Source organism: Onychostoma macrolepis, chromosome 17 (genome assembly GCF_012432095.1).
Source record: "Onychostoma macrolepis isolate SWU-2019 chromosome 17, ASM1243209v1, whole genome shotgun sequence".
NCBI classification, from domain to species: domain Eukaryota; kingdom Metazoa; phylum Chordata; class Actinopteri; order Cypriniformes; family Cyprinidae; genus Onychostoma; species Onychostoma macrolepis.
In genome coordinates, this window is record NC_081171.1 from 13,348,677 (window position 1) to 13,592,469 (window position 243,793).

Below are 243,793 nucleotides of genomic sequence, written 5' to 3' on the forward strand. Positions count from 1 at the left end.
AGCCAGTACAGAATCAGCACAAGCCGACAACAGTGAACCCTGTCCGGTCAGCTGAACCAGTCCGAGGGGGTGGAGGTCCGCGGCATTCCGAAACATCTCACGCCGGAAAATTTGGATTTTTTTCCGGTGATAAGAGAAAAAACTACTTAACTACCCATTGGTTTGCGCTGTACAACGGCTAAAACAAATACATTTAATTTATTCACCACTCTGAAGTACTCCAGTGCACAGGATACACTGACTCTCGCATCTTTCATGGACTTACCGGTTAGTTCACAAATAATCTGTTGATCTCCAGATGACTGAATTGATGCCGCTGTCTATGTTTGTTGCCAGACGACTAACGTTAACGTTACAAATGAATAACTTCAGAAAAATTCAAGCATAAATAAAATTGTCGCAGTTAAACGCAATCTCTTTCACTTAACTTATGTAACTTTTAAACATTACACACGATATTTTTTAGGGATTGTTAGCTGTTGCGTAACCATTGACATGTTCATGATTTCAAGAGTGTCCAAGCAACGGACGCAACTCTCCATCACCGTTTACTTTTCTCCCGCGTTGTTTTCCAAACATTACGGTACTCTAATATCTTCCGGGTTGTTCCTTTCGTCGGGATCAGGATTGAGATCCCATTTACATGAGTTCAGAAACCCGATCGATTCTTAACATATTAAATTGTCTTTACGAGCAATGTTTTGCTCATTTTCCATTTATACTTTATTGTCCAAATTGAATTTACACAAAATATTTAAATTAAGAAATCTTAAACAATTTTTGCATTTATTTCGCATAAACTGCTTTATTAGCCTATTGTTATTTTTGTGAGCAAATTATATTTATTACGCACAATAATCTTCAAATTAACGAATCTTTCAAATTAAATGCCCTAGTGAATCGTTTTTGAGAGTCGGGAATAAAAAAATAAGCTATAAAAAGCTACAAAGAGGCTATAAAGAAAACATTCTGAAAATATGTAGTAATTTATAGTAGCATGTAGTGCAAAAGCTAATTGAATGCATTTTTGTATTGTTTATTTTAAATGCAAAATATATTTAAGTTAAACCTAGGCCTATGTTTTAATGACCCGAATAATGGCCGCAAACAAACAAGTCTTTCGTATCGGTTCTTTAAAACGAACTGTTCAAAAGAACCGATTCGCTGAAATAAATCGGACGTCCCATACACGACCTGTAGAACTGTAGTTTTTATTTCAACAAAGTGAACCACTGTAGCGCCACTAAAAACTACATTTCCCAGAAGGCACTTGAAACGCAGGTGCCCCGGCAACTTGTTGCCTCGTGAGGAAAATAGGGGTGACCTCCGCGATCACCCGAGTAGTGGGAGAGCCGCTGTCATTCTCAACCAGCTGAAAATGGTAAGAAAAATTAGTATTCCAACTTACATTGAAATGAAAGTAAGTTTTACTGTCAAAATATGACAATGTATTTGCGAAGTGACCCAAGGCTTTGACAATCAATGTCGAAGTTTAATTTGACTTTAGGAATTACAGTAGAACTTTTGCAGTTACCTGTTACGTGTATGATGTGCTGATCGGGAACCAAGACTAGCATATTGATGATTAAAAGACTTGTTGAAATATAACAGTCAAGCATTTATGTTTGCATGGGATATTTCTTATATCAAGCCGTTAAGAGCATTTTGAGGTTCTATTCCGTGTAAAATAAAAATAATAGATTAGACTATTCTGAACATAATACAGATACATTCATTTGCAAAAAAAAAAAAAAACCCGAATGTGTCTGCAGAAGTGCCAATTGGTGAAAGTGAGTTCATTGAAGAAATGTATAAATATCTCCAGGTTTAAAAATATCCCACACAGCATGTCATACTGAGGTCTGGCAGAGTTTGCCAGGACTATTTATATGTTCTAACGTGGTGAGCCTCCTGAGCGGCTGTTGTAATATGACTTTTATTTTCTATGCTAACTTACATCTATTGTTTATAATGCTATCTCTCTTGTTTTGCTGTAGGCTGAGCCTATTAGAGTCCTGGTTACCGGCGCTGCTGGTCAGATCGCATACTCTCTGCTATACAGCATTGCAAAGGGAGATGTCTTCGGTAAAGATCAGGTAGGGGCAGGATTTGGCTTATGCAAAGTCCCATCACATCCAATTAAAGTCTGTTGTATCATTTAGCATGCTGTTTAACTAATTCCAGGAAAAGGCACCATATATGTCTTCGACAGCCGATGAGATTATTGGAAAACTAAAACCGTATTATGCAAGACATGCACTAATGTTCTCTTTCCCTCTGGCTTTCAGCCTCTCGTTTTGCTTCTGTTGGACATCACTCCCATGTTGCCTGTGCTGGAGGGTGTTGTTATGGAGCTGCAGGACTGTGCTCTCCCACTTCTGAGAGGTATACATACACACATACATACAGAATGGAGTGTCATGAGGCCCTGTATCCTGTGGTCTTTGTGTCAGCCATGCAGTCTTAAAGGCCTGTGTTTTCACAGCACAAATGACAAGAGCTCAGAGCAATCTGATTGGCTGCCTGTATGATCCCCAAATGAAAGGGCAGCTAAATTTAGGATTGTAGTTCCCATTCGAGGATGACATGGGAAGGTTGACAGTATGTGACCTGTCAAGTGCATGGAATCAGTAACCAAAAATTCAGGAGGCCCAAACTAGATGGATAAACAAAAGCAAGCCGCTGTATATATGTATTTATGTATGTATGCATTGTGACGTTAAATTCATGACAATCATCTCTCCCCTTTTTTTTATTAAACAAATGCACAATTAATTTAATTGCTTAATTAACTTTAATTTTATTAAGTTTTATATGTAGTAAATACACATAATATGTGTATTTAATAAATACATGGCAGTTCAACAGATATTGCCTACCTGATATAAAAATACTTAACTTAAACAATACATAATAATAATAATAATCTTTCAATTATTATTTCACAAATTCACATTTAATGTAAATGAGGAATTATTGGCAGGATTGTGTAGCATTAATGTGCTATTAAAATAACTAATATATTAAAAGGCTGATTTTTTTTTAGCATACTATGATGATTTCATAATACAATGTATTGTAATATATTATAATATATTAAAAACAGTCAGTCAGTCTTTCACATTACCCAGGTTGTTTATTTTCGGAGATTCTCGGTGTGATGCCTAGTGACTCCCTGATGTTGCTGGTGTTTTTTACCCTCCATCTATTTTAATGCCACTGTCTGTGCCTTTTGTTGTAGAGGTCATCCCCACTGATAAAGTGGACGTTGCATTCAAGGATTTGGATGCTGCCATCCTGGTGGGCTCCATGCCAAGAAGAGAGGGCATGGAGAGAAAGGATCTACTGAAGGCTAATGTTGCCATCTTTAAGTCCCAGGGGGAGGCGCTTGACAAGTACGCAAAGAAAACAGTCAAGGTGAATAACAGGACAATGACCTTGACCTAATTAAGGGAAAATATAATGAAGTGAAGCTAATTTAAAGGCGATATGTTTTAATATGCAGGTTCTAGTTGTTGGTAACCCAGCCAACACTAACTGTCTGATTGCGGCCAAATCCGCCCCATCCATCCCCAAAGAGAATTTCTCCTGTCTGACGCGCCTGGATCACAACAGGGCTTGCTCTCAGGTAAAACAGCCCTTTGCTGGATGGCCTACCAATACAAAGAGGTGAAATACTTCAATTTATGCCTAAGTTTCACACTAACTTGTACCACACAATGTGTCCTCTAGGTGGCAGTGCGTTGTGGCATTTCAGCAAACGGTGTGAAGAATATGATCATCTGGGGAAATCATTCGTCTACGCAGTACCCTGACGTCCACCACTGCAAGGTGAATGTGCAGGGGAAGGACGTGACTGCCTTTGATGCAGTGAAGGACGATGCCTGGCTGAAGGGAGATTTCATTTCTGTAAGTGCTGTCTGCTGTGGCTTCCTCTTCCTGTAGAGGTCACTGTTGGCCTATTTACTATGCCATACTACTGAGCAAGTAAGGGCATTATGTTTATCAGTATTCATGTTTATAACATTGAGTAATAAGTCGGTTAGGTCTGTTGTAGCAACATTATTAATATACTTTGCATATGACTACTGATTTGAGTGATATGATCAAAATCTTTCTGTGGTTATTCCACACTTCCTCTCTGTTTCTCAGACAGTGCAGCAGCGTGGTGCAGCAGTTATTAAAGCCAGGAAGCTCTCCAGTGCCATGTCAGCCGCCAAGGCCATCTGTGACCACATGAGAGACATCTGGACAGGCACTCCCGAGGTCAACTTTTAAGGGGTTTTTCACAATTCACACAGACATTGGTTTTAGACTGTTCTGATACCAATATTGCATCTCTGTATTGGTTCAAACATGTACTGTTTTCTCTGTAGATCAGTGGTTCTCAACCTTTTTGACCCAAAGGCCTGCCACTGTCCAACACTATATAAGCTATTTTTCTTTTTCTGCAGTAGTCATGACAGTTGCTTATTTTCAAAAAGTTTTTAAGAATGTAAAAACAAAGTGTCGATATATTACATTTCAAATTTTACGTTTTAAGGACTATGTTCTTCAGTAAAATCAATAGTTATTGATGGGAAAAAAGATGATTTAGGTTTATGTCTTAAATTAGTTTTTTAGCATTATAATTTAGAGTTAAAAAATGTAATATATCAACAATAATTTATTATTTTTTATTTATTCAATGTAATATTTAAGTCATTTACAGAGCTACTTCTGTAGATATTTTATTGCATCAGGTGTGGAGGATTTCCACTTTAAAATTTTGTACATACCAGTAATTTTTTGACAAACGGAGGCTCAAAATCAAATAATAAACAGGGGAGACACAAGGGGGGAAAAAAGTCCTAAATTGGTAAAACAGTCCGCCTTTTAAAATGTCCTGAAGAAGCGTGATGGCACTCTATAGAACTAAAAAGCCAAGCAATATTAAATAGAAATGTTCTTTGATGATATTCTGTGATGTTGTACACAAGGCAACAGCTTTATTTGGACTAATGCTGTACAGATTTATGAAGAACTGCTGATTTGATCTGAACTGCTTATGTGTTTGTTTTATAGGGTGAGTTCGTATCTATGGGTGTCTATTCCACTGGAAACCCTTATGGAGTACCTGAGGACCTCATTTACTCATTCCCTGTTTCAATCAAGGTTTGTCATTAAAAATTCCCCAAACCTATGTCTGATATCTCTTCAGTACACTCAGAATGCTGAGATGAAATTCATATTTACATCTATTTATCAAGCTCAACTAGAGAAAGCTGGATTTAGCCACCATTGCAAGATATTTCTCTTTTTCTTCAGGATAAGACCTGGAAGATTGTTGAAGGTCTGGCCATCAATGACTTCTCAAAAGCAAAGATGGACGCAACAGCAGCTGAATTAGTGGAGGAAAGAGACACCGCTGTCTCCTTCCTGGGTGTGTGACTAGAAACCCAACTGTCTACACCACTCTTAGATGCCCAGAAAACTCAAGAAGCACGTTTGTAAAACACTCCTGAAAATCTTTTTCTTCCCCTGAAACTGTTACACAAATACTAGAACTGTGTGTACTTGAATTTCCTAAAACTGTTCAGCTGGATTTTGTCTGATAATTCAGAATTGGAATCTAGTCCAGCTGTTTAACAGGGACTTTGGTTGTTTCCTTTCTAGTTTTTGGTCTTCCACCAGAGCAAAGCTGTCATATAATGAGAAAAAGTGGTCTAAAACAAGATTTTAATTAATCCTAGAATGCCCTTTCCAATCCAGAACTGCATAAAGGAGGACCAAAGCCTGGAAAGGACTCAGAGTACATGGATTAGGTCATTCTGTGTCATTGTCCAGACTGAAATTTCAGCTGTTACATATCTGACAGGAGCCAGAAATGATCAAGGAATCTTTCTTGTTTTAATTAATTTCCTTTGGCAGTGTGGTTACTGTAACAGATGTTTATATGTAGAATCCAGCAATAAAACCCAGACATTAAAATGCATTCTTGCACTCGTTATTATGAGACATGGTTTTCGTACATTAACAGTACTAAAACATTATTTTGCACACTGTGGTTAACAATGAAATGAATAATAGCCAAAATTTTGTATGTCTGTCAATTCATTGACATATGTAGTGTTTAGAGTCAGGATTTTTTTTTTTGTTTGTTTCTGGGCCTTTCTTAGAAATATTAGAAATACTGAATATTGTACTATCTTGTAACACATTGCATTCTCAGTACGAAAGGAGTGCTGATCGTTCTGTCCTGCAAGGTCATTGGTGTGAGGTTGCAGACGTGGCCTTGCCGTCTGTTGCCAAATCTCGATAGAAAAACAAGCCCTAAATTTGCGATGTCTTAAATTATATATTTCTACAAAATAATTGGCGTGTTTTGCTAGACAACTTTCCCTCTAAGTTAATAAATACCGACACCTGTTAGCAAAGGGGAAAATATTTAATAATAACTTAGTCTTAGATAATGATTAATAGGTAGGTGTGTTTGTTGCTGTTTTTTATAAACAATGTTTTATTGGGATATATGTAATTGTACTACGAATAATTCTATAAGTCCCAAATTAAGCGAGTGTATTCAACAAATACGCTAACAAATCGCAACCCAGCAAAGCTTCTATTTATAAGTGATTTTATTAAACGGCAATCCACAAACTGCTTATAATAAGAGGACATGGCAACACTGCAGTCCGGCTGCACTCAGCCAATCTCATTGGTTACTGCGAGTTTACGTATTCACTTTGGAATTAAATCTACTGCAATGTTTGTAATACCTTGCATTTGTTTATTAAATTAAAAAAAAACGGTTCTGCTTTATCTTGTAATATGATAACATGTAAGTGTGAACTGATACATTCATTCAGAATCACAATTCATCAAGATATCAAAAAAATTTGGAAAACGGTGACAAATGATGACTAAGGCCTAAGGTATATAATTTTGGTTTCTAAGCAGTTCTTCTGATTTAACGTATGATGTTCAGGATGTTTCTAAACAATGTTTTAGTGAAGCACTTCCGCAGTGTTTCAGTGACACCGCACTGCTGTTTCTAAGAGGAGAAAGTTGGTTGGCTAGAGAGGGAAACACGTCGCTGTTCCGGAACAACCTTCAGCAGCTCCCCGACAGCATCTTCCAGCCTTCAGAGTAAGACATTTCAAATCTACTTTCTCATTCGCTTTGCATTTATAATACTATAACGCCAGGAAACCACCTTCTCTGCCGTGTTCCTAACTCCTAAACCATGTTAAAAGGCGACGTTTTTCCGGAGCCACAACACAACGCCAAGCGTCTACTATTGGTTTACACACCGAGAGGAGGATGTCGCTGCTCTGTGCCTGCAAGGGCGAAAATACTGCAATAACGCGTACAGTCCATACTAAATAATACCACCAACATTTTATTTCTTACAATATGGTACAATAAAAACGTTTAATTTCCCCCTGGCTAAAGTAAACAAAACCGACTCTAAAAATCTTAGAAATGATCCTAGGACACAAGCAGAGCGAGTATTGGACGTGATCGAGGAAGTGCGGCTGGATTGTAATGTGACGCGCTGAATCATGAAGGACCAAAGGGGCTGAGCACAAATGCAATTCCCACATATACACATAATCGCTCCACCTTTTAATATAACACACCGTCTCCTTTGAGCAATAAACGCACACGCGAGTAAAGGTCGACGAGACAGTCGTTTATTCACCCTGCGGTACTCGATAGTCAGTGGGAGGAGAGAAGGAGAGGGAGAGATGGTTCATTTAAAAGCGCATGAACGCCAGAGGAAAGCGCTCTCGAACAGAATGAGAGAATCGATCAGCTGACCGTCTGTCTTATCACTACTACTACCAACAATTAGCCTCAAATCTCGACAGGACTGTATCTATGTTGCTGTTTTTCCCCATGACTTGAACGGGATTAGGTGAAAAAACAGGATTATCGTTGTGATATTTAACCGAACTGCATTTCATAGAGTTTAGAGCACAGAGACCATGTCGCTTTACGTTGAAGGTAAGAACGTTCATAAGCTGTTTTTTACTTGCTCATTAAGTACTTTTAAGGTTGTATTGGTTCTCTGGATATAACTTTATTAATTAGGTGATACCTACTGGTATCTAGTGAACAACTGGGTCTTACTGCACCATGTACAAGCTGTCAGTTGAATTCTGATGAGAGTGAGAGCTGAATGGATCCCTCAGTCAATGCTGACTGATACACTGGGAAAGTTGCAGAAATGGAAGGGTTTATAGAGAGCATTTTGTAAACCCCAGACCTTTCCAGACTGTCTGTCCATTCCTCGCTTTGGTTTGGCTGTCAGAGGTTTGGTTCTCTGACAGCTATTCATTTGGCCTGACAGTGTCTGTAATTTAAAGAGATTTGACATTAAACACGATTACAGGGGATACTGACTTAAGTTCTGTGACTGTATGCGGTCGGCAGTGTTTCGATGTACAATGGGGTCCAAAAGTATGAGGTCACATTGAAAATGCAAGATTTGAAATCTAATTTACATCTGGAAATATATTAAAGGTTTTAGAATTTTGAAAATAATACAACAAAACGTTGTGGCATACACTGTTCAAGGTTTTGGGTTTAGTAAGATTCTTTAATGGTTTTTCAAGTTTTTTTTTGCTCACAAAGGCTGCATTTATATGTTCAAATATACATTTAAAAACATACTACTGTGAAATATTATCTATTTAAATCTATTTTAAAATGTCAATTATTCCCGTGTTCTTTTTTTTGTGGAAACCATGATCATCTTTTTTCTGGTATCTTTGACTAATAGAGAGTGTAAAAGAACAGCATTTATTTGAAATAGAAATATTTAGTTTTGGATAGAAATAGAAGTCATTATAAATGCCTTTGTTGTCAATTCCTGCTGAATTTGATCAATTTAATGCATTTCTAAAAAAAAAACAGACCTCAAACTTTTGAGTGATAGTGTAAATCATTAACAAGATTCTGCCTTTTTTATGGGTCACTTTCAAATAAGCCAGTTTGTGAAACTCACAGACGGTGAGATGTTCTTGCTTCCTCAATATGCTCTTTGGATCATTCTCAAATCATGCTGGAGAACATGACCATCACATTTTACACTTTTAAGCTTCTGGGGTTTGAGCTTGAGCGCTAAGGCCATTAAAGCAAAAGAGGGACATACAAATGTACATTTTCAATACAATTCTTATGCTCATAGTATAATTTTTAATAAAAGCATGGAGCATTTTCACCAGTGGTTTCAGACATTTGGACCCCACTGTATTTAGGGTTGTCTTTCTGTGCAGTGTACGGTTGCCCTTTGATCCGTGCAGAGTTTGATTACAGCAGCTTTTGGAAAGTTTATGCCTCTGAAGTTCTTTTTGCATGTTTTACTTTCTGTGAATAAAGAACACCTTTCTGCACACATATAGAAATGATCTGTTGATGTGTTGGTAGAATCATTTTTAAATGGCATATAATATGTACCCAATGCTGCTAAAAGTGCCATTCTGAGAGACTTTAACACTGCAAGAAATGTGCAAATGCAAAACTAGTCAAACAAACGCATATCTTTTTGAAGTGCAAGTTAAAGGAGAAGACTAAATAAAGAAAATATATAAGTGCACACTCCCTTATGCTTTGTTTATTAGTTGCCAACATTTTGGCAAAAATTAGCTATTACTACCTGAACTCACCCTTAAAGTTACTTTTTCTGGTGTAACCCAATGTCGTCAGGTTGATTCAGTTGTATAAAATGTTTTATTTTATTAGTTTTTTGGACTTGCATGAACCAATAAATTTAGATTTTTAGCACGTTTAAGTATTCTGACAATTTGGTTTTACAGTGTACCTTTACTCCATTTCCAATCACTCCATTTTCTTTCTTCTGAAATAGTAACATATATTGAGGCACAAATCAATATTTCATGTCCTTTTATTTATTTAGTTGGTAAATAGCTGTGTAAGTGGAACAATGTATGGTCAGCCACTCTTTAAAGTAAAATAACCCTTGCTTTTATCCTGTTGGCTGCCTGTACATTATCACTGCCTTCTTTAACTCTGGTTCCTCCAGAGGGACCATATCATATTGTGAATCACTATGAATAACATTGTCTGTTCAATAACTAAATAAATGACTAAAAGCCCAATAAACTATAAGTCAAAGTCAAGCCACTGTTTAGTTTTATTTGTAGGTAAGTGAGGGTAATGCTGGTGTATTAGACAATTCTGAGAAAAAACAGAAATTATTTCATTTTTAAAGTGCCAGCTGACAGTCATTTACTGGATTTTAAGTAGTGGTGGGCATAGATTAATTTTTTTAATCTAGATTAATCTCACTGTAATCTTGGAATTAATCTAGATTAAAATGGCTCATTTGAATTCGGCCAAGTAGATAAGTACACAACTAGCAGTCATCAAGAATTTAATATTGATAATAACATCGAAGACATTGTATGATTATTCCTTAAAAATAAGGTTTTAATAGTTTTAGTAGTAGTAGCCTATTACATTCTGCCCAATATCTTCAAGTGAAACCGAACTTTTATTTTGACGGGTTGCCGTGAGGATAGTTTTTCTCAAATGAAACGCTCGAATGCTCATGAAGTGACTCTCAGAGCAGTTCTGGAGATGTTGTTCATGTATTTATGTCCTCATTTAGTGAGACGACAGACGTTAATATAGCCGCAAGCGTCACACGGTCTTCTGTATGAGTAGTGAACAAACCCGTGCGTCTGCGCCATACATTAACACAGAGACACACAGAAGTCATATTTAAATAGACGTTTCGCGGCTTAATATTTACAAATAGGAGTGGGAGTGTGCTCACTTGTGTGTGCGCTTACGTTTGTTTGTGTGTGTGTGTGTGCGAACCGGGGCGGAACTCCGCTGTGCGCACGATACAGAGAGCGCGACCATGTAACGTAGAGACAGAAATGACTTGCCGATTTCCATTGGGAAGCTTCTTAAAAATAAATCGAGGTGAAAGTCATCATAGCTTGCGTAGTATAGACCCAGCTCCCAACCCAACTTTGAAAATAGATTAACGGCGATATTTTTTTTATCGCCCGATAAGAGTCTCACGTTAACGCCGATAACGGCCCACCACTAATTTTAAGTGTCACATGCCAGGAAGCATGTTCGCAGATGAATCATTTTTGGCACACTAGCAGGAGAATGAAATGTGGTCGAGCAGAACTCAATCAGGTAGTCAACGCTGTGGCACACAAGGTAGCACACTTGCTCGTGACACATAAGAGCTGTTGTCTTAAGGAAATATGAGTCTGAATCCTGTTACACTTATATCTCCCCCACTTTCTTTTCTTCCTCTATACCAAATAAATGGCCCACAAATAATAATTAAAAGGAATACAGTTAAGACTTTTCTTCTTCCCCATACCTCAAGTTCAGCATCTATTATTGGATAAACCATAGAGAAAAGAACACTGTAAAAAGTGATGTTGACTTAACTTAAAAAAAATCGAGGAAACCCGTTGCCTTAAAATTAAGTAAATAATAATTAAAAAAAATAAAATAAAAAAGTTAAGTGAACTTGACAATTCACTTAACTTTTTTTAATTATCATTTACTTAAAATGTTTAAGGCAACAGGTTTCCTCAATTGTTTTAAGTTAAATTAACATCACTTTTTACAGTGAATGTAGTTTAACCTTTCTATTGTACCCAACCACTTGAGGGTAAAGGAGGGCGTTTGTGGTAAAACAGGGATGCCTGAGTCACACCTTACATTACAGCCAGTGTAAATGGGCGGATTTATACACTGTAAAACCTGATAAGTTAAGAATACTCTCAACAATACTCTCAACATTTATTGCCTCAAAACATTTGAGAAAACAAACTCAATTTTTTAAGTTAGTAGAGCTTAATTTTTATGACAAATGGAGCCGTGGGAGACAAGCCAAGCCTCTCTTCCATGATCCCACCCCACTCTTCACAATGATATTTACAAACAACTTGTTTCCATAAACAGCTCATTCATTCTGATCTTTATAATTAAGTGCTAGTTAGCAAAATCATACTAGCACATGCTAATGTAGTTATCAAAAAGACTCTCACTTTACACTTGCATGTAAATAGTCATACAACATGCAGTATATATAGTCTTTAAGTTTTGCTGTCAATCCTCAACCTAACCACAGGCTCTACTCTTCACCATAATGGTAACACTACAAAACCAACATGAACGAAACCTATGTAAATCCTAACATAACACAACATTTAAGTACTAACTTATGTCTCCCTATGTTAATCTTGTGCAAAACACACAAAATAACACTTAATTTCAACATTTATTTTCCTTGTTGTCTGATGCAAAGCATGCTGGGAACTAGAAAACTCAATCATTTTGAGTTTACAGAACTTATTTAAATTAAGTCCAATTAACTTTCATTAATATTTGAGTGAAATTAACTCATTTAATTTAATTAATTTCACTGTTTGGTTTTACAGTGCAGCAAATTAACCCTGAGCCCAGTGGATGTGTGTTCTTGATAACATATGCAGGTGCATCTCAATAAATTAGAATGTCATGGAAAAGTTAATTTATTTCAGTAATTTAACTCAAATTGTGAAACTCGTGTATTAAATAAATTCAATGCACACAGACTGAAGTAGTTTAAGTCTTTGGTTCTTTTAATTGTGATGATTTTGGCTCACATTAAACAAAAACCCAACAAATTAGAATATGGTGACATGCCAATCAGCTAATCAACTCAAAACACCTGCAAAGGTTTCCTGAGCCTTCAAAATGGTCTCTCAGTTTGGTTCACTAGGCTACACAATCATGGGGAAGACTGCTGATCTGACAGTTGTCCAGAAGACAATCATTGACACCCTTCACAAGGAGGGTAAGCCACAAACATTCATTGCCAAAGAAGCTGGCTGTTCACAGAGTGCTGTATCCAAGCATGTTAACAGAAAGTTGAGTCGAAGGAAAAAGTGTGGAAGAAAAAGTTGCACAACCAACCGAGAGAACCGCAGCCTTATGAGGATTGTCAAGCAAAATCGATTCAAGAATTTGGGTGAACTTCACAAGGAATGGACACGAGTTTCACAATTTGAGTTGAATTACTGAAATAAGTGAACTTTTCCACAACGTTCTAATTTTTTGAGATGCACCTGTATGTGCTTTTATGGCTTCTTGGTGGAAGTCTTTTTATTGTGCACCACAAGGCAGTGGCACAATTATTAATATTGCTTGTCAGTTTCTTTATCACTGCAAGTAAGATTTATACAAATCAATTTGACTTAAAGCATTTTTTAAGGAACTGTATTTGAACACACCAACTCCATTCTTCATTGATTTCATTGAAACTATCAAATAACAGTATGGAAATTATATAGGAACTATATATTTTAGTTTCTTAGTCAATTTATATTTATCTATAAAACAGGTATTCAAGTAGCTTCAAGTATTTCAACATAAGACATTAGATCAAAAGGTTTTTGATGCTTATGAGAAACAGAAATTCAGTCGATTTTGTCCTAAAGTGATAGGTTGTTCATCGGCCTGCTGCAGATTGCTTGCAGGAAAATCACTAAACTGTCTTTTAGGAAGGTCAGGAGGTTTTTTCATTGTGAAGTTAATGTGAGAACTTCAACAGTAAGTTGTTTGGTTTTAATTGTAGGTCTGAGTAAAGAGTTACCAAGCAACAGCAACGGGATGGCTCAGTTTCAGGAAGTGATGCGACAGCAGCTGGAGAGCTCTATGCACGCCGAGCTGGAAAAACTCTTAGGCACAGCCAAAGGTGCAGAAGCTGAGGTGAGATACAAGCATTTTTAATTAATTAAACACATTTTTAAAAATTCAGCTAACTGATTTACCTTTTTATTACATGAATGATTTATGTACACTATCATTCAAAGGTTTGGGGTCTTTAAGATGTTTTTGAAAATATAGTAAAAACAGTAATATTGTAAAATATTATTACAATTTACATTTTTTCTATTTTAAAATATTTTAAAATGTAACTTATTCCGGTGATGGCAAAGCTGAATTTGTAGCAGCAAATACACCAGTCTTCAATGTGGCTTGATCCTTAAAACTAATATGCTGATTTGGTGCAAAAGAAACATTTCTTATTGAGAAAATCCTGAATTTTCAGGATTCTTTGATGAATTGACAGTTCAATATAACAGCATTTGTCCCTTTAAAAAAAAAATCTTACTGACCTTAAACTGTTGAATGGTAGTGTAGGTGCGATCAGGAAAATATGATGGTTTCAGCATCATGCAAAAGTTTTTAATTACTGATACTCTATTCATCGTCGGCCAAGATTCCTCAACTTATTCCACAAGCGAAAAGGGGATGTACTTGGGGGGGATTACTGAGATAAAGAGAGTAGTATTTGGCTGGTTATGTGTTCTCAACATGTCAGATCAGGAGGCAATCCTGCTCCATATAAAACAAAACTGCTCTTATTAGACTGCTGTCATGACTGGAATTTTTTCGAGTGAGCGTGCATCACGAAGATGAAAAACGAGAGGGACCCTCTTTAGGTGCAGCAGCTGATGAATGACATGCCAGTGTGACAGGAGAGATTTCATTGCACTGCTGAGCTGATGTTTAATTAGTCTCACCATGAGACTAGCTTCATCATGATGCATCTTCTCTCTTCAGCCCCAACCCACTTCCGTCTGTTCATCTTTTCCCCTTCCTTCATTTCCCTTTTTTCACTGAATGTTTCAGTTTTGAGTCAGTTTGAGTAGGTCAGATAGCAAAACTCTGAGCTGTCTGGCAATCCACCCCAGTGTTTCCTCAGCACCATATGGTAATAATCAGGCTTAGCCGTCATCACAGTGACACACACTGACCGCTTGTGTCCCTCCCTCTCCATTTCACACAGACTCCCGTGATCCCACCCAAACATTTACTGCCAAATGACGTATTAAAACCCACACCCTGCTAGCTCAAATAAAGCATGATAAGGAGATGTGGAGATATCATCAGATTAGTTTACATAGTTGCGCCACTTTTATGAAGACATCCACATGTATGCATACAAACTGTCACTCTGCCATTCACTGTAGCTGCCTTTTAAGTCAGGATGTCAAAAGCACCAATACATCATTCACACATCGATTCTAAAGTAACATGACCAGTGTGTCAAGTCAACAGTATCTGTACCATTCCAGATTCATTGGCAGCTGATTTTGATTCTCACATTAATATTTAAATCAATTGAACTTCCTGGTAAAAATGTTTGATGAATTGAATAAAAACCTAGTCAGATAAGTGGATGTGTCAAAATACCAGATCTGTGGATTAGGTAGTGAAATATATTCTAATAGACCTGTTGCTATTTTATTATTAGAATATTAATATTAATCAATCAAATAATATTGTTTAATTAACATTATTATTTATTAAATAAAATGTTACAATGTAAATATATTTTTACTACTGTTCAAAAGTTTGGGGACTGTAATTGTTTATGAAAGAAATCTCTTATACTCATAAAGGCTGCATTTATTTGAAGACAAATACAGTAAAAACAGTAATATTATGAAATGTAATTACAATTCATCCTTTTTTTTAATGTATATTTTGAAATATATTCCTTTGGCTGAATTTTCAGCAGCCATTACTCAAGACTGTCATGATCCTTCAGATCTGATCTGATTTGTATATTTATATTGATTATATTATATTGTTATAATATTTTTCTAAATAGTTTAATTAAAAAAAGGCATGTGTACATTAGCATACTAGTTTTTTGCTTTGGTATCGAGAATTAATCAATTTCACTGGCAACCCTAAATCTATATTATTTGACACATGCATTTTGTTAAGTGCTACTTAATACTAAAGTGTTACCTGTTGTTCTCTTCGGTCAATTCGGTTGCTTCTATCCAGGTTTATTTATCAAAGTTAAACTTTGATTAGAGTACAAAGTTATTGAACTTTAAATTCTCAGCAGGCACAAGGAGTTTTATGGATTTTCATCAAACAGGTTTTATTTTTAATGATGTGCTCAGTGAGAGGCCTGAGGACCCAGTGATCTTTCACAGCAGGGTGTTAATTATTTCTGAAGCCTTTAGGAGTTTTAATTGCCAGATTGTACAAAACAAGATTAGAAAGTTATGCTGGCAGGTTGTTGTTTTAAAAAAAAAAAAAAAAATTCTTGTTTAAAAAAAAAAAAAAAAGACTAGAATCATAACAAATCTGTGATTCAGCAGAGGAAGGTGACAGCCAATGCCCTTAAAATTTTTCAATGTAAAAAATCTAAGGAAAAAAATGTGAAAATTTAAGTACTGATGATGCCTGCTCTTTTCCTCAGGTGTCTAAGAAGGACTTTGAAGGCTTTAGGAAGTTATTCCACCGATTTCTGCAGGTGAAGGGACCTTCAGTAGAGTGGTCAAAAATCAACAGGCCCCCTGAGGACTCGGTAAGATAAGCAAGTGGTTGATGGCAACACAGGCCTGATTCTTGCACTCACTCATATTACACTCATTATTAATTTGTTTGTAGACCTACATTATAAACTGAATCTATGCAGAGAAAGTAAAGCTTAATGTATCTATACACACTTCAAGCATTAAAACAGGCAGGCAGTACTCAGAGCCTCTGCTTTGAGTCTCGTGTGTGGGCATTAGTGTTGCCTCAGGCTCTGGGAATTAGCCAGCTGTGATTAAAAGCTGCCCACATTCCAGCATGAATTAATTTGCATGACATTCATACACTTTTACTTACATATCCAAAGTATTTGTGTCCAGTTAGAGTTACAGTAATAGTCTGTAGAAAGACCTCGTGTGAATGATTGTGTGTCCAAGGAAAATTACAAATAAAGCTTTGAAATTGATTCATCTGTGGGCAAGGGGGGGTGTAAGGAAGACAAGCCATGAACAAAAGTGTCTCCTAATTTGATTTGGCTGTGTGTGTGTGTGTGTGTTTGTGTTTCACATAAAGAATCCAGTGTCGGTCTGCTTTCCTCTGGGTCTGTGATGATTATGCAATGTTCTCTAGAGCCAGAAACCCACACGCAAGTCTTTCAGTTCCATGAGGAACCACATGCAGGCTGTACTATGAAACTGTGTGTGAAATGTTTGATACTACAGTCTGCAGCATATATAGCCAGGTTATCTGAGCAGGATATTAAATGCCTCGCTCCAGAAATTCCTGTTTTAAGCTCACTTACAAGAGAGGCACAAAAACCGATCTCCTTCCAACTCCTTCCAGACTTAAAGAGTGATGTTTACAGACCTTTGTGTGTATGTGTGTGTGCATGTAAATTTAAGGATATTTGGAGAAGGTGAGGTTGTTAAGTAGAAGAGAAATTCCTCTAGTTCTGCATAATGTTCAGTATATGCTGTAATATGTTTGGTTTGGGATGTTGGGACCTTAGGGATGGGCTGTCTGTGCTTTCTCTCATTGTAACTTAAGGGTGTGTCATTGTGTGTCTTTGACAAGAAAAAAATGCTCATTCACCGTTAACATCATTGCCACATAATGTCTGGATCCTGCAACGTCACACCATATGTTTGCTGTAATAATGACCAGTGTTGTCCCAGTAGATCAATTATACTCAAGATAAGTGGCTGATTGACTTGTTTGTGGTTTAAAAAAAAAAAGGTAATTATTGGAACTTTTACCCAAAACGTTTTACCCAGATTTTATATCGAGTTCATCATGAGATTTCACATTCTTTCTCTCCCCCCAAAGTCCACATCAAAAACCTAATTAGCTCAGCTATGTTTTTTTCCAGATTTTTCAAAAGTGTGCATTTATTTGTTTTTATAAATTGTATATAGAATGTAAACTGTTTTAATATAAAATGTGTTTTTACATTATAGCATCAGAAAAATACATAGATTTTTATATTATCCAATAGTTACTAATTTATTATGATTGCAATTTTCAGTAATATCAGTAATGGCTACAAATTCAAAATTTTGTATATTTAAAAACATTTATTTGTTTATAGTTCAGCAGAATTAGTAACAACTGTGTTCAATCACAAGAGAAAAAAAATCTATTTGTAAGACATAAAAACACATCATCGACGAAGGTATGCATTGAGAATGCTGGACTGGCCCCAGGCCATCATTATTGTTGAGCACTGTGTTGGAAAAGGATTCCTATATAAAAAGTGTTTCAAAATTTGCATGGATCTGTAGGAAGCATTCTACAGGATAATGTTGTCCTTCCTGTTTGAATGAATCTAGTTCAAGACTTGTCGCCTCAATTCACTACAGTAAATACTCCAGAATCCAGATTTTAAAAAGCACTGCACACCGATTGATGTTCTCAAGGTAATTCTCAGCTTTTAATGCCTTGTATTACCTCTATGAACCTTTAAATACTGCCATCAGCCAGTAAGATGGAGAAGCTCTTCTAATGTGCTTACGATGCAAACAGACTTGAAATTGTGGCTTTCTGACTTGAGCTAATGAGATTCTGGTCTTGTGACGCTGTGGGACCTTTGAGGGGTTTTATTCATGCGGTGTGTGTGATTATGAATGTGTGAAGAGGTGCGAGCAACTGGAATGTGGCTGACCCAGAAATAATGTTTCAACAATCTGATTCAACTTGTAAAACTGGTTTAAAATAAAGGATTCGTGCTTTAGGTTTGAAGCTCAGATCTCACATACTTTCTTTTTTTCTTTACCAGCAGTTAGGAAATCCCTGCTGTTCTCTGGTTGACTGGTTAGTTAATTCAGTCAGCCATGTTTCATTTAGGGCCTCAGGGCAAGTGATGTCATGGTGATTTGGAACTGGGCTCATGTTTAGTCAGATGCCTTTCATTGCCACAATAATGTCACCTAAACTGCATTGCAACTTAGGGCTGCACGATATATTGAATGCGATATTCATGCGCATCTAGTCAGTAAAGCTGGTTCTGTGATTAGCGGAACAATATCACGTTCAATAATCGCAGACGATTCATCTGCGATTCTGAGCGGCAATTGCGTAGTTTGTCAGTGCACTACGGCTCTGTGTATTAAATGCCGCTCCATTTGAAAACAGGTGATGGAGATTTAGCGCTAATCACGGAACCGGCTTTACTGACGAGATGCGCATGACTATCGCATGCAAAATGTCGTGCAGCCCTAGTTCAGTCAAAGGCACTAAAAACAGACTGTGCGTATTCACCTAGAACATTTTGGGTCTCAAAAGCAATAGAAAAAGGATTGCTGCTTTATTTGACGCACACTCAAGATATGCGACAGTACACAAAGAAACAAGGAACTATAGACACTTGAAAAGACTGAACCCACACCACCACCACTACAAAACCTGATCAGAGATTAAAGAGATTAAAATCTGTTCAAATGTATATTAACACTGAATAAATGACTACAGTTTACACCAGAATAATATTCCAGAATAATTCCTCATAGGCAATGATAATGAAATGATAGTAAATGCAGGACTGATAAATTGACAGGACTTTTTTTTAGCAAACACTTTTCTCCAAAATGTAAGAAATAATAAACTGAAGGAGTCACGCAATACAGGTAATGTTACCGACCGTACCAAATTTGTGCGCGCAAGTACATAGTATTACAGCCCTGGTGCAAAACGGTCTCTCTGTAATGCTACTGAATCACATTTAACACAAGTCACATATATCATTGCTATTACTGATTGATTTTCAGTCATGAGTATTGATGGATGGCATTATGAATGTGCGTGTCTATGTTTGTTTGTATAGGCCATAAAATTGCAGTCAATATAGAGAAGATATTTTTCAGAGCTGTTTTTAATTTCGAGGTTGACTGATGACCTAGATTTACTGCACAGTAGACTGGAACTGAGCCAATCAAAACAACAAACAAAATTACAAAACAGTAATAGGTTTTCTCTGAAATCCATTAGATTACCATGTAAATACCATGGTATATGAATATGGTAATAATTACGTACCATTAGGGTTGCAGAATTCTGGGAATTTTCAAGACTGGAAACTTTCCATGGGAATTAACGGGAATATATGGGAATTAACGGGAATTAATGGAAATAAACTGGAAATTTGCTAAATTGCAGGAACTGGGAACTTAAATGTGGTTGAGAACAAAAACTTGCAGCATAATCTTGGTTAAAACAACCAGATTTAATGCAATTTCAGTTTCATTTCTACTCTACACATTGATCAATCGCACACAGCACACTGCTTACTGCGGGGCTATCGAGGCCACGCCCCCTACATGCACTGTGCTTATCTACCATTACATGCACATATCATTTCTTAAATCCTGCACACAAAATATCAAAATGTCCATCTTGGCAAGTATTCATATAAATTACATGAATATTACAAAATTTTTTTAAAACTTCCTTGTGCTGTGTATAATATACTGTGCAACTAAATTAGGCTATACCATAGTAAAAACAAATACACTGACTGAACAAACATTTAGGTGAGATAATAATAAAACAAGTCTAAAAATGACCCTCCCCCACACACAATCCTCTCTAGTCACCTAAGAGGGGGATTCCCCTCCATTTTTTCTGAAGCTGCACTTTCTGCATTTGAGCCCAAAGACTACATCTAAGTTTTGATATTCTAAATATATTTGATTTATGGGATTCACGTTTAACTAGTAAATACCAAAAAGTGTTTATACAGTAGCTAGACAGTTTATGAGGTAGATTATGTGCTATATAGCTCAAGCTGTGATGCTCCTTCTGTTAGCAAGTTTTCTGTTATCATACAGTAGTGCAGTACTGGTCAAAAGTTTGGACACATTACTATTTTTAATGTTTTTAAACATTGCATATCTTTTGCTCATCAAGCCTTAATTTATTTGATCAAAAATACAGAAGAAAAAAAAACAGTGATATTGTGCAGTATTGCCGGTATTCCAATTTAAAATAATGGTTTTCTGTTGTAATATACTTTAAAATATAATGCATTTCTGTGATCAAAGCTACAGTCTTCAGTGTCACATGATTCTTCAGACATCATTCTAATATGCTTATTATCAATTTTGGAAACAGTTGTGCTGCTTAATATTTATTATTATCATTATTATTATTATTATTATTACTACCTGTGATTCTTTTTTCAGGATTCTTTGATGAATAAAGAGTTTTTAAAAAAACACACACATTTATTTAAAATAGAAATCCTTTTTTAACAATACACTACCATTCAAAAGTTTGGGGTCAGTATCTTTTCTCTTTTTTTGAAATAATACTTTTATTCAACAAGGATGTGTTAAATTAATTTTAAAAAAGTAGTAGCAAAGACTTATATTGTTAGAAAATATAAAACTGTTTTAAAATCTATATAAAATATATAAACTGTTCATAAGTTTTTATTCATCAGTAAATCCTGAAAAAAGCATCACAGATTATCCCCAAAAAATGTCATTTTTAAAAAAATTTTTATTAGTTTGCATGCAAGTGAGCCTATGATCAAAAATATATATATATTTATGTTTGTATATGATTCAGTTTTATGAATTTCCAATTAATTCCCATAAATTCACTTAAATTCCCCAAAATTCCTGTAAATTCCCATAAATTCCTGGTAAGTTTCAAATGTGGAATATTTCCAAAGTTCCCCAGACGAAGTTCCCATGGAAAGTTTCCGGAAAACTTCCAGAAATTTACCGAAAATTTTCCGCCCCTTTGCAACCCTACGTACCATGTTATTGCCATCTGACAACATGGTCTGTATGGTGAATGTCATATAACATTCTTTGATAAAGTCAAGGAATCAACTCTGCCTGTTATTCTACAATAATGTGGCTGAATTAACATGAACCGACTGTCCCAACAGTTTGTGGAGGAATCATTTAGGGATTGAAAATACATAAATGCCTTTGTGTGAATAAGCACACAGTGGGCCATTTAAAAGAATTTTCTCTTTGAAAGGCCTGAGAGAACTTTGCTCCGAGTGATGAGCAGCCCTGGGATTTTAGCTACCAACCTCTGCTGGCAGCCTCAATGTTTGAGCACTGTAAACTTCAAGTATGTATACAATACAAGACAAATCATCATGAAGATACTCCTGTTTTTCTTTCATCTGATTACTGAGACTGCATATGGATGTATCTGAGCACCTGATGACCAGGAATCTACAGATGATTTCCACTTTTTAACGGCAGAATTCTATGGAATGTAATTCAGTTCTGGTCACAGATTCTGAACTGAAGAATATATTGTTTTGTTACAATTTTTTAGCTGAACCAGCACAAATCTCACCCCACAGTTTATTTCATTGGTCAGCTTAATCCAGAGATGGGCACTCGAGTTAGTGACTCGGAGTCGAGTCTGATTTTTTTATAGACTCCAGACTTGACTCAACTCGAGGAAAAGGACTCGTGAATATTTTAAAAGCAACTCAAGTCATTTATCCTTAAATACTTGTATAACTGATTTTCAAAAGGCGGACGGCATCCGCACCCCGTCATCCAACCGAACCGTGAGCTGAACACAGCACCATTTGTGAGCAGCGCGTCAAAACAGCAGAGCGGATCACATAAGTTGTTTATGGCAAATAGTGTATCTTTCAGTGCTATGTAGGCTACTGTAATATTTTCTCTGTGTGCTTTCTCTCTCTCTCTGGATGCGCGCCGGTGTCGTGCCAAAAATTGATCGTCTGCCGAAAACATCACTTTCTGCCTAAAATCACTTTTTGGCAAGTGTAAAACAAGTAAAAAGCACGGAATGAGCTGTAATCTAGCAAATATAACAACCATGAATGAAATCAAGTAATTTTGAGGCAAAAAGAACAGTTCACTCAATAAGTAGAGTCTGTTTCAGCTTCGTAAATAGGAAGATTTCAAGACATGAGGATTCTGAATGGGATTTTTTTTAGCGAGCCATTAAATGACTTTGGACTCATGACCAAAGACTCCAGACTTGACTCAGTCTCCAGTTTAAAGACCTCAGGCTTGACTCGCAATCCAGTTTAAAGACCTCAGACTTGACTCGGACTCCAGTTTAAAGACTTCAGACTTGACTCAGTCTCCAGTTTAAAGACCTCAGGCTTGACTCGCAATCCAGTTTAAAGACCTCAGACTTGACTCGGACTCCAGTTTAAAGACTTCAGACTTGACTCGCACTCCATGTTAAAGACTTGTGAACATCTCTGGCTGTTAAGCCAGAATATCACTTACCTGTTAAGAAAAGTTCAGATTTCATGGATCCAGTTCAGAGTTCAGAAATATCACGGATGGAGACGATGATTACAAACAGTAATGCTATCATCAGGATTGCTATACCAAGATTAGGGTTTAGCTTGGGGTTAGGGATTAGTATTTGTTTCAGTGTTTTGTAGGAGGTCAGCACTGTGATAGACATGACCAGTGAAATCAAACTGACTGCACTTGGTTTGTGCTTCACAGGGTTGGCGGGAAAATCATACTTCCTTTTCATCTTCCTTTTCATCTCCTCTTACATAGACACATCTGTCTTGACTTCCCTGTCTCACACACTAATTTCTCTTTTTCTCCCTGACAAACATTATGACCTTAGTTACATCATGTTCTCCATCTGTCTGTGTGTTTATGTCATGGAAATGCTGTGTGTGATTGAGATATTATGTTTTTAGTCCTTTTCTTTTTTCATGCTTGTGCTTATCTGTCATAATATCATAAAGTGGGGCATTGTGCTCTGAATTTTAGTGCAAATGTGTGGTGATGTTTTATTGCCATCTGACTCATCAGTTATGTCTCATGGTGGTGCCCCATGGCCCTCTGGGAAACAAGAGGAATGAAGTAAAGGGAAAGGCTCTTTTCTTTCAGAAACGCATCTGTCGTCTCTCTCTTTTCGTCTTTCTGTCTCCCTCCCACTGGTACAGTTGGGGTGTTTATTATGTTAAACGTGGTCCTTTTTTTTCTGCCTCAATGAGAAATGTTGTGTTTGTACAATGTGTGTTGTGGTTGTTGGGTGTATTTGAAAATGATCCTAGAGATTCTGGAAGATTGATCGCAGACACAATCATAACAGCGCACTAACCTCAACGTTTGACTTCTAACCCCTTAGTCAGATTTTTTTGTAGAAGAAGAATCCAATAAGACAAACACACAAACACACACACACACACCCCAATAGCAACAGCATCTGGATGAAATTTAGAAACTTCATTGTAGTCACTGGATGGATCATTTATGAACTCCAGTATAATATAATCCAGAACTCCTTATAATATAATATAATGTAATATAAACTTCCAGATGGTGATAAAATGTAAGCATGTCCTGACTAATAGTTGTTTGTCTTTCTTGTCTTTGTTTCAGATCCAGCCATATGATAAGATTAAGGCAAAGGGTCTACCGGACAACATAGCAGACAGTCTGAATAAGCTGGTGGTGGTGAAGCTGAATGGAGGTCTGGGAACTAGCATGGGCTGCAAAGGGCCCAAGAGCCTTATTAGCGTCCGTAATGAGAACACTTTCCTGGATCTAACCGTCCAACAGATTGAGGTTTGTCATATGACAGTATAGTTTCACACATGGAGGTCTATAATATTTTCCTGTTAATCTCTGACAGTTGTTTAGCGGGGGCTAAAGTGGACATGCTAATTAGCCAAACACTGCCACTTTGGTTTGAACACGTATGTTTGTTGCCACAAATTAGAAAATTTCCTTCCTACATAATTTGCATTATGTAATCCACATTTTAGTTTTTACATTAGTTTTTTTCTTCGTTACACATTTTGCAAGATAATATCTTTCTAATATTCTTCAGGTGTTTTTATCTGTCTCTTTTAAATGCATCTCAAATAAGAGAGCTTCTCAGATTTGAACCCAAAGAAATATAAATCACTCCAGTTGGGAAAAACACAGCAGCTGTCTGAGAGATTTGAAAGCAAGCAAATAGACCTCCACCCATAGGTCTTAAATCACAAACATATGTTCCCCTCTGTCTTTCTCTCTTCATCTACAGCTGTACAACACAGGCACATTCCTTCATTTATACACAGCAATCATTTTAAACCAGCAGCAACAGGCTCTGTGCTGGTTATATGTCTCAGTGCCATGAACTGAAAGATAGGTAGTGAGCATGAAAGAGAACTTGGGTTGAAACTGAAACAGAGAAGGCTGTGTTCTGAGCAAGAGGAAAAAAAAGATAGGGGCCGAATACTGAGCCCTGTGGGATGCCTTCGCTGAAGAACACTCAGCTCAGTGTATTTTTGACAGACCGTTTACCTGCCTCATGTCGTCAGATATCCCACTCACTGAATAAGGCCCATTAGTACATGTAAATGGGTAATCTGTCCTTCTCTCTCAGAAATACAGGCTGTCGTTTCTGTAGTTGGCAAGCCTTTAGCAAGCCCTTAGGCCAGCTTATACCATTTGGCTTCTCTTTAGGTTGAGATTTATGGGCATTCATTCATCATAAGAAACTGACCTAAAATGTGTAATCCAGCAGTTTCTGAAAGAGGATGATGCATAGTCATTTGAATCATTTTTGTGAGAACTTTGTAGTTATTTAAAATATCATTAACACAGGGAAATAAAATTTATTTATGGGTAATTCTTCAATTACAGATGTTTTTTGTACCCCAGTGTGATTGTGTTAAAAAAATAAATAAATAAAAAGTTTATTTTCTATTCTAAGCGTTTGCATTAGTTTGGACACTTATGCATTTTTACCAAAGGGGTTTCTGTAATTTTTCTGAACATTCAGAGAATTACTGCAGAAAATGGTGTCCAGTGTGTTAAACTTTGATCCAAAAATACACACCTTTTTTTTTTACTTTAAATGTTTACTGCAGTACTGTTGACACCTTGCCAATTCACCTAATAATTATGTTCTGATTAATTATTGACCATGTTCATCACACCAGAGTAACTGCATAGATTAGATAGGAGAGATGTCTATATCGAACCGAGACCGTGTTTTATCAGCTTGGCTCTTGTGTTAAAGAGCTCACGTTTACAGCGTTGTTGTCTAAACAATAACTTTTGTTATTTAGGATTATCTAGAGTTTATTCTCCCAGATAAAACAGAATGTGCAGCAGAATATAATAAACCTGCCAAAGTATCAGTATTAATGAGAAACATTGTGGGCATTGTTGGCTTGTTTGAATGTTAATAGATAAAACATGAGTTAACTTGCTTGATAATGTTTTTATTAAGTCATTTTTTCTCTTTGGTCTTTGTAGCACTTGAATAAAACATATAACGCTGATGTTCCACTGGTGCTCATGAACTCTTTCAATACGGATGAAGACACTAAGAAGATCCTACAAAAATACACTCACCACAGAGTCAAGATACACACTTTCAACCAGAGCAGGTATTAACCCACACGTACATGACGTTTACCTGACATGAAATAAACTTACATTTATTTTCAAATGAAAAAAAAGTTATGCAATTTTATAGTTTTTGTTTTTTTATCTGACTTCTGAGTGTAAGTATTCTGAATATAGCTAAATAAATACACAAACCACAGATATATACATAGGAATAATGTAACATTTATGTAATTTGAGTACAATCGCATCGCATGAGGACATGCATCTAAACAAAGAGAGATTGTAATTCAGGGTTTTGGCACAGACTGTGCAGGATTAAAAAATAAAAATTGGATTTCTTCACCTTCATAATGTGTGCTGCTGACCCTTAGCCTGCAAACACTTCTAAAGTTTTGTAAAAACAAGTTAAAGATTGATGAGGATTCTAAGCAATAATGGGGATACGTTAATATTTGATAGACTTGTCAGAGCAGACATTTATCTCAAAGCTAACAACAGACGCTCGTGGGATATGGTTACATACAGAATACAGCGCTAAAAGACAGCACATATTTAGTCCCGGTTGAAGCTGAAGCTTGTGCAAGAGACAATGTGATGAAAGGACGAGGAGGAGTATGAAGACTACATAGAATGTCAGATGTTTTCCCTGGCCTCATTTGACCTGAATAAGCTTGAAATGCAAGAGCAAGAGAAGATTTTAGAGCCCCTCTGAAAGCACATTTGCATAAGCAGTGTATTTTTCATGCCCATATAAACAAAGCTTGAAATGTCTTTTCTTTCTGTAAAGAGGAACACTTTTACAACACTTTGTGTTTGTTTGCATCTATTTTATCTATTCATTTTAGCTTTTGTTCTAATCATTCTGATTTTTAGGAATGCAGCTGAAACGAGACATTGGCCAGTATGATAGTGATAATCAATTTTTTATTTTACAGATTATTGTTATTTTAGTATTATTTATATGCTACTCTTGTATTTATTAACTTCAATTAGCTTTTATTTTTATATTCTCAGTTTTCATTTTACACTTATTTACTACTTCGTTTTACTTTATCATCTAATATTTATATTTAATTTCAATTGCTGAAGACTTTCTCTCTTCTGAATTTTCCAGCTATCCACGGTTAAATAAGGAGTCATTGTTGCCGGTCGCTAATGACATGGCTATGACAGGAGAGAATGCAGATGTGTGGTATCCTCCTGGTCATGGTGACATTTATGCCAGCTTTTATAACTCCGGTCTGTTGGAGCAGCTCATCGCTGAAGGGAAGGAGTACATTTTTGTCTCCAACATCGATAACCTGGGCGCAACGGTAGACCTGTATATACTGAACCACCTGGTGAGCCAGCCGAACGGCAAACGCTGTGAGTTCATCATGGAGGTCACAGACAAAACCAGAGCAGATGTGAAGGTGAGACAATATTATTTGTGTAGCATATCGTACAGTAGTCTAAACCATATAAGAGGAATACAAGGAATTATAATTTCAACCGAACGACCATTGTAGCCAAGTGTATTTTAAATGTTTAAGAACAGTAAAAATCATGTTTTACATTTTACATTAAATAATAAAGGCATGCTCTACTTCTGCTACTTAAGTTTAAATCACTGACTCTGGACTAAAGCACCGTGACAAGAAATTCTCAGAAAAGATCATGTCTTTTCTTTTAGTCCAAATTCAGTCATTTGCATTTATGTTCATAAAGATCATTCAATGACTTGGGTAAACAGATTTGTTCATGCACATAAATAAATTAAGTGTATTTGTAGAGAACGAGGCTTATGTTTGTATGCATTGTCATTGAACGTTGTGTGTTTGTATTGTCCAGGGAGGTACGCTCATTCAGTATGATGGTAAACTTCGCTTACTGGAAATCGCCCAGGTTCCCAAAGCTCATGTAGATGAATTCAAATCAGTGACCAAGTTTAAGATCTTCAACACCAACAACTTATGGATCTCCCTGTCTGCCATAAAGAGACTACAGGAACAGAACGCCATGGACTTGGAAATCATAGTCAACCCTAAGGTAGGGAAACTAAAAGCTTGCAAAAACCTTGCCTTTTAAGATGCATCAGTGTATTGCAGTCAAATGAACCTGACATTATACAGTTTCCTTGGAAAAAGATTAGCCAAATAGTCATTCAGGGAACCAGACATTTGATTTCCTTCATTTCTTGTTTTAATTTCCCTTCTTAAGTCTTCGTTTGCCCCAACAGTCAATCTTTATTTTATTGTAAAGCACTATTTATAGCTTTGCACTAGAAATCACTGTTTTATTCCGTTGGCCTTCTTCTTTACAGTATCACTTCTGAAACCTTAGTTGAGACCCCGATTCATTCATCAGGCCATGTGGGACCCTGTAACGCTGCGCTTCAGCAGTCTCCTTGTGGAGTGTTCACTTACTTCTGAATCAAACCCACTTAGAAAAGTCTCTACACAAGCACTATAACAAGCTGATGTTGAGACTGTGTTTGAGTGTCATTTTTATACCAGACCCAATAGCTCATTTGAGTAGAGATCATTTGGGGTCTAGTTGAAGGCTTGTGTGATCAGAGAGTTTGATGGAGAGCTTAACAACTGACAAAAAAGTACATTTATAAACTATTTCTGTTGGGTTTTGTGTTCTCAGTCCATCACAGGAGACTAAAGAAATGAAAGGTAACCATAAGATGAAGGTGTTTGTGTGTATGTATGTGTGAGACCATTAGTTCAAAATTCTCTGAAGTGGGACAAAAAAAGCTCCCTGTGAGGACATTCAGGGACTCCTCAAATTGGATATATAAAATAAAATAATTTGTCTTATTCTAGCAATGTACCCAAACCAAACACAATACAGTGTTTCAGTTTCCAAATGACAAGTAATTTGTCGGTCTACACATGAGTACACTGTCTACACAGTATAAAAATGCAAAGGGGGTAGTGTGTAATAATTATAAATGCATTATATAAAACCAACAGAGTTCTATAGTATGTCCTCATTTAGATAGCCGTGTGTGTGTGTGTGGAGTAGTACACAGTTAAGCAGAGCTCCATATTGTAGCACCATTTCTCCCCCTAAGGCCCAGGCTCTCATCCAGTAAGACATATTTAGCTGAAATTTGAGTTTGTTCTAGATTTCTTCACATCCAATCCCTCCCGCTCCTGTCAACCTTATACTTTTTCTGCCTGTGATACCCAGACAAACTATACAGTGCATTCAGTGATGCCTCACACTTCCTCACTGACCCTTAACATCAATTATTGTGCTTCATAGAACAATTATACGTGGCTTCTTGACAGATAACATAAATATGGATTTAAAGTCAGCATGAAATTAAAATTCACCCTTCCTATTTACTAAATGCATGTTATGGATCTACGTGTTTAATTTTTTTCTTTTTTACATTTCACCTCAATTTTTTTTTCATCAAAATGTCGTAACTCAATCTTCCAGTGAAACGACAGACTTCTCTCTGGTGACATGCCAGACTTCTCCACTTTTTTTAGTCAGCATAAACCCATCCCCTTCTTACAACTAACTGCAAATTTGCATTCAGATCTGCCTACATCCAATCAACAGCCCACGAATAGAACCAAATCTCATCCTACATTTACTTTTTCAGTAATCTGTTTCAATTGGATGTACATAACAATACAGAAGAAAAGATCTGTTCCATCTAATTTTCTGTTTCATTTTAGGCATAATTTTATATACAGAGGGGTATATAAAACCTAAGACTGCACTCAAAATTTGAAGGTTTTTAAACTTTGATATAAACATGTTTTGAGAAATGTATTATTATTAAATGTAATATTTGTCACTTATCAAATTGGCAAATTTGCGACACTGTGTGAATTACAAATATTCCATATAATTTGTCCATATAGTTGCTAGAAAACTGTTGTTTAAAATGATTTTCTCCCTCTCTCTCAGACTCTAGATGGGGGTCTGAATGTCATTCAGCTGGAGACCGCGGTGGGTGCTGCCATCAAGTGCTTTGATAACGCCTTGGGCATCAACGTGCCTCGTAGCCGCTTCCTGCCAGTCAAAACCACATCTGACCTCCTACTGGTTATGTCCAACCTGTACAGCCTGGAGGCAGGGTCTCTGACCATGAGCGAGAGGCGCGAGTTTCCCACAACTCCTCACGTCAAACTGGGCAGCTCCTTCACCAAGGTACCGCACCTAATGAAGCATTCACAACAAATTATCCATTCGAATCGCATGGTGTTTCTCTCACGCTGCACAGTGTGCTGGCATGATCTCACTAGTGTTTCAAATCTGCCAGCCAGAAACCCACTAAGATTAGAAAGTGAGGACATCCTCATGATCACAGCTTTTGGATTTCCTAAAGAAAACTCTCTCACAACAGACGGATAATATACAGTCTAAGACTTACGAAGCCTTGATCCAGTTTACTTATTGTCCTTCAGGTTCAGGAATATGTCACACGATTCGAGAGCATTCCAGACATGCTAGAGCTGGATCACTTGACGGTGTCTGGTGACGTGACCTTCGGAAAGCACGTCTCTCTAAAGGTAAGAGCAAGGAACATATGAAAAAAAATTATTCCGCAAACAGACGGGGTGTTGTTGCAGGGTGTTGTATAGTCTGATTTATTCCTCTCTTTTGGCAGGGAACGGTCATCATCATAGCCAACCATGGAGATCGAATCGACATTCCGGCCGGCTCTATGTTGGAAAATAAAATAGTGTCCGGAAACCTTCGGATCCTGGACCACTGACACCTTTGTGTCGTGTGACCTGGATGCAACATCACATAACTGACCAACACCTATCACTGTTCTCATTATCATAACCAATCACGGAGACGCAATCGTCATTCCAGCCAGATCCACGAAGGAAAGTTAAAGTGTCTGAGAACTTGTGGACCCTAGAGCACGACACCTCCGTGTCATGTGACCTGGATGTCAAATCACATGACCGACCCATACCTGCCACCCTCAGAGCCTTCATTAGTGGTGCTGATCTCAGCACACAGCACCACAAACACCATAAAATTTCCAATTCATTCCAGAGACATTTATTTTTGTAGTACCTTGTGTGTTTTAGTTTACTGTACTTTAGTTGTCCTCAAATTTTATGTACGTTACACAAAGCTCATCGTTGTGTTTTGTTTCAGTTTTTACTCTGAGAATGCAGTATTTCTCTCGTTGTATCTATGGCATCACAAACTGACCCTTCGGGGTCAGTGTCCACTACTCGCTCAAAAATGTGAAAGAAAGAGTGCAAAGCAATAAGTGTTCTGCAACAGTGACGGCTGATGATTCTGTCTTTGTGCTCTAGAACCTGGTCTAAATCCTGAAGGTTCTGTGGAACTAAATAAAGTGCAATATGGAACAGAAAAATAGCAGAAGTTCGCTTTAAATTAAACACACCTGCTTGTTATCTCCAGTAGGAAAAAGAAAGCGAGGGAACAAGTATGTGCACAAGGAAGTGAAAGAAATTAAAAAGAGTGTCTACTATTCTACTCAGCAGTGTATGAAGGCTGTATACAAGGTCTTCCAGACTCCCTGGAGGCAGGAGGTTATTGTGTTCCACTGGTCTGTTAATGTGAAAGCAGCCAAGCATTAAACTCGCAGTTAATAACCTGCACACGGAGCAGGACGGACACACACACACACACATTGGTGATTTAAGATCAAAGAGGTCCAGAGATTGTTGTCACAGCCTGACAATCAGCTCCTGCTCTGACAAAATGTGAATTTAAGCAACATTATAATGTATAGTATATGAAAAATTGGTATTTATTTTAGAATTTGCTAAAGATTCCATGTAACAGTGTTATTCATTTACTGGTGTTTTTAAAGATTAACTTTAAGTGAGCATTTGATGACGACAGCAATTTAACTGTAAAAAATAAGGAAATGAGCATGCACAACTAAATATCCAACATTGTACAATTCCAGTTAATCTGTAATATTCATCTGTGTTATCAGCATTCTCGATGGATCCTCTACTCTAGACTACAGTGTGCTGGCATGAAAACAGTTCCTGTCACATATCCTTTTCTTATTTTCCACCATAATGGAACCACATGGGGATGAAATGTTTTTTTGGCAGACACTGCAATAATGTCACAAGATGAACCCGTTAGAAGCAAAAACAGGAAATAGGTATGACACATCCTCCTCTGATGTGATGACAACAGCTGCTTTCCAGAGTCTGGTGGTAGTTATTAGATATAATTTGCGCAGGAATGCATGAGGCAAATATGCTAGTTCAGTTAGTAGCACAAAATGTATGATTTAATATGATTTAAAGGGTAATGATTCAATTACAAATCAATTCTCTATGCATCTTTTCCTTCAGGGTTTTTTTTATCAATACACACTGGGGTGTTTGAGTAGTCATTACTATTACTAGTGAAATATAACAATTCTCGATGACAATTTCTATAATATAGATAGAAAAATGCTTATACCTTATTTTATTTATTTGCCAAATGTAATTAAATATAGCTTCAAAATATCCAAGCAAAAAGTCAATGAAAAAAAAAAAACATAAGCAAACAAACTATCTAGAAAGTATCTACAAATTTTCCAGACAAGAGCAGGGAGTGATTTTTCTCTTTTTGTATCACACTTCTGTGAACTGTGTTGCTTTTCAGCGATGTGCTATTATTATTGATGTTGACATGTAAATGCATCTACCACAAACCACAAATCAAATCCAAAAACATCCTAATTCAAATGCCACTGTCATTGTGCACAATCCATTTTGCATCTCCAATAATAACAATCCGAGTGAATTCAGTATCGGTTTCAGCCGAGAACACCTCTGAACACATACTGTTAACTCAGCATGACTATATGGGGCTTTCATTATGTTGTTTCAGGTCAGTAATGAGGGTTATGGGGACTATTGACCTCGAATGCCATGCTGACATGCTGATACACACATTTTGCTTTAGGGGCTCATATACGAAGCAAGACAAACAAATGGAAGTGAAGATGATTAAATAGACTAAGAAAGTGGAAGTGAAACATCTGCTGTCAGATTGCTACTAATCTATTTACAAAGTTTAAATTACCTGCAAATAAATGAGAAAATCGATTTTTTAATTAAGAGTGAGTAACGAGTTACTGTCTTCTTTTTCTTCTTTTCTAAGCACTATAAAGTTTTCTCATTAACCTGAGGTGCTTGGAAAAGCAGAGGCCTGTTTGATTTGGAAAAGCATCCATGCATCCATGTTTGGTTTTGTCTGTGTTGGCTCCTTAAACGAAAGATATTATATAATTGGTGCTGTTTTTAATCTTATTTTACGGGTTGTCTGATAAGTAGCATAATCAAAGGTTTGGTGGGAATTTGGGTTGTTGTACTCACATCTGCGCTGATCCATCACACACTCTGCTGTTGTAGTACTGTATCCCTGAAGGACATCACATGACTTGATTTTGGCTGCTGCCCTCATTCTGCTGACGGAGAGGCCACTTATGTAAGTACAGACCTATCAAAACACACACAAAAAAAGGATCTTTGGTTAGAAACTTAAGCTTAGTTTTGCTGTTCAAGACTTCCTTGACTATGTTCTGATTCGACAGATTATAATGCCAGAAAATCCACCCTCTGATCTGGGGTCAACTGAAATAGACTTCCCTCCCAGCCAAACTATCTTTACAGTTTTAGGATGAGGTATTTGAATTATTGTAGTGACATACAAATCTCTTACTGATTAGTTTAAGCCTCGTTTAGGCTACAAGTTTTTTTCAGGGCTTTCATCAAAACATTAGGAAAACTCTTGTTATGCTGCCTCCCTGTGGCCACCGCTTTCACACACCAAGCCAATAGACCTTTAATTGAATGGTTGAAAGAATTACAATAATCCGCAAAAAAAAAGGGGGGGCCTGGGTCTGTATAGAAGGGGAACATCGTTCCAGCAGTAATTAAATGGTAAATGTATTAAATCTAAAGTATTAAACGTATATATTTTGCTAGAAAGAACACAACAAAAAGTACAGGAAGAAACAAGTAACTTAAGTTAGCTTTGTGAGAATGTATTACCGGTATTTTCACAAAGCTACTTATTCTTCCTGTACATTTCTGTGAAGCAGTATTATACGTGCAGTGTGGTATTGTTCCAACAGTTCAATAAACAAGAGGTTAATGTCGAGTAACTTATATTGCACTATAAGGACAGTTTGTCTGCTTTTGCAGCGCCATCGAAAATCCTTCCACAGGAAAGTGGACTTCAGGAGGAACCCCCTGCTCTCTCCTCACTCACCATCATGGACAGCACTGTGGCTGCAGTGGAGACATTCAGGTTCCTGGGCACCACCATCTCTCAGGACCTGAAGTGGGCCAATCAAAAAAAAAAAAAAAAAGAAATAATAATAAATAAGGCCCAGCAGAGGCTGTATTTCCTTCACCAGCTGAGGAAGTTCAACCTACCACAGGAGCTGCTTAAACAGTTCTACTCTGCCATCATTGAGTCTGTCCCATGTTCATCTATAACTGTTTGGTTTGGTTCAGCTACCAAAACAGAAATCAGAAGACTACAACGGACAGACAGGACTGCTGAGAGAATTATTTGTGCCCCTCTACTCAACCTCCAAAATCTTTACATCTCCAGAGTAAGGAAAAGGGTTAAGAAAATTACTCTGAACCCCTCACACCCGGCCCACTCTCTCTTTGAACTGTTGCCCTCTGACTGGTGCTGCAGAGCACTGAGCACCAAAACAGCCAGAGACAAGCAGTTTTTTCCTCCAGGCCATATCCCACCTGAACAACACATAATAACACACCTCAGGACTGTACATCTGTAAATAACTCATCAAACCTTCATCTGTGAATATCACATATGCACATTCACAATTCTGTCTATGGACATTTTCTTTTTCTCTATATTTGTATTACTATTGTTATTTATAACTTATGGTCTATTCTCTTTATTATTAGTGTTTTCATTACCTTAATTATATGTCTGCACTATGTTTGTACAGTCTGTACAAGCTCCCAACACCAAGACGAATTCCTTGTGTGTGTGTAAACACGCTTGGCAATAAAGCTCTTTCTGATTTCTTATTTTATGATTTCTAAAAATAGCTTGAAGCAGATGACACCGGAAGCCGGGAAAAATGGTGGATACAAAAAAAAAAGTGATTTAAACACTGAACCATCTTGTGCGGTTAACACCACTTGACCAATCAAATTCTTTCCAATTGTATGTTTTTGTTGTTAAATGTTGATATATTAATAAACCAAAATTATTTTTTGATTCCAGGGGCCAGTTGCATAAATTTAGTCACGATGTTAAGACTGCCTTAAGAATTTTGACTAACTAGTGGTTAACCAAGTGGTAATCAGTCTTACATTAGACATCAAATTTAAATTAGACCAATCTATCATTTTATGTAGCCTAACTGAATAAAAAAAAAAAATAGATGGCTAACTTCATAGTCTAAGTAGTTTATGGAACCATCAGCAACTTAAAGAACTGTTTGTTTAAAAATAAATGGGATAAGAGAAAAATATAATAAAAAACAACAACAACAACAAAAACATTAATTGCATGAATTTAGTCATTCAGAGGCCCCTGGTTGAGAACCACTGTTCTCTACATACTATGTTGTTAACCTATTAGCAGTCATGTTCCATCTAAATTAATTTAGTAGAAGAGGGCACTAACCAACAGAACATGTTTGCATGTATCATATCTCATTATTATATATTACTTGAAACATAATCCTTGAAGACAGAAATGAACTAAATGAAAATAAATGTAAGAGCCTGTCTTGGCCTCAGGTACCCATGAGAAGAAAAAAATAAGCACCAAACTCTTTCAACATGCTTTTTAAAATTTTATTTGTTTAAAGTTGGTACAAAATGGTAAACCAGAAGCATTCTCAGCATTTGCCTTTATACATTCTGATTTTTCAGAACACACACTCTCTCTCTCTCACACACACACACACACTGGGATCATGCAGACCGGTTAGACCAAAGTGACAAAAGACATGTCAAAGAACTCAAACAAATAAACAGAAAATGAAAAGGAAAAAAGCCCTTTGCACACGCCGTCTCTACAGAGACAAACGAGCGATGCCCTTAAAAAGTCAAATGTGTCTAACAAATCTAGTGTGTTTGCTTAATACTTGGAAAAAACACACAGGAGGACATGGAGAATTATTTTGCTAATGAAACATCCTCAAGTTACAGGTGAGGAGTTATGTCTGTGGCGTGATTAAGCTTCATAATCGCTCGTAGCACTTTGAGCAGAGTGTGGTTTAGATCTCTCCACACACACAACAGACCAGATCAACTGTCTGGATCTGAAATACTTCATGAACACATGCCCTGGTGGTCAGGATGGAGGAAACTCCCTGAGGTGAAAACTGCACCAGTATGCCATGTCTGGGTGCTGTTCAGAACAGCAGGAACTGAATGATCTCTGGAAGTCAAGCTTGGAATCCTCAGGCAGAGAATCCACTTCACACATAGTCCTGGGATTCTCGAACCTTCAGACTCAATGAATGCTCTCCAGATTCTTACATGTAACACAGTACAGCACATTTAACATTCGCACAGTACATACGACAGCATGTACATGAAATCAAACAGTCAAAAACGTCATTACAATTTCAAATATATTAGCATACTCGTACACATATACATACACATAGAGGTTCGTTCTTTGAGGGACCTAAAATTCACTGAAAAAAAAAAACAAACAAAAAAACAACCAAAAAAAAAAACCCACCTTTCAAACTTTCTTCCACAGAACAAATAACAATGTTCAGAAAAATGTCAAAGCTGCTCTTTTCCATATGTAAGTGGATGGGGAACAACGATTGTAATATGATAGCTTTGTGAGGAATAGACATTTAAGCCATCACATCAATTAAAACATCACCGCCTAATTACACTGTACGGATAGAGAGCAGCTTGGACTGCTATACATATCTCCTTTCATCTTATACGGAATAAGCAGGTCATATGGCTTTTGAAAAACACACACTACTGTTCAAAAGTTTGAGGTCGGTAGGATTTTTAAAAAATGTTTTCAACATCTCTTAAGCTCACAAAAGCTGCATTTGTGTGATTACACTTTCATAGCTTCAATATTGTAAATGTGATTTCTTTCTGTGATGCCTAATCTGCCATTTCAGCAGGCATTACCCCAGTCTTCAGTGTTACATGACCCTCCAGAAATCATTCTAATATGCTGATTTGGTGCTCAGGAAAATTTTTCTTATTGTCACTGTTAAACAGTCGAGTTGTGCTGCTTAATATTTTTGAGGAAATCAAGTTTTTAAAAAAAATAGAAATCTGTTGTAACAAATGCATTTGTCGTCACTTTTGAACAAATTAATGTGTCCTTGCTGAATAAAAGTATTAATTTCTCTAAAAAAAAAAATAATTCTTACTGACCCCAAACTTTGAATAGCATTTTAAGTATTATCTATTTAGTTTTTGCACACGGGGAGTGTCATTCATTTTGGAAAATATTGTTTAATATCCATTTTAAACTTGAGGAGAAAATGACCCTTTCTACTGGAATCAAGGTCCCAGTAGCTGTTAGGTACAAAACTAAATCACATCTCAATTTGCAAATTAAGAGAAACTGACCTATAAAAGAGGTAAAGGATTTTTCCAGAGGTTAGTGCTGCTTTTTACACTATGGATGGAAATTACTTCCCAGTGTCCCCAGAATATCCAAACAAGGGTAGTCATCTACACAGAAAAGGCTCAAACAGAAAACAGGGACCTTACAAAGACACTTAAGCACACAATTTTGCGAACACTCGCTGACAGGGCATGTGGTTTTGGCCTGTGCATAAAGGGAGGTGTTTCTTAGATTCTTAGGCCTCTTGAGCTTTCTGGAGTTCAGCGAGAACATTTCTCTGAGCACACCCTCATTGGTTCACTATTGCAGAGAAGATTTTACTCACAATCATATGTAACCTACAAATATGAGAACAAATGAGGAAAAATCTGAATGCTATAGCGAAGCCTACAAAAGACTCACAATGAGAAAACAAAAAACAGCTACATAGAACTCCCCAAAAACACACCTATAAATTTTTCTCTTTGATAAACATTGATAGTGTATAAATAAAAAACATTAAGTATTTTTTTTTTTAAGTTAGACATATATGGAAAACAGTTATATGGAATCTAAATGTAGTTGCTTTATGAAATGCTGTGAAACATTGAATGAATTGAGTACAGATAGACTCGTCTGTAAGCTCATCATAAACATACATGGATGGTGTATTGCCTCTCTAATGCTGAGTATTACTGTTAGCAAATAAACACTGTACACGTCACCATCCGTAACGGCCACACCCGCCACTTCAAATGATGAGCAGAGCCACCCAATCAGAATGCTCAAATGTGGGTGTGCATGTGCTCTGCAAAGGTCTATTCCTTTTGTAATTTTGTTTTTTTGCTTTTATAATCATTTTATTTGAAAATATATATTTTTGTTTTTCTCTGTATTTGAAAAAGCAGTATAAAGGTCACTTACAAACCAGAAAGTGAAGGGGAAAAAAACAGTCTTGAGAGCGCAGAAAATGTCATTTTTATAAAATCAAATTCTAGGAAAAACAAAGAAATGCCTGACTAATGTTTGTCAAATGGGGTTACTGGGGTAAAAGGTGATAGGCAGGTGTGCTTAGTCCACAGGCCCCTGGAAGATCAGTCTGATGTATCCCTGCTCCCCGCTGAGCTGCTGGGCACAGAAAGGACAGGCGGCATGGAAGGTGTGTGTTCCGTGAGGAAGAGGGATTTGACTCCAATATGCCGCTGTTTTTTCTGAGCACACGTGCCCGCACGGACTGAATGCGTGAGTAGGAGGGGCCGCATCCAGATAAAACCCTGCCTCGCAGCCCAGCCACAGCGGCACGTACGGCCCACGAGCGCGGCACATGGGACATTCCCGCTCACGGCCCTCCCTACCGTCTCGCTCTGCGTCGCGGTTGCCCCAGTTGTGGTAGCCGTGAACGTGACCGCAGTTTAGGTAGACCCAGGGTTGCTTCTCGTCCACGATGTCCTTCCGCCGCATGCTGGGGAAGGCGAGGGTGTTGAAACCCACGGGGCACTGGGGACGAGCAGCGTTCAGCTCTTGCCGGAGCGCCTCCAGGTGTTTGACGGTGGGAGTGCGGGAAAGCCCTTCAGCGGTACGCCACAAGAGAGTCGCTCCGCAGAGATCGATCAGAGAGCCGTCCACTAACTCTTGAGTCTCATTCTCCACCTACAGAGAGAAAGAGAGACCAATGACAAAAAATAGAAGAGTCAATATTCATGCTTTTAACACAAATTATGCATGATAAAATCAAAAAGGCAGATCTTATCAGTAGATGAAAGTTTCCCTGCAGGGGGCAGTAAAGCCCCAACACTCGCTGTACAGTAATGATTCATTCATTATAAAGAGTCAAAAATGACAATAATATAACCATTTACTGCTTAAGACATGTCTTAAGTGAGTATGTAATGCACACAGACATAAATGTGCAAAACGCACACACACCCTATGATTCACGCCTTCACCCTGGAATGATATAATTCATGGTTGCGACATTTCACAGAGCCGCCCTTGATCAGCCTTTAGTTTGACCTTCACCATACTGCATTAGTCTCTCTCTCTCAAAAACACACAGAGCTGTAAGGACACTGTGTGTAAATCACACAGTGTCTGAGCTGTGTTATGTGAAGGTCACTAAGTGCAAGTGCAAATACAACACTGTATTTGAGCCAGCAAGCATTCATGCACAGGGTGTGTGTGTGTGTGTGTGTGTGTGTGTGTGTATGTTGGATCACTGTTTTCTCTGCCCTCAACATTTAAATGTGCCATAAAACATGTTCTGTATACAGTGTTATCTTGAATATCATGTAATATATACAAATGAGCACATAACAGAAATAATAGAAATGACAAAAAAATATATATATACACATTAAATTATAATAGCAATAAAAATATTTGAATTTAACAATCATAATTAATAATATTTAATAATTTAATATTTTTTTAATTGCAATTAAACTGTTGTTTTGTTTAAATATATCCTATACACATAGAATTAATATTAACAATTTCATATTTTACTAGTTTAGGATTGGAAAGAAAAAAGTTAAAATCATTTCTAATAAATTGTTTTATGTCACATGATCCTTCAGAAATAATTCTAATATGCTGATATGGCATTATTTTAACTGTTGAAAACAGTTGTGCTGCCTAATATGTTTTTGAAACCGTGCTACATTTTTCTCAGTATTCTTTGATAAAAAGTTCAAAAGAACAGCATTTATTTGAAATATTTTAACAATGTAAAAATTATTTACTGTCATTTTTGATCAATTTAATCCATTATTGCTCAATAAAAGTGTTAATTTCTTAAAAAGAAAAAACCTTTGCACAGTAATGCATCTATAACTTATATTGGCAATGTAAAAATAAATAAAAAAAATGAATTGCTAGAATCTGCTGCTTTGATAATTGAATGGTAAAATTATATCTAGTGGTGCACACTGGTGGCATGTGTTCAGCACTAAAAGTGCCCACTGACAAAATGTCACGTCCCAGCTTCTGAACTACTTGACTGTTTCATCAGCATCAGGCCAGAGACTAAACAGTTGGGCTTTAACTTGATCTGTTCTGAGCCAGTAAAGCCTAACGTCTCTACAGCATCACAGTCAAGCACTGTTTGCCCAGCACTGAGGCAGCATTAGATCCATGTTTAGCCAGCATTGAGCCATCAGCAGGACTCCTCAGGAGCAGGACATGAACAGAAATCAGGAGCGTGTTTATACTGCCTGTGACAACCCAGATTAATGGGGCGCCTCTGAGCCTCTGGACTGTGAGTGCATGCGTATCAGAAAGAGTGTTTGAGTTGTGCAACAAGAATACATAAGCAGCATAAATGTGGCCAAACACATCACGGGCTCATGCATATCTAGGAGTCTTTACAGGCCTATATTTGTCCAGACACCCACTGAAGATAATGACTTGTTATGAGCACAGGAGGAAAATGTTGAGAGTAGTAGTTCTCATTGGACCTCCTGTCTGACGCACTTAACAGATCAACTCCAGATCATCTTACAGCTTTGTGTTACACCGGACAGGGCAAAGCTGTCTCGCCTGGGCCGTTACTCTGGCAACAGCGTCCCAGAGCAACCGGTCAACGGCACCAGAATGCCCCAACGTCCCATCTTGCAGGGAGCCATATGACTGTTTAACAGAGCTTCAATTTCAGAATCCCATCTGACATTGCATTACAGCTTCCACAAATGCTACTTCATGAACTCTAGCTGATATTTATGGCCTTTTGATTTGAAACAGAGTGTGTGTCTCTAATAGAGCTGGGCGACATGAAGGTATATACCTTGTGGTGGTAGAAATGTGTCATCTAAAGAGACCCACTTTAATTGAATGGATTTTCAAAAAAGTCCTTGTGTTAGAATATGTATATTTATATACGTGTAACATCGGAGAACTGACCATTTTCCCTCGCTGCTGAGCAGAACGTGTCTCTCTCAGGGTGAACACGTTTCCACACACTGAAATCTCTCTCCACACACCAGGTTTGGAGTCCTCTGTGAAACCAAGGCGAGGATGCATTACCAACACGCCATTAGTAGTCAGACCGTCCATCTGTCCATCCGATGTCTTCCACTTTGCTGCTTTCTCCTGTGAGCCAAAAAAATATTAAGCATTTTATTTGAATAATTAAAGGGTTAGTGCACCTGAAAATGAAAACTCATCATTTATTTATGACATTCTAAACCTGAATGACTAAGGTTCTTCTGCTGGAACACAAAAGATATTTTGAAGAACACTGGGAACAAAATTAAACACTGGGAACCAAATACTGGAGCCCACTGATTTCCATTGTATGGAAAAAAGACATCCCTCAAAACATCTTCATGTTTGACAGAAGAAAATAAGTCCAACATGAAGATGAGTAAATATTGACATTTTAAATTTTTGAATGAACTAGCCCTTTAAAAAAAAACACTAAGTTTTTTGATTCAATGAAGTCCTCAGGACTTTGAATAAATGTTGACATCACTATTTTAGGTAGATGATACAACATTCAATTTATTTCTAAAAGAGTAAATCTTTTTGTATTCCAGATCGGTTTTCATTATAGATTTGTTTATGCTTCTCAAAATCTGTGTTAGTTTCTCAGGTCAAATCACCCACTGTCTTTATATAAGATGAAGTTACATGTTCTCGCCATCTCACCCCTAGGAAGATGTTCTTGGAGGAGTCAAATCCGGCAGCATAGATGCGGGCGGTATAAGGGGGCGTTCGCTGACATATGATCCGGCATGCGAAGCGAGATATGGTGCTCTGAACTGACTGAGTGTCAGAGTTGCTCTGACTCCCGGGAACCGTGTCGGTCACCACAAAATCTATAGGACTCTCAGTTGAGCGGCCAATCTGAGATGCAGAAAGAGATGAAAAATCAAACGCTACAGAGAAATTTGTAAGCTTGCATCCCAGTACACAATTATAGAAACAGTGTAAAAAATACAGACTCAAAGTAGATGCTAATGCCACATTGTTTCTGCCTAGTGACAGCATTATTTCAGGCTGACACTTTGAGTAGTGAGATTAATGGACACTTTTGAACACAGTCCAAGAAGAAGTCCTAAAGGACAGCACAGCTGAGTCAGCAGTAAGTTGGTACCTGAAACATGTCTGTATTGCTGTCTTGAGTGTACTCCACCACCACTGTCTGTACGCGGGACAACGTGTAGGAAATACTGTGCTGATCTTTGTTACTTATGGCCTAAGAAAAAAGAAAGAGAGATGTTAAAATAACACGCTGAAGTCAAGGTACATGTGCCCAAGATATCACCACTTAACCACCAACTAAAAATAAAATAAGTTAAAATAAAATTATAAATAATTAAAACACACACACCTAAATCTTACTTCCATAAATAAATGTGGCCTTAAAAAAAAAAAAAAAAAGATTAAATATGCTCAATGTAAATGAGTAAATAATAAGTATAATAATAATTATAATAATAATAATAATAATAATAATAATAATAATAATAATGTTAAATTAATAAATACAATTTAAAAAATTTAATAAAAATATATGTACTATTTCCACACTATTTGCAGATATGGAAAAAAATTCATTTGGCCAGCAAAAGTTTATTGAGCAGCACAATAGAGTCTAACAGACTGTGCAATCAGGCTGAGAGCTGTTTGTGTGTATGTGTGTGTTTGTGAAGGAACCACAGAGAGGTCATTCATGAGCTCAACAGAATCCAGATGTGTGAATGGACACACCCTGTTTCATTACAGCTCAAACCCACCTAGTTTTTGAATTCAAAACTTCCCCAGAACCAAAAACGCCCCTGTAACTGCTGATTCTCTTAAGATAGTCCTGTGTAATGCCTAGGTGGAGGATGTGTGTGTATACCTTGGCAGCCTGTGGAGTGCAGGCTACGTGTACAGTGCTGGGTTTGACGCCATTGGATTTGGGTCTTTTGAAGAGTGCAAACCTGCTCTTCCTTCTGCCGCGGTCCCCGTTGGGTAGAGAGCCATTATACCTGCAGAAAGAGAGTGAGAAATTCAACTGAAAACACCTGCAGTCGACACTTACTCCACCACCAATTCAGCTGCAGGCAACAGGTGGTGAAAACAACAGCCAGAAATGCTTACAAAAGCACAAACTAACAAAGCCTGCATGGTAGATATTTGATCCAATGCTTTTCTTAGGAAAAGCAGACAGTCATTTAGGTTGTTATCTGGAACCAAAACCTAACCTAAGCCAAAGTCCACACAAAACCATTCCAGAATCACAAAGTTCATGATCAACTCTTCATAACATATTTCGGTGAGATGACATACTGAACCTGACACAACAAACCCAATGGCAAGTTTCTACAGTTAAAAACCTGATAAGTTGTAACATCATCATGTTTTGTCATGGAGCCTTATATGAACAGGGCAATCAAGTGCAGGTGGTCAGTATCCACAGAGACAGGATTACCACAACGAGCAGGGTTAGTAATCACATCACTTGAAATTTGGCATTCCCACATTCATATGGCCTGAAAGTCAATACAAATCTGATTTATGAAAATGTCTCTATCTGGATAATTAGGTCGTATTTCAAGTAGTTACTTTTGTAATTGAGGATGTGACATGTAACATCAGACACAAAGTGCAGTATTGTCCACAACTGACTGAATTCACTCAATGCACACGTGGCATTCACTACTGTATGTACTGAACAGTGAACAAGCAGCTTGGGACACATTATTCGTGAAAATGCATATTTTTATTTGTAATGATGTACAACTGACTCAAAAGTTTGGGATCTTTCAGATTTTTTTATATTTTTGAAAGATGTTTCTTATGCTTACCAAGATTTGATTTAAAAAAATGATAAATAAAAAATATGCGCACCAGGGCCATCCCCTTCAATTTGCCATCCTTTTGTTCCACAATGTCATCATACTGTCTCATGTTGTAATGCTGTTCATTATCATTATTTAAAGAACCAATGAACATTCACCAGATCTCAACGAAAGGATTTGATATTATCACTTACAAAATGGCTGTGTGAACATTTAGTACTAAAGATTAAAGCAGCATTTGAAAAACAAATCTGATTTGTGAGCAGCGTGAAGCCTGTGTACCCTACATAAACACTGAACACTACACCTGGTATGTCTTGTGGTTTCCTCTGTGGAGGTTTCCTCCTCCCTCCACCCAGTTACTCACTACCCAAGTGTTCTTCACAGACACAGTGGCTGCAATTTAGTTGTGTAGTTAAATTTGTGTAGTTCAATGTAGTTCAACATTTTGCATTTGGGATCATGTGGGTTTGGACTTTAGATGCTCAGCAATGGACTTTATTAAATCTCTGATTGATTTAACATGAGTTCGCTGAAGGCATGCATTGACGCTGTTGAGTGCATTCTCAACATATTTTGGCAAACCCACATTATTGCAATGTACTCCATAAACAAGCTGAGCAATTGTGCTTGTTTCTCTTAGGGCTTACCTTATAAAACTGTACTCTCTTTTATATGGAAATCAGATAAATGCAATTAAGACATCTGGGGTTTCCCACCAGGTGACATCTTCAGCTTGAGCAAGTCTAAAAAAGCCTAAGATCCCTTACGGCAGAGACTTTCTATGATGATCTCAAGAACTGATGTATGGGGGAAAAACAGCGCTAATGAACTGAGTCAGCACAGAGTGGGAATTTCATGGACATGATGTATGTGCACACACGAGAAACCGAGTAGGGTATTTCCGTAGCAGCGTTTTCTCATTTACGACCGCATTCCTTCAGAAAACACTCCGGGAACGGCAGATATAGGGAGGGAAACCCCCCCGGAGAGGTGTAGATGAAGGAAGTCTTTCAGTGTCAGCTGTTGCTGGGAGGAGAGAGTGAAAAGCAGAGGGAAAGCAAGGTGATGGAGGAAAATGAGCCATCTCATCAGGAGACTGACTCATGGAGCAGTGTGTGTGTGGTCATATGTAGGTTATAAGCTCAAGAGAGCTCTGTCAGAGCTCGAAGCTCAGCAACCAAACTTACGTAACGCAAATATAATTTCCAAAATATTCAAGAGAATTAATGTCTCTACAAAGATGAAAAACAGAACTAAACATCCACACAAGTACAGCTAAACTATTTAGGATTATGATTTTTCTTATAAAAATTGTGATTAAAAAAAAAACAACAACTAATGTTTCCTGAGCTTGTTTGTAGGGCTGCACAATGTGACCAAAATGTTGTGATTATATATCAAAATGGCAATAAAATGGCTATAAATATTACTTAATTTTGTTATTAATGAGTAATTATATTATTGTTATTATTATATTACTTATATCTATCTCTATCTCAATCTCATATATATATATACACATATACACACACATATATATATGCTAAATATTAAACTAATAAAAGGTAGATATATTTTTTTTATAAAATAAAAAGTAATTTCATTTTTATTTAATTTTTTTAATTACAACACTAATATTTAAGAGAATCTCCATTCCTTCATTTTCAAATGCAAAACAACCAAACTTATTTACTATTAAACTTTCAAAAATGAAGTCCATATGGAGCTGCAGTTACTGTAAACTGAGCCTCTGCAAAACAGGGTTTGTTCTTAAACATGTTTAAATTTGTTTGTTTGTTTGTTTGTGTTTAACGTCATTCCAGCTTCTGTGGCTATTTTCACATTGAGAAATATTATGGCTAAATTATTTCATGTTTTTATCATTTAGTTTTGCTAAAAACTCCACAACTGTATTTGGCTCAACTAAAAAAAATCTCTTCAAAAGTGTTAAAGTTTTCTTAAAGAGTTAAAACCAGCACAATCTAATAAAAATATGCTTAATGAATAAAGGGATTTAAACATGTTTAAGAACACAGTACATATATTTAATTAAATCACAGCTTATGCGATTTGATAAGTCATATTGAGATTTTGGTTTTATTTCACAAGGTAGCTGAAACCGCAGTTTAGCAGTAACATAACACTTAAATCAGCCGTAACCCAACACAATAATGGAGGTGAGACCTCTATGCACTTCAGGAATCTAATCCAATCCATGACCCCTGAGAACATCTAATCAAAGAAGTTAATACACAAAAAGCTCTTTTAGACGCCAGTGAATCATGTGATGATATAGCGCAGGAAATCACATAGAAGTCTGTTCTGCAAATAAAAGTCAATGAAGTGCATTATGATACTCCAACACCACGTTGAAGCCCACTTTGTTTTCTAACTGAGGGCTTCATTGTTCTCGTAAACATGCATCACCCTCACATTTTGCCCACAATGATGTTACTAACAACAACAGAAACATACAAAACCTTCACGGCATCTGACTCTATTTTCAGAAACACAAACACTCACATGCCAAGTTGTCACTGAGCATTACAAACTATTAACTCCGGCACGGCAGATGCCGCTTCCTGCTGATATAGGGTCAAAGGCCAGAAGGTCTTACCCAAGCACAATGAGTTCTCCATATTTGACTGGCACTTTGGTTGACGACGTGGAGATGTTTTCCTGGTCGGGGGAGAACATGGATGCAGTGTGTGTGGGGGGGAGGGGGGTTCTTCCCGCTCCCAGTGTGAACGCAACACAACCACACACACTCAGCTCTCAGCTCTGTCTCCTCTTCATCACCATCATCATCCTCATCATCACTGCAACTGAGGAAAAACAGAGAAAGAATACTTGTAAGAAAACTGTAAAATGGCTATTTCAGTTATGCTTTACGCTTTAAAATTTCACCAGGTACCACTTGAAGTGCTTTAGTGATGTTAAGTGGCCTATATTCCACAGTCTTGACCACACGCTTCATAGTAACCTGACTAAGAGTACAGTCTGCACTCTCAGACATGAGATTAAAGTTGCTAACAAGATCTAAAGGGCAAATAAAGACCGACCCAAACACTCAGGCAGACACAAACCCATGCAGCTTAACACCTAGAAAACCAGCCAAAATATCCAAAGAATCGCTGTTAAACACACCTAAACAAATGATCTTGCACAATTACCTCTTCTACACAGAAAACGCATATTGTTTCATGTCAAACCTGGTCAAATTTTCATATTACACCATGTATGGAGGTATAATAATTTGGTAATAGTTATGGGAGGAGGTCTATCGGTTATTAAGAGACGTGCAAAATTTTTACCACAGTATTGCATCTCTCCAATTGTGCAAACAATGGTTCTTACTTATTTAGACTACTGTCCAGTGGTATGGTTGAGTGCATTAAGCAAAGACTTAGAAAAATTACAGTTAGTCCAGAATAGAGCTGCACAACTAATTCTGAACTGTAATAGAAGGGTTAATATTATGAGAATGCACAAAATTCTAGGTTGGCTACTGGTGAAGGATAGGGCAATTGTTTCTCTGCTTTGTTTTATAAGAAACATTTCAGTATCGAGAGTTCCAAGTGTATTGTACTGTCAACTTCTGTATAGTAGTGCTTAGTCATAATTTTAACACCAGGCATGCATCAAAAGGATATTTTTTGCTTCCTGTTTAAAAAACGAATGCAAAGCAACAGACTGTAATGTATAGAGGAATGAAAATATGGAATGAATTGCCATCGGACATTACATGTTTTTTAATAAGTAAAATGAGGTTTAAAAAATCGTTAAAGAAATATTTAATGGTACAATACTCAGTAAATTGTTGATCTTGATGTTCTGAATGAATTTTGGGTTTTATTGTATTGGTTTTTTATTGCTATGGATTAATGTAATTTAGTTTTTTTACTTGTTGGACCCCAGGAAGAATAGCCACTACCTTGGTAGTGGCTAATGGGGATCCAAATAAACAAAATAAAAAATAAAAATAATTCGCTCAACAGGAGAGTCGAGTCATGATTATCATGACCCTCACTCTAAACCATGATTTGACAGCTTTGTCCCTGAAAATTCAGAATGGTATTTCCTGCCAGGCACTGCTGACCATGTGAGGTCAGTGGAACTGGTGTCAGGAAAGGCAGTACAGCAACTGAAACCGACAGTGTATGCGTGTGTTACTGAGGGAGGTTCCATCCGATCAGTGATGTGATGTTCTGAAATCTGGAACAGATATACATCTCATCCTGTCAGTGACTCAAAGTCAACATGAAATTTAGTCAAAAAAAATTCAAAATTAAATAAAAGTTAAAGTAATGATTAAACCATACAAAAATAACTATAAATACAAAAAAATAGTTATTTAAAAACAAAATTATTAAAAAATAAATAAATTTATAAACGATAAAATAAAAACAATTATAAAACGTAAAATAAAAATTAAATGGAGAACTGAACATGATTTTATAAATTAAGAGTTGATTGGTAGGTGAAAAGGGTTACATACTACCATGAAGCCAGAACACATGCGAATTTGGCTACTGATGAACTATCTATTAGCCTGCACAACCTAAGTGGTGTCAGCAGAAAATGAAAGCCATTTCAGAGGAAGCTATTATAAAGCAAGTTCAGGATTACAAACTGTACAAACAAACTTCTTTATTTGGAAAAACAAGCACTCAGGCCGTGTATTAAGTAAAATGTTTCTAGGGCTGGGCAATTTTTCAGATTTTAATCGATTAATTCGACTTTAATGTTTTGCCACGATTTTATTTTTTGGGAATCAAGGTATCACGATTTTGAATAGAAATATTACCAAATATTAGAATTAGACACTTTGACAATATGCCAATGATCATATAACAGAGAAAAGAAAGATCCAACCGCATGTCAGGGCACATGTTTAACTGCTCACGTGTGACACGCTCATATCGCTAGGCACCATTCACACAGAATGCGTTTTTGTGTTGACAAAGATGCGACACCGGCAGTGGAATAGGAAAAAAATAGAAAGACGACGGGAGTTGAACTTCTTTTAACTTGAGCTCCGTGTTTTTAGAATGCCGTTTCATGCATGAGATGCTCCAAGAGATGCGAGCGCAACAGTCAAACATAGAAAAATTTACATAGAAAAACAATGGAAAATCAGCGCAATCATAAAAAAAAAACTGCATCGATCCAATACTCAGTATCGGCTCCAATACTGGCATTTTCTGCCGGATTGGATATCGGTCAGACAAAACCAATCCAAATCCGATATTGTGCGTATACTATTGTGTTATTGTTAAGCCCCAAGAAAGCACAAAAACATTATAAAGCACCATAAACTCAAAGTCCAAGAGTTCTGAAGCCTTTCCATAGTTTAATGTGAGGTACAGATGAATATTTAAGTCATTAAATTCAAGTTCAAGTAAACTCTTCTCTCCGCTGCGGCTGTCTGTCATCCTCCATGCAGCATTCAAACTGTGTCATGTTCAGTTATGACAGTCAAGACGATGAAACTCTCTTCAAGAGCACACAGTAACTGAAATTTAAAACTGTTAAAAGAAAAGGCTCAAACTATCGCACAGATTTAATAAACTACGCATCAATATCTCTGTCCTTTGTGCTTTGAACTTGCATCCAGGGTTTGAAATGAACACCCGCTAACCTGCCAAATGCGGATAAAAATCAGCTGTGCCACGTAACTTCGTCAAATCACTAGTCAATTTGGCAGGTTACTTTTCGTAAGTTATGTTCACTCATTCATTTCTTGGGGATGTTCATGCAAGCCAAATCTGCGCAGGTTTAGCGCAAATACTGAACTCGTGAGACATCATGACATTATCGAGTATATTGCAAAAACCAAACAAAACACACCTACGGAGTAGTGTTGCACGATACACCGGTACTACGGTAGTATCACGATACTAAAGCTTAAAAATACCCGTGGTGCCATTGCATTTTTTAAACGGTAGTATTGTCCATACGGTAGTACCATAAGATGTGTTGTATGCACGACAGGAACACGGTTTAAAACGTTCATTTGAACATGCATGCCAGCAGAAACATTACAAGCTGATTGCCAAATGTCTCTCTGTTGTGCTCTGTGTAGTATAGTCTGTGTATACGCGTTATATGGTATTGAGTGTTTCCCGATGCTTCAGTTCAGTTTGCAATGAGAAGTTGCACTTGCACGTCAGAAGAAAGGGTCTGATTCAGATCGTCTGATGTCAATTTAAAAAACAACATTATTCAACATCATAATATCTTACAAGATAGTATTCTCGCAGTTTTATTCATTTGACCACTTCTAGAACAGGTGTAGGCTAATAGTCAGTTTCTGGAAGCGTCTTTGCGATCACGAATGCAATTCCATGCCGTTTTTGTTTCGTTTCTGTGTTCGAATCCAAATCCGCATTGGCTTGGGCAAATCACTGATTCACTAAGCTAGTGTTTCTCAACTGGTGGGTCGCGACCCAAAAGTGGGTCGTGGAGTGTACGGCCAAAGAAACGACATCAACTACAAAAAACGTAATTCTTAATGTTTTTCTGATGCGAGACTTATTTTAAAAGACGTGCATGAAAGCCGTTGACACTTCTGTCAGATGCAGTTTAAGTAAAGAGTGGCTGAGAAAAACGCACTGTCCCGATTCAGTAGGCTAGCTGCAGTCAGATGAGATGTTGACAGGCTTAATGTCAGTGTCATTATTCTGTCGTTATTTTCTTAACATGAAATAAAAAGTCTCTCACCTCAGAAAAACAAACTATCCAGTCTTGTCAGACGTTATACTGTGCTCGTAGCGCGCACTCTTATATAGAATGCGGCGCCGCGCTGTATATCAATTCACTAAAGCGCAAAAACTACAAACATGCAACGCGTGAAATATAACTGGTACTGCCTGTGTTAGCTGAGAAGGATTTGCATGAAGGTATGATATTCATTCTATTCAGGAGCAGTTTCCACGTTTCATTAACAGTCCATGTTAGTATTGTATATTCACCATGGTAACTGTTGTTTCCATAACCCAAAAATACAATGTTATTTTCACTTTATGTTATTTTGTGTATGTTTAAATGACTGTGGTGGCTCAAATCAACTTAATTGTATTAACAAAAAGGGCCTGCTATTTAATAGCCTTAACTTATAGGCTGTTTATTCAGTATTAATCATTCTTAACTTAATTTTTGTGAAATAAATTGGCTGTGTTTTTTTTTTAACATTACATTACAAGCTCTACAAAATCATTCAAAATATGATCAGGAACGTGAAATTAATTACATGGGTTCATGGTTTTTCCATGTTGGCTTTAATGCCGCCAACTTGTATACAAGAGCTCTGTCTCTTCATGTCCATCTTCTCATTCTTTGTCCCTAAACAGCGAATCCCCCGCCAGCTACTCTGGGGATTCACACCCTCTTTCATCCCTCCATCCAGACAGTCGTCTTTATTCACACCTCCCTCCTGCCTCCCATAGACATATATAGACCGCTCCAGGCACGTAGATTCAGCCACCATCTTGGAACGGTCCACTTGATGTCATTCACCATACTGTAGGTTCGCAGACCATTGGTTGTGCAGGATTGTGGCATCTTTCGAATATTCAGTGATTACTATGGTGAATGACGTCAAGTTGACCGCTACAATATGGTGGACAGCTTACGTATAGCGGCCCATAGAAACAGTCGCTAATGAGGAATCTACGTATATATATCTCTGCTGCCTCCCACAGCGATCCCTGTCCAACATAACAGACTGTTGCTACGGGCTTAAACTGCTGTACTTCTGAGTCACTTTAAGGATGTAGTGGAGAATGTGGCCATACAGTCCCTCTATTATACCTTAACAAGGGTTACGAGTGTTAATAGGCCACATGCATAAACTGCACTCATAAATTCCTCACAGCCATACAAAATCAACACCAGCCCCATACACACAATCCTGAAAACACCATCAAAGCAAGTGGACTAAATGACATCCACAGCACATGAAGTGCTAACAGGTGTTAGCCTGAGCTGTTAACTTCTCATATAACTGCATGGGCAAAAAGACCTTTAGGACAATTAAGCAGCCATTCACACAAAACATTTTTTTTTTATTTCAGTACAAGGCTTTTTCATTGTTCTTCTATGTAAATATGCACTAGATGGACGTGTTTGACCATTATGCTTTCATCTAGTATCTAGAGTCTCACACATGACACAGCTTACAAAAAAAATGTGCCTTAAGTTGAAAGTAGCTCTGGGGTCAGTTGCATAAACGTAGTCACCATGTTAAGACTGTGTCTTAAGAACTAGTTTGACCAACTAGCAGTTGCCAAGGTGTAATCAGTCTTACTTTTCCAATACAAATAAGACCAATCTACCTTTTCATAACTGAATTAAAAAAGTTATGACCAATCTTGAAGAAAAAAAAAGAAAAAAATAGGTGACTAACTTTTTAAGACTAGTCTAAACAGTTTAAATATCGTGCCTCACGACATAGAAATTAGGACTACAGCAGCCACTTGACTAAAAAAGGTTTCAGTGTGCACAATTTCTAACTTTATTATGAGTATGCAAATCATCTAATCTTAAAACACTTTTGGAAAAAAAAGAAAGAAAAAAAAAAGGCTGGCTGGAGAGAAAAGAAGTTTAAATAGTAATCTGCATCTCTTACTAACAAGTGACCACAGAACAGGAAGTCAGTGCTGATGTTAGAGAGGAAAAGAAAGAGGTGTTTTAAGTGGCAACACTATTCACAACCCTTCCTACACCACAGAACAAGTCCATTTGTCACACTATTGTACCATGAAGTATAACAACAGCAGTTCTTCCTGTTCTTAGAAATCACACAGTTTACACACGACCCTCATACTAAAACAGAGAGAGAGGGTGAGAGAGTGTGAATAAGAGATTGGAAAGTGAGAAAGCAAAAGAGTCAAAAGGAAATTAAAAACTTAAAAGGTGCTTTACGCCACACCATCTTACAAAAGTACAGAAAAAGTACACTTCAGACAAGAGTGTTATGTAATTTTGAACCGCAAGTAAACCTTTTTAAAAAAAGAGAGTATGAACCCGTATCAGTGGTTGATTGTATGTGACAGTGTATGTTGTTGGTTAGCATCAGGCCTGAAAATCTGGTAATATAAAAACAGGACAAACCAGCTCACTATATTTACACAGCAAAACACACTCGATGACATCCTTTATTACCATTTTACACAACAGGTAATTAATTCTAAAACCATTCAAATAATTTGGAGTATAATGCAAAGTTGGAGAGAGAAAACAAAAGGAAACAGAAAGACATAATGAAAGGAAAAATAGTCTTTTAGAAGGTCATCAGATTTATGGATCACTCGAGCATGCATATTTCTTAGATATTTCACCATCTCTTAGTTTCATACACAAAACCACCTCACATAGTCGTTAAAATAACCAACAATCTCTCTATATCTGCACATCTCATCTCGCCACAGAAGAGTTTCTATTTCATGAAACCCAAGTGAAACGGTTAAATAAAGGTTCACATGGTTATAGTTTTACTTCTACAAAGCTAAATAACCCTGCTGCACATGTATACACACACACAGAGTAACTAGCTCAGAGAGCTATTTTACAGTCTGCAACTGGACCAAAATACAGTACAGCACAGATGCACACCCTGTTTCACACACACCCCTGCTGTTTTTGTCCTGATTTGTCTCGCACTCCCTCTCTGTATAATGACCTGAAAAATAACCCGACCCCATGAGGAGAGAGACAGACTTAGAGTTAAGCCTGAACAGGAATGAGACATGCAAACTCAACAAGCAGGGGAGGAAAAAAAAAAAACTAAAAGTCACCCACAAAACTAGGACTGTTTCAGAGTTGAGATGTCAACCATGGCTCAAGCCCACGGCTTTAACAAATCAAAAATACTGAATATAGTTCAGCTTTTGTTTCAGTGCTGGTGAGAAGTGCAGAGCCAGCTCATAATAAATCTTCAGTGCACACAGAGATGCATTACTATGGCTCAGGTTGGGCTTAAGGCCCAGTAACCACGGCAGCTTGGCTTCCTCTAACATGGACTCTTCAGATTAGTGTGCTGGGATATTAGCTGAATTCAGTTGGCACCTGATGCAATTTAACGCATGCTTCACTTATTAAAACTGCTCGCACTTAACTCAAAGTATTAAACTTTATAGTGTGTTATTTTAGCATTTATTATGATTTTTATATATTTTTTTAGTTTTTTTTATTCATTTTCATGTGATTGTTATTTTTATTAGTTTTTGTTTAATTTCTATTTTTATGTCGGTTTTAGTCATTTTAGTATTTCAACTTCAATTTATATTTTACTTCATTTCAGCTTTACTTCAATTTTTTTAAACATATTAGTTTTAGTTAACAATAACTCATCCTGCATCCTCTAGTCATGTGGCTCAAACTATTTTACAACTAAAGGCTGATTTATACTTTTGCGTCAGACATTGGCCGTAGGCTGTGCGTCGGTTTTCATTTATACTTCTGCGTCGCCGTGCAGTACACATGCAAGCCGCTAGCCTTCAGTGTCCACGGCATGCTGCTTGTGTAACCCGCAGTACCATGGCAAAAGCTGAAGAAGCAGCAGCTTGTAGGAGAAGCATCAGCCATGACGTCGGCAAATAAATATCAAAGAACATAATTTACTTAAAACTACAAAAAAAAAAAAAAAAAGAGATGCCAACGGAACCGGAGAATATGGCATTTAATCTCCACAAGGACTTGTACCACGGCAGAACAACTGTCTGTCATGGACAACAGTGATGTAATGCTACGTTTTATAATAAATAAGACACTTGTTCTTTGCTTTGTTTTATTTTTAATAAGATGTAGTAACATTAAAATATATTAAAGTGCGAAAAACACACAGAAAACTCAAATACAGGGAGGGGTACTGGCAGACCAATCACAGCGCTTGCGGTCCGCGTAGATTTGACGTGCTGTGACAATTTTGGAGAGCGTCGTGGTTTTCTCTCACTCCAAAAGCGCGCCACCACCGCTCCATCACAAGTACAATTCATGCCAACGACCCGTAATATAACGGCATATTTAGCAAGAATTCACATGTAGAGAAGGATCATTAAAATCAGAAAGAATGTGCAGGCTATGATGACGGCACTGGACATGAGCGGGAAGTTATAGCTATTTCTCAAGGAATTTGTTTGTTCCTTCAAGATACTGAATATTTTCAGCTGAAAGCATGATTTAAACAAGTACTACAACACTTATTCACATGCAACCGCTCTCTCAATAATGCATTCAAACAAATGTAATCTTACAGTGCTACTTCATCTGATTCCAAGTTCGAATGAGCAGAAATCTGTAAGAAATGCATCGATCCGTAGGTAAAATCAAGCTTAGAGTCAACGTCTGATTTTACTGTATTAAAAAGAGCACAATAAACCCATCAATATCAAACAATTAGCAAATAAGTCACTTCCAAACACTTTAAACATAAATTTCCCATATGCCAAAACCACCAAAAACTCAGATTCAAAAACAGCTCTTGGGGGAAAAAAAGTTTCCACCTCTGCGATTAAAATGAGAATTTTAAGACTTCGGCTGAATCATTAACGCAGGTTCTAGCATCACTTTGCTGTCAGGGGAGGTCTGAATTATAGCCCAACAGTGAGGAAAACTCCTTTCATGAGTGGGTAGAATGTGGAAGCTTAAACCATCCCCACCGAGAAATTAGGGAGACGTATCGGTGGCATCTGTGGTCTAAAATAGATCCAAAAGTAGAGAAGGAAGCTGAAATGAGAAGTTAGGGACCAGAAGGGAGGAACACATCTGCATCCAGCATGGGCATCTGGTCTGTGGGATACAGTACACGAGCACCACATGTGGGTGATGGGAGTTTGAAGTTGAGCATGTTGGGTGTGCAGCTGCTTCACAACAGAGGGAGCAGAAGAGCGATACGCACCCGCTGAACACCCGTATGCATGGCCAACCACAGACGAATTAAAGCTGTCTGGGTTTGTACATAGTGTCAAAGGAAACTTCCAGTCTTTGTGACATTTTAAGCTTTTTTTTTAAAGCTCAGGAAAGGATAACTGCAAACTGTTCTGAATAAATAAAATTCAGTACTGTTAAAATTTTTAACAGTTTTGCCAGCAGACACGCCCCCAGTGTTTGAGAGCAGAGAATACCGCTTATTTTTTTTTAATTTTCATACCTTATTTACTTGGCTTTTTTTTTTAGCATTCAAATTTGGCTGGGTGGTTAATAACACATTTTTCTGTAGTGTGACAAACTCAGAACACGGATTTAATATTGACTTTACACGGACTTTAAGATTACGATGCTTTTGGGAAACGCAACCCTGATCATCACTCTTTTGTGTGTTAAAATCAACCTGCTAATTATAGACAACTTAATTTTAATGAAAAATAAATGAAAAAATATATAATCATAATCTATGACAAAAATACTATTACAAAACTAGGTTAGTGGATAATTTAGCAGTTACTCTAGAAAAATCATGGGTGCAAAATAATTTTATAAAATCTAAACATTTAGTGAAACAACTATTTAGTGGGAACAAATAAATGATAATAAGTGTAGGACTAAATCTGGAAAAATGTAACATTGCTGTTTGTATTGTTGTAAAATAGCCTACATTCATGAAAACAAAATATTTATATTCCTACATATAAATATATACTATAAAATTAAAAAGACATTTCTTTTAAATGTGTAGCACAGTAATGAAGCCAGCAACATATGATAGATAGGACAGAACAAGAAAGACTATTAATAATCTGCAAATATAGTGCACAAAAACTTTACGGTGCTTTATAATGTTTTGTGCCTTTCGTGGGGCTTAACAATAACACAAAATAGTATACGCACAATATCGGATTTGGATCGGTCTGTCTGACCAATACCTGATCCGGCAGACAATTCCAGTATCGGAGCCGATACCGAATCGATGCATCCTTACATACAGTATGTAAAAAATGGATATTCATTTTGAGATTTGCTAAAGCTTATATTTAACAGTTTTAACTGAATGTCAGACAATGCAAAGATTTCTGAAAAAAAAAATTACAGAAAATGCACATCATTAATATTATAACATGGACAGCTCCAGTTCTTGATTATGATCAGCTGAGTAGTGTTCAAAGCAGTTTTAACATAGGTATGTAGGTCTTGGAACACTCCAAATTTAAACAAACTGAACAATTCTATTAATCATTTTACAAGTAACTACAAAGGATCCTAATGAACACATTGCAAAAACATTCCACCACTAATGAGAAACTGGACTGCACATGTGGTCAATCACAGTAAATCTGCTGAAAGGAAGCAGGTGACCTCCACCTGGGCGGAAACACCAGACCTTACCACATCACCACTTTCCCACCATTTAATACTGAAAACTATTCAAATAAAAATAAAACCGTTGATGAAGAAAGTTTACAGCATCACAATGATGAATTTGAGCTTAAGATGAAAGCACAGATGGTGAAGAAGAGATATGGTGGTGAGATGAATCAGATATCCAGGAGCCTGCACACACACATGCACAAAAATCACCATAGGCATTGATGTGCTAAACAAAGCATCTTGCAGGGATAGTTCACCCAAAAAATTAAAATTCTGTCAGCATTCACACACCCTCATGCATTCCAAACCTGTATGACTTATTTTCTTCTGCAAAACACAAAAGACATCATTTTGAAGAATGTAGGTACAGAAACAATTTTGGTTACCAGTGACAAAGAAGAAGAAAAAAAAACTGACGGATTTCTCAAAATATCTTCTTTTATGTTCCACAGAAGGAAAGTCATAAAGGTTTGAAGTGACATAAGGATAAGAACGTAACGACAGAATTTGAGTTTAGGTAAATTATGCCTTTAAATACCATGCAGACACGTACGCACTGACAAAGAGTGACCTAAAGTCACCCTTTAGACTTGCTGAAAAACAAGAATCAAAGCTTAAGAAAAAAAATTCAGCTAGGAACAACAGGCCTTTGAAGCAGCAAGAGAAACATCAAACATTTCCTACATGCTGCTGTGAAATGTTTAAAACCAGAGTTTTATTCTAGGGCAAGGGACAACTGCCGACCCTATATAAACACTTTGGAAATGCAAGTGGGCGCCTTTTCTTTGTAATGTGGTCCTTTTGCAGATCATGCAGCACTGAACACAGAATCATATTGGGTTTTGTGCAAATCAAAGAATTTAGACTGAAAACACAAAATATTAAACCACTGTGCTACTTCTCAACCGATACAGTAAGCCGCATGCAACAAGTGTCTTTTATTGGCGCCAGGTTACAAAGAGGATGTTGAGAAAGACGAAGAGATGAAAGATTACAGTAGAAGTTATCAGCTTGGGAACAAAGTCTGTGGTCTGTGGCTAATCGAAACAAACAAACCTTGATGTCTGAGAAAGTGACAATCAATGAGTCTGAACTAGCCAATCAACTGTCAGTGTTTAAAAAAATGTTTCTAAACTGTGAAAACAGAATTAACCCGACCATATTCATTTACTAACACACGCTCCATGAGGCTGGTTAATCTCCAGAGTACCGTTTGGATCACTCACACACACACACACACACACACTACCTCACCATGGTCATTCACCCAGCACTGAGCTAGCAGGCTAATTGGCTTTAGGCTTTCTTTGAGCAACAAAGAGCGCATGGAATCTGACTTAAACCCCGTTTATAAAGTCTCAGCTTGGTCTGTGTGTTTGCTTAACAGAGGATCAACAAAAAACAAGCGCTCCGCTTCAAGCTTAACAACAAACAAACTGAGTGCAAAATGTGCAAGCGGCGTCCCAGAGGTCAGGTGACATGATTAAGTCTGCCAGCGAGAATACGACCACAGTTTCACCAGCCAGCTCTCGAAGATTTCTTTGAATGTGTGTTTCGATTTAATTTGTGAGGTGTGGAAAAGGAGGAGTGTGCATTAACACACACCCACCCCTCCATCTGGTACCGATTACACCACAAAGGAAGAGACCTCTGCAATGCCCCACCCTCCCATGCGCACACAGGAACACATGTATGCACAGTGAGGCAAAACGGAGTGTCCTTTAGTACTAAATTGTTCCACAAGAGCAGTTTAGATGGCTCTCAGGCTTCTCATGTACTGACTGAAAGTAACTTATCAATAGACATCATTTATATTGAACATTTGACAGACTGACTCACAAAAAATTCCTCCAAAGAAAATGAAATACAATGCAGTTGTGAAAGGCAATTCTGTATAGCTACATTTCATTACAAGTCAAAACTTTTGATCTTATGACACAACAACAGTTTGGGATCATGATGATCACACAAACTGTCATTAAAAGATGCAAAATGATGACTCTGTTAATGCCTCCTACTAAAAGACGTCAAATCGGGGTCAGGTGAACTGGAAACAACCTAATTACACAGTGCTTTCTTAAAGGGACAGTTCACTCAAAAATGAAAATGTCATTTTCTCTTACTCATATAGTTTCAAACCTGTTTGACCTTTTCTTTTCTTCTATTTCTGTAACACAAAAGAAGATATTTTGAAGGGAACCTAACAACATTGAAGCCGATTGCACTATACTGACAAAAACGTTTCTCATTTCTCAAAATATCTTCTTTTATGTTCCACAGAAGAAAGTCAGTCATGCAGTTTTGGGACAAAATGAGGCCGAATAAATAACAATTTTCATTTTTGGATGGACCATCACTTTAATTGTTGGGTTATTCGAACGACAAGTCAACTACTCTTCCATCACTTTTCCTATGTAAATATGCGCTTGACGGATGTCTTTGATCACAGTGCTTGCACCTTGCGTCTTTTGCAGTGACTTGCACATAACACTGCGTTCTAAAAATGTGGCGCTCAAGGTAAAATTACTTTTTTAAAAAGTTTGACTTTTTCCCCATGCTACTGCTTACATCTCGTGTTTTTTTAATGTAAAAACAGGCCAGCCACACAATGTGTTTTTGTATTTAAAAACATGAAACAGGGTAGTGGAATGGAAAAAAACAAACGCAAGGTCTAGAGATGTGATTTTAAAAGTCAAACTTTTTCCTTGATCACTGCATTGTTAGAATGCAGTGTCATGCACAAGGCACTGCAAAAGCAGCGAGATGTGAGCGCAGTCAAACACGTCTGCATGTTTACATAGAAAAACAATGGAAAAGTGGCGTAATGGACTGCAAACACATTCTATGTATACAACCCCTAAATGTGCGATCTTTGCACACTTCAAACTTATGATACAGAATCACGTAGTTACGTAAACTACAAACAAAGATAGGAAACAATATAAAACTGAAGATAACCATCTAGGAACGAGAAACAGTTACAAACAACACTCAAGCTGAACATGACAGTGAAACGGCATGCTTTCTTAAACGAGTGCGAACAGACAGATGGAGGGAGGACAGGAGAGAGGAGGGGAGGGGCTGAGCTTCAGTTTCAGGGCTTTTTAATTATTCAATGACATGAGCACTGAAACCTAAGAGAAACAAGCAGACTGGACGGTGACAATGAACTAACCATGCAGACACACACAAATACGTACAAAAACACCACAGAGAAACACACACGGTATTGAGTCTCTATGCACTTGGGGCAATGTGTGCATGTCTCAAACAAAAGCTAGCCATCCAAACACACATCTAAAGAACCACTTGCTACCCAGGAGAGCACAATGCAATCTTCCCAGAAACTGTCAAATGATCCCAATGATCCAATAAGGTGGGGGATGCTCTTGGCTGTCTAAACAGGAAACAAGTCATATTTCAGAGCAGTCCATATGCCAGCACTAATAACACTTTAAACACCAGTCAGCTGGTTTTTAGATATACTTTTGAGCAGTTTGAAAGGATCCCCTCTTCATGACGCAAGCACCCGATACTCTGTATGCCAGAGCTCATCCTTCTGCCCATTTCAGCTTTGACTGGCAGAGGCTGACCTCTCGGTCTCCATGACAATAACTCATTTACAGCCCGCAGTGATCAGCTCTGGCTCTTCCCAAAGGAAGTTGAGGGGAACAGAGGCCTGAGATGGGGGTTGGTGTGTCCTTCAGGTCACATGGCCAGTCTCGTCTTTCACACACTGCTCAGAATTTAGCTGCTTGGAGAAAAAAGCATGCAGAAAGTGAGAGTCAGCAGGACAGATTATCACAATCAGGTTCTATTTGGTACATCAGATACTGAAATTTAAATAAGAGTTCAACAGATACACGGGGGCAGAAATTAAATAATCAAAATACATACACGATCAGGTGTGCTAGACTACCATCACACACTATTCAAAAGTTTGGGGTCTGCAAGATTTTTGATGTCTCACCAAGGATGCATTCATTTGATCAAAAATTCTATAAAACTGTAAATACTGTGAAATATTGCATGTGTTGGCAAGCTTGAATTTTCAGAATCCATTACTCCAGTCTTCAGTGTCACATGATCCATTTTTTTGTAACAATGTAAAAGTCTTTACTGTCACCTCCACCTCCTAGTTTACTGTAAAGACAGTAGGCATTTAAAATATACTATACATAATTTCCTCAGTTTTCAGGTGTTGCAACTACAAACAAACAAAGGATTGAAGTAGTCTGTCAGCACAGCCAAGCATGTGAGAAAGAGAGAGAGTTCTTCCTGCTTGCTTTTCCTCTGAGGTGCCCACTGTCTGACCTAGTTTCCACAATATACGTCATCCTCAAAACTTTATTGTGTAGACTCAACAAAGTGGCCAAAAGACAGTAGTGGTTAAAGAATATAATGGTTGTATGTTTACTAGTACACTACTGTTCCAAATGTTTGGTGCCTGTATCATTTTTTCAGAATACATACATTATGCTCACAAAGGGTGTTTTTTTTTTACAAAAATACTGTAATACTGTAAAACAGCAATACTATGAAATATTATTAATTTAAAATAACTGATTTCCATTTTCTATTTTGATGTTTTAAAATGTCATTTATTCCCATGATAGCGAATCAGAATTTTCAGCAGCCATTACTCCAGTCTTCAGTGTCACATGATCCTGCAGAAATAATTCTGATAAGATTTGGTGCTCAAGAAACATTTATTAGCAATGCTGAAAATAGTCGTTCTGCTTAATATTTTTGTGGAAACCTTGATACCCTTTTTCATGATTTTTTTGATGAATAGAAAATTCAATTAAAATTTATTAAAAAAACAGATATATTAATTAATAAATAGAACAATTTAGTTGTCCTTGCCTTTTGAAGGATAATTTATATCTTTACTTTTGTGAGAAATAATTAATCTGATCAAACACATGACAGTTGCATAGATCTAGATTATGCTGTATTGTGCACTTGGGTCAATTAAATAGACACAATCAGCAGTTAATATGGTGAAAGGTCACCGGGGGTGCTATTTAAATGCAGAGGTTTGGCACAATTTCCAAAAAAATCACCATGCTTATTCTTCAAACAAATGTACAATCACTGGAACGTATAAAGTGCGGTGATCAGTCAAAAGTGGGCGACTTGTTTTATCAACCTACAAAGACTTGTGAAACCCGCAAAATGTGTTTCTCATGACTGAAAAAGACAGGTGACAAGCACCAAGTCATAGATTCACTGCACTACTGCAATAGGATTTACTTACACTATGTTGAATTGCCTTACAAGATCTATTCTCAAACATGTAGGCTTAATAAATGGAAAATTCATCATAATGACAGCAAGCTAACTTTGATAGAAGATCAAAGTTGAGCAAAGCAAAACAGCAAATAAAAAGCTAAACTGAACGTTGCGATCTTCATCAGAGAATGACAACATGGCTCCAATGAGCTCCAGGATAAATTCAGGCTTACTGACAGAGACATCAGCCAGTTTCACAGATATCTGATCTGCTGCAAACAGATCAGGGCTCACGTCTATCTCACCATCATAGCACTGATCCAGGAACAGTTTTTCGCAGTTAATGCCACTGCACTGGATAAGATGCAGAGACTAAAAATGAATCCTAAACCTGCAGTCTCAGAAGACAATGAAAGTGATACAGACAGATCATTTTACACTACAGCAGAGTCAGTGCAGCTACCACGCTTGAGGGAATACATGTAATACACGTTACATAAGGTTACATGTACACAAAGACAAACAACATACTCAAATCACCAATACAGCAAAAAATACAAGGCCCAAGTGTCGAGTGGTGGTAACCTTTGCCCTTATTAAAGGAAAGCAGTGAAACGACTAAAGGAAGGGACTCCCTGGTAATTTATCAAGGCAAAACAAACTCAGAGGAAACAATATTTTCTCTTACCAGTAACTTTACTCCACAAACAAGGAACTGTACCGCTTATAGGTAGAAAACAACACCACCACTGTATTGCCAGCATTCAGAATGTTCAGTTTATAAGTGCAAAAAAATACTCTGCATCAAAGTTCTCCTACTATGATAGCCAGTGTGAAGTTCACAAATCTAAATTCACTCAAAATGTGTTTTAAAACCACATACACACACAAACCCCAGAAAATCACTTTAGCTATAGTTTGATCTTTTATTTTAAATTTAACTGTAAACAAACATTTAATAGCTTAATGTTAAAGACAAATATACAATTCAGATAAATTATTAATGTTGATAAATATTTACTTTTTTTTTTTTTTTTTTTTTTAGATAATTCACAAAAATCACTAATAATTATTTTGGCTTTGCAATGTAAGCCTCAAAGTATGTAAATACATTAAAATGTGCTGTGCAAGTTTTTACAGACCAGGCCTAAAATGCAGCAATCAATTTTGTGCAGTCTCTCTATCCACTCAATACTAAAAACTAAGTAGTTTTCCAAGCTTCAGAACAATTTATCAGACAGCTGGAAGTTTCCAATATTCAGCAGTGTGCAATGAATGTGATAGCAGAAACAATGGAGTGACAGTAAATGTTGTATTAACGCATGTTAATCCATTGATTGTTCTAATAAATAATTCAGATGCAGCAGCACCGGCTGGTACCAAAAACGGAAGGGGGGGGGGTGATTGACATCCTGACGTCAGCACGGGAACGGGACAAAGGCCACATTGGGTCGGACCAGATGCTCGGTCTGCCTATGCAAATGACTCTGAGCGTTTAAATACATCAGCAAAGAACAATGACACGTCTGTAACGAGCCCACAAAAGCCAATGCAAATTCTGCCCGTAAAGTATATGAAGTGCACCGCTTTCTCAATTAGTATGTCTCTCCATTGTCTTCGCAAACACATGAGAACGAAGGCTTGTTGTCAATAACTGGACTTGACATATAATATAGAGTGCTATAATACTAGATTATTCTCGTTGAGTAAGCACCCACAGTTGTGAAGTTAATGACTAAAACAGAAGACGCAAAAAAAAAAAATTCACAGTATTTGTATGTAACTTGCGTGACAGAATACCTAAAGAAACATAACAGACAAATAACTAAATGACACTTCTTTACTCTGCTAAACGATAAATGTACTTCAGTTACAGACATTTCATCTTCGCTTTAAGCAAAGCAGAACAACCCCATGACAGTTTATCTGATAGACTCAAACAATACAATAAAAAGGCATAAAAAAAGATGAGCATTTATGTACTAAACCACGAAATCAACTTAAAATGATTCTTAGGATTAAAGTCAACATGATAGCAAGAAGATAGCCTACATACAAAATACAACAAAAGATACAAGACTGCGAAAAACAAGTCAGACTCATTAGTAAACTAAACGTTATTTTATAAAACACAAGAACTGTTTATTTCTCTAATGAATATGAGGTACTCACGGCGGTGCTGGTGTGTTTTTTTTCCGAGGCACGAACAAAGAGCTGCTCCGTTAACACGGGTTTAGCTACAACTGCTGTCTGACTGAATAAATGGTCAAAAAATATATAAAACAAACCAGAATGTAACAGAGAGAGAGAATTAAGGATGAGGATCCTTTACGGACACGCGAGGCTAACTTGCTAACAAAGGCAGGTGTTGAGAGTTCTCCTCAAAATTCAAACAAAAATAATCTCTCTGTCGTTAAATGTGACGTGATCTCAGTCAGTCTCGGGCTTGGAAGGAATACACAGGCTCGAAACAAACAATAATGCCTGTAAAATGGTGTTGTCCGCCGGCTGCTTCTAGAGAGACTGTAAACAGACGGTGGTGTTTTGTGTTGTAGTGGCTAGAGACTAGATGAGCGGAGAAAAAAACCCTGCCGCGTCACTGATCGGGTGAAGAGCATTCTGGGTAATGTAGTTATCATCTCTGAGCGAGTCAGAAGTCGCAAATGCTACTGGGTTAGGTCACACATGTCTCTTTGCAGCAAATCTCATATCTGAGCTGCAGGCACGCCCACAGAAAACAATAACTGCTTTGATTGCCACATTCAAGAGATGTCTGTACAACAGTTTAAAGGAGTAAGGCCCTTATTAGATATTATTCATGAAACACAAGCAGGCTATTCATCTCTCTGTAAATAGCTTAACTTACATAAAAATACAATATATATAGAGACAGAGAGAGAGAGAGAGAGAGAGCAAAATGTTTGGCAAAGGTTAAATGTTTATTTAGGCTATTATTCATTCATTTTTATTTGTATGATTGTTTTATGACCTATTTGAAAACTGAACTGAGTGCTGCTTGCCTTTGCTTAACTTGTCATTAAAGGCATTTGTGTGGTTTCCTGTTTTCCGACACAACACTGCCTTATTTTGGCATGTACTCTTGGAAAGCCATGACTCTGCAATTAAAGACTGTAACACCTGTAACAAGAACAAGTCTATTTTTTTTTTTTACGAGTAATACTGAAGAGTGTTATGGTATTGTTCTTTTAGGGGTTATGAATGCATGATGATGCCTCATCATTAACCATCCATGTCAGGCCCAGTAAAGTTTATTGTCTTTGGAAGAGTAAAAAACAGAAAAGAGGTCATGTAGACATTATAATAGAAGATAACATCTCAAACCTGGCCCAGATGATGGAGGTATTCAGAGACATCAGTCGATCTGATTATTTTGAGCGCATTGACGCTACACAGCCACAGTCCATTTATTATAGACAGTGCTGCTAAAGGAAATCACACAACTTATGTGATTACACTGAGAAAAAAATAGATGCTCAGATTCCTCCTTGTTATTCTGAGTGTACTAAAAGTTCTCTCTCTTTCAAAAAACATTTAGTTCTTGTGCATGTTTCCAAGAGATAATGTCACATCACCTGCTTACATAAACCTAAAAGCAATCAGATCATCTCTCTTCCACCCACTCTTTTATGATATGGGACTTTCCTTGCACTTAAAAGAAAAAACATTATGACTAGTCCTGGTCTAGAGAACGTGTTCAGTAGAGAGATGATTTAACCGTGCCATGTAACTCAAGACAGTGTTTGGGAAAGGGTTCCCAGTAAAGGTTGATTTGTTCAGACATGATCTGGTAATATCCTTCAACTCTAGCCCGAGCCTGCTCATAGCTCATAGCAATGTTGTGAAAACAGTGTAATGTTGGCACAAGTCATGTGTTGAAATACTTTTAATTTTATCACGCTCCAAAAACAATGTAAGCCAGGTGGCTCAACAAAATAACGAGCACACATTTCATATCCATTTGTAGAAACTTTCTGAGATCAGCATGGTTAGTGGTTAGTCAGTGCACACAGATATGTACATGCACACATATCACATAAACTGTGGTGTAGATTGATATCTGCTTAAAGTTGCTTGTATTTATGTTGTCATGGCAACAACACTGACACCTCATGCCTATATTTCTACAATTTGCACCTATATGATACACTCTCTCTCATGCAAAAAACCCATTCTAAAATGCAAATGTCTAGTTAAAATAAATTCTATAAGCATGGGCCGGTTGAATAAGACTAGTCTTAAAAGTTAGTCAGCTAATTTTTTCTTTAAGACTGATCATATTTTTTTAATTTGTTACGTAAATGTAGATTAGTCCAAGTTGAATCCAAAAAATAAGACTGATTACCACTTGGCTAACTGGTAGTTGGTCAGACTAGTTCTAGTTAAGACACTGTCTAACTTAGAGGCTATAAAGTTATGCAACTGGCCCCATATCTCTACACCTTTCATGTTTTCCATTCTACTGCCCTGCATTTTAAACGCATGTGAACGGCCCCTTTAAAAGCTTTGTCTACAGCACTGTACTAATCGTTTATTTGACGGCATACGCTTTATGCTGTTTTACAAGGCTTTTCATTGTCTATAAACGTAGTCCCTGCTTCCTCATAATGGTGGCTACACATTTTAAATGACTCCAAAGGCCGTTGTTGTATCTGAATGGTGATTTGAGAGCCTATTTTAAGTGTTGCCCTGATAGGATTCTGTGTTGTGAAGTGAGCTGAGGAGAAACATGACAGTGTGACAGCAGCATGTGATAAAATCACAACACTGGGGCTCAACCAAATATTACAGTTTGGGGGCTGGTGTTCAGAGTGTTGTCCCAGCTGTCATGGTGACTGTAACTATGTATGAAAATATATTTGCAGAATGTTTAGAACATGGAGAAACAAACCTGAAGAATCATGTGCACAGGAGTCAAGATACTTTTTAATGTTCAAGATCACCTGCACTGAGCTGTATTTCAAATCGGCAGCATAAAAGTACTTAAAATCAATGTAAAGTGCAAATAAATATCTAGCTCTTTCTCGGATATATTTAACAGAATAATGATGAGCTGCAGTAGATTCTCTCTCAGAAGTAATTTCTTTCTAAATCCAAACCTGCCCTAACACAGCAGTGAGACAGTGGCAAAAAAAATCTATTTATAGACTTTGATTTCACTGGGTGAATTGCTGGTGATGTCATCTAGTCACTTAGACACTGTATCTCTACACTCTTAAAAATAAAGGTGCCATAGAAGAACCATTTTTGGTTCCACAAAGAACCATTCAGTCAAAGGTTCTTTAAAGAATCATCTCTTTCTTACCTTTTTATAATCTGAAGAACCTTCTTTCACCACAAAGAACCTTTTGTGAAACACAAAGGTTCTTCAGATCTGAAAGGTTCTTTATGGAACCATTTAGACAAAAAGGTTCTTCTATGGCAACGTGAAGCAGCTTTATTTTTAAGAGTGAATGTGGTTTTTCTTCTTGATATAACTACTCCACCCCTGTATTTCTATGAAAAGTTGCATCGATTCTCATTAAAATGATAAAGTGATTTTGGTGTGAAGGAAGTGGCGTTTATTAAACCAGAATATTGGATAACCCAATGATTACTGCGGTTTTGTGACCTTTTCTCAAACTTAAAAGCCAAAGAAGAACACTTTTCTTAGAAATAAAATCCAGAATAATTCTTTTTTTTTTTTTATCAGCTGATGTCCAGTAATGGATTGCCTGTATTTTTCGAGCAACTATGACTCCTGATCATGTAACCTGGGTGTGGGGTTTGATTTCCTGTAATAAGTGATGCCTTGTACGTGAGGATGGGCATTTTTCCAGTCGTTCCTAGAACTTAAGAATGCAGAGTAAAGTTTTAGCTTATTCTTAGAAGACTCTTTATTTCCTGACAGTGGAATGAGACAGTTCAATAGAACTGAACAATTTGACAACATCATTTACTTACCATAATTTACATTAAATTAACAATCCTCATTTGTTATCAAGGTAACACTATCTTCAGAACCTGTTGCATAAGAGATGAAAGTTGACACTGATAAACAGTGTGATGTTTGACACTTCAGACAACTACGCTAGCATTACATCAGCAGCATGGATAGTAAACTGACGTGATGTATCTGACTGCCTGACCTTTCTTTCAAAACCAGAGATATTCACATCAGTAGATATCAGATAAGATTAATAACAGAAGTCTCTCAGATTCAATAAGCTTCTTTGATTATTGGTGTGCCAGCATGCTGGATGTAGCTGGCCTTGCTACAGGAATAGTTATTTTTAAATGATATTGTCTCTGACTAGCATTGATGGAATGATGCATAGATGAATCACTTCGTCTGGTTCATCAAAACAGGAAATGTGTTTACATTAATATTTTTAGAATGGAAATTTGTGAGGAAAATATTTGTAATATTCTGGGAATGATCTATTAAAGGGATAGTTCACCCAAAAATGAAAATTCTGTTAATTACTCACCCTCATGTCGTTTCAAACCCGTAAGACCTTTGTTCATCTTCAGAAAACAAATTAAAGATTTTTGATGAAATCCGAGAGCTTTCGGACCCTGCATAGACAACAAAGCAACTACTATGTTCAAGGCCCAGAAACGTAGTAAGGACATCATTGAAATAGTCCATGTGACATCCGTGGTTCAACCTTAATTTTATGAAGCTACGAGAATACTTTTTCTCCGCAAAAAAACAAAAACAACTGATGTCAGTTGAACCACTGATGTCACATGGACTGTTTTACCGATGTCCTTACTGCGATTCTGTGCCTTGACCATTGTATGAATGAATGAATGAAGCATTTATATAGCGCTTTATTGTGTATTGCTATACACCCAAAGCGCTTTACAATCATTGTAGTACCCTTGCTGTCTATGGAGGGTCAGAAAGCTCTCGGATTTCATCAAAAATATCTTAATTTGTGAAGATGAATGAAGGTCTTACGGGTTTGGAACGACATGAGGGTGAGTAATTAATGACAGAATTTTAATTTTTGGGTGAACTATCCCTTTAAATTTATGAGTCATCTTGAGAAGCTTTTGAAGCCAGTAGAGATTTGAAATTCAGATATTGAAATGTGATAATGAGCTGGTAATGAATGAGGATGGTGAAGAAATGTACAAGAGCTGAAAGAGCAAGTGGTGGGTTTTGATAAACATTGCTGAATAAATACAAAAACAGTCAATATACAAATATGAAGATCTTATTAAAAAGGTTTACTGTTGAAAAAGATGTCATTAATTCCATTAAGATCATTTTACACCAAGAGCATGTCAATGTGCACATATATGGGGGATTTATATGCAACAATTCAAGAGGTAGAAAATAATGGTCTTGTGTGTGTATAAAGGTGACACGATGACCTTTCAAAATGGCACAGTACTTAACAAACCTTTGCCAAACATTTGTCTCTAAGCCTCAACCGGAGCCAGACACAAAAAATCTAGAACCAACAAAGCTCTAGTCCTAAAATCAACTGTCAGCCTGTTCTATCAAAACATACCATGAAATTCCAGTGTGGGCGTCATTATTACTACAATGAAAAGCCTGTTTCATAATAATCTAAATATTTGCAGAACTTTCAAACAGCAGCAGCACTTTCCTGTTTAATTTTTCATTTACATGAAAAAAAAAAAGCATTCAGTTTGTGAACTTTTCAAACCGTTCAAAGTACAGATATCGGATATAATGTCAACCATATTTAAACAAACTAACAATTGCTTAGTAGCATGCAAAGTCTTTTGACTGAGTTAAGCAGGGCCTAGATTTGTTCAGTCTGACTGTGGTGTAGAGACTTCAGAGAATTGAAACCAAACCAGAACCTGGAGCTGGTCGGTAAAGGTAGAAATCAAGTGTCCTAATGTTGAACTTCAAGATTCAAGGAGAAGAAAATATGAAAGCATGATAAATTTGTTGACATTTAAGAAGGACAGTGAAACACACAAGATTTATACCCCAAACCAAGAAGCAATTAGTATCTATTTAAAATATCCTTCATGCATTCATCAAATATTGCACGCTAAAATATTCATCAAACTATTTTCACCAGTTCACATAACTCAGCATATGGCTTGCATTGTAATGCAGTTTGTGCTGCTGTCTTTCAAATACAATATATATTAAAACACAGGACTAAACTTGTCTTTTCAGTTCAACTTGCAGGTTTAACTTTGGCCTGCTATGTGCTCAAATGTAAACATTGCAGTTCTTCCTTCATTTTCTTTATGGCACTTGATGGATTATTACACCCAGACTGCTCATCTAAAAATGTTTACCATAAAAAAAGAACAAGCAGCAGTTTGGAAAACAAAACACTCCTATGGAAGGGTGAACTGTGCCCAGTGAAGAATCCTTGCTAAGCAGTGCTCTTTCTGTTCAGGATGAGGGAGTACAAGGGTGGGCAACATTGTAGGTTTCCCTAAAGCAAATTAGGTGTCTGGTTGTACCCAGTCTAAGGTTTACTGGCACAGACAAGGCATATGGAACATGCACTAAAAACCTAGTCAGTGAATCTGAATTCAGGATGCATTACATAAACCACGGGGAAAAGAGGGTATGGAAAGTTCCAGCAGTTGGCTTCAGCACTTGCTTTCTTCTTCTTTGATGTTTTTTAAATAATTGAAGCCCGTGTGAAACTCATAATGAGTGTTATGTGTCACATTGTCAGTAAACTGTTTGTGGAATAGGTCTCTTAGCTGGTTGAGGGATGCCCTGAGTTTCACGCTGATAGTCCTTGGGAGGCCAGTTGTGGGTGAATGGCATATTAAAGGAGAGAGAGGCTCAGATTGGCAAATCCATGTGTCAATCATCTTTTGGCCTCGCCGGACACCACTATACCCAATCTGAAGCACCTTTCCTCGGCAGAGCCTCTCACGTTCTCAGCTTGAGAATGACTGTTGCCAGCATAAGGAAGAATGTGTTCCAGCCCAGAGTAACTGCAAAACCTCGCCAGACCATCATACGGGACAGACCCCAACCTGAATGTGAAATAAGAGGATCAGTACCAGAACATGAAGACAGAAAACAAATCGATGTATTTAAGGAAACTGTTCAATGTTAAAGGGGTGGTTTACTGCAATTTCACTTTTTTCATTTTAAATAGTGTGTAATGTTGCTGTTGGTGCATGAACAGTATCTGCAAAGTTGCTGCGCTGAAAGTTCAACGTAAGCGGAGATATCGTCTTTTAAAAATCAGGAAGTTTAATGCCTACAAAAACGACTCGTATGGGACTACAACGAGATACTTCCCGGGTTGCATACGTAACAAACCCATGAATTTGCATCAACCCCTCCCTCCGGAACATGCAAAAAAGGGGGCAAGGCCATGTTCTGCGGCTTTGTCGAAGAGGAAGAGTTATAGTGGAGAGTTGTAGCCATGCCTTTGAAACGGTGTTATTTTCACCCAGCTGTCAGGTCTTCTGTGTTCGGGCTTCCTACGGACGCTGTAGTTCGTCAACAATGGTTAAAATTGATGTTTGATTATGTTCCTGACAATTACAATCCTAATTTAGCTCTCTGTGCTGCGCATTTTACGGAAGACAGCTTCCAGAATCTACACGAGTTCAATGCCGGATTCACACAGAAACTATTACTAAAACAAGCAGTTCCAACTTTAAAACCAGAGGCAGCAGTTGTTGGGCCACAACCTGTAAGTAAGATTTAATCATTTTAAATGTATTTGCATGTATAATTTCAGACGTAATGTTTTAGTTTTATCAAGGTCGTAAACAAATGCCAACACTGGCTTTAGTAGCCAGTTAGTTAAATGCTATTTCGTGTGTCTATGACAAACGCGTACAAACATTTTGGACCCGAATTTGTAATTATGTACTAATTTTGTAAATGTATTTTCCATGTATATTTTATGACGTAATTTTTCGATTTGATCAAGAATGTAAACACAAGCCAACGCTGTTTGGTTATAGTAGCCAGTTAGTTCGATACTATTTTGTGTGTATAAGACAAACGTGTACAAACTTCAAAAAATTATATGTAATCACAACAGCAAACTTCCATTCAGAAACGTTTTGTAAGAGCCGTGCTTGCGGAAGTTCTGCTTGACTCTCTTCATTACCGCTTTCTGGGTCTGATTCTGGCTCAAACTGATACGGCAATATTGACACCATTATTTACATTTGACCGGAGCACATGCAACTGTCGCCTGTAAAGGTAATGGCCGTGAAGTTTCCGGACAATGTGCAGTACACAGTTTAGCCAATCACAACACACCGGCCCAACTAACCAATCTGAGCCCATTGCCTGTTTCTGAGGGAGTGGTTTCATAGAATCAAGAAGTCAACCGGTCGTTCAAATGACAGAGGAGAAAGCGGCTTACAATAAAGGTGAAATATATGAAAAATAAGGCGTTTTTTAACAAACGAAACACGAAGACATGTTATATTGCACCCCATAAACACAATCAAACAAAGAAAAAAAACAGTAAACCACCCCTTTAAATTCTTAAATTTGTGAAAGCCTCACGAACCTGACTGAATCGATTCACTAGAATGATTCAGACTTTTCAACACTACACACACATGATAGATTTAGGCATGAGCATTTAGGACAGCTGTTGAGTTAACCTAACTTTATGTAGATTGTCATGAATCCGGGTCCACGATGCTCCCTCTCACCACCAGAGGTCACTGTCTCCCGGATTCAATTCCCCAAACTCCACTCACCTCATTATTGTTTAATTTGCCCCAGCTGTGTTCCTGATTGCCGTCCCTACTTAAGCTCCCTGTGTTTTCTGTTCTGGTCTCGTTTGTCTTACTTTTGTGCCAGGTATGCCTGTGATTTATGTCTGCCCTGTGCCTCGTGTATGTCTTGTTTTCAGTGGTTGTGTTTATTCTGGCTTTTTCCCCTTCGGGGTGGTTTCAGTTGTGTTTTTGTTTATTTTGTAATTTGTTAATAAAGAAGATTCCTTTTGCCAGCAATTGAGTCTTCGTTCCTCCCAATCCGTGACAGTACAAACGAGCCATTTGAAGACTCAGCGGCAATGGGAATCTTCTTGTACCCAGCTCCTGGTCGACAGAGGAACCAGGCCCCAGCCAGTGGGCCGCATCCTTGCCCACAAGACAATCGCCCTTTTGGGTGGTACGCCGAAGACCTCTTTGAGGTAGGCCAGGAGCTGGGGATTAGAGGGAGCACCCTCATCCACCTGTTTTTAGCGGGCCTGGATGAGCCTGTCAACCGGGAGGAGCTGGGGGAAATAGATACGTGGTCCTATTGGGAGATGGTCGACCACGTCATCTATTTGAAGGAGGTGGAGCTGCGGGAGGGTGCCCCCCTCCCAGTCTGGGCTGTTGCTCCAGAACCTCCTCGGATCGTGCCAGCCACTTCCAGAATCTCGGGGTTTTTCTTTGGGTGCCCCGGGCTGAGACGCAGCGTTGAGGATCCTCTGCTGATGTCGGTGAGGAGGCGGCGGTTCCCGCTCACGAAGTTCAGTGGCGGCACCCATTCACAGGGCTCCCGCGCCCGCTCACAAAGCTACCGAAGCGGGGATAGCCGCTGAGCTTTTCTCTGAGGGGGCAGGGCTCATCTCAGGCCTTCCCGAAGCGGCGGTGCCCGCTCACGATCCTCTCGAGGCGGCAGTGCCCGCTCACAAAGCTCCCGAGGCGGCGGTGCCCGCTCACAAACCTCCCGAGGCGGCGGTGCCCGCTCACAAAGCTCCCGAGGCGGCGGTGCCCACTCACGATCCTCTCGAGGCGGCGGTGCCCGCTCACAAAGCTCCCGAAGCAGCGGTGCCCGCTCCCGAACCTCTCGAGGCGGCGGTGCCCGCTCACGAACCTCTCGAGGCGGCGGTGCCCGCTCACGAAACTCCCGAGGCGGCGGTGCCCGCTCACAAAGCTCCCGAGGCAGCGGTGCCCGCTCACGATCCTCTCGAGGCCGCGGTGCCCGCTCACAAAGCTCCAGGCGGCGGTGCCCGCTCACAAACCTCTCGGCGGCGGTGCCCGCTCACGATCCTCTCGGCGGCGGTGCCCGCTCACAAAGCTCAGCAGCGGTGCCCGCTCACAAAGCTCCCGAGGCAGCGGTGCCCGCTCACAGTTCCTCCGAGGCGGCGTTGCCCGCTCACGAACCTCTCGAGGCGGCGGTGCCCGCTCACAGTTCCTCCGAGGCGGCGGTGCCCACTCACGAACCTCTCGAGGCGGCGGTGCCCGCTCACAGTTCTTCCGAGGCGGCGGTGTCCGCTCACGTTCCTCCCGAAGCAGCGGTGCCCGCTCACAAATCTCCCGAAGCGGCGGTGCCCGCTCACGAACCTCTCGAGGCGGCGGTGCCCGCTCACAAACCTCTCGAGGCGGCGGTGCCCGCTCACAGTTCTTCCGAGGCGGCGGTTCCCGCTCACGATCCTCCCGAGGCGGCGGCTCCCGCTCACGTTCCTCCCGAGGCGGCGACGCCCGTTCACACAGCTCCCGATTCTCCCAAGGCGGCGGCACTCGCTCACAAGGCTCCCGAAGCGGTGGCGCCCGCTCACAAAGCTCCCGATCCTCCCGAGGCGGCGGCGCCCGTTCACAAGGCTCCCGAAGCAGCAGAGCCAGCCACTGCCTGTTTCAGGGTGGCAGCTCCACACACACTGCTGTGGTGGCCGCTGGTTCTGCCCTGGGTCCCCATCCCGCCGGCGCTGCCTCAGTCCCCAGGTCCCCCACCAGCACATGGACCTGGCCCCCCATCCCTCCCCTTCCTTTGCTCCGTTCCCGCCTGGCCATCCCCCTGGTTGGGTGCTTGGGAACGTCTGGAATCCATTCCTTAGAGGGGGGGTCCTGTCATGAATCCGGGTCCACGATGCTCCCTCTCACCACCAGAGGTCACTGTCTCCCGGATTCAATTCCCCAAACTCCACTCACCTCATTATTGTTTAATTTGCCCCAGCTGTGTTCCTGATTGCCGTCCCTACTTAAGCTCCCTGTGTTTTCTGTTCTGGGCTCGTTTGTCTCACTTTGGTGCCAGGTAATGCCTGTGATATCTGTCTGCCTTGTGCCCCGTGTATGTCTTGTTTTCAGTGCTTGTGTTAGCTCTGGCTTTTTCCTCTTCGGGTGGTTTCAGTTGTGTTTTTGTTTATTTTGTAATTTGTTAATAAAGAAGATTCCTTTTGCCAGCAATTGAGTCTTCGTTCCTCCCAATCCGTGACATAGATAGTTAAAAATCTGGTTCTACAAGACTATTTTTAAACAGTCACAGGTAAAATTGAGGAAGACAATAATTAACCTGTACAGCATGTACAGACTCCTCCCAGAGCAGTGTTTAATATTATTCATAAACTATTATAGTATGTATTAATGTTTTAAATTAGCTTTTATTTTGATATATTTTCAGTTTCAGTATTTTCATTTCATTTTATATTTTCAAGGTTACATATGTCATCAATTTTTTTTATGTAACCTTTAATTTTTTTCCAATTTTAGTACTTCCATTTAAACTTAGGTTACTTTATTTCACTTAGTTGTCAAGACAACAGTTCTAATTTTCGTTTACGTTTTCAGTTTACGTAACAAACATTTATATTTTATTTCAGCTTTATATCAGTTAACACATTTATAAAACCGGTTTAGTTAACAATAACTTTGCGGCGTCATTTGAAAACAGCGTGAGTGATTCAACTGGACCGCGTCTTCTCTCTTTCACTCTCTCAAAGCGGCTTCACATCAGCAATACAACGAGCTGATCCAAGACTTTCACTCGCATTTCAGGACAGTTGACAGAATTGTCACTTGCTAATCGGGTCACTTGCTGTTGTATCGTCACAAAAATGCACGTCTTTTTAAACTAATCAGTACTCGCACGCTCCAGAGGTGCTCTCAAGGCTGAGCGCTCAGTCACATCCAAAGCCGCCTAGCAAGTAGTATCATATTGAGTTCTTTTTCATAGTTTGTTGTTGAGACTAAGGGGCCAAATACACACAAAATTACGCAAAAATGGCCGTTCTGGCGAATATCCAGGTTTTTTCTTAAGTAAATGTGAACAGTTGAGAAAGGAAACGCATGTGTATAGGCTATTGGATCCGTGCATGTCTTGTGAGAGCAGAGAAGTTCACATGTCACGTCTTTTGCGCGCTCGTGTTCTTTATTTCAAATGTAGACGTGCCTACAGTCATTGTAGAGGATTTTTCATATATGCACACTATAGGTCAGCACAAACGTCTTTCATATTGGTGCGTGAGGAGGGGGATCCGACAAAATGAGGTGCCGGATCGGATTTCGGAGGTGCCGGATCCGGATGCAGCTTGTTCCGGCACAAATTAAGCGATGTCATTGTGGTGTCATGATCAAAAACCAAAGGGCTCAGGTAGATTATTGAAGGGGAAAACCAGGTTTGTGTACAGTCTGTACATTTCCAGTCACATGACCAGTCTCAGTTCAGGTCTAGCCTGTACAGTATCAGCAGTCAATTAACTCTAATATGTTTGAACTTGAACTTTGACTGTGTGTCATCCTCTGAGCCTCTCTGTCTAACCAGCGGTTCTTGTTCATGAGAAATGCTGGCATGTAAACAACAGGGAAGCTGTGTGCAGTGTTGCCAGATTGGATGGACGATTTCCAGCCCAAAAGCTTACAAAAACCGCCCAAAACTTTAACTGTCAAAATAATGTGATAGAATGTAAATCAAGGTTGATAAGAACCATTTTTAACTTCTTATAACGAAATAATGATGACAAAATAATATAAATATGCTAGATAAATTAATAGATCAAATCGGGGCAAATACATTAAAGAGAACTACCAAATATGATTAAAATATGCAAGCAGACAAAAACACACGCATCATTTTCAATGTAAGTGATCAGAATAAGCAACGTAATTATAGGTATTTCACACTCGTTCATGCACACACCACGACAGTCAAAACTGTGTCATTCTGTATGATAATCCGACAATAAAAATTTTTACAACAACAATAATGCTCTTACCTTCGTGTCGCTCTATAATTTCACACAGAACTAATCTTTCGTGAAGTTCATATTGAACATAATATAGAACTTTGCACAGTCAAAGCTAACAAGTCCAGCAGCTTTAAAGGATATCCTACCAATCCGGACCTTTTAAAAGATAAAAGACAGGATCGTATAGAATAGATTTTGATTAAATAATTTAACTCTGCTCTGATTTCGGAGTTGCAGTGATATAGCCTTCATGTCATCTCCCTCAACAGGTGTAATTCACGTTTTGAGAGTTAAAACACTCTCCAATCTTTACCATTGAATTTATATATAGGCATTATGATCACTTACAGTTACATTCAAAATCAGATCCGTTATCGCGCTAAAAACCAGTCACTCATTAATCATCACGTCTGTCTGCTGATCCCTAGTGATTGGCTAAAAGTGTGGCCACGACATCAAACTGTGTGTTTAGTAACGTTGTGATGACTGATTGGATGCATGCAGTAGGCTATATATGCACACTTGGGCTTGTTTGTTAACCAAATAGCCTATACAATTCATATGTTTTGAAAACCGCCAAACTGACCAAAAACCAGCCCAAATTTTGTCCACCCGCCCAAGCCAATATTTACCCGCCCAATCTGGCAACACTGGCTGTGTGTTTAATTTAGGAATGGAGGCAGACACTCCTCCTGCTCCGTGAATAATTGAGAGAGAAGAGTGTCAGGTGTCGTGAAGTCTCCTGTAACTCAAGATGTTTGTATCAGAGGGAAAATGTTAGTTGAGTGAGATTTCAGAGAGAATTGTTCTGTGTGTGTCGGCTGAACACATCACACAAGAGATGTTACATATCTGAGGTGTGCGGGTAGGGCAGTCCATTTGAAATGTGTGATGTGATGATAGAGACACGCTTCAGAGAAGACTCCACTCGTAGTATGCTCAACGACCAACACAACCGTAACACACCATTCGTCATGTTTATATGTAAACGTTTGAGATTGTCTCCTAAAGCGATGACAAAATGACAAATACTTTTTATACTATTATAATATAAAATAGTTATTAATATAAAATAGTATTATTTTTTACATTAGGTCACAAATATTATATATATATATATATATATATATATATATATATATATATATATATATATATATATATATACACACATACACATACATACACACACGTGGTCAGAAATTGTTGGTACCCTTGGTAAATATGATCAAAGGCGGCTGTGAAAATAAATGTGCATTGTTAATCCTTTTGATCTATTATTTAAAAAAATCACAAAAATCTAACCTCAAATTGGAGAATAAGAATTTAAAAAAGGGGGGAAATATCATTATGAAATAAATATTTTTTCTCAAGTACATGTTGGACACAATTACTGGTAAAGAAATTCTTATGAGTAAAATATATCCGAAATATATTCCCATTCATATTCACAATTCTGAGCACACCAGCGTGATTATGAACATGACATTATCCAGCCATGACTTCCTGTTTCTCAGAAATATAAATGGGAGGGAAAACAAAGCCCAAATTCCAAATGAATCAGCCATCACAATAAGAAAAAACAAAGAATATATTTCTGATGTGCAGCAAAAGATAACTGAGCTTCACAAATTAGAAAGTGGCTTTAAGAAAAGAGCTAGAGCAGTGAAAATTCCCATTTCCACCATCAGGGCAATAATTAAGAATTTCCAATCAACATAAAATGTCAAACAGCACCAACATCATCACATGTTGTTTGGGAGGGTTTCAAGAAAAAAAAAAGATTTCACTAAAAAACCATCTCCAGCATATTCAGTTATCAGACATGACTGGAACTTCAAATGGGACTGGCTTCTATGGTCAGATGAAACTAAAAAATGAGCTTTTTAGCAGCAAACACTCAAGATGGGTTTGGTGAACACAAGGATAAAAAGTACCCCATGTGTACAATGAAATATAGTGCTGTATTTTTGATGTTGTGGGCCTATATTTCTGCTGGAGGTCCTGGACATCTTGTTTAGACACATGGCATAATGGATTCTATTAAATACCAACAGATAAAAAAATCAAAAAGTGACTGATTCTGTTAGAAATCTTATAAAGGGCCATGTTTGGATCTTCCAACCGGACAATAATCCAAACACAAACCTTAAAAAAAACACAAATATGGGTCACTGAGCACAAAACCAAGCTTCTGCTGGCCAATCCAGTCCTCTGACCTGAACCCTATAGAAAATGAGTGAGGTGAACTGAAGAGGAGAAGCACCAACATGGAGCTGGGAATCTAAAGGGTCTGGAGAGAATCTGGATGAAGGAATGGTCTCTGATCTCTTGTCAGGTGTTTTTTAACCTCATCAGGCATTATAGGAGAAAACTACTATACTATTTTGGCAAATGGAGGTTTCAAAAAGTATTGAATAAAAGGGTACCGTTAATTGTGTCCAATGTGTATTTCATAATGATATTTCCCCCATTTTAAATTCTTATTCTCCAATGAAAGGTTAGATTTTTGTGAATTTTTTAAATAATAGATCAAAAGGATTAAGAATGCAGATTTATTTCCACAACCTTCTTAGATCACATTTACCAAGGGTACCAACAATTCTGACCACGTGCGTGCGTGTGTGTGTGTGTGTGTGTGTGTATATATATTAATTAAATACAAATATATTAATAAATAAAATTACTGACAAAATTATAAATGTACTTATAAGATACTTGTTACTATAAATAAATAAATTATAATTAAAATGATAAATTTATTGTTGTCTTATCAAATAAAAAAAATAATTTACTTAAAATAAATATATTTATAATAAATTATAATATTTATTATTATTATAATATACTATAAATAAAAGATTTATATCATAAGTTTATCGGTACTGGTGCTATATTAAATGTGTGTGCACGTGCATGAGTGCACATACTCTACCTCTGTACATGATGCAGCGCAGGGCTTCAGATGCGTAGGTCTGGGGCAGGACTAGACTCAAATAACGCAGAGGATACGGGATACACTCAACCGGCCAGATAACACCTACAGGAGGTAATTTCATTAATGTAAAACTTTAATCTGTAACATCATCTACGTATGTATATTTTTAGTAGTTACTAGTGTGTTTGTGTTACTTGAGCAGGCCATAAATGACAAATTAGATGGTGCATTTTAATGTGAAATATGACCGGTAAGTGGGGTCAAGACCTCACTAAGGAGAATTTCCTTCCATTTCTTTACAATAATGACCTGTATTTCCTTTCCATTTTTATCTCATCCATCAATCATCATTCACTCTGTTTATTCCACTCCACTATCAATCCACGATTTTACTCACTGTTGAATCACATCCATTAATCCACTGGACACACCCAGATAGTATGGCCTAATATAGCTCTTATTATATTTTCTGGACTGCACCATTTTGGGGAGGAGGGAGAAATGACAGACAATCTTAACATAGAGGGCTGCATCAATACAAAGGTGTGAGGTTTAAGGGTAACTTAAATATAAATAATAGCAAGTAAAATAAGCCACAGAGTAACCTTATCCTATCTAATTTATTTTTTAACATCTGTGAGATCAAACAGTGTACCGCTAATGATGAGGTTGGGGTAGAAGATTCCAAGAGCCGCCTGATTTGCTGACTGCTCGTCATCGATGGCAGAGGAAATGACCAGTCCAAAGGAGATTCCCGTCACTCCCTGCAGCACAATCAGTGAGATCACCAAAGCCAGAGATCCTTCATTAGGAATCTGCAATAGAGAGAGAGAGACATGAAAAATATGGTGATGATAAAAATATTATGAAAGAGCTTTATTCCAGTTCACAGCATCCATATAAATCACACAGGGTATGATGACACTTTCAGATATGAAATAATATATGTAAATATAAAATATAAGTGATCCTGCTTAATGTTTTTATGAGCATTATGTATACACATGTGCATGTATTATATTTCGTCATCATACTCTAAACGTAATCTTAAATGCAGAGCTAATTTACTATTGTATAACTTAATAAAATACATGTGAGAAAAAAAAAAGTACTCAAGTACAGAATGACTACTGGGTAAATTTCCCTCTCCACTTCCTGTGAAGTGCTATTTTAGTCCCTGTACTTTTCTTCAAATCGCACCCCTGATATAAAGTGTCAAATATACCATTTTAACATTATGTTGCAAAACCAATACATATGTGTAATATTTAACAATAGGTTGTTTTTAAACAGTGATTCAAACCTATAGTATCTGAACATACCGGCATGACACAGACATCATAAGCGAGTGTGAAGAGTATTTTGTGTGAAGCTCACAGCTCTTATTGGCTGATTACACAGAACATGTAAGTCAATTCAGCATCTTTACTGCTAGAGTTACACATCAGAAATAGAATCGCTAATCTACAGCTGGGTCTGTTACCAAAGCAATCCCTTTGTTGCCACTGTGGTCAAGCACAAATCACTAGACACAATTATTTATGAATAAATTAACTTACATGGCTCAGTCCCAGGGCTGTTTCTAAAATTCACAGAGCACAGGACAATTCACAGATGCTAATTCCCCCCTACAACAGCCCTGCTCAGTCTTGACATGCTTAAGGGGATAGTTCACCCAAAAATAAACATTCTGTAATTAATTACTCACCCTCATGTTGTTCCAAACCCCCAAGACCCATGAGACGCAAGACCTTCGTAAGACATCTTCAGAACACAAATCAAGATATTTTTGATGAAATCCGAGCGCTTTCTGACCCTGCATAGACAGCAGCGCATCTACCATGTTGAAGGCCCAGAAAGGTACTAAGGACATTGTTCAAATAGACGTGACATCAGTGGTTCAACCTTAAATTTATGAAGCTACAAGATTACTTTTATGTGCAAAGGTCAGCTCCTGCATCTGCAGCATCATGTGCATCGGTCATGGTACTTACTACGTTGTCCTTACTACGCTTCGAGGCCTTGAATGTGGCAGTTGCATTGCTGTCTATGGAGGGCCAGAAAGCTCTCGGATTTCATCAAAAATATCTTAATTTGTGTTACGAAGAAGAATGAAGGTCTTACAGGTTTGGAACGACATGAGGGTGAGTAATTAATCACAGAATTTTCATTTTTGGATGAAATACTATCTTTTACGGGACAGTTCACCCAAAAACATTCTGTCATCATTTACTCACCCTTAAGTTGTTCCAAACCTGTATGATTTTCTTTCTTCAGTTTTCTAATTTTAATAATACTTCATGATAGTACTTTTTTCCCCTGTATTGTTGATCAAATAAATGCAGCCTTCAGAGACATCTTTCAAAAACATTAATAATAAAAATCTTATGACCCTAAACTTTTGAATGCCAATGTAAAAATCTAGCTGATACTTTGAAAAACACAGACCTTTTCACAGATTTCTAATTATTAGTTAATAAAAGAAGAAAAAGATATTCTGGTTAGATATCCTTCTAAAACCTAAGAGGATCTGATTGCTTGAAATTTGGCTTTAGATTGCTTTTGGTCTTGTGTAAATGTTGTGCACAGTCCTGCACTACTGCAAACTTCACAGTGGACTACTGAGGCCTTGTCCACAAGAATACGTTTTCGTTTGAAAACGCATCTTTTTCTCCCTGTTCTGGCCTTCCATCCACACCGAGATGGTGCTTTTTGTCAAGCAAAACAGAGCTTTCTGAAAACACTCTACAAAGTGGATACAGGGGAGTTGCACTTTAGATCAAACATACAATCGTGAGTGCGACCTGGGCGCGTCAGTGAATAGTGAGATATTTTCCTAAACAAAATGACCCTGCCAGAAGAACTGCACGAAAACGTATCATGTCTGTTCTGTATGTATCTTATGTAAAGCGAATTTAACGTTTCAGTGTGGATGAGAAACTTTTGGAAAACGCTTGAAAATGCTAGTGTGGATGGAGACATACAGTTGAAGACAAAATTATTAGCCCCCCTATAAAATTTCAATTCTTTTTCAGATATTTCCCAAGTGATGTTTAACAGCAAGTGAATTTTAACACAATATTTCTTATTATATTTTTCATCTGGAGAAAGCCTTATTCATTTAAATTTGCCTGGAATAAAATAATTATTTAAAAAAAACTTTAAAAACTGCTAAGGTCAATATTATTAGCCCCCTTAAGAAATGATCTGTTTGATTGGCTACGGAACAAACCACTCGTCCAATGACTTGCCTAACTAACCTAACTTAGCAAATTAATCCTTTAAGCCTTTAAATTGCACTGTAAGCTGAGGATTAGTATCTTGCAAACAACTAGTGAAATAATATGTACTGTCATCATGGCAAAGACAAAAAAAATTTGTTTAGACTTGAGAAAAATAATTGTTAATGTCACAAAGGAGGAGAAGCATATACACGTGTATCTACATTTTTCAAGTGTCAAGAATTGGCGTGAGATGTGCCATATTATCAAGAAGTCTGAAGAGACCCACACAGTGGAGAACAGAGGCAGGAAGCGAAAGATTTCAAAAACTTTGGAAAGAAAACAAGTGAGAGAGGTTCCTAAAGACCCAAGAACAACTGCTAAGACACTAGTGAATGATTTAGCTAGATTTGGGACTGATGTCTCAACAAAGACGGTCACTAGAGGCCCGCACAGGAATGGACTGCGAGGTTGCCAACCAAGAAAAACACCATTTCTGAAGAAGAGACACCTCCAAGCTAGACCGACGTTTGAAGGACAACCTGGAGAAAAATGATGCATACTAGAAACGTGTCCTTTGGTCAGATGTGACAAAACTAGAGTTCTTTGGCCATAGAGATGTTACTTATGTTTGGAGAAAGAAGGGAGAGGTGCTCAACCCGAAGAACACCGTTCCCACAGTGAAATATGGAGGTGGGAGTATAATGCTGTGGGGATGTTTCAGTGCGTTTGGAACTGGGAATCTTGTCAGCGTCAAAGGAATCATGAAAAAGGAAGACAACGAGAAGATTTTGAAAGACTTTGAAAGACCTCAGGCAGTCTGCAACAAAACTTGGTTTGGGTTGACGTTTTGTCTTCCAGCATGATAACCTAAAGCATACCTCATACCTCAGGTGAAGAACAACCTCCAAATGAGCAAGGTGAACATCCTTGACTGGCCTGCACAAAGCCCAGACTTGAATTCAATAGAATATCTGTAGGGCTCACTGAAGACCAGAGTCCATACAGGAGACCAACAAATCTGGAGGAGCTTGAGAGATTTGCTAAGGAAAAATAGGCTGCGACTCCTCAGGAGACATGCGTGGAACTTGTTGAGAACTACAACAAACGACTAAAGGCTGTTATCAAGCAAAAGGGATACACCATTGACTACTAACATCAGAGAGCTAACAATTTTTTATTCTTGGTTAAAATTTTGTTTCTATTTGTATTACAAACACTCCAAGCTTCCTAACTAACTAAAAAAATTGTCTCCCTGTTAAACAGCACTTGGGAACTATTTGAAAAATAATGCAATATTTCATAGGGGGCTAATAATTTTGTCTTCAACTGTATATGTAAAGTATTACTGAGAGATGAACACACAGCTGACAAACACATATCTATCTCTATCTCTCTCTCTCTCTCACACACACACACACACTCACTCACTTTGAAGACCAGCAGGATGAAGATCAGCAGAAGGATGATCTGAACACTGATAACAAACAGCTGTGAGAAGAGGTGTGCCAGCATGGTCTCCAGAGAACTTACGCCTTTAGAGAAACACACACAAAGAAACATATTCACATACATCTATGAAATGCTTACTAGGTGTGTTTAAAACTCTGTATGCTTCTCATGTTTTAGCTGCTGCGTGATCAGCTCCCCCTATTGGTAAATCTCTAAAACTGCTTGTTCATGAAGTCTTGATGAAAATTGAGGGTTGAATTCAATAAATGTGCCCACTTATTCTAATCTAAAAGTTTAGAGCTAAACATTATTTGTGTAAATAAGCATAATTTGTCATCCTGCAGGACAGCTATCATTCACCTGGTTTGTGGGTGGTAAGGAAACAAGACAGGATTTTATGCTGAAATACTACACAATTCTTTAGTGAATTTATTCCTAAAGCTTCCTCACACGGTGCGATTTTGGCCACGATTTGGTCATCTGAGACTAATTTTGAAAATCCTAAAAGATTCCTATAATCCTAGGCTAAAATCTGTAGTCTTTGATTGCTGGTTTGACATGTTCACCGACAGCCGATTAATGGCTGTTGCGATCAAATTTCACCTCCGACGAAATTCTGGCAGTGTCAGAAGATTTGGCACACAGTCCTGCAGTGTGACTACCCCTACGATAAATGTCAAACTGTCTCCGTTTTTCAAGACAAGCTATGAGCAGAATTAATGCTTGAGAATTATTCTATCAGCCGTAAACTCCGGCGCTCCCGTCCTCCGCTCACGGAATTCATCTGATATGTTGCCTTTTCTATATAAATACTGGTTGCACCGCTGTTTTCATGTGGGTGCGTAGAGCTGCAAACACTATTCTTCTTAAATACGTCGGTATTGCCGCCGTTCATATACTTTTTATGACAGCCAACATTTCGGTCCCGTGTGCAATGCAGTTCGCAGTCACTGGACGTGTATGGGTTGATAATGTAAAACTCCGGACAAGTTTTCTTGCACGCACCCATTTTTAACTCATCTTGACCGTCGTACAGTCTGACATTAATGACAACTGAGATCCCATAGTGTGACATGATCATCATGTTCGTACAGTCTGACAAGTACAATCCTAAAAGACTTGAAAAAAAAACATCTCACAGTGTGAGCCCGGCTTAAGTCAAATGATGGCCATCTGGTTGATGTGAGCTGTCTCACCTGCCACCCAGCACCTGTCCAGCAGCCCCTCCTTTCTCTCTAACACAAAGGACAGAGCGGTCAACCCCACTGCCAGGTAAAATGTGATGCTGAAAAGAGAAAGAAAAGAAGAGATAAATGATATTGGAAAGAGGTCCATCATGATGCAGTAGTGTTATCCAACAGTGTAGTAATACTTTTGAATGGCTGTAAGTGTGTGTGTGTATTAATGTTGTGATTTATATAATTAATGGCATACATGTGACTGTACTTCATGTGTGTTTACCTCAAAACAGCTCCTGGTGTCACAAAAGTTGTGAAATCTGTGTTCTTATTGCCATATATAGGTTCTTCAAACTATGAAACCACATGAAACAAGAAATAAGGAGGGTATTTTAAGAAAGGAAGAATAAAGCGAGATATAAAGAAAAAGAAGACAGATATATGAGAGGATAGTTGTAAAAGTCACAGAGGAAAAAAATGAGATAAAAGAGAAAAAGACAAATACATAAAGAATATTGAGAACAAAGGTGTATGACTCATTCGAGCTTTGAAATTCCCCATTGATTAAGAACATCAGTGCTCTGTACTCACTTTTACAGGGACGGCCACCATGTATGACAAACTCCCCAGCTTTGTCTCAATAAAAGCCTTTTGAAAAATCAGAAAAAGACAAGGAAAAAAGTTTCTTGTGTTCAAAGGATGGGAAAAAAGCTTAAATGTACATCTTTAAAACTAACCTCAAAAGCTTCATGGAGTTTTTTCTGCAGCATCAGGGCAATTTGTCGGTCTGAAATGTTGATGAGTACGAATGTTATACTGAAATATAGTTTAATTGCTTATGTCTAACCACATACTATATGTAATAAAAAAAAAATCTAAATTGATTAATAATAAACATGTAAAATAGAAGCTACTAATGGTCTCAGACATTTGAATCCCACTTTATTTCCAAAAATTCACTGCAAATCAGTTCAACAGAGATTTAATTCAGCCACAGCCATAAAATCCCTCAAGACTTAAAGGGCACCCTCTAGTGGCAGCAATATTAGGTCATGTGAAATCAAAAGCTAAGTAATATTGAGTGGACTAAAAGTGAATAAAACTTACTGGTCAGATCCAGCCAAACATGTACTGATCCTCCTTCAACCACATCTCTGGAGACTCTGGGCTGCAGCATCCTGCACACACAAGCACACAAACAAATAAGCATAATTTTAAACATAATTTTACTCATTTACCATTTAAGCCTCAGCTGTTACATCTAACATGGGTCATGTTTAAACCAAACAAGAAAAATATAAATGTGTGACATTCAAAAAGCTCCAGTCAGGACAGAGATGCACAAAACATGACACATAGGGACAGACTGACACAGACAGGCAGGACAGACCTGCTTTTCTCCACCTTAAAAACACTGATTCACTCCTGCAGCCTCTCCCAACACTCTCCCCATCAGTCGCTCTGCTACAGTCACCTGACACGTCATGTTGTGTGCATGAATGCTTGTGTTTTTTAGGCTGAAGGGAAAACACCTCATACTTGATGACATAATCAGGCCCAATGTTTAATGTCAGATGGGAAAACGTTCAGTCAGTCATTTTTTGCCCATCATATTGGTATGTACTTGTGTTTGTGTGTGTGATAGCGATGGCGGTTATATCCGCGGGTCGGGTGGGTCGGGTAATAAAAAATTGCATTCTGATTATTTGCGGGTGGATAAGATAAATCATTAATGATGCAAATATTAACTACATTTTCTAAAATATGAATGTGTTTTAAATAGGCTACACGAATTGAATAAATTGTAAATTAACATTAAAGTTATCCAACAAAACATTATTTAGTCAAGAGCAGTTTGGGATTTTCTCTATCTTTTGATGTCGCGAGCTAAAGTCTTGTATCGCAGCATGCAGCAGCACTAGATGCGCCGATGTCAAGAGAACCGAAATTCAGGACCTGATTAAACATAATTCTATTGTACAGAGAATTGTGAAACAGGACTTGTCCAAAACTTTCTGGGTTTATTTATTTTTCCAAAACTTTCCAGGCCTGGAAATTCCTGTTTTAAAATTCCATGACTTTTCCAGGTTTTTCATGACCGTATGAACCCTGAATGTGACGATCGGGTGCGGGTTGGGTGCGGTTATCTAAATCAGACAAAAATATAGGTGTGGGCGGTTGGTGGGTGGATAATTTATTTGAAGCTGCGGATTCAGGTGAAGTTTTAGCTCATCCGCGCATCACTAGTGAACACACAGGGCTGGTGTGTGTAGGTGTGTGCAGTGACGCAGTCGAGTGTTTCTGACTATGAGGCAGGTGTTTGTGTTATGTGTATGATATTTGAGTGTGCATGATTAGCTGATTAAGTGAACCCTTAATATGAGGGATGGGTCTAAAATTGACTTGAATTAAAAGTGACTTTCTCAAGGTGAGTTTTACGATCAGGATTATGAAACTTGGCTGACATTCTTTGGTCACAACATAAAAACAAAACAAGTTCTTTCAGGTCATTTTCATAATCTTTTTACACAATGGAGCTCACCTTTTGGTTAGATAGCTGGTGAAATTCTCCCCAAACTCTATGACGCCCCAGTATTCCCCATTATAGATACCAGCAAAAGCTTCAGAATGAGACAAGCTCACCTGCAGAAAGGAAACAGGAAACTGTACTTTGATCTAGAAATGACCGTTGAAAATGTACAGTTTTTTCTCGACTATTTATAAAGTTGTTTTTGTTCCTATGATTTGTTGAAGTGAAATCAAGAAAAAAGCAAATGAGAGAATAAGAGTCAGTCTGTCTATATTTTCTATTTTATTCTATATATTCTTTCTTTTTAAAGAATAAATAAGAAAAAAATATTGTCAAAAGACAAATGTAGTACCATATACACAGGAGCTTTATTTTGTAAATTTTGCTTACCTGGTAGACACTTGTGTTGTCAAGGAAAGACAGCAGTGATCTACTATAGGCACTGGGACTTGTTTCATTATTGACCACAGCCACATCAATGCCTTTGGGGTCTCCACCAATACACAAGCACATCAGACAGATCTGAATTACAGGCAACAGGAACTGGAAACAAAGGGACCTGAGTACAAACCAGAGGAACGTACACAAAACATTGTTTTGCATTAAAATGCTTTGATTATCAGAAATCTGCACACACAGTGCAGGAGATTATTTGTGAAAGACAACAGTTAGATATTTAAGTACATTTAAGAAAGTGGTTATTACATTTAATTCAATTATTACTGCAGTCATCCATTTATTCCGTTTGCTTAATAATAAGAAATATATATATATACACATATATATATATATATATATATATATATATATATATATATATATATATATATATATATATATATATATATATATATATATATATATATATATATATATTTATTTTTATTTATTTTTTAAGAAAAGAAAAGAAAAGAAAAACTTCATAGCAAAAATCACAGTCTGTCCAAAGGGTCCATAAATACTTTAAGACATCTCTACCCTGGCATTCTTCTCATTCGAACCATCGTCTTGATCATCAGGGCTGCAATGTTACGCCATTTTGGTATGATGTGTCTGGCTCGCACTTTCCAGTCAGCTGCAGAGACACAAGAACATTTACACTGCAATCATCAAAGTCTCAACGGTGATCAAAAGCTGTTATTCTAAATACATATTTTTAGGTACATTTATGAAACCAGTGCCATTTTATGTCAGTACAAAAGTGAATTTCTGTTTCAGTTTTAGTTTAACTTTTGCATGCAGTATTTTAGAGCAAGTGAATTTCTCCCTCTTTGTTGTACCTTTATATTTGGGTATGTCCTCTGGTGTGCTCTTTCTCAGTATGGGCTCTCTGCTCTCATCTCTCATACTATCTGGAGATGGGCTGCTGTCCAGCGGTCGGCCCTGAGGACTCTGTTTGGAGCCCATCTGATCAGAGTCCTCACAAAGTTGCAAGAACGCACTCTCTAATGTCTAATGCACACACATAGATGTATTTGAAAGGTTAACCAAACCATTTTGCATCTACAGTACGTGCATATGAGATATGTGCGTGTTTGTGTGTACTTACTGCTGCATTGTGTTGCTTCATAACAGCATCCGGGGGACCTTCAGCTAACAATCGACCATTCCTCATCAAACCCACCTAAAGAGACAGAAAAACACAGTTTTTATTGCTCATTTGATGCTCTTTTATAGCTTAGAAGACCTAATGGTATAATGGCTTAAAGGAATAGTTCGATGTTGATAAGTTTGTTTCTTTATCAGAACTGATTTGGAGAAATGTAGCATTACATCATTTGCTTACCAATAGATCCACTACAGTGAATGGGTGCCGTCAGAATGGGAGTCCAAACAGCTGATAAAAACAACATAATAATCCACAAATAATCTACATGCCACCAGTCCATCAATTTATGTTGCGAAGTGAAAAGCTGTGTGTTTGTAAGAAACAAATCCATCAGTAAGGCAGTTTAAAAGCGTCGCTTCTGGCCAAAACATGATGGATTGGAGTCGTGTTGTGGATTATTGTGATGTTTTTACAAGCTGTCAATTTGACGGCACCCATACACTACAGAGGATCCACTGGTAAGCAAATGATGAAATGCTACATTTCTCCGAATCTGTTCTGATGAAGAAAAAAAATCATTTACATCTTCAGATGGCCTGAGGGTGAGCATATTTTCAGCAAATTTTCATTCTTGGGTGAACTATTACTAGTTATTCATTCACATATAAATCAGTCTAAGATGATTCACTTACAAATTTCCTCAAGGAGAAATAAAAATAGAAACAAATGAAACAATTGTTGACTTGAAGCAGGAGCAGAGTTATAATTTAATATGGACAGTATGGCTCACATGATTTGGTCTTGTAGAAATTTGATGAGAAATATTTGAGTACATTTTGAGACCTCTGACTTGGCAAACGTGAGTACAGTTTGTAAAATTCTTTTGAAACTCCAAAGAAGACATGTGAGATTACTAAGGTCTGTTTTTCAGGAGAAAAATCAGAGAAGCTGAAAACTGAAGCGAAAGTAAGACTAAAAGAAACAACAGATATCTCATTACATATGAGTAGAAAATGATGGCAGACAGAAAAAGGAGTGCATAGTATTTTTGTGTATCATAGTATCATTTTTCACGTCACTGTTCTGGGTCGGTGAGTGTACTGTAAATGTTTTGATTGTGTCTTTGGTGTCACTCTGTGTCGTTTGTGCATGTGACTCAAGAGTAATATATCAACAGGATGTAGCAACTGTCTGGTTGACGTTACACAGTCAGACAAAATTATGCGCAACTTTAAACACAACAGACATCATGCCCTCAAGACAAACTGGTAAAACAACACTTTGAAGAGAAATAAAATTAAACAGAGTCAGTTGACTTAAATCTTTCCCAATTCTACAGCCAGTATCTCGTCTGATGTATACCAGTGCTGTTTTTGACACAATATACAGTACTATGTGACCTTGGACCACAAAACCAGTCTTAAGTCGCTGGGGTATATTTGTAGCAATAGCCAAAAATACATTGTATGGGTCAAAATTATTGATTTTTCTTTTATACCAAAAATCATTAGGACATTAAGTAAATTGAGTAAACTACTGTACATATATCAAAACTTAATTTTTGATTAGTAATATGCCTTGCAAAGAACTTCATTTGGACAACTTTAAAGGCGATTTTCTCAATATTTTGATTTTTTTGCACCCTCAGATTCCAGATTTTCAAATAGTTCAAATATTGTCCGATCCTAACAAACCATACATCAATGGAAAGCTTATTTAGTCAGCTTCCAGTTGATGTATAAATCTCAATTTCGCCCTCAATTTCAGACCCTTATGACTGGTTTTGTGGTCCAGGGTCACATATAGTCAATTGCATGAAATACGTTTGTCAGTGGTCTCAATACCATGAAACAGTCTAGTCAAAACTCTAAAACCCCAGCATTTATTTGAAAGAAAATGCCTGCTAATTCAAACATAAAAGCTCACCTGTACTTTTTTGCCAAAATCTAGTTTTAAAGTTATGTAATAGGCCACAGTACAAAGTACATTTGGCAAATAACTCACAACTATAATAAGGGATTACAGAAACAAATCTGTATGAGTAATGAGTAGAGTGGTTTGTCTGTTCAAGAAACACACACCCACACCAGAAATCTAAGAATGACTCTATTAAATCATGCACTTCTGTTCTATAGCTTTACAATTATACTGAGCATCTTTATATTTTAACTAACAGTGGGAGTGAATTCTCAGGTTTGTGGTCAGAACAGGAAGGTAATCTTACCGTATTGGCTTGTCTGGCTTCCTCAATGTAATGCGTCGTAATAATGACAGAAACCTGTCCTCCTCTTACAATGTCTACCAGGTGCTGCCATATCCTGTAGAAGTGGAGAGTTTCTTGCATGAGTGCTGTGTTTTTTTTATTTTTATGGAACTTCTGTCTTTATAACATTTACACGTTTGCATTTGGCTGATGGTTTTATCTAAAGCAACCTACCTTTAGTGCATATACTTATTATTAGTATTAAACCTATGAATCCACAAATGGCATGGGATAACACAAACTGTTAAAAAGTGGAAAGTGTCAGGACAGAGAGAGGAAGAAACATGATCAGGAAATAAAACCAGGTGAGATTTGAGCCCAAATTCCTTTGAAAACAATGTCATAAAACTTGCAATGATTTACGCCACCACTGAAGAAAAAAAAAAAGAAAGAAAGAAATTAACACTTTTACTCAGCAAGGACTTAAATTAATGAAAAGTGACAGTAAAGACATTTATATTACAAAAGATTTCTATTTCAAATAAATGCTGTTCTTTTTAACTTTCAATTCATCAAAGAATTTAGAAAAAAAAAAAATTATTTCCACAAAATTATTAAGCAGCACAACTTTTTATCAACATTTATAATAATTAGAAATGTTTACTGAGCACCAAATCAGCATATTAGAATGTTTTCTGAAGGGTCATGTGACACTGAAGATAGACACGCTATTTCAAATTGTAATATTTCACATTATTTCTATTTTTACTTTATTTTTGATAAATAAATGTAGCCTTGGTGAGCATACAGTGCCCTCCAAAAGTATTGGAACAGTAAATACAAAATTGCTCTGTTGGCTGTGGATGCAAGACATTTACAAATATGATTAAAAGATGAATATGAGACAAAACTACATAATGTCACGTTTTATTATTGGGTGATTCAACACAGATGTTTTACCAGCTAAGAAGTTCAGCACTTTTAGAGTTTCATCCCTCTATCTGATGTGAGCATAAGTATTGAAACAGCTGCCTCACAGGTCTTTCTAAGTGATCAGCTGTGTCCTGTTGCATTAATTCTTCAGATATTAAAAGCAGGGAATGTGTCATATCAGTTACATCCATTACTTCTGCATTCTGAATCTTGCAATCGATGATGACACACACAAACCAGGATGAAGACGAGGGAGCTGACTTTGAGAGAAAAGCAAGCAATTTGGATGCTAAAAGAAAAGAGGAAGTCAATTAAAGCTATAGCAAAAACAAAGGGCATGGAGAAATCAAGAGTTTGGAAACCACCAGCGACACCAGCAACCAACAACTACCTGATCGGCTGAGAAAACAACAGTAGTTGATGACAAACAAATCATAAAAGCTGTGAAAATGAACCCTAAAAGACGTGTCTGTAAAATCACCAACAACTTCCAGAAAGCTGGGGTGATGCTCTGACAATCTACTGTCCTCAGGAGACTTTGACACAGAATTACAGATGCTACACAGCAAGATACAAACCTCTGACCAGTTCCAAAAATAGAAAGGCAAGATTAGAGTTTGCAAAAAAGCACAAAGGTGAGCCAGAAGAGTTTTGGAACTGTGTTTATGGACTGATGAGACAAAGATGAACCTTTATCGAAGTGATGGGAAAGCAAAAATGTGGAGAAAAAAAGGGAACTGCAATGATCCCAAGCATACAGCCTCATTTGTAAAGCATGGTTGAGGTGGTATCATGGTATGGGCATGCATGGCTGCCTCTGGAACAGGCCCTCTCAACTTTACTGATGACTTAATGTATGATGACAGTAGCAGAATGAATTTGGAAGAGTACAAAACCATCCTGCCTACCAATATTCAAGAAAATGCCACCAGATTCATTGGGAAGTGCTTCATATTGCATCAGGACAATGACCAAAACACCCTGCCAGTTCAGTCAAGGAATTTATAAGGGCAAAGAAATGGAAAGTCTTAGATTGCCCAAGTCAGTCTGACTTGGGCAACATGAATTTCATGAATTACACCAGCTGAAGAGGAGAGTAAAGGCAGAAACTCCCCAAGCAAACAAAAATTGGAATTGGCTGCATTAAAGGATGGGAAAAGTATTTCAAAGGATGAGACCAAGAGTCTGGTGATGTCTGTGGGTCACAGACTCACTGCTGTGATTGTGCGCAAGGGTTTTGCAACTAAATAATAGCTTTTAATCTTTTATATCTGCCTTATGTTCAACTGTCCCAATACTTATGTTCACATCAATGAGTGGGATGAACTCTAAAAGTGCTGTTCTTTTTATTTGGTAATACATGTATGTGTTGAAACGACATTCTGTAGTTTTGTTTCATATTCATTTTTTCATCATATTTGCAAATGTCTTGACTCCACAGCCAACAGAACTATTTTGTCTTCACTGTTCCAATACTTTTGAAGGGCACTGTATATTACTCACCCCAAACTTTAGAACAGTAGTGTGTATGTGGTAAACTAACACATTCTTGTATGTGGTAAATTAACATTCTCACAATGCATAGGTTAATATCTTACAAAGCAAAGCACCCCAAAATGGTTTAAGGCTTAGACAGGCTTGGCCCATAGTCTGTTATATAAGAGGATTTCAGCAGGGTTCAACGGGGTCTGACTGGAACCTATGTGATCTCAGCGTAAAAATGAATTTATTTAACCAAAAAACTAAATATAGAAATGTAGAAAACATGTTTCTCTGGATATTAGCTTTTCTAAACAATTAAACATTCTGAAGTAATAAAGCCACCAATAACAGACAGCTGTGTGTAAAAATAATATATTTCTAGTTTTCACATACCTGGATCTATGTTCTGTTTAGTAAGTACTGCATTATATGCAAACCTGTGACACAGTGACCCTCTTTTTACCCATACAGACTCATTCCTTTCATGGCTACTGCTCCTTCTACATTTTCTTTACTTCCTTTGGTTCAAGAATTACTCAAACTCAAGAATAAATTAATATTGTCACTGAGAATTTACAGCATAAAGCTTCTTTTTTTTAAAGTTTATAATGAGTTATAATGAGTTGGAATCTTGAGCCTATAGAAGGCAGGATAATCTTCAGCAAGCCACATACTCAGGATGCACTCACATGGAAAGATCAAACAAAGGCATGCAAAAGAGTCCACTGGGATTTGTTTGCCCATTATGCATTGTGAAAGATCTTCATACTACCAATTCACTGAGGCAAATCTTTGAAAAGGCCACTTGAATAATTATAGTATTTACAATGAACAAGTGAATAAATTCATGAAATGAACATCAAGGTGTGATGAAAACACAAGATATTAGGAAAGCTTTTAACTTAAGAGGAAAGTTACTGCACAGTCATGAATGAAAGTGAAAATGTTAAGTTGAGATGTCTGCGAGAGAGAGAATAAGCGAAAGGAGTGGTGCGCATGGCAAAAACCTCATGCTTTTAGAATGCAGAACAAGGTTCATCCACAAACACATATACAGAGGAGACAGACAGGTAGTGCTAGTAGTAGCATGAGTGCATTAGAAGGTTAATAAAGGTGATGGGACGTGGTGGAAGGTAAAGATGGACGAATACTGGAGATAGAGGTATGTTGTGCATACTTGGCCCGCAAAACAGGGTCCACTCCTACAGTGGGCTCATCCAGGATCAGAAGTTGTGGGTTCTGAAGCAGAGCAGCTCCAAGTGAGACACGCCGCCGCTGGCCTCCACTGAACAAAGTGAATAAAAATGTAAATAATCAGTTATGAAATTTCATCAAATTAATTAATTAATTAATTAAAAAATACATAAATTAAACCAAAGTTTTATTTGCCAAATGTGTAACAACATTGCAGACATCTATGGAAGGCCATTTTCACCACTGAACAAAAAAGGTCCAGAATTGCAAGATATAAACTCAGAATTGTGAGATTTTTAAAATCTGTGATGGAATCAGGCTTTCATAGACACCCGTATTTGCTGGTGAATTGAAATTTGAATCTTTCTACTAGCTTCAATTTATAATAAATATTAAAATAAATGATTCAAAGAAATAAGTAATCAAAAAATACATTAAAAATAGTTAATTAAAAAAATAGTTAACCTATAGATAGATAGATAGATAGATAGATAGATATAGATAAAAAGTAGTATAGATAGGCAAAAAACAGGTTGCAACATAAAATATAAACAATAAAAAAAATGCTAAGTTATAAAGTCATCTAGTTTTCTATGGATTTTATTTAACTAATACTGATGTGTGGAGCAATGGACAAATAGTGTTCGCTCTAAAAGCAAAATCAGTTTAATTTATTTTTTAGAAACAATATTTGGCACAAGAAATGCTTCTAATTGCTAACAAATTGAGCAACCAACTATTACACTAAAAGACTAAAAAAAAAAAAGAACATTAATTATTTAAATGAATCAAATGATCATTAGAGAATCACAAAGTATCTCAAGACTTACCACAAATCCACTAACCCAGCCTAACATAACTAACCAACTTGTCAAAGAGAAATTGACCTTAACAAACTAGTGTGATCTTGAAGACCTTCAGGGCAATTGTCTAACTTTTCAGATGGATGAGCCCTGCCTAGAGCCAGCTCATCATTGTAAAAACAAAACCAGACAGACTACATCTAGAGGACGAAAGGACACAAGATGCCTTTCTGCACAAAAATAATAGCCTCATGCTTCACATTCCTCGGTCTTAATGAAAGACAATCTCCTCTGTACAGACAGGCACTTTGTTTCATTATAAAATAATAATAATAATAATATTAATAAAAATAATAAATCTTATTTCCTGTCATAAATAGCACTTGGAATCTGTCAATTCATCTGCCAATATGAGCTCCATGTCAGATAGCAAACAAATATCAACGATCATCGTCAATTAATCATTAAACAGATCATTTAGATTCACTCAGCTGTCCATATAAAACCAAAGTCTCTTTAAGACAAGTCATGTCACTCGGCGGCCATCTTTGAAACGCCTCTCAGGCATCCAAGTACAGCTCCTATCTCTTTGAATGGGGAAACATCAAATTCTCCAAAACTGTTCAGTAAGCTTACGATTAAATTTCATATTTGAAATCACCAAAGAAATCTGACAACAACTGTATCATAAATGTTGTTTCTTTTGCTCAAATAGCGTTATAAAAAGCTTATTTTTCAGGCTAGATCAGCCAGTGCGCATGCGCAGTCCTGAGCGCACGTCTCAGAGCACTGACTGTTTCTATAGCAACCGGGACTTCTAACTGCAGCTGCAGTGACGCGCTGACTTTACCAATTAGTGATTGGCTCTTTCATTCAGAAGGCGGGGCTTCCTGCGATTGAGCAGCCATATTGAGCATTGCATTTTCCATCATTCAAAACTATACGAATGTCTTGGGTATTCTATAGTCTTTGATAAAACCCACTGCAGTCACATGACCATTTAACCGATAGAAGGCCCCTATAGAGGAAGTGTGAGAACTTTCAGAGCAGAGCGGCCAGATAAACGGACACAGGTTTTCCCAAATGTTTTGAATGCATGATGTCATTAGGGAAGCTCTGATGAGAATACTGCTGTCAGAAGAGTCAACGAAGAAAACTGGGTCACACATGATGCCTCGTTTTGTTTTATCCTCCTCTTTGTCTCTTTCAGAATTTTGTCATGATTTACTCAGCCTCATTTTGTTTTAATGCCTTTCAATACAATTTCCTTTCTTCTGTGAATCACAAAACTTTGATTCAATTAAATTTCTCTCTGTTTCCCACAAATAGCTATTGTAACACTCCGAAATACTCACATGGTTTGGAATGGCGTAAGGGTGAACAAATGACGACAGAATTTTCATTTCTAAGTAAACTATACCTTTGAAAAAAATCACTGCAATGACTGTTGCAAAAACAAACAAACAAACAAAAAAACATGAATGAAATGTTATTCTACCTGAGATTTCTCACAAGGCTGTTTTTCTGTGGCAGGTCTAGGAAGTCAATGAGGAAATTCATCCTGGCTTCTGTTTCTTTCGATGAAAGGCCATGAATTCGACCGTAAAACCATAGTGTGTTACTGATAGTGAACTCATTGTACAGAGCTATATCCTAAAGGCAGAAAGAATGAAAAAAGAGAGAGGAAAAATACATGAAACTCAAGAGGATTCATTTATCGGATTAATTATACACTAGGCTTTGTGGGTAAACACCAGTCTTTAATAATCTCTCACCTGTGGCATGTATCCCACCATCCTTCCTGGCACTTCATGTCCTGGGAAAGCAGGTGGTTTTCCCAGCACTGTGATATGACCATGTGAGATCTTTAAAGTTCCCACAATGCATTTCAACAACGTAGTCTTCCCACAGCCACTTGGCCCCAGCAGCCCATAACTAAGGACAGGAAACAAACATAATTAAAGATCAAGTCAATCCTCCACAGACCATCTAGTACAATGAGTAATTCAAATCCTTTTTAAATTCAGAATTTCAATTTTAATATTTAAATTCAAATTAATCAAAAGTGACAGTAAAAACATTTATAATATCACAAAAAATTTCTATTCAAACTAAATGTTGTTCAGTTTAACTTATATATATATATATATATATATATATATATATATATATATATATATATATATATATATATAGATTAAAAAACAGGAAAAAGTATCACGGCTTTCACAAATATTTTCAGAAGCTAACTGATATTAATAAAAACATTTCTTGAGCACCAAATCAGCATATTAAAATGATTACCAGAGTACTGGAAGACTGGAGTAATGACTACTGAAGATTCAGCTTTGTCATCACAGGAATAAATTGCACTTTAAATATAAATAGAAAATGGCTGTTTTATAGTATTACTGTTTTTATTGTATTTTAGATTAAATAAACGCGGCCTTTTTAAGCACAGGAGACATCTTTTAAAATCATGTTACAGACTCCTTGCCTTTTAACGTGTAAAGTTCTAAACAAGCACCTAAAATACAGACAAAAAAAATCTAATGACATGTGGGTGATTTAGATGTCTGTGTGACAGGAAATAGAAATAGGAAGTAAGAAATGTTAACTAAGACACAGAAATCAAGCTGAGAACAGCAAAAGAGCTACTAAATGCTTTTCAATACACTCATCATCAAAATAAGACAGCAGTTATGCAATTAAAAGTGTCTCACATGAACATCAGGTCAGCATTTGGGCATGTTTTCTTGCTTAAAGTGAGCATTCAAGATTGGTGCAACCTGATAACATATTCAAAACACATTTAGAAAGCTATAATTGTGGACTCACATTTGGCCCTGAGGCACCATAAGGTTGAGACTGTTGAGGACTTTAAGTTTCCCATATGAACGACACACATCTCGACAGTGGATTGCAGTGCTGCAACTCCCGGCCTCCAAGTCAGTCTTCATTGTACCGCTCTCCAAGCTCTACATATAAAGAAATTGAAATCAGCTCAAAATAAATATTTCGACCAAAGTAGAAAAAAATACATGCATCCAAATCAACTTTAAAAATTTACATTTAACAGAAGACATTCACATTAGTTACAAACAAATACTGCAAAGGAAATGTCTTTGTTGTGTTGTCTATAACAACATCATACACTTCATGACTTACATTGTTAACATAAAACAAAAATATGATTCCTCCTTTGTGATCCTTACATTGGTTTCTTAGCAACAGCTCAGATTCTGTAACCAAGTATCCCCTTAACCGATGGCGCAAACTGGGTCATCTGAACAGTAATCTGTAATCTCTCCTTCTTTACACAGAATCTCTTTCTCTCACTCAATCCCAAATTTTTCATCACCAAACACACAAAAAACACTATCAAGATCTCTAATTCTTGCGTTAAGGCCGTTCTGGAGAAAGGAAGACTGATCAAGAAATGCATTTAAAAATTACTTGAATATACTGATATTAAGAACAAGTTTTACTATTAAACTATTTTTTTTAAAAAAAAAAAAAGAATAGTCTTTTTATTAAAAGGCTATAGTTTGGCATCATATGTTATTTATTTATTTAAAATATTATTAATATTTTATATTAATATTATATATATATATATATATATATATATTTTTTTTTTTTTTTTTTTTAATAATATCTTGTCAGCTACATAAAATAAGTGCACATTTTGGTTTTGTCACACTGATGTTTAAGTAAAGTTTTCAATTAAGTTTCTTAGTACTTAATACTTTACATTTTAGAGTCAATAAATAAAATATTAGTAGATTTTTTTTTTATTTCGCATTTAGTCTAAAAGATTACATTTTTGAGAACATTTTGGACATTTTTATTTGTCATCAACCTATGCGTGTATAGCTTAAACTGAACTCTGAGGTTTAAGGTCCTGATGAGACAAGGAAACTGTCTACACACGAACCAGTTGAATGGAGACAACGTGGAAATCAGCTGACAATTTCTTTACAACAGCAATTTTGAGCAGCTGAACTGGTTTGACTTCTATTTCTTCTTTGTTTTGGAGGAAGCGCCTCCTTGTCACTGCACCTGACAGGAGCTTCACGAGCTGTTTTGGTCCTTCAGACAAACTCTCCAACTAACGTTACTTGGCTATTTACATGCAACCATCAATTCTTTAACAATAATTTATTGAATAAATTTTTTTTTTTTCTTTTTTTTTTTAAATTACAACAGTTTACAAAGCACAATATACCATGAGATGAAATAAGTTTTATCATTCAAGTTCAAATGAGCGCCTATACATCCTACACAGCCGTTTAAACGGTTAAAAACCTATCTATACAAACTTTAGAAAGAAAAATAGATTTCATACCAAGGCGGCTTTACAGACCTTGAAGGAAAATCACGTCGATTAAATGACCAGTCCAGCTGTCGCAGCGTTATTTTATGAAAGATGCAGCGATGCCCAGCGTTATAACCGCCGGCCACTGGCTGACAGTAGCTGCGCGTGTTATTGGTCTCTTCTTCTAGTTTACTGACAAGCCCCGCCTCCTGAGAGGTCTGCCTCCACTCACTGACCAATCCGATTCCGAGAAGCTATTCATAGGCACACTGTGATTGGGCAGTTGAGAAGTCGCTCAAATAATAGCCATCGCAATCATAGCAAAAGTGGTACAGCACAGGGCAGGAGTTATCGAAATACAGGTGGGGAAAATATCGATGTCTGCATGCTGCATTTCTACAGACACATGCAACAAACACCTTAAAGACAGAAATCTCTCAGTGATAACAACTGACAACTACAACAAAGACTCTTCTTAGCTTAAGCGGTTTGTTGAAATTGTTCAGTGCTTCTTAGTGATGGAGAGTCTGATTCATTTTCGCGAATCGGTTCTTTTGAACAGTTCGTTTTAAATAACTGGCTCAACACCCGATTCAGAAATGATTTTACATCCTGCCGCAATTACGCCATCGTGTGGCAAATGTACACGCTCTTAATATATAGGCACAAATAACCGTTTATTAATTTTTAAATATCCTGTGTAAGGGTGTCTGTTTTAGTTATGTGTCCCAGATCAATTTGTTGCAGCCCTAAATATAATTTGCATTTAAAATCATTAAAATAAAACACTATAACCGTTTCTTATCTGCAGTGATAAGCTATAATTTTTGCTTTCATTTCATGGTCAAGTTCAGTTGATTCAATTAAATGATCCGATTCCAAGGAACGATTCGCTCGGTCATTTCTAGTTACATTCCGCTTCTGCGTCATGGGGAGACACTGCAGTAGTAGACCAATCCGTCTTCTACTCTTCACATCTATATAAATGTAACAAACATGCACGAATGCCTGTCGAAAAATCACAGTTTATGTCTGATTTCCTTGGTATTCGAGTCTCAAAAAGACACCGGCATCAGAACATAACGTACATTACATCGTTTGCTCATTGACACATGTATCGTATCCACTCGCGCAGGCTCAGTTACAGTAAAATGTAAACATAAAAAAGAAGAATAAACACAACAACAACTCACTTTTTGCTCCATCTCCGTGCTGTCGTCAGGCGTTTCCTCGGTTCCATTACCGGACATGATTACCGGGCCGGCGATCGAGATGCTGCCGGTGAGGAGCTGCGCTCGGCTCAGTGCGCGCGAGATGAGCCGTTTAACTCATTCTGCTCCAGATTAGAGTTTAACTGCAAGTTATACACGCTCAAGGGCCATGTTTAAACAGCATTACATAGCATTCTGATCACTTGTAAGTCTTTTCACCAGAGTGTCTCTATATTCAGACCGCTGTGATTAGTGTAGCTGCGTAACAACCTTAGGTCGTTTCCCTCTGGGAGAGAAAACCACTCTGGAGTAGAAACATGTTTATTTGCATGAAACATACATACGCATAACACGTATGGGAGAGAGGGGAAAAGAAAATCACATATATTTAAAGATTGAACTGATATAGTAGCACTAATGTGAACAAACAGAAGAAAATAACTGAAAATACATAGATAAACAGCAGCTCCCTCCAAATCACCAGAGAAGCTAGACGTTTCAGACACAAACAGAAGACACACACAGTATGTGAGGAGATCTTAAATGCTGAAAACCATCCAAAAAGAAATAATACTAATTTCTGTGTCTTTTTTACATTTTTTATTATCATTATTGTTAAACTTTAAAATACAATTTAAACAGAAGACAAAAACACCTTCCTTTATACTCGTTTTCCCCCACAGGAAAAGATGGTTTGGCTACAAACCATCTTTTCTTTAAGATGTCTTAGCACTGGTGTCATATTCATAGTATATCAGATTGTACAAAAGCTCCACCTTAAAATGATACAGTGACAAGACATATTAATAAAACAAACAACAACAAACAAGTAAAAAAGCAGGCATGCAGAAAGATGAAGCTCCCTTATTAAAATCTCCCTTATCAAAACTGCATTATAATTTCTTGTGTGCTTGTCAGTTGTGGTAAAACAAATAAATAAAACAACTATTGGAAGTAAAAAGAAAAGGATGGTTAAAAGATAAAGGTGAACAACAGCCTAAAAACAGGTTGTTACAAATCAGTTAAAGGAAGCACTGAGCTGAATGACTGTTAAAACAACACAGAGAAATAAAATGAAAAGCATATACTAATACATATATATTTATATAGCAACCAGGGGTCAGTTTTTATTTACAGACTCTGGTTTCAAGTAGTAAAATGTGCAATTCTGCATTTCACCTCATTGAGCTAGAAGTGCCATTTAAAAGAACTCAAATTTTCACAAACAGCACTCAAAAATAAAAACATAAAAAATAAGTCATTTATCAGACATAAAAGGTGAATATACTGATCTAAATACTGTGTGAAGTGTCCAGATGAAGTGTCTTTACTGCTAAACAAAAATCATCAGAGACATTTTCACATATAGCTGGATGATTTAATCCAGTTAAAAACATTTAACAACTGAGGAAGTGAAGAAATAGGCAGCTTTTAAAAGATTAAATTGCTATATTAAATATGGAAGAAACAGTGACTTGAATTGTTTTTGGAGCTGTCTATAAAACCAATGAATGATGAGGCTGTAAGGTGACGGGCTGATGCCGTGTTTGGTTATATGTGATTGGCTGCTGGAGTTAGGATGGAGGGGAACATTAGAACCCTGGCCTGCATGAAGGACAGGTCAGGGAGAAGAGAGATGACCTTTGCTGCTTCTTCGCTTATCTTTTCATCTTTTTCCAGCTTCCTGTCAAACACACAGAAAGAATGAGCATTTTCTCAGTAATTACAGCGGAGTTACACCCTATTTTGACCTTTCTAAACCTCTCCAGCTGTAAAGTAGCCATGTAGTTGTGCTTAACATGTTAAAAGTGTGTGCATGCATGTATGCACGTCTAACCTGGCTGTTGTTCTGGTTTTGTCCATAGACTCCATGAGTTTTGTAAATGCATCTGCAATGTAGCGACCAGTGGCGTTGTTCTCCATTTTAGCTGTAGTCAGTTCATATATCTCTGGATCAACACCTAAATAAACAGAAATAAAAATTAAAAGAGGCACAAATATGCAGACACGTTATTTTCATTTCTTTGTCATGCTTAAAACTCACAGTTCATCATGATGACAGTAAAGACAGTGAAACTATGTAAACAGGATTTCAGAAACACTGTAGAAAAATCTTAAATGAAGTATAAAGGTTATGCGAGACTCTCACTAGTAAAACTAAGATAATTTCCCAGAAACATAGAAGCAAATCACTCAATAGTGCATTAGATTAAAGGAAGAAGGAAAAAAGATACTCACAGAGGCAGATACTGCAAGCAAGTCCAGAGAGAGGAAACCAGGGACAGAACACTAGACTACGAACAAATGCTAAAGATGACAAGCTTCTCTAAAGACTGATTTTGAAAATCACAGACACAAGGGAAAAGGAAGAAACAAAGATTTCACAGCAAACCACTCACTTCTCTGAGACAAACCCATTCCGTTCTAACCTGGCAGTGGGGTGTCAGTTTCACTATCTGAGCTACATTCATCCACAGGACCAAAATAGTCCAAATTTAGCTCTGATATTCCCCCATCTTGTGCTTCACATGAGAGCCGCAGCAATGACAGCAGGATATGGAGGGTTAGCATGTTGTTAGTAGTTAAACATACCCACAATATATTACAGTATTAAATACACTACCATTCAAAGGTTCAGTAAGTTTTTTTTTTTAGTAATACTTTTATTCAGCAAGGATGCATTAAATTGATCAAAAGAGACAGTAAAGACTTATACATTGTTACAAAGGATTTCTATTTTAAATAAATGCCATTGAAGTTTCTATTTATCAAAGTATCCTGAAAAAATGTATCATGGTTTCCACAAAAATGTGAAGCTGTTTTAAGCATTGATGATGATAATAATAATAATAAGAAAAGATGGTTGAACACCAAATCAGCATAATACAATGATTTCTGAAGGATAATGTGACACTGAAAACTGGAGTAATGGCTGCTGAAAATTCAGCTTTGTCACATAAATAAATTACATTTTAAAATAGAAACGGTTACTTTTAATTGTGTTTACTGCATTTTCTTTATATAATAATAATAAAACTTACTGACCCCAAACTTTTGAATGTTAGTGTAAATGTATAAGAAGCATGTAGAGAAAAGGCAGATCAGCACCAGGGAATTTGTATTAGGAGTGACAGGGCAAGAAAAAAATAAAGAGAATAAGAAAGAATAGAAAAGCAAGCGACGAACAGAATACTGTAGTATAATATATAGTATAATATATTTATTGACATGTTTAATAACAATTTGGTGCAACAAAACTGAAAAAAAAAAAAAATACTATCCAGAAAAAGAGATTAAGGTCGATCATTTTGGTTAAAGGAATATTCTGGATTTCTTAATTTAATTTGTGGCATAATTCTGATTATCACAAAAAAAAGTGACTCATCCCTCAATAAAAAAAGCTTAATATCACGGCAATCGCACTGGGAGAAAGTCTTAATATACACACCATTTTTAAAAAATACAGCCATAACAAACTGTAAACTTTTTAGTTTTTTTAGCAAAAATTAACTAAGAAAAAGAAAAGAAGTCAAAATTATTTTCTGTGGTAATCAACATTATGAAGCAAATTTTGTTGTTTGAACTTGTATTGAACCCAGAACATTCACTTAAGATCAAGCAAAGTGGGAAATCACAGTATGCAAGTTAAGTTGGTCAAAAAAGTGCATTAACTAATGTTTCACTGCTGCTCACAGTGGGTTTTGAGACAGCAAGGAAACACTGTTTTGCTTTTATCTGAATGAAAACAGAATTACACATTAACATAGACTGTGTAACAGAAATTACCACCTAATTAAACCTTCACAATTTTAAAATAGCATCTCAATGTGTTGTAGCAAAATGTGGTGGTGTTTTCCCTTTAATTTCAGCCAAGCTGTATAATGGCTTCAAGTAAGCACCAGCAATAAGGTCAGCTATTCCAAAAAGATTTGCAATCTCTTTTTAGTCAAACCTGAGACAGAAGCTGGTGCACAGGGACCAATTTGGTTGTATTTTTACAACACAACTGAGAACATACTTGATAATGGGTATAGTTCTCTTTATCTCAAGTCTTGCATATAATGGCAAGGTAATAAATCACAGTTGAAGCTGCATACTTATAGTTTGAGGTAGTATATTTCAGCCTCTGTGTGTAGCCAGCATGAGTCTGGACTTTAACAGTGAACAAGAGGGGAGAGAGGCAAGATATAAACATAAATTAACATTTAAAAGGGAAACTGAGATGAATGGATTTATATGAATATATATTTATAATGTTTCATGAAAAAAGACAAAAAACTGGGGGAAAAAAAGTTTCCCGTTCTTTGGATAATAAACAAGATTTTGATAGCTACTTCTGCTAATGCTCTGCTTCTGCTAATGCTAGTTTTGTGTTGTTTTAAATCAACACTGATAAAACAAGTACCAGGAAAGAAACTTTCCTAAGTGGCATGTGAATTGTGAAGGGACAGGAACTTTGAAAAATGGAGAGAAGAAAAGCGTGTCGTGAGAGAGGAAGGAAGTGCTCAGACAAGGGTAAGCGAGGCAGCATCAGGAGTAGGATTTCTGCCGTGAGTGACGAGTGGCTTTTTCTTGAACTCTAGAGAAGGAGGCACGGCGAAAAGACGTACCGTCAATACTAATGGCCAAAGAGGGCGCCACCTGCAGGACAACACATGGAGTTAGCAAGCATTTAACATAAGAGTAAAAGGATGTGAAAAAAAATACAGAAAATCTAAAGACTGAAGATTAGATCACTAATATATCCTTATCCATATATCTATGTGCATGTCTGCACTTTTCACCTGAGTGCATAAAATATTTCCACTGTCCACAGGAGCAGAAAGGGAAAGTGCAGGGGAGACTGGAGACTGAGACTCTTTGGTGGGTTCCAGCATTCCCTAAGAAGAAGGGACAGATGTTTTGTGAAAAAAAAGAAGACGACGACACATAATAAAATATATATTTTATTGTTAAAAAAAGAAAAAGCCCTGCCCACAAACTTTTGAATGGCAGTGTATGTTTTTTTGGGTTTAGGACTTTACTCACCAGTCCAGCAGCAAACATAGGCACGATCACTGGCTGCTTCTTATCTCCAGTGAACAACTACGAGAGGAATAAGAAGATGGTGAAAAAAATAAGTCAAATCAATAAAAAAAAGAAAAGAAAAGTAGAAGTTACAAAAAAAATACTAATTGGAATCAACTCTAAATCCTGTGACTCTCTGGTTATTAGTATACACTAACTAGCAATATACTTCACATGTGAGAAGAACCAGCTGTAATTAACAATACCGCATGTCTGTGAGGTATGTACTTTGAAGAACTCACAATATTCCTGATTCCTAGGCAATCCAGAAGTATTCTGTTGCTATGGGAACCAGCCCACTTGTACTTAAGGCCATGAGTGCCGTGGATGTCCTGAAGGTGGCGCCACATGGCCAAAGCATTCCTGCACAAATAAAAGAGAACCAACACCTTCATACCCTGAATTCTTTTTCTGAAACTATAGACAAACTAAACACAAAGGATATATTTAAACATTAGTTTATTCATGTAAGTCACCTCAGGTTAAAAAAGTATAGCAGGTAATTGTGAAATAAAGTTTAAAATAAGAAAGAAAGCCACAGTGTGTGATGTGAAGTCACAATTACAATAAATAAAGTCACAATTGTGAGATATAAAGTCAACTGAAATGAACTACAATTGCAATTAAAAGCAAATTAAGCCTGTGAATCTTGATTGTTGAGAGGCTTGTAGCCAAGATGAGACTCTTACTCCTGTGCAAAAGAGCTGCTTGGATCCCTTTGCTCCTCAGGATCCTGAGCCTGTAGGAATTTGTGGAGGGGCAAGACCTCAATGACCCTGCTGACCTCAAAACAGATGTCTGAGGGGAAGGCGGTTCTAAAGAGATGCTGTATTTTGCAGCCGAAATCAGCCTGAGAGAGATACACAACACAGGTTGCAGTTCATCTAAACGTCTTACATACACTTTAAATGTTTGATTTTATTCAGACTAAAATTCATTAATGGACTGCAATTAATTTTAACAAAAGTATGTCACTGTGATTAACATCTAACAACTCACAGTGCTACTCTGGAGGTCGTCACTAGAGGGTGCTACTGAACTCTCAACATCTTGTTCTTCTTTACCCAGGTAAGTACTCTGTTCATCCTCAAATGTGGCCCATGAACCCTGACACTCTTCAGTGGCTTCAGGTGGTCCAAATGCAGCCCAGTTGTCCTCACCTCCCACAACCACACCTCCAAACGGAGCTGAACTAAAGTCAGCAAAACTGTCACTAGGAGGCAACTCAGAACAAAAAGCTACTTCATCATCCGCTGCTTCCTCAGTCAGCTCGTCGTCATCCTTGAAGTCCTTCAGGGTGTCCGAATCACCAAACTCATCATCTGTGGAGCACCTGGACATCGCTGTGACAAATTCAGGAAATCCTTCCTGGGTTATAGATTCAGTTCGGCTGAAGTCTGCAAAACCCTGAGTTGCATCTCTGAAATTGCCAAAATCATCATTAGCTGTTGGGTTCATGTGTGTCTCAACCTCCTCGTTTACTTCGACCTCTGTCTTTACAGATGATCCATGAATTTCCCTTGTGTCTCCACTCAGCTGTGTGGCAGAGATTAGATCCACATCCACTGAGGGGTCCGTCTCTGTTTCCGCTATGTCAACAGAGTCCGCAGACATGTCTAGACAGTCTGTGTCACCACAAACAACAAAGTTCTCCATTTGATCCTGCTCACCTTCAGCCTCCTGTGCATCTCTACTGGAAGTAAATGACTGGGAGTCACCAGATAACTCCAGTCTCCTTTCTGTCTCTCCAGGTTCAGATTTTTCTTGTTGCAATGACTGATTGTTCGAGTCTGGCAGGTTGTCCGTTTGGTTAATTAACTGCTTTCTGTCTAACACATCAGCTATGTTGACATCTAGTCCAGAATGTTCCTCAGTGTCTGTGCTTTGTAAGCAAGTGGAAAGAGCTCTGTCCTGCTCTGATTTTGCACAAGACTCACTGTAGCCGTTACTGAGGCGGTGTCTGTCACCTATGCTGCTGTTTTGGACATCGGGAATTATTGAGGGAGAGTTCTGACCATATTCAACAGAGAGCTCCTTCTGTAGGTCGGAGGACATCACGCCATTTGTGAGAATGTCAGACGATTCCTTCTCTGTTTTCTCGACACTGCGGATTGATTCTCCTACCATTTTTTTTTCATTATCCCATCCACTCCCCGATACAGTGACATTCTGCACGGATTTGATGTACAGGTCAGGTGGGGAGTCCTCCAGTGCGTTTGATTGATTGAATGATGTGGGCGTGTCGAGCTCTGAGAAGTTGAAACTGGACGACACCCCTCCACCATCGAAACCCCCGAACTCACCAAACTCATCCTCCTCTTCTTCCTCTCCAGCCTCATCCAGTGGAGGCGGAGAGGAAGAGTACAGACGGATGACATCAGGCTCCATGGTCCTCTTGCGCCACCTGTGGCCACATGCACACACACCCCTAGAGAAAAAAAAAAAAAAATAGAAAAGTCAGAAAGACAAATACAGAAAACTTGAGAATGTTGAGACATGAATTTAATCAAACTCTATCAACTCTATTCAATTAGCATCATGATTTTTTACATCACATTTCTTGACTACATATTTAATACTTATAATAGTGCACTGCTTGGCAGTTAGGTCTTGAAGTATAGTTTATGACGGAGCACTAAAAGCAGGAATAATACAAAAGTAAAAAAAAGTGTGACAGGCTTCAGGCTAAAGTAGTCAGCACTGCTAGATCAGAGAGCAGCCCATTCATTATTTACCAGCACTTTAGATGTGACCCCGCTTTCATGGGCTAAATCTAGGGCACGGTTTAAAGAAAGCTGCAAAGAGTAACAACACTTTTAAGCTTGTGCACACGAGCAGTGAGATGACTTGCAATTATTGACAGGTCCTCCAAGCTCAAAGGATCTGACAGGTCTCACATGACAGCTAAAGTACCAACAGCTACTAATATTTAACCGTTTGTCTGCGGACTCATTACCCTGGTGTGGAGTACAATGGTGGTGCAATGAGGAAATGTAATAATAGTGGCCATATGCAAATTCACTTTTCAGTAGTTTCAAGTAGGTTCATGTTTCCTTGTTTATGAAAGTTTCTGACATGGTCACCATTGTAAAAGTAAAAGCAAGTTGCAAAAATCGGCACTAGTTTACATGGATAGCTGATGTACACTTAGTTTAAACAAAACAGGTGACAGCTGGATAGTAATTCTAAAACTCAAGATAACACTTGTAAAACATTAACCTCACAGAGACCAAGCATTGATATTAATGATTTATCAGTATCAATACAATGCCCTCGATTACATTTGAGTGAGCCCTGAAACACTCTATGACAAACACGATTAGCGTTTCAAACAATTCATGTGTTTAGAGGTCAGCTGGCAACTCCTTTGTCCTTCCTTTGTCCTGTTTTACAGTTCCAGCGACAAAGGCCTGCAAGCGAAAAAAAAGTCAGCATCCCATGGATGAGGCATGATGATCTAATGGACACTGTTAGTAATCTGACTTGTGGAAAAACTTAATTAGGTCACACAGTAACCTACATACTGTAAACTACCATTCATAACATTTGAGGTCTGTAAGTCTTTTACGCCTTCTGAGAATGCATTTATTTATACTAAAACGGAAATATTGTGTAATATTACTACTATTTAAAAATAATTATATTATTATATTTTAAAATGCAATTTATTCCTGTGATGGCGAAGCTGAATTTTCAGCAGTCATTACTCCAATCTTCAGTGTCACATGATCCTTCAGAAATCATTCTAATATACTGATTTGTTGCTCAAGAAACATTTCCTATTATCCATTTTGAAAACACTTGTTCTGCTTAATATTTTTGTGAAAGTCCTTGATACATTTTTTTCAGGACTCCTTGATGAATAGATACAATTCTGTAACATTATAAATGTTTTTGCCATCACTTTTGATTAATTTAATTCATCCTTGCTGAATGAAAGCATTAATTTATTTTCCAATAAACAAACAAACAAATAAATAACTAATAAATCTTACTGACCCCAAACTTTTGAACAGCAGCATATACTGTGGTTTGTGTGTGTGTGTGTGGTCATGTTTTTCTGTTCACTCATACCTAAAAGTAAATTGCACAGATACTCTTTGATTCTGGAAAACCACAGTTTACAAATTTCAGTCAGTTACACAAGCACACGAGTACACTGATGTGAATTTGGGCATTTATGATTTGAAATATTTTGCCTACTAGCCCACATACTAGAGTATTTAGTTTGCCTCATGCAAACAGACACACTTATATACACATGCACACTGTGTAAACGTTGATATATCCTCTTTGAAGGGAGTGTAAACTGATGAGGAAACCCAATCCACTTCCTTTGTGCTCTCAGACAAACAGCACAGACTCAGAGCCAGAGACCAAACACTGAGGGACAAAAACTCCATCCATTTAGAATTCCAACCATTAAGAACCAAGATTTAGCCTAATCCAACATTACAAAGAACTTTCAATTGAAAACAACTAGAATGGTATTGTCCAGCACAATTCACAAAACCAGTTTAGAGGGTTTTTCTTTTTTTACCCCCATGAAAGACTGCTGAAGTGGTCATACCTGAGATTAACCAGTCTATGCTTGTTTGAAACAGAAACATTTAAATGTTTATGCTAAAAATAAGGATGTTAAAAAAAAAATTAAGTCAAGTATGAACCTATTACAGGGTCCCAAAACCTTATTTTGACCAATGAATTTCCAGGATTTTGTAGAATGTTTTTATAGGTAATACACTCACAAGAAATAATTTCTTGCATAAATAGTAAAAAATTACATTCACTATGACTATTTCAATAATGGTTAAGAATTCATTCATTCCCATGACTATTCCAGGCCTGGAAATCCAGGTTGTCCATGACTATGGGAATCCTATTTTATTAAGTTATTTTTATTTATTTATTTTTTTTTTCCCATTACAATAATTCCAGTGACGCTAGATTAGCTAATTCTAAGAGCATCAGTAAAGGCTGTAATACACTACACAACTTTTAAATTATGAACAGATTTTAAAACACCAAAAATTATACACTGACTTAAATGGTTACAGAGAAAATGTGGGCATCAAATACTAACAATCACACAGTAACAGACTTATCAAGTCATTCAGAACACAACAACTCACATAGAAACATGTGCCACTGCCTTGTTGCTAAATGTATCACATTCACTACAAAATGTATTCAATAATCCACTCAAACTATCAAACATGACTGAAATCATCAAACTGGACTTAATTCCATCATACACTATCTGTGAAACCTGTCAACTTGTGTAGTCAATTCCAGTCTGAAGGTACATTCTTCAACACAAGACAATCATTTCTTTATGGATTTCGCTTTGTGGACAGGGGCACTGTCAGCCTGGAATGGCCCTCTTCAAAATGGTTCCAACAACATTAAAAGCACACAATTCTCAAGAATTCTCCACAATTCTTCATCTGGGAGTAACCCAATAAGTGTTTTAACGGAGGAGAAAATAAATTAGACAATGCATAAATGACTCTTTATAATATACTACCAATGACAAGACTCCTGGGTAATGCTACAGGGCAGACAACTGACAAATCAGGTTTCATTTCTAAATAAAAATATATGGTAAATACGGATTTTTAAAGACTGTTTTCTTCTTCTTCTGTGGAACACAGAAGAAAGGACCTGTTAATCGGATTGGGGAAAATTGCAATAAAGGTAAACATTAAAAAAAAACACACACACACACAGACAGCTTGACAGCCATTGCATCTCTTCTCCATACAATGACAGTGAATTGTGACTGCGACTGACATCCTGTCTTGACATTCATCTTTTTCATGAAAGTCATACAGGTTTAAAACAATATGAGTGTGAAAAAAAATATAACAAAGCTTTAATTTTTTGATAAAATATTCCTTTAACGTGCACTTCAGCTCGAGGAAGTGTTTTGCGCGAGCTGTCACATCACTGGCATTATGACACGAGACTGTCATCAGCCGGTGTGGTTTCTAATCCACCCAATCCCTCAGAATAACATTTATCAGGACTAAGCTATAAGAGTGATAATAAAGTTAGCTATACCATCGACGTTGTCACAGAATTGTTGATGAGACGCTCTTGACCCGCGATCAAAGTGGTTTGACAACAGCGCGTGCAGCATATTATTCTTACCTTCACCTATCCGCTATGGATGATCATGACGGCCACTGAACCTGTTCAGCGAGAGGACAAGTACCGTCTCGTCTCGTCTCGTCTTGTCTTGTCTAGGTAAAGTTAAACCGGCTCTCACTGCCAGTTTCTACGCTCATCCGGAGTTCCGTGTCCAACAATATGCAACCGGAGAACCAGACCTTTATTATCACTCTGCTAGATCACAAACAGTGATCTACCGACCCCTGTCGGTACGGAGCAGATGCAACACGACACGAGACAACAATGAATATATGGATTATAAAAATATTTTTAAAAACCTTTAGGCTATCATAGAATTATACAGAATAGTATATGTTAATAAAAAAAACATAAAAGTATGTTTTTACATTTTATTATTATGAATTTAGCACGATAATGAACTAGTTAATGCATGTGTATTAATGCATGGGGATATTTAATTTTTTGCCTGTCAAAAATACAGTTTACTAATTTTAACTAATTTTAATCATCAAAAATATGATATTCAGTGTCCTTCATTTTGTGTATAACCCGGTTACGTCAATGTTATATTGAAAAGTTATATTGCTCAAAATTGTAAACTCTGTCTTAATGATGGCATATCTCTGCACTCTCAGAAATAAAGGTACAAAAGGTACATGTTTGTACCTAAAGGGTCCATTTTGGTACCTTAAAGGTACATATTAGTACTTAAAGTGTACATATTTGAACCTAATAGGTACAAAAGTGTACCTTTTGAAGAGGTACCGCCCCGTGACAGCTTTTGTACCTTTATTTCTGAGAGTGTGTCTAACATACAGTAAGGTCTATATATATATTTGGACACAGGGACAATTTTTATTATTTTAGCTGTTGACCAAAACATATTTAAGTTACAGTTATATAATGAATATGGGCTTGAAGTGCACACTCTGAACTAATTTGAGGGTATTCTCATCAAAATTGGAGTATAGATTAAGGAATTACAGCTCTTTAATATGTACCTCCCCCCTTTTTTAAGGGACCGTAAGTAATTGGACAACTGACTCAAAAGCTGTTTCATGGACAGGTATGGGCTATTCCTTTGTCATTTCTACATCAGTTAAGCAGGTACAAGGTCTGGAGTTGATTCTAAGTGTGTCATTTGCATTTGGAAGCTGTTGTTGTGAACAAATCTATCAGAGAGATAGCAGGAACATTAGGAGTGGCCAAATCAACAGTCTGGTCCATTCTGAGAAAAAAAAAGAACACACTGATGAGCTCAGCAACATAAAAAGGCCTGGACATCCATGGAGGACAATGGCAGGCATGTTACTGTCAAAGTCTACAATCAAGAGAAGACTTCACGAGAGCAAATACAGAGGGTTCACCACAAGGTGCAAACAAGGCCAGATTAGATTTTGCCAAAAAACATCTAAAAAAGCCAGACCACTTCTAGAAAAGCATTCTTTGGATGGCTGAAATTAAGATCAACCTGTACCAGAATGACAGGAAGAAAAAAGTATAGAAAAGGCTTGGAACAGCTCATGATCCAAAGCATACAACATCATCTGTGAAACATGGTGGAGCAGTGTGATGGCATTAGCATGGATGCCTTCCAGTGGCACTTGGTTACTGGTGTTTATTGACGACGTGACAGAAGACAGAAGCAGCCAGATGAATTCTGAAGTGTATAGGGATATACTGTCTGTCTGGCCAGATTCAGTCAAATGGAGCAAAGTTGATTGGGCGGCGCTTCATAGTACAAATGGATGTTGACCCAAAACATACAGCAAAACCAACCCAGGAGTTTTTGAAGGTAAAAAAGAGGAATATTCCACAATGGATTATTTCAGTTAGTCTGATTTATTGTCAGTTGATTTGGTTAAAAATAAATCAGACTAACTGAAATAAGCCTGGCTTATTTGGTAAACTTGTTTTATGGAACAGGCCCCTGATTTCAACCCGATTGAGCATGCATTTCACTCGCTGAATACAAAACTAGACAAAACTAAAGGCAGAAAGACCCACAAACAAACAACAACTGAACAGTACAGCTACAGTACAGGCCTGGCAAAGCGTCATAAAGGAGGAAGCCCAGTCTTTGGTGATGTCTTAAGGCAGTCATTGCCTGCAAAGGGTTCTCAACAAAATATTAAAAATGAACATTTTATTTATGATTATATTTACTTGTCCAATTGCATTTGAGCCCCTGAAAATGGGTGGGACTGTGTATGAAAATGGTTATAATTCCTAAGCATTTTGTTATATTTTTGTTTAATCTTGATTTGAATCTTGTTTTATTTTCAATTCTGTTCTGGTGGCATACAGAACCGGAATGATGAAAATTGTGTCAGTGTCCAAATATATATATGGATCTGACTGCATAATAAACAGTTATAGAAGTAATTATTACGAAAGCCTACATGATAGTAACTGTGATTTCCACACAACAACAGATGGGTGATGGGGATATTGAACGTAAAATTGGTTTCACTTTCATTTTGATGGTCCCTTTAACACATTCTCTTAGCCGTAAGTAATGCTGCACCTAACTCTCATTAGAGTGTTAGTAGAGTATTAGTAGACTGGTAGTGTTAGGGTTAGAATAAGTTGACGTGTACTTGCAAAATTACTTATAGTCAGTAGTAGAATGTCTGTTGGGAGACAATCACAATAAAAAGTTATCATATATTAAACAGACAGTCTACTAATACTCCAATGAGAGTTAGTTGGCATCAATGTTACTTATAGAAAACAGATTGTTCAAAAAGGACCATCAAAATAAAGTGTTACCGTAAAATTGTATTAAATTGCTATCAAGATAGTATATGACATGTATAGGCCCCTGGGGAACCACAGGTTCCTGTAAAGGTTTAAAAATAAAGGCTTTTAAATAGACCAAGTGACAAAACTCCACAATTAGACTAAAGACAAAAGGGAGTGATATTTAATTGTGGAAAGCATGAGGGGTGAAACTTACAAAAAATGAGCTATACAATCATTTGTCAGCTACTCATAAGAAAAAGATGGAGTTCTGAACAGGGGAAATTCATATGGGGCTGCTGTCTTCTCAGCTTTGTTGCTTTGTCCAATACATTCTTTTTGCAAGACAGAGAAGACCACATTTGTGGCCCCAAACTTTCTAGCCCCTACTAAATTTACTCATTCTGAGTAAAAGAAAATTATGTTTTAGTGTATTTACTACTAAACAAATCAAAAACACACAAGCCATTTTTATTTTGATTACCATTTTAAGTGATAGATAGATAGATAGATAGATAGATAGATAGATAGATAGATAGATAGATAGATAGATAGATAGATAGATAGATAGATAGATAGATAGATACTAAATTGTGAACCTGGACCACAAAACCAGTCTTAAGTCGCTGGTGTATATTTGTAGCAATAGCCAAAAATACACTGTATGGGTCAAAATGATAGATTTTTCTTTTATGCCAAAAATCATTAGGATATTAAGTAAAGATCATGTTCCATGAAGATATTTTGTAAATTTCCTACTGTAAATATATCAAAACTATGCATCTCGGCCAAATATTGTCCTATCCTAACAAACCATACATCAATGGAAAGCTTATTTATTCAGCTTCCAGTTGATGTATAAATCTCAATTTCGAAAAATTTACCCTTATGACTGGTTTTGTGGTCCAGGGTCACAACTGATCTATACAAAAATCAAACTCAAAAAATCTAAATTGTTTATATTTTGCTCATTTTTGAGAATTTCATAATTACTCTGAAAAATGTGCTTGAGGAAGTTAGGCTATTCATGCCGTACTTTGTTTTAAAGCAAATATAAAAACACCTCGTTTTGTATAAATCCATTTGTTTTTGTGCAAAATAAATATTCAAAGCAGCGGGGTCAACGTGTTGTGTGAGAGTGCACGTTTGCAGGGGGAGTTCCTCTCTTCAATCCCACCTGGAGCAGAAGGCCCTTCGCTATCACATGACTGCATGTGTGCGTACGCGCCGTAGATGCCAGTGAACATGGCGGATGAGAACGCAGAAGCGGAGCTCGACTGGAGCGGCCGACAGAGCCTGCTGCTCGACGAGGACACATTTTTCGCTATGGAGGGTCTGCAAGCCACCTTTCAGCAACTCGAAGCCGAGCTTCGGCAGCAAGACGTTTCTGAAGAATCTTCCACGGAGTATTGCAATAACTTCTGCCAGGTACGCGTTGCCAAAAACGCTGCATGCATGCGAATTGTTTATATGCAACGTTTCAGAGCTGTGGTGGCTCGCGTTAGCTGACCAAGATGCAAGTTGTGGCTGAAACCAACCATGCGTGGATGCTATCTCAACGTGTGGGCCGTTTAGTGAGCCATGCAAACGCAAAACTACCATAAGCTAATAGTGTTGGCATGCACGCCCAATAATTAGCTAATTTAGAGACGTTGTAAGCTGTAAGTTGGCAATTTCTAGTAGCAAGCTGTATTTGGTTGTGGTAGCTAGCTGATACTGCATGTAGCGTGTTGCACGGCTTCCTCTCTTAGTATTTGCGGCTTGTTTAAAATCGCGTATCTGTGATCCGTAAAACCACGTATTTGAGATATGCCTCATACGGCCTGCTTGGAACCGCATTTCCATGCATTATGGGAACAGGTATATCTTGAACGGGGGGTCCAGCACGATAGTGGGGTGGGGCTCGGTTGTGTTTATCTCATGCATGTACTCGGTCTCTACTAACTTTGATGTCCCTCTGTCACGTGTCACTTCTAATCAACCTTGGGAGTGTTTACTTACTTGAGTTCAAACTCAGACCCATTTTAAGAGACCCAGTTCGCTTTGCATTCCCACTCAGATCTATTTTTAGTTATGATTGGGTTCAGTTTCCATTCACACTGTGTTGTTTTTGTGGAATCAGCCCACTTGAATATAATTGTTATATAGTATTATTGATGGTGAGTAGAGCTGTTTTTAATTTTAAAAGTTAACAGCCAGTGAACAGTACTTGTTTGTGTTCAGTAAAATTGTTGGCATCATTCAAAGATTATTATTTATTTAATTAAACTACACATACTAGGTATATTTAGAGGCAAAACTCAGCTCTGTATTGTTAATCTCTTTACTACAAAAAATATTAATCTTTTTATTTTTTATCTGCTGTAACTTTCATGGAGTATGTCAACACAGTTCTGTTGAACCCTCAAGCCTTCATTTTTGTCTGCTGAAGGAGCACATTGAGTTGCATTTAAGTGTAGTAGTACAATAGTTTCTTTTTACACTACCGTTCAAAAGTTTGGGGTCAGCAATATGTTTTTTTATTTTGAAAGAAATTAATACTTTTATTCATCAAGGCACATTAAATTGATCAAAAGTGACTAAACTTTTACATTGTTACAAAAGATTTCTATTTCCAAAAAATGTTTTGAACTTTCTATTTATCAAAGAATCCTTAAAAACATAAAAATGGGAAGCAGCACAATTGTTTTCACCAGTGATGATGATAAATGTTTCTGAGCACCAAATCAGCATATTAGAATGATTTCTGAAGTATCATGTGACACTAAAGCCTGGAGTAATGACTACTGAAAATTCAGCTTAGCCATTACAGGTGTAAACTGCAGTTAAAAATATTAAAATGGAAAACGGTTATTTAAAATTGTCACAATATTACTATTTCACTGTCTTTTTATCAGCCTTGGTGAGCATAAGAGACTTCAAAAATATTATGACCCCAAACTTTTTAACAGCAGTGTATATGCTCTTTGTTCTTTCATATTCATAGAAGCTCCACCATGTGTCATCATTAGTGTTGTTCAGTAACAGCAGAATTGTTTGGTTTAATGCAAATGTGAATTTACGTGAATCGAGAGAGTGCACTGTGTTCCAATTTGTGTTATAAACAAGCCATGCATGTACTTGCATGATATATCAAGCCATGCATTCACTATTTGATGTGAACTGCTTTCAGACTCCTGAAACGAACCGTTTAGTACAGATAATTTGGTCTGAGAGGTTTAAGATCTCTATAAAAATTCAAAAAAGAATTTATTTATTTTCAAGAATTTAAAGTGGGTTTTAATGGGTGTCTTTTCATTTTGTATCAAGTTTGTGTAGAAATGTTTTGCATTGCAACTTTGTTAAAATGATTGCACGTGCCTTTTGGTGTGATTTTTGTCATTGTTGAAGAATAATAACTATTACTTGTGACAGTACCACGTCAGTCAGGCAAAGACATTTTTTTTTAATGTGACCATAACACCATAAAGCTAATCTTTCATTGTTGGTGCTTCACTTGTAATTTGGTCATAACAAGCACATTAACAGTGTCCCATTGGGAACCTAAAGGCCCCATTTAGGTTTAACTGACTACATTTGAAACCTCAGTTCTCCCCCTTTTTCCTCAGCATCAGTGTTGCTGTGGCAACGACTCCAGCCAGTCTCAATCCTGACAGATGTCACACGCCACACCCTACCTGTCTGCCTTAGAAGATATTTTATAATTAGCAAAAAATTGTAGTAATAAATATGTTCATTTTTCATGTGTGTGAATGAATGAAAACATAACCCATGGGCAGATGTTTTGTGGAGCGGGAAGAAGTTCTAAGTTTTCACCTGAGCAGCCATGTTTTGATTGAAAACAAGTTGGAACAGGTTTGCCGCTTGCTATAAATCTTGAACTGCTACTGATATATGTTTGTTTTGCGGTTAAAATACACTTCTGTAACCTTTGGAATAGGCTTGTTTTAATGCAGGTAGATGGTTAACAATTACACTATTTTGAACCCAAAGAGGTCTAAGTATATTCTTGTGAAACTGCAAATTGTAATGTCCTATTTTGTGCTTTTAGTATTTAGACTATATTTTGAAATTACCAGAATAAATATCTAACCACTAAGAGTTTTTTTACTCAAGATAATGAAAGTCTCAGAAGGAAGCACCCAGTTGCTCTGGGAATGAGTCTGGTTAACAGGGCTATACCCAGTTACCCAGAGGAAGCTTTCCTAACCTTAGTTTTATAGGTTAAATATGGCATGACATTTCCTCTCTCATTCTCTATAATAAGATATCAGCTGGGATTTGACATCCCAGAGGCTTGAGGTTTGTGAAAGGGGAGTTTGAATGTGTGTGAAGAACGAGGAGGTTATCTGGAGTTGCTCTGTGCTCTAGTTACATCTGCTTCTATCCCTAAGGTCCAATCAGAGTGCCTCAGCACATATGGAGTGCTGTGGAAGTGTTGTGTCAGGGGTTTCTCCTCACATCCTCCCTTGTGTGGACCTGTAGGTTTGCAGTAGAGACAGTGTGTTGGAGCCAGGCTCTCAAAAGACCCTTGTTGGGTCTCTGAAGAAGTCTAAACTCTTCCACCTTTGTCTTGTTTCTTGATCGTAATACGCTAAGAAGTTTAGGGTTGGGAAGATTTTTTAAAGTGTTTTTGACAGAAGTCTCTAATGCTTACGAAAGCCACATTTAGGCTATTTGATCAAAAATGCAGTAAAACGGTAATGTTGTGAATATTAATACAATTTAATGAATACAATTTAAAATAACTATTTTGTATTTAAATATATATGTAAAAATGTAACTTTCGACCTGTGATGGCAAAGATGAACGTGTCTTCAGTGTCACATGATCCTTCAGAAGTCATTCTAATATTCTGATTTGGTGGTTAAGAAACAGTTCTTCTAATCGATATTTATTTGACTCTCAAATAAAAGCAAAGATCTTATCTGTGTGGTGTTTAAATAGCTTAATGATTTTTTTTTTTTTCATGATCTTATTCATTTCACTTATTCTTGTAGGCTTTAATGCATTACGCTGGGAGCAGGAATTCAGTGGAACATGGATTACCTCTTTTGGAGGTCTACTGTCTTTCAATCAACTGTTTTGCTGCTGCTCGGCCACATCTCACAGGCGACTCTCCCAATGTTGCCCTTGTGCTCAAAAGACTTGCATTGTAAGTGCAACTTTTGCTAATATATAAAGGTAGCCTATAACATATTATCCATAATTTGTCTGCAAATATTTTATTCTTTTCACAAATGTTTAAAAACGACTGAAAAGTTGTTTGCTGGCTCACCTGATCATAGAGCATTAGAACCATATTCATTTTTTCCAAATGTTGTGATCATCTGCAGGAGTTGCCTTGAATTGCTGTTATCAGTGCCTCAAAATGAAATACCTTTGGAAGCATGGCTGCAGTTCCATGGTTCTGTTCAGGTAAGATCAAATTATTGGGTTTTATTGTGATAAGCTCAATTTATTCTGTGAGATGGATCAAAAGTTAAATTTTTACTGAACAAAAGACCCAAATTAAATTTTCTGGATCCTAAAAGATTTCCTATTGTGAAGATTAGGGAAACCTTTTTTTTAGGGGTCAAACCATAATTGCCAGTCCCTCTATTGAAGACCCTTGTTGCAGATGATGGACAGACTGTACTGTTGTTTAAGGACATTAGACAGGCATGTACTCTTGGTGTATTAAACAGAAAGAGGGTCATGCTTTATAGATTCCCAATGTGAAATTCATTTTACAATCACCCTAAAATATACTGAAAAAACTATAGTGGCATTTTGCCTAACAATCAGTGTGTTTGCTGCGCATGAACTGCAAGCAGTATACAGATGTGATATATATATGTGACCATGGACCACAAACCCAGTCTTAAGGGTCAATTTTATAAATAAGCTTTCCATTGAAGTATGGTTTGTTAGGATAGGACAATATTTGGTTGAGATACAACTATTTGAATATCTGGAATCTGAGGGTGCAAAAAAATCTAAATATTGAGAAAATTTCCTTTAAAGTTGTCCAGATGAAGTCCTTAGCAATGCATATTACTAATCAAAAATTAAGTTTTGATATACCTCTGGTAGGAAATTTACAAAATATCTCTATGGAACATGATCTTTACTTAATATCCTAATGATTTTTAGCATAAAAGAAAAATTGATAATTTTGACCCTTTGTGGGCTATTGCTACAAATATACCCATGACTGGTTTTGTGGTCCAGGTTCACATAAGATTATTTATGTACATATTAGGGCTGAAACGATTAGTCGACATTATCGACAACGTCGACAATAAAAAATTGTCGACAAATATTTTTGTTGTCGAGTAATCGTTTGATCTCACATGACCTAATGCAAGAGCCTGCAATACTGCGGTTCGACCAGTGTGGCGCTGTAGCGCAAGAATGTAATTCAGCCCTCTTGGATGCAATTCAACAGAAGAAGACACACCCGAACCTGAGCAGCGTTTGATGAATATGTAAATGTATATTGCGCGCTTTCTCTCAGTAACAAAATAAACAACAAAAACTGACAGCAGTGTGAAAGCAGCAGTTAAAAATGCATTTGATTACAACGATGTGGATGTTTGCATGAGCTCTGCAGTTAAGTACTCAAGTAAAGTCCGTTCACATCATGTTTATTTATATAGTAACTTACTATATATTAAACATGAAAAACCAGAGTCAGTGTCGCTTTCAGTTAGAATTACAACTTGATTTTCTGAAATAAAGCAGCTCTCCACTGTGGAGCTAGCTAATGATAAAATGTTTTTATTATTGGGGAAAAAATATTTAATTAAAGTGATAGTTTGTTTTACAGAGATCAAAGCTTGATTTAGCTCTGTTTTGGTTATCATAACCATATACGGTAGGCTATTTTAAGACATTATGTTGTGAATAAAATAGTTTATCCAAAGCATCTCATCACTTACCTTTATTTTGATTCTTATCACTTACAAAAGGAGATGTTAGGCAGAATGATGTGTTACTTTTCCATGTAGCTAATTAAATGGTGAGAGAGTGTCTCTGTCTGTCATCTCATTTTGTGTGCCAAATACATCTATTTGTATAATGAATTGGTAACACTTTAACAAATGATACCTTATTGTAATGTATTAATTAACATGAATGAACAATGAACAATACATTTATTAAATTCATGTATTAATCTTTGCTAATGTTGGTTAATAAAAATACAGTTGTTCATTGTTTGTTCGTGTTAGTTCACAGTGCATTTACCAACGATAAAAAACACAACTTGTGATTTTTATAAATGCTGAAATTAACATTAACCAAGATTAATAAATGCTGTAGAAGTATTGTTCATTCTTAATTCATGTTAACTAATGTTAACCAATGAACCTTATTGTAAAGTGTTACCAATTAATTGTATAATAATTGTAATGACATAATATGCTTTTCTAAAGCTGAAGTGACCTTTATTTATGTTAGAATATGTATAACAATATTTTAACTAATTGCAAAAGCTGAATAATCAATCAAAGTCTACTGATTAATCAGTGAAATAATCGACGATTAGTCGATTAATCCTTCTAATAATTGTTAGATTAATCAATTATCAAAATAATCGTTTGTTGCAGCCCTAGTACATATTATTTTTCATGGTGTGGTTTGACTCTTTGTACAGGCGGCCCATGAGGCCATGCTGCAGTATGGCAGTACAGATTTGCATGCCCTGCTGAACATTACAGGTGAAGGTGGAGCTTGGAATAATCCTGTCCTGGTTTCACTTCTTACCGGCCAGTCAACAGATCCAGAAGAAGGTAACACCACATTAATACAATATTATGTAAACAAACTCAGCATTTCACTGCTTTCATGTAGAGAGTGGTTGAACAGTTTGTTGTTGGTGTATTCAGCTGTGTGGACAGGCTGACATTTTATTAGGCAATATATTATGTTTGACGTTTTGCCAGATAACGTGATATCTAAAGTCAGACCTTAAGACAGTGTTGATATGTGCAGATAAACTCATTCAGCTGTTTACTTATGATTGTCTTCCTCTGGAACAGTGAATGCCTATCTTGCTTTGGAGGGAGAAGGTTTCATGGAAATGCGTATCAAACACCTGGAGAAAGTAGGGGAGGTAGAGAAAGCGCTGATCCTCAACAAAGCCTGTGCTAACTGTAGCCTCCTGCCTAACCAATCTACTTTTCGCCAAACCTTTGTCACCCAACTGTGCCAGCTGCTGCCTAGTGAGGAAGCTATTTTAGAGGTAAAGTACCCAGTTTTTTTAAGTGATTGACTCCGTTCATGATATGTTTTAATAATAAACTAAATTATTTTACTATCTCTCCCTCTGTCTATAAGATTTCTAGAATAGATGCAAAAGATGTCCTGGACATTATTTGCAACATGGATGCTGAGGGCGAAGAGAGCACAGCTTTCATCCTGTGCACCACGTATTTTACACAGCAGCTACAGCAAGACAACCTGGACTGTTCCTGGTGAGGACCTGTTATATTCAAAATACACTGGACTGTCTTTGTACTTGTATTTAGCTTTGTTCACTTGTGAACGGATCACTGGAGATAATGCTAATATCAGGTGTACATGAGATCTGGATTTCCATGTGAATGGCAACTCTAATGAAGTTTCTTGATTCCTGTGGTGTTTGTCAGGGAGTTAACCCTCCTTTGGAGTAAACTGCAAAGAAGAATTGATGTGTCCCTCGAATCATTTATTGAACGGTGCCTCCAGTTTGCAGCCATTGCCAGGACTATCTACCATCTTCTATTCCTCATTCGTGTAATTCAGACAGAGGTGAATAGACCTGTTTCCTCCCTTGTTACTTGGTTATTCCTTTTAATGTATGCTAAGCTGTTCCTGACTTTGTCTATTGTATTTTTACAGGCAATGCAGCTTGGCCTAGCAGTTTCAGTTGAACTGTGTGTGAAGGCTCTTCGGCTTCCAAATCAAGATGTAGACGCGAAAACAATGGTCTGCAAAGCTGTTGCCTGTCTCCTCCCTGACGATCTGGAGGTTATACGGGCTAGTCAGCTCACAGAATTCCTCTTATGTCCTGCTCAGGAAGCCTTTGATGTCCTTGAGGAGCTCTACACACGTCCTGATCAAAAATATGATGAGGAAAATGCAATTATTCCAAATTCCCTGCGTTGCGAGCTGCTACTTTCTCTGAAAGCACATTGGCCCATTGATCCTGAATTCTGGGACTGGAAGACATTGAAGCGCTACTGCAGTCAGTTACTGGGGCTGGAACCGGAGGAAGAAGTAGAAGATGAAGCAGTACCAGAGGAGCTGTGTAATGCTGGAGCAGTTCTGAATGAAGAGGCTGAGAAGGAGGAAGAAGGTGAAAGTGAAATTAATGTATTTAGCAGCACTGAACAAGAGCAAACAGTGGAAAAAACAGAAACCGAAACGGGCCAAAAAGTCTTAAAGAAAAAAGACTTGGAGGATGTCTCTAAGAGATCCGACAAGCAAGAGAAGAATAAATTTGTCTGTCAGATATGCCATAAAGAAGTGGTTGAGACACGAATCTGTCACCATGCCAGAAAACACATGGAAGATGATGTGTGGACATGCCCTGTGTGTCTACAGAAGTTTAAAAGTAAAAAGGAGTTTGAGCCACACTCTAAAACACACATTCAGATTCCTGCAGAGGGTCACTGGAAAAAGAAAAAAGTGAAGAAGAAGGTGGACCCGAAACAATATTTCAAGGAGGATAGTTTTGATGAGTTAGAGCCGGGTCAAATTCCTTTAGACCCCTCTCTAGCCATGTACTATCAGTCCACCCACGACCCTGTTGTATTAGAACATATATTAGAGAAAGCCGCCAGTGTGCCTGATAAGCAAGTAGAAAATGACTATATTACATTTGACTCCATTAAAACACACTATAAGTTACAGAATCGTGACGTTTACCAGTGTCCAGCCAGTAACTGCTCAAGAAATTTTAAACTTTTCAAATATTTGGGTGTGCACATCAAAAATGAACATGATAGTGAAGATCCCAACCTGAAACATTATCTGGAGATGAAAGACCGTCGGGAGAAGTGCACTTTCTGCCGGAAGACCTTCATGACTGCCTTTCACCATCGCCAGCACCGTTGGCTCCATTATGGAGATCATCCCTTCATGTGTGTGGTCACAGGATGCGGTGCCCGTTTTGACACCACCAATGAACTTATAGCACATAAGCATAGTCATGGATTCCGTTTGTCCTACGGCTGTGAGCTGAAAGGCTGCAGTTTCTCCTATTGTGACCTTGGGCAGCTCTACCACCATGAGGCGCAGCACTTCCGCGATGCTGCTTACACTTGCACCAGTCCAGGGTGCAAGAACTTTTTCTACTCCCGCAAAGAATTTCTTCAGCACTTGGCAACCCATGACATCACCTTTACAGAAAAAGACTTTGAGACACAGAGAAAAATGAAAAGGAAACACTTGCTCCCAGTTGTGGAAAGCTCTGGGTCAAAGGCGGAAGTAGAGAATGGTGTCCAAAAAGGTTCAGGTTCTTCACAGCTGTTGGTCAACAGGGAATCTAAGGTCTCGTTGACATGTGTTGCTGTCTGCTTTGATGGTAGGAAGTTTACGTGTGGCTTAAAAAGGTGTGGAAGGACATTCACTACTGCAAGAGAACTTCAGAAGCACTTGAGAATTGCTCATCCAGACGAATTTAATGAGGAGGATAAATTATGCAAGAAGAAAGTACAAGCAAAGCATTCTAAGACTCAAGCCAATGAATTGCATAAAAGTAGTCAGGATAACACTCTAAGAAGGTCATCAACGGAGGAATCTATTCACGAAAAAGCTCCCTCACCTGCTCCCGAGTCCACAGACTGTGACACAACCCCTTCAAGCGTGGAACTTGGTGCAGCACTAACCGAGATCATGCTTGGATTGAGTCAACTAAGCCTTAATTCTCCCAGCACCAGATATGCTACGCGTAATTCACAGAGCACTTGCACGCCTACCTTGAAAGCAAGGTCACCTGCCAAAGCAGCGAACAACAAAAATGAGGTGAGATCTCATGTATCGAGTATTGATTCAAAGAAACTGCCAAGCAAGCCAGAATCACCACAAACACGTGACAACAATAAAGACCCTGAGATGGAGCAACTGCAAAGCAAGCCCTCAACCAAGCCTTACACCTGCGAAGCCAAAAGCTGCCACTACCAGAGCGTTACCAGTAGTGCTTTAATGCAGCACTACATTAAGATTCATGGCTACTCTGAGGAAAAGGTTAAACAGATGGAGGTGTTTCAGTCTCAAACATTCAAGCCTTCCAAAATGCCTGACAGCACTGAAAATTCTGTCTTGCAGGACGATCAACCACATAGCGAGTTCCTTGTGCAGGCCACAACGAAACCTTACACCTGCGAAGCTAAAAGTTGCCGCTACCAGAGTGTTACTAGTCGTGCTTTAATGCAGCACTATATGAAGGTTCATGCTTACTCTGAGGAAGAGGTGAAAGAGATGGAGGTGTTTCAGTCTCAAATATTCAAGCCTTTCAAGTGCCATCTCTGCTCCAAGAGCTACAGAAACAAAAAAGAATTGAGGATCCACTATATACATATGCACCACATAAATAAAGCTGTTGTTGAACAGATGAGCTGCTCTTTTAAAAGAAAGCTAGTTGATAAAGCACCCGTGGTGTCATCATCTAAGGTGAGGACCAGGAAGAAGTCACAGTCTTTGAAGATGGATGATGTTAAAACCCAAAGACGAGAAAAACACCTGTGGCAACAAAAATGCCAGAAACAAGATTATCGGTTGTGGAAGCGCAAGCTTTATAGAAAAAATGGACAAGCTAAAGCTGAAGAGAAGAGCCAAGTCCCTTCTGAAACTGATGCGCATGTAAACCACTCAAGTGTTGATGTAAGGGGAAGTCGCCGCTTGGTTGCTAAAGGGAATCTGAGCTACATCCTCCATAAATACAATAAACCCTTTCATTGCGTGCATAAAAACTGCAGTGCTGCCTTCAATACTCAGAATGCTCTTGTTGGCCACCTTCAGTTGGTGCATCACTATAACCGCTCCCAGTTGTGCTTCCCATGTGAACACAAAGGATGTGATAAGCAGTTTAACAACTTGTCTAGTCTTACTAAGCATTACCGTAGAGAGCACAACAAGAAAATTACATCGAAAATGCCTTGCAAGTCTAAGCACATACCAAAAAGACAGATGGCTTCATCAGAGGAGCCCATACCGAGGTTCAAGTGTACCTATGCTAACTGCAATGAGTCCTACCATCTCAACAGCAGCCTCTTGCGTCACACAAGTCAGTTTCACCAGAACCAGACTCCCCTGAATCCAGTTGCTACATCTGTGAACAGCGAGTTTAAATCAAGCTATAAAAAGCATGTTTTCTATAGGCACTGCGATCCATCCGATTCCCTTGTGGTGCGTCTCCAGAGTACACCTAAAAAAGATGAGACAAATAGTGGATGCCAAACAAAGTTAATCATCTCACCTTCTTCCCAGTCATCGAAAGATTCCCAAAAGCTGCCTCTTAAGCAGCCTTTGAGGTGCTGCCTCAAAGATCAGGAAATTTCTCGCTCTGACAAGAACTTTGAGTCAATTGAAGAAACCCCAGAGGAGGAGCTGGAAGAAGTACCTAAGAAACCAAAAATCAAACTAAAAAAAGGATTTGACAGGATTGTCTTCCGAACGCATGAGGAGGCTTTACAGATGTGCCAGGACCGCTGCCTTCCTGTGGCCTTCCCTTGCATGATACAGAATTGTGACTCCGTAGTCATGAGCATGCGTAGTTTAAATCGACATTATATTAGCGTTCACAAAGTTAGACGCAAACAGTTGACTGACAATAAGGACAAATTGTGTTACACAGCTGAAAAGTTAGAGGAGATAATACAAAAGAAATCCGCTGTGTCTGCTATCCCTGATTTAACAAGAATTCCAAATGGCGTCCTTAAAATGGAGTATCAGTCCGAGCCTGCAACCCCAGGTGGCCCGTCACTGCCAATGAGCCTCCATTCGATCAAAACTGAATCAAAGGGGCAGGAAGTGATCGAGTTTTCAGAGGAGCCACTCCCCGACAGAAGTTTGCTTATTGCTGCTGAGGATTTGCTCTATGGCTCCCCAAAGTCAAGCGGGCATCCCGAAGAGTCTGTTTCCGAGGAGAGTCCAAGGCACAAAGACAGGTCAGAGTCGGAGTTAACCACACCTCCCCTTATACGCCCTCCACCGCTTGACCTCTCTCCACCATCTACTCTCAGAATTGCTGTTGATGAAAGTTCATTTGAACCCTCTGGTAAAGACAGTAAATCTATTAACATTCCTTCTACTGTTTCCATATCAGTTCCCACCCCAACTCGGCAGCCCCTCAGACGGAAGAATGAACTCTCTGAACCACCACCTCCAGTCCCTCTTTTACCAATCTCAAAGGATCCTGTAACTCACAGTCTTGCCCCACGAGCTTTTGACATCGCAACTTACAAACCTATGGGCTTTGAGTCGTCATTCTTGAAGTTCATTAAAGAGAAGGAGGATATCAAACTTGAAAATCCGTGGACTGCAGTAGTTACTAAGCCTGATCCTCCTCGACGCCGTGATTGTTTCCGACGAAACTGCTCGGTTAAGGAGAATACTCAGAGAGGAGCCCAAATCTCCCGAAGCCGCAAGTTTCGCTCATCCCCTCTGAGGCACTTGATCTCTAAAGGAGAGTGTACCTCTATCCAGAATCTCCGTCTGATTTTGGAAAGAGCTTTAGGGGGCTGTGGGGACCAAGCTATAAAACAGCTTCAGTTCTTGAAGCCTGTGGTGGTTCTAGAGAGGCCAAAGTCCTTTGCCTCCATTCTCGATCTCTTACCCTCTGAAACTAAAGCATAAGCTTCCGCTGGGCGCCAAGGCAGTTAAAACTTGCCCACTTTTTTTATTTGAGAGACTTTCATAGTATTTTTTTATATCATTGATACAATTTTGGTTCTTTGATGCCAGGGTTAGGTACCTTGATTGTGAAGTTGTGAATGTTTATATCTGTAAATAAGGTCAAATAAAACAGAATGACAAATGATTTTGAAAATTCATATTCTATTAATTGTGTTGTCAAGTCAAGTCATCTTTATTTATATAGCGCTTTTAACAATACAGATTGTCTCAAAGCACTTAACAGTATCAAATTGGAGGATAGAGTGTCAGTAATGTGTAATGATAAGATTAAACACTCAATTTTCAGTTAATGGCATTTCATTATTGAATTCAGAGATGTCATTGTTTAGCTCAGTTTAGTTTAAATGGTGTCTGTGAGATCAAATTGACGATATTCGGTAGAAATTAAGTGTCCCCATCTGAGCAAGCCAGAGGCGACTGTGACAGAATGTTGTATACACATCAGACCAATCACTGTAAACGACTCGACAAGATCCATGTTACATTTAGTTTGTTTTATATACACTAAGAAAACACACATGCAGAATTAGAATTGCAAATAAATTTATTCAAGTTTTATTCAAATTAAACGGGGACATCGTTGCTTGTTTATGAGGCTTACAAAAATGGGAGACAGGCCTACATGTTGATATTCATCCTCAAATGGAAAGCCCGAAAACACTAACTATGCAGTATATGGTTTTATTCTCCCATCGTACTGTGCAACTCCCTGTAGAAAAACAAAAGTCAGTGTCATTAAAAGCAATTTCTCAACTAAGCTTGGATTTGGGCCATTTTGCTTGAAAGTAAGAAAATGAAATCTGAAATACTTGCCCAGTCTTACAATATGTCTTACCATCTGTACTGTTGTCCCAGAAACACGAGCTGGCAGTGTGCAAACCTGCCCCGTTTTTTTGGAGTATGATGGATGTCACTGGGTGAACAAACATAAGAGTGAATTTGGGGAAAATTACAGACACTGTACCTTTGCATTAAAATTACTGTAGTTTTAACAGCCTGTAACCATACCTATGTACTTGAAAGGCTTTCCTAATTTAGTTAGCTGGCTTAGACTTGACTCTACAATGCTTGACATCCACTGGTTGATTTTACTGTGCTGGTAAGAGCTGTTTCCAATGGTGCTTTCAACAGCCTGTTGTCAAAAGACCCCATAATGCACTAGTGATTATTGCAAAGTAAAATATTGATCATTTACATAAGTATTTACTCCTACAATCAAAGTAATTGAATTGATTGTCGAAGATTGACTCCATGTCTACACAGTGAGGTGATGTAGTAGATTCTTACTTCTTTGATAACTGTGGTAATCTCGTCCACAACAAATGTAGTCTGTGAATGAAAATAATTAATGTCGCAGCTTTGCAGTATGTCTGAGGAAAATTGAGTATATCTACTGCATGCATTTAGAATTAGGAATCACAACTAGAAGTTACTATTATAATTTTTGTGTCAGTTACCTCCTCAGAAGACTGATCCTCGTCCATTGCTCGATTTTATCCAGAGTGTTTTGTAGTATCTATGGAGACAGACCAGGGTCACTGCCTGGATAGTAATCACGGCCACAGACTCGCTGCTCCCAAAATTGTGTTCTTCATTGTTTTGTCTGTTTTTGTCTAACAAAGAAACGACAATATAACGTTTAACGTTTTTGTCGAGTATGTGGCAGAAAACCCAAGAGAGGGAAATTTTTATTAAGCTTTGACGTTTGCAGCACACTGCAAAAACTGGAAAATATAGTTGGGAAATATTTTTATTTAGCTTTCGTGCATGAAGGGTTATAACTCATACACTTGCATAAAAGTATTGTGCTTAAATTTTTAATAAAGCACAATAAAATATTCTGTTAAGGTGATATATCTTTTTTTGTTTTTCTTCAACTATCACGTCTCATTTTAACGCTTCAAAAACTAAAAAAACGTTTGTTTGATTTAGTACTGTATAAAACCCTGGGTGCATGAAGATGCCCAAAGATAAAGAAACACTCATGCTTTTATATTTCACAAGTGTCTGATAAATGTAATTTTGACCCTAGACCACAAAACTTATTTTAGACAACTTCAAAGGCTATTTTCTCAATATTTAGATTTTTCTTTTTGTTGCACCCTCAGATTCCAGATTTTCAAATAGTTGTATCTCGGCCAAATATTGTCCGATCCTAACAAACCATACATCAATGGAAAGCTTATTTACTCAGATGATGTATAAATCTCAATTTCGAAAAATTGACACTTATGACTGGTTTTGTGGTCCATGGTTACTCTTAATATTTTGTGTGTATTTATTATTTAGCCATGACTATCAATTACTGTAGTAGAATAGGTGAATTATTTACCTCACAAATAGTGAATTTTAAATCTCTGAACCGTGCATTTAGGGGGGAGGGGGAATTCAGGAACTCGTTTCGTTCTGCTGTTGTGTCCGGTCGAACACAGTTTATGGTTACACCTTATTTCCCATGAATGGGAAGGGAAGTGCTAGAGCATGAGTTATCATTATTTGTGCATTCCTGCTTGTAGTTTTTCAATATATGGACTTAACATATACACATTCTCGTAAGGTTCAAGTCTCGTATTGGGTTGGAATAGGTTCGAAGATTATCTGTTGCCTTGAATGATTATCAGACAGACGAATCACTGTATATCCCGGAGCTAATTAACGGTGCCAACAAATAACTGCCAAGCCGTAATAATGTTGCTGGAAATTCTTGCATTACCAGTTGAAGACAAAATCTTTTACGCTGTCCTGGTCTTCTCATGGACGGTGTATATTTGGGAGGCCTACCTCGCATATAGACAGGTGAGCATATGGTTATTGTTCATCTTGGTTGTGTTTGCGGAAAGCATTTAAAGGCAGACACTGTATGCATTTATGATTTTCTATTCTAGTTTGTAGACTTTGTGAAAAATCCAAATTCGTATTCCAAAACCCATCTCATATTAGAGCTTTGTGCAAATGCAAAAGTAATGTACTGAACTACTCTAGACCTTGTATAAACAAAGACATTTTACCTTTCACAGAGGAAGATCTACAGGACAACAATGCATGTGCCCACTGAGCTGGGCAAGATAATGGATTCAGAGACCTTTGAAAAGTCTCGCCTCTATCAGTTGGACAAGAGCAACTTTGGCTTCTGGTCTGGACTCTACTCGGAGGCAGAGGGCACGGTGAGCTTCATGTCAATTTCAAAGTTTTAAATTAAAACGGCCTTGTAAGTGGTGGTTGTTTTTTTTTCTCCAAGTGTGATGCAGAGTCTTTTTCATATTAGCTAGTATTCATTTTATGTTCAGATAACTTTACATTTGTAGGTTTCAGTTGCAAGTTTCTCACAAGTCCTTTGGGAGAAGACAAAAAAAAAAAACATGCACCTTATGGTTTCATTCTAATTAATCATGGACTGTAATCTTTGTTCCTTGTTCCTTTTTTAATGGACTTCATTCAAGATTCTTTTCCACTTGCATATGTTTCTTCCTCTCTAAGCATGTTTAATTACTTCTGTTTTGTAGCTGATTTTGCTCCTGGGAGGAATCCCCTTCCTCTGGAAAGTGTCAGGGATTCTCACAGCTCGTTCTGGTTTTGGTCCAGAGTACGAGGTAGGTATATTCTCTGGAAACCTTTTGTTTTTTGTGTGTGTGTGTGTGTGTGTTTTAGATAATATTTCTAGAATTTGTTCTCATTATGTGTGAATTTTGGCCAGCAAAATTTTTCCTCTTTAATGTCCTAGTTCTAACAGGTAATCCCTTTTGTTCTCCAATGTCAATATGCTTTTACTCATGTTTATGTAACTTCAGCTGAATTAGACTCCTGTGAAACTGAAGTCTGGAATACACTACACCACCTTTGAACAATTTAAAAAAAAATTATGCATGTTACGCTTGTCGACTTTGCAAATGGTGACAGAAAAATCTAGGCATCACACACTACCAGACTTTCAAGTCATTCCAAACACAACAGACTCACGCAGAAACATGTGACTTGTTGCTAACAGATGCACAGCAAATGAAAACATGTGTCCTTAAACTGGCTCAAAATATCAAACATGTTTGATACTTTCCAACTGGATGGAATCATAATTTGGAGCTAAAAAAAGTCTGTGCCCATCATACAATACGCAGTTTTCTGTCTAGCCAAAATCTGCCGACTTGCTCTGATTTTCAGCAAATAGCATTGATTTCTCCAGACTGCAAAAATCTAGGTAAAAGTCATGTTATGTATGTTTGGAATGAAACACCAGCTGAGCTTACTACATGCTGAATATTGTGCAGTATACACTGTGAAGCAGTAGGTATTATCCTATTATCACATGACCTCGTCATGTAGCTTGTGAGTGGTGTCCTGTTAACATCTTGAAAACAAAAGGGTTGTTTTCATTTTTAAGGTTTATATGCGTAAATGTCTTGCTTTTGGCAGTCCAATCAAATTATTAGTCAAAAAAAGAGTATTAGGAGTATTATACTAGTATGCTATTCTGAACATATTCAAAAGTTACTGCATTATTTAAAATGGTTTTCTTTCCTTCAGATCTCCCAGTCTTTGGTGTTCCTGATGTTGGCGACTCTCTTCAGTGCTTTCACTGGCCTTCCCTGGAGCCTCTACAACACTTTTGTTATTGAGGAGAAGCATGGATTCAACCAGCAGGTAGATAAAGTCTTGCTAGTATCTATTTTCTGTCGTAGCGGGAATAAAACTAATGGCAAGATGTGCTGAAATGTCTCTATTGTCCCTTCTTCATAGACACTGGGTTTCTTCCTGAAAGACGCTCTCAAGAAGTTTGCTGTGACTCAGTGTATTTTGTTGCCAGTGACATCATTGCTCCTCTATATCATCAAGATTGGTGGTGATTACTTCTTCATCTATGCCTGGCTCTTCACACTCATCGTCTCTCTGGTCAGTTTCCCTGGCGCTTGCTGAATGTGTTATCTGTGAGAAAAAGAAAAAGTGAGTTGAACTGTCCCGCCCATTTTGCTCTACAGATTCTGGTGACTATCTACGCAGACTACATCGCCCCTCTGTTTGATAAATTCACTCCGCTGCCAGATGGAGAGCTGAAGAGTGAGATTGAGAGCATGGCAAAGTCCATCTACTTCCCCCTCACCAAGGTCTATGTAGTGGAAGGTACAGCAAACCATTCTCCTCTCTTCATTTTTATTACTTTCTATAGAACTATAAATGTATGTGAATATAATCGCCCTTCTCTTAATATATCTGCGCTCTCTTTTCTAGGTTCAAAGAGATCTTCCCACAGTAATGCGTACTTCTATGGTTTCTTCAAAAACAAGCGCATTGTGCTATTCGACACTCTTTTGGAGGATTACTCCCCTTTAAATAAGTCTGGCGAGAAAGAGCCAGGAACAGGAGAGGAGAACGAAGCAGCAGGCATTGAGAGCAAGTCCAAACCAAAGGTCAGAGCCAGATCACTAACAAATTAGGTGAAATGCTTTTTTTTGTTTGTTTGTTTGTTTCACATTTTTGTCTGTATTCAGAACAAGAAACAGGGCTGCAGTAACCCTGAGGTTCTGGCAGTTCTTGGACATGAACTGGGACATTGGAAACTAGGCCATACAGTCAAGAACATTGTCATCAGCCAGGTGAGTTGCTGTCTGTGCGGCTGTGCTTTACAGCTTAAACTCCAGTGTTATAGATTCCTGAAACATGTTCAGATTTTTCCTTTCTAACTAACAGCTGTCAACCACCAGATTATCACAGTCTTAACAAAGGAAACACATTCTTGTCTTGTGTATTTCTCACAGCTGCTATATCAGTTGTTTTTGTCACTGCACATTCCTGCAACGTTGTTTTGTCCAGTTGTTCCGGTAGAATCTGATTAGATTGAACAGTAGCTGCAAAAGCACAGAATTTTAAGGGCGCATGAACCAAGGACCATAATTTGAGGATGCTAACGGCTCCCTGTTGCTTTACAGATGAACTCCTTCCTGTGTTTCTTCCTTTTTGCTGTCCTGATTGGTCGAAAAGAGCTCTTCATGGCATTTGGTTTTCATGACACCCAACCAACTCTTATGGGGCTGATGATCATCTTTCAGTTTATCTTCTCACCTTACAATGAGGTACCTTGTGCTTTTCTCTCCTTTCTCTCTGAAAAATACATGAGGATTTGTTTGCTAACTATGCACACTCTACCTTCTATGTGAATATTTTTGCTTAGAATTACATGCATGACATTTGCAAAAGACACGGTCAGTGTTTAGGGTAATCAAGTTGTGTATATAAGGTGTCGTATAGATATACTAGATTGATTCTAGATTCTATTCTAAAAAACTTATACAGTATTTACAAGTACATTTAAAGAAACATTTATAAAGTTGGATATATAAAATGTAGTCTTTCTCCAAGATTAATTTGATAAAATATTTGTATTTATTTTATTGTTTGTTCAATCTGTATCTACCATGTAATAGCCTGTGAAGCTGATATGGCAGTACATGTAAAGAAATCTAAATACAACCATTTTCTGGGTATGTATCTGATCCAATTCACCTTCTTTTTCCCCACGTCAGTTGCTGTCATTCTGTTTGACGGTGTTGAGCCGAAGGTTTGAGTTTCAGGCAGATGCATTCGCGCGCAGTATGGGCCGATCGTCTGAGCTGTACTCTGCTCTCATCAAGCTCAATAAGGACAACCTAGGCTTCCCTGTAGCAGATTGGCTCTTCTCTATGTGGCATTATTCCCATCCTCCCCTGCTAGAGCGGCTCAGAGCCCTCACTGGACCCAAGCAAGACTGACAGCTTTGCAAGGGGGCGCCACGTTCACCACTCGCTCCCCCGAGAAAGGGTCTCCGCCGGCCTCTATTGGCCCTCTGATATTGATGCCTATTTCTCTCTTCTTCCCTCTCTTTTATTTCCATTCCTCTTCTTAAGTATTTGGGTTTTGCCATTTGTTTGTTATCGCCCTGTAAAGAAGTCTAAATTGTTTTCAGATGGCTTCAGACAACTCGGTATACAAGATGTTAATCTGTGCTTTCAGTATGCCTTTTGCAATTGTTCTTGATATGGTTTTGATTGTTTTAATTCGTATATACATTTTAACTGTGAATTACCCCCTCCGGCTCTTTAGATCCATGCATTTTGACTTTAATTTAGTGTCATCCACTTGAACCGTGAGAGAGGAGGTTAAAACATCTCAGAGGGGCCCTTAGCAGTGTATGAAACCAGGAGATTATTACCAAGAGATTTAATACTGAGTGCCAGCTGGTGTACTTTAAATAATGTCTGTTTGTTGAAACTGAAATGAGGACTGTTTGTCAGAAGAAATTAAATGGATCAGATGACAGATGTTATGGACTACCCAATGAGACTGCTGTTCTGAACTCGTATGGCTCAGTTAGGCCAATTAAAATGTCTATTCTAATTTTAGTTCTTTCAACCTTTTGAAATAATTTTGTTCTTTGTTTTACCAATTAAAGGTGTTTGAACCTTTGTGTATATATATATATTAATTTTTGTGAAATATGAGCAACATACAAGGGCCAGGTTGACTTTCAAAATATTTAATGAGGTTAGAATTGTTGTTTTATTTAGTTCATTTTTTCTTTGTGCCAGTGTGTGCAAGATGTTGCTATGAGAATATATGTAGAAAAATTATGCTGTCACATTTCCCCCATTTCCTCAGAGAATTGACGCCCTTAATAGTAACAGAGTTCTGCTGGTGGAAACTGCATTTATGAGGATTCTGTGAGTTTTCACATTAAGAATGTTAAATTCGGCATGCAATCTTGTCAAAATGTTGAACTCTGAAGACTTTGTGTGATTGACATGTAAATGGATAAATGCGGAGTAGCAGTGGCTTGAAGAGTCTGTAGAATGCCCACCTGTTGAAAATAAGCCCTAAACAATAACAGATCCTTAGAGAGAGTTATATGGCTGTATGTTCAAACTTACTCCACAAGGAATATGTCTTGTGACATCTGGAATGTTTGGACTGGAAAGATGAACTTTTGCGTCACTATGAATAAAACAGATCACGACAGCTTTGCTTTAAGCTTGTTTGTTTCCATTTAATGTTTCTTTTCTTTTCTTTTTATCTGCAAGCTCTTTAATTGCTCTATTCACATCTTTTATGGGTACAAAATGATCAAAGAGAAAAACATTTGTACATTTACATGGCAAAAAATTAATTTTACATAATTTTGTTTTTGAACAGTGGTATATTTGCTCTTCATTAATCTGCATAGATAGATACATCTATGCAACATTAATACCCTGAGACTATTTTTACAAATCTTAGCTTTTCTAATTATCCATTTTAAAAAAAATTTTTTATTGCATCTATAACAGTATAGTTGCATATTAAAAGTGATAATGTCAATCGGTCGTTGAATGTTTTTGAGTGGCGGTTCAGTCTTCAGATTTAAATCTCATTAAAATATTTGGTGGGAAGCACGGTTTATTGTAGGTTATCAAGAATAAAAAATTCTATACAAAATGTAGGCTATAGCTAATGTTTGCCTTGGATAAAAATGGCTTGGATATATATTTTTTTTTTCACTGCATCAGAATGTCTTGCAGATCAAAGGGGCTGAAATGTTTTGATTGCAACTGTACGTGGTTGTGAAGTTACATATAATATAGACCAATGTGATATTTTGTTGCGGTCTGTCAGCGCATGTCAGCGTGCACACAGCGGTTATGGACTATACCATTGTGAGTGCCTGTAAAATGATCGTATTGGCTTGTTTTGTACAATATATATTTTTTAAACTGAGTAAGTAACTGTTCTAAGTAACTTTATAAATTACCCTAGAACAACAGTGTATGTGAGTGAGTTTACTCAGCGTTCACCTATTTTGCTATAATAATGGTACGTTCCTGTTTTGAGTCACTAAACAGGAGTGCACGCGCATGCCACTGCATGCATGATCGCCTGAAGAGAGAATGGCTAGGTTTCTAAACCGTAATATAAGGACTTTTTTGGCCACACAGTTCAGGATGTCGTCCGACCAGGTAGATGCGTATGAAAAATATGTTTGTCTTTAGCCTACTAAAGAAAAAATAAAATTATTTTACCTGTAGCACACAATGTCAGTCTGTTACCATGTATTTCGTCACACGTGTTTGTTTATTAAATGCGTTATATGTTGTTTTAACGTACAGCTTTGATTACAAGTATCAACCGTTTTTATGCAATAACAACTGGAGCAATTTAAGTATGCCCTTGTGTTATGACCCCTTTGTTTACATTCAGGATAATTCTCCATTCTTTGAGCTTTCAACTGCAAACTCTCTGCACACATACTTTATACATATATACACACACACTCACATGGCTCAATGAATTGCTTAATTTGTGCATGTCAATCCATGGAGCAGTTACTATTTCCAGGTAGAGTAATAAACAATTTTCTCTTGTGCAATCTGTGCCTGTCTCTCCCTCTGATAAAGCTAGGAGAACTGGGTAAAGGTGCTGGGAAAGGAGGTGGCGGTGGAGGTGCGGTGAGGGAGGCAGGAGGTGCGTTTGGCAAGAAACAGGCAGCCGAGGAGGAGATGTATTTCAAGTGAGTGGTTTTGCTTGATCCTATTCGTGAATTTCATCGCTCAGACTAGATCTCTACTGCTTATATGGCTATTAGCAAAATCAGCCCTCTCTCAATATTTGATTCGGCTATGTGCAGTTATAAAGCTCACACAGTGCTGTATACATTGTTTTGCTTTAGAAGGTTTTATATGGAGTTATTTAACAGTTTGAAGCCACTTAAAAGGTTATTGCATGTCTTATTTCCCCCCTCTTATCACCTTCACAGGAGAAAAGAGCAAGAACAGCTGGCTGCTCTAAGACGACACCACCAGGAAGAAATTGACCACCACAAAAAGGAAATTGAGAGATTACAACAGGAAATCGGTCGCCATGAGGGCAAAATCAGAAAACTTAAACATGATGACTGAAACTGGCGAATCTAGACATTACATTTCATAGATAATGTCCCACACATGTTTCAGATGTGATTGAATAATTGTAGATGCTTTATTTTTATTAAGCATTTGTGATCTCTGCTCTCACTTATGTAAGCATGTTATAATACAGATACGGCTGGAACACTGAAATAATATATGTATTAAATCAGTACACTTTCTCCTCTTGACAATAAACATGAAATGGTGTCTCGCATATGAAATTGTGTCTTGGTATTATTATGTTTGGTGGGCAAAGCCAACAATTCATTTGAGTGCCAATAATCATCTGTAAATTATAAGCTACTAACAGTTACAGTATTTAGTGCAAGCTGTACCAAATGAAATAATGTTCAAATCCTATTCCTGGAAATCTCCTGCAACATACATTTTAGATCAGGGATCACCAAACTCGGTCCTGTCCTGCAGAATTTAGCTTCAACTTGCCTTAACATATCTGCCTGGAAGTTTCAAGTATACCTAGATCATGACCTTGATTAACTGTTTTAGATGTTTTGAATAGGGTTAGAGCTAAACTCTGCAGGACATCAGCCCTCCAAGACTGAGTTTGGTGGTTCCTGTTTAAGATATTTGTATTATCTGACACACCCATGTCAGGTATTTATGCTAATGAGCCAGTTAGGCTTAGTCAGGTGTGTTAAATTATAGGAACATTCCAAACATGCAGTATTATTAGGCCTTGAATTTTCTTCCCGTCGTTTGTAGAGCCCTTGTAGCACATTAGCCCTCCAGTTGATGGCAGTAGAAATAAATAATCAGATTACAAACGTCCTCTGAAGAACAGCGAGTGTGGTACGTCATTTCCGATGATGTGTAAAGCCCCGCCCACGCCCCTGTCTTTTACATCGGGCGGCCCCGCGTGTCTTTCTTTTCCCACATCATGGCGGACCGGTTCAATAAGGTGCGTTCGTGCGGCACGATTTACATTCAAATATCTCGCTTTTATTTAGCGAGGAATGTATTATTTGAGGGTTAACGTGTAGGTAACGTTACCTGACGCAATTTGCGTTATAGTGTTATTCCGTTGTACTCGGTAGAGCTACTATTTTTGGGAGAGAAATGCGTGTCTACTTGCGCATGCTGTCTTGCTGGAAGTCACAGGCCTGTAGTGATCGTAACGCTCGTGGTTCTGTAAAAACCGGACTAGAGTTGCTGTCCATGCTCAGGTACTATAAAAATAAACTGCTTATGTCCTAAGAACATGTAATCGAGTAATAGGGATTCATGAAATCGTTTAGGCCGAAATTAATAGACGTGCGTGTTTTACTGCAGTGGGCTGAATTATTGCACCGTTGTCTATTGCACAACTCACGTCTTTCTGTGTAGTCCAAATTAACCACGAAACGTATAGAAATATTGTTGGTGGCGTGTTAATTTGATGGACAACACATGGCCAATGTCGGATGTGCTTCTTGTCGGTGATGAGCTCGCAACCACAGTTCAGTATTCGAGTTTAACGACCATGAGAATACTTTACGTGCACTACCATCTGAGACAAAAAGCAACGTTTTGATGAAAGCATATAGATTTATGAATCTACCCCGTACTAAGATAAATCTGGTTTCACTTCTTCACAGGTTCTGATCATTGATGGCAGAGGCCATCTACTCGGTCGTCTTGCCGCTATTGTGGCCAAGCAAGTACTGCTGGGTGAGTATGCTTTTTAAGATGTTAATAGTAGTTTAGTATTTCTTTCTATTTAAAAAGCCATTTTGCATAATTAAGAACAGTTTGCACACCCTCATTGTTCTGAACCTTTGTTAACAATAAATGGAATGTCGTTTTAAGAACTGGATTGTGACGAAGTTGTTTTTTTTTTGTGTAATAAAAATCATGCTCTCTTTACAGGCCACAAAATTGTGGTGGTGAGGTGTGAGGGTATCAACATCTCTGGAAACTTCTACCGCAACAAACGTAAGTTTGTTGACCACCTATAAGTATGTTGTGTTTTCAGTGCACTGACTTTATGAACGTGAAACCATTGAAAATTGGTGGTAAACTGGATGTTTTGTTTGTGCAGTGAAGTACTTGGCTTTCCTCCGCAAGAGGATGAACACCAACCCTTCCCGTGGACCTTATCACTTTAGAGCCCCCAGCAGAATCTTCTGGAGGACAGTAAGAGGTGAGGTGTTTTTTTTTTTTTTTTCTGTTCTGCAGTGGCTACACTTCAAACAATGATGAGCACATTATCCCGAATCTGAGCCCAGTTTGATGATACCAAACTACGGATCTGACTACTGAGTTTGAATGTCACTAATCATGTGATCAGTTTCACCCTTTCAACAGATAGGAAGCTGATTGAATGTTGACTCTTTTTGAACAGGTATGCTTCCACATAAAACCAAGAGGGGTCAGGCTGCTCTGGACAGGCTGAAGGTGTTTGATGGCATCCCCCCTCCTTATGACAAGGTGGATTATTCTTAATCTGTTTCTCATTTCACATATAAATACTGTCGATGATGATTTATCGTCTGCCTTGTTTGACTATCAACTGAGAACATACACTATTCAAAACTGAGACATCTTTGCTTCTTGAATTAGAATTTGGCCTTTTTCTTGTGGTTTCTCATCTGCATTTGTGTTCCACAGAGAAAGCGTATGGTCGTCCCAGCTGCTCTCAAGATTGTGCGTCTGAAGCCCACACGCAGAGTGAGTCTTTTTTGTGGAATTGTCTTCAATATATGTAATTGCTTTTTGTCAGTGATGTCTTTCCACAGCAAGTATGAGTTTAACGACCATGAGTCCACTTCATGCACTACCAGCTGAGACAAAAAGCATCAGATTCATTTTTCCGTGACTTTGAAGTCCAGAATGCTTAAAACACCAAAGTTTTCTGCATCTTAATTCTAGTTTTTGATTTAAAAACCATGTGCCCCATAGCAAACTTTTTCTGATCTCTCGTTCATTGTAGTTCGCCCTGCTTGGACGTTTGGCCCATGAAGTTGGCTGGAAGTACCAGGCCATCACCGCCACTCTGGAGGAGAAGAGAAAGGAGAAGGCCAAGATGCGCTACACAAAGAAGAAAGTCCAGATCAAGCTGACCAAGCAGGCAGAAAAGAACGTTGAGAGCAAGATCGCAAAATATACTGAAGTTCTTAAACAGTATGGTGTCCTTGTTTGAGCTGTCACTGCAGCCAGTCAAAATAAATGTTTATAGAAACTATTGTCTTGAGTTGGTGGTTTCTTTTGGATTAAGAATCTATAAGTGGTGTTTTTCAAATGGTTTGTTGTAGACATGATGTCATGATTAAATATTTCTGTGGCTCCATTCCTATATATATATAGGATATATTGAGAAGAATTGGAAGGGGTTTTTATTTATTTTTTTAAATGGTTAACTTATTTAAAAATGGTTCAGTGTTTATTCTAAAATTGTTTATGCTTCTAAATGTTAATACAACTAGTATTTGGTTAATTCCTATGATGCATTTGCTAGTTCCTAAAACCACCTCTATACAAGTGTTCCGTGCATGGTAACTAAAGCTAAGCTAAAGGTATCGTAAAAGTTTTAATGCAGTCACGACCAGTTGCACAATATCTCTAGTCTAGTACTTCATTTTAAAAGTTCTTCAGTCAGGAGACTTTGGTGTATTTGTGCTCCTCGAGAACATTAGAAAGCTATGAAAGGATTTCTTAAAAGCCTGTCAGAAATCTATCACGAAATGTGCTTAAACCACATCTTGTTCAAAATTAGTATTAGCGTTTTTTAATTACTAGACATTTCCGCGTAGGGTCTTTTATTTTGACACTAGACTGTCATGAATTCACGTGACGACGACTTTCAGACTGAAACATGGCTTTTCTTACAGAGGATCAGTTCACTGCTTTGCAGCTGCTTTTAAAGGTATGCAGTAGAATATATTATCACTTACTTATTCATATGCACTGTGTCAGTGTCCGTTAACTAGACTAAGCTTTAGTGTGTTCTGTCACTATTTACTATTCATCCAGGCTCCGTCTAAAGATGCAGTTCGGCAGATCTGCACAGAGAGTTACCCAGCCGGAGCCTTCAAGTGTCAATCTATAGTAGAAAAAACTGCTAATGCTCTTTCTGTGTCTAGTAGTGAAGCGATGCAGGTGGGTTTGTGCCATTTAATCTATTTGATTATAAATATTCCAGCTCCGAGACATCAGATGTGTGTGTTTTATGTTCACAATTGTAATCGGTTGTATTTTGGTTGAAAAAGTGTCCGATAATCAAAGTGTGTGTGTAAGTGTGACTGTCTCTCTCTCTGTCTCTGTGTGTGTGATGTGAATCAATTAGTTATTTATTATTTATTCATAATGTTTACTGGTCATAAATGTGACCTAACTCAAAAGTAAATTTTAGTCACAAATGTTACCGATGGGATTGAATCGATTAATGTTCATTATAAAGCATACAAATGATTTAAGTGTTATTGGTGTTAATATTTCCTTTATTTTTTATTCATCTACAGTTGCTGACAGCTTTTCACATGCTCTGGCATCATGTTGTGTACCAGAATTTAACCTCTCCAGAACAGATCCTGTCAATTTTCCCAGAATCATTCCACTCAAACCTGAAGAATCTGATCACCAAAATTCTTTTGGAAAACAGGTGGATATATCCCTCATATCCTTACAGAAATCTACTTGAGTAATTTACCCTGCTGCTGACTAGTTTATAACCTGCTTGTGGTGTGAATATTTTTAGTGTCACATGGAGAAATGAAGCTTTGTCCAGTCAAAGTGAGTGTTATATCTCAAGATGGTTGATGACATTGTGTTCTATGCTTGTGATCCATAATGAAACCCTTTTGTTGCTGTGAATTTATGACATATGTGTTTTATAGTTTCACTGCCGAAGCTGGTGGATTTGGAGTGGCGAGTGGACATGAAAACGGCTTCAGACTCCTTGAGTCGTATGGCTGTGCCAACTTGTCTGTTGCAAATGAAAGTAAGCTGCAGGCATAATCGGTGCTGTAATTTATATTTATGCTCATCAGATATGTATAAAGATATTTGTGTTATAAGAATAAAATATTGGTTTAAAACCTCATTTCAACTGATGTAAATATTTTTATTCAAGATTTAAAGTAATGTTTTAATAATCCTTCAAAAGCACTCTCACAACTCTGTGTATGTGTTTGCTGTAGCTCCAGGACACTCCTTGCATTAGCGGCGGTCCAAGTGAGTCCACAGTTACAATGGAGCTGAGTAAAGAGACACTGGACACCATGATAGACGGTTTGGGTCGCATCAGGGACCAGCTGAGTGCAGTGACAAGGAAGTAGATCTGAATAAAAGATGTTGCCCCGACACCTGTCTGTGGACATTCAAACTGATGGACACTGGAAGGATGTCCAAAATGAAAAACAAAACAATGGACGTTAAATGAAAAAGAGTTGTATACTAGGTTAACCGATTCAGTATGTAAAATGGAGTTTGCTCTTTTTTTTGATTTGTGGTTTGTTTTCTGTTTATTAAACTTTATTTAAAAATTGTCCCTTTCTGACATTTTTTTTCCATTGCAGAAATACTTTTTATGGGCATGGAAAATTTGATTACAAAATGCTAATTATGTTTCCATGTATAATAAATTGACTTAATGAACCTGCTACACTATATTGCCAAAAGCATTGGGAAACCCCCTTCTAATGAATAGCTTTGACTACTTTAGTTATTTCCATGAGTACAAATCTTAATGTTTAAGCATATAATGATATTCTAGGGAATTGTGTTTCTAATTTTAAAGCAACAGTTTGGACAGGACCCTTTTCTATTCTAACACGGCAATGCCTCTGTGTATAAGGAAAGGTTAAAAAAGAAATGAATGATTTAGACAGTGTGGAATAACTTGACTGGTCTGCAGAAAGCCAAGTCCTAATCCAAGCTGAACACCTCTGGTGTGACTTTAAATGCAGATCTTGAGCCAAAAATTCTTTACCAAACACCAATGACTTGTACATACACTATATGGACAAATGTATTGGGACACCCCCTTCTTTAGAACAGAAAAAGGCACTTCCAAAACTGTGGCAACAAAGATGGAAGCATAATTCATGTATTTAAAAATTGTATTTCAATCTCTGTTGCAACAGTTTTGGAAGTGTCTAAAATGACTGTACCCATATGTACAAGTCATTGGTGTTTGGTAAAGAGTTTTTGGCTCAAGATTGCATTTAAAGTCACTCCAGAGGTGTTCAGGACTTGGCTTTCTGCAGACCAGTCAAGTTCTTCCACACTGACTGAATCAATCATTTCTATTTGAACCTTTCCTTATACACAGAGGCATTGTCATGTTAGAATAGAAAAGGGTCCTGTCCAAACTGTTGCTTTAAAATTAGAAGCACACAATTCCCTAGAATATCATTATATTCTTAAGATTTGTACTCATGGAAATGACTAAAGTAGACAAACCTGTTCATTAGAAGGGGGTGACCCAATACTTTTGGCAATATAGTGTATATACTTTTACTTTACTTGCATGACATACAGCTGGGGGCCAATAAATCTCTGTTGCTGTTTCTGTTACATGTGAGTTAAAAGAGTTGCTCTACAACATGGGAAGTCATTTTCGGTGTTATCTGATAGTTTTCTGCATGGCCATGAGAGGCGCTGTAAACTTAATACCTTTCCTGAAAGTGAGAAATATGACAAAATAAAAGTTTCAGCTACAGTGTGTGGTTGGGGGATATCACAAAACCCTTTACAATACTGTTTTTGAAATGAACTAGGCAGAATTCTTTAACTGCAATGTTAAAAAAATAATAAAAAATTGCCAAGGGGAAAATAACAAACTAAGAAATAATTAGAGCGGAAAATAAAGGGAAACAGATGTAGGAAAGTACTAAGACACTTAGAAAAATTACCTTGTGGTAATAAGAATATTGCATGTCACAGTTTCATAGCTATATTTAGAAAGTCTGTTAACAGCAGGAGGTTTAATTTTGACACACGGGTGAACCCGGAAGAGCAAAGTAGTGTTCACAGCAAGTACTCCTCACTGCAGAGCCAAATGACCTCTAGCTCCCCCTATCTGGAGGTAATGGGTGGAGTTTGACCTACTCCAGCTCCACCTCTGTGAAACTAATGGGTGGAGTAATGTTTAGCGATAGGTTAAGGGTAGGGTTAGGGTGTGGTTGAGGTGTCTACATCCACCCATTACACCCAGCAAGGTGGAGCTAGTGCTCCAGCTCCTCCCATTTGGCTCTGCAGCGTGCACCCTCTCGTTTACAGTCTCATACCGCTTGTATTTGTTGTGTAAGTTCATAAATACCGACAGTAACGCTGTCGCGGTGATGATCAGACACCTGTACTGCACTGCAGGCGCGGGGATGGAGGAGCTGCTGGCCGAGGAGGTACAACACAAACTCTGCGCTACTCAAGTAAGTTTATTATATGGCATTTCATTGAGGTTATTCATTATTTCACACCAAGAATGTTATGCAAAGGTAAATATAGAAAGCTTTATGAAACTGACATTAGTCAAACATTTTCCAATCACCAGAGAGCCACTAGAGTGCATGTAAGAGATTACGGACATAAAAGTAAGATAAGAGGTCCAAATAAAGATCTGCTCCTAAATAACTAGATAATGTACTGCACCTGTTAGAGCTATGCTCAACTTTCCAATAACGATGTGATTTATTGTGTTTTTGTTATGTGCTTTGTTTGTGTCAGGTGGAGCAGATTCCAGGTAGAGTGTTCTTCTGCAGCAATGCTGATCTACAAACCGTGACACAACTCAAGTCAGCAGAGAGGCTGTTTATCCTTCTGCGCAAAGCTGAACCCGTTTCACTTCCCAGCAACCCAGGTGAGTATGAAGGAGAATTCACTGTTCTGATTGGTTGAAAACAGATGACATCATAAAGAGTAAAACAAACTTTTATTTAGTGTACAAAAATCTACTTCAGTCAGCAGGTTGTGAGAAACTCACAGTACAGCATTTGTCTATTTACTGTAGGTAGTCAAGAGATAAGAACCAGTGTACTACATTATACATACATGCAGCACATTTTACTGATCTTCCCATTTCTTGTTTTAATAGCAAAGGCAGCTGCTGTTATAAAGCAGAGAGTTGTGGGAGATCCAGACATTTGGAGGCAGACCTTCCTAACCTGGACAGCCCTGCAGCAAGAGCTTCAGTGCAGCCAACAGCGTGGACAGAAGAGAAAGAGAGAGGATGAAGAGGAGAGTTTGCACACACCATCCTTCAGAGTGAGCTGCCGCTGTAGTGGAGTCATTGCCCGCTCTTATACCTCTCAGGTGTTTATTTTGTAATATTTTTTAATGATATGTTTCTATTCTAATTTAACCTTGTCATAAACAGACACGTTAAGGATTTAAGCTCATTTTTAAATGCTAATTGTTATGCAATATCAATTTCAATATTGTCATATCAATTGTAAAAAAAAAAATGCTAAAAATAATAATTTCCATTAGTGGTCTCAAATTTGGACACCGTTATATTATTGCTGAAAATATTAATCCATTCATAAACCCGATTTATTGTGTTTCTGTGTGTATGTGTAGAGACTGAGTCGTATCATTGGGATGGCCATCAAAGAAGATCTTGGGTGGAAGGTGGACCTAAGAGAGCCTGTTCTTGAGGTATGCGCACTCGAATAATAAAATAAAAAATAAAAGTGCATAAACACACTGAACCACGTGCATTCAGATGTTTATGCATAAATGCATGCAAACAAATACTACATACGCACTAATATGTTTACAATTACAATCTATGACTGTTTAAATGTTACTGTTTTGGTTGTCTCTTTGTGTAAATAGGTGAATGTGTATTTAAGCAATGACCATTGCATTGTGGGCATCCCTCTCTTGAAGTAAGTATCTCTCCATATAGCATTTGAAAGTCTATCAATTGAAGATCTAATGCAGTGTGTGGTTTCTTCAGGCATCCTCTGGCCAGTCGATCTTATATGAAACACAACGGGTTACGTTCTACTATAGCCTGGGCCTTGAGCTCTCTTTGCCCTAAAAAGGTGAGCTCTAGAATGACCATTAAAGAGGCAAATGCACACACATGGTAGAATCATTAAATTAGCAGCATTAACACAGCATCTCTAGTTCCTTGGAGTGAGGGTGGGAAAAGTATTCGTACCTGACAAGTCCTTATATTGACAAGCATATTAAGAATATACATTACCATTCAAAAGTTCAAAGCACTTGTGCTGCTTAATATTTTTGTGGCAACCATGATACATGTTTTTCTGGATATTTTGATGAATGGAAACTTCAAAAGAACAGTGTTTATTTGAAATAGAAATCTTTTGTAACATTATGAATATCTCTTTACTTTCACTTTTAATCAATTTGCTGAATAAAAGCTATGAAACTATAGCTTTTCATAGTTTCTGTGCTCTTCTCTCTCTCTCTCTCTCTCCACAGCTGAATGATTGTGTGATTTTAGACCCAATGTGTGGAGTTGGTGCTGTGTTGTTGGAAGCAGCTCAGGAGTATTCAGTACGTAAACGCATATCACATACTCTAAACTCCACATGCAAATTTTCACACACACCATTCACATCTGACTAACTGTATACATTGTGTATGGGTTCAGAATGCTGTATTTCTAGGCATGGATACAGACTTGTCGCAGTTGCAGAAAGCTGCAGAGAACGTCAAAGCATCTGGAATGGAAGGAAGAGTGCAGCTACTTCTGTCTTCTGCCATAGGTTTGGACAAATTCTCCTCTTTCCTCAAATACTCCTCTTTCATCATCTCTGACCCCGTTTAGCCTACTTAAATTTGTGCCAGCTCTCGGGTGTTCTGTGTACATGTGAACAGTAATAAAATCAGCTATAAACAGGGTTGAAAACATTTTGTGATCAATTCAGAAATTTGTGTGACCGTATTGTTAATGTTCATGCTATTGCATCCTGATGCCGCCTGGATAACAGCAAAGCACCGCCTAGCTGCACTAAAACTAGGGCTTTAAAGGAGTAGCTCATCCAAAAATGATAATTTGATGAAAATGTACTCACCCTCAGGCAATCCAAGATGTATATAAGTTTCTTTCTTCATCAGAACAGATTTGGAGAAATGTAGCATTACATCACTTGCTCACCAATTTATCCTCTGCAGTGCCATCAGAATGAGAGTCCAAACAGCTGATAAAAACATCACAATAATCCACAAGTAATCCACACAACTCTAGTTTATGTCTCACACACAACCCATCAGTTTATGTCTGGTGAAGTGAAAAGCTGTGTGTTTGTAAGAAACAAATCCATCATTAAGGGGCATTGTTTTAACCCATCCCTTCTGGCCAAAACACCAGACCACCATTATCCTCAGTAATGCTTCCTCCAGTGAAAATACATCCTCTGGTGTTCTCTCACATTAAAATCCACCTTCATATTAGTTTAGAACTGTTCTGAATTGTTTTCACTTGTAAACAGTGCTTGATCTGTATTTCTCTCTTGATTCAGACAATATGACTTTTCCCTGAAGAAAACAATGCTATTGGATAGAGGACTCTTGTTTTAGCCAGAAGCACCAGTTTGAAGTTACAGTAAAACATCTTAATGATGGATTTGTTTATTATAAACATGTAGCTTTTCACTTCAGAAGACATTAATTGATGGACTGGAGTCAAGTTGTGGATTATTGTGATGTTTTCTTCAGTTGTTTGGATTCTCATTCTGACGGCACCCATTCACTGCAACTGATCTATTGGTGAGCAAGTGATGTAAATTTCTTCAAATCTGTTCCAATGAAGAAACAAACTCATTTACATCTTGGATGGCCTGAGGGTGAGTAAATTTTCAGCATTTTTGAGACACCAATGTGTGCATGTAACACACAGTATATAAATTAAAAGAACCTTGTCTCCTTTTTCTGTTCCTCAGAGATCCCTCTTGCAGACGGGGCGGTTGATGCTGTGCTGTGCGATGTTCCTTTTGGCAGGAAGTTCAGCTGCAGCTCTGACATGCCAGCTGCACTGCCACACTTACTGAGAGAGATGGAGAGGTCTGTTTTATGAGCATATGTTTATATCTTCTCTACAAACACCCGTGCTTTTGGGCTGTAGTTGTATAGTCAATGTGTTTTTCTTTCTTCAGGGTACTTCGTGTTGGTGGACATCTTGTTCTGTTACTGAGTTTGCAGCTTTCTGCACAGCTTAAGAAGACAATTTGCACACAAGAACACAATCAAAATGTAAATTCCTTAGACACAAATAATCTTCACACTGACCCCTCAAACACACAAAATGAAAGCACAGACACAACAAAACCCTTAATGTTTCACAAATCAAGCTCTGAAATGTCAAATACACCGTTATTAATTAGCTCATTACAAGCACAGAGGACACACAGGGTTAGTCTGGGCAGCACAGACGCATTTATGCACACCTACACCAAAATACACACTCACACTCTCTCACTGAAATAAGCTCATCCTGATGTGCCTATGTGGACAATCAGAGAATTTGCAACAAATGAGGAAGGTGCTAATAAAGTCTATTTAAAAGATCCTCATATTGTTTTTCATTCAAAATAACTTGGTTATTACTGTACTGTACTTTTTTTTTTTTTTGAGGTTATGATGATGATGATTGATTTTTTTAATTTTTTTTATTTTGCAAGTTTTTACTTGATCTTTGTTTCTCATATTTGCTGTATTTGAATTTCTAATATTGTAACATCATTAATAGTAATTAAGACTTTATAAACAGTGTTATTATATCATTATTTATGTACTATTATAGTATTTATTATTATTGTGAATTAGCTTTAACTTTTATATTTTATATTTAATTTCAAGTAATTTTAATTTGCTTTTAATTTAGTTTTTGTTTTTAACATTTCCATAGGCAGAATTTATAATGTAGTTTTAGTCATTTTAATACTTCTAAGGTTTTTTTTAATTTTTTTTTAGGTTTGTCAGCTAATATTTACATTTTATTTAGCTTTATTTAAATGACTAAATTTAAAATTTAAAACTTTATTTATTTATAGTTCTTGACATGTTCCTCTTACAAAAACTTTGTCCAAATTTTTAACAATGGGTTAAATCTATTTAATTATAATCTCAAACTGTTATGTTTTGTTTTAAATGTTTTGCTTAAAAAGAATGCTTGTGTTACCTTTCTTTTAAAAAAAATCACTTGGTATTTTGCTGTCTATTAAAATTACGTTGATACATTTTAAGCGTGGTTTGCGTTTTCATACTGTTTCAGGTTAATTATGTGTAACGTTAGAAATTTCTCCATCCTCAGTGCGTTTGTTGTGTTGTCTGGCAGTCGCATTGCGCATGCGCACAGGAGGCCATGTTGTTGTAGTTCGGTGGGACTGGACCGTCGTATACCTCCGTTACTGTATGTCTCTGCGATCATCACCCCCCTCCCGTTTTTGACATCGGGGACACGTAAATAAACCGGAGGGCGCAAACGGTGACTCGCACAATGAATTTAAGCCTGGATCTGTCGCGCAGAAACCCTCAGGAGGACTTTGAGTTGATCCAGAGGATCGGGAGCGGAACCTATGGGGATGTGTACAAGGTAAAGATCAACTGGGTCTCAGAACCTAGCAAGCTACCTACCTAGACTGCATATTTGGGCATTATACGCTTTTCGAATGCTCAGAATGCGCCTATGGTGTCCAAAAATGCTGTCTAGGTAGACAGCTCACTAGGGATTAAGACACAGCCACTTAACTAACCGATGTTACCAGTGTATGCGGGAGACAACAGATGTGTGTTTATGCTGGACCAGAGTGTATCTGTGTTTTGCTGCAATTTTGCCACTCGGATATGGTGTAATATCCTGAAAGGGTGTAGAGATTTTTGTTTTCATAATGCACAGGGCCTAGCAGGTCTATTTTACCAGAGAGAGCCAGTGCAGGGCTGTCAAACTCAAAGTCCTGCATCTCTTTATGTGACATAAACAAAGGCAAGAATAGACCAATATGTTGCAGAGAGGTTGTGCAGTGGCAGATGGTCACTACTGAGGGCTTCTGCAAAGTGTTTAGGATCTAAGGGGGAGGGCAGTTGCTATCATGGTCTTAAGAAACATTAAATGTGTCCTACTTCCTTTGGTGACAGGAAGTGGCTGAACTTTAAGCTGCAAGTGTGTCTGTGTGAGTGTGTTTGCCCACAACTATGTCCATCCTGTTTGTTCGTAATTGTTCCCTCTTCCTGGGGTTTTACAGTGTGCGTGGGTGAGAGTGTGTTGGGTGAATGCCATGTAATTCACACACGTTCACTCAATCAGAGCCTTAATGTAGGTGGAGAATTGAATGGGTTCATCTTGACATGTCTGAAATGTAGGACCTTAATAACTAAGCCAACAAGCAAAATATTTTTCTGCCAACTCTACTGAGAGTAGACCTGAAATTGGGCCTCAGCGCTACCCAGGGGTGTGAAAATATGATGTGGTTTCACAAATTCCCTGGCAGCGTTTGCCCAGGTTTACATTCATAGTAGTCAGTTAAAAATCTGGTAGATTCTTGCAATATAATTTTGATTGCTTTACATATGTTTCTCCTGATTAGATTTATCAATAGCTATTTTAATAAAGTAGAAACAGCCCTGAGCTTATTTATTACAGGACAGTGAAATGCCTCACTGCGATCAGAGAGGCACTGTGTGTGTGTGTGTGTGTGTGTGTGTGTGTGTGTGTGTGTGTGTGTGTGTGTGTGTGTGCGTGTGTGTGCGTGTGCATGTGAAAGTTATTTGATGTTCTCCTTGTCCTACTTTTGACAGCCATCACTGTGCTGTGAACATCAATACACACATTTCACCAGCTGCTTCTGTTCTGTATTACTTGGAATGCTGAATGGAATTCCATATAAAACTGCGAAAAAGTGTTGGAAATCTCTCTCTTTCTCTTTGTCTCTGATGACATCATCCTCACTTCTGTTTGGCAGACAGATGTCTCTCAGTTCGGTCTTATAGATGAAGCCTTTGTGAGTGTGTTTGTGCTTTAACTTGTGAGAGAACATGCAAAATAGTGTGTGTGTGTGTGTGTGTGTGTGTGTGTGTTTCTAGAAAATCCTGTAAAACGCACTACTGTTCAAAATTTTGGAGTCAGTAAGATTTTTTAAATGTTTTTTAAAAACATAAGTAAAAACTTCTATATTGTGAAATATTTTAACAATTTAAAATAACGGTTTTCTATTTTAATATATTTAAACGTATTTTATTCCTGCGATGGCAAAGATGAATTTTCAGCAGCCGTTACTCTAGTCTTCAGGGTCACATGATCCTTCAAAAATCATTTTAATATGTTGATTTGTTGCTTAATTTCTTTCTTAAGCACCAAAGTTGTTTTGCATAATATTTTTTATGTGATACATTTTTTTTCACAATGCTTTGAAGAATAGAAAATTCAAAAGAACAGCATTTATTTGAAATAAAAATAGTTTGTAACATTATATTTGTCACTTTTGCATTTAATTTAATGCATTCTTGCTCAATAAAAGCATTAATTTCTTTAATGGATAAAATGAAAATCTTACTGACATTTTATCTTACAAATGTTTTAAAATTAGTGCATGTATGTGCATATAAAAGACATAATGCTTAATTAAAAGGTGCTGTATGTTAATTTATTATTTAATATTAAAACTGATAGACGGACATATATTTCGATCAGGTGGTTTAATTTGGAAATATTTGGGCATCAGGTGATATCCGTGGCCATTTGGGCTCAAAACAGAAGTTGTTTATCTTTCTTTACTAGTCTATGGCAGACTTGCCATTGCGGTCACACTTTATTTTAATGTCCAATTCTCGCCATTAACAAAGCATTAACTACGATTTTTTTGCCTCAATAAACTCCTAATTTGCTGCTTATTAGTAGTTAGTGAGGTAGTTGTTAGATTTAGGTATTGTGTAGGATTAGGGATGTAGAATAAGGTCATGAAGAATATGTGCTTTACAAGTACTAATAAACAGCTAATATGTTAATAATAGGCATATAATAAGCAACTGTAGTTAATAGTAAGAATTGGTCCCCTATACTAAAGTCTTACTGTTATTGTATACTGAACTATTTGTGTTCTCAAATTATTTTTGAGTCAATGTTTTCTAACAATCTCATTTGCTGTCATTAAATTTTATTTTGTTTGTCAGCCACTGGCTCTGTAGATATTTGAAGCATTAGTCCACATTGGTCAACCAGTAGTTAAAATACTTCCTTCAAATACCAGCTTAATGTCCATAGACAACTGTATGTTTTATATGTGGGTTAATTCTTTTAAAAAAAAGTCTAAATAACATTCAACATTGCTTTTTGTTCTTGCAGTCAATATTAACCAACTAGTGGTTTTCATTTAGGGTGAGACTGTGTATATGTTCAAACAATGATAGATAAGGAGAACGATTTGGAAACCTGTTTGATGTCTCTCAGCTTTAATGAGTTGTTGGAGCAGATAGATCTCTTATTGTGAGTCAGATCTATATAACAAGTATAATCATGTTATTGCGCAACTTTTGGGCACACAACTCTTATGCTTTCCATTTCCAGGCTCGTAATGTCAACACTGGAGAACTGGCTGCTATCAAAGTCATCAAACTAGAGCCAGGTGAGCCTTCCTGCACACACTGTGCTGCTTAATCACCTCTAGATAGTGCCCTATCACTGTCAATCTATACTTGAATAGTTAAATATTACAACTGTGGTGTGTTCATGCATTGTAATGGTCTGACTGTGCATGCATTTTAAATACAGGCAACATGTTCACACACTTTTTAGTGCAGGATCACTTTCCATCTTTGGGTCTGTTTACACTTTACATATTTCATTACTGAATTATTTTGTCAATTGATTTTTGCAGGAGAGGACTTCGACGTGGTGCAGCAGGAGATTATTATGATGAAAGATTGTAAACACTCAAACATTGTTGCATATTTTGGCAGTTACCTCAGGTACATGTACACACATGTAGTCAAACACCAGCTCTGGCTTCATTTAATATGTTTTATACATTTTATAATCTATGGTTGGACATTTCAGCAGTTTTTTTAGCACCACATCACCGTTCAAAAGTTTGGAGTCACAGCAAAGATTTTATAATCTTACAAAAGATTTATGTTTCATCATAAATGCTGTGCTTTTGATTTTTATATTCATTAAAGAATCCTGAAAATGGATTTCCACTGAGGTATTAGGCAGTAACTGTTTTCAACATTGATAATAACAAAAAAAAAAAAAAAATGTTACTTGAGCACTAAATATTAGAAAATGATTTCTGAAGGATCATGTGACTCTGAGGACTAGAGTAATGGCTGCTGAAAATTCAGCTTTGACATCACAGAAATAAATTACATTTTAAAATATAAAATGGAAAATAGAAAGCAGTTATTTTAAATTGTAATAATAGTTCAGATGATTACTGTTTAGCTCTATTTTTGATCAAATAAATGCAGCCTTGATGAACATAAGAGACTTCTTTCAAAAATATTTCAACATCTTACTGACCCCAATCTTTTGCATATTTGATTTCTCTTTTCAACTTTGTTGATATTTTTACAACCTGTTGAAGTACATGCCACAACCCAATTTATACAAGCATTGCTTTTAAGCTGTTGTGGCCAGAATTGGTCTGATAAGACTTGATAATTGATGTCTTAATATCCCTGTTTCAGGAGAGATAAATTATGGATCAGCATGGAATACTGTGGTGGAGGCTCACTCCAGGATATTTACCATGGTAACTATTGTCACCAAAACAGGAGTTTATAATGCATTTATCATGTTGAGCTGTTCAGCAGTATCTCTCATATGCATGTATATCTATCTCTAACAGTTACTGGGCCATTGTCAGAATCCCAAATTGCGTATGTATGTCGGGAGACCCTGCAGGTATATACATACACATTTACTAATGTTTAAAAATACTGATATGTGACAGTTTCAAATGATTCAAGTGGTAATATGGGTTTTGGTGTTCGTTTCAGGGTGTTTACTATCTCCATAACAAAGGCAAGATCCACAGAGATATAAAGGTACAGACTGGACGTCAAAACACAATTAAATCTCACTTGAAGGAGGCCATTCCACACAGTGTTGACATAATTAGCACTCATGTCCCACTTGACAGATATTATGCAAAAGGTTTTTTCTGTTGTTTTTTTTTTCTTTCTGAAGTCTGACATAGATTAAGTGGGAAAATGCTATTCTTGACAACATGGAAATATCAGGAAATTTCATGACAAGTCTTTTTAAAGTTTTTTTTTTTTTTTTTTAATGAACTGTTTCAAGAATTGGTCTATAAGCAAATAGTTATCCAGCCATCGCAAATGACTAGGATTGTTTCAAAGACGTTATATTTCACAGTTGCTCACTGTGGCTCTTCTCTTGCTTTATAGGGTGCTAATATACTGTTGACGGACAATGGCTACGTTAAGCTAGGTAAGAAAACACTTTGTGTGAACACCTTGGGAGTTTGCATTTAATACGAATTCCACTCTCACACTTGCTGCCTGTCTCTCTCCAGCTGATTTTGGCGTTTCAGCTCAGATATCAGCCACTTTAGCAAAAAGAAAGTCCTTCATTGGAACTCCGTATTGGTATGTCAGTCCTCCTTTGTTTCTTGTGTGGAAGGATTGTTTTAGTAGTTTAATTCTAGTCATTGGACTGTATGAATTTCTGTCTTTCTCTGCAGGATGGCACCTGAGGTGGCAGCAGTTGAACGGAAAGGTGGATACAATCAGCTGTGTGATATTTGGGCCGTGGGCATCACAGCTATTGAATTGGCAGAGTTGGAGCCTCCAATGTTCGACTTGCACCCCATGAGGTGTGTGTCCTGTGCCTTGTACTGACTTAATGTCACTATGTTCCATCATGAGTAGTTTGTTGCTGCACATGTCAGATTCTGCTAAATGAATTAATTTTGTAAATAATACATATCACACAGGACACCTTCAGTATGTTGACACTCTAGCTTTCTCCTGCTTTTATAAATTTTTTTTTTTTGTCCGTTCTGCTGTTTCCTTCTCAGAGCACTCTTCCTAATGACCAAGAGCAGTTTCCAACCGCCTAAGCTGAAAGACAAAGTAAAGTGGTAAGTATTTCTAAATGTATATGATTTAAAGTACAGTTCATTCAAAAGTGTGGGGAAGGTAGGTAAGATTTTTGCAAATGTTTTTTAAAGAGGTCTCTTACACATACCAAGGGTGCTTTTATTTTTTTAAACATACAGTAAAAACAGTGATATTGTGATAATGATAATGTTATTGAAATTTAAAATTTTAATATATTCCTCTGATGGCAAAGCTGAAGTTTCAGCAGCCATTAATCTTTAGTGTCACATTTACTTCAGAAATTATTCTAATATGCTGATTTGGTGTTATTACTTATTCACATAATTGTTCACATTTCTAACTTCACATTTCAAAACCTCCCAATTTCAATTGTAAGGCTGTAATTATAACTGCAAATTTAGTTTTTATTTTAACTTTTTTTGTGGTAAAGAATATTTCCCGGAATATCAGTTTATGATTGAAAAACACACTCATCTGTTTTGTTTTGGCTCATGAAGGACAAATAATTTCCACCACTTTGTGAAAATGGCTTTGACCAAAAATCCCAAGAAGAGACCAACGGCTGACAGATTACTGCAGGTAAGATTCGCCCTTCCTTTAGAGAACATTTATGATTGGCTCCAGTTATCTACCATAATTCACTAATTTTTCCTTGCATCACCTCTCTCTTTTTGCAGCACCCATTCGTTACCCAACCGCTTAGCCGGACTCTTGCCATTGAGTTACTGGACAAAGCCAACAACCCTGACCACAGCACACACAGTGATGCAGAGGAGGATGACATTGACCCAGAGGTGATGTCATATAGCTGACTCTTTCTTTAGCTTTTAACCAGTGGGAAACCATGTTAGGGCTTTACACTGAAGCTCTGATCTCTAATTGGTTATTTCTCTAGATGTAGATCCTAAGAGAGGGCAGACAGTTGGCTCTGCCAGCTGCCAGGTACAAGTGTGTCCGGTTACCCAGGCTGCAGTGTGCATATGTGATTGTGTGTGTATGTGAATGCATGAGAGTTTATAATACATAACGGCAGTGGCTTGCAGTGTTGTCTTGAGGAAAGATTAGGGACTTGTAACAGATATTCAGAAAATGTATGTACTGTATGTAACTAAGCCGTTTTAGCTTTCAAGTTTAAAAACTTTACTTGTGGTCTCTGTGTTTGCAGTCTCCCGTGTCTGTTCCACATCGAATCCGCTCAACTAGCAGGAGCTCACGAGATGGAAAGACTCTGTCTGAGATTAACTGTAAGTCATGTCTCAATTAGCCTTTGACTCACAGGACTTGAAATAAGCACAAGAATTCTCAGCCTACAGAGAATGTGTTTGTCCCTCTTCTAGTTGATAAAGTGAAGTTCGACCCGCCTCTGAGAAAAGAAACCGAACCGCATCATGAGATGGTTTGTGACATTATGCCATTGATTTAATGCTATTTAGTGTGCTTGTTTGGATGACTTGTCTGACTGCCTTTTTGATTCATGTAGGATCTACCATTAGAGCCCCAAAGCATTCTGGGAAATAACAAGTGAGTGTGTGTTATGCTTTACTTGTAAGTTTATCAAAATATGGAATGAATGAATGAATAAGGAAAAGTCTTGACCTCGTTAATCAACTAGTTAGTTGATAGATGAATAGGTCATTGGTCATCTGTCTGAATCCATTCGTAGTTTAAAATTACAATTCTACTGAAGCTCCTCGTCACCTGTACCATTTCCACACTCGTTTGACTCCTAGCGCCTGGTGCTGAGGCGAGGTGGAGTACGTGTTTGAAAAGTCTCCTGTTTGATGTGGTCGTAAAGACATTTTGCGTCTAAATAAATGCAATTCTTGTCAAGAAAAAAAAAAAGAGGCCACAGTTGTGAGTGGGGTGGCCAACCCTAGCTCCGCCCCTGCGTTAACTTAAATATTTTTAATACCATTAAACTGGAAAAATGTGTGCGTGTTAACGTGTGTGTGTGTATATATATATATATATATATATCATAAACAATTTTATAAAAAAAATAAAAATAAATGAAGGTCTAAAACTAGTCAACTTCACTAATTAAATAGTTTTGTTGTTAGATGAATATTTTTATTTTAGTGTCCCAACAAATGTTTGTGTATTTTGTATATATGTGTAAAACAAGTTCTGTTCTGTCTTTTATTCATTATTTTTGTAGGAGTCTATTAAAATCTGTTGCTGAGGAGCTCAGTCAAAGGTACAGACCCTCCTACTGTCTCTTTTGATTGGTCAGCCAAACCTCTATGCAATCTAATCACTTCTGCAGTCTCATCTCCTCTGCTTGGCACTGAGAAGCTCTTACTGCTGAGTGTGTGTGTGTGTGTTCTCTGCATTCTTCTCTGGCCACTGTACCTTCTTAGCCTCACCCTCTTCATCTCTCTCAGGGGTCATGTGACACATTTAGAGGATGAGGAGGAGGATGAAGGTGAAGGTGATGATTTGCAGTAAGTGAGAGGAAGATGTAATGTGAGATGTGTATCATTCAAAAACACCTGTGATCATCCGTGACTCCCTGTCTGTTAGTGTCAACTGGATGTGAGACTGAAGGATGCGCCCGGTTTGCTTTGTAGTGTGTCTGGTTTGTAGTTGCTTGCTGCTGGTGCACAAATGCATGATTGATCGTTATTGAAATGCACATCATTATTTTTTAATTCATGTGTCCTTATAATCTTTATTCAAAAACTTTAACCTCCCCTCACCCTCGCAACAACATTATCTTCTCTAATGTGTGCTTTGGTGCGAAGGCAAGGTGATAAATCCTCCTCTACAGCAACCTTACATTTTTGCTAGTTTGATAAGCTGTTTCACTTGGATATACATCATAATAGGGGAGAAAAGATTATCACAATTTCCATTTCATGCCAACTTTAATACAATTGCGTATGCTACTACTTTTTTATAAAATCATCATAGATTTTCCCATAGATTAACTTTGAAGGAGGAACCTGGTTTATATCTAGAGAGCTTAGTATCATAGAGGCTTAGGGCTGGGCTTTTTTGATTTGGAACAGTACGCAATGCAGTTTAGAACACCCTAGAAACCACATAGCATTAGCAACCACCCAGGACACCCTAGCATTATGCTAACGATATAACGAAGTACCACTCACATTTTCTTCAGAAACTTTTAAAATATAGTCATAAACATTTTGTGTATGTTGTAGTAATTTGATCCGATATTTGTTTTGGTTTGTTTAATTGCCTGGTGATGAGCACAAGATATACAGTAAAACTTTCATTTCCAGTCAGTTTGAAGCTTTGAAGCTCAAAGTCCAAACTGAGGACAATTGCAAATTGTGTTTCTCCTACTTGGAGTTTCCTGGAACTTCAAAATATTCCCAAGCTCTGCTCTGGATTGGGTTGATTATGTGTACGTGAGCGTATTTAGCACTCAGTTTGTGTCTTGTGTCCACATGACCATTCTTGCTTACTTTCTTTACTGTTTTTAACATTGCATATGAGGTCTCTTTCTTCATCTGATTGTATCCCTGTTTGTGTTTCCACCTTTCAAAGAAACTGTTGATGGTCCTTGCATCCTGGTTTTGTGTTACCACATCATGATTAGCAATAATATAAATCATTACAATGATTTTGTGTGTCTGTGTCTACAGCAGTAACTCCACTTCAACCATGAGGCCTAAAGTGCCACCTCCTCTGCCGCCCAAGGTAAAACTTACACACACTTTTCCTATGCAAAACATGCCTTCTGACATAATGTGTAACTTGCACTCACATCTCTCTTTTTCCCTTAATCACTTCCTAGCCGAAGCTTCTGTCTCCTGGTCAGAACAGTACCGCCTCAGAGGACAATACCGGAGAAGGGACCATTAAACGTTCCCCAGCTTCTGCAAGCTCCACCCCTCCTGTTCGGCCTGCTTCCTGTGTGCCCCCCAGACCGCCACCTCCTCGCCTGCCTCCACACAGGCGTAGTAGTCTAGGTAACAAACCATCTGAGCACGATCAGACAGAGCCAGCAGGGGATGATGGGATTTATAGGTTCTGGGAATGGCTTCATGCTGAACAACAGGAAGAACAAAGTAAGCTAAGCACCGCCCACTTGAGCGTGCTCTCCTGTGATTGGTAGAAAGCCCCGCAAGTCTTCCTCTGTTCCTTGTGCTTTGAATATTATTGGCATTAGTTCAATCACACAACACAGGTAGCTTTAGCTTTATTATAGGATAGCTGAGAGCTTTGTAGATGGGTCTGTGTGATGTAGTAGTTATATTGTGTTGTTTGACAACCCAGTTCACATAATATTTTATGCAAATAAGGTAACAATCGTGCCCCAAAATGTAGCGCAGAATACACACAGCACAGCATAAGTCTTTTTCACTGCCTAGTTATAGAGAATGTAGCAGACTACCTTAATCTGACATACATGAGTTGGTGGTTTTATACACCAAGCTGGTGTTCAGCTGGTCTCCCAGGCTAAAAAGTTGTCAAAACCATATGTGACCAGGCTGGAAGACCAGCCAACCAACTCTGAGTGGGGTAGTATTGCAAAATGGTATTTATTATCATCTATTTTATTTATTATCATAAACATGTGCATAGTGTTTTTTTAGCAAATGAATTAGAAGTCCTGCAACTTCTAGACCCCTGAATTACTAGGTTACTTAATTACCTCAATAACAGCTGCATTAATTAAAAAAAATGCACAAATTCTATGTACTGCTTGCTTTCTGCAGGTAGTATTAGTGCAAACATAATCAGGCAAATAGCCTGATATTTAAAAAAACAAATAGGGCCATCTATAAATAACCTAATTTACATAGGTGTGTCTTTGTTTTTGTGGTTTCAGTTTTCAAAGAACAGATGATATAATGTGAGTGTTTATATGCAGGTAATGGAGTTTCTGTCCAGGAGAATGGAGAGAAAGAAAAACTGGCCTCCCTTCCCTCACCTAATCTAACGGTATGGTTATTAGGGTTGTTCTAAGCTCTAAAATGTAATTATTAAACATTGTTAAACATGTCTGTGCTACGGACAGAAGGAGATGCAGTAGATGTGAAATATTTTGTCTGAGTAATCTGACTTTACAATTATTGCCCTGTGATTAGGAAGAGAAAACAAAAATAGTTTGATTGCAGAGTTGATATTTTTGTCTTTTTGTAGCTTCCATTCAGTAATGGCCTCCCACCGACCCCTAAAGTACATGTGAGTTTTCTCTTTATCTCTCCATCTTTCACAATTTTTCCTTCTTTTTCTCTTTCATACACACAAACATTGAAAGATGTGTCAGCACACCTGGATTAACACAAATGTCGTAGCAACTAAAGTTGGACCATTCAAACTCAGCTCTGCTGTCACAATGTTGTCCTTCTGATTGATTGATTATCCGATCTGCTTGATTGGATCGTGGTGATCGCATGTTAATGCCAAGTGTAAACGCAGCCTTTGTTTCTGCTTTGCAGATGGGAGCTTGTTTCTCTAAAGTGTTTAACGGCTGTCCCCTAAAGATTCACTGTGCCTGTTCCTGGATAAACCCAAACACCAGGGGTAACAAACAGTTCATGTAGAGCTCATGCATTCTCAAATCAAATGTTCCTAAATGACATAATTATAATAATTATGTTTTTTCAGCTTTATGAACTTCCCTTATGACTCTTTTTCAGATCAGTATCTGATTTTTGGTGCAGAGGAAGGAATTTACACCCTCAATCTGAATGAAATCCATGAGAGCACAATGGAACAGGTCAAGACCTTTTTATTATGGCTTTCTTTTGGCGTTGAAGTTCAAAATTAAGACTAATTTAAGCAGGCTTGGCAATATAGATATGAAAAATCATATAACCGTATTTTTTCAGCATTTCAAAATGCTAAAAATAGAAGAATGTCATCCATATTTATAATATGGATAATAAAAATTATAAATTGATTTTATATATGTTATCAATAATTATGTATTTGCTCTGAAAGGAAATGAATCAGATGATCATTTGAATTTTATTGATCTTTTATTTCATTGAATCACATACAGCTGGTTCCACGGAGGTGCACATGGGTGTATGTAATGAACAACTGGCTGCTTTCAATATCAGGTGGGATAAAACCAATAAGGAAAAGATTTACCATGCATTTTAAGTACATTTTAATGTTTTAGCTTTACCATAATGCAATTCTATGCACATATACGGGTGTTTTCCACAGGTAAAGCATCTCAGCTGTACTCTTACAACCTGACGATGCTTTTTGAGCAAGCTCGACAAATGCAAAAGTTACCTGTTGCCATACCAACACACAAACTTCCGGACAAAATCATCCCACGGTATGATTCAGACTAATCTTTTTACTTTTTAAAATTTTTGTGTAGCTGTTTAGTCCGTTGTCATTTGTAATTTCAAATATATATTTTTTTTTACTGTCAATCATATTAAATCATTTCATTTGCATTTTAGTGCTGTCATGTTAATGCCTTTCTTTCAGGAAGTTTACTGTGTCCAATAAAATACCAGATACGAGGGGTTGTCAGAAATGTTGTGTAGGTCAGTACAAATGCACTCGCGTGCTTTTGATATTCTTATGTTTTGTGTTGAAATGTCTACCAAATTGTATAGTTCTTAGGATTTGCACGTAAAATAATACATTGTTTTTATTATAAATGCAGTCAAACATGAAACATGCTTCTGTATGTGTATGTATAGTGCGAAACCCATACTCCGGCCACAAGTACTTATGTGGAGCTTTCCAGTCCAGCGTAATGCTGTTTGAATGGGTGGAAGCCATGCAGCGCTTCATGCTGATAAAGGTAAGTAATAGCATAGAGAAATCACAAAGTGCATCCATGCAGAAGACTACAATCTTGTGTATTTGTGTCTGTCCAGAGCATAGACCTCACCCTGCCGTGTCCATTAGAAGTCTTTGAGATGTTGGTGGTTCCTGAGCAGCATTATCCACTGGTTTGTGTGGCAGTCAGTAAAGGAAGCCATCCTGATCAGGTGGTCACGTTTGGCACTGTTGATCCCAATGCCGCCAACCCGGCGTTCACAGAGCCCGGTCAGCATCAGAGTTTCACTGTGTCTCAATTTAAAAAGGGTGTTGCTTACGGGACTTGTATGAACTCTTGTTGTGTTGTGTGTTTCCAGAAACACCTCAAACATGTGTCATTCATGTGACTCAACTGGAGAGAGATACCGTCCTAGTGTGTCTAGATCGTAAGTCATTTATTTTTATTATAATAAATCATATACTAATATGATTGATATGTTTATATTTAATATAATACTCTGCTAATATTAAATATTAGAACAGTTTAAATAATAATAATATTAACTTTTGATATTATGTACACTGTAAAAAGTGATACTTCTTCTAAATATATATAATGTACATAAATACATACATATTACAAAAAGTTAAATTATATAAATTACATTTTTATTATCATTATTGTTAATAAGAATAAACAAATAATGCATGTAATCCAAATGAATTGTACTTAATATTCTGTCGCCATTTTATAAAACCAGTAAAACACTCAAAGCTGTGCATTACAGTGATTTTTGCCACAGTTATAGCTGTTTTTAGCTACGGTATGATAAAATCACATGTACATTATAAAGCTATAATAGTTTCCTGATAAAGCTATAATAGTTTCTGAATTCACACAGGATCTTTTTCTGTTGGTATTTGTCAATACTTGCAGCGCAGATTCACGTTCAAACAAGCATCTGCACAGGCTCTTGCATTTTCTTTATCCAGCAGTTCCAGCTCTAGGAAGCCATTACTCATAATTTCTTTCTGTATTTTGCAGGGTGTATAAAGTTGGTGAATTTACAAGGCAGGTTAAAATCCAACAGAAAGCTGTCAACTGAACTCACCTTTAACTTCCAGATTGAGGCAATAGGTAAGAACTAAATTAATACAAGACTGAGGTGGGGATTTCATTGTGTGCTTTGATTTAATAATAATAATGTAATTGTCTTTTTCAAGTGTGTCTGCAGGACAGTGTTTTGGCGTTCTGGAAGCATGGAATGCAGGGAAGAAGCTTTAAAAACAGTGAGGTGTGTGGTGTGCCTTTGGTTTTCTAAATTCAACTAGTTTTGCTTTAGGAACCAGGTGATCAAAATAGCTTATCATGCAAAAGTGAATTTTGATGGTTTAATGCTTCCATCGTGACGTACCACTGATCAAGATTATACATTCATAGCTCATAACATAGCTTTACAGTGCGGTCACATTAGCCAAATTTTGTGGGCAAAACAAAGTCCAAGTCCATTGTCAACAACTGATGTTCTCTGCTTTAGATTACTCAGGAGATCTCTGATAACTCGCGAATCTACAGGCTGCTGGGTGCGGACAGGTGAGAGCTCACCAGAACACACACTGTACCTCCATGGTCAGCACTGTTCTTACAAACATTTTTCTCTCTTTCTCAGAGTGGTGGTGTTGGAAAGCAAACCGACGGAAGACCCTACAGCTCAAAGTAATCTGTACATCCTCGCGGGCCACGAGAACAGCTACTGACAACACACTGCCTTAACACACACTACATAATGCACGTTACCATGTATATGTTCCTGAGACTTATACACCTCATTTTCATTTATGAAGCTACTGAACAAAACACTACAGATTTTAATACCAGCCCCTGGTACCTCGTATCGATATAAATTCGATACTTCAGTACAAGCAGATGTAGGTAGACCGTTTAATATGCGTGTTAGATTCGCATAGCATGTAACGGCAAATCGAGTAATTTAAATTAATTTCCAGTTAATACATTTTATCTTTTGGTATCATACAGGTTTCACTTTTTTTTTTTGTACTGCAAATCTGCGTGAACTTAGTATAGATGTCAGAGACCTTGATACACAACCATCAGTTCTGTGCAACTGAGATAACTAATGTGAAAACACAACAGTCTAGTACAAAAGTTGTCTAAAAGAGGACACAAATAATATGGCTTCTTATATCTGGCATGATATGCAGGTGTTTCACCATCTTGTTAGCTTTGTAGCTTTCAGTACTGCCCTGTAAACAGCTCCTCTCTGTCATGCTAATAACAGTTCACACAGAACGCATTCTTGCATTTAAAAATAGAAGAACACAAGAATGTGTTTACATAGAAAAACAATTAGTAGAATGGAACGCGAAAACATGCTCTGTGTAAACCAACTTAAGTCTAACAAACTCAGCTGTATTTTCTTATGCTTCTCTTTCTCTACATTTTCCTCTTTTGGTGTCCGCTTTTATCATAAGGGTACAGTCGTATTAGTAAAATTTCTATGAAATTTTGCGGGTAAAAAAAAGTCCATTGTCATTTGTAGATACATGAAGCACTTTCATCAGTTACTTTCAAACCAAGCAATTTTCTGTTGGTCAGGGCAGCAAATTAATGTGACTAATTTTAACCTGATGTGAAATCTTTGTGCGAAAATCTTTCACCCTAATGAGAAATTTGCTAAATAACTGTTAATGTTACTGCACTTTAAGGCTTCAGTAAGTTTTATGTCTCATTAGATCCATATTTCCTTATTAACAGCACAATAACAGACCTTAGTGTAGATGTTTCCGTTGTTTTGTAAATTATGAATGTTAATGATCTTATAGGCCATTCACACAGAATGCATTTTTGCATTTAAAAAATGTGCGACCCAGGGCAGTGGAATGGGACAAAAATGCAAGGTCTAGAGACACATTTAAAAAACCAAAAATCAACCACCTTGCAACTTGAGAACCCCATTTTTAGAACTGCATGTCATTTGCAAGACACTACGAGAGGTGCAGGAGAAAAAGCAGCGCAGAGAAATACAAAAACATGTTCTCTGTGAACAGAAAAAAAATCCTGCAGTGAAGCTAAATCATTTTGCTTATTAGTTGCAAAATACAAAAGTAATTTTGTTGGATTGTTTAAATATACACTAGGGGGCGCCATGACATTATCATGACATTATTCTGCAACTCATGTTACTCAAACTGAGGTAAAGTCCTGAAGGATTTTTAGTTACCACATCCAGTGGATTAAGCATTGAATGATGAAATTAATAACAGCCAAAATAAATATTTTCATAAAATTATAATCATTCATGAATAATGCGAATTCATTGATGTAGTAGTGATATCCTTAACTCCTCCTTTTCAATATTAAAAAAAGTACTGTGGCTGCATCATGGTATAGTGGTGTCAGATGGCAATACCATATATATATCATGGTTCTGAATGATTACCTTAGTCACATACCATGGTATTTACACGGTACTCAAAGTGCTTCAAACAATACCATGGTATTTCCGTAGTAGTGCAGTGTCCAAGAAATCATGAAAATACCACAAGAAGACTGGTTGTGCTGCCCGATACTGTAACAACATCTTGAGCCACTTAATGGGAAAGGAGTGATTTTTTTAGAGTTTTTATATTTCATTATTTATGCAGAAAGGCCAAGTGTCATGTTTTAGTTCATTACAAAGCACTGTTATTGAAGGTTTGCACAATACGTTTGCTCACGTGTGCTTTTCTCTGCGTGCTGTGTGTGTGTTAATGGACGAGTGCGCACTTACAGGCTGTGATGTCAATAGTAAGAGTTTAACAGATAAAGAAATACTATTTATCAGGCTCACTGAAAACCGAATAGAGATAACATAACGTCTAAAGAATGCAGTATGTGTAAATATGAGAAGTCAGAAAAAGCGCTCTTTCTAGAATGTAGCTGTCTGTGAAACTTTCTAGCATTTTCATCAGTTCCAATCACATATCTGAATACTAACTGTTCTTTTTGTGTCAAAATAGCAAAATCATGTTTCGTTTAGAAGAATGCGCAAATTTAGCATGTCGTGTCTACCTCTAACATGCATTTAAAAACTCGCCATTTAAACCCTACTGCAAATAAAGTATCTCCCTAGCAGCATTTTTAAACCCTGGGCTTGTCACATGATCTATGATCTGGATTTTTGTCAAGACCCAAATGAAACGGTGTCTGAGCCTAATCTCCAGTAACATTTACTCTATGTTTGAAAGTGTCATAATTGTGTTATTGGATGCTTTGAGTACAGAGCGTGTGTCAAACTACTCCATGTTCACTACAGCAGCGTTTTCTTGTGTGATGTGATGCACATGTCTTGTATATAGTGTAAAATAATTTGAGTTTTACAGACTGTATAAAGCCAATATTTTGTTTCAAATGTGAAACTCTTTTATGAGATTTAACACATTAAACCAAGGTGGAAAAAAAATCAGATACATCTGAATGGTGTTATTTTTGTCATATATACACACATTTATAAACAAAAATAAATGTTACCTTAAAATAAGATTTGCTTTATTATTGCTTTATTATTTTAATTGTTACCATTTACATTTGCATTCAAATATATTTACATTTTTATTTTTATTTGTAAAGTATACAGCATGTATTTCATTAACATTATACATTTGATCAGATGTAGTTTTGCATCCTGTCAGAGCGGCCCAGCATAAACTGAACAAAAGATGGATAAGTGTGCTTGTTTGTTTATATGTGTAAGTATATATTTGCATAAATAATGCAAGAACCAAAGGTTCTCAAAATTCCGCCCAAAATTATATGACAAATTAATTTATCATGCAAAATGTTTGAAAGCATGAAACCCTCGACATTCAAGAGATATTTAGAGAGGAAACACTGAAGACCAAGCATTCGTGCATTCCCTGAAGCAAAACCAGTTGAGAACCACTTTAAACAGCAGTTCCTCTGTCAATGTCTGCTGTGTGAGGGGCTTTGATGGACTCTAGCTCTCCGCTGCTTTGACACTCGGCTTTCACTGTTGTCTTCTCCTTTCCGTCACCACTAGATCTGACACACACACACACACACAAAGTATCATGGCTTTAAACTTGAGGACATTTTGTATGTGCAAAGTAGCCGTGTCTCCTCTTATTAACTCACTTCTTCTTAAAGAGCTTTTTGAAGGAGTTCCTAAATCCTTTTCCTTCTTTCCTACTGCGTTCACTCAAGGGGGTGTGGTCATAATCGTCAGACACACCCCTCAATTTGAGCTCCTCCCACACCAGGCTTCTAGGATCCTGAGGAACAAGCACAATGAGCTTTCACAGACATTCACAATTAAAAAAAGGCATACTAAAACAATTAGCTTTTAATTTTCAACTTTTAGGGACAATTCTATTGTTTTGTGGGCGATTGCAAGAGTGTTGCTATGCAATTGTTTTGTGTTTTCTAGGGTGTTGTGGATAGTTGCCAGGGCTATGCAATACTATGTTTGTAAAGGGGAGTGGAAAATTTCTGGTAAATGTTTAGAAACCTTCCAAAAACTTTCAGAATTTTCCAAGAGTTTCCAAATAATCTTTCCAAAAGGATTAAATTTTTCAAAATTCTGCAGTGTTTCCAGAAATTTACTGGAATTTAAATTTTCTGCCTCTTTGCAACCCAATGCAATGCATTTGCTAAGGTGCTAATAACCACTAATAATCTTGTTTATATACATGTGTGTGTATGCAAATGTGCATGAGTGCGTACCTTTTGATGTATTAGTCGTGGCTGCTCCTCTGTGTCAGTGTGTGTCTCATATCTGTGCTTTGGACTGCTGGGTCTCAGTCTTGATTTGCCGCTTGACTGGCGCTCCAGCCTCGGGTGGGCAGAAGTTTTCGTCTGGTGGGCTTGGCTATCAATACTGTCTATCTGCAGGCCGTTCAGTGATTTGCTCTTTCTCTGCACTGCCTGTAGAGGGCGTGGTCTTACAATATCTGCTGAGTCAGGTGACACACAGGCTCTGTTGGACCTATAAACCACACCCCCAGCGCTTCGCCCCCTACTGTGGGACTGTCGAGGTGGACTATGAGAAGGACTACAACGCACAAAGGCAATATCAATGCTGGAGTCAGAGGAATGAGATGGGCTTGAGCAGCGAGAGCCTCCGGCTCCGTAGGGAAAGAGCGCACCCAGAGCATCAGAGAGGACAGATCCCGTTCCCTCCGTCTCTGGAATGCTGTGCAGAGGAACTGAGATGGCTTTATGGCGAGAGTCAGAATCGGACAGGAAGGAGACAGGAGACGGGATTTCTGGGTCATAGTGATACGGTGCCGCTTCATAGTCAGGGTAGCGTTTGTTATGTCGAGAGGGATCACTTAAAATAAAAAAAGACACAGAAAATATACAGGTGCATCTCAATAAATTAGAATGTCGTGAAAAAGTTCATTTTTTCTTGTAAGTTATTTCAAAAAGTGAAACTTTCATATATTTTAGATTCATTGCATGTAAAGTAAAACATTTCAAAAGTTTTTTTTGTTTTAATTTTGATGATTAGAGCTTACAGCTCAAAGTCAAAAATCAGTATCTCAAAATATTAGAATATTTACATTTGAGTTTCAATTAATGACCATCCCTACAGTATAAGTTCCGGGTATCTCTTGTTCTTTGAAACCACAATAATGGAGAAGACTGCTGACTAGGCAATGATCCAGAAGATGATCACTGACACCCTCCACAAAGAGGGTAAGTCACAGAAGGTCATTACTGAAAGGTGTGGCTGTTTACAGAGTGCTGTATCAAAGCATATTAAATGCAAAGTTGACTGGAAGGAAGAATTTGTGTAGGAAAAGGTGCACAAGCAACAGGGATGACTGCAAGCTTGAGAATACTGTCAAGCAAAGCTGATTCAAACACTTGTGAGAGCTTCACAAGGAGAGAACTGAAGCTGGAGTCAGTGCATCAAGAGTCACCACGCTCAGACATCTTCAGGAAAAGGGCTACCAAGCCACTTCTGAACCAGAGACAACGTCAGAAGCGTCTTACCTGGGCTGTGGAGAAAAAGAACTGGACTGTTGCTCAGTGGTCCAAAGTCCTCTTTTCAGATCAAAGTAAATTTTGCATTTCATTTGGAAATCAAGGTCCCAGAGTCTGGAGGAAGAGTGGAGAGGCACAGAATCCATGTTGCTTGAAGTCCAGTGTGAAGTTTCCACAGTCAGTGATGATTTGGGCTGCCATGTCATCTGCTGGTGTTGGTCCACTGTGTTTTCTGAAGTCCACAGTCAACGCAGCCATCTACCAGGAAATTTAGAGCACTTCATGCTTCCTTCTGCTGACCAGCTTTATGGAGATGCTGATTTCATTTTCCAGCAGGACTTGGCACCTGCCCACACTGCCAAAGGTACCAAAAGCTGATTCCAAATGACCATGGTGTTACTGTGCTTGATTGGTCAGCAAACTCGCCTGACCTGATTGTCAAGAGGAAGATGAGAGACACCAGACCCAACAATGCAAATGTGCTGAAGGCTGCTATGCAACCTGTGCTTCCACACCACCTCAGCAGTGCCACAAACTGATAACCTCCATGCCATGCCAAATTGAGGCAGTAATTAAAGCAAAAGGAGCCCCTACCAAGTATTAAGTACATATACAGTAAATGAACATACTTTCCAGAAGGCCAACAATTCACTAAAAATGTTTTTTTATTGGTTTTATGAAGTATTCTAATTTGTTGAGGTTTTTGTTAAATGTGAGCCTAAATCATCACAATTAAAAGAACCAAAGACTTCAACTACTTCAGTCTGTGTGCACTGAATTTATTTAATACACGAGTTTCACAATTTGAGTTGAATTACTGAAATAAATGAACTTTTCCACGACATTCTAATTTATTGAGATGCACCTGTATAAGGGTATTTCTTCAATTCTGGGCACTTTTTAATGTTTTTGGAAGAGACATTAAAGTCTCTTATGCTTACCCAGGCTGTATTTATTTGATCAATTTAGAATAACTGTTTCCAATTTTAAATATATTTTAAAATGTAATTTATTCCTGTGATGGCAAAATTGAATTTTCAGCAGCCATTACTCTAGTCTTCAGTGTCACATGATACTTCAGAAATCATTCTAATATGTTGATTAATTTTTTTCTGGAAACTCTTAATACATTTTCAAAATACTTTGATGAATAGAAAGTTCAAAAGAATAGCATTTATTTGAAATTGTAATCACTTGTAACATTAAATAAATGTATTTAGTGTCTAATTAATGCATCCTTGCTGAATAAATGCTTATTTTTTTTGCATGGTGGTGTCACTGGTGTGTATCTCAAATTTAATCTCAAACACACTATTCATTAAATAGACTATTTAGTAGGAAATTTGTCAGTGTATTGGAAATAACACCACAAATGTGGAACATGCGATAAATATGATTTTTTTTTTAAACTTATGCAAGTAATATTTTTATTATGGATGACTGGGGAAAGGGTAAAAAGTAAAATCCATAAAGGGCATAATGAAGGCATGGTTGAAATTACATAGTAGTGCCTGAAGTAGAAACACCCATAAATTCACAGAGAGCTCATTTTGTGATATATTTGGTTGGTGTATCTATCTACTCACTTTTGTGCGCTGATGTTGCTGTAATTTTTCTCATAGTCGACTTTATACAGCTGTCTCACTGTAGACCTGACATTAAAAACAAGAGCCAGTAAATCTTACAACACAGAAACACACACATTTGTTCATTTGAACTTACCTGCTAAGCTCTTTTCGGGTGTGTGAGGGCCGCTCCTGCTGGTGTGTGCACAGGTTGTGTGTGTGTTCTCGTAGGGCATGACTGTGTGTGAGGAGCTCCTGGTTTTGCTGTAGCAGATGGCTATACTGGTTCATGAAATATCGGAGTTGTTGCACAGACACCAGTAACAAATAATAGTCTGGATGCTCTGACTCCGTCTGCTGTAGAAGACTCTGTAAAACACAGCAACATACAAACGGATACTTATATGCATTTTCTTTCATGTAGCAATGCTTGACCAAGGTGATACCATCACAAGTATCAACCATGCCTAAAATGGTGTTAGTATGACAATAAAGATGTGTTTGACTACCTGGAGGAGCGTATGGTATTCTGGTATACGTTGGACAGGTTGTAGAAGCAGAGAATGCAGAGACGGACGTGTCTCATCCCCTGGGATGTCACTCTGGATTCGAACACACAACCAATCAGAAAGCCATTATGTGGATTAATCTCAATTTATGCCAGGTAACCTAAATTGTGTTTTAATTGACAACTAAATTATCTGAGAAAAAAAAAGAAAGATCAAAAATATGACTGAAATATGAAAAATATTATATTCTATTGTTATATATTGTGATAATATTTAAAATAAATACAAACATTAAATTAATATTAATATTATGAATATTAAATAGAAATGTCATTCATAGAAACATAATGTACCATGTTTTTGTCACTTTCTCTGGCATAACAATACTGTATCTATATGCCTCAAATATAAGCATTTAAAAAAATACTTAAGTGTTTTTAATCTTGTACATATTAAATATAAATGTGTGTATGTATACCTCCAGTAAGCTGGCTGATTTTGAAGAGGAGAACAGACTAACAACTGTCAAACATTCTGGCAGGTCCCGTAGGTACGATACATAATGATCCAGAAAATCACTCTGCAAAACACATTTGAGATTATATAGTTCACTTTAGGACATGGTAGGAAGGTAAATTTTGCTCATTTTTGCTCTATAATATTTTACTTCTTTGCTAGTGAGCCTTAGAAATACATCTCCCATGATTCCTTGCCAGTGGCTCTTAAGAACTCTCTCCTGGAGAAGGTGAAGGAGTTCCAGATGCTGCTGAATCAAGAAGCGTAGAGAGGGAGGGAAAGGCCTGAGAGTAAGAAAAGAGAATATAAACAAACAGCATCACATGCCTCAAAAACTGTTTTACATTACATTTCTTTCATCATTTCTTTCATCAAATGTGTAATTAGTGTAATTACTAAAATCAACAAGACATGAGGGAAGGCAATAGTAATGAAATCTGCTTTATATTATGTCTGTTCCACAGCAGCCTTTTACAATTCACAGTCTCTGTTTAGCACTGAATTTGTGACAGGGAGGATTGAATTAATAATGTCTGTTGTTAATAATCTGCACTGTTGTAGGGGCCAATTTTTTAACAACACGATGACCCTACGTAAGTGTGAAAGTGATCCATAGTTACCGTTTGTCTTTGAGGTTAACATTTTCCGAGCCATTAAAACTGATGTTGGCCTTTAACAGGAGTGAGAGATAAGACACATACGCTCTCTCAGACTCCAACAGCTCCAGTGCTGCAGTCTGCCTCTGAACTGAAAAAAGCATGATTTTAAGCATGGTTTGTTCATTTTTCAGTTCTTTTCACTTAAATTATGACAAATGAAAAATAAAAGCATCTCCACTGCTATTTTGCTGTATATCACACTCACTTATAGTTGAGTTGTTTTGTTCTTTCAGATCTCGACTGTTTTTTCTCTCCCTCCACAATGGAGACTTCTTTTGAGTGTCAAGCTCAGGATAGGAGTCTAACCGCAAACACACCACCTATTGTCATTTTATACACTATCACACTATCATTTCTACACTTGCATTTATAGTACAAAATATAATTTTATCCATCTCTAAATTGTAATACTCACTCTGATTGGCTGACAGGCTGCTTATGTAATGCTGAATGAGACTGAGTTCTGTTTGGCTGTTTAGAGAGGCGTGGCCATCCACTGATCCCTCCCCCCTTGAGCCTTTCCTATCAATAATACCACAAGTTTCTATATATTGAATTTTAAAAGAAGTTACATGCAGACTGAAACCCAAGTGTGTTAAATTGCATCTAATGTTTAATACACTATACCATAAATTGTTAAATAAATAAAATTTAGTAGCCACAGCGTATCACCTGTGTTGTGTGCTCTGCATGAGGTCCAGGTCCCTCTGCAGGTCTTTTTGGTTACTCCTAACCTCAGAAAGCTGCGTTAGAGCTGTGCTTATGTCTTCCTGCACACGCATACACAATAAAAAAAAAGGAAAATACACAATGTCATCAAAATATAAGCAACATTTTTTTTTAAATTATGCATGAAAAAAAAAATTAGATTGCAATATTATATTTTAATAAATATATATTATATATTTTATATATATATATAAATTTAATCTATATGTAATATACACTACATTTCAATAGTTTGGGGTTGATAAGATGTTTTTATTGTTTTTGAAATAGGTTTCTTATGTTCACCAATGCTGCATTTATTTGACAGTAAAAACAGTGATACTGTGAAATATTGTTGCAATTAAAAATAACTGTTCCCTATTTTAATATATTTTAAAATGTAATTTATTGCCCTGATGACGTCGCTGAATTTTCAGAAGCCATTCCTCCAGTCTCCAGTGTCACATGATCCTTCAGAAATTATTCTGATTTGGTGCTCAAGAAATATTTCACATTATTATCAATGTTGAAAACAGTTGTGGAAACTGTGATCTTTTTTCATAATTCTTTGATTTTTCATGATTTCTGATTAGTTTAATGCATCCTGAGAATTTTTTTTTACACTGACCCCAGACTATTAAACAATTGTGTATGTTATTTAAATTATATTGCTATTACATAACTTTTCGAACCTGTAATGTGTTAAGTGTGTTTCTGAGAGACAGGATCTTTTCATTAGTTTCTTGTTGACAGGTGGAGACTTTCTCCTCCAGTCGGCTGTAGGTTTTCCGTAGGGTGGCAAAGTCTTCCACCACACTTCCAACTCCTGATTTTAGCTCCGCCCACATTGCCTGCAACTAAAGCAACAAGTCAGAGGTCACCAATACTCAATAAAAGACAAACCCAGACAGAGAGATGAAGGTTAAACAGGAGGACCAGAGCTTCAGATCAGTCTCAATAGCATTAGGGAGGGTCAAGCTAAATGTGGCCTGAGTTCTGTCACACTCTTCCTATTAGCAATTCATTGTCTTAATGACTTTTATTTTCTTAACAGCAGTAATCTGTGCGGGTGTGTGTGATTAGAATTAGAGATTAATGAAACAGTGCACTTAAAACAGAAAACCTATTTTGTCGCAAACACACACACACACAAACACAAACAAAAGCATACAAAATCATGAGAAAGCTATCACAAACTGGAAGTGAGTAAGAGGGAGGACAATTTAGATTACCTGAAGGTCTATGGCATCTATGTCATTACTTGTACCTGCAAAAACATACAAAAACATAATTTCATGCAGACACACAGACTTTATCACACAAAAGTTGACGGAAACATGCACCTAAAAGAAAGAAAACTGTCCAAAAGTCATCCATTGAACTCTTCATTTAAAGTAAACTTCACTGTTAATGACCAATTAATCATATAAATAAAAAAGCATTACAGAAGATCTAAGAATTTCTCAAAATCAAAGATGGTTTACCCTCTATTTTGCCATTCTCCATGATCTGATGGTCTTCAAGGTCCAAATCCAGAACTGTCGTTTCAGATCCTCTGTGGTTTGGATCCTTTCTATTAGAGTTTCTTTGCTCAAAAGGATTAATTTTACAAGCCAATGAAATGTCACTCTTCTATGTTTTGAATGGTTAGAAATGACAGGGGAGCTCTCTGATTCTGTGACTTTGTCTTTCTCTCTCTCTCTCATCTGTCCCACCTATCTCTTCCCCTCCTCTTTGAAACATGTGAGTCTGATGAAGTCGAGGACAAAAAGAGGCCTTGTTTTACAGTAAGTGGATGGATGAAGGAAGAGAGAGAGGAAGATAGAGACGTCTGTTAGCATTTTTATGGTTCAGAATCAGACGATTAAATTTCCTCTTCAACCTTTAAGACCAATTTTCCATTTTACAATGAACTCTGTATGAGCTCTGGAAAGGATCCACTAGGCATATGAACAGAAACACCCACAAAATTATTGTCATAAACTCAAAAGTGAACATTGAGTCATACCCAATTTAATTGAGGTATAACAATGAAACAATTAAAACACCCTCAAGAAGTTATTCAGTTTCAAATGGAATCACGCACTGGAGCTTCAGGTTCATTTAAAGCAGATTTAGAAGTGAACTAAAGGGTGGTGGATCTCCAGTTGAGCTCTTGATCCACAGTAAACACGTTCTCACTCCAGAGGACAGGAAATTGAGCTTTACGGCCTTATACAACTCCTGACTTCTCACTGCAGTCATGAGCTCTGCTGCTGTGCGTGCTCGTGTATTTTGGAGATGCACTCCACCAATGGCTGAACCGTACACAGAGAATCACATTCCTCTCACCCTTTGCACTAAAACAAAGTAGTGATTCTTTCTGAAGTGCAGTGTGTGGGAACATGTGTTCTTGATGTTCAGTGGATGCTACTGGAACTGAAGTTATTTCATTGGATCTCATCAATGCCTCAGGGCTGCTAGCTGTGGTAATGCATCACTGTGTATCTAAGATCTCTTTTAATAGTTTCACGGGTAATGGTTTGATTATTCTTTCAACTTCAAACTGACTCAGATGCTTGCTTAGTAATCTTAATAAAATGCTCATATTGTACTATCACTATTTAAAAATTGAGAGCTTAAGAATATCTTTTGAAGTTCGGTTTGGTCTAGTGATTGGATACTTAACAATAGAGCACTCATCTAATAAAGTAAAAGGACAGAAAATGTTTTTCTGTATACATTTAAATGGTGTGTGTTTGTATGCATGTCACATGTTGACTTTGAGCTTCAGTCCCAGTGCGGCTTTGTTATGGAACATCCCACTCCACACAAGTCCTTGTGAATCTGTGAACTCCCCTTCACCTTCAAATCTGCAAAAACAAATGTATTTTCTGACAATTAAGCCTTCCTTGTGACAATATTGCCAAATCCTGCTTTGCATGTGTTTGCAGGACTGATTATACTGTATCACCTGTTATTGTTAAAAGTTCCTGTGTATTCTGTCCCATCAGGAAATCGGTAAGTTCCTTTGCCATGATACATGCTGTCTCTGAACAGGCCACTGTAAAACGCCCCTGAAGGGTGGGTGAGAGTTCCTCTGCCATTCATCTACAGGCCACATAACACCAGCAACCAAAAGATAATTACTAAAAGCATATTAAGAGAAGTAATATATTAATCCAAGGTAGTTGTCACATGCCTGAATTGACATTTCATCTAATTTGTTGCATAATGAATTTGCACTCAAAACTGAGATAAAAGCATGAATAATTCAGTGTTAGCCTATGAAAGGAGATCAGATGAGTCACTGACCTTGACAGCTTTAGTGCACACTTGACTAAAGTTTGACTTACTTATTTTTAAAGAATCTCACACATACCTTATCATTGTCCCATTCTCCAGTGTATGTAACTCCAGAGGCTGATGTCTGTGTGCCAGACCCTTTCCTTATCACCACACCATCTGAAGTACGACAGCATTCGCCCTCTAAACACAAACACACAAGTACACACCTGTTTAATGGGCTTAAATAAAATAACTCTAAAATAGCTAACTCACCATATTTGTCTCCGTTTGGAAAAATGTAAGAGATTTTAAGAGTTGTAGTCTCTGCAACAAAGAGCAGCAAAGTTAAATGAAGAAGGCTTTTATATCTTGAAGTGACAGCCAAAAAGAGAAAAGAAACGTAAGTTTAAGTTGTTCAACAAGTAACAAGTATTTATATTTAGAATGTATATTATAAATTATATAAATAATTGTTATGAACATATTTACCAGACATGATGCTGTATTTATTTGGTTTTAGTTCAAGTTTTACTAAAAACACTTTACATCACGCCATTCAGTATGGTTGCGATATAATCTCCATAGCAACGAGGCAACAACTCTGCTTCGTCTGATTTCGTTAGATGAGTCATTTGCTGTCTGTACTGCCACCTGGTGAAGGCGCACATTACACGCGCACTCTGCCGACCCGGAAGTTATTCCACTGTGTGGCCAACGTGTGTGTGGTGAGGCAGCTGCGCTGTAACGTGAGTAAAGTAATAAATATACATCTTTTTCACTTACGCTTTACAGACTTTACAACTTGCTGCGAGATGGAAAGCGTGTTTGAGAGGATGTTTTGTTGTATTGAATATAACGTTAATTGATTTATGTTTACTGTTCTTTCTGAGTCAGACCCGTGTCATACGAACTGATTTTCTCTTTCAGACGTTTTAAAAGAGACCCCATTTCGCGAGTTTTCAGACTGGAGGTTTAATTTTAGCTGGTTTTACTTTAGTTACGTTACATGTTATAATGTGCGACTCAGACATTTGACAGCTCAGTTTTTCTGTTGACAGATTAAGGGAAAGTTCAGACATCAGATTTGAGTTATGTCATTTGCATCTTTTAGTGCATGTTGTCTTTCGGGGAAGTTGAAGACCTTAATTTATATTTAAGTTCAAAATAGGTCCACAAACTCACTTCAAATATGTGACCCTGGACCACAAAACCAGTCATAAGTGTCAATTTTTGAAAATTGAGATTTATACATCATCTGAAAGCTGAATAAATAAGATTTCCATTGATGTATGGTTTGTTAGGATCGGACAATATTTGACCGAGATACAACTATTTGAAAATCTGAAGGTGCAAAAAAATAAAAATACTGTGAAAATCACCTTTAAAGTTGTCTAAATGAAGTTCTTACCTATGCATATTACTGATCAAAAATTAAGTTTTGATATTTACGGTAGGAACTTCACTAAATATCTTCATGGGACATGATCTTTACTTAATGTCCTAATGATTTTTGGCATAAAATAAAAATGGATAATTTTGACCCATACAATGTATTTTTGACTATTGCTAAAAAGACACCCCAGCGACTTAAGACTGGTTTTGTGGTCCAGGGTCACATATGTGAAAACTAATGTTAGTTTCTCCTCTTGTTTTTAGATCATGGGTAAGTCCAAACAAGTCGGAAAGCACAGTAAAGGCAGGAGGAAGAACATTTCCAAGACATGGAAGACTAAGCGCAGGACAAAGGACCTTGACCAGATCCATGCAGACATGATCCCTGCAAATGCTGTCAAGTTACTAAAGCAAGATGTAGATTATGATGTTACAGGATGTGCTCAGCATTACTGTCTGCACTGCGCGTAAGTCACACCTCACCACCCCAATAACACACCGCTTTTTTTTTTTTTAAAGCTGTTTGTATTTTTTTATTTTTAGCTTTTTAAAATATTCAGCTTTTCATTTGAATTTTTTTTCTTCCTTTTCTAAAGGAGATATTTTGTTGATTTGAAATCCCTGAAGGAGCATTTCAAGTCCAAACTTCATAAAAAACGGTGAGTTGGAACATTTTAAAATCTTTTTCTCTTTTCTCTTAATGTTGAATCTTTGGATCATACTGTATATAAAATAAGCATAAATGCAAACAAATACGTCAGGGTTTTCCATGTGTATTTAAAATTGTCATTTTAAAAGCTTTTTTTTGTATTTTAGATTGAAGAACCTGAGGGAAGAGCCATATACACAGGCTGAGGCAGAGCGGGCAGCAGGAATGGGCTCCTACATCCCAGCCAAAACAGTAGAGGTTCACACACAGCAGGTCGAGGAAGATATGGACTGAAAGAGGACTTTGGTCTGTCTCTCTGTGGACTCTTTCTCTTCTGGACTCAGAGCAACAATTTAACCTGTTTCAGAGCTGAAATTAATTTGTGGAGATGGAAAGTAAGTTGAAAAATAAAAAATGAGTTGATAGAATTCTGATAAATATTCATTGACAATTCTCTGTAAATTCAGACTTATTTTGGAATCGAGACCTTGAACAGTCCTTAAACAGCTGGCTACAGATTTATACACTGTTGTGAAATTAAATTTGTAAAGTCTGCTTACAACAAGCAACCTTCTGGGACTGAAAGCTTCACAATGTTCATTATGTATGTGAATATAAACTCAGCAAAAAAAGAAAGATCCTCCCTTTTTTAACTACTTTTATTTCCAGCAAATTTCTTAATGTATAGATAAATATTTGAAAAAGTTCAGCAAGTGAGACAAACTGAACAGCTTTTTGATGAAAAGAAGTGGATGATGAGTCCCTGAACAAAGTGTGTGTGTGTGTGTGTGTCAATATTAAAAGGCGTATTGAGTATCTTGTATAACCACCAGCTGCTTTTAAGTACTACAGAGCATCTCATCCGAGTCGTGGACTGTACCAAATTTGAAAGTTCTTGCTTTAAGTTGTTACCCCACTCTTTCACCAAGAAACTTGCAAGTTCCAAATTGTGTGGACACATGGTTTGACAAGATAAGCTGTCCTTCCTGTAGCACTGATGAAGGCCTCTTACATTATGGACATTACAGTTTATTGCTCTGGCCACATCTGCAGTCCTCATGCCTCCCTGCAACAGGACTATGGCATGTTCATGCAGGTGATCAGCGACCCTGGGCATCTTCTGGTGTTTTTCGAATCAGTAGGTCTCTTTAATGTGCTAAGGTATTGTAACTGTGGCTTTAATCGCCTGTGAACTGAAGTGTCTTATGGACTTTTCCACAGGAGCATGCGCAATACTTGTTCATAGTTCAACGAACAAGTAAAAAGAATATTCTTTAAACCCATTCTGATCTGTAAAGCTTATTTGGATTTTCCAAAATCATCTTTAAAATACAGTATCCTGAAAATGTGTGTGTGTGTGTGTGTGTTTTGAGTTTCTTTGTCACATGCTCTTCTGGAACAATGGCATGTATTTGTATATTCTAAAATGAAGTCCATGCTACCAAACCGTTAATGATATAAAAGCATAAAACCTGATCCAGCAATCTGGATGTCTTGGGAAAAACATGTAAATCTATTGATTACAGAGTGTGGCCGTGGGACCCTCAAATTATGCTTGGAATTACCACAGTTGTAATTTAGAGATTCTTTTCCTTACTTGTCCTTTATTCAATGTTTCCCAATCTTTAATAATATTTTTGACTTAATTCTTCCGTTCTCACTTAATATTAACAGAAATAATTGTAATAATTGTGGTTGAAATGTCCTTTTCGTGGACATTAAACAAACTGTATTAGCACTGAAGGACAAAAAGACAGATCCAGTACATTCTTTGGTCCCGAAACGTGTAATTACGGTCGTACATTATAAGCCGTTTCATAACCTACTTGGCTGCCTATCTAGACAGCATTTTGGCCAACTTAGTCACGTTCCGAATGTTGCCTAGACAGGCAGCTCACTAGATTTGAACAAACGCCCATCGAGTTCAAAGGCATGAATGTGCGCACTGGCCCTTTAAGAGCGACAGACATGATCCACAAGCAGGAGAAGCAGGAGTGATTTCCTCTTGCGCCGCTACGATGTAACGGCTCACTACACCGGAGACGAGCCCATGACTACAGTGTGACTTCACTTAAGAGTTTTTATATCACCCTGGGCTATTTTTGTGGCCCAGTAGTGATTTACAGAGCGGATAGAGACGTTTATTAGAGGATGGCCGCGGATGTGGATAAAACTCCTGCTGGAGAGCCAAAGGATGATCGCGCGACTCCATCCAGCAGACGCGCCCGCTCACGTTTCAAGCAACTCTCCGGTTTATTTCTAATCGCTGCTGTTCCTTTCTTCGGCTTTTGCATTAAATATTACCAGGACATCCAGCTTGTGAAACGCCATGTAAGTTAATACCAGTTTAGTCAGAATTTCATTGCAGTTTGACCCGTGAAGGAGGGATGCTTCTCGGAGCCGTGAGCGATACTGCGTGATTTACTGCAGCTGTTCAAGCCACATGTAGTCCTTACAGTTTGTTGAAATGCAATAAGTTTATTTAGTTTTAAACATTGCTCTTCTAAGATTAATTTTTTAACTGTCTTTGCCACGTCGTCTTTTGTTATGTGGGAACAGTAAACTTACATCTGGTGCTCCAGCTGCCCGCTGTTTTACTGGGGTTGGATAATTGCCACAGCCGGGCAAGACTGTTAGAACAGCAACCCCCCTCTTTCTCATATATCTGTGTTACTTCTGTGTCGCTTCCTATGTTAACCAGGTTGCCCTCCTACTCGGACTGATAATAGACCCAGACACAACATAAAAAGTATGTCAGGATTTCAGTTAAAAATAAACAGACGTAGACCTCATTGTGCCCCGTTACCTTGGGGCAAGTATTCTGCTGTCCTTTCTAGTGTACAACTCGTTCTTTTGAGTCGAATCTTTTCAATGAATCAATTGAACCGGTTCACAGAACCTATCTGAATGATGCGTTCACGAATTGGACTGAATCAGAGTAGTTCTGAAGTCAGCAAGCCACTTTGAACCTAGAATCGCCTCTTTCGAATATGTGTTATTCGTAATTAACCGAGAACCGATGAGTAAACGAGAAGAAAAAGAATTTGTCATTAAAGCAAATTATTTTTTTATTAGCCGAATAGCAGAAATGGTAAAAAAAAATAAAGGGTACTAAAATCTTGTTTTTATGAAAGTTACTTGGTAAGCAATTTCATTAAACCTTACAAATTATATTTATTTATTCAATAAACAAAAACATAGTAAATGGCATCTTATTAAAGCTGTTATTTTATCTCATGATGTATTCGTTATCCCGTGTTCCTTGACATTGTGTCATTAAAAAAAAACAAATCAAATATGTTATACAAAAATAAAAAAGTAATAAAATGCCACAATATCAAGGAACACGGGATAACGAATACATCCTGTGGTAAAATAATTGCTGAATTGTTTGCTGAACAGGTTCTTTGAAACAGACTGTTCAAACGAACTAATTGCAAAATTAATCTGTTTTTCCATCACTGGAGCAGACTGATAACTGATAATAATTTTCTGTTGAAGGAGGCAGGATTGAAGGCGCTGGGAGCAGACGGACTCTTTTTCTTCTCATCCCTGGATACAGATGATGACCTCTATCTCAGTCCAGAGGAATTCAAACCTATTGCAGAAAAACTCACAGGTATTATTCTTGGTGTCTGTGCACTTGCAGAGCATGAACATTCTTTCACAAGTAGATATTTTCTATTGAAGCAGAATTAAGATGCTTTAAGGCTATGTTCTCCATCACTGTAGAAAACGGAATTCCAGCTGAAAGTTTTAAAGCACTGTTGCAATGCCTGATGTCCATCTCTGTTGCCTGAAGGTGTGGCACCTCCCCCAGAGTTTGAAGAGGAGATACCACCTGATCCGAATGGAGAGACGCTGATCCTGCATGCTAAAATGCAGCCGTTACTGCTGGAAAGCATGACTAAGAGCAAAGATGGCTTTCTAGGGGTAATTTAAACATTACACATTAATAAATTCATCTGAACTGCTAACAAGTTTATAAACAGACAGGGTGATGATTTAATAAAATATATATTTTAAAAATATAAAAATTTAAATGCCAATAATGTGAAATTCAAATGTACATGAAATGTATTAAAATTCTATGCTTAAAATAAATAAAAAAATTATAGAAAGTGGACTGTTACAAGGTGCATACCCAAAATGTGCTCATAAGGTAAATTGAGAGCAGTGTCTTTCTCATCAGGTTTCACACAGTTCTCTTAGTGGGCTGAGATCTTGGAAACGTCCAGCTGTTCCCTCATCCATGTTTTATGCCAGTCAGTTCAAGGTCTTCCTGCCACCCAGTGGTAAATCAGCCCTGGGTGACACTTGGTGGATCATTCCCAGCGAACTGAACATCTTCACCGGCTACCTTCCCAACAACCGCTATCATCCTCGCACACCACGAGGCAAAGAGGTACAAATATACCTTAAAAATTTTAAAATTAGTTTAGATGCTTGAGTTGAATCACATCGACAAAACCCTTTGTTTATTACTTTGGTTTAACCACATTGTTGAAAAATGGGTGATCTGAGGTTTTCAAGGGCTATTTGATCAAGAAGACCGATTCAATTTCTGTTTAGTTGGTGGATAGATGATGTGATTTCATTTTTCGACAGGTACTGATCCACTCTCTGCTGAGTATGTTCCACCCGCGGCCTTTTGTGAAATCCCGCTTTGCTCCACAGGGGGCTGTGGCTTGTATACGGGCTGCTAGTGATTTCTATTATGACATTGTTTTCAGGTGAGTTAAAATAAAACATGCTGTCATGTTTGAATAAGGTTTTTATCATCCAGAATAATTGGGATTTTCTTAAAATCAAGTAGAAGCTTACTTTGTATGTCACTTAAAGAATATCTGATTGTAATTTCAGTTTTAACTTTATTTTAATATTGAGCCTCTAACTGAATCTTATCTTATTGTGTTACTAATTACAGAATCCATGCTGAGTTCCAGCTAAATGACGTTCCAGACTTTCCATTCTGGTTCACTCCTGGGCAGTTTGCTGGTAACATCATCCTCTCCAAAGATGCTTCTCATGTCCGAGAGTTTCACCTCTACGTCCCAAATGACAAGTCAGTCTTCCCTCCACTATTCCTAACTGCAAGCACTTTTAAGGTGCTGAGTGTAGGGCTGCGTAATTAATCGTGTTCATGATTTCTATTTCTCGAGATTATTTTAGCATAATTGCCTGCAATATTTGCCCGCTGGTTCTGCATGCTTCCATGTTGATAGAAAAACATAATTTGGAATAATGACTAGAAATGTAACTGTTTTAGTTCTTAATAATGTAGAGAATGTGTTAAATATGACAAATATAATATGACTTGACATTCTTTTCATTTGTAAAAGTGCAATAATTATTTGGAATAAATGTAAAAAGAAATTGATCAATATTTGTGATCTTAATAATTGCAGTTATTTTTATTTATTTAATTTTTTTTTAGCAAAATCATTTTGGTTATCAGTTTGACCATTATTCTGCAGCCCTAGTTGATTGTGTGTTTTATGTGGCAGATCTCTGAATGTGGACATGGAGTGGCTTTATGGGGCCAGTGAGAGCAGCAACATGGAGGTGGATATTGGATACCTGCCTCAGGTTTGTGCTCATGTTTATGCTGAACATCTTCTGAGGGTTTTGATTTGTGGTATGCATAATACAAAAGTGCTTCTCCTGACATTTTGCTGTATGATTTTTAGTTGGTTTTTCTTTTCTTTTAGTCAGTTTTTTGATAAGTCAAAGCCATGCATTGTATTCTTAGCTGAAATACACAAAGTAAATGGGCTGTATATATTTACAGATGGAGCTCAGGGCAGAAGGTCCCTCCACTCCCTCAGTGATCTATGACGAGCAGGGGAACATGATTGACAGCCGAGGGGAAGGAGGAGAGCCCATTCAGTTTGTCTTTGAGGAGATTGTCTGGAGTGCAGAGCTGAGCAGAGAAGAAGCATCCAGACATCTGGAGGTCACAATGTTCCCATTTAAAAAGGTGAGTCCCCTGACTCGCAATCAACAAACTCTTTTTATGTATCACAGATTCATACTTAAACATCTTGCATGAAATTTGTTGTTAAGAGTCTGCAGCAACACTGCCCTGTTAAAAAAAAAAAAACAGCATATGCTGGTAAGGTATGTTTTGAAGCATAGCTGCTGATTTGAGCCGGTTTAAGCTGGTTATGAGCTGGTCATGTGCTGGTCCTAAGCAACTAGCTCCTGCTCAGGACCAGCACATGACCAGCTCAAACCAGCAGCCATGCATCAAAATTCACCTAACCATTATATGCTGGATTTTTCAACAGGGTGAACAGATGTTGTTTCAAGATATACATTTTTTTGGAGATGTTGGTTGAGTAGTTGTTTAACAGATGAATAGAAATTTTTGCAATGTTGTCATTATCAATCTCATCAGAGGGTTTTCTTTTTGGAAGGTGCCATATTTACCATTCAGTGAGGCCTTTAGCAGAGCTGATGCAGAAAAGAAGCTGGTTCACTCCATCCTGCTCTGGGGGGCCCTGGATGACCAGTCATGCTGAGGTAAGACACCCCAAAATGGGCATAACAAAGAATACACCCTTCTGGAGTAGTTGTTTAGCCATAATGGTCAGCACTTTATCTGTATCTTGATATCTGCTGACAATGTTAATCATTGGTCAGAATTGGTTTTATAGCTAGAGTTCTAGGATTCTTTCAGCTACATTAGATGTTTCTCTAATTTACTTTCTGTACACTTCTCTTCTTCCTTATCTGCATTAGGTTCTGGGCGGACTCTTCGAGAGACAGTCCTCGAGAGTTCGCCCGTTTTGGCCTTGCTCAACCAGAGCTTCATCAGCAGCTGGGCTCTAGTCAAAGAGCTGGAGGATCTGCAGGTGGGGAGTTTGACATGTTATTAAGCTAAATGAAGTTCTCCTTATTTAGACTAATTAAGTGTTTAACCTTCATTTAGAGTGATAAGAAGAATCTGGACTTGAGTAAAAAGGCTCGTTTACATTTGGAAAAGTATACTTTTCCAGTGGAGATGATGGTGGCGCTGCCCAACGGCACTGTGGTGAGTCTTCTTTAGCTTTCTTAACCAGCTGGGTCAGTCTGTGCCAACTGCTTGTTTCAATGAATATCACTCTAACTTCTCCAGGTCCATCACATCAATGCTAATAATTTCCTGGACCAGACATCCATGAAACCAGAAGAGGAAGAGGGGCCTGCTATCAGTTTCTCAGCAGGTTTTGAGGATCCTTCAACTTCTACATACATTCGCTTCCTACAGGAAGGACTCGAAAAGGCCAGACCTTACCTGAAATCATAAAACTGTTTCTCTCCAGAAACACTGATGCACATTGAATGAATATATGAGGGAGAAAGAAAGGAAGCACTGATATCAGCTCTGCTCCCCCGTGTCTGATTTTAGGAACGGAATGTGGAGGAGCTGATGTAATTTCTTCATTCAGAAGGCAGCTGGTGGCCACATCTTAGAGTGACATTCCATGTAAAAGTGCACAATATAACATCGTTGTCACAAGAGTGTGGTATGTCACACAGTGAAACCTATAGGGTGTTTAACTGTACACAACACAATCTCAATTAAGTCATATATTTTTATATAGAAAATTTGCCGATTTTTGTGCAAACCTTACTCTTCCTGAGTGACGAATGTCATTAGTCTGATCCATTGTTCAGACTAATGAACTGAAACGGCATTATGTTGTATATTGGTCTGATGAAACCACTTTTATACTTTTTTTGTTTCATACATACAAAGCCACTTATGTTTTGCTGCATAATTTTTGTTTGTTATTCCAGATAGTCCTGTAGGACACAGAACGTTGCTGACTGGCTTCCTCGATTAGGCAGTTTGTGATGGTCTGGTCTGAAAGCCCAATCAGGGTGAGACGAGGCCTGATGTTGTTGTTTAAGTCTGTGGAAGCAACGTCTGCTTTTCTGTGTCTGAACAGAACACTGGCACTATGCTAAAACACACACAAAGCGAAGCTTTGGATTTCAGCTCAATCACACAGCTGCAGGAAAGCTGCCATGGGCTCTAATATATCACGCCTGAAATCCACTTTTGGCTAAGGGTGGAGGTACGTAATGGTCAGTTAGGAACATCAAATTTTTTTTGTCTTTTATAAATTAAATATAATGCAAAAAGCTCCCATGCACTCACGTCTGATCACGTCTACCGCATTTAAGCTGAAGACCAGAGTAGAAACGGGAAGGAATACTAGATTTAAAATGTAAGTTGGCGTAGTGTTCATTGTCTTTAAACGGTGCAATAGGTTGTTAATCTTTTCAGCAGATAACTTTTGCACTACTGTTCAAAAGTTTGGGATCATATTAGAAAATCATTCTAATATGCTGATTTGCTGCTCAAAAAACGTCCGGATCAATGTTGAAAATAGTTGCTGCTTAATATTTTTTGTAGACACTGTGATACATTTTTTAAAAGTGAAATAGATGACTAGAATGTTCAACAGAAATCTTTTGTAACATCATAAATGTTTTTGCTGTCATTTAAGATCAATTTAATATGTCCTTGCTGAATAAACATTACAATTTTTACTGACCCCAAACTTTTGAATGGTAGAGCATGAAATAACATCCCTATAACTGCAGTTTTGTGTAAATGCAATTCTCTACTGGCGTCAAATAAAAACATTGTGATTTTTGTTTTTATATATATAAATAAAACAGTGTTGTTGTTGTTAATCTGATGTTTTAATGAGTTAATGAACACTTTCAGTATTGAGTGACTGCATTTTCACATGTATAAATATTGCATTGTTTTGTCAGACTATAATTTATTGTATTTTTTTTTTTTTTGTACAGATAACTTGAACTGATGTTATTACCATTGTAAGAGTTATTTACAGAAAGAAGGTTTTCCTACAGGCTAGGAACACATCCACATGAGTACTTAAGACTTTTTGTGGATGTCTAAGAAAGGTCTGTTAGACCAAAAGCCTCTCAAGACTTGAAACATGCAACTCTGGGGTTTGTGTGATGTTTATGTGTGTGGTTTTCAACCCAAAACTCAGTCATTTCAGTCTTGGTTTTGTTTTGGCTTGAGTGATGAGAGAACTTTTCCATGTGTAAAAGTACAGCTGTGGGTTTAAACTAATGCCTAAACCAGTGTTTATAGCTGATGCTATGCTTATTAACAGCGGACAAGGTTTTAATCAGTGCTATTTAGTCAGGGCGTTGCTTATTTTTGTTGAATCCTAAATTAACACAGATTAAAAAAAAGTTCATCACAATAATATTCAAGCTGTAACCAGAGCTGCAGTAACAATGCAGGATCCACAACCAACCTCACCAGTACAAACATACCGCTCAGATAATGTTATTTGGACCGAGTCCTCCACTCTGTCCCAAAATTCACCTAAAGATATTATTTCTTGTATGATGAAGTGCACACATTCAAATAATGAATTGGACCCAAATGCATCTTAATCACAAGACGAAACATTTTTTTTTTTTTTTCATCATGATGGTAAAGATGTTAGGTGAGCTTTCATTCCCTTGACTTCCCTTCAGGCAGATTATTCAGCGTTCACAGTTTGCAGTGTTTCTTTCCTTTGATTTACAGGTGTCAGTAAACTGGAGAATTAGTTTATCTGTTAATGGCCATATTTCCACTAAATCATGATGTTTTCGATTATTTTCAATGCTTGTTGCGTCAGCCGAATGTCCAGGCTTCCAACTCCAGAATCGTGAAGTCGTTGGTCTCGGACAGGCTGCAGTTATTAAAGGTGAAACACGGGCTGCTTCTGCCCAAGAACAACCTCTCATCCACCCACAAACCAAAGTGACCACTGGGATGAAAAGAAACAAATTCAGTTTACAAGTCTTAAAATTAAAAATAAGAAATATTTGCACGTTAACGTTGCAGAATACTAATATATACCTTCCTCCCCCAATGGCAAAAGAGTCCAAATCGCCTTTGATAAAAAACGAGTTTTCTCCAGTCCAACGGAAACACTTAAAAGCAAACAAATGTAAAGTTGAAGGTGTTTAAAAGATATTGTCATTGTAAACCTGTCTATTTGTTTCCCTCAATGACAATAAATGTGTCTTTATTGGAATTTACCTTAAAGCGTGGATGAGACAGGAACAGGAAGGTCTCTCCAGTACCATAAAATGCTTCACTAGGATGCAGCGGATGTGAGATGAAGCTACCAAAAACCTGAGAAGTAGTAAAAACCACTCAATAACTAACCAAAACAGATTTACAGAAGTAAAACATCTGTCTTAGGTCAAAATTACAAATGGAAGCAATCTTTCAATTCATTGTGAGGAATTAAAATCACATGAACAGTGATCATTGACCTTTAGATGTCCATTCTGATTCGAGCTGTGAAAAAATTTATGACCTGCTGGTTGTGGTCCTTGATTAGAATCAGCACAGGCGAGTCAGTGGTGCTGAGTTTCCTGTAAAGAGTCTTGAGACTGGCCCCGTGTTTGTCCGTGCTGTAGGACAGCTGCCACGTGTGTCCGATTGTACGAGGCGGCAGCTCTTTTGAGATCTGCGAGAAAACATTTTACTACTCATTAAACACACTGGGCCTCCAGAATCAGCTCAAGTCTTTATTTTGCAATTCTGCATGAATTTGGCTATGCATTAATGTTGATGTATGTTAGTGCATACTGACCTCTCTAACTTGTTGGGCATCCAGGATGACACTCTGGTTCAGAATGTGACTCAAACCTTCTGGTTCAGTCGAGACAGAAGCTTTCGGCGCACTCTCCTCCGCTGACACCATCTGTACAGGAGCAACATGTGTATAACTCACTAACTCGTACATTACGGTTTTAAAAGTTTGGGGTCAGTAAGCTTTGTTATTTTTTTATTGAAAGACATGAAAACTTTTATTCAGTAATGATGCATTAAATTTATCAATACCAAAATGATAATAAAGACATAAATAATTACATTTATTTCAAATATTGTTCTTTTAAATTTTATGGTCATCAAAGATTCCAGAAAAAAAAAGTATCAAGATTTCCATTCAACAATAAACATTAATAATCGATAATAAGAAATGTTTCTTGAGCACCAAATCAGCATATCAGAATAATTTCTGAAGGATCATGTGACACTGAAGACTGGAGTCATGCTGAAAATTCAGTTTTGGGAATAAATTGTATTTACAGAAACATTCATTTTAAACTGTAATACTGATCCTGAACAAAAATGTGCTGTTATTATAAAGATGACCTTTATACACACTTTCAACACTGTCATGTGTAAAATAAACAACAACAACAGATGCTTAAAGGCACATTCAACAAATTTCCATTTTGCTGGCTTAATAATCCTGTGGTATTGGACTTTAAACCCAAGAATGAATGCAATTTTATTAACTACGGTGGATTTTGTTTGCTTTTTTCTTATATTTTTGATATAGGATTACACCAAATTACACAAATTAAAATCTACATATTCAGATATTCTTTGATCTGTGGGTTTTTTGTCTCTTCACATTTTTGACTAAATTGTAAAAGAAAATAGTATATTTAAACAGAATATACAGCTTTACATGAACTTGTGTTAAATAAAAAATAAACTCCAGTTCAATTTCAACGTTTTTATTCATTATGCAATCAAATGTACTACACAAATACTTGTGTAAATGTACAAATAAAACCTTAATATCCTTTAAAATTCTTATTTACATATTTGCATAAATACACACAAAAAAAAACGTATATGCATATTTGCAAAATAAACATTTATGAAAATATTCTTTCCTATGAACAATTGTCAGTGCTACAGTTTCAGTAAAAACATGATCCGTTACGTGGGTTTTTTTTGCCCAGCCTCATACAGTATTTGATAGATCTTGAACTTAACCTCAGACTTCACCTGAGGATCAATTTTTGCCAACATGTCTGCAATAACAGCAGCGAATCTGAAATCCTCACTGTCCTGCTGCATGGCCCTCTCCCTCTCCCAGTCCAGCTGCTCCAGTATCTTCAGTAAGGCGTCTTCAGTGGTAGACTTACTCTTAGGCATTAAGTCGGTAGAAGATGGTGATGCATTGGAACAGGGTGAGATGCTTGGGGCAGGGAAGGCTGAAATTGAGCAAGGCGAGGGGCTGCATTTGGGTGAGGGGCTGTTTTTAGGTGACGGACAGGTAGTAGATGGGGTGGTTGGAAGAGGCAATGATGATGGCCTGAGGGACAGAGGTAGAGGGCTTTCGGAAGTCACAGTCTCTGATGTTCCTGATGCCGGAGACACTGAGAAGCTGTTTGACTTCAGAAGTTCCTCAATGGAGACCACTTTATATAGATCCTTGATTAAAACAAACAAACAGTAAGTACATTCAGATACAAAAGGCACAAGTTGTAAGATCCTATTAAAAAAAAAAAAAGTAGGGCATATTTTAACTTGAAATTTCAGTAAACAGCGTGACTTAAAATGTGCTCATTAAACGATGCAACACTCGTCTTTTAGAAAATGGTAGCATCGATCAATAACGTTAAAGAAATGAAGAGTAACGTTAAACTAAAACGGATTTACAGTTTGCATGAATGAGGTTCATGAGTGTTGTCTCTTCTGTGTCATGTGTTTATCTCTATTGTTTGAACACGGCACGTATTTCACAATTAGAATTTTATTAGCGACCGCTTAGCAATAATCATGCAAGGATATCAAAAATATGTAGAAAACAACATGGTACACTTTTTTTAATCACCACGAGACTGAGCAACAGATCAGCTAACGTTAGCTAACGTTAGGATAATACCATCCAAAAGCATAATTTTTGTTTCTTACCTTCACATTTGGGCCTTTTTCCCGATGTTTAACAAATTGGGTTAACCATCCCAGCTCTGCCATGATCTTGTATGGACTTGGATCACTGCTTCTTGCGTGGACCCTCTTCTTGATCCTCACAAACTTGTCTCTCAAGTTCTTCCACACTTTACGGCATTCTGCCTCTTCTTTCCCCGTGGCGGCAGCGACTTCTTTCCACGCTTTCTCAATCAAGTGAAGGTCACTATGATGGCGCATATTCGGATCATAGAGGTGCCTGTGCCGACGCACTTGCTCCGCTAATATTATCTCGAAGTTATTCATTTTTAATAAAGTTGCGAAAAGTCGAGACGTAAGAACGCGCGCGGTATTGCGCTGACGTCACTGCTGCGCGCGGACGCAAGTGTTGGCAGAGCTTGGCATTCACAGCTGTTGAATACAATGCTGTTTCATGCATTCAGAGTTGTTTACACTGTTGATATGACTAGACTTCACCTTTAACCTAAGTTTACAACCAAAACCGCACACAGAGTCTGTATGAAAAAATAGAGCTGTTCAGTATAACTGTTACAAGAAAAGCCACCAAAATAACACTAATACTGCTAATAAATACAACTGAGCTCAAGAGACAAACATTTCCAAACTGATTTTACAAATAAACGTATCAATGTTTAATCTTTATTCATATCATATTAATATATCTAACTAACATATTTGGGTCATTCTACAGAAACGTCCAGTTTTCTGTCCCTAGACTTTACAGAAATATTACAATTGAAATACACATTAGGGTTACAATTTTTTTTAGATTTTATATATAATGAAAATAGTGGTCCCCTGGAGTTGTGTCACTGGTGTTACCACTTAACAAAAGAATTTTAAAAAAAATATCACACTGATGACATCACTCGACTTCCTCCTTCCTTTCTAAACATCTATGAAAAAAGGCCCATGTTTAGTCCACTTTTTCTTTTCAGTTATGAGAAATTTTCTCATTTATCTCATGATTTCATATGAAGCTTTTAGTTGATGTCACTGATATGACCTATTTATTGTTATATAAAAAACTATAATACAAATGGATTAAACTACTTAATTTAGTGAGTATACCATGATTGACAACATGTGGCTTGATACCTTGCAGCAGACATTTTGTAAAATGCATTTTTCTTGAAAATTGTCACTGGTGTTACTGTCACTGGTGTTACCTTCCTTATGGATAACACCAGTGACGATCAGTATATCAGGTCTAATGTATGTCACTGGTGTTACTGTACCGCTTTTGTCTGTCACATTAAATAAAAAAAACAATCTCCTTATTTCTTGCATTTTCATTATTTTTCTGTAACTCTGACTACGTGCTGAAATTTCTTTTTTAGAAATTTTTCATAAAAACTTTTAATATTGCTAAAGAAGGTAACACCAGCGACAAAAAATGATACGTGTGGTCTTGAAATAATTGCACAAAAAATTATTATTAAGCTGTCATTTATATGTATTCATCTAATAATGTGGTCTAAGTTTAAATGTTTTTTAAAAAAAAACAATTTAAGACATCTTGCCATACCAAAAGTGGACGTTTCTGTAGAATGACCCATTTGTGAAAATAAAATGTTTAGCATGCATGTAAGAGCTAACTCAAGGTGGCTGGTTAATAACCACAAGATCTAAATAAAACATTACAGTTAAAGCAAAAATGATTTACATTATTCACATACATAAAGACTTAAACTACTGTTCAAAAGCTTCGAGTTGGTAAGATTTTTTAGCATTCTTAAGTCTCTTAAGCTCACCAAGGTTGCATTTATTTTAATCAAAAATACAGTAAACAGTAATATTATTAAATATTATTACAATAAAAAAAATAAAAAAAAGGGTTTTGTATTTTTAAGTGTAATTTTATTCAAGTTTTTTATGACTTCGTTGTCATAGAAGCAACACTACAGGTCCATTAACATGGTTGAGCAATTACCTCAAGAGCTCCACAAGTGAATTATGATGTTTACACATGTACAAACTTGCAAAGTGCAAAGTATGAGTTGTTTGTTCAATCCATACATTTAGTAAATGACTGACCTCCCAGTCCTCCCCAGCCTGGCCTTCTCGTGGAGACCCCTCCTCTTCCTCCTGCTCCTCCTCATCCAGAAGCACAAAATCCTCTTCATCTGCTTCGTCCTCTTCTCCTCCCTCCAGAATGCACAAGTCTGGCCGATGCTGGCTCAGGTAAGCATAAAGCTCATCTGACCTACAGCACAAAATATCAGAAAGAAGAAACAAGAAAGTAAGATGAAGCAGCATGTGCTATGACATTATCACCACATTTCTGCCCTTTCATGCTGTTCATTTCACCAGGCAGCCTGTGTAGTCTAGGTCAGGCTTAAGTACCTTTCCTGCTGCATGGTGAACCAGGCATCTCTGGAGAGGATTTTAGGTTTAGAGAAAGCCTTTTTCTTTGCATGCTGAAGCTTCTGTCGAATTCTCACAAACATCAGAGATCTGTTTACACCACTACTAGATTTCACAGCACAAGTACCTGATGAGTAAAAAGAGATATAAACTATATTAAGTAATAAAAAAAGAGATTTTTATTTGTACTTAGTACAGGTTAAATATCAACGTTCTTGAATAAAATGATTACCTAACAATTGTCTTTCCAAATATGATTGCTGTGCTGTTTTGTCTGTGTGTTCACATTCTTTGTTTCCTCTCTGAATGCTGTCTGGTCCTCCACAACAGAAAGTAGCAGCTGCTGTTAGCATTCCCCCGGACTCTAAAGTCAGCTGTCTCTCAGTTTCGGACATGTCCCCTGCCTCTCCACCTTCCTCATCCTCTTCCTTAGGATTTGCAGCCGGAGTTGCTGTCGTATCATGTGAAACAGAGGACTTGGGAGCAAGAACGGCCTCTAATGCTGACTGATGGTTTTTCTTGTGCTCTTTTTTGCTCTTTGATGGCTTACAACTGTTACATCTGGAGAAAAAAAGGTTTAAAAAAAGTCATGATCAACGTGTCTGTGCTTGTGCAGTGAAGGGAAGGCAAAAAACAATCAAGGTGTGTGTACGTGATGTTAAAATGTTAAAAAGTATGAATTAATCTCAGTAAATCTCAAATATTTGAGAAACTGCATCCAAGCAGTAAAGCAGGAAGCACCTGTATGTCTTGTTGAAGTGAATGTGAGAGATGTCCTTGTAGAAGGACACTGAGGTAAGATCATCCACAGAGCAGGAGAATACATATTCTTCACAGCCATTCTCCTGAACAAGTGGTTGAGACTTCTGAGGGTCAAAGAAGATCTTATTGGACGTCACCAGCAATATTCCAGAGACCACACCCTAGTGAGACAAACAGAATAGAGAGTTAGAAGTTGAGTATGCTGTTTTCCAAGAAATATACTGGGAATACAGAACAGAACAGCATAACATAAACACAACATTCTCACCTTTCTGTCTGTGATGTAACGAGAGAATAGTTTGAGGCAAGACAAGCCAGCTGGCCCCTCCCCCTGAGAGCATTCAGATGGGAGAGCCAATAGACATACATTTCCATCAGGTAAAGGAACCGCCTCCACATCCTAAGAGAGATTAATAAATATCACACAAGACAGCAGAAAAAGCCACTGTGAACCACTACACAATGGCATCACAAAGAGCTTAAAATGTCTACAGACCAGCTATATTGAGATTTACCACACCGTTCACTATAGTTACACCCTCGTGCATTAACACTTATGGTCTCTTAACACTTTTACGCTCTTACCGTCAGCTTGTCATATTCTGCATCTGTGGAAGGAGACACCAGAGTCGCCGTTCCCACAACACCAACATCAAGTGAAGGATCGAGGCCGTGCTCTCGTCTAGAACGCAGGTCAGAAGCTGTCTCCGTAGAAGTTGAAGCCTTGTTCTTGGATAACTGTTTGAGGTGGTTCATAAGGAAAGACATAGTCACACTGACAACGGTTTCACTTCCCTTCCTTCCACACTGCTGTACACCCCCTCATTTCCTTATTCATAGCCCTGTGACACCAGATGACTGGACAAAGCCACAGCAGCCAGACACTATGAGCCAATCACACAGTTGCAGAATTCATGCAAATGGGATCATTGGACGCTGACAGTTCCTGTCATAGACTATTTTCCTAGATTATTGTCTTCCTGTGTATTTAAGTAAATAGCAGAACTGTCCAGATAGATCTCATACATAAAGCACAAAATGAATATGGGCTTAACTGTGACTTTCTTTCAAAGAACATGAACAGTAAAGACAGCCTATGGGCCTGTGAGGTTGAGTGGGGGACTTACTAAACTGAGAGCATATTAATGATATCTGAAGGATCTTGTAACGCTAAAGACTGGAGTAATGGCTGCTGAAAATTCAGCTTTGGCATTCAAGGATAAATTACATTTTTAAGTGTATTATAATCAATTTTTAAAAAAAAACAGTAATAATACAGTAAATGTAATAATATTTAATAATATTAAAGTCTTACTGTATTTTGATCAAACAATCACAACTTTGGTGAGAATAAGTAACTTCTTCCAAAAACAGTAAAAATAAATAAATCAAATGTCAACCCCAAACCTTTGAACAGTAGTTCATAATAAAAGTAAATATAATAAATATGATTTAATATGCCAAATTAAAAGTACATAAATAAAACCTCTGCAATAACAATTCTGACCTTTATTTTCTGGTTTTATTCTTTCCATAAACTGAAAGGTGGAGTTCTTTTTGTTCTTTGTTACACAAATCAGTTAACTCTGCGCACAGTGTAATATCTGATCATCCAAACTTGAAATTTTCAGTCGCTGTTGCTTTGCTACAGACAACTGTCTCCATGCATGCAAAATATTGTTGATAACATGCAAATCACAAATCCACACAAACTGTTGATCTTATACGGGTACCTAATGATTTGCATAGTTTTAACTTTAACTTTTTACACCTACAGCACAACTTTCAGCACTTTGTCAATGATTTCTAGACTTGAAACTGTTTAAACCCAGCATACTTCATAGCATATTACAAGGCAGGTTGTTTCCAAATGGCAAAAAAGTTAAATTGACAATCTTAAATTGAGGAGTGTTGCAACACAATAACCACAGACACAATAAAATGTATTTTTAAACATTGTGTCTCTGTGGAGCGCTATTCAAACATTTCATCTTGCACATAAACTAAATGGACTTGAAGAGAAGAAGAGAAGAGAAGAGAAGAGAAGAGAAGAGAAGAGAAGAGAAGAGAAGAGAAGAGAAGAGAAGAGATTTTGCTGGGTAATCAGATTTAGCCTAGTTTATTGTTCCGGGTTTATTAATTCATTATAATTAATGAAATATTAGTTACCAAATTCTTTGCAGTCGACATTCTCCCAATATATTTGTCCTAATGTTTCCATGTTCTCCTTGAAATATCCATTCAGACAGTTTCACTAGAGCTTCACAGCTTGACTAGACAGCGTGGGGTGTTTCAGTAACCTTTGTTCTAAAGTTATCAGTAGATGACAGTAATGTATGACACAATGTTGGCTGTTATATTTATGGAGACTTCTATCATTTATCAACAGGATTATGAAGGCAATGGAGTGTGTGAATAAGCTTAAAAACTTTACTCACTCCATGTTCATTGTTTCTGCATGACTCCAAAGTCTTCGTTGTTGGATCTTTAGCAGGAAACGCAGCCTCTATGAAAATAAAATGCAAAAATACAAGCTGCATCAACTAGAGTGAAAGCAGATGTGTTTGTTTCTCAGTTTGTTTCTTCAGCTGTTTAAACTAAAAGACACACAAAGAATATTTAGCAAGCAGTGATTAATTTTAAACCTGTGTGTGACAGTCACAGTTTAATCTGCGTATGTTATTCACAATACTCATAATTAATTAACTGATAAAAAAACAATGTACGTTTGAATTTTTACTGTGTGTGTTTGTGTAAAAACTGCAAGTTGGTTTTAATGTACACTGCTATTTTAAAGTTTAGGGCCATTTAAGATTTTTTTTTAATGTTTGTAAAAGAAATAGTCTTATACTCACCAAAGCTGCATTAATTATATCAAAAATACAGTAAAAACAGTTATATTGTGGAATATTATTACAATTTAAAATAATTGTTTTGTATATATTTTCAAATGTAATTCATTCCTGTGATGGTAAAGTTGAATTTTCAGCAGCCATTACTCCAGTCTTCAGTGTCACATGAAGCTAATATGCTGATTTGGTGCTAAAGAAATATGTCTTATTATTATCAATGTTGAAAAATTGTGTTGCTCAATATTTTATTCTGGAATTTGGGATACATTTTTTTTCAGGATCCTTTGATAAATATAACGTTTATTTGAAACAGAAATATTTTCTAACATTTTGATTAATTAATGCAACTTTTCTAAATAAAAGTTTTAATGTCTTTAAAAACAAATCTTACTGACCTCAAACCTTTAAATCCTTACTACTTAATCCTAACACACATAATCAAACACTATAACTTTGACTGTAACTGTCAATCATTGTAAATGGTCATTTACATACCCTTTAGATAGTACTGTCTCAGTTTGGGGTTCCGGATTTGGTGAGGTCCTTTGACACACTCCTGCCCAACACTCTTCCCCAGTGCACCCTGAGCACCAATGGAACGTTGAGCAGTAATGAAGCCTGGAGGCTGTGAAATTCCAGCCGGCAGCTTTGATCCCAATCTAAAGAAAAATAATGACACGGTTTCTTTATGAGCTTGATCTACACATCGATGATTTCTTTTCTCATCTATTCTTACAAACCCAGCCAAACCTTACTTGTTCTTAACATTTCCAAAGTAACTGGCCCTGCTCTTGTCTCTCTGAGCTCTGTGGTCCATGAGGTTCGACTGCTGAGACTGAGAAATGGCCAGTCAAAAACGTTTACACTTCCAGTGCAAGAATCAGTGATGGAACGATTGACCACTGCTGTGTCGGCATCTAGAAATCTTCCTCCTCCTTCTCACCATCGTCATCAGCATTCTCTTCACTCTACAGAAAACCTGCAATATGAGAGGAAAAAGGGAAATTAATATTTGGTTTACTTCACCTTATTTATTTTATGTACTATTTTAATTGATATATATGCATCTGCAATTTGGTAAAGGATAAAAAACATGCCATGCCATGTTGACTGAAAGACATTTTCTCTTTATATCCAAATACAGGCATTTAATATTCAGAAAATACACACAGGCTATCAAAAGGCACAGGTAGGCATGTTTAAGCAAGTTGGCCTACTTGAGCCCAACATTACAGCAAATACCAGGTCCAGTATGTGGTTCATCCGAGATATACAATATTCTAAAAACAGATGCTTAAAGAAGCTTCAGTCATTTAATGCAGAAGCAATAATCAGGCCCAAAACAGCACAAGATGTGGATTGTTGATGTTGTCTAATGTCCTGCTGCAGGCCCGAGCTGCATCACAATGTCGCACTTCTGTGTCTAGCAGCCACATTAATAGATATATACATTAATAATAAACACTTTAATGTCCGATGTCACTCACTACTGTCACTTTACTGAATCCTTGATCGATCATTGTGATCCGTCCTGATTAAAATTCTTTAGCAGTAATCCTAATGATGGACCACTTATTGGGCTAGCGTTTTATGTGTTCCTCTAAACATGAGTTCTAAAGATCTAAAAAAAAATCATTAAATATATGCATTTGTCTTACCTCAGCCTTTAATGATCCCATATAACGACCAGCTGATCAGGACGCTCCGCTTGATGCTCTGTCATGTGTTTTGATGCCGCTGCAGTGAATCTGTCACCAGTCATCAGATAACGGAGCAGGACCGCCCGATTAAACTCGAACTTTCTCTTAAATCTACAATTGAAATGTCGTTGAAGAATGCACCTACTGAAAAGCTCTCTCTCTATATATTTGAATTTAGATATCTACATTTGTTTCAGTGTAGTATGGCTAAGCATGTATATTAACTTCATCTGCAGGGTGACTTTTATTTTATTTTATTATATTTTTATATAATTATAAAAAAATAAAAATAAAAAAAAAGAATAAATACATAAACCAGACTTTTCTGTCTTAAAAATGTAAAAGCATAAAATCTTAAATCTATTTTTATTTATATAAACACATTTGTTTTAAAACGGTATATTTTAACTTTGTGTATAAATTTACTTTTATTTTGTATTTAAATACTCCGGTAAAGACCAAATTCTATTGGACTGTGAGGTAATAAATGCGGAATTCGAACCAATCACAGGACGATGTTACCACCCGCACTTCCGGCTCATGCACTCCTTGCAAATCAGCCGGGGGCGCGCTGAGCTAACAGCTAATCAGCTAACGGAGCAGGGAGAAAGGAAGCCCGGACGATTCACAACACACAGTAAACCAGAGTAATCTGCACTAGTGCAAAAAACAAAACAAACGGATATAACCTGACCACAAACGGTATGTCTTATATTTCTTCTAAATGCATAATTCGCAGTTGCACATTATAAGGTCGTTTGTTAGCTAATATGCTAAAAGAAGGAATGAGGGTCACAGAACGTCTTTGGTTTGTTTACCTTGTTTACTTTATAGGTTTTATTGTATTTATGTTCCCAGTTTGCACTGTTGATTTTTTTTTTTTTTCCCTACCATTTGTACCTTAATCGTCTGTTCATTTAATTGCCCATTTTCTTGTTTATTCTTCATGGAAACTGGTATATATAATTGTATTATTCTACTTTATCTGATCATTTACTTCTTGATTTATAGTTTTGATTACGTAAGTTATATAGATAAATTATATAATAGAGCGGTTGAGCATCATAAAACATCTGTGCTTACACTGTGCTTAACATTTTATTTACTTTATTCACTTGATTTACAAACTGTACCATGAAGGGTGCACTCAATATGCAGCAGCTGCAAAAACATTAACTGTAGTCTTTTATACTGTACATGATTTCTTGACCAGCATTCACGGTGGTTTTGCACATGAAAGAGAGAATATTTGATATATTTCTTTCTTTTTCATATTTCAAGGCAAAGGAACTCTCATCCCAGATGAACATGTTCAGTGTCCTATAATAATAATAATCAGAACACTACTATACAATCCAAGGCGTCAGTGCTTTCTCTCTTCACTCTCAGCAAAATGGAAACGGAAGCTGTAAGTAGATAAACATCTAAGAGCCATTTTAATCATGTTTTGTCAATATTTATGTATATGTTTGAATATTTATTTTTGTTTTCTTACTCTTCAGGAGGTAATCCCTATTTGGCAAAATAAACCACATGGATCAACTCGTAGTGTGGTGAGAAGAATCGGCTCGACACTGCCTCTTAAACCCTGTCCCAGGGCTTGTTTCCAGGTATGGAAATAAAAAAAAATTGTTCATATAAACACGTATACTTTCATGCACTGCACTCAGACAGTTTGTTGTAAATTAGTCATCATAAGCTTTTCCAAAACACATTGGCTGTTTGTGGTCTTTCTTGACCATGTACATTAAAAGTGCAATTTTTTTATTTTTTTTTAATGAAACACAACCCTAACTTTTGAACAACTCAGACTGACAAAACTCTCTATAGCAAAAACAAAAATGAAATTGGTCAAGAATAGCTTGAATGTGTTCTCCAGGAACTCCCAGGGCTTCCGTCAATGCGTTCTATGGACGGTCCTTTGGTACCTACATTGGCAGACATTGCTTGGATTGCAGATGATGAGGAGGAGACATATGCCAGAGTCAGGTAAGTGGTCTGTTGTGCTGGTGTATTTAGTTTCCTCTGAATTTAAATTTGACAGTTTTTTTAAATGGTCTAATGTAAGATAAAGAGTAGAATTGACAAGTGTTGGATTAATTTTAAACCTATGCTGTCCTGCTATTTGTCAGGAGTGACACACGTCCCCTAAGGCACGAGTGGAGGCCAACGCCACTGCTGGTTATGCACAGGAACTCGTCTGTGCCAAACTTCAGACGAGAAGGCAGGCGAGTCGAGGGTCTGAGGAAACCAGGTGTAACTGCTTTAAACCGCACCACAGCTTTACAAGATGAGCTGAGTCGACTCCGAGCCCAAATCGCCAAGATTGTTGCTGCAGAATCAGGTTGAGTAGTTGACTAAAACTCATTTATTATCTATCATTTAAAAAAACTAGTTGTTATTAAATTGGAAAGATTTGTCTATGGCAATAGAAATATAGTCAATTTGATGTATTTGATTTTTTTTTGTCTTGTGGTCCCTCATAAAAAGTTTGAACTGTTTCAGATTCGAATCCCATAACCCCTGACCTGCTGTCCCCTGACGACACTAGTGTGGGCTTCTCCATGGCTCATTTTGAGACAGCTGCTTACCAGCCAGCCCCCACAGCCTCCTTTGTCATCAGTGATGTCACAGAGGAGGAAGAAGAAGAGGAAGAGGAGGAGGAGGAGGAAGAGGAGGTGTCAGAGCTAGTGCCTGATCCTATGCCACCAGTTTCCATGACTGCATCTGCAACTTTTGATCTCGATCACCCTACTATGGACTTCCGAGAACCAGAGGAGGACACTGTGTCTCTTTCAAAATCAACAAGCTTCGCTGATGTCATGGACATCCTGAAAGATATGAACCGCATGAAGATGAGTAAAGACAGGTGAGTGCAGTTTTTGTGCTGTTGTTTACAATGTTTTTTTTAAGTTCATGCTTCTGTTAAAGCCTATTCATTGTATAGCATATATGAGAGGGGAAGTATTATTAATATTGTATTACTATAATATTAAAGCTGCAGTCCATAACTTTTTTTGGTTAAAAATAATCTGAAATCAATATTTGAGCAAGTGCATAACCAGCCAGTGTTCAAAACTATCGCCTTACTTTAGCCCGATTCACAACGGTAAGCTTATGATAATGTTTTCTAATTTGAGTGGTACGGATAGGTTTTCGCGGGAAATTCGAGCATGGCACTGCGTCATTGCGTCACGTCTGTAAACATAAAGATTGAGTCCTGGCTAGTAGGCTATCACGTGAGGATGCTGCAGGTGTTGGATGGTTAGCGTTTTTCTCTCTTTTCTCATATAGTGATTATATATTATCTATTAATTTAGCTCTTCTTTATTATCTTCATTTATTTTTTTAATATAGTAAATTATGTTATTGTGTTGTGTGATTTCATAACAGGATATAGTGATATACTATTAATATAATTTCTATGGACTTGATATGTATAATGATAATAATAATATTTATTATTATAAATATAATAATTATTATTATAAATATAAATCAGTAATTATGGCATTAATAGTATATTAATATCTATTATTGTTATTAGTAGTAGTAAAATAATGGTGTTAATAATGATAATAGTGTATTAATGCCTATAATTTTTTTTATTGATTGGTTGATGTTATTAATAATTAATATAGTAAGAAATGTTTTTGCGTTTATTGCATTTGTTATAATAATACTAATAATTATTTTAATGTATAGTCATAGCATATTAATACTTGTTGTACTTGTAATACTTATTAATAAATATAGTAAATAATGTTATTGCGTTTTTGTGTACTTTTAGATATAACCGTGGGTGCACCTCGTTGAGGGAGGAAGATTCTGCCTCTCTTATATCTGAAGCATTGAGGAAGAAATTCATTCTGAAGGATGATGACATCAGTGTGAGGAAATAATCCATCATCCAAACCCTCGCAGCAGACTCTCCATGTAAGGCTAAACTGCATGGAATGCTTTTCTCTTTGGTTTAAAGTTGGAGATTGAGATACAAAAACCAAGAGAATAAAACATGGCTGTGAATTTTTATATACTTAAGTCTTATCTTTTTTTCCCTACTGGGTCAATAGGCCCATGTCTGTGGACCGTTACCGTGAAAACCCCATAAAGCCTCTGAATAAACTCAATGGACATCTTCTGCATTCCTCAGAGCTCCCACAATGCTGCGCTGTTGTGACATGCCTGGACGGAAAAGAAGCAGTTCTCGTCAGCCCACACACACACACACACACACACACACACACACACACACACACAAACACTCACACACACACACACACATACACACACACACACAAACACACTCCAACTTGCACTGAGCGGCCAAGTTTGTAATGTCTGTGTGTGTGTGTGTGTGTGTGTGTGTGTGTGTGTGTGCACATAAGGGTCCATAAGCATAGCCTTGGTCAGTGATCACTGAGCCTTTGTTGTTCCATCATAGATTTTGTGAAATTCAAGCACTACTTCCTGTTTCACCATCATCATTTTGTTGATTTCAATAGGACCATAATATCTTCAGATCCTTCAACAAGCGTGCAATTTCACACTATATTATTCAAGCCATGAAACCACAGAAGAGTCCTGGAGGAGCCCAGTTCCAGTTTATCGTCTTGTAGATGTGTAGTTTGGAGCTGTAGAAGTGTTTCTCTTGCCTTACACGTTCCCTCATACAAACCCTGTAATACTTGAAGCCGTTTTGATGCGTGATCTGATGTTACAATACTGACATACGTTTGCCTCTATTTAGAGACTAAACAAAAAGACGTTCTTCTATTTAAAGGGTTTTTGTGCGTGTGCATGTGCACTGAAGACTTTGGATTACGTTCACTTGTAATTAGCGCTCTGTGATTCCCTTCTACCCTACAGACTTTTGAAGTGTATATTGTGCTAGAAGACTGATGTGGTTCAGCAAATAGTGCAACGTAAGTTTGAATTCATAATGCGTGTGGTTTATCTTCAGGAAGTACATGGGAAATGAACTATTTTTGGTTTTTGCTTGTGTCAGGCAGGTTGTAAATGTTTCTGTAAAATCTGAATAGCATGTGTGATGTGGTGTTGGGTGTGACTGTAAGCCAGTTTTGAGGATGCCTCATGTTTTATATGACTATGAAGGATGCTTTTTTCCTTTTGCAAAGTGTAACAAGAAACTATTTTAATGCATATGCTGCTTTTGTGCCGCGATCGCTCACTAAAGTGGGAATCAAACCCAAAATGTGTTTTTTTTTTTTTATTTGTTTCACATTCTTGTTTAGACATGCCTGCAGCCTGTTTCCATCTGTCTGACACATTGCATTAGAAGAGATGTTTGGAGTTTTTAATCCAAAACATTTATTCTCAAACTCCACAATACTCCAGTGCAGTGAAATGCTTTTATAGTTACCTTCACAACATCATTAAAAGCTATGACTACCTAAAATTGTTTTTGCTAGTTTACAGTACAAATGTCTTTATATCAGCGTTACATTCATAAATGAGTTTGTTACCATCAATGCTAATGGGTGAATAGAGCTGTAATATCAACTGTAATATGTCATGCACTAAACATACTAACGTATGTTCCTGTACCTGTCAGTAGCAGGTAAAATGTGTGTGTGCTGCTCTTTCATTCTGACTGCTGGGTTTCATTTATAGTTTTAACCATAGTAAACACTGCAAGTTTGCTTTAATTCAGGTCAGTCTTGCAGTGCCATGGGGGTTGTTTTAGGAGACAGAAACTTGTGTACTTGTGTGTTTGCTTTTTTGTCAAATAAAGGAATTCTATTGACTGTTGTTTATGCGTAAGACAGGAAATAAATAGTTTAAAAGCATTTAAAATCATGTATTTTGTCCAATGAGGATCATCAGCCACATGGGGGCGACATTCTCTATAGTCTACCAAAGTAAAACATTTATACTACCGTTCAATACTTGTATTCATCAAGTAGCCTACTTTGCATTAACTGGATTATAAATGACAGTATAAAGACGTATAATGTAACGAAAGATTTCAAATAGCCTAAATTGTGTTCTTAGGAACTTTCTACTAATTAAAGAATCAAGGTTAAAGTTTATCACGGTTTCCACAAACTGTTTTCAACATTGATTGAGCACAAAATCAGTATTTTTTTATTTTTTTTTATCCGATTTCTTTTAGGACTTTGAAGGATCATGTGACACTGAAGACGGGAGTATTTTAAACCAACACAACTCTTTCCGAAGTGCGATCATGTCTCTGGGACAAACCTGCTGCCAAATGCTTCTTTTGCATTTTTGTTTAATCATGCTTTTATAAAAACGTAACCAACAATTTTAGACGTGACACAATACTGAATTTGTAGTTCTGCAGTTCATGGTAATAAGTTGCATTATGTATAGTTTTGGTTGCACTTTATTTTGCAGTACGTGTACTTACATGTACTTACCTAAGAAAGTACTGGTAATATAACAGGACTGTTAAAATAAAGTGCTACCGACATTTTTAAGGTTGCAATGAATTTTTAATGATTTCTCAAGTCTCAAGATCTTTCTTGAATACCACAGTTACTAAAATGTCACATTTCCTGTTGTTAAGACAAACGGTTTCTCTTCTGTGATACACACACTGATAAATATGCCAGCTAGCGTTTGGGTTTGGAGTTCTGTCAGGTAAAATGATGAGATCGCTCCACCTCTACTACTGAATCTCCTGCACTCATCAGTGCGCCTGGAGACACACATTACTCTCCAGGGACGCCCGTGACTTCGAAGATTCTAGTTAACCTCCTTTTTTAATTTTTTCTCAAAGACCTGATTTGATCCAGGCCAGTTTCAGTGTTCAGTCTATTTTCTGTGGCAGTCCTTGGCCTACTTTATTACACCTCACCTCTGGAAAGCAGATTCTGTCTATTTTAAATCGGAGAGGATTTTTAGATGTCTGTGGAGATTTTGTTTAATAGAGTCCAGTGACACAGTGGTGTTGTTTGAGACTATAAATATTGACCTTTGTGTGACATTGACACACTAATTTAGCCTGTTGCTCAGAAGTTTCACAGATCATTTCCCGGTTGCTAAATCTACATGTTGAAACATGTTTACATTGTAACAGACTGGTCAAATTCAATTAACTTCAGGTGCCATTATGTTGCTAAGAGGGAAGTTGTCAGAACAGCTCCTGAAAGATAGTGAGACATTGAATTACTGTACAATGCAATAAATCTCGGTCAGAGTGAACAGTTTATGATGAGAACAACAAATAAAGCATCTTTTTTTCTTTCCTTCAGTCACAAGTAACACATTGATCTGTTTTAAGGCCAGTGTTTTATGTCTGACCTGTCTTTGGTGTCAGATGACTGAAGCGGTCTTATGTTGCCAATGGAGTATTTTTCACACGTAATGAGCTGGTGATTCAACATGCAGGTACCTTTATTAAAACATAGCTGAAGCACAGAGTCTGCATGGTTTAAATTGGAGCTCCAAGAATACAAACCAATAAAACCATTTCCTTAGTAACAAAACGATGTCTGAATGCTGGCTTTATGCATTTAAATGTGCCAGTAGTGGCACAGAGGCCTATGTAAGTAGTGTAATGGGCCCAGAAGAAAAGACAAAAATTTCCTTGGCGCCTTTTGTATGAAAAATGTAGAAGTCTTCAATAATACATTTTGCATTTTTGAACAGTTCAGAAAGGCTCTTTTATGGTTGCACATTCCAAGACGTCATGAGTGGAAGAGTTTCTTCACAGAGAAACACAAATGTGTGTTTGCTCATATGTGTGAATTGATGGCCTGATTTAGACCTTGATCAGATGAACAGACCGTGATGCTCCCCTCATCTTTTTATTTTTTAATTTTTACCCAGTTTTTCTTTTTTCAAAGGCTTGCATCATACACAGTGATTACTTTTTCATGGTCTGTGAAATTACAAAAAGATTTCTGTTGAAGATTAAATGGGTTTGAAAATATAATGTTTTCATATACAGATGGGTCCAATGTCTGAGACCACATTGAAAATCTTTGATTTAAAATCCAATTTAAACCTGCAAATAAACAGAAAGTTTAATGATTATGTGCAAATATCTAAGATTTTTTACTCTTTCTAGGTTTATAATCAAATCAGTATATTTATTTACACCGTAAACTCCTTTGTAAAAACAGATGCACTTCCTCCATTGATGAACAAGATGTTTTTTGGATCATCTCAAATCATGCTGGAGAACATTATTAGCAATTTTTACACAAACTTTGGGAGTTTGAGCTTGAGCACAAAAGTAAAGCATGTTAAATATTTAGTAATATTAATTTTATTTTAGTGCTGTCAAACTATTAATCGTGATTAATCACATCCAAAATAAAAATTTTGTTTGCATAATACATGTGTGTGTGTTTTGTGTATATTTATTATGTATATATAAATACACACATACAGTATATATTTTGAAAATATTTACATGTATTTACATGTCTATATTTATATTCATATAATTTATATTATAAATATATTTAATATATAAACGTAACATATTTTTCTGAAATATATACATGCATGTGTATTTATATATACATAATAAATCTACACAGTACACACACATATATTATGCAAACAAATACTTTTATTGTGGACGTGATTAATCACGATGAATCATTATTTTATATAAATATAATTTTATTATACTTTTAATTTTTTATTAATGTTTCTTTACTTTACACACAAACCTTTATGCTGATATTATAAATTGTACATAAAAATTAATTAATGAACTATTAAAAGAGCATACAGAAGAATTTTTCACTAGTGTTTTTCCATACACTGTCAGATTACAGTAACCTTCACAAACAATTGTCTTTGCTAACATTCACACAAAACACACTCGTCAGTCCTGCATCCTTAGCTGTACAAGGTTTAATCCTTGCATGCTTGAATCCATTATGTTTTATCTCCCTGACTGTGAATGGCCTTGTAGACACTGGTGCATCGAAACCAAAATCAGTGCAAACATGTTCTTTGTGCACTGGAGGAGAATTGTTGCCATGCACAAATGTGATGTATTTGTTTCTGATGCATCACTAGACATGAGGATAAAGAGGTTAGTCTGCTGCTCTAAATAGAACGATAAACACTCTTTGTCTTTCAAAGCATTCCAAGTGTGGATCAGCTGATATGTGTTTGATGCGGAGGTGTGTGTTACATTGGGAGATATCAACAGTCTCAGACGGGGTTGTCTTGTGCACTAAATAGAAACGATAAACACTTTGGCTTTCAAAGCATTCCAAGTGTGTTGTTAGCAGATATGTGTTTGATGTGGAGGTGTGTGTTATATTAAGAGACGTCAACAGTTCCAGACAGTGTTTAGAAAACATACTATATGTCCTAGTTTCACAGGTCTGTGATTTATTGGACAGTGTTCTGATCTTGATACTGTTTTTTTCTTGCCTTATAAACATACGTCTAAATTTGACTCTTACACCTTTCGTAGTCAGTTGCATGATTAAACCTCCTTTCATCCTTGAATTCAGCCATCTGCCTCCACCCATGCATCTGAGAAAGAAGGAGAGACAGACGGAGAGGGTGAAAACAAACTAGGTGATTTTCTTGGCATATTATTATGAATTACTGGCTTCGAGATTTTTATTGTTCGTGATCAAGTTTCGAAAACAACAAACAGCTCTAGAAGATCAAAGCTTGCCATGAAGCTTCAAGCTGATCTGATCATTGGATGGCATCATCAAGTGCCTACTGAAAGTGTCACATTTATCTGCTCTCTTTCAGTGTATCAGAGGGAGAGATATTGGCATCATTTCACAATGGGTATTTTTGCTTTTCTAGAGCAAAGGAAGGAATGGGAGAGGCTGGATTTGGGATTGGAACATAATGCAGGTTTATATTCAAACCTCTACAGAAGCATGACCTTGAGATAAAAAAAAGTTATCCCAACATAAAAAATTGTTTTCTCGTTATTACAACCTAATTTTCTCGATAGACTCATGATTTGATGAAATATACAGAAACTTGATATTTGTGTCGACATCACGAGAAAATGGAGTCATGATAACAAAAAACAACTGAAGTCGTGATCACAAGAAAACAAGAAAAGTAATAAAATTCCATGGCCTTTTAGGTCTACTGTAATCCCATATCCCTACGAGTACACAACACTTATTTGACATTTGCAAGTGGATTAGCTGTCCAACCACTCAAACAAATTGTATAAAGAAAGGAGTTGGCAAAGAAAATTTTCATTTCATTCTCTAAACTTTCGCCAGATGGACTCACATTAACACAGAATAAAATAAATAAATAAAAAACATGTATGAAGCAAGATTGCAACAATTGCAATAAAATGTGTTTAGTCAGTTTCATTTGTTTAAGCAGTTTATTTTAAATGACACTTCATCATCTGATATATATTTTCCAATCTTCTATAAAATCACAGACTGTTTGGTGAGTCAGTCTTTCCATTAGAGCTGACAGCTGTGCTTTGTTCTAAAAAAACAAAAATCAGACGGAAATGCAACAAAAAAATTCAAGCAGTATTCATAATCATTATGTAATTGTGCCCAGAGTCACCCACTCACTTCCATCATATACTGTACACACATGCATATGCAGTACTCAATGCTACACTCTGTCTTTATATACCAGTGATGAAACAGAAGCAAAACATTTGAAATATTTACATGCATGAGTACATTCTAGAAAACTCTCAGTACATGGCATCCTCCTGTGAAATATTATGTATACTGTAAACCAGGCTTTAAATGCAAACTGACTTACCGAATCAGAAATTCCACAAGCATGTCAAGTAATACAAAACCTAAAACTTTGCTAAGTTGCAACATAAAATTGTGTTGCAGTGCATCTGCTCTGAAGCCAGACAGTCCAGATCAACAGTTCAAACTTGATTAACACCGTTATAGCATTGGTTCAGCCTGCATCAGATTGTCTAATTACTGCTAACCGATACATTTAATTTGGATAAATGATGCATTTGGAGAAGTGACATGTGAAGTACACAGTACAATTAATGTAATGGTGTAACTGAGACTCTTTCTATAAGACCGGTTGAAACAGAATCGGAATACATCTATTCCGCATTTTTTATTTTTATTTATTTTTTTGCATTGCATTATAGATTCAAATTAAATTATTTCAATATGTTAATAACAATTGGAACTTTGCTGGATTATGGATTATGGCTACCTGAATCAAAGATTCCAGTTCTAATCAATATAAACAGGAACTATTCCTGATCAGCCTTATCCAACCTTTGTGCTATTTATTCATCTGTAGACCTTGAGAGCTGCACAATATTTCACAGGAAGCAAAATGCAACCAGCAATTACAGTCTAATTCTTAATGCATAATGTTTACAGTCGTGCTGTGCCATTAATGAGCCAACTATGGGTCTTGCTCTTATCTGCGCTAATAAAACAAAAAAATCTTACAGACAGTCTATAAGGGGCCTGTTGGATTCTGACGTATTAGCCCATGCCTTTTAGAAGCATATTAGATAACAAATGTAAAAAATATATGTATCATCAAGTCAGAATACATTAAATCGCTCCTAGGGGACCCTAACTATCTGAGTGTAGCTTGTTTCTAACGGCTAGAGTACACTGTGGGTTAAAAGCAACCCGAACTGCACAGGTGGTTCCAAGCTGTTGCATATGTGCATGGATGCAACTTTGTGAATAAGCCTCTGCCAAGAACATATGTGTGAGACAGAAAGGATGTCCCTCTGGTAGACACACAGCGCGCTGTTTTTAGCTCCAGTCTCATTAGCGATGGCCTGAACAAGCAGAGCGGTCTTAGGGGTTCATTGTGCGTCAGAGTACCGCTCATACTCCCCAGACAGGAGGAAATATCACTTTTTACTCCCTGACTCAAAGCACCGAACAGGAAATGATGTGCTTCATTATGGTGCTTTGATAATACAAATAACAAAATAGTTGAGAGACAAACTTATGTTAACTATCCAGGTTCAGCAGATCATGGATTCATTTTTACAATTAAAACTGAGCAACTAAGGTAACAGCTTGAAGACTTGAGGTAAATTATGAACAATATAAAAAAATGTAATTGAAATAGTGTCTGTCTACTTTTCCAAGTATTTTTCCCATTCATTTTTCCCACAGTGATTTTAAAAAGTCTTTATTTTAAGGGTTATCATGAATCATATGAACATTTGATTTAAAAAAAAAAGAAAAAAAAAGAACTGACAAAGAAAGGCTTTAATGAGGGAAAGAAATACAATCCCATGAAGCACTGTGAATGACAATCAAATTTAAATATAAAGATGTTGATAATACACCTTCATAGCAAAATATGCATATATATATATATATATATATATATATATATAGGCTATATATATATATATATATATATGTGTGTGTGTGTGTGTGTGTGTGTGTGTGTGTGTGTGTAAAATTTAACACAATTTTAATCTCAAATTTAAGTAGTGTTAGGAGATTGAATGTCATGAGTGGGATTTTTACTTACTGTAGCTCCAATATGTAAGTGACATACAGAGATCCATAGGACATCACAAGCCCACACGTATCTGCAAGCAATGCAAACAATTTGAAAATATATTAACCTGCCCTAAAAAGAAAAGAAACCCCCCCAGCATATTAGGAATCTGAGATGGCCGTTGAAAGCGTTGAACTTTACCTGAAGAATCTTTAGTGTTAGTCATGACTCCCAGCCCCCGTTCCTCCCGTTCTCTTGCTCTCTTTCCTGCTGGGATGCAGGCTTAAATCCCTCATTAGGGGGCGGTTTAATTGGTGCTAATGCTCTGGAGAACTTCTCAGGAAATCCATTTAACACATTCCCGAGTTTTCCTGCTGTTCCGATTCTCTAACAGTGGTACTAGAGGACCCTGTTCACCGTGTGGGCGTCTTGTTTTGGGTTCATATCGAGTTCAGCTTAACATCTGAATTGTTTAATTTCATGCTCTTTGTGAAACAAATTGCTCACAACATGTGTGAAGTAATTATTTTGTTAATCTCCTAAAACAGTCCAGTCATTTCTGCAAAATAATTTTTGACAATTGGAGAAAGGAATCAGTGTATGTTCCATCAAATGAACAAACCTATTGACTATTTTGCGTCTCAGCCCGCACTGTTGTGGGTCAATGAGCCCACAGGACTAGCGCCCTCTGGTGGAGCCAGTAATATCTGCACTATCTTCTAACTGTCTTTCTCATTTGGTGATCTCATCTACGCACAGGCTAGACCTTCTCCTGCTTTAGAGGATATGGTGTGTTGGGGTTGTTGTATTGGGTGTTCAGCTTCTTTAACTGTGTGTCGGGGTTGTTTAGTTGTGTGTTTAGGTTTTTATTGTTCATTGAAATTGCATTGTGCATTGAGGCTGTTGGATTGTGTGTTGGACTTGTGTTGTAGAGGTGTTTGTGGATGAGCAGCTGTTGTTTTTGCTGTATTGCTCTTTTTCTATCTGTACCTTCAGATTTTGTGCTTTTAATTTTTACTCTACTATATCACAGAGATTTTGCATATTATATTCAATCTTGGCATATGGATATGCGTGTGGCATTTAATATTTGTATGTTTACCTTAAAATGTTCTTGTTTTCTGCTCCTTGCTTTGATGTAGTTTAATCTAGAAGTGTTTAGAGCAGAAGCATGGCGACCTGTTTCATCTCTCAGCCCTGGTGAAAACGATTAGAGTAAAATGTCATTACTGGCAGAGGTGTGTGTGTGTGTGTGTTTGTGTGTGTGTTTTCCCTTGAAGGCATTTTAACAAATGTTTGTGACTCCATGATTCATGTGGAGCTTCGAACAGAACAGATGGAAAACCCGGAAAGCAGTTTCATCACACTCTTACACTGAGAGTTTAAGATTTCCCTCTGTTTTTGTTTCAGCAGTAGATGGAGAAAGTGACGGTTCAATGAGGCTGTGCACTAAACTGGCATGAAATCCAAGTAAATGACCATAATTTTGTATGTCACATTAAACTGATTTGAGGATGAGGAATATCAAGTACGATATTCAAGAGCGTGATCAGATCATTAGGATAACAGAACATGAAGATACTGTACTGATCAGAATATTGAGATACTGTACTGATCATCTCCTGTTTTATGATGCTGCTGTCACATCTTATGTGGGATGTCATTAAATATTCAGTGTCGTAGTGGATTTCTGTCTGTCTGTCTGTTTATCTCTTTCTCTCTATCTGTTTATGTTGAGTCATCTGACAAACAAGCAGTGAGCGCAATTACCTCAGTCCATTATTCAGATGCTAAACTTAGCAGGGATCAGAGGTAAAACAAATACAAGAAAAGACATTGTTGAATCCATATATAACGTGAGCCATAGTTATATTTAGAGACGGATCAACACTATTTAAAGGTAAAAGCTCAGAAAAAATTGCATAGATCAAAAAACAGTTATTTATGCTTGGATATCTGATTGATTCGAAGCCATTTTATTTTCAAAGCAATGCCAAATCTGCCTCTTATCACTTTGCTGGTATAGACTCAGCACTGGGGAAAATGTTTGAGCAGTGATTTCATATGTCATATTGTAACCAACAGATGAAGCGCTTATTTTAGACCCAGGAGGAATTTGCTGAAAGAGACTGAAGCGTGTTCACAGCTGATGTAATTCATTAGTCTGAAAAGTACATCATGATTCCCTGAGTAATGTTTGATTGAGAAATGATTGAAGAAGTGCTAGATTTCCTCCTTCGTCTAAAATGGGCTTATTATTCTGGAATTGATCTGACCTTGCTTTGATTGGCTTTGATTAGGACTCTCACCTAATTAACTCCCATAAAAGTACTCAAATGTTATGGTCAGTATGGGGGGAGGGGGAGTCTGAGCCATGATGTGCAAGCACAACGATAATTTAACCCTCCTTTCAATTGAGATAAACTAGAAACCCTGTTACTAGAAGAGAATTACAAATCAGCTTATAGAAATGTGTCTGGCATATATGTGGCCTATTAATTTGAGATTCAGCAGCAGTCAGATTAAGACAGATTAAAGTTGAAATCTCCAGGAGAAGATGATGCTGGTAAATACTGGTGTCACTGTGCAAGATCTTGAAGTAACTAATAGAGTAAAACCCTTCTGTCCTCTATAATTAAGACCCTGCTTTCCTTCCCCGTGGCCTTCACTCCTCTTCTGCAGCTGGGGGTGAAAATTACAGCCCTTCTTCACTCTCCTCCACTGCTCTCTTATTCTTTCTCTCATATAAATGAGATGCCATCTGTTGCCATCACAACTGATGAATATTTTTTTCCTACATCTGATGTTACTGTAACACATTGCATTGGTCATTCTTGCTTATTTTTTGCCAAATCTGTGAAAATAAATGATGGGATTAAGTGGATTTGACACAGGAGATTTCTAGAATGAATGAAAACGGCAGAATGTTTGTGAGCCCTGCATCCAACGGCTCATAGGATATTGATGTAAGAATCTCTCACATATGGTGAGACTAATTAAATAATGATGGGAATTAATCAGACCAACAACCTTGACAAAACAGAATGTTATGTTTTAAAACATATTTATGATATACAAAACTCCAGAATGCTCCAGACAGTTGCATCTGGTGTCTTTACAGAGCAGAGTTGCTCTGAGCAGGCTCTGTGGCCCATTTACATACAGTAAAATCACATAGATCTTGTGATAATATATATATATTTTATTTTCATTAATTTCACACTTTAAAATTCATAATTTCATGTTTTAAACATAAATTTGCAGGTACTGATTTTTGTTACCTTTGCATTGTAGAGGTGGTACATGAAACATTAGTATGTAGACTTTTTTAATATAGACTACACATTTTTTTTTTATCTAAGCCTTTAGTTAGTTACAATCAATAGTGAACTTTTGGCACTCAAATGTCAATGTCTAAAAGACTTTTTAAACAACAAAAATATTGACATTTAATAATGCATAATATTTCTATTTTATCGTTATAAAGCAAAGCAAATTCTCCATTTACCTTACTCTGAATAAACTTGCAATCGAAAGTTATGTCCCAAATATGCACTATATACACGATGTAGGCCTACTTGTGCACTGCTCACCCATCATCTGGGTATTTAAAGTGCACATTTTCTTTTTGGGATTCTCACACTATTTATACTATAAAACAATAAAGAATAGTGCACAAACTGGATGCATATTCATTTTAGCATGTACAGAAATGTTGTTTGAAACACCCCTGACTGTAAATCCTACATATGTAAAAAGAATAGCCTATGTCTTTTTTCACCACCAAAATTTTGTTTAGAATAACTTCTTTTCTTCAAAGGCAGATCCTCTCCAAACCCACTATAAATTGCATTCTAGATACAATCCAGAAATAGAACAAAAACAATAGCACTATCCATTAACACTAATATTTTTAGATTCACAATTAATATGCGAAGATAAGAACAGAGGTGGCAACAGCCCGTCTGCTCACAAAAAAATCTAAATTGGATCCATTTAAAAAAAGGATGGGAATTAATCAGATCCGAACTCCTCCTATAGCGGTTTCTGATTGGCTGATCCACAGCCTGACAGTCAAATCCAGTCAGTCTGCTGGACGATCCTGACTCTAATGAAGTGAGTTCCTCTCGAGCGGACTGCGTCTCCACTATGCAATATATGAACTGATGGAAAGTCGATAGACGAGTGCGTAGTAGCCTACACCATTTATTCGCAGCGCATCGGCAGTTTAGAACTTCCAGCTCAACTCAACATGTAGAGCGCGGCTGGTGCCCAGACGTACCCGACAGACTGGTGCTGCTCAACTGTTACCAACATGATTCCGCCAGCGAACATGATCCAGGAGGACACGATGGGCAAGGAGAACGAACGGGAACACCGTGAGCCCCAGTCACCCACATCCATCAGCCAGCAGGAGTCAAAGGTTTGAAACTCACATCAGTCACAGAGATTTATGGAGTGCGCAGTTTACGCGTCTTTTCCCACTTTAACTGTTACAGAGACCGCGGAGTGTTGTGACATGTTTATAGCGTCTGATTTTGCCGTTATATGTCTTAAACTTTGATATGATGTTAATTTGTTCGTCTGCTGCAAATTGAAGTAGTTAGAGGCTAAAGCGTCGTGTAAAGCGTAAAGTGTGATCGTCAAATACAAAGAGTGTCGTTGTTACAAATCTTGTAACACTACTGAGAGGTGTAGCCTACGAACAGTTACCGCAAACATGGGCGTTTTACATTTATTATGGCAGGCTAAACATTCACTTGTTCAAATAATTGTGATGCCACCCCATCACCTTGCTCAACCTTGTTTTATTTAAAGTATTTTATTTCAAAATGGTGAACAAATGAGTAACATTAAAATCAGACTGTAAACAAATATAAATGGGCCTAAACTATAGGCTAACAAAAACAACAGATGGACCAGTTCTGTCATTTACATATAAGACATAGGTGAAATTTTACTTTGTTTTTCTTTCTTCTTTTTTTTTTTGCAATGTTATTTTCACACAGAGTCATTTCTACTGTCATGTTCACCCCTGTATATTATTTATAAATGGTTAATGGTTATGGTTAATACCTGTTTTTTACAGCTCACCATGTCGGTTATTACAACAACACTCCTCTGTCTCTCATACTGTCCAGTTTTCTGTCTTGTGAAAGTAGATTGAAATATTTGATTCAAATGATCTTTGATAATATTTAATCATTATGCATCTCTTGCTTTATGTCTACCAATAACAAATGTGCACATCTCCAAAATAATACAAATTCAGAAAAAAAACCCTACACTGGCAATATTATCATTTATATTAAGTTGTTTATTTGCAATAGGGCTCATATGAGACCTAGTTGAAGTTAGCTTTGCAAATGGAAATTTGTGATACTGCTGTAATTTTTATTTATTTATTAATATTTACTTTCAGTTTAACCCTAATGTGTGATTTGTTGTGTGTGGTTTAAGATCTGATGTGTGAGGTTATAGCAGGTGGTTTTGTCACATCGGTGCTGAGTTTGAACTCATCTGTTTTTCTGGGTCATCTGTGGCCCAGAGTTCTACATTCAGCCCTCAAATGTTGGACGGGTCACTGTGCTTCTAGAGCTCTATGCCAGTTGGGAATTTTGTATATTTATTGTCTTTAAATCAGTAGAGATTGAGTTCTGCAAGGTGGTAAGTAGTGCTTTATTTATTTATGTAGTTATTCATTATTTACATTTACTTTGTTTCATTCTGCTCCTTCCCATAAATGCTGTTTCAGTCAAACTGTGTGCACTGAGTGTGAAAGTTTTAAATTTGTACATTATCCATGACATTATGGTGTTAAATATTGCCTTCACTCATCGGATGAGTCTTGAGGGATTTGTGTGTAATTGAGAACTGTTACTTTGAGCAGTGGGATCACTTAAAATTTGATGTTATTATTTACTGAAGCCCTGTGGAAATGTTTTTAATCAGATCATAAGTTAGGAAAATTATGCATTTTTTGAAAACGGAAAATTCCTTTTGAAATGGAAAGAATCTGAAACCACATTATATTTGATTTATGACCAAAGGCTAGTTTTCATGTCAGTTCTTTTGGTTGTCCATTGCAGAATTCACTTGAGAATATGCCAAATAAGGATGTAATAGACTGCTAAAAAAGAATATGATTCCTTAGTTGTTAATGGGAGACTTTAATGCAAAATAAAAAATATATTCATAACTTAATCTCATGGTTGCATTTCAAAGATTTCCAAGAAGCAGTAGGCCCTTAGTAAGAAGTGAAACTATCCTGCAGGGTTTTACATCTCTTGTTTGAACCTATTTCTAGAGAAATAATGAAGATGTTACTTCTAGAGAAGAACTTTGGCCCAATAATCAGAGAATTTCATCATTATCAGGGATTTTATTTGCTAATCTATCAACCATCTTAGAGCTAAATTACTAAACCAAGATCAGGCTATATCTGTCCCAATTAACATATTCATGAGCACATGGCACCTTGAACTGATCCAGGAACACCTTTTATGACTAAAACCCAAAGTGAATTTTTAATCTTTCAGTGTTTCTGGTCTCCACTATGTGTCTGATTGCTTTTAATTTGTGTTTGATTAGATAAAAATGTGTCACGAGTAAAATGGGCCTAATAAAATGTGTCCCTCTTTCTCTAAAGACAGCAATCTTGTGCTGAAAAATACCTGACTTCCACCTTAATCAGCTCCATATCTCAGAGTCGTCCTTCAGGGTAGAGCAGGACACACATTTGGTGCTGACAGCAGCAGAATTGATTTCTAATAGATGTATAAGATTCGGGATTTTCTGGCAGAACTGGCCATTATTTTTGGAAGAGGTACTTTCAGTGCAGTTCTAATTTAAACCTTCATATCCTATGTGAAATATCTTTAAATGATCTAGTTGGTCTTTTATAATGACCATATTTAGGTCAAATTTCTCTCATTAACCATTTTAATCGGTGCAAAAAGGAACATCTGTTGACAGTTATATTGCTTAATTTCTAATATGATAGGGACCTAGCCTCAAAATCTCAAAATAAAAACCGAGACGTGCATTTTCAAGCAGTAGTCTTAGGCATTGATTTTTGTGTGTGTGTGTGTTCCTATTTGATTAATTTTATTGTAACTGTCAGGCATAGTGAGACTAGTGAAACTAAGCTCAAATGTTTTTTTTTTTGTTTTTTTTGATAGCCTGTTGTTTATACAGTTAGTTCTGCCACAAAGCAAGTGCCTTGTAAATGTCAGTAAGTACTTAAAACCAATTTTTAACAAACAGCATTTGCACTTTAATAACTCATTTGATGTTATTCACAGGGATTTCAGGCAGAAGAGCTGCTTGTAAGTGACTTTGCCTGTAAGTTAACAGTGAACTGTGAGCACTGATGGACAGGAGTGGTGAGGGAGGAACTAATCGATCAATCACTCTCTGTCGGCCATCAGAGATCAATAGGTCATCATCATACACAGGCATGCAGCTCACTAAACACACATCCTCTACTCTGATTGGTGAATGCATAATGTGAGAGGACTGTCCAAATGGGCAATATATCACACACATACAGTACATACACACAAAAAAAAAACCCACACACATAGGGCCCCCACCATAAGGATGGCCTAGGGGCATGGTAAGAGTTTTAGGCCAGCTAATAGAACAGTCACTTGCTTGATCAGGCTACTTATGCAGTGTCGCTAAACCTTACATTTGTTGACATGTTTTTTATGTCTTGAAAAGTAAAACAGATAGCAGGGGTTGAAAATTATTTGTCATTGTTTTCCATCAAAAGTGTGTTAATGAATTCATAGCTGTCTTGGAGTTATCTATTATATATATACATATGGTAACGCTACCATATAGGGACCAATTCTCACTATTAACTAGTTGCATATTAGCATGCCTATTATTATTAGGCTGTTTATTAGTACTTATAGAGCACATATTCTGCATGCCTATTCCTACCCAATGCCTAAACTTAACAATTACCTCACTAACTATTAATCAGCAGCAAATTAGTAGTTTATTGAGACAAAAGTCGTAGTTAATGGTTTGTTAATAGTGAGAATTGGACTTTAAAATAAAGTGTGCCAATATACAGTGAGGAAAATAAGTATTTGAACACCCTGCTATTTTGCAAGTTCTCCCACTTAGAAATCATGGAGGGGTCTGAAATTGTCATCGTAGGTGCATGTCCACTGTGAGAGACATAATCTAAAAAAAAATCCAGAAATCACAATGTATGATTTTTAACTATTTATTTGTATGATACAGCTGCAAATAAGTATTTGAACACCTGAGAAAATCAATGTTAATATTTGGTACAGTAGCCTTTGTTTGCAATTACAGAGGTCAAAGCGTTTCCTGTAGTTTTTCACCAGGTTTGCACACACTGCAGGAGGGATTTTGGCCCTCCTCCACACAGATCTTCTCTAGATCAGTCAGGTTTCTGGCCTGTCGCTGAGAAACACGGAGTTTGAGCTCCCTCAAAGATTCTCTATTGGGTTTAGGTCTGGAGACTGGCTAGGCCACGCCAGAACCTTGATATGCTTCTTACAGAGCCTCTCCTTAGTTATCCTGGCTGTGTGCTTGGTCATTGTCATGTTGGAAGACCCAGCCTCGACCCATCTTCAATGCTCTAACTGAGGGAAGGAGGTTGTTCCCCAAAATCTCGCAATACATGGCCCCGGTCATCCTCTTCTTAATACAGTGCAGTCGCCCTGTCCCATGTGCAGAAAAACACCCCAAAGCATGATGCTACCACCCCATGCTTCACAGTAGGGATGGTGTTCTTGGATGGTACTCATCATTCTTCTTCCTCCAAACACGTTTAGTGGAATTATGACCAAAAGTTCTATTTTGGTCTCATCTGACCACATGACTTTCTCCCATGACTCCTCTGGATCATCCAAATGGTCATTGGCAAACTTAAGTCGGGCCTGGACATGTGCTGGTTTAAGCAGGGGAACCTTCCGTGCCATGCATGATTTCAAACCATGACGCCTTAGTGTATTACCAACAGTAACCTTGGAAACGGTGGTCCCAGCTCTTTTCAGGTCATTGACCAGCTCCTCCTGTAGTTCTGGGCTGATTTCTCACCTTTCTTAGGATCATTGAGACCCCACGAGGTGAGATCTTGCATGGAGCCCCAGTCCGAGGGAGATTGACAGTCATGTTTAGCTTCTTCCATTTTCTAATGATTGCTCCAACAGTGGACCTTTTTTCACCAAGCTGCTTGGCAATTTCCCCGTAGCCCTTTACAGCCTTGTGGAGGTGTACAATTTTGTCTCTAGTGTCTTTGGACAGCTCTTTGGTCTTGGCCATGTTAGTAGTTGGATTCTTACTGATTGTATGGGGTGGACAGGTGTCTTTATGCAGCTAACGACCTCAAACAGGTGCATCTAATTTAGGATAATAAATGGAGTGGAGGTGGACATTTTAAAGGCAGACTAACAGGTCTTTGAGGGTCAGAATTCTAGCTGATAGACAGGTGTTCAAATACTTATTTGCAGCTGTATCATACAAATAAATAGTTAAAAAATCATACATTGTGATTTCTGGATTTTTGTTTTTAGATTATGTCTCTCACAGTGGACATGCACCTACGATGACAATTTCAGACCCCTCCATGACTTCTAAGTGGGAGAACTTGCAAAATAGCAGGGTGTTCAAATACTTATTTTCCTCACTGTATATACACATGAGGATTGTTAAACTATTATTTTTCCTCTTCCCAGTCTTAAATATGTGGTTTGTTGAGTTGCATGACTACCCTTGTCTAACCTTTAGTGTTGGGCACTTTTCATTTTTATTCTGATTTGAATAGCGTTTCTTTGCACACACAGTACTTGGGGAAGTAGTGCAGGTTACTGTGGCCTAGAGGACATTTTTAGTAGGCAAAGATGATCCTGGTGGGTGTTGTCAGCTAATTTAGAGAGCTGTCAGTGTATGACTGATATCATGGGTAATGTGCACCGCACAAAGAGGTTACGTACCAAGAGACATGACAGCCCATTTTTCTCTTCATTTCCTCTTTTCTCTTTCATTAAGTCTTTTGATTCTCAGTGAGTTACATGAACATAAATAATCTGTAATTTTAGCCTTGCTGAGTTAGGTTAATATATGATGGCTGGAGAGCTCGTATAATCATCTGGAGGTTGTTTCAGTGAGAATGCCCTCATTTGACACCTGCCAAGCATCAGAAATCACCCACTCACAGAGTTTAATGCTCCGGGGGCTGTTTACGTCATATGGGGTTGAGCATTTGTCTAAATCAGATGCTAATAGATGCATTTTGTACTCTGTTTTATGTTTGTTTCAGCTGCAGAGGCTAAAGCGATCACTATCCTTCAAGACCAAGAGTCTTCGCAGCAAAAGTGCAGATAATTTTTTCCAACGGCCGATCGAGGATGTGAAGTTTCAAACCGAACTTCTCTCGGATGTCAGCAGCAGCACAGGTCATCTGAGCACCATCGGCGTGTCCGTCTCAGCGTCCCCAGCGATGTCTCTTCCTCCACCACCCCCTCCACTGCCCACTGTCATCCCGGGCAACCTGCCCATTACAATCTGTTCTCCATCCCGCGCCCCCCGCCCAGCAGACCCCAACGCACACACGTTTCTAGAGCACATCTTCAAGAAGCCCCATTTCTGTGATGTCTGCAACCACATGATTGTAGGTAAGAAGACGTGCTTTATCTTTATGTGACTGACGACAGCTTTGCAATCTCATTACAGAGGAAACGCAAGAACAAAGCTGTGTTTGTGCTTGTTCAGACAGGGGAGGCTATTTTGATCTCTAACATAATGATTATAGATTAGATGACTGAAGGCATAATCTAAAATATTCTATTACCCATCTGTTGTCCGGCCACCAGACACTAATGTTTTGTTACTGTGGACGACGCCAAAACACAATGATTTGAGCATTTAGAGAGCGGTGAACAATGATAGAGTGGCACGACGTAATGAGTTAAAGACTCCATGAGATAAAAATCGAATGATTGTGGCTGTTAGTCAATGTCTATTAGATTTGAGGTCATATGTGAGTGCACTCCTAAAAGCTTACAAAACTTGTAGCACATATACACTACTGTTCACTGGTTTGAGGTCAGTAAGATTTTTTTAATGTGTTTATTAGTTCAAAAATACAGTAAAAATTAGGGATATAACGATTCACTCAACTTGTGATGCGATACGAGTCACAATACTGATTTCACGATACAGTTTTCTCACAATTTTTTTTTTACAAAATGAGATTTAAGACTATTTATAAGTGAAAAGGTGTCCTTTTATTATTGCTTGGGCAAAATGCTGCACATTTCTTTTGAAATGTGAATTGTTGAAATATGTCTCATAGCAAAACCAAATTAAAATTTTAACACGAACCCCGAATCAAACAAATAAATAACATAAATAAAATAAATCTCTTTATATAGGCAAACCAAGGCTTTGATCTTTCCATTTAAAATTAGAAGGCAACAACTTTCAGAGATAAATTCATATAAACTCCCACCCCAACTGTATTGCGATTCATTTAACCTCTCAACCAATTTGAATCGTTACATATTTGTGTAGATTTTCAACTGGCTCATGGTACATCGTTACATCCCTATTAAAAATAGTAATATTGTGAAATGTCGTTACAATTTAAAATGCTGTTTTGTATTCTAGTATATTCTAAAATGTAATTTATTTCTGTGTTGGCAAAGTTGAATTTCAGCAGGCATTACTCCAGTCTTCAGTGTCACATGATCCTTCAGAAATAATTCCAATATTCTGATAGGGTGCTAAAGAACCTTTTTTTATTATTACTATCAGTGTTGAAAAGAGACACTTTACTGTCACTTTTGACTAATTTAATGGATCTTATAAAGTCCTAGGTTTTTTTATTCTTTGGAAATTGCTGCAAAAATATTGATGACTCCTTTTGAATGCTGCTGTTTAGAAGTTTTTGTCTGAGTTATAATAATATTATAGCAAAATATGTTTCTGCAGGGCGGTGGCTATTTAAACAAAAAGTCCCACCTACATGTCCTGTTTCAATACAAGTGCATCAAAATAGGACATATGGGGTCCTTAAGCCTCTTTCCTGATTTTTAAAAAATGTTTTTAAATGAGTTTTAACATTTTTAAAAAACTGTCACCAAAATGTGTTTTTATTGTTGGAAAGGGTAGTCAGACAGAAGTAAATCAAACTGAGGTGTACTGCAGCCGATCGAAAGCTTCATGCCCCATATTTATGCACCCATGAGGGTCATCTGTCCAAACTGGATTTTATATCATGTAAATCATGAGTTGATTCTTCAAATTGAAACAGATGAAGAGCTCTACTTACAGTAAGTGTGGTGTTTGAAAGCATATGTGCTCAGCTAAGCCTGCATTACGGTATTTGAGGGTTTATCCTAGAAGGCAACAAGGTTGTGGCTCAGCTTTCAATTTGTGTATGTGTGTGTAGTGAGGCGGACAGATGTCCACCTGTTTGAAAAGAGAGAACCACAGCACAAGGATGAACACACACACACACACACACACACACTGTATGGTAACACATTAGTTTAGTGACCAGTTCTCACTATTAACTAGTTGGTTATTAGCATGCATATTACTAGCATATTGGCTGTTTATTAGTACTTATAAAGCACATATTAGTGCCTTATTCTGTAATATATTCTGAAAAGTGTTTTATGTTTTGAATGTACAGTGTGTGTGTGTGTGTGTGAGAGAGAGAGGAAGAGTGTGTGTCTGGTTGTGGCTGGCATATGGATCTGTCAGGCCTCATCACCTCTTTACCTCACTAACACTCCCTCAGAAGAGCACACTAATGAGGGCAGGGCTCCAGATCCCATCCTGGCACATCCTTATGAAAAGGACATCAAGAGGCCAAATCATGCATTTCAAAGCTTTGTACTAAATGTAGAGAAACCTGAGCTTACGCAGCATTAGATGAGGAATGATCTGTCGGCTCATTATCCCACAGCATTCTGATTACTGCCATGCAGGAAGGTGGATTTTATGAGATCTCACCAGCTGTCTGAAAAAAATAGCGAGTTGAGGCTGTAGTTCTTCTGCTTGTGTGTCGAGTCTCAATTTCCTGCTGTGATTAATGGGTCATTACTAAATAACAAACCGTGAAATCTCTGCATATGGATCGGATGTCAGGACACCTGTGTGTGACCCAAATCTCCGCAGGTAGATCAGATACCTGTTCACTTGTGTTTGACCCACATCTCTACAGGTTGATTAAACATGAGCTCACGTGCCGTTGACCCGAATCTCTGCATTTGGATCAGATATCTGGATATCGGGACACCGGAATTAACTGGGTTTCGACATCACATGCCTTTGTTTTCCATGCCCGTTTGTGATAGCCAGTGGTGTTGTGAATGGTGTATTTTAGCCAAAGATACAGATACCTGACGTGTTGCTATGTTGTTTAGTTTCCAGTTCAGAGTTAAGGAGTTTTTTTTCTTGTGGTTAAAAGTTTGTGTATTTATTTATTGATTTATTTACTTACTTATTTAATTGCTAACTTGGTTGCTTGCTTCAACTTGGGCCACTTTTATGACCCAGAGTTCTTTTATTTTTTAATCATGCCATCATTTATTTTTAAATATTTATTTTTTATTCTAACTTTAAATTTCTTTTTCCCTATTATGAGTAGATTTTATTGTTAAACTCTAGTCTCAGATACTCTCCAGACATTTAATCTTAAACTATGAAAATCCATCATAAAATAGGAATCAATATATATTTAACAGTAAAATAAACATAAACCATTTCAGTATTTATTTTGTGAAAATTATACATATTTTATATACACATACAAAAAACAATTATAAAATAAAATAAAAAATCACAACCACTACAACCAACAATTGTAATTCTTAGTTTTACTAAAGTTAATTTTCTTTAAGTCAGTCTACCGAATATTTTTCTTATTGGTGACCATTTCCAGTTAAGCAAAAAAGTATTTTACAAAATAACATAATTCTTTTGGATGCATGTCTTTTCGCTGTTGAATAATTTTAGTGCACAAATTAAGTAGAGAGTCTGTGTAAAATGTGTCTCTTCTAAATGGCTAAAATTGAAGAAACTCCCACTAAACACCCTCTTAGCTGTGTGGGTAAAAACTAAAGGAATTTAAGAAATTATTTAATGGTCAGTTGTGCAGCTGTAAAGATATTTACTGACCATGAACTGACTGTCATTTCATTCAGAATGAAAATTTAACAAGTATTATTAATACTTTGTGTTGAGATCATTTCAAAATGTCAGTCAACAATTTACAAAGCGTTTTCTGGATCGGAGAGCAACATGTTTTTCATGCTGATGTTCTCTCATGTTTGGCTAAAGCAGAGGCATCTATTTCTAAAGACACAGAAGCCATGCTGTATTTCAAAGTATAAAAGGAGGCTTAGCATATTGGGAATATGGTTGGCTGTCTGTGTGGGTGGATTCTCATCCCATTGGGCAACTGATGACATTAAAAACACTGAAATTAAGTCCACATAACATATCATGCAGCTTTTGCAAGTGTTGGTGAATGATGAAGTAATTTTCCTCTTTTTCCCTAAGGGCACACAAGTCCAAAATGAAGACCAAACATTTTATGACTTTGATAAAATATTCTAATATCACTTTCAGGCATTTTACCGAAACTTGGCCTTAACTAGATCTGAGTCAGTGTCATTTTCATTATAATTGTTCTGCCCTGCATCACCTCTCAACCCAAGACAAAGTACTCAACACATAATACTCAATCATTAAACACATTAAAGATGCATTAAAGCTGAAGTGATCAGCACAGGGAGGCATGAGAGAGTCTGGACCGAGCATATGATGTTTGATTAATCGATGGATGGCTGGAAGCAGTTTGTTGTAGCAGACAGGGGCAAATGAGCCCTGTGACAGAGTCACTCTCACAACAGCGGGACCTGATGTTTTCACCCTATTAATCATTTGACATTCATATTTTATTATTCAAAACAATCATTTTAAATCTTAAAGTCACTCCAAAAGAGGAAATATATGCTTTACTATTCTTTGATCGTGTGTAGTTAAAAGGAAGAGTGTGTGTCTCACCCAAAATGTAAATTCTGTCATCATGTACTCATTTTCTTTCTTTCTTCTGCAGAACATGAGCAGAAGATATTCAGCTTTAGCCAAACATGAGAGAACATAAAAGAAGCTATTTCTCAAAATATCTTCTTTTGTGTTCCACAGAAGAAAGTCATAAAGCTTAGGAATGACCTGGGTGTGTAAATGATCACAGAAATTGGGTGAACAATCCTTTAAAGGCTATTACATCAAAGTGTTCAGAGATACATGGTTTGAAAAATCAACATCTGGAAACCTTGAATGAGCTGTGACTAATGCCGTGTTGCCTTGTTTGACCAGCATTTTTGTATTTTTATACTTCAAGAAATAATTGTAATGCAAGAGGGATTCTCTCTTGTAATTTTTTTAGCTTGCCAAGGGGGAGCAGGCAAGGTGTTCGGTAAGTGTGTTCTCTTTAGAAACCGAATGAAAATAGATAACTCCCTTCACCCACCTCCAACCCCAACCCACCCTCTGCTTCTGCGCTCATAATGACTTGTTCAGCACTCTCAGGAAATGCATATGATGAAGTGGCTCCTCATATGCTTTCCAGACCAAGGCTTAATAGAATTTTTCCCCAGAGCAGTCAATATCAATAACTTTATTCTGTGATGGGATTGTTTTTTTTTTGTTGTTGTTGTAGTTGTTTCTTGCTACTGTCACAGGAATATAGATTGTTATTCTGTGTGTGCTGTTTTCCAGAGCTTTGCTATGCATGCTGTTGTTATATACTGTAGATGATGCTTTACTTTGTTCTGGTGGTTTAAAGTTAATGAAAGTATCTATTTTGTGTGCTTGGATATAGTGGAAGATACATTGAGATTTTTACCAGTAGGTGGCTTTAATCGCAATAAAGTGCTGCTCGCTCTTGGGAAGCAGCTGGAAAGGTGACTTTAACACACTATAATTTCAGTAATTAGTATTTATTGTCTAACCACAACAAAATCTGTTTATGTTTATCCTGCACCGAGGCAGTTTTTTAATTTCTGAAAGCAATTAGGCCTGATTAATTCTCCATTGCCCAAAGATCATCCAAAGAAGCATGCATCAAAGTGTTGCATAATTTGCCATAGGAAAAGCTGTTTATTTTGGTTAATGAAACATTCAGCTCTATCTGTAAGAAATAAACGTAATTTTAATATTAATATTTAAATATGTACCACTCTGAGTTATCATAATGGGAGGAGTCAGAGGCATTTATGGATTAAAGAATGTTTTTATTATTATTTTATGGCACAAGAGTGTTGTTACTGGAAGAAGCAGAGAATGGATGTTATAACATGTGCTTAGTGAATTTATTTTAGCGCTTTGTTTACATTTTGTTTGCAGTTTGATTGACAGAACTTTAGAGTTTTACAGCTTGCGCATTGTGACTTCTGAGGAGATCTACATTCTCTGCTTTCAAGTGAACACAAATGTTATGCACAAATATTGATATCAGGCAAAGCATACATGTATTGCTTCCTTTTGTAGTTCTTCCTCCTTCGTTCTTCCTTCCTCCAAGTGTCTAAATCAATAAAACCGTATCTCTGAATGCATGTTCTGAGCATCAGGTGTGGGGATATCAAATTGTGAAACTGAGCAAATATAAGAGTAGGTTTTTTTAGAGAATAAGAGTGCTGTTTTATTGGATGGTTTCTTGTACATTTGTTCTCAAATTTTACGCTTTGCTCTCGTTTGTCTTCAGCTGTTTCTGTTCAGCTTAGCATTAACACCTGCATTTTCCCGATTCCAGTACTACCAATAAGTGTGAATTCTGCAAGTGTTTCCGGGACTGTGAAGCCATAATTTAAGGATCTTCTTATAAGGGATCTTCTATTTAGGCAAAAGAAATGTAGGCCAGAATGATGACCAGCAACCTGAACGCTTGCAGAATTGCTCCCCCACACTCTTAAAAATAAATGTTCTTTATTGGCATCTTTGGTTCCATGAAGAACCTTCAAAATCCATTAAACCTTTCCATTGTGTAAAAGGATCTCTTCAGTGGGAAAACAATCATTAGATAACTCGAATGTTCTTAAAAAAAAATGCGCTTTTGGAACATTTATTTTTAAGAGTGTTTAAGATTTTAACCCTTCAATAAGAACTACTGACAGAATTATATGGCATTTCATGTTACACTGCTAATTAAGAATTAATTGTGGATGATAATAAACAAACTATTGCTCTCGATAACAGAATTTCCCAACAAAACTGCACAGGTGGAAATTCCCAACTCTGACCTGTATTTATTGATCACTTTCTGTTGTTTAGCAGTAATATGACATTGTTTTGTATAAATAACCTTTATGTTCAATAAGTTTGACATTTAAACCTGATATTAACTGAATTTGACCTCAACTGCTAGGCACCAATGCTAAGCTGGGCCTCCGGTGCAAAGCCTGCAAGATGGGCATCCACCACAAGTGCCTGGATCGAGTCGGACTGCAGAGATGCATGGGGAAATTGGTGAGATATTTTTTACTTTATGTGAACTGAGTGTTTTTTCCCTCAATTTGTTTGCTTTTTTTTTTAAATATTTGATTACTCTTGGAAATTGAATGTGGATCTAAACAAGCTATTTAGTGTTTATGTTCATTTGTTGATCAGGTTGGCCAATGTTTGTTTATCGGATGAAGAGGCTTATTTGAGAAGTGACATAACATATAGTGTTGCAATGAAAACACACTTCTCCGGTCTCCACTGATGGAGAAACCAAGTCCATACTTATAATTTGCAATATCACTTTTCTGGTGTTCCTCTCTGGCAGTAGGTGAAGATTTGTAGTGTTTGAGTGTTAAGATGTGATACTCTTCACAGTGTTATTTTTGGTGATTTGAAGGTGTGATTCATCAGTCTGTCTTTTCCTTCCGTGAATTTATGTGCGAGTATGAATGTTAATGATTCTCCGGTGTGTACTAGAGAAAGTGAGAGAGAAGAAAGATGGGATAGTTGATACAGAATATCAAGATGCATCTATCATGTAAACACCTCTGTGCTTTACTCAGGGGACCCACAAGTCACGACTCTTCTGGGAAATTCACACGCCCCCCCACACACGAGATAAAAATGACGAAAAGGCAAAAGAGTGCTAAAATTTCCATTGCTTTTCCCATGGCTTCAGTGCAGTACTGGAGTGAGTCAGGTTTCTCAGAGAAGGATTGAGTGACCTTGAGAACAAGTTCAGCTTTCTCAAAAACCTATTCTAATGTAGAAAGAAGTCATAATGCTGTGGTAGTATTGTTAAAATAACAGATTAGATTAACAATGAAATCAAGATATTTTTATATAGGCCCTTTGTGCAGAATTGATCTTTTAAAGGGGCCATGACATGAATTTTGTTATTATTTTAATATGTTCCTTGAGGCTTACTTATAATGTTAATAAAGTTTTTTGCACAAATGTGAAATGTTATTACAGTTTAAAATAACTTTACTTTTTAAAATATTTGCAATTTTACTTATTAGTATCACATGATCCTTCAGAAATCATTCTAATGTGCATTTTTACTATCTTTTATTAATTTTTGAAAGAAAAACACAACAGGGTTGTGGGTAGAATGGCCTTTGACCAGTGTTTTGTATTCTTAGAACCCAGCACTTTTGATTCTAGTACTATAGTATGAGATCATCAACACAGGAAGTGGAAAAAAATGCTGTGCTTGTGCACCGTTTGGTGGATTGATACAACAAGTCTCCCGATGATGTAGTGGGCTCTCACAGATGGAAAATATAGCTGTGGGGGGTCAGGATTAAAAAGAGAACAACTCCCCACAGGATTCGGCTTTAATTCCACTTTTGCTCTAAAGTGGACAAGTTGCTATTTTTAAACTCTTGTTTATTTCTTTTGGCTTGTCTGATCAGTGAGAACCTTTGAGCTACGAGTGCTTTTCAGAAAAGAGTGCTTTACTAGCAGCATGACATGAGCTGAGTCCTGATTGTTAGTCAACCATTACAACTCCCATTATGTGCAAGTGAACATCGCATGGTGGAGCTATTATTGTTCTTTTAGTTGATTAAGCAAATTAATCACATGGAAGTTTTTCGGCTGAGTCACTTAGGTATTTTAAGGCACTCGCAGACACGGTGCACTTTTGTTAAATGCATTTATTAGCATCTACTTTAGCACTGAACATGCCTCTTTACACGCTTCCCCAGTGAGCTCTTGGAGAAATGTCACGTAGTAGCACTACAGAGCTTCTCTCAGGGTTCGAGTGGTACTTAATCCCCAACCTAACGAAGAAGTCTTCAAAGCAGATTTGTGATGCTGATGGCGTAGACACCCTGCCTGGACTCAACACAACAAATACAAATAAGGGCATAGTGAGCCCGGCTTCTTTCTTAGGGCTGTGTGTATGTGTGCAACTGAATGCTAATTAAGCCATAGTAGCTTGTTTTTTATTGATTTGAACCACTGAATCCCAGTGTGAATATATCTTAAAGGTATAAAATAATTTGCCTCATTACCATTCATTTAGATGATCTTATTGACTGCTATCAGACTGATAATGTATTAATCATTAAAGTGTTGTTTAATCAAAAATATCTTAATTTGTGTTCCGAAGATGAACGAATGTCTTACGGATTTGGAACATTTTTGGGTGAACTATCCCTTTAACATGAAACTTTAGCAGGATCATAAATTAACCAGAGCTTAAGCCTAAAGCGCCAATGAAAGTAGCAAACATATCTTGTTTACGTTTACGTTTTGCATTTGATGTTAGTTTTATTTCATGATGATAAATAGCTAAAATTGTTCAGATTGAGAATAACTAGTGTTTTAAATATTTGATTCCCTTATTTAGCATGAATAGGTAGTGTTTTATATGTTTTATGTTTTACATGCTCCCATCGAGGTTAAAAATGCCCATGAAAATTAATTCTGGGTATAAAAAAAGTAAATTAATAAAATAATGAAATCCATTGATCCTGTTCGTGTGATTGCAGCCCAAAGGTTTCCGGAGATACTCTAGCTCCCCTCTGCTGATTCAGGAACAGTTTGGCTGCATTAGGGAGGTGATGCCTATTGGTGAGCAATATGAGGCATTTTTTTTTTATTCTTTTACATCTGCACAATATGCCATAGCATCACCAGCTTGATCATCCTGTTCACTGATATTTTGTAGTATTTTGACATGTCTTTTGTCCTAGCCTGTGGCAGTAAAGTTGACCCGGTGTATGAGACTCTGAGATTCGGAACCTCTCTGGCACAAAAGACCAAGCGGACCAGTGGATCGGAGTCACCACAGAGAAATTCTGTAAGAAACACTTGTTCAGTACTGTCACATTTTTCATACCTTTTAAAAAATACATTCTAAATTAATTATTTAACTGAATTTTCAAATATTCAAATAATATATATTTTTTGGAAGTTGCATACAATTCTATTTGATGGGGCATGTGACAGTTTGAATAGATTTAATAGTGTAGACATAGATGTGTGTGTGAAAGAGAGAGGGACTGGTCATAGTAAACATGCATCCATCATTTACCTGCAGGCAATCTGCTTAAGTTTAGGCTTTTAAAAAGATTGATAATGCATTTTAAATTATGTGTCTGCTTGGCTGCTTGTGCAGAGAGTGAAGCACTTGTGGTAAAAAATGGTGATGGTTATTATGATTCATTCAATAAAACACTCAAGACAATTCAAATTAATCTCCTTGAGCTGCTCCTCAGGTCCATTATTTCCTCTCTACACAATACATTTTCTTCTATTAGAGGCATTATCACAGGGATGCAGTTTCTGTTATAAAACAAGAATGTTGTCACCATTATGTTATGTTATAGCAACATATTTGGTCCTTGTCATTTATTCGCAATTGTAGTGCATTAATACAAAGTTAACATTTTTTTGTACTCACATTTATTATATCTGTGTGTGCATGTGAATGTTTAAACCATCTAATATGCAGTTGCTACTTGCTACAGTTGTAAGGGAATCTAAGGATCCCAGATGTAATGCTTTAATGCTTGAAACAAACACAGGCACACACACACCCTGGAAGGAAGTGATGGTCAGCTTCAGATAATGCCTCTCTAAAGCAAATATGACCAAAAAAGGCAGAGAATAAGATGAAAGAGAGAGAGAAAAGACAAGAGGACACAACATGACAGAATGAAGCCAGGATGAAATAAATCAAATTATTTGCAAAAGAAAGATAAGTTTGTATGGCATTTAATAGATGTAAATCTCTGAATAATAAGCAGTTAACATTAATCTTTTCATGTTTAACAGACAAAGTCGTTTCTTAGGACATGCGCATGTGAGAGAATTCATGTGTTGTAATCATTTGTTCAGACCAGTGATATGGCTCAGGTACCAGAAGAAAAGACGGCTCACAGCAGTCGAGCTCAACTCACCAGAAAACCCAGTGACAACGGTAAGATCCCAGTTCGTGTTATGTAAAAAAAAGTCCTAAATAAGGATAGAAATTACAAATTTAAAAATATTCATAATAAAATAATTATATGCCATAATTAAATTTTACAATTTCCTAATCAAATAAATTTAATATTTATTCATAAGCACTATTTATTGTTAAAGTATGACTTAAATAACTCCACCTATGATAAAACTGACCCAATAGAAACAGCTCATGTGAATCTGATCTTCTATCCCACAATCCTCCTTTTAACTCCAAACTGCCAGCTTCTGATCAGACACATTGTTGAAACTCATTAGCACTTTATATAACATACTACGCCGTTTCGGACGGACTGTGATGGTATCAGGGAGATGACCCCAGCTTCAGTGAATTCATGTGCCCATGACTGTGTGCGCTGGGAAGAGAGACAGAAATGTATTCTCTGGTGCCACATAGGTGCCAGCATGACCGAGAAACTGTGGTATTTTGGGGTAATTAGTCCACCACTCTGAACAATGACCCACTACAACTGCATCATTCATTTAACCTCATGCAAGGTTTATTCTGTCATGTTCAAATGTTTTTACTCATTGATTTGTCTTGTGTTGTGTGTTGTAGTTTTTACGCCCCTGGAGAATGGAACAGAACATTTTCATATTGCTGAAAGGAAATCAGAAGAATCACCTGTAAGCATCACAACATCTCTCTTTGTAACACTTTGTATAAGATTCATAATTTTTATTAAGCCACTGTCCTGTGTCTATGGGTCAGTGTAGGCACCTAAACATTTTGCAGTTTTTCTCTAGAAAAAAAGGTATAGTATTGAACACACATTGTTTTGGCGGGCATGTTGTCACACTACTGTATATCTGGTTAGTTGAGCAGAATTAAACAGTAAAACTATTATGAGGAGCACTAATGGTCAAATAAAATTAAAGGGGTCATATGATGTTGATGAATGATGTTGACGTATGACGTTGTTTGAATGAGGCATTTAGGAAAGTGTGGATGAGTCTTAACTTTTAGAAAGAATATCTCTTTGGTTCTAAGACTTTAATCTTTGTGACTTTATGGATCTTATATCTATATGCACGAACAGCTTGTAACACTCCAAAGACAAAGGAAAATATGACATTTGACACCTTTAAGAAATTATTTAGTAAAAAAAGGATACATTCAATTTGCAGTAAAGTTTTGTTTTATTATTATTACAAAAGATTTCTATTTCAAATAAATGTTTTTATTTATCAAAGAATCCTGAAAAAATTCCACAGTTTCAACAAAACTATTAAGCAGAATAACTGTTTTCAATGTAAATAGAAATGTTAAATAAGAAAAATTTGTTTCTCCTTCAAAGGAATAAAATATAAATAATTCCTTAAATAAAATAATTCATTAAAATATGTGACCATGGACCACAAAACCAGTCTTAAGTGTCAATTTTTCAAAATTGAGATTCATACATAATTTGGAAGCTGAACAAATAAGCTTTCCATTGATGCTTGGTTTGTTATGATCGGACAATATTTGGCCGAGATACAACTATTTGAAAATCTGGAATCTGAGGGTGCAAAAAATCAAAATATTGAGAAAATCGCCTTTAAAGTTGTCCAAATGAAGTTATTAGCAATGCATATTACTAATCAAAAATGAAGTTTTTATACATTTATGGTAAGAAATTTACAAAATATCTTCATGGAACATGATCTTTACTTAATATCCTAATGATTTTTGGCATAAAAGAAAAATTGATAATTTTGACCCATACAATGTATTTTGGGCTATTACTACAAATATACCCCAGCGACTTAAGACTGGTTTTGTGGTCCAGGGTCACATATATTAAAATAGAAAACAGTTGAACTAAAAACCTTACAGCTACTGAGCTTTATATAGACGTCTTAACAACTAGTCCTGGTCTCCCTTGTTTGTTTCCTTCTGAAAATAAACTGTTTTTGGAGATTTCTGCTGTGTAGCACTAGTGCCTGAGACAGAGATCATGATATTTCAGGCCTGAGGAAAATTATGCTTTTTATAATGATGCTTAGTGAGAATTTTAATTGTGTTGTGTCGATTCTTTCCGACATTGATATGAGGCAGCTAGCTTCACTTCATTCACTCATGGTTCTGAGTCAGGATTTAATCACATCTGAACTATTCTTAGGCCAGCTGAGTGTGTGTGCGCCTGCTTGCACTCACAATTTCCCAGGAGCTGGTGGAAAAAGTCCAAATTTAAGTAACACCCCCACCTTAGCCAATATTTAAATCCTAGTAATGTTTGGATTGTGGAATCAATCTTGAACTGTAACTATATGTTCCTGGCTTCTGAATTCTATTTTTTACATAAAGGCTTGTATTTATATCAGACTGAGAAATATTCACTGTAACGTAGCCCTACTCTCTTCTGCACACATTTTCAGCATAATTTCTGTTGATTTGTGATGTAATTTGTAATAGTCTCTTCCTGTTTATGTCCCTGTGTGTTTAAACTGTAGTCAAACAGAGAGCTGAAGAGGGACCCTCTGCAGCTCAATACTTATGTGGCTTTGTTCGAATTTACCCCCCAAGACAACCAGGACCTAGAAATGAGGTGAGTAGAATACATTTTTAGCTTTTAAAACAGACACAAGCCCCTTTTTTTTATCCTTTTCTATATTTATTTTGTGGTATCAACAGCAGATACTAGTATTTTATTTAGTTACAGCTATAATGAATACACACACACTAGAGCAGTACTGAGTTATTCAGTGTCACGCCTGATTTGAGTCTTCACACCTGTATCATGTGGTCATTTCCCTTTTCCCGCCCAATTAGTTGTCATGGGAAAGCACTTCGCTGTCTGCTGGACAATTTGCTGATGATAACGGTTAGCTCAGGGTTTCTTAATATGCAGAACACATTGTGTGCTTACCTGCACTGACAAGCACGCTCTTGTATAAACATGAATATTGATGGCAAAATGTTTTAAAAGTTTAGTTGCTGACCTTGTGATTAAGGTGCAGTCACACTTGCTTCCGCTTTTGCTACGAATATGGCAACAGGACAGGGTTTCTATTTTAGTAATAAATTATAACTAACAGATAATAGTGATAAATGAATGAAAGTGAATGGTGCACAGTTTCACTCTTTGCAATAAATGCAGGCTGTTTAGGTTCTTCAAAGCTGGCTGAACGTGGACTTAAGACATACAGTGCTATAAATGTATAGCATTATAAAGTCCATGAACATTTATACCTGTGATTTTCCCAGAGGTTAAATTTATAGAGTTTGTACAACTTTGTCTGGTACTCTGATTGTGACCGCTGTGTTATTGTCCCTGCTGAGACTGATTCTGATTGCACACACATTTCTCTTTACAGCGCAGTAGTACTTTCATTTCTTTTGGTTCAGGTCTGATTTTCAGAAGACTGCAGATGACTTTAAATCCCTTTACATGTGCAATTTCATTCCGGCCTTATGTAATGGAATGAAGCTATCGCAAAATTTTAGAACCGTTTCATCAAAGCTTTCGATCATAAATTAATTCCAAAATTAATTTCCTACTATTGAAAGGGGATGTAATGTCTTAATGTCTGTCCTAATGCGTTCCTTTCTCCCTACAGACCCGGAGATCGAATAATCCTGGCAGATGATTCCAATGATGACTGGTGGAAGGTACAATTATTACACATTTGCAGAATGTTTGATGAAAAAAAGACTTTAATGGTTAAACGTTGATTGTCTCCAAAATGTGACATTCTACATCACTAAAGGGTGGAAACTTATTTTACTAGGCATTATACACTTGCCGACTTTGCATATGGTTACAGATAAAAACTGGGCATCATATACAGTACTAAATGACTGAGGATCACATATTATCAGACTTTAAAATTTTTCAGAACACAACAATCTCATGCAAAAATGAATGTTCTGTAAAAACAAGTGTTGGTTGAAAAATATATAATATATTTGATATCCTCTGACCGGATGGAATCTTTTAGCCTTGTTTAGACTGTCAGGCCATATCCTGTTTTTATGAATCCGATTGGAATCTGAGTTAATTGATTGACTGTCCACACTTTGTATCGCAACCGTTCAGATATGATTTGTGTATCCCGTGGTGCTCTTTCGTTTTACTATCTGCATTGGTTTCTATAGCAGTGATGTTGTGTTGGTTTGGCTATGCTAATAACAACAATAACAGCAATTCAGTTTGTAATACAGATGTAGTCTTACAACATTTCAACATGTTGCCGTCGCACTGGATTATATTAGGTTTTATGAGGCAGCAGCAGAAATGTAAGAAGCTGGAATGTGCGGCTTTATTCAGCTCAAAGAGGTGTGTAGATCAGCAGTATATTGTCATTTTCCGCTTGACTTGCACTTCGCAACAACACAACCTTGTTTCTGCAAGAACATTCAGCATGTTTTCTACAAACAACATCTGATGTGTTTACGTTTTACATGGCGCGAGAAAGTCACATAGGCAAAAAAGCTGCACAAAATCGGATCTGAGCGGTCAGACTGAAACGGATCTTGATTTTTTATTCTTTGTTGTTCAAACTTGCTAAATAAGATAAGATTCCAAATAGATATGATTCCAAAAATCGGATTTGGACCGACTGTCTGAACAAAACTATAGTCTGAACCTAGAAAATCTGCAGACTTGCTCTGACTTTGAGCATTGACTCCTCCAAACTGTAAATAGGGGAAAAAATCTGGGCAAAGCTCACAAATAGTAATTTATAAATACATAAAAAGCAATACATAAATCTACATTATGTAATTTTATAGAGCTGTAATACTATTTATTATGGAGTTCACCAACAATACATGGCCAACTTGATATTTGGTCGGTTCATTTAAAGTATTTCAAAACTGAATACATAGAAATTCCTAGGGATGAGTCAAAAGGAGAAAATGTGAAAACCATTTTCAGTGCTCTTCTCTAAGCAATTACAATTTCATGAGGACTGATGCCTTCAAGCTTAAAAAGGACACAAAAGCATCATAAAAAATAAATGAAGTCTATATATTTTATGGTACATGTGTGCTGTATTCCAGTCCAAAGTTTGATGCTCTGTGATAGCTTTGTGTGAGAAACAGACAGTATATTTTAAGATGAGTGTGGGTTTAGAATTTTGTTCTTGTGTATTTTGCTAACAATTCCAGGGTGTGATTGAAGATAGAATAGGTTATTTCCCAGCATCCTTTGCACATCAGGTGAGGGCGGGTGACAGGGTGTTCAGATGTAACCGAACCTTTATTGGCTGTAAGGAGCAAGGGCAGATCACCCTGAAGGAGGGACAAGTGAGTAGCCTCTAATCATTTCCAACTTGAATTCTCGCCACAAACTGCTTGATAATGCTGCAGTATCGACACACTTTCAGATTTGTGTCAGCGGTGAGGATGAACACAATGGCTTCATCAGAGTAGCCAGCGGGAAAAAGAGAGGTTTCGTGCCCTGTGACGTCCTGGAGAATATATGAAGTGAAAGAACAGAGAGAAGAGATGGTTCGCTTAAAGAAAAGAAAAGACTTCCCAGGGCGATGACTTTCCAACACTGCCTCTGTGACTGTTTGAATGATCTATGGATCCACCTGTAGGGTGACCAGACGCTGGAGGGCTCGTCGGGAGGGATCAGAACAGCCCTGTTCTAACCCCTGTCTCCCTCAGTGACAAAAGAAGAATGTACAATGACTTCAAAGAGTATTTGGACATCTAAGTTGCACCTAAAAATTTATATATTTAACTTCATTAACTAACGAAACCAAACCATCTGCAAACAAATGCTGCCAGAGCTTTTCTCAGAACTAACACTACTTTTTTAAGCCATTTTTTCAACCCATCATACTTGCTAATGAAATCCAATACTTGTTTCTTACTAAGTTGAGGTGATGAATCCAAACATAGTGCCTGTTTTCCTCTAGTTTTTTAAAGATAGTTATCATTTAAAACCTAAACTTATATTAGGTTAAAATAAATGCCATTTGGTTTGATATTTTGATATCTATAATCATTTTCACGTCTAGCTTAATTGTCCAAATACTTCTTGGGGTCACTGTTTGTGTGTTTCATTAACTGCTGAATGTCAGTGTCATGTTTTCTTCTCATCTGAGAGAATTGAGTTTTCTGTATTTAATTTATTGAATGTTAGTGTAGGGGGGGTTCGTCGACACACGACACAGCACTTTTCACTATCAACTATTCAGTATAGCATCAAAACTCACATTGTTTTAAAATATCTTAATTGTTAAGACAACATATTTAATGCTTCATATATTTCCATAAAACCCAATACATGACTAATGCTACGTAATATATGTTCTTTTTTAAGCCATTCTTTCCAAGAAATGTGCAGGTGTGTTTTGTTCTCCGTAATACTTCAGACTTTGACAATTACTTTAATTTAAATTGCAATCCCAAAATGTTATTTTCCACTCATGCTTCTGAGAACAGAGCAGGAATGATCAGATCTCAGCTGTGTCAGGATTCTAAGTGTTTTCAGATGTTACTTCTAACTCAAAGCAGAGCATACACATTCCTTGATCAAACACAATCTCTGGGCTGTGATAAAAAAGATCTGTTTGCTGAAACCCTTGTCCACATGCTTTTGTCTTTAATGTCCTAGTGTGTTCAGATGTCTCTCAAACATATGCTACATGTCATATGTTCTAATTATCTTTTATTATTAAGACATTTTATTTTAGAAAAAGAAACATTTTGCTAAATGAAGCTAAATAAAGCAGATTTATGTATTGCTACACCATTACAGCAGGTATGCCCGAAGAAAATGATTACAGTAAAGATTTTTTTAAATAATGTTATTATTATTATTATTTATTTGAGTCTAGTCATGGAAGAATAGGCATCATGTATTGTCCATTTATGATACATAATCTCTGTCTCTTTATAAGATGTCTCATATATATATAATTTAACTCATCTTGTCTGGTCTTTTGATATTTTAATTTGAGCTAAATGAAGCTGTCTTATTGTACAGCATCATGATATTACTGTGTATATACTTTATGTACAGAATTAAAGTTTATTTATTGATCTATTTATTGTCCAGTGCCTTTGTGTATTTAAGGAATTGTGTAAATGTATACTGAAAATGTGCTCACCCATGCACAAACCATTCAAGATGTACAGTGGTGGCCAAAATTATTAGAACACTAGTATTTTCACCAGCTAAAAATGGTTTTAAGTCAGTTATTTCTATCTTTTGCTGTAGTGCAGGGGTGTCAAACTCTGGAGCCCTGCAGAGTTTTGTTCCAACCCTGCTCCAACACACAAACCATCTAGTTTTCAAATAAGCCTGAATGACTTAATTAGCTGGATCAGGTGTGTTTAATTAGGGTTGCATCTAAACTCTGCAGGGCTCGGACCCTCCAGGAACTGAGTTTGACACTCCTGCTGTAGTGTGTCAGTAGGAAATATCAGTTTGCATTCCCAAACATTCATTTTGCCATTAATTGTAATAATCCAGTCAGATTTTTGTCTGACAACAGCCAGTGCTCCACAAAGATCTGATCTCATCATCATCAGTCTGTCTGGAATGACATGAAGAAACAGAACAAACTGACACGCAAAGGATTGTCACACCAAATGTTGATTTAATATAAGTTAATTGATAATTATGACAATATTTTGACAGCATCCTCATTTTACAGCATTTTTTTTACACAAGTGCCTAAAACATTTAACAGTACTGTAGCTTTGCAGGGAGGTTTCAAACAATTAAAATAAGTCTACATCACATTTAATAGACAAATAGATATGAAACATTGATTTAAAATACCTATATTATCTTAAAGCTACCGCTAAGAACAAATTGTTACATTACAATGTACAAAATAATTACAGCAACGAGA

At 37.3% G+C, this 243,793-nt stretch overlaps 22 protein-coding genes, 1 long non-coding RNA gene and 3 other non-coding genes across 47 annotated transcripts in view; 16 read left to right on the top strand and 10 right to left on the bottom strand.

The window, feature by feature from the left end:
* Nucleotides 1–33,583, bottom strand: part of wdpcp (WD repeat containing planar cell polarity effector) — a 92,647-nt gene extending 59,064 nt beyond the window's left edge. For 2 of the 4 annotated variants that reach the window (XM_058748460.1, XM_058748461.1), the window contains exon 1: nucleotides 266–609. The gene's annotated coding sequence lies outside the window, so the exon portion shown is untranslated. Of the gene's footprint in view, nucleotides 1–265; nucleotides 610–33,463 lie in introns of those variants that run through there. The other 2 variants (XM_058748462.1, XM_058748463.1) reach the window with 2 other exon arrangements.
* On the top strand, nucleotides 1,251–5,974 carry mdh1ab (malate dehydrogenase 1Ab, NAD (soluble)). The gene is made up of 9 exons (XM_058748470.1): nucleotides 1,251–1,381; nucleotides 1,998–2,096; nucleotides 2,289–2,385; nucleotides 3,242–3,417; nucleotides 3,506–3,628; nucleotides 3,733–3,909; nucleotides 4,153–4,266; nucleotides 5,065–5,154; nucleotides 5,308–5,974. Exons 1-9 carry the CDS (start codon nucleotides 1,379–1,381, stop codon nucleotides 5,428–5,430), a joined length of 1,002 nt encoding a protein of 333 aa, XP_058604453.1. The 5' UTR covers nucleotides 1,251–1,378; the 3' UTR covers nucleotides 5,431–5,974.
* On the top strand, nucleotides 6,710–32,653 carry ugp2b (UDP-glucose pyrophosphorylase 2b). 4 transcript variants are annotated; one of them, XM_058748467.1, is made up of 11 exons: nucleotides 6,710–6,914; nucleotides 6,991–7,128; nucleotides 13,604–13,737; nucleotides 16,256–16,363; nucleotides 24,168–24,353; nucleotides 26,040–26,173; nucleotides 27,250–27,547; nucleotides 27,966–28,163; nucleotides 30,051–30,293; nucleotides 30,551–30,655; nucleotides 30,754–32,653. In XM_058748467.1, exons 3-11 carry the CDS (start codon nucleotides 13,639–13,641, stop codon nucleotides 30,859–30,861), a joined length of 1,479 nt encoding a protein of 492 aa, XP_058604450.1. In that variant the 5' UTR covers nucleotides 6,710–6,914; nucleotides 6,991–7,128; nucleotides 13,604–13,638; the 3' UTR covers nucleotides 30,862–32,653. The 4 variants fall into 4 exon arrangements, with proteins under 4 accessions (XP_058604450.1, XP_058604452.1, XP_058604451.1 ...); XM_058748469.1 differs by having other exon boundaries at nucleotides 7,007–7,128; XM_058748468.1 differs by lacking the exon at nucleotides 6,710–6,914 and having other exon boundaries at nucleotides 6,954–7,128.
* A 2,341-nt stretch (nucleotides 33,584–35,924) lies between the features above and the next one.
* peli1b (pellino E3 ubiquitin protein ligase 1b) lies at nucleotides 35,925–65,587 on the bottom strand. 3 transcript variants are annotated; one of them, XM_058749219.1, is made up of 8 exons: nucleotides 65,183–65,587; nucleotides 61,262–61,526; nucleotides 47,088–47,295; nucleotides 43,525–43,654; nucleotides 42,775–42,876; nucleotides 42,327–42,524; nucleotides 41,580–41,768; nucleotides 35,925–39,332 (listed from the first exon to the last, which is right to left on the bottom strand). In XM_058749219.1, the coding sequence occupies exons 3-8, from the start codon at nucleotides 47,165–47,167 to the stop codon at nucleotides 38,754–38,756; spliced, it is 1,278 nt and encodes a 425-aa protein (XP_058605202.1). In that variant the 5' UTR covers nucleotides 47,168–47,295; nucleotides 61,262–61,526; nucleotides 65,183–65,587; the 3' UTR covers nucleotides 35,925–38,753. The 3 variants fall into 3 exon arrangements, with proteins under 3 accessions (XP_058605202.1, XP_058605203.1, XP_058605201.1); XM_058749220.1 differs by having other exon boundaries at nucleotides 61,262–61,529; XM_058749218.1 differs by lacking the exon at nucleotides 61,262–61,526.
* Nucleotides 65,588–70,023: 4,436 nt separating this feature from the next.
* Nucleotides 70,024–103,378, bottom strand: abch1 (ATP-binding cassette, sub-family H, member 1). 4 transcript variants are annotated; one of them, XM_058749049.1, is made up of 20 exons: nucleotides 102,902–103,378; nucleotides 100,229–100,368; nucleotides 99,166–99,325; nucleotides 98,889–99,043; nucleotides 96,571–96,678; nucleotides 93,000–93,093; nucleotides 90,776–90,850; nucleotides 90,507–90,678; nucleotides 90,205–90,301; nucleotides 89,617–89,785; nucleotides 89,239–89,339; nucleotides 87,804–87,874; nucleotides 87,434–87,483; nucleotides 87,288–87,344; nucleotides 86,980–87,050; nucleotides 86,715–86,803; nucleotides 85,498–85,601; nucleotides 81,501–81,660; nucleotides 80,843–80,947; nucleotides 70,024–72,007 (listed from the first exon to the last, which is right to left on the bottom strand). In XM_058749049.1, the coding sequence occupies exons 1-20, from the start codon at nucleotides 102,956–102,958 to the stop codon at nucleotides 71,901–71,903; spliced, it is 2,142 nt and encodes a 713-aa protein (XP_058605032.1). In that variant the 5' UTR covers nucleotides 102,959–103,378; the 3' UTR covers nucleotides 70,024–71,900. The 4 variants fall into 4 exon arrangements, with proteins under 4 accessions (XP_058605032.1, XP_058605033.1, XP_058605034.1 ...); XM_058749050.1 differs by lacking the exon at nucleotides 102,902–103,378 and adding an exon at nucleotides 101,757–101,881; XM_058749051.1 differs by lacking the exon at nucleotides 102,902–103,378 and adding an exon at nucleotides 101,739–101,853.
* A 126-nt stretch (nucleotides 103,379–103,504) lies between these two features.
* Nucleotides 103,505–114,335, bottom strand: aftphb (aftiphilin b). Of its 2 annotated transcripts, XM_058749053.1 has the most exons (9): nucleotides 114,140–114,333; nucleotides 108,986–110,414; nucleotides 108,676–108,836; nucleotides 108,229–108,349; nucleotides 107,948–108,004; nucleotides 107,704–107,799; nucleotides 107,530–107,560; nucleotides 104,757–104,880; nucleotides 103,505–104,603 (listed from the first exon to the last, which is right to left on the bottom strand). In XM_058749053.1, the coding sequence occupies exons 2-9, from the start codon at nucleotides 110,372–110,374 to the stop codon at nucleotides 104,471–104,473; spliced, it is 2,112 nt and encodes a 703-aa protein (XP_058605036.1). In that variant the 5' UTR covers nucleotides 110,375–110,414; nucleotides 114,140–114,333; the 3' UTR covers nucleotides 103,505–104,470. The 2 variants fall into 2 exon arrangements, 1 of the variants encoding a protein (XP_058605036.1); XR_009266699.1 differs by lacking the exon at nucleotides 103,505–104,603 and having other exon boundaries at nucleotides 104,762–104,880; nucleotides 105,158–107,560; nucleotides 114,140–114,335.
* A 3,643-nt stretch (nucleotides 114,336–117,978) lies between these two features.
* Nucleotides 117,979–130,871, top strand: rlf (RLF zinc finger). Of its 2 annotated transcripts, XM_058748656.1 has the most exons (9): nucleotides 117,979–118,291; nucleotides 121,864–122,018; nucleotides 122,200–122,281; nucleotides 124,503–124,638; nucleotides 124,888–125,090; nucleotides 125,186–125,322; nucleotides 125,497–125,638; nucleotides 125,729–129,999; nucleotides 130,158–130,332. In XM_058748656.1, exons 1-9 carry the CDS (start codon nucleotides 118,097–118,099, stop codon nucleotides 130,195–130,197), a joined length of 5,361 nt encoding a protein of 1,786 aa, XP_058604639.1. In that variant the 5' UTR covers nucleotides 117,979–118,096; the 3' UTR covers nucleotides 130,198–130,332. The 2 variants fall into 2 exon arrangements, with proteins under 2 accessions (XP_058604639.1, XP_058604638.1); XM_058748655.1 differs by having other exon boundaries at nucleotides 117,983–118,291; nucleotides 125,729–130,871.
* Nucleotides 130,872–131,012: 141 nt separating this feature from the next.
* Nucleotides 131,013–133,891, bottom strand: LOC131522848 (dynein light chain Tctex-type 1-like). 3 transcript variants are annotated; one of them, XM_058748660.1, is made up of 6 exons: nucleotides 133,080–133,158; nucleotides 132,205–132,360; nucleotides 132,035–132,076; nucleotides 131,756–131,879; nucleotides 131,583–131,660; nucleotides 131,013–131,456 (listed from the first exon to the last, which is right to left on the bottom strand). In XM_058748660.1, the coding sequence occupies exons 2-6, from the start codon at nucleotides 132,229–132,231 to the stop codon at nucleotides 131,386–131,388; spliced, it is 342 nt and encodes a 113-aa protein (XP_058604643.1). In that variant the 5' UTR covers nucleotides 132,232–132,360; nucleotides 133,080–133,158; the 3' UTR covers nucleotides 131,013–131,385. The 3 variants fall into 3 exon arrangements, with proteins under 3 accessions (XP_058604643.1, XP_058604642.1, XP_058604641.1); XM_058748659.1 differs by lacking the exon at nucleotides 133,080–133,158 and adding an exon at nucleotides 133,756–133,891 and having other exon boundaries at nucleotides 131,013–131,660; XM_058748658.1 differs by having other exon boundaries at nucleotides 131,013–131,660.
* On the top strand, nucleotides 133,181–138,727 carry zmpste24 (zinc metallopeptidase, STE24 homolog). The gene is made up of 10 exons (XM_058748657.1): nucleotides 133,181–133,543; nucleotides 133,765–133,911; nucleotides 134,251–134,337; nucleotides 135,266–135,382; nucleotides 135,479–135,631; nucleotides 135,718–135,859; nucleotides 135,968–136,146; nucleotides 136,228–136,332; nucleotides 136,666–136,809; nucleotides 137,260–138,727. Exons 1-10 carry the CDS (start codon nucleotides 133,436–133,438, stop codon nucleotides 137,482–137,484), a joined length of 1,407 nt encoding a protein of 468 aa, XP_058604640.1. The 5' UTR covers nucleotides 133,181–133,435; the 3' UTR covers nucleotides 137,485–138,727.
* Nucleotides 138,728–139,552: 825 nt separating this feature from the next.
* Nucleotides 139,553–140,870, top strand: atp5if1b (ATP synthase inhibitory factor subunit 1b). Its single transcript, XM_058748661.1, has 3 exons — nucleotides 139,553–139,701; nucleotides 140,140–140,252; nucleotides 140,499–140,870. Exons 1-3 carry the CDS (start codon nucleotides 139,633–139,635, stop codon nucleotides 140,638–140,640), a joined length of 324 nt encoding a protein of 107 aa, XP_058604644.1. The 5' UTR covers nucleotides 139,553–139,632; the 3' UTR covers nucleotides 140,641–140,870.
* A 586-nt stretch (nucleotides 140,871–141,456) lies between these two features.
* On the top strand, nucleotides 141,457–143,830 carry rpl13a (ribosomal protein L13a). The gene is made up of 7 exons (XM_058750392.1): nucleotides 141,457–141,568; nucleotides 142,245–142,317; nucleotides 142,516–142,581; nucleotides 142,688–142,789; nucleotides 142,991–143,076; nucleotides 143,257–143,316; nucleotides 143,579–143,830. The coding sequence occupies exons 1-7, from the start codon at nucleotides 141,548–141,550 to the stop codon at nucleotides 143,786–143,788; spliced, it is 618 nt and encodes a 205-aa protein (XP_058606375.1). The 5' UTR covers nucleotides 141,457–141,547; the 3' UTR covers nucleotides 143,789–143,830.
* LOC131523813 (small nucleolar RNA Z195/SNORD33/SNORD32 family) lies at nucleotides 142,079–142,166 on the top strand. Its single transcript, XR_009266862.1, has one exon. It is a non-coding gene; the product is annotated as a small nucleolar RNA Z195/SNORD33/SNORD32 family (small nucleolar RNA).
* LOC131523815 (small nucleolar RNA SNORD50) lies at nucleotides 142,837–142,911 on the top strand. Its single transcript, XR_009266864.1, has one exon. It is a non-coding gene; the product is annotated as a small nucleolar RNA SNORD50 (small nucleolar RNA).
* Nucleotides 143,361–143,439, top strand: LOC131523814 (small nucleolar RNA Z195/SNORD33/SNORD32 family). The gene has a single exon (XR_009266863.1). It is a non-coding gene; the product is annotated as a small nucleolar RNA Z195/SNORD33/SNORD32 family (small nucleolar RNA).
* A 526-nt stretch (nucleotides 143,831–144,356) lies between the features above and the next one.
* Nucleotides 144,357–146,132, top strand: commd9 (COMM domain containing 9). Its single transcript, XM_058750393.1, has 6 exons — nucleotides 144,357–144,511; nucleotides 144,619–144,744; nucleotides 145,107–145,246; nucleotides 145,343–145,377; nucleotides 145,482–145,585; nucleotides 145,785–146,132. The coding sequence occupies exons 1-6, from the start codon at nucleotides 144,461–144,463 to the stop codon at nucleotides 145,920–145,922; spliced, it is 594 nt and encodes a 197-aa protein (XP_058606376.1). The 5' UTR covers nucleotides 144,357–144,460; the 3' UTR covers nucleotides 145,923–146,132.
* A 1,492-nt stretch (nucleotides 146,133–147,624) lies between these two features.
* On the top strand, nucleotides 147,625–152,188 carry thumpd2 (THUMP domain containing 2). The gene is made up of 10 exons (XM_058749402.1): nucleotides 147,625–148,016; nucleotides 148,312–148,444; nucleotides 148,679–148,896; nucleotides 149,164–149,241; nucleotides 149,422–149,474; nucleotides 149,546–149,633; nucleotides 150,040–150,114; nucleotides 150,212–150,326; nucleotides 151,503–151,623; nucleotides 151,716–152,188. The coding sequence occupies exons 1-10, from the start codon at nucleotides 147,930–147,932 to the stop codon at nucleotides 152,044–152,046; spliced, it is 1,299 nt and encodes a 432-aa protein (XP_058605385.1). The 5' UTR covers nucleotides 147,625–147,929; the 3' UTR covers nucleotides 152,047–152,188.
* Nucleotides 152,189–152,927: 739 nt separating this feature from the next.
* map4k3b (mitogen-activated protein kinase kinase kinase kinase 3b) lies at nucleotides 152,928–169,814 on the top strand. 4 transcript variants are annotated; one of them, XM_058748803.1, is made up of 33 exons: nucleotides 152,928–153,154; nucleotides 156,122–156,179; nucleotides 156,432–156,522; nucleotides 157,243–157,307; nucleotides 157,404–157,459; nucleotides 157,555–157,602; nucleotides 157,966–158,008; nucleotides 158,094–158,166; nucleotides 158,262–158,393; nucleotides 158,598–158,660; nucleotides 159,138–159,219; nucleotides 159,318–159,434; nucleotides 159,806–159,884; nucleotides 159,978–160,036; nucleotides 160,121–160,161; nucleotides 160,799–160,837; nucleotides 161,025–161,084; nucleotides 162,252–162,306; nucleotides 162,404–162,677; nucleotides 163,484–163,554; nucleotides 163,756–163,797; nucleotides 164,055–164,139; nucleotides 164,256–164,335; nucleotides 164,621–164,681; nucleotides 164,791–164,908; nucleotides 165,067–165,125; nucleotides 165,285–165,388; nucleotides 165,465–165,636; nucleotides 165,726–165,794; nucleotides 166,394–166,486; nucleotides 166,573–166,643; nucleotides 166,887–166,942; nucleotides 167,019–169,814. In XM_058748803.1, the coding sequence occupies exons 1-33, from the start codon at nucleotides 153,059–153,061 to the stop codon at nucleotides 167,104–167,106; spliced, it is 2,700 nt and encodes an 899-aa protein (XP_058604786.1). In that variant the 5' UTR covers nucleotides 152,928–153,058; the 3' UTR covers nucleotides 167,107–169,814. The 4 variants fall into 4 exon arrangements, with proteins under 4 accessions (XP_058604786.1, XP_058604789.1, XP_058604787.1 ...); XM_058748806.1 differs by having other exon boundaries at nucleotides 162,404–162,578; XM_058748804.1 differs by having other exon boundaries at nucleotides 162,255–162,306.
* A 72-nt stretch (nucleotides 169,815–169,886) lies between these two features.
* arhgef33 (Rho guanine nucleotide exchange factor (GEF) 33) lies at nucleotides 169,887–177,931 on the bottom strand. The gene is made up of 15 exons (XM_058748807.1): nucleotides 177,799–177,931; nucleotides 177,547–177,581; nucleotides 177,007–177,171; nucleotides 176,279–176,376; nucleotides 176,022–176,128; nucleotides 175,812–175,907; nucleotides 175,568–175,694; nucleotides 175,099–175,231; nucleotides 174,910–175,011; nucleotides 174,432–174,524; nucleotides 174,080–174,291; nucleotides 173,944–174,009; nucleotides 171,092–171,698; nucleotides 170,504–170,640; nucleotides 169,887–170,410 (listed from the first exon to the last, which is right to left on the bottom strand). The coding sequence occupies exons 1-15, from the start codon at nucleotides 177,818–177,820 to the stop codon at nucleotides 170,293–170,295; spliced, it is 2,118 nt and encodes a 705-aa protein (XP_058604790.1). The 5' UTR covers nucleotides 177,821–177,931; the 3' UTR covers nucleotides 169,887–170,292.
* A 1,099-nt stretch (nucleotides 177,932–179,030) lies between these two features.
* morn2 (MORN repeat containing 2) lies at nucleotides 179,031–180,204 on the bottom strand. The gene is made up of 5 exons (XM_058748810.1): nucleotides 180,071–180,204; nucleotides 179,855–179,905; nucleotides 179,676–179,782; nucleotides 179,268–179,404; nucleotides 179,031–179,166 (listed from the first exon to the last, which is right to left on the bottom strand). Exons 1-5 carry the CDS (start codon nucleotides 180,075–180,077, stop codon nucleotides 179,064–179,066), a joined length of 405 nt encoding a protein of 134 aa, XP_058604793.1. The 5' UTR covers nucleotides 180,078–180,204; the 3' UTR covers nucleotides 179,031–179,063.
* Nucleotides 180,173–182,972, top strand: znf593 (zinc finger protein 593). Its single transcript, XM_058748809.1, has 4 exons — nucleotides 180,173–180,327; nucleotides 181,238–181,440; nucleotides 181,570–181,632; nucleotides 181,790–182,972. Exons 1-4 carry the CDS (start codon nucleotides 180,205–180,207, stop codon nucleotides 181,914–181,916), a joined length of 516 nt encoding a protein of 171 aa, XP_058604792.1. The 5' UTR covers nucleotides 180,173–180,204; the 3' UTR covers nucleotides 181,917–182,972.
* Nucleotides 182,973–183,570: 598 nt separating this feature from the next.
* Nucleotides 183,571–190,313, top strand: selenon (selenoprotein N). The gene is made up of 12 exons (XM_058749315.1): nucleotides 183,571–183,953; nucleotides 185,124–185,241; nucleotides 185,425–185,555; nucleotides 185,815–186,027; nucleotides 186,231–186,355; nucleotides 186,550–186,687; nucleotides 187,130–187,211; nucleotides 187,414–187,602; nucleotides 188,042–188,147; nucleotides 188,367–188,479; nucleotides 188,557–188,658; nucleotides 188,743–190,313. Exons 1-12 carry the CDS (start codon nucleotides 183,774–183,776, stop codon nucleotides 188,911–188,913), a joined length of 1,668 nt encoding a protein of 555 aa, XP_058605298.1. The 5' UTR covers nucleotides 183,571–183,773; the 3' UTR covers nucleotides 188,914–190,313.
* si:ch211-15d5.11 (oxidation resistance protein 1) lies at nucleotides 190,106–202,311 on the bottom strand. 2 transcript variants are annotated; one of them, XM_058749313.1, is made up of 15 exons: nucleotides 202,040–202,311; nucleotides 201,137–201,360; nucleotides 200,877–201,040; nucleotides 199,968–200,035; nucleotides 198,115–198,267; nucleotides 197,798–197,929; nucleotides 197,509–197,690; nucleotides 197,000–197,328; nucleotides 196,747–196,894; nucleotides 196,438–196,606; nucleotides 192,257–192,367; nucleotides 191,978–192,130; nucleotides 191,695–191,790; nucleotides 191,512–191,585; nucleotides 190,106–191,419 (listed from the first exon to the last, which is right to left on the bottom strand). In XM_058749313.1, the coding sequence occupies exons 2-15, from the start codon at nucleotides 201,196–201,198 to the stop codon at nucleotides 191,284–191,286; spliced, it is 1,977 nt and encodes a 658-aa protein (XP_058605296.1). In that variant the 5' UTR covers nucleotides 201,199–201,360; nucleotides 202,040–202,311; the 3' UTR covers nucleotides 190,106–191,283. The 2 variants fall into 2 exon arrangements, with proteins under 2 accessions (XP_058605296.1, XP_058605297.1); XM_058749314.1 differs by lacking the exons at nucleotides 199,968–200,035; nucleotides 200,877–201,040; nucleotides 201,137–201,360; nucleotides 202,040–202,311 and adding an exon at nucleotides 199,699–199,931.
* LOC131523184 (transcription factor Adf-1) lies at nucleotides 193,225–196,137 on the bottom strand. The gene is made up of 2 exons (XM_058749316.1): nucleotides 194,383–196,137; nucleotides 193,225–193,899 (listed from the first exon to the last, which is right to left on the bottom strand). The coding sequence occupies exons 1-2, from the start codon at nucleotides 194,683–194,685 to the stop codon at nucleotides 193,402–193,404; spliced, it is 801 nt and encodes a 266-aa protein (XP_058605299.1). The 5' UTR covers nucleotides 194,686–196,137; the 3' UTR covers nucleotides 193,225–193,401.
* A 281-nt stretch (nucleotides 202,312–202,592) lies between the features above and the next one.
* On the top strand, nucleotides 202,593–207,881 carry mtfr1l (mitochondrial fission regulator 1-like). Its single transcript, XM_058750395.1, has 8 exons — nucleotides 202,593–202,783; nucleotides 203,363–203,489; nucleotides 203,584–203,691; nucleotides 203,961–204,070; nucleotides 204,214–204,425; nucleotides 204,587–204,950; nucleotides 205,872–206,017; nucleotides 206,155–207,881. Exons 2-7 carry the CDS (start codon nucleotides 203,475–203,477, stop codon nucleotides 205,981–205,983), a joined length of 921 nt encoding a protein of 306 aa, XP_058606378.1. The 5' UTR covers nucleotides 202,593–202,783; nucleotides 203,363–203,474; the 3' UTR covers nucleotides 205,984–206,017; nucleotides 206,155–207,881.
* Nucleotides 207,882–211,259: 3,378 nt separating this feature from the next.
* LOC131523757 (uncharacterized) lies at nucleotides 211,260–215,090 on the bottom strand. The gene is made up of 3 exons (XR_009266844.1): nucleotides 214,712–215,090; nucleotides 214,537–214,601; nucleotides 211,260–211,576 (listed from the first exon to the last, which is right to left on the bottom strand). It is a non-coding gene; the product is annotated as an uncharacterized LOC131523757 (long non-coding RNA).
* Nucleotides 215,091–218,603: 3,513 nt separating this feature from the next.
* Nucleotides 218,604–242,973, top strand: stac (SH3 and cysteine rich domain). 3 transcript variants are annotated; one of them, XM_058750287.1, is made up of 12 exons: nucleotides 218,604–218,933; nucleotides 224,817–225,171; nucleotides 229,962–229,991; nucleotides 231,939–232,039; nucleotides 234,517–234,598; nucleotides 234,721–234,827; nucleotides 235,868–235,949; nucleotides 236,553–236,620; nucleotides 238,430–238,524; nucleotides 239,537–239,588; nucleotides 241,089–241,226; nucleotides 241,307–242,973. In XM_058750287.1, exons 1-12 carry the CDS (start codon nucleotides 218,826–218,828, stop codon nucleotides 241,403–241,405), a joined length of 1,317 nt encoding a protein of 438 aa, XP_058606270.1. In that variant the 5' UTR covers nucleotides 218,604–218,825; the 3' UTR covers nucleotides 241,406–242,973. The 3 variants fall into 3 exon arrangements, with proteins under 3 accessions (XP_058606270.1, XP_058606272.1, XP_058606271.1); XM_058750289.1 differs by having other exon boundaries at nucleotides 241,140–241,226; XM_058750288.1 differs by lacking the exon at nucleotides 229,962–229,991.
* The last annotated feature ends 820 nt before the right edge of the window (nucleotides 242,974–243,793 follow it).

Excerpts from the sequence above, each read along its gene's own strand:
- LOC131523184 (XM_058749316.1), bottom strand. The coding sequence starts at position 194,685 with ATGAATAACTTCGAGATAATATTAGCGGAGCAAGTGCGTCGGCACAGG. Across the intron at positions 193,900-194,382 it reads AAAAAGGCCCAAATGTGAAG|GATCTATATAAAGTGGTCTC; the intron begins GTAAGAAACAAA and ends GTTTTAATCAAG.
- mtfr1l (XM_058750395.1), top strand. Across the intron at positions 204,071-204,213 it reads GAGACATATGCCAGAGTCAG|GAGTGACACACGTCCCCTAA; the intron begins GTAAGTGGTCTG and ends GCTATTTGTCAG. Across the intron at positions 204,426-204,586 it reads GATTGTTGCTGCAGAATCAG|ATTCGAATCCCATAACCCCT; the intron begins GTTGAGTAGTTG and ends GAACTGTTTCAG.
- aftphb (XM_058749053.1), bottom strand. The coding sequence starts at position 110,374 with ATGGAGCCTGATGTCATCCGTCTGTACTCTTCCTCTCCGCCTCCACTG. Across the intron at positions 108,005-108,228 it reads GCCTAGGAATCAGGAATATT|TTGTTCACTGGAGATAAGAA; the intron begins GTGAGTTCTTCA and ends TTCCTCTCGTAG. Across the intron at positions 104,881-107,529 it reads TTTGGCCATTAGTATTGACG|GTGTTGATCCAGAGATATAT; the intron begins GTACGTCTTTTC and ends CTGTTTATTTAG.
- peli1b (XM_058749218.1), bottom strand. The coding sequence starts at position 47,167 with ATGTTCTCCCCCGACCAGGAAAACATCTCCACGTCGTCAACCAAAGTG. Across the intron at positions 42,525-42,774 it reads GCAATACAGACATGTTTCAG|ATTGGCCGCTCAACTGAGAG; the intron begins GTACCAACTTAC and ends TCTGCATCTCAG. Across the intron at positions 39,333-41,579 it reads CTCAGCAGCGAGGGAAAATG|GTGGAGAATGAGACTCAAGA; the intron begins GTCAGTTCTCCG and ends TTCTCTCTGTAG.
- stac (XM_058750287.1), top strand. The coding sequence starts at position 218,826 with ATGATTCCGCCAGCGAACATGATCCAGGAGGACACGATGGGCAAGGAG. Across the intron at positions 218,934-224,816 it reads TCAGCCAGCAGGAGTCAAAG|CTGCAGAGGCTAAAGCGATC; the intron begins GTTTGAAACTCA and ends TGTTTGTTTCAG. Across the intron at positions 229,992-231,938 it reads GGGAGCAGGCAAGGTGTTCG|GCACCAATGCTAAGCTGGGC; the intron begins GTAAGTGTGTTC and ends CTCAACTGCTAG.
- LOC131522848 (XM_058748659.1), bottom strand. The coding sequence starts at position 132,231 with ATGGACGAGGATCAGTCTTCTGAGGAG. Across the intron at positions 132,077-132,204 it reads AGGATCAGTCTTCTGAGGAG|ACTACATTTGTTGTGGACGA; the intron begins GTAACTGACACA and ends TTTCATTCACAG. Across the intron at positions 131,880-132,034 it reads TTACCACAGTTATCAAAGAA|GCTGTTGAAAGCACCATTGG; the intron begins GTAAGAATCTAC and ends TTTTGACAACAG.
- map4k3b (XM_058748803.1), top strand. The coding sequence starts at position 153,059 with ATGAATTTAAGCCTGGATCTGTCGCGCAGAAACCCTCAGGAGGACTTT. Across the intron at positions 156,180-156,431 it reads AGTCATCAAACTAGAGCCAG|GAGAGGACTTCGACGTGGTG; the intron begins GTGAGCCTTCCT and ends TGATTTTTGCAG. Across the intron at positions 160,037-160,120 it reads CCGAACCGCATCATGAGATG|GATCTACCATTAGAGCCCCA; the intron begins GTTTGTGACATT and ends TGATTCATGTAG.
- abch1 (XM_058749049.1), bottom strand. The coding sequence starts at position 102,958 with ATGTCCGGTAATGGAACCGAGGAAACGCCTGACGACAGCACGGAGATG. Across the intron at positions 96,679-98,888 it reads AGCCTTGTGAGAAATCTCAG|TGGAGGCCAGCGGCGGCGTG; the intron begins GTAGAATAACAT and ends CACTTTGTTCAG. Across the intron at positions 81,661-85,497 it reads TCATCCTGCTGGTCTTCAAA|ATTCCTAATGAAGGATCTCT; the intron begins GTGAGTGAGTGT and ends TCTCTATTGCAG.
- commd9 (XM_058750393.1), top strand. The coding sequence starts at position 144,461 with ATGGCTTTTCTTACAGAGGATCAGTTCACTGCTTTGCAGCTGCTTTTA. Across the intron at positions 144,512-144,618 it reads CTTTGCAGCTGCTTTTAAAG|GCTCCGTCTAAAGATGCAGT; the intron begins GTATGCAGTAGA and ends CTATTCATCCAG. Across the intron at positions 144,745-145,106 it reads CTAGTAGTGAAGCGATGCAG|TTGCTGACAGCTTTTCACAT; the intron begins GTGGGTTTGTGC and ends ATTCATCTACAG.
- zmpste24 (XM_058748657.1), top strand. The coding sequence starts at position 133,436 with ATGTTGCTGGAAATTCTTGCATTACCAGTTGAAGACAAAATCTTTTAC. Across the intron at positions 135,860-135,967 it reads CAAGGTCTATGTAGTGGAAG|GTTCAAAGAGATCTTCCCAC; the intron begins GTACAGCAAACC and ends TCTCTTTTCTAG. Across the intron at positions 136,333-136,665 it reads AGAACATTGTCATCAGCCAG|ATGAACTCCTTCCTGTGTTT; the intron begins GTGAGTTGCTGT and ends GTTGCTTTACAG.
- ugp2b (XM_058748466.1), top strand. Across the intron at positions 27,548-27,965 it reads AAACCAGAGCAGATGTGAAG|GGAGGTACGCTCATTCAGTA; the intron begins GTGAGACAATAT and ends TGTATTGTCCAG. Across the intron at positions 28,164-30,050 it reads AAATCATAGTCAACCCTAAG|ACTCTAGATGGGGGTCTGAA; the intron begins GTAGGGAAACTA and ends CCTCTCTCTCAG.
- rlf (XM_058748655.1), top strand. The coding sequence starts at position 118,097 with ATGCCAGTGAACATGGCGGATGAGAACGCAGAAGCGGAGCTCGACTGG. Across the intron at positions 122,282-124,502 it reads AGTTCCATGGTTCTGTTCAG|GCGGCCCATGAGGCCATGCT; the intron begins GTAAGATCAAAT and ends CTCTTTGTACAG. Across the intron at positions 125,323-125,496 it reads GACAACCTGGACTGTTCCTG|GGAGTTAACCCTCCTTTGGA; the intron begins GTGAGGACCTGT and ends GGTGTTTGTCAG.
- atp5if1b (XM_058748661.1), top strand. The coding sequence starts at position 139,633 with ATGGCTAGGTTTCTAAACCGTAATATAAGGACTTTTTTGGCCACACAG. Across the intron at positions 139,702-140,139 it reads TCAGGATGTCGTCCGACCAG|CTAGGAGAACTGGGTAAAGG; the intron begins GTAGATGCGTAT and ends CCTCTGATAAAG. Across the intron at positions 140,253-140,498 it reads GAGGAGGAGATGTATTTCAA|GAGAAAAGAGCAAGAACAGC; the intron begins GTGAGTGGTTTT and ends TCACCTTCACAG.
- thumpd2 (XM_058749402.1), top strand. The coding sequence starts at position 147,930 with ATGATCAGACACCTGTACTGCACTGCAGGCGCGGGGATGGAGGAGCTG. Across the intron at positions 148,897-149,163 it reads CCCGCTCTTATACCTCTCAG|AGACTGAGTCGTATCATTGG; the intron begins GTGTTTATTTTG and ends GTGTATGTGTAG. Across the intron at positions 150,115-150,211 it reads AAGCAGCTCAGGAGTATTCA|AATGCTGTATTTCTAGGCAT; the intron begins GTACGTAAACGC and ends GTATGGGTTCAG.
- mdh1ab (XM_058748470.1), top strand. Across the intron at positions 2,386-3,241 it reads TGCTCTCCCACTTCTGAGAG|AGGTCATCCCCACTGATAAA; the intron begins GTATACATACAC and ends CTTTTGTTGTAG. Across the intron at positions 4,267-5,064 it reads TCTGGACAGGCACTCCCGAG|GGTGAGTTCGTATCTATGGG; the intron begins GTCAACTTTTAA and ends TTTGTTTTATAG.
- morn2 (XM_058748810.1), bottom strand. Across the intron at positions 179,783-179,854 it reads TCCAAACGGAGACAAATATG|AGGGCGAATGCTGTCGTACT; the intron begins GTGAGTTAGCTA and ends GTTTGTGTTTAG. Across the intron at positions 179,167-179,267 it reads GGAACTTTTAACAATAACAG|ATTTGAAGGTGAAGGGGAGT; the intron begins GTGATACAGTAT and ends TTGTTTTTGCAG.
- si:ch211-15d5.11 (XM_058749313.1), bottom strand. The coding sequence starts at position 201,198 with ATGGACCACAGAGCTCAGAGAGACAAGAGCAGGGCCAGTTACTTTGGA. Across the intron at positions 192,368-196,437 it reads AGGCTGGGGAGGACTGGGAG|ATGGTGTCAGCGGAGGAGAG; the intron begins GTCAGTCATTTA and ends GCTCCTGTACAG. Across the intron at positions 192,131-192,256 it reads ATGCCCAACAAGTTAGAGAG|ATCTCAAAAGAGCTGCCGCC; the intron begins GTCAGTATGCAC and ends GTTTTCTCGCAG.
- rpl13a (XM_058750392.1), top strand. The coding sequence starts at position 141,548 with ATGGCGGACCGGTTCAATAAG. Across the intron at positions 142,318-142,515 it reads GGCCAAGCAAGTACTGCTGG|GCCACAAAATTGTGGTGGTG; the intron begins GTGAGTATGCTT and ends CTCTCTTTACAG. Across the intron at positions 143,077-143,256 it reads TCCCCCCTCCTTATGACAAG|AGAAAGCGTATGGTCGTCCC; the intron begins GTGGATTATTCT and ends TGTGTTCCACAG.
- arhgef33 (XM_058748807.1), bottom strand. The coding sequence starts at position 177,820 with ATGGAGAATGGCAAAATAGAGG. Across the intron at positions 175,232-175,567 it reads GTTAACCTCAAAGACAAACG|GCCTTTCCCTCCCTCTCTAC; the intron begins GTAACTATGGAT and ends TCTTACTCTCAG. Across the intron at positions 171,699-173,943 it reads AGCAACATCAGCGCACAAAA|TGATCCCTCTCGACATAACA; the intron begins GTGAGTAGATAG and ends TTTTATTTTAAG.
- znf593 (XM_058748809.1), top strand. The coding sequence starts at position 180,205 with ATGAGTCATTTGCTGTCTGTACTGCCACCTGGTGAAGGCGCACATTAC. Across the intron at positions 180,328-181,237 it reads TGAGGCAGCTGCGCTGTAAC|ATCATGGGTAAGTCCAAACA; the intron begins GTGAGTAAAGTA and ends TCTTGTTTTTAG. Across the intron at positions 181,441-181,569 it reads CATTACTGTCTGCACTGCGC|GAGATATTTTGTTGATTTGA; the intron begins GTAAGTCACACC and ends CCTTTTCTAAAG.